The sequence below is a fragment of the Onychomys torridus genome, chromosome 2 (genome assembly GCF_903995425.1).
Source record: "Onychomys torridus chromosome 2, mOncTor1.1, whole genome shotgun sequence".
In the NCBI taxonomy this organism is placed as follows: domain Eukaryota; kingdom Metazoa; phylum Chordata; class Mammalia; order Rodentia; family Cricetidae; genus Onychomys; species Onychomys torridus.
The window spans coordinates 79,163,374-79,421,887 of record NC_050444.1 but is presented as its reverse complement, the minus strand read 5'-3'; the positions used below and the strand labels follow the sequence as shown (position 1 = coordinate 79,421,887).

Here is a 258,514-nt window from a genome sequence, read left to right as displayed (position 1 = left end):
GAGATGGGGTTGGGATAGGAGATGCTCCATTAAATTTGAAATTCAGATAACAGTTACTAAGTGTATTAATAATTTATTTGTTGCTGTGACCAAGTACCTGCAGGCAGCAACACGAGAGAGCAAGGGTTCATTTGGACTTACAGTTATAGGGATACAGCCTGCGCAGTCGGCACAGCTTGGGAACAAAGCGCTAGCCACACTGTATCTGCAATCAGTGTAGGGAAATGAAAATTGTGCCGAATTTGTTTCCTCGTGGTTTGAGCTAATGACCCACTGTATACGATGGTGCCGTCCATATTCTCACCTCAGTTAAACTCTTCTGGAAAACCACCTCATCCACTCAGTCAGAAATGTGTTTCCGTGGTAATTCTAAATCCAGTCAAGTTGATAATGAAGATTAAAAATGACAAGTATATCCCATGTGACTGACTCTATAGCAACTATTACAACTGGCAACTTGTTAACAACTATATTTGGAATCTCCTAGTTAAGATCTGATAGACAGTGTTAGATACTCAGAGGGAATACAATTAAGATTTTTCTAGTATCAACACGGACTTTAGCTCTCTATAAACTTATCATTTCATTTGAAATCAGTTCAAAATGAGCCACATTCGAGTATTTTTCCCAAGGTGGGAAGTGTCTATTAATAGTCTATTAATACTAATAAACATTTTCAGGTTTAAGTACACTCACACTGGCGGTTTGAATAAGAATAGCTCCCATAGGTTCATATATTTGAATGCTTAGTTGCCAGGGAATGGGAGTCTTTGATAAGATTAGAAGGATTAAGAGGTGTGGTCTCATAGGAAGAAGTGTGTCACTGGAAGAGGGCTTTGAAGTTTTCCGAAGCCCACACTCAGCCCAGTATTTTCCTCCTCCTTTCTCTCAGCCTGTGGATCAGGATGTAGTGCTCAGTTGCTTCTCCAGCACCACGTCTGCCATGCCGGTGGCCATGATGATAAGGAACTAAACCTCTGAAGCTGTAAGCCAGTCCCAATTAAATGCCTTCTTTTATAAGAGCTGCCTTGGTCACGGTGTCTCTATAGCATAGGACAGTGACTAAGACACACAGCTAATTCATACACACACACACACACACACACACACACACACACACACACACATAATCTGCAGGAAGTCTCAGAATTAAAATTTCAAAGTGTAGCCAGGCAGTGGTGGTGCACACCTTTAGTCCCAGCACTCAGGGCAGGCGAATCTCTGAGTTCGAGGCCAGCCTGGTCTACAGAGTGAGTTCTAGGACAGCCACAGTTCTACACAGAGAAACCCTGTCTCAAAAAACAAATTCAAAGTGGAGAAAAAGTTTTGACGTGCATATATTTTTTTACTGTTTGGGTATGCCTTTTGTTTTGATTGAGGTTTTCCTTTTGAGACACATCTCACTATGTAGCCCTAGTTGACCTCGAGTTGCTGTGTAGACCAAGCTGACCTTAAACTTGTGACTATCTTACTGTCTCTGCCTCTGAAGTCTTGGGATTAAGGCACGAGCCACCACCATGCCTGACTTTAAACAACAACAACAACAACTGTATTTAACAAAGCTAATTTGGGCATTTCTCTTGAACTTCCTTTGGGTCATATTTATAATGTGTACTTCACGGCAAGTAGACTGATAACTCAATGTCCTAATTATGTGAGAGACGTGGTTTATAGTACAGGAACAACATCAATTTCATGGTTAACCCCATTTTTTAAAATTTAGCCAGACTTATATGAATGCAGTCTCCCTTTGGCCTTCTCGATATATACCTACTTTTTATTAAGAGGTAAATTCTAAGAGTTGTGTGTGGTGTGCATGCCCGTAATCCTAATATTCAAGATATGGAAATTTAGGATCCAGATATTGAAGTTAGCCTGGGCTACATGGTGCAATCTTGACTCAAGAAGAAAAAAATATATATATGTATTTAGCCCTTATTGTTCCTGGAACCCGAGAAGGGGGAAACTCTACCTGTGTTAGCTGCAGTTTTCCTTGTATCCACCATTTGGTTCTGCTTGCTTACCTCACATGTCACCACAGTAAGAAAGGGACTCTTCTGATCCCCCTACTCTTCGGCTCTTCGGGCATTTATATTTGGAATAAGCAGAAAAATAATAGTTCACACACACACACACACACACACACACACACACACACACACACACACACACACACACACACACACACACCAATTGAGTCTATATTCTGTACCCACTAGAGTATGGCTTCTTGCTTGCTGCCACCAGAAAGCCACAGAAAAACAATGCTGGGCAAGGATTCTGGAAGAGGATTCTGTCTCCCCAGCTTGTTCAATGCACCCAGAGAGCGTGCTGATTCCAAAACTGTACACCAGAGGGTGCTGCCCACTCCTGCAAATCTTGCACACGTCTTTTGCCTAAAATCCATCTTTAATGGTTTATACTTGCCCTACCTTTTCTCAGAATTAATGAATGAAGTACTTTTCTAATGCTAAGAGACTTTAATGAAACATAGGAGAAATTCAAAACCAACTCCAATGCCCACTCCTGGTAAATTTTCTAGTAGGTTGAGGTAATGATTTTTTTTTTCTAACTATACCATGTAAATTCTGGCAGTTGAATTCAGGTATCAAGAGGATGGATATGTCCAAAGAAAGATCTCCTAATCTCAATTAAGTCAGATTTGATGACAACTTCCTGAATTCTGCCCTGGCTGGGAACCACTGTGTCCTTCTGAAACAAGACAAGTCCCAAACATGAAAAGAGATGTGAGTCCTTAACTACAAACATAGACTAAAGATACCAAGAGGGCTTTTCAGATGGCAAATTATAAGATTTTTAAGAAATTATCACATAAAATTTAAGAGTATGTGATAACATTCACAGTGCTAAAGAACAAAAGAGTCTGCTCTCCAGCCACATCTGTTCCATCCTTGCCAGGCCCCTGGTTTATTCTTACCAAGAAAATATTATTGGGCTGGTGAGAGGCTCTGTGTGTGACGGCACCTGCTGCCCAACCTAACAACCTCTTTGGTCCCTGGGACTCCTTCTATACATGGTAGAAGAAAAGACCTCCATAGGCATGCTGTGGAATGTACATGTGCATGCCCATCAAAACACACACACACACACACACACACACACACACACACGAAAAATTTTTCTTTAAAAAATGTTCCTGGAAGACCCTGTACCCTCAAAGTTTTTGGCTCTGATCCCATGTCTAAGTGAATGGAAGTAACCAATCCACAGAAATGAAGTATAAACTGCCACCACTGTCAGAATAAAACTGTCAGTGAGACAAACAGAGGCCCAAGAAAGAGAATGTGAGGGGAAAGCTGTGCTGTCAGTGCTAGGTGCTAAACAGCTTGAGCTGAAAAAGAAGCTTCACGGGAACCTTCTAGTGCATTCTGTGACTAAACAAAGCAAAACCGAGGGTGAAGTGGGAGCCGCCAGAAATGAGCATTAAAATTTCAGCACATAATAAAACGTCATCATCTGAGGTGAAGATACTTAAAAGGCTCGTATACCTGAAAACACTGAATGGATGGAAAGACGCAGTTAGAAGCAGTTGAAAGCCAAGCAGGTAACTGGGAAGATTAAGGATGGAGCCAGGTGCCTGGACACCCAGTCTAGTAAAGAAAGACACCACATTGTGTGTGTGTGTGTGTGTGTGTGTGTGTGTGTGTGTGTGTGTGACACAGAAGGGGGCATCAGACCCCCAAAGCTGAAGGGACAGGCAGTTATGAGCTGTTCCACACAGGTGCTGGGCACTGAATTCAGTTCCTCTACAAGAGCAGAAAGTGCTCTAACTGATGAATAATTAATTTACAAAAAATAAAAAACAAATTCAACCAATGGCCTAACTCCTGGAGTGCCAGTCCCACAAATAACATGAAAAAAAATTATGGTAACATAACTTTCCCTAGAGTTACTAATCCTGGAGTATGGGCCTTCCTACTTGAAGGGTACATAAAAAAAATTATGTTCGTGGATTAAATATTTTGAACATAGCACAAAAGCCTTGTTTGTTTTCTACATAAGAGACTAAATTAGTTTAGTGTTTTTGTTATCGTTTTGAGACAGGGTCTTTCTTTGCAGCCCTGGTTGGTCTGGAACTTGGTATATAGACCAGGCTGGCCTTGAACTCACTGAAATCCTCCTGTCTCTGCCTCCCCGGTGCTGAGATTAAAGGCATGTACCACAACACCCAACTAAATTTGTCTTCTTGAAAAGGTGTGAAGAGAAAATAATGAAATATATGTCCCATCTACAGAGTGAACGTCTAGTTTCCAGGCATTTGGTAAGAGAAAGGAGGCCTGTGGTAACAATTGTGTCTAATGCTCCAGCTCCCATTCGCTCTCGGTTTACCTCAGGAGGTATGGCTTTTTCAATCTTTTTAACCTCAAAGTAGGGAAGCGATCTGGTTCAAAGCCGAATGCACAAACGCTGCTTTCTCTCTGAACTGCAAAGAAAATTAAAGGTGGGAAATAACCAAAAAGGAGTGTGAGGTAATTGTGACTCTGGTCTTACAGTGATCTGAATATTCTGGGATCAGCGATGCAGATGGAGACAGAACGTGACTACTTTGTGGGGTTCAGTCATTTCTAGGGGAACAGGGAGCCACATTCAGCTCAAGTCTCTTCCATAAACACCCTGCCAGAACTTGGCTTGGAAGGAGCATGATGCTAGTGTACAAGGGTCAGTGCTCTGGCTCCAGTCCACACAGCCCCACCCATGGACTCTGCACTGTGCAATCCTTAATCTCCTTGAGTTCTCACTCCAGCTCATCAGCTGGAACATAGGCCTGTAGCTCAGGTTCTTTCTCTCCTAGGCTCTCCTGTAGATTCTCAGTTTAGTGCCTGGGGATCTGGAGCCAGGCTGTCTCGATCTGTGTATTCGGCCTGTATCCTTTTCTTCCTCCTATCTGCTGCTGCTTTTTCTGGAAACGAGCCTTAGAAAAAAGAAAGGAAGGAAGGGAGGGAGAGAGAGAGAGAGAGAGAGAGAGAGAGAGAGAGAGATGGGGGGGGGGAATTAAGAACAATTACGAGATGCTTTTCTTGCGTTTCCTGGCTTTAATAATTTTTTGCAGCAGTTTCCCTAGGAGAAGGACCTCCTAGACTTAGAGCCATTCGGGTTTCTGCCTGCAATATTTGCCCTCAGACCTTCCACTAGCCACAGTTCTGGTCCCACAACACTGTCTGTTTCTTCCATATCCCCCAACCCCCACCTCCCCCACCCTCCCCACCCCTGCTTTGGGAGAGAACGGCTAGCCCCAGACTCCTTCCTGCTCAGATATCTTCCTCCATGTAGATCTATTCTGTTACAGGTTTAGGGACTGTGGTGAGCATTCCCGGCTATGCTGTTCAAGGCTCACCACTCACCTTCAGTTCCTGTTCTCTTGTCTGTCTACACATGTCAAGGCCACACTGTGTGCAGTCCACCTGGGTCCCATGCTGTCCTTTGAGTTGAACTACTTGATAGGGATGGTTGATCTTCCGTAGTCTGAGTAGGCATGAATGGCTGAAAGACTCATCTAATTATCTTCTTGTTTGTAATGGGCTATAGTCCTTTCCATGGCCTTGACTTAAATACCTCCCCCCTTTCTCTTTTGAAAACTGGGTTTCAGTGTGTAGTCCTGACTGTCCTGGAACTCTGCAGACCAGGCTGGCCTCAAACTCAGAGATCCACCTGCCCCTGCTTCCCAAGTGCTGGGATTAAATGTGTGTGCCACTGTACCAGGCAACATACTCCTCCAGCTATTTTTGTTTGTGGGGCTATGATTTGTCCCAAGATAACTTTGATGACTTGTATAGCCCCTTCACCAATTTCCACAGACAATGTAGCATCCCAATGTTTAGAATTTTTAAAAATTATCTTGCTAATTATTAAGGAATCATGGGAGGGGCTCTATTATGTAACATAAGGCTATATTCTCCTCTCTTTAAAACTCATTACACTTGGCTGGGCAGTGGTGGCGCACACCTTTAATCCCAGCACTTGGGAGGCAGAGGCAGGTGGATCTCTATGAGTTCCAGGCCAGCCTGGTCTACAGAGTGAGTTCCAGGACAGCCAAGGCTACAGAGAGACACCCTGTCTCGAAAAGCAGAAACAATGACAATAACAACAAAAAGAAGCAACTATTACACTTATTTTCTGTGTGAGGTCAGAGGACAGCCTACAGGGCTCGGTTCTCTCCTTCCATCATGTGGGTCCCAGAAGTCCATCTTCCACAGTCAGGCTCGGCAGCAAGCACCTTTTCCCACTGAGCCATCTCTCAGTGTCCATCCCCTTGAAGGTAAAACAGGGAACTCCAGAGTCTCCTTTCCTCTTAGAGTAGTTCATTCCTTCTTTAATGCCTTGGATCTGCTCATTCACATTTCCTAAAGAAACTCAGTCTTTGACTCCATATGTATGTAGGTCTTAGAAGGCTTTTCCTTGACAAAGATGACTCTTTTTTTTTTTTATTACAGATGTGTGGCCCAACCTTTTAGAGGTGGGGAATACTCCCTTTTGTTGTACAACTGTTATGGATTCTTATATAGAGCCCCTTAGCCACATGCAGAATCCAAACCAATTCTTGCTGAGTCCTTGTTAAGAGTATCTAAATTCTATTAAATCTCAGCAAGTCTGCTCAGGAACTCGAAGAGCTGAATGTGCTCAATGAACTCTAAGCATAGATCTTCTCTGTGTGTCAGATCCTGGGAAGACAGTGGTAAACAAGACAGGCATTGTAGATGATAGGGACTAGAGAGCTAACAAGAATGAAACAGGTTAACAACTACAATGTATAACCTCAAGATCCAGATCAAAGGCATGTTGTCTTCTTGCCTTAAGATCTGGATTGCAAATGTGCCCTCCCTTTCTGGACTGTAGTTCATTCCAGATATATCACCTTGACAACCAAGAAAAGCCATCACATGCCCTCTTTGCTTTGTATTGTGGTTCAAGATGTGAATGCTCAGCTTTTTGCTTTACACCATATTTGCTTGCTGCCAGGCTTCCCTGCCACATCAGACTCTTATCCCTCTGTAACCATAAGCCAAATAAATCCTTCCTTATATATAAAAAAATTTACAGTGTACAGAAAGGTTTGGAGACAAATAGGGAAGTGTGTGAGGGACTCAGGATTGACATTTAAGGTAAAACCCAAAAGATGAAGTTGAACCAATCAGGCAAAGAGAAAGGCTATTCTAGGCAGGACAAGCAGTGTGCCCAAGACTCGGGTTTCAAAGATTTCATTTGTCCAATGACATGAAGAAAACCATCATAGTGTTGTGCCCGTGTCACAAGACCCCTGAGAAAGACCACAGAGCCGATATCCAATGCAAAACACACAGGGGTTTATTGATAACAAGCAAGCCTGGGCTTGGTCCATGTCCAACACTCGACACAGTGGGTGGAGGAGGACAGCCCTGAGCTCACAGGGTGAGGGGTTTTTAAAGGGAAAAACCACAAGCAGGGTGGTACAAGCCTTGGCATCATATTATTAGGTGAGGGTATGTAACCTTTGAATTTACTGGTTAGGGGTTATAGTTATCTTTTTTTGGGCAGGTCTTGACAAGTCCCAGGTTCTTGAGCTGCCATGGAGGCTGGCTGGCCTAGCACATATTGACTATGGGGGCTGACTCCGTGGCCTAGGCTCTGTCCTTGAGCTGCCAAGGAGACTGGCTGGCCTAACATGTTCACATTGACCCATGCATATAACTCTAAGTTGGTGAGGGGTCCCAGACAGTAAACAACTGGCTGAACCTTGAACAGTCAGAGTATGAGCAGAAAGGGAGCTACTGCAGAGACTGTGACTTTTGTTCATGGCCCTCCCAGAAACTGCTTGCTCAATTCTCAGGAAACTGAAATTGAGGCCTAATCTCTGAGAAAAGACTGAGCAGCCTGTTGTGGTGTCTGCCTGGTCATTTCACTAGCGTGAGTGAAGAGGCTGGGTGGAGGAATGATGCCATACCTGAGATCAGCTAGTTGCCTTGAAAACACTTCCCAGTGATGATGTCTCCCAAGTGCTCGGCAAAGAAGCAGGATGCAGAGATGTGTGTGACTCAAAGCACATTAAGGAAGGGAGTTGCCAGACTTAGTTTACATTTTACAAGTTCCTTCTGGTTACTAGATGGAGAAAAAGATGATTGGAACGAGGCAGAGGCAGATACAAAAGGGCCAGGACAAGCTATTTGAGAAACTGATGGTGGTTTGGACCGCACAGTGGCAGCTGTGAGTGCAAATGCTTCATGAAGGAGTATTTGGAGGAACTGATGATGGACTAGCTGCAAGTGGGGTGTTGAGAGGGGAAAATCACAAACTAACTGGATTTGAGGAAGATCAGTCCTCAGTTTCCAAGACTTGGAAAGACCAGAGAGAGATAAGTTTAAAGTATCCAACAAAACATCGGATATTCACAGTGGCTCAAACAAACAAGTTGTAACCTTTCAGAGTTGATATCAGGATCTCATGGCGCCACCTGTATCCCAGTGTTACAGGATATTTGATCACACCATGAACCCTAAGATTGCGTTATTTACTGGAAAAACGCGTTTCTAGTTGTGGTGTGGCTTATCCCTAGCACACACCTTTAATCTAAGAGCTTTCTGCTTATTGTAGACAGGATTAAATAAAAACATTCCATAAATCAAGAAGTGGAGCAAGCAACCTTGACAGGAAGTACCCATATAAGAGAGAGTCAGGAGGCTGCTAGAGACACATGGGAAGGGGGGGGACTCGGAGTGGAGGTTTGTTTGAGATAGAGTAGGAGAAAGCTCTTTTTTTCTGGGGTGTCAGTGGAGGAGGAAGAAGCTGGGTGCTTTCTCTGCCTCTCTGAGCTAGCAGGTTTTCACCCCAGCATCTGGCTCCTGCGTCCTCATTGGTAAAATTGAATGATTGCGATTTTGTTAAAAATAGCATCTCAGGGTCCTGCTGCTTCTGCTTTCTTACAGTCTGTGGACTTGATAACCACAACGGGCCGCTGTATCTCTATGTACACCCATGAAGGGAAAAAAATGCTCATTTTAATCCCTATCTAATAACTTTTGCTCTGAGCAGAATTGCCATGTGATAGCTTCTAACAGTAAGGAAGCTTGGCTAGGCACAAACAGTGCTGGGATTCTTTCTAGCCAGAAAGCAAGAGAGAATGCACCCGCCTCAGGCTTAATCAGAAACTCAGTTCAGAGGATGTCGAGTTTAAAATGCCAGGCAAAAGTGTCAAGAAGACCCTTGAGCACATGAATTCATGCAGCTTGGAAGAGTGCGTAGGCCAATTTAAATGTGGAGAGCTTTGGTATATAGGTAGTTTTGTGTTTTGTTTTTCAAACACAATGGAAACATTCTGGTTAATCTGAAAGGGATTGTTTAGGCATGAGAGAATAACCAGAGTAGCCGAGTGAGTTAGAAGAAATGTGGAGATGAAGACACAGTCCTCTCAGGAGAGTCCATTCCACTCTCACTGGCAGAAAGATGGACGCCGATGCAGAGCAGTTGTGACCTTGATCATTAAAAGATGAGATTGCTGACCAGCGGCTTTGGGGCACTCCTGAAGCACAAGGTCAGATTAGCTGCTGAGTGAGGAGGGTTAAGAGCAGAAGGACAAGTAGAAACTCAGGATAGCCTGGTGTGAAAAAGCATGCTGAGGCATTCTTGGCGTTACTGCATGTACCCCTGTGAGAGTAACACCTGTCAGTCTGGTTGTGTGATTTGCTCCAAAAATACTCAGCTGCCCATGGGTAGGTGTGGAGAAGGCGGAAGCCGCTTCACTCACAATTAGGGTTCTGTCAGAGGGTGACTGATCGGGGAGAAAGAAGAACATAGAAGCTGGAGTCATCTGCCAGGGAGCAATTACATCTGAACTAAACCAAACTACACATCTCGCCCACTCCTATAATGCTAATAAGTAGACAGAAAGGAAAACCTCTCATAAACTGTAACAAATAAGAGTTGTGATGTCAGTGAGGCCAAATCCCCACGGCTGCTTCTCTTGGCAAGATGCTTTCAGCTGGCAGGTGAGGGGAGTTAGCCTGTACCAACCTTGCAGTTCAGGCTTGCCTGCAGCAGGACCCAGCCTCTGCTAGGGGAACTCACCCACGAGCCATTTCTTCTTTCAAGCCTTCCAGATGGATCAAAGGATGTTAGACTATTCATTGCTGATTCACCTCCCTATCCAAAGCTTTTAGGAGGGTGTGTAGTTCACTATCAGGAAACCCCACCTCTACTCCTTACAAACAGGACCTGGAGAGGCCAGCATGGAAGGGTGGATGTGGCACAGGATGGGTGAGATTGTCTTGTACCTAGTGAAGGTGAGAGGATGCACAGGCTGGAGTGTGTGGTGAAGGTGGCCATCAGAGATGGCCCAGAAGAAGGTGCTGGATGGCAGGCAGAATCCCTGATGTGGGTGCAGATGGCCACCTAGGGATTGGACCTGGAAGATCCTTTATAGTAAGATTCTGCTCCAGAGAACTCAACAGTGTACAATAGGGGAAGACAAAGGCACACAAGGCCATTTAACTTATACACGCATATACCTCACACCCAGGTCACTATCAACAAAGCAGGACCAACATTTCCTTGTCTCCCACTTCTGTGATCTAAGAATCTGAATATCTTCAAATATACTGAAATCCTAACACCAAAGCAGTAGGGGCATTTGTGGTGTGTTTAGGTCATGAGGGTGGAGTCCTCATGATTGGGATTAGTGTCCTTAGGAAAGAAGCGTGGAAAACTGTCTTCCCCTTCGAGTAAGTGAAGACACACAAGCAGCGTGTCTGGATCACTCTGTTGATCAGGCTGGCCTTGAGCTCAGCGTTACTGTTTATTGGTTTTTGTTTTTTAGTGTGTATGAGTGTTTTGCCTACAGAGGGCTTCAAATCCCCTGGAACTGGAGTTACCGACAGTTGTGAGCTACTGTGTGGGTGCTGGGAATCAAACACAGATCCTCTGGAAGAACAGCCAGTGCTGAACCGTCTCTCCAGCCCTTACACTGTTTTTTGTTTGTTTTTTAATATTCCGCAGTTAATAGTTTGTTATTGTGGACCAAACACTAGACTGCCTGCATAGAAAGTCACAAGAGAGTAGTTCTCAAACTGCCAAGTGTGTGTGTGTGTGCCTGTGTGTGTGTGTGTGTGCCTGTGTGTGTGTGTGTGTGTGTGTGTGTGTGAGTGTGTGTGTGTCACTGGTTCTTATTCAGTGTGAACTGGTAGGTCAGAAGTGGGAATGCAGGTAGCAGAGGTAGGCTGATCTCTTTGAGGCCAGCCTGGTCTACATAGTGAGTTCTAGGACATCTAGGGCTATGTAGAGAGACCTTGTCTCCAAAAAAAAAAAAAAAAAAAAAAAAAAAAAATTATACCTAATGACCATATTAGAAAACCAGTGATTTATGTATAATGTATAACTCATATACTTTGTATATGTATGGCTTTATGGTATATGTCAAAAGTCTTACACATACAGTTTGGAGAAATGAAAATTAAAGCATTAATAAGTAATTCTTTTGTTTGTTTAATGGTATGTTTGTGTGCTTGTATGTGACTGTGTATATGAGTGCCCACTGAGGCTGGAAGACAGTGTTGGGTCACCTGGAGCTGGAATTACAGGCAGTTATGAGCCACCTGACTTGGGTTCTGGGGTGCCGGGAACCAAGCCTCAATCCTCTGGAAGAGCAGGAAGTACTTTTAATTGCTGAACCATCTCTCCATTCCCTGTTTTTGTCGTTGTTTTTCTAAGGTGTGTCTGTACGTGTGTGTGTGTGTGTGTGTGTGTGTGTGTGTGTGTGTGTGTCTGTGCCTGCCTGCATGTATGTATGCGTACCACATGTGTGCGGGTACCTGCAAAGTCAGAAGAGTGCATCAGATTCCCTGGAGCTGGAGTTACAGGTGGTTGGTTATGAGGCAACATGTGGGTGCTGGGACCTCAGCTCAGGTCCTCAGCAAGAACAAGGCCTGCTCTTAACTGCTGAGCTGTCTCCCCAGCCCTGTTAGTTTGTGACCCTCAGAGGACAGAAGTGGACTTCTGCTTCCTTTCATCTGACACACTCACTCTTTTCTGTCGAGAACACTCAAAATCCATTCAGGAGTTCGGTTCTGAGGCCAATCATTTCTCAACAGCGGCCCTGGTCTGCAGCCCATATTCAGATCCCTCCAGCTAGTTCAGTCATGTCTGTTGTGGCTAGCCCTCTGCGCCCACCCACAGTAATTCAGGTCCAATCTGTTGTCAGGTTTCTTCTGTCCTCTTGCTTTAGAACAGTTCCAAAGTCTGTCTCCCAGGACCTTGACACTTTGAAAGACTAAAACACACACCAGTTATTTTGTAAGTTTCTGAACACAAGTTTGTCTGCTTTCTCCTCAAGTTCCAACCCAGGCTATGCATTTGTCAGGATCCGAGAATCATTGGACCATGTACCCTCTTAAGACAGTCTATCAGAAAACGCAAGATAATGTGTGTTTGTTTCATACTACCAGCTGGACTTGGGCCTCTTCTCTCCCAAGACTTTTCCATTGTGAAGTCACCTTTGTCCCTTAATAAATAACCTGTGAAGATATGTCAATGTGCGCTGTACAAACACATAGCTCCCCACCAACTTTCACCTACATGTTCCAGCCTCCGTGGTGCTTGCCTGAGTCAGTTATTAGTATAATAGTCACAAAATTGTGCCATTCCGGTTCCATCTGCTTGGCTGCTGTTAGTGGTTGACACTCTGTTTTGGGAGATCCGTTTCTTTATGTCTGGATTTATGAAATTATAACTTATGGACTAACATGTTTTTATTGTTGGGTTATGTGGGGGCTAATTATTTGACTTGATGTTCAAGCTGTTTTATATTTGGTCAATGGAGGCTCCTAGGAGCTAGCTAGGCCCTTCCAACAGGACCTCATTCCTTTTCTTTTCTCTTGGCCACATTTTTTCACACACCTTACTTGGTATACTCTCCCTTATGATAAAGATGTTTCAGGTTCCCTTGGCCTTTTTGACCCCAGCCCAAATAGGATGGGAAGAATCCTTGCTGCAGAATTACAGAAACTCTAGGTGAGGGACAGGATAGTGGGAAACAGAAGCTGGGAGGGAGAACCAGGAAAGACATCCCTCTGATACTCAGCATATTCCCACGAGAGAAAGAACATTGCTCACTACTTCCAGAACTCCCAGAAGCACAACCTTCCTTAAATTTGCTGTTTCCTCTAAGAGGCATCTACTTCCCAACTGTGTCGGGTGGCAGAATGCACAGGCAAAGTGTCAGCTCCAGAAAACGAGCCAGGTTCCAGTCACAGGCCTGCTTTTTGCTAATTTGCCTCTCAGTTATCCAAGGCTCTGAGGAAGATAACAGAAAGAGAACTAGAAAGGTTAGACACCAAAGGCTCCTCTTGTGCAAGATTCACAATTGATGTGACACCATCGGCCTCTCACACCTGCAGCAAGGAGCAGTGAGTATTCTCTCTCCAGATGTGGTACCCTTCATGTACTAAGGTTTCCCGTAATTATGACAACAACTTTACAAATTGGTTTTTAAAGGTTTCATTGTGCACATGCGTGCACATGAATGCAAATGCCCATCGAGGCCAGAAGATGGTAAGGGATCCCCTGGAACCGGATTACAGCTGGCTGTGAGCTGCCTGACGTGGATACCGGGAACAAGACTCTGTGTAGTTAGAATTTTCCTGCCTGGCCCAGTCAGGACAAATCTCTCTTACCCGCCAGTCCCACAGTCACTCAGACCCAACCAAGAAAGCACATAGAAACTTATATTGCTTATAAACTGTATGGCCGTGGCAGGCTGCTTGTTATCTACCTTTTCTATCTTAAATTAACCCATTTCTGTTAATCTATACTTTGCCACATGGCTTGTGGCTTACCAGTGTCTTTACATGTTGCTTCTCATGGCGGCGGCTGGCGGTGTCTCCCTCCAGTCTTCTACTTCCCAGAATTCTCTTCTCTCTTGTCCCGCCTATACTTCCTGCCTGGCCACTGGCCAATCAGAACTTTATTTACATAGAGCGATATCCACAGCAACTCTGGTCCTCTGGAAGAGCAGTACATGCTCTTAACTGCTGAGTCACCTCTCCAGCCCCAGGAATTGATCACGTAATGGTTTCACTGCAGCTCACCAGACTAGTGAAAATGGAGGGTGTAGTGAAGAAAGGGGGATACACTTGTCAAGTTTCTAAATACATTGCTGTTGGTTTTATGCTGTGGCGCAATGTTATTCATTAAGTGGCGCTGTTACCTTGCAAGGAAAGCCACGAGGCACGACAAAACCCACTATCAGAGTTTTATTAGGAGAAATGAGGGACAGAAGAGAATGTGATCGATCAGGCCTGTGGAAGACAAGGGAGTGTAACATGAATCTTAAAAGGTCTTATTAATGAAACTCAAACCCGAGGCCAGTTATTGGGGTGAATGCTGGAAGATCAGAGAAGCAGAACAAGCCACAGCTATCTCTCCTTGCTAGTTCCTCAGGTGATCCTGTTTCCTCAGGCTGGAAGCTTCTGAGTCCTCCTCCACATGAATCTCAACTGAACTGTGTTGCTCCAAAGCTTAACTAACTACATGCTTTTTCCTCTTAGTTCCTGGCCCTCACGCCTTATATACCTTTCTCTTTCTGCCCCCACTCCCTGGGATTAAAGGCATGGGTCACCATGCTTAGCTGTTTCTAAAGTGGCCTTGAACTCAGAGATCTGGCTAGCTCCGTCTCCCAAGTGCTGGGATTAAAGGTGTGTACCACCACTGCCCAACTTCTGTTATGGCTTACTCTTCCCATTTTCTAGCCACCATTTCTGGCTCTGTTCTAGTGGCTGTCTGTTCTCTGACCCCAGATATGTTTATTTCGGGGAACACACAATATTTCAGGGAACACAATATCCACCACATTTCCCCTGTTTTTGTCTAAAATTTAAAAAAAAGGTTATAACTAATACAAGAAAAATCATATCCAATAAGTATATACAATATACACAATCAAGATTACATTAATGATATCTAGTCCATTAACATTTGACAGATTCAGGTGAAAAACTCCATTATCTATAATAATGTCCAGTCCAGTAACATTTGATAAAACTCAGACAAAAATTTCATTACTTATCCTATCTTTTCTTTTCATAATCGATTCAGTAGTCTACCTTTTGTCATTTTTATATCTTTTCCTTTTTCTTTTTAGAGTAGATTCAGTGATCTACCCATTTATCCTATTATTTCTTTGTCTTTATTCTCAGGGTAGATTCAGTGATCTACCTCATATCTATTTTCTCTTTTTCCTTTTCTTCTTTAAACAAAACCTCTGAATCTAATCTTCATGTTCAGCTTTTTTCCTGACCATTAACAATTAACAACTTGTAACCAATCATCATAAACAATGACAATATCCAAAACTCATTAAACAACTGAAAACCTCCCATCCCATTTTTTGGGGATGTGGGCATCATCTTCTTAAAATTACTTCCATCTTTAGAGGATCCTGAAAAGAAAATTTTGGGGTTAATTGTCAAGTCCTGTATCATTTGTCCCACCACTGCATAATGAGAAAGTGCAGGGCTTGTTTCAAGTCCTTGTTCAGGTAGTCTGTTAGGCTGTATCATCTCAGCCAGTCATCTCGAAATTGTCCTGAGCAGTTTGTAGTCCAAAGTCGATCTTTCCATGGTGTTAATGGCTTTACCATAGTCCATGTGGCATCATCATTGTGGAGTTCCATCATCCTTTTGAAGATTTCAAAGTCACTGTTAGTCATGATCATGGTGTTCCCTTTAGATTTTTTTTTTTTTTTTTTTTTTTTTGTGCCTCCTCTGTGGTTTGGAGCAATCACAGTCTGATAAATATCTGTCTCTCGGGACCATGAACGTTCTTCCCTAGAAGAGAAAATCTTCACAGCAATTTCTCCCCAGCATTTGTCTTGCCAAACATTTCCAAACTGACCTTTGCCAATGCTTTCTTGTAACACACTGGTCCTGGCAATTCTTCTCTGAACAAGCAGCAGTAAACTCTTTGTTCCAGGTAGCAGTATCACCGAAGTCACTAACACGATGAGAAGCAGCAGGCAACTTGGAGCAGCAGTCACTGCCTCCATGGTTCCACCACTGTTTGTGTCTCGGCCCTGGCCGAAGCTTCTCCTAGGCTGGCCTCAACTCGGGATCCTCCTGCCTCTGCCTTCTTCAGTAAATCCTACCGGCATGTGCCACCACAGCCGGACGAGTGTAGCTCGGGCCTGAGCTGGGGCTCACAAGGCCACAGGCAAGAGGCTTTTTCATGAATTCTCTACCACGTTGGGCGCCAGATGTAACATGAATCTTAAAGAGTCTTATTAATAAAACTCAAACCTGAGGCCAGTTATTGGGGTGAATGCTGGAAGATCAGAGAAGCAGAACAAGCCACAGCTATCTCTCCTTGCTAGTTCCTCAGGTGATCCTGTTTCCTCAGGCTGGAAGCTTCTGAGTCCTCCTCCACATGAATCTCAACTGAACTGTGTTGCTCCAAAGCTTAACTAACTACATGCTTTTTCCTCTTAGTTCCTGGCCCTCACGCCTTATATACCTTTCTCTTTCTGCCCCCACTCCCTGGGATTAAAGGCATGGGTCACCATGCTTAGCTGTTTCTAAAGTGGCCTTGAACTCAGAGATCTGGCTAGCTCCGTCTCCCAAGTGCTGGGATTAAAGGTGTGTACCACCACTGCCCAACTTCTGTTATGGCTTACTCTTCCCATTTTCTAGCCACCATTTCTGGCTCTGTTCTAGTGGCTGTCTGTTCTCTGACCCCAGATATGTTTATTTCGGGGAACACACAATATTTCAGGGAACACAATATCCACCACAAGGGAGAGAGGGGGAGGGGAGAAAAAGGGGGGGAGTCTGTGATCCACTTTTTATAGATTCCTCTGCACAAGCGCATATGGGCTTACTGAGCTACACCACGAATGTGAGTAGATTGCGTGACCACGAAGTGCACAGATTACATAGGACATAAAGCTCTGGAACGACTAAGTTCTGAACAGTGCATATTCGGTCATGTAGCTGGGGAGGAGTGGCTAGAAATTCCAGCAGTTGCCAGAGAAGAACATTCACAAGGAAGTCCTACCATATCAATAATGATTTTTACCCTGTGTGTTCTATACATTGTATTATCTGGATTATTTGACGAGAAACATTCTTTTATTACTTATGCAATTTTATTGTTTTAAGTGACTTGCTCTCTCAGGTCACTAGATCAGAGCTCATTGAAAACCTAAGAGCAGATGACTGAGTTGAACATGCTTTTTCTTTTTTCTTTTCTTTTATTATTATTATTATATTTGTGTTTTAAGTTTACACATCAGCCATGGGTTCCCCTGTTCTCCCCCCTCCCGCCTCACCCCCCTCCCCCCCATCCCGAATATGCTTTTTCTTAGAGCGAAGCAAAGGAAATCTTTCTCCTTGATCCTTTGTCCCATATTCTAACTCTGTAGATTACTTATTTGCCATGACCTAGCATAATCACCATGACTTGACAAACTACAGACATCCAGACCAGCTGAGTCAAAGTTATTACCAAAGGTATCTTATCTGACTTGGCACAGTCCTTGGCCAAGCCTTTTTTTTTTTTTCCCTATGGTTGGAAATTAAACCCAGGTTCTCATGCACACTAGTTAAGTACTCCACCACTGAGCTATATCCCTGGCTACCTCTCATCCCTATGTCCCATTTACAGTCTAATGAGTATTTGAGTTACCTTGTGTTATGGGCACTTTGTTTCTGAGACACTTGTTGGCAAAGATTTTTTTACACCAGCTGTTTTGTAGCTTTTTCAATACTCCAACCAGAGGGTGTTTGTTTCTGGTTTCCCTCATCTTAATCATCTGAAGCCCCTGACACATACTCTACTGTGTAATAATGGTATTTGCTCCGCCCATGCCCCTTCTCCAACTCCTTATAGGGCATCAGGAACAACAGCAGGAAGCACCGCCTCCTTTGGGCCATAGAGCCCAAGGTCATGGGTGGAGCAAATACCACTACACTATTGTATTAAGTTTGATAGCTTTCCTTGAGAAAGTTTTAGAGTTATATTTATTTACTATATATTGTATGGGGTGGGTACAGTCATGTCATAATGTGGAAGAAGACAACAAAGGTAATTGAGGGTCTTGCTGCTTGCCCGTACTATGTATTCCATGTTAGCCTTGGTTCTTGATCTTCCACAGCTGAGTGGGCAGTGCAAGTCTGCCGGTGTCTCCCTTGCAGCCTCTGCACCAGGGAAGCTTTGGGAGCTCTCAGCCCTCAGGGCAGAGGGGCCTTCTTGAGCAGTTGTCAAGCCCTCCCCCTAGGTGGGAGAAAGGTGGTAAGTGCTCCCCACAGAACAGTGTACAGGTGTGGGCATTTGAATGAGGATGGCCTTCACAGGCTCCTGAGTTGCAATGCTTGATCCCCAGTCATGGACACTGTTAAGGATTAGGAGGGGAGACCTTGTTGAAGAAGGTTTGTTACTGGAAGTGAGTTTTGAAGTTTCAAAAGCCCATGCTAGGCTCAGTCTCTCTCTGCTTGCTACCTGAAGATCTATAGTTCAGAAACCAAACCTACATTGTCTTAAAAACATACCCCCAACCCCCATTGAACAAGGAATCCAAAGTAGGAATACCAGAGTTGGCCAAATGTTCAATGATGCAGGCAGATCCTTTTATCTTTCTTTACTGTCTACAGTGAGTGACTCCCTTGTATGTTGTCCCAAGAAGGCTGTTGCAATACTAGGCAGCTCCTCCACACTTTAGGCAGGAAGGACAAAGAGAAGAAGTTTCATGTCCATTGAATGTGTTTTATCATCATCATTATTTGTTGGGAACCAAAAGTTGGATAGATGTGCCTTGACTTTTCTTGTTTGGATGATCTGGCATAACTGCACCCATTGAATTGCAAGAACAACCACTCCCGGAAAAACCACAAAGTGTACTTTTAGATTAAACTTCCTGGAGTATGTTTGATTGATCAGTTGTTCAAAGCATCGGACCAAAGAGACCTCTCCCTAACCCTTTTCTAATTGATTGATCGGTTGTTCAAGCACTGGACCAAAGAGACCTCTCCACAACCCTTTCCTAATTGATTGATCTGTTGCTTGAGCACTGGACCAAAGAGACCTCGTCCTGAACCCTTTTCTAACAATTTTTCATCTCCCTCCCTTCCCCTCATATCCACCAGTATATAAGCTTGCTTTACTTTGCAATAAATGAGACCTTGACGCGACTCAGATTGTCTCTGTCTTTCTTTATGCGCCTGGTCTCCTTCCTCTCTCGCCCCCATTGGTCTTTCAGGTGGTGCCTCCTCGGGTCTGACCTAATAACCTGGCCTGCAGGACAGGTCAAGTGGTGCCTCAAAGTGGGGCCTGAGGCACGGTGGCCTACCGGACGATGGATAGACGGAGCTCCGGACAACGCAAGGTAGAGACACCCGGACCGCATCACTCCTGCAACCTGGGAGAGTTTTGAGGTAAGCACAGTCATCCCACAGCCATGGGCAAAGGATTATCAAAAGAGGTTCTTTTTATTAAAGAAATGAAGGGCAATCTCAGGGAGAGAGGACTAAGAGTTAAAAAAAAGGATCTGATAAAATTCTTCTGTTTTGTGGAGGAGAAGTGCCCTTGGCTGGTAGTTAATGGCCCAGGGATTCACCCACTAACTTGGAATAAGGTTGGAAAAGACATCAACAAGTTACTTAAACAGGGGGAAAATATCCCAGATGCTTTCTTTAGCTTTTATGGTGTGCTCAGAGATATTTTAAAAGAGGCAGAGGGAGACGGGCATGCTTCACATTTATTAGCCCTTGCGGAGGATTTTCTCTCAGACTCCTCCTGCCTGATGGAAGTGGCTGCTCCGCCAAAGAACAAAAGTAAAACAGAGACAGCCGCTTCATCCCTGGCAGCCACTCCACCTGAGACTAAAGGGCAAGTTGAGATCACAGGCAGCCCTGCGGCTGCCTCGGCCTCTCGCACCCCCTCCCTTATTGATGAGCCTATCCCTGCCGCTGAATTAATCCCTCCTTTGTTAAATCCTCCCACCCAGATTAAATCTTATAAAATGATTTACCCTGTCATTCATAAGAATGCAACAGGTGATGACTGGTTTGACCCTTCTTCAGAAATCAGGCTGGAAGAAAGTGGCAGCATGTTACGAAAGAGAGAGATATGCTCCCCCTCCCCTCTCCCGATCCCAAGCCTTTTTTGCCAGCCGCCAAATAGGCGAGAGGAGCCTTCACTGGCACTCTCCGCCTGCCTATGTCAGTCCCGCTCCCTACACCCTGAGTGCTCCCATTCGTAGGGAGACAATAACAGGACAAATGGGCCCTGATATACCTGGAATGCAGGGCCTCTTAGAGACCAAGGAATCCCTTCTAAACCAGATCACCAATTTAAAGGATGTCCTCTCTATGAAAAGAGAATTGAGAGATCTTACTTAACAGATAGAGGGGGTGATCGGGTGTAAGGGTGAGGTCGGCTAGAAATACCCAGTTATGTTGTTGGTGATGAGGATCAGACTCAGGACTTCATGCATGCTAGGCGAGTGCTATACCAACTGAGTGACATCCCTAATTCAATGATCACATTTTTAGCATGCAAAATATATTAACATATGCCAGATAAAAAGATAGAGTTGCAAACAGTGAAAATTGCCATCAGTTTGAATTCTTCAAATGGCAGAATCATTTTAGCAGCAAGATGCTGACTAGAAAAAAGCAGGACCTGAGAGGTCTATGTGACTAGTGACCTGCAGGGTAGCATGGTGGGTGTTGTTACCAAACTGAATTTGTGACCTGTAAACCAGTAAGGGTGCTGTTGGCCTTCTAGAATTACTACTTCGCTTCAGAGAAAATTGTAACAAGAAATCAGTTTTAAAACAGCAAACAAATAGGACAGAATATGAATCTTTTTTGTCTTTAATGTCTCATGGTTGCTGGTATACGAAAAGTGATCGTATGAGCTGGGTTGCTAAGGTAAGACCAGTATGAAGATTGCTAGATAAAACATAAAACTAGCTACACTAATAATGCAGATAGTAAATGTGCCATTGTTTATAACATTTGAAAGTTCGACACTCTTGGGGGCTGAAAATGACAGTGACATTGCAATACGAAATGTACTGTCAGAGTACAGACTGCAGTTCACCTTGCACAGTCTCCCTGCTGCCTGAGAGGACCTGTGGAAACATTTCCTTCCTTTGCTAGTAGTGCCCTTGGGAGAAGAGAGTTACAGATCAATAAAATCTCATGGATGCAGGAAAACCCCAGTCAGGGGTGTTATTTTGTTCTTGGGCTGCAGAGAGCACCAAGGTGGCTCAGGCCCCTGTCTGCACACCAAGCCGAGAAAATAACTTGGAAGTCTGACGACCCGGTTTGGATAGACCAGTGGATAGACCATGCCTCAGGAAAAAGTTCAAGCTGCCCTCCAGTTGGTGCAGGAACAATTAGAGCAAGGGCATCTTGAGCCTTCCACATCTCCATGGAACACTCCCATCTTTGTAATAAAGAAAAAAAACTGGAAAATGGAGGTTATTACAGGATCTTAGAGAAGTAAATAAGACTATGGTCCCCATGGGGGCGTTACAGCCTGGATTGCCATCCCCTGTGGCCATCCCTAAAAAATATTTTAAAATTGTTATAGATATTAAAGATTGCTTTTTCTCTATCCCCCTGCATCCTCTGGATTGCAAACGATTTGCCTTCTCTATACCTGTTGTGAATCATGTTGGACCCAACCCCCGATTTCAGTGGAAAGTATTGCCCTAAGGTATGGCCAATTCACCCACATTGTGTCAAAAATATGTAGCCCAATCCATTGATCCAGTGAGGATCCAGTACCCTGACGCTTATATTATATACTATATGGATGATCTATTAATAGCAGGGGAGTCTGAAGAAAAAACACAATATATAGCCCAAAAGATAATTACTTTACTTCAAGGCCGAGGGTTCTATATAGCCCCAGAAAAGATACAGACCCAATACCCCTTCTTGTTTTTAGGATTTGAGTTACATCCAGACCTTCTTTATACCCAGAAAATTCAGATCAAGAGAGGCAAGCTCCGTTGTCTTAATGACTTCCAGAAGCTTCTGGGGGATAAACTGGCTACGACCTTTTAAAAACCAAGGGAGAAGTACGTCCCCTCGAAGATATTCTCAAAGAGGACTCCGATCCTCGGTCCCCCAGATATCTTACTGTATGTAGATGCAGAAAAGGCACTACAAAAAATTGAGTCAGCCATCACCCAACAATACACAGGATGTTTTGAGCTGGCCTCACCTTTATATCTGATCGTTTTTTCTACAGATTTTACCCCCACAGACCTGCTTTGGCAAGAACCCGTGCCCTTACTCTGGGTACACCTTCCTGTTGCAAAAAGAAAAATCCTTCCCACCTACTCCTCCTTGGTTTGCCAATTGATCGTGCTAGGGATAAAAACTTCCACATGATACTTTGGGTGGGATCCTGATGTCATTGTTATGCCATATGATAAGGAACAGCTTGAACGGCTGTGCACCCATAGTCCTGATTGAGCCATCCTAGTTTGTACCTATACAGGGAAATTTGATACACAGATGCCCAGTAATAAACTCCTACAATTCTTTTCCCTTACTTCTTTTGTTTTTCTCAAAAATACCTGAATGGAGCCCATCCCAGATTCCCCTGCTTTCATAGATGGGTCAAAAAATGGCAGGGCTGCCTATGTCTTCAATGGCCAAAAGAATGTTATGACAACTCCTTTCAAGTCAGCTCAGTTGGTGGAGTTATATGCTGCACTTGTTGTCATCAAAGATTTTAAAAATTGCTCCTTTAATTTATATTCAGACAGTCGATATGTAGTAAGGGCTTTACAGACTTTACAAACAGTCCCAGTAATTCAACTTATTACTTCTACCTTCCAAATGTTTTCTGAACTGCAAAAATTAATCCGACAGAGGTCATTAACCTTTTATGTTGGCCATATTCGTGCCCACACAGGCCTGCCTGGACCCTTGGCTCAGGGAAATGAGCTTGCCGATTCTGCTACACGTTCTATCTTAATTTCTCATCTGGAACATGACCAGATAGCAGCCACTTGTGAGGCTCACTGCCTTCATCATCTCAATGCTCAAACTTTGAGATAAAGGTTCTCAATTACCAGGGAGCAGGCTAGGGAAATTGTAAAAAGCTGTAAAAATTGCCTGATGCTCCTACCTGAACCCCATTATGGAGTAAACCCCAGAGGGCTTATACCTGGACAAATAAGGCAGATGGATGTCACCCATGTTCCCTCTTTTGGTAAATTAAAGTTCATACATGTTACTGTGGACACCTTCTCTGGATTTATTTGTGCCTCCGCTCACAGTGGAGAAGCCACTAGAGATGTTATTAATCATATGTTACATGCCTTCACAGTGCTGGGCCAGCCAAAATGTGTAAAAACTGATAATGGCCCAGGATATACTAGTAATAAATTTAAACAGTTTTGTTTACAATTAGGAATTAAACACATCACTGGAATACCCTAGAACCCTCAAGGCCAGGGTATAGTGGAGAGAGCTCACCAAACTTTAAAAAATACTCTTAGTAAACTCAGCTCACAAGAGACACTGTTTCCCTTTAAGGGGAACCAAAAAGCTCTGCTTTCTCATGCCCTTTTTGTGTTAAATTTTTTGACATTGGATATTTTTGGAAAAATCTGCGGCAGAATGGCATTGGCACCCAGAGACTAAACAAGGGTATGCTCAGGCCCTTTGGAAAGACCCAGTCACCGGAAAATGGGGCGGCCCCGATCCGGTTATTATTTGAGGAAAAGAGTCTGTATGTATCTATGATTCCAAGGAGAATGGAGCTCGCTGGCTACCTGAGAGACTGGTCAAGCCATATACTGCCCCCAAAATCCAATCTAAAATCGATGGCCAAGATTAATGATCATCACTGTTTATGATGTCTAGGCCTTAACCCTGAGACAAAGATTTTTCTCTCTCTCTCTTCAGGTGTTGTTGAAGCCTCCTACAGAATGAGGAATTCTGCCCTTACCTGCCTTATCATGTGGCTCGCGCTGATGCCTGCTGTTGACACCAACTCCAGCCCTCATCTCTTAGTTCAACAAAGCTGGCTTATTGTGAACCCCAATACTGGAACCATTGCCAATTCCACCTCCTCCAGCACATTCCCAAAAGGGGCATGGTTCCCAGACCCATATGTAGATCTTTGTGATATAGTGGGGGGAGATTGGGACCCCTATGATCAGGCACTCTTCCCAGGGTATGGCTGCTCCTCTCCAGGTCAACATCATAGTACCAGAAATCAGAGATTTTTATGTCTGCCCTGGACACGGTCAGTCCCAAGCCCAGTTAAAAAAATGCGGAGGCCCGGGGGATGGCTTCTGCACTGCCTGGGGGTGCGAAAGCTTGGTCACATCTGATGGTCTCCCCCTGTAAAAAATGACCTCATCAAGGTCGAGGCTTGGGATCGGGACAGGTCAGGTACAGACAGGTGTAATGGACAGCTCTGCGGACCCTGCTATGATTCTTTAAAATGGCCTGCCAGATTATGGGCCACTCCAAGGGGCCAATGCAACAGACTAAAGATTATATTCACACCTCAGGGTAAGATTGTTGACTGGACACAGGGCTTCACTTGGGGACTCTGCCTGTCCCGGTCAGGCTATGACCCAGCCACAACCTTTACCATTTGACTCCAAGTTGAAGCGGTGCCTTCTAGGACATGCCCCACACCACGTCCTGCCTCTAATCAGTCCCCTAATTATGTCATCAAGGCACCCAGATCGAGTATGGGTCCCAACACCACTCGATCCCTTTCCCCTCTTGGAACAGGGGATAGATTGCTTGAGTTGGTCCATGGAGCCTATCTGGCCCTAAATGCCACAGATCCAAACAAAACCTTGGGTTGCTGGCTCTGCCTTACTTCCAGTCCCCCTTATTATGAAGGAATTGCCTTTCAGTCTGCTGCCAGAAACCTCACTTCCCCAGAGCAATAAGTGTCAAACCAGGCCCCACAAATTGACACTTATTGAGGTCATTGGACAAGGTTCCTGTTTAGGCTAGGTCCCACCAACCCATAGCCACCTCTGCAAACAAACTCTGACACTCTATAAAGGGAGCTATTATCTCGAGGCACCCGATGGGTCCTACTGGGCCTGCAACACAGGATTGACCCCTTGCATGTCTGCTCAGATATTTAATGATTCTCATGAATTTTGTGTGATGGTCCAGCTATGGCCTCGTGTCATCTATCATGAAGAGAGCTCAATGATGGAGTTCATTAAACAAAGGGGTGGATACTCTCGAGAACCTGTGTCTATGACTATAGCCCTCTTGTTAGGTATTGGAGGCATTGCTGCAGGAATTGGTACAGGGACTACTGCCCTTGTACAGAACAACCACCTTATGCAGCTACAAATGGCTATGACTACCGATTTAGAAGCCATAGAGAAATCTATTTCTGCTCTTGAGAAGTCCTTGACCTCGCTCTCAGAAGTTGTGCTACAGAATAGAAGAGGTCTAGATTTGCTTTTCTTGAAGGAGGGAGGCTTGTGTGCAGCCTCAAAGGAAGAATGCTGTTTTTATGCTGATCACACTGGAATAGTTAGAGAATCTATGGATAAATTAAGAGAAAGGCTGGCCCAAAGAAAGTGTGACTCTGAAAATCAAAACAACTGGTTTGAGGGCTGGTTGAAGGGATCCCCTTGGCTTTCTACCCTGATCCCCACCCTCCTGGCCCCCCTGATCATTTTCCTTCTCCTCCTTACCTTTGGTCCTTGGGCTTTTCAACGATTAACTCAATTCATAAAAAATCAGATTGATTTGGCTCTATCAAAAACCATCTCAGTACACTATCATCGTTTAGAAATTCCAGATCAAACTATCAAAACGGGTGAAAGGCTAAGGTTCAGCACCCTACAAACCTAAAAACCCCTTACAACTAAAAGCTAGAGGGTATTCAATGACGGGATTAGCATGTGGCCTGTGCTGGAGGCACAAGGTACAGAGGTCGTCGAGACCGGCTCAACATGGCACGTTGCCAGACACGGGACGTACCCCATATAGCCTAAGACAGGGGCCCTCTTGAGTCATGACCAAAGCCTGCTTTGGCCATTTTAAAGAAAAAGGGGGAATTGTTGGGAACCAAAAGTTGGATAGCTGTGCCTTGACTTTTCTTGCTTGGATGATCTGGCATAACTGCACCCATTGAATTGCAAAAACAATCACTCCCGGAAAAACTACAAAGTGTACTTTTAGATTAAACTTCCTGGAGTATGTTTGATTGATCAGTTGTTCAAAGCATCGGACCAAAGAGACCTCTCCCTAACCCTTTTCTAATTGATTAATCAGTTGTTCAAGCACTGGACCAAAGAGACCTCTCCCCAACCCTTTCCTAATTGATTGATCTGTTGCTTGAGCACTGGACCAAAGAGACCTCGTCCTGAACCCTTTTCTAACAATTTTTCATCTCCCTCCCTTCCCATCATATCCACCAGTATATAAGCTTGCTTTAATTTGCAATAAATGAGACCTTGACACGACTCAGATTGTCTCTGTCTTTCTTTATGCGCCTGGTCTCCTTCCTCTCTCGCCCCCATTGGTCTTTCAGGTGGTGCCTCCTCGGGTCTGACCTAATAACCTGGCCTGCAGGATGGGTCAATTATTATCAGTAAAACAGCAATATTCCTAAATGCTCTACCCTCCGTATTGGGTTTCTGCATGCTGTTTAGAACTGGAACACAACCCCAGCTACAAAGACAGAAGAGTCATTTGCCTGGGCATCCTGCTACACTACACTAACAAGAGTGGGGTATGCATGTGGTACAGAAAAGTGAGAAAAGAGACCCTGAAGGGCAACTCACGCGGTCTGCCATTGGGCTGAGCAGAATGAATTCCTGTAAAGCTCTTATGTTGGGTTCAGTTGTCAGTACTCATACTTTTTGCTGCTTAACTTGTTTTTGCCATAGAATAGAGGAACCCATACCTATCCATGTCCTAAATGAGAAAGGCATGTTGTAATCAGACATCACCTTGTGGGCCAACAACCAGAGAAACCAGGTAACAGGTTGACTCCTATCTGTAGGGCTGGACCACACAGACTATTTCCTTGTCTTCTATTAAGATGAGATTGGGTGTGCTGTGGTTTCTAAACTGTTCATGTGTGATTGTGGACCTTAGGGCCAGAGCAGTGTGTGTGTGTGTGTGTGTGTGTGTGTGTGTGTGTGTGTGTGTGTGTGTGTGTGTGTGTGTGTGTGTATGTGTTCCATTCTCATTGGTGTTTGTAGCTCATTATGACATTGCCTGCTGACTTCTCTCTTTCTTTTTTCTCTCAATTTATGTGTTTTGAAAAATTCCAATTTCCTACTCTTGTTACCACAGGTGACCATTATGATATGTTTATCACAGGTGTGCAGGTAGTTGGTTTCTGTGTTCTTTTTTCTTCCTTCCATCCTTCCCTTTCTCTTCCCCATCCCTCCTTATTTTTGGACAGAGTCTCATTTAATGCAGGCTGGTCTCAAACTCTTGCTTTGCAGTCGATGACCTTAAACTCCCTATCCTCCTGCCTCCACCTCCCTAGTGCCAGAATTAAGAGCATGTACTACCATACTTGGTTATATGGTGTTGGGCATGGCACTCAGGGCCTCAGGCATTCAAGCCCCACCTGTTCTTATGTACTGTGAACAAAGTACACAAACTTTTAATGTGTAGGAATGATGTTGAATTACATACTTCATTCTATAGATGGATTTTTCTTTGGACCACCATCTCACAAAAATCAACATGGAGACTTGTCATTAGTTCTAAAAGCTTGGCCTATACCTTAGGTTTGTCCCACTAGCTCTTACAACTTAAATTAACTCATTTTTATTCATCTACACGTTGCCATGTGACTCGTGGCTTTTACCTCTCCTGCATGTCTTGCTCTCCCTGGGTCTGGCTCAAAGCAACTCCTCCTTTCTTCTTCCCAGAGCTCTCTCTGCCAAAGGTCCCGCCTAACCTCTTCCTACCTAGCTAATGGCCATTCAGCTCTTTATTGAACCTTTACATCTTCACACAGTGCAAAGGAATATTCTACAACATCATCCTGTTTCCTACTTTCCTACTCCTATTGTATCTTTAGGATCTATGGAGTTCCTCTATAGGTGTCAAGCCCAGAGCATCTTTTGATTTCTGGATTATACTCCACAGTCTAAAATCCACCACATTTTGGCAAATACTCTACTAAGGACTGAATTCTGCTTCTATTCATATGCTAAAGTCCCATCCCATCCTACTTTAGACTATAAACATATTTGGAGAGAGGATTGTTAAAGAGGAAATTAAATGGCATCATTAATTAAATGATGTTTAATTAATTGAAAACTAACATTTTAATTAATTATAATTGAAATTAACAATTAATTAATTAAATGACATCTGAAAACCATGTGGCAGGGAATTAGGTGGGAATTCTAATGCTGACTCAATTTAACATGGGCCCTTCAAAGGGAGGGGCTTAAGTTAAACACTGGTGTTAGGTAGGACCCAAATTCATTTTGATTGGTGTCCTCACAAGAAGACAGATGGGATTTACAAGCACAGAGAAAAGGCCATGTGAGGACATAGGAGAAGGTGGCTTCATTATAGATGTCAAAAATATATCATTTTTTCCTGTTGTTTGCATGTTTTACAACTTTTCAAGTTGAACACTTTGTGTGTGTGCATGTGTGCACACACTTCCAATCTTGGACCCCTTTCCTCAGGAACCATCTATTTTGCTGTTTAATCCAGGGTCTCCTCATGGGCCTGTGAATCAGCTAGGGTGGCTAGCCAGGGAACCCCAAGAATCTGCCTATCTCTGCCTCCTTATTGCTGGAATTACAAAAATGCACCACTGTGATTGGCTTTTAAAATTTATTTATTTATTTTTCTTACTATACAACCTTAACCGGCCTCAAACTCACAGAGATCTACCTGCCTCTGTTAAAGGTATGTGCCACTACCAATATGCTTGGCCTTAAATTTTTTTTTAATGTGGGTTCTCAAAATCAAACTCAGGTCCTCATGTTTTCCCAGCAGGCACTTTACCAACTGAGCTATCTTGCCGGCATTGTACCAGGCCACCCACATTCAGTTTTGTGAATCTCAATTCTTGCTTCTGAAAACATTCAAGAGCTAGAGGTATGGAAATTTCCCAAGATCAACTTCTTGGAGAAGGTGGTTATCCTGATATAAAAGACAATCTTTATATGATTGCCACACCTTAATTTTATGCTGAATGGCAGCCCTGAATGCTTGGGACAGAATTAAAGAAGTAGGAAAGAAAATTGAGTCATTTACAAAAGTTATACAGGGCCCATAAGAATCCTCACGGATTTCTTATAAAGGCTGTCTTCAGCAATAAATAGAATGATACCAAATTTAGAATCTAGATAGATAATAATTGAATTTCTGGATTTTGAAAATGGTAATGCACAATGCAAAAGGGTATTTAGGCTGTTAAAGGCAAGATCAGCACTCTTGGAGGAATGGATCCAAGATACAATTAATATTGAATCTCATGACCATGAAGATGCTTGAATAGGAGGGGTGATTTCCAGAGGTTTGAAGAAAAATAGTATGTCAGGTGTTTTAATTGTGGTAAACAAGGTCTTCTAAAAAGGGACTATAAATGGCATTCCTAGAAACAATGCTTTTTTCAAGGAACAATAGAAACAGAATGCCCCTCCCTTCTTGATTATGTAGAAGGTTTGGTAAAGGCAAACACTGGACTAACAAATGTAGATCAACAAAGGACAGACAGGTAATCCTCTGCCTCTGCCATCAGGAAACTTCCTGAGGGGCTTCTCACAGGCCCCCAGGGCAAATTCAGTTCAGTCCTTTCCTGCCATTGTAGAAGAAACCCCATCTCGGAGCAGTTAAATAACCAAATGCCTATTCTGAAAAACATACTGCTTGGAGAGAACTGGAAATTCAGGAGAAATCATAAAGTGAATTTTTTTGGCAAACTTCTATAAATGAACAAAGACCAAAATTAAAAATACAAATAAATGACCTTTTTTGTTTGTTTGTTTTTTGTTTTTTGAGACAGGGTTTCTCTGTGTAGCTTTGGAGCCTTTCCTAGAACTCACTCTGTAGCCCATGCTGGCCTCGAACTCACAGAGATCCACCTGCCTCTGCCTCCCGAGTGCTGGGATTAAAGGGTGTGCCACCACCGCCCTGCATAAATGACATTCTTATTGAAGGTCTTGTAGACACAGGTGAGGACATAACAATAATCATACCAGAATCTTGGCATCCAAATTGGCCTCTTCAGGAGGTAAACGTTCAGCTTTCTACAATCTGGAATTCCTTTTTATGAGGGATTAACAAGATAATTCAGCCAATGGGTTTTCTACAATCTGGAATTCCTTTGCTTACTCTCTTACCTAAATGATAGCCTCTTATAGTTATTGATTTAAAAGACTGTTTCTTTTCAATACCCTTACCAAAAAAAAAAAAAAAAAAAGACAGAATGATTTGCCTTCACGATGCCTACTTATAATAATTCTCATCTGGTTAAGTGACATTAGTGGAGGGTTCTCCCACAGGGAATGTTAAATAGCCCAACCCTATGCCAATATTTTGTACAACAGCCATTGGAAGTAATACATAAACAATTTCCTAAATCCATAATTTATCATTACATGGATGATTTTACTAGCTGATTCAAATGCAGATAATTTAGAAAGAATGTTTGAAGAAATAAAGAAAATTTTGCCTTGCTCCCAAAAAGATACAAAGAGGATATTCTATTAATTATTTAGGATATAAAATAGGTCTACAAAAATTAGACCCCAAAAGGTGCAAATTAGGAGAGATCGATTACAGACTCTTAATGACTTTCAAAGATTATTCAGAGACATTTCCTATCTATGGACTACCTTTGGGGTAAAAAATAATGAACTGAGTAATTTGTTCAAAACTTTAAAAGGTGACAAGGACTTAAATAGTCCAAGAGAATATCAGCTAAAGCTAAGAAAGAATTGGCCTTGGTGGAAAAGAAAATACAGAATGCACATGTGAATCATGTGAATCCAAAGCTTGATTGCACTTTGGTTATTTTACCCTCTAAGCATTTTCCTACAAGAATTTTAATTCAGAGGGAAGATATTATATTGGAATTGATATTTCTACCAAATAAACAGAGTTAAAAACTTATGTGGAGAAGATCTCTGAGTTGATTTTAAAAGGAAAATTGAGACCTCATCAATTAGGAGGAATAGACCCAGTAGAGATTGCAGTATCTCTAACTAATGATGAAGTTGACAAATTATGGGCAGAAAGTGAACCTTGGTGAAGAGCTTGCAGTAATTTTTTGGGAGAGATTAACAACAAATATCCCCCAAATGATAGAATTAAATTTATAAAGAGAGCTAACTGGATCCTGCCTCACATTGTATGGGAAACACCAATGTCTGGAGTCCCTGCATTTTATACAGATGCAAACAAATGCTGGGGGATGTCTTTCTGTATGCTGTAAATATGCGCTGTTCCCATTGGTTAATAAATAAACTTCTTTGGTCTATGGCAAGGAAGCTTAGAGGCAGGTGGTAAACCCAAGGAAAGAGTTAGGAAAGAGAATGGAGGAATCTGGAGAGAGACACCAGCCACCACTCAAGGAACAACATGCAAGCAGACTGGTAAGCCACGCAATACATGACAAAACATAGATTAATAAAAATGGGCTAATTTAAGATGAAAGAGCTAGCTAGCAAGAGGCCTGCCATAGACCATACAGTGTGTAAATAATATTAAGCCTCTGAGTGATTATTTTATAAGCAGCTGTGGGACTGCAGGGCTGGGCAGGACTGGAGAAAACTTACAGCTATACAAACCTATGTATTTTGTTGCAGCAGCCCTAGCAAACTGCTACACACTTTCTCCATCATGAGCAAATCCTTACATTTGAAAAGTTCTGAGGTCAACTGAGAGCTCTTGCTATGAAGCTGATAAACCTGTACAGCTCAACCTGGAGCCACTTCATGCTGGCTTCCATAAGAAACTGGGATGCATGTCCTGCAGAGTTCTGAATCTTCCACTTTGAACCTTGCTAGCTGAAAGCCTGACAAGGAGAAGGAAGGATTTCTATGCCCAAAGACATAACAACTTGCTGAATGATCCAAGGCATAAGCGGGTTTCACTGCTTGGTCTGACAAAAGGCGGAACTCCACCATTGATCCTGATGCATGCTTTAGTTAACAGGGACTCTCAGGCCAGAGAGAAACACAAATTGCCATAGTATTTTTTTTTTTTTTTTTTTTTTTGGGAAGGCAGTGTGGCAACCTCATAGGGTTAGCCTTATGAAACTGTTGTTTCTTTATGTCAAAGTGATTAAATACAACCATGTCACTTTATCCAACCAATATATATATATATATACACCTGTTCTTGAGGTGTTTGGGAGATGGCTCAGTGGTTAGTAGCATTAGCTGCTCTTCCAGATAACTGGGTTTAGTTCTCAGCACCCACATGGTGGTTCACTACTATCCCTTACTCCAGTTCCAGGGGATGCAACACCCTCCTCTGACCTCTTTCAGGCACCAGGCACACATGTATTATACATACATTCATGCAGGTTAAACATTCATATACATAATATAAAAATAAATCAATGTCACATTTTAAATTAGCCTATGGAGATAAAGGCATTAGAATAATGTAGTTCTTCATAAAAGGGTGTATTATTGCATTGTAGTTAGGCATGGAGCAGAACACCATTAGAAGGGACTCCAGCATTGAGGAGTTAATGTTTATACACCTCAATTATGGAATATTACCAAACAAATAATAAACTGTGTCTATCTATTTGGAAGATGACTGGGACATTAAATCAGAAAAAAAAAAAAAGGGACAAAATATCCCCTATAGAAAGACCCTGAGGCTGGGGACTGCTCATCGGCAGAGTGCATATGCTTAACATCTATCTGTGAGGCTGGGGTTTAATCCTCAGCACAAATGAACATGGAAGTAAAGAAATAGAACGAGTCTCATTGGGTTAGAAATAGAAAATCCTTGATGTGCATTTCTGAATCATCACAGAAAAAGAGTAAATCGCAAATGGCCACTCACAATTGTGAATTCGAAGAGGAAGCAGCAGAGATGATAACGATACGCTTTCTTTCTATCACAAGGCTTACGGGGACTAGGCTAAGGTTTGGTGATTCATAAATGAATACCGTGTGGTTTGCCAGCCACGAGCTCAAATGATACTGAGATCCAGCACTCCCTGTGCCACATGCTGGTTCTAATGTGAGACACGAAGATGGGAAATGAGAGGGACGAGAGAAGGGGAAAAGCTGGCCACTCACACATCTGGCTGGTTTCCTACTGGGGATCAGAAACATAAAATGTCGAGACTGCCTGTGGAGATGCTGGGTGTTCTTCTAAACCATCTCAAACAGGCTGTTTAAAGAATGGTTGTGACTTTGAGTTCTAACGGCCTGAGCACTCCCTTCTGCCCTATGCAATGTCCCTCAGGAAGCCTCCTTACGATTACATTTATGAAGGGCTATCTTTAGCAGAAAGAAAACCAGCTTGCAATACACTTTCACCGCCACACCACCCCCACCCCCGCCAATCTTCAAGCTTAGGTGTAAATTATATTCTTTGAGCAATGTGACTTAGGGGTGGTGAAGTCACCCAAGGGCACAGGTTTCTAAATGTCTCACTTCAATCTAAGTCAGTTGTCATTCTCCACTGATCCCCCGGAAGCCTTTTGCCGTCTAGGATGGGACTTCGCGTGATGGAGGTCCAGAGCTGGGAACTCCTCAGGTGGCTTGCAGCAAGTGGTGTGGGCTGCTATAACTATGTTTTAAATTATTCTTCACAAAATATACTTTTAGATGTCATGACTGCTCGTCTTCTTTGTTAAGGCTTCAGGGAAGCTAGCACCTGCTTCTCCCAGGGACATGAAATCGTGACAGCAGCAGCAGTTAGCTTAATTAACGCGGGCCAGAGGTGGCGGGATGTTGCCTGAATTAACTAGGTAATTTCTTGATTTCTTTGGTTCTGATCTGGTAAACATAAATCGGGTTCTTCAGTAAAAAAATATTTTTATTATTTAGAACACAGCAAGACGCCTACACACACAAGCCCCTCCCATTGTCCCTCCCCTGCTGTGCTGTGACCCTCTCTGTAGGTCAAAGACTTCCAGAAGCTGCTCCTCCCTGGAGAAGCCCGGCCCTCTCCGACCGCCCGAAGTCGAGTCTGGCGCTCAGCTAGCTGAGGATTCACCGCGGCCTCTCAGGGAAGGAGTTTCTGCGAGCTTCTGTAAGTAGACATTGCAATTTTTGATCCCTCTCCTTTTTCTCTTCCCTCCCCCGACCGGTTCTTTTCCCCGCTGAGCATCTAGAGCCCGGATGAGCAAGTGAGCGCTGGCGGTCCTCCCACTCCCAGCCCACCCGTGCGCAAGGATCCCTGGGTTCTGCACTCGGGAAGTTAGGGAGCCCAGGATCGCCTCTCGGTCCCTGCAGGTTCTTGGAGAGGTTGAGACCTAGGGGAAGGGCAAAGTCCGCCGGCAGTCCGATCGTACGCACGTGCCGCGGAACTTCCAGCACCCTGGAAGGTCTGGGCTACGAGTTTGCAAGATTGCTAAAATGAAGCGGGTAAAACGGGATTCGCACATGCGCGGTACGAAGCCAGGCGAGCTGGCCAGGTCTTGCACCAAGGCACTGTACTAGAACCCTTTCAGTTCAGAAGGACCAGGCGCTGCCTTTTTAAAAAGAGAGACGGAAATATGCAGTCTTAAGACAAAATGGAAATCCTCCTGTGAGATGGTTCCCGCGGGTGAAGGTGATTGCCCGCCAAGTCCTACAACCTGAGTTTGATACCTGGAACCCACTCCTGATGATGGTGGTCTTCCGACCTCCACAAGCTCTCGGTGACACGCATGCGCCTTCACCCACACACCTGCATCATGCACACACAAAATAATGATAACAATAAACTAGACTCAAGCTGAGCTTGGTGGAGCGTGCCTGTTATCCCAGCACATGGGATCAAGGCAACAGAGGGTTCCAAAACAGCCTCTGCAACGTAATGAGTTCAAGGCCAACCTGGGCTACACAGCCAAGCCCTGTGTCAGAAAACAACAAATTGAACTCAGAGATATGGGGTAGAATGACAGTTATCAGAGGTTGTAATTGGAGGCTTTTCTCTGTCCCGCACGGGTCCGCAGCTGCTTCTAAATAATCATTTAAATGCTAACAGTAATTATAAATGCTCGGCCCAGAAAGACATCCCCCAGCAAGAGGCTGAGAAGGGTTGGAAGTATTGGTCAAAGGGCACAGACCAATAATTATTAATTCAAAACAAGCAGGTGTCAAATGTCTCATCATAAAATGGTTGGTAAAGAAGACGATGGGTGTGTTAAGTACTCTACATTGCATACACTGTGTCCTATCAATATAAGCTGTTATCTGTCAGTTAAAAACCTTACTTTGGGGGTGGTGGTGTGGGGGGTTTGGAGAGATGACTCAGCAGTTAGGAGCACTTGTTCTCACAGAGCGCTGGGTTTCGATTATTAGCACCACATGCTGGCTCACATGAGGATGGGATAGCAAGATCACTAAGTGTTGTTGGTTGTTTTTGCTCTTGGGGGGGGGCTGTCCCCCAGTTCCCAAATAAATCACACAGGGAGGCTTACTCTTAATTATAAATGCCCGGCCTTAGCTTGGCTTGTTGTTAAGTGAACCCACGAGAGCCTGTTAAAAGACTGCAAGAATTTTTTAAGGTATAAAATGGGGATAATATATTCACTGATACAGAATAAGGAAGAGTCTGCTGTTCATCCAACTGTCATTGTCCTCTGTTCTGCCCAGGGGCGATGGGAACCAACCATCCTGCTCCATCCTCCTAAGAGTGAGCAGGACCCCTATTCCTCTGTTCTTAGGGCTTTCTACCCCAAAGCCATTGGCTGAAAGGAACAAATTCCCACAACAGCTTGTTGATAGCCAGCTTTTCTTAACTTTCAATTATCCTATCTATCTTTGGCCTTGGGGCTTTTATCTTTCTCTATTCCTGTGTGATTTTCTTTCCTTCTTACTCTGTGTCTGCCTGGGTGGCTGGGTGGCCGGCCCCTGAAGTCCTCCTCCTTCCTCTCTTGTTCTTCTTCCAGAGTTCTCCTTTTATTTCTTCCCTCTGCCTGCCCATCCTGCCTATCCCTTCTCCTGCCTCGCCATTGGCTGTTCAGCTCTTTATTAGACCACCAAATGTTTTAGACAGGCACAGTAACACAGCTTCACAGAGTTAAACAAAGGCAGCATAAACAAAGTAACACACCTTAAAATAATATTCTACCACAACTAAGGCCAGCCTGGGCTTCAAGAACCCCTGTCCAAAACAGAGACAAGTAGATGGGAAGACCTGGGCTTTGGATTTCCTGGCTCACTGCCCTCTCGTCAGAGTGAGAGGGACGCAGTGAACAAACTGGTCAGCCTTGTGTGCTTATCTGGAGAATTCACTGAGGTTCACAAGATGATGTGTAGCTCTGTGCCACAAACCTTTTAAAGCACAGAGCCGTTTCGGTTATTTGTTTGTTTTGCCTAGAGGCAAGTTTAAACAAAATAGTTTCCATATTGGAGCCAAATCCAGAGAAAATGAGATGGAGCAGCGGCGCCCCCCAGTGGCTATGAGGTCCATGCATCTGTAGGGAAAAAAAGGCATGGACTTTGGTCCCTGTATTTGAGGCATTTCCTGGAGATTCACTGCAGGAGATTGAGAAACTGCTGGACTTTGCATGCCCGTTAGTTGTTTAATGTCCTAGAGAAACTCCAGTTTGGCCCGGAAAGAATTTGTCAGTCTGCATTTTTTTTTTTTTTTTTTTTTTTTTTGCCTTAAAGTTTGTTTTAGCCTGTTTCCACATTGGTACACCTGAAGTGATTGATAACAATAACTCTTACAGAAAAGTCATGGGACTAAATGAGATCAGACATATGAAGTGCTTAGCATAATCCCAAAAAGTTCTTAATGGATGTGATAAAATAATAATAGGGTTGTGTTTTCTGGTCTCAGTGCTATGCTATAAGATGGTCATTGACCACATGTTTACCTTGTTCTAGGTACATCAGGATGGTGCAGGCCAAGAGCTGGACCCTGAAGAAGCACTTTGAAGGCTTCCCTACTGACAGTAACTTCGAGTTGAGGACTACTGAACTCCCACCCTTAAAAGATGGAGGTAATGCAGAGCTGGCGGAGGCCATATCAGCTAGCTTCTGCCACCTAGCGGAGAATCCCCGAATTGGTTTACAGTTCTGAGTGTTAGCCATTTAGGTTGGTCTAAGCTGAGTGGTTCCATGTAGGTCTCACTTGGCCTAAATGGTTAGTTAATTTAGAATACGTCTCATTCACCTGCCTAATGATAGAAGGCTTTCTGCCTGGCCCAGGCTGCAGTTCCCCGCTTCGTGGACAGCCAGATTGGGTTCTTTTCTTGTAGTGGTCTTGTGGATGTAGAACCTGGGTCTTGTGGATGTAGAACAGCCTGGGTTGGTGAGCTCCAGTGTTTAAGGACTTTCCAAGCCTCTGCTTACATGGCTTTTCTTAAAATCCCATGGGTTGAGGCAAGTTGTCCAGATTCAAAGGCTGGCAAATCTATTTCTTTTCCCTTTATTGCTGCCGCCTTTTCCTCCTCCTCCTCCTCCTCCTCCTCCTCCTCCTTCTCCTCCTCCTCCTGATTTCAGGCAACCAACCACAGGGCTTCATCCTCAACCCATGGATGCAGATTTCTTGATTGAAAGAGTGGCCAGGAGGCCAGCACACAACGGTGGGAGGTGTTTTTTTGTTTTGTTTTTTTCTATGCAGTTTTAGTGTCATCATGGGCCTCCCTCCCCAGTGTGTTTGATGAAGGTCATGTGTAGGTACCTTATCCACGGCTTTGACAGAGGAGGAAGTCTCCTCTGTCCCGGTGAGCCCGATGATGGCGGTGACATGAGCATTTCTCAGCAGCTGTGCCCAGAGTCCAGCCGATGAGCGGATGTCTGAAGGGTGTTACAGTGAGTAAGCTTCTGAGACCAGGCTGCAGTCACTTCCCATGACAGAGTCACTGACTGAGTTTAAGTGGCAGTGACCAAAACTTGGATTCAAAGTGCCAGAAAGTACACAGTTGAAGGTCACTTTAGCAAAATGCATCTTCCTTTGTACTGACTGACAGTATTTTACTAACTCGGTGTCCTGGTCAGGTTGTGTCAGTTTAACACAAGCTAGAGTTATCTGGGAAGAAGAACCCCAACTGAGAAAAGTGTCAATATCAAATTGCCTGTAGGCAACACTAGGGACATTTTCCTGATGAATGATTCATACAGAAGGGCTCAGCCTACTGTGGGCAGGTGGTCTGTGGGAGCCCATTTTCAGGTTCCTAATGGCTTTACTCAGCAGGTCTGCATAGAGAGGATGATTGGACCACAGGCCTGAGTGCAGGTGTCTGAGATGATCTGCACTTGGCTGTGCTGTGGGGGTGGTGGTCTTTTGTTCCACCCCTTGGCGTTTCTACAAATACCCTGGGGCAGAGACAGTCAGGGCCTGTTGGAATAGGTTCCAGGCCCTCTTGAGGCTCTCCTGTATTTTCTGTTTATCTCCACAATCTAAATCCTCTCTCTACTATTTCCTCCTGCTCTCATTCATGAAAATTCCGGGAGCTGTGGGGTTGGTGGGTAAACACCCTGCAGTGGTCCTGGGTTATATCAGAAAGCAGCCTGAATAGTGAGAACAAGCCAGGAAGCAGAGTTCCTGCATGGCCTCTGCTTCAGTTCCTGCCTCCAGGTTCCTTCCTGGAGCTCCTGCCCCTATGTCCCTTTATATTAGAGTCTGATTAGGGCAGGCAAGCTGAAGTAACCCTTTCCTCCCCAAGTTGTTTTTGGTCATGGTCTTTATCATAGCAGGAGGAAACTAAGACATTACATGAACACTGTACTAAGCCATAGTAAGTTACTTAACTTGACCTTAAATAGGATGGAACAATAGTTAAAAACATCAAATGAACTGATCCACCTAAAATAGTACAGGTAGTCATATCATCATCATCATCATCATCATCATCATCATCATCAACTGGGCGGGGCCAAATGTGACAGCCCTTCTTGTCTTCAAAGGGAAGCCCAGGTGGGGAGCTGGAAGTGAAGAGCCAGTCAGAGAAGTTTCCCCTGCATGCACAAGGCTCTGGAATCCATCCCCAGCACAGTAAACTTAGTCCTGCAGAGCACAGATGGGAGACAGCCCCTACTCGGGAAGACTAGGCCTATTTATTCAGAATGCCAGCATATGGCAGCCGCCAGACTTGGGTCGCTAACGGCATCGGATGCTTTATTTTGTAGAGGTCCTGCTGGAAGCCCTTTTCCTCTCTGTGGACCCTTACATGAGGTACTGTCTCCTTCTTCAGTCTTTCATGTTGTCCATTGGTCCATCATTGGAAGCACTGTGGCTCATCTTTAGGATAGGCCATGATTACAATGGCAGCCTTTTCCCTGTGTCTTCCTATATTGTAGCTGGGATGAGATTCAAGGGTGCTCATCTTCTGTGGGCAGAGGCTCGCTCTGCACAGTTTGCCCTTCATTGCTCAGTGCTCTCCAGGAGAGACAGGGAAAGGAGCTAGCCCCCGACTTGTCCATTTCCTACTGCAATAGTTGAGCAGAAGGAGATAAGACTTAAGCACCTCTTGCCTTCTCTTCACCAGTATGTTTTTATTATGTGGCTCATAGTTGACTCAAACATATGACTCAGAAAGCACTGGAGGTCAGAGAGGAGGTAAATGCCTTTCCATGGTGTTTTAGCAAACTTTTAACCTAAGTAAGTAATACAGGCATCACATAGTATTTTTCCCATAGCTGAATGGCAAAGAGTCAACTCCTAGTTGGAACATACCATTTAAAGATGGTAACTAGCAACTGGGCATGATAGCTTATACCTTGAGAAGCTGATGCAGGAAGACCACAAGTTTAAAACCAGTCTGTTTTAAACAAAACAAAATGGTAATTTGCATCCTTTTGGGGGTGGCTAATGTTGGGGTAACAGATACCAGCCAGGCCCATGTTGTATTTTGAATATTGTAGGCAGAAACTCCCCTCCAACTGAACAGAGTGATAAGATTCTCACATTCATTCATAGAAGACATATTTTGGGGGTCACACTGTGTCTCAACTGGTTGTGCTGCCCTGGTATGGTGGGTGTTGTTTTGCCATTTGGCTCGATATCAAGATATTTTCCTCCATATAGTCTTGCACACTATGAATCTATTTTTTTTTTCAGAGTTGCATCGAAAAGACTGAAGGAAGGTGATAGGATGATGGGTGAGCAAGTGGCCAGGTAAGTATTACACCTGCCTGGGCATTTGGGTAAATGTCCTCCAGCTCCTGCCGGGTCTGTCTGTCTGTCTGTCTGTCTGCTGTACTACAGCTCCTTCTCCAGTCTATGTGGTTCACTAGGGATTTTGGGAAGGCCTGGCCCACCCACTTCTTAACTGAGCGGGATGGAAGGATGACATGGCTGTAACCGAATACCTTAGAGAAGTGACTAGAAGGGAGGCTCCTTGTGGTTCATCATTTCATAGGATTCAGCATGTGGCCCTTGTCTTTGCTGATTCTGAGCCTGAGGTGAGAGGGACCACAGCAGGCGGGGCCTCTAGGAGAGTCTTCTTGCCTGCTGGCAGACATGGGGTGGTGGTGGAGGTGGTGGTGGTGGTGGTGGTGGTGGTGGTGGTGGTGGTGGTGGTGGTGGTGGTGGAGGTGGAGGTGGTGGTGGTGGTGGAGGTGGAGGTGGAGGTGGTGGTGGTGGTGGAGGTGGTGGTGGTGGTGGTGGTGGAGGTGGTGGTGGTGGTGGAGGTGGAGGTGGTGGTGGTGGTGGAGGTGGTGGTGGTGGTATCGAGTTGTGGTAGCTGATAGCTGGTTTTGTTTTCTTTGCCCCGCCCCCCATCTGTGTATCCCTGGCTGACTTGGAACTCACTCTGTAGACCAAACTGGCCTTGAACTCCTGCCTCTGCCTCTCTAGTGCTAGGATTAAGGCTCGAACCACCATAGCCCGCTTTCTTGGCTCTTTTATTCCCTCCTAGCACACATCCTGCCGGGGGATGCGCTGACTAACCTGTGCCTCTCGACCTGTCTAGTTGCCAACATTCACTGTCATGGATGTAGGATTGTTGTTTCAGCCTCTCTGCCATCCTGACTTTTAATGATGTAATAGAGCCTTATATATTTAATTCACAATTACTGTAAAAATACAAATAAATTGAAATCTGGAAATGGAAAGTCCCGCCCCCCCCCCCAGTCAGTTGTTAGTGTATTATTTCAAAACCTGATAAGTATAGATTCTACTTCGAATAAGATTATATGCCTGCCAGCAAATTGGCTTTTCTCAGTAAATCTATACTGTTTGTTGTCAGTGCATAAATATACGATCTATATTTTTTTAAAGCTATAGGTTATTCCATTACCTTCTTCCATTTAATTAAATCTACTACTGATAACAGCTATTTTCAAAGTTTTTTACTTTTTGTAGAAATTCTTCTACGGAAGTAATTCTTCATGAAGTTTGTGTGTGTGTGTGTGTGTGTGTGTGTGTGTGTGTGTGTGTGTGTGCTGTCTCAAAAACAATAACAATAATTATTTAAAATGTAATTTATATTAGGAATGATATTGTCAAAAAAAAACTACTGATGGAGTAATCAAATTCAACAATTTGGAGTTATAGTTTCCAAAGAAATCTTTTTTTTTTTTGAGACAGAGTTTCTCTGTGTAGCCCTGGCTGTCCTAGAACTCAGCTCTGTAGACCAGGCTAGTCTCGAACTCATGGAGATCCTTCTGCCTCTGTCTCCCAAGTGCTGGGATTAAAGGAGTATGGCACAGATCTAAAGGATTCTTAACAAGACAAAAAATATAAATTATATATAAACTAATCTAATGTTGAGGGAGAATTAGGTTGCAAAACATTACTTCAGTTATGTAAGTATACATTATATATTTTAAATCTATCATTAAGATTACCTTGAAACATACCAAAATATTAGCTGTTATCTTCATGTCATAGGATTATAACTGATATATTTTTTTAGTTTTAAATCTTTTTTTAAAATTATATTTGTGTTTTAATTTTACATATCAGCCATGAGTTCCCCTGTCCAACCCCCTCCCGCCTCCACCCCCCTTCCCCCCAGCCCCTCCCCTCCATTCCCATCTCCTCCAGTGCAAAGACTCCCCTGGGGATTCAGCTCAACCTGGGAGATTCAGTACAGGCAGGTCCAGTCCCCTCCTTCCAGGCTGAGCAAAGTGTCCCCACATATGCCCCAGGTTCCAAACAGCCAATGACAGAGAAATGGATGAGATCTTCATGAACAACCTGGACGACAGTGGGAGTAATGAAGGGCAAGTTTCGAGGGAAAGAGAGCTTAGGGGAGTGGGAGATCTCAGCTGGATCAAGAACAGAAAGGGAGAACGAGGAATAACAGACCATGATAAATGAAGACCACATGGGAACAGGAAGAAGCAAAGTGCTAGAGAGGTCCCCAGAAATCCACAATGATACCTCCACTGTAGACTGCTGGTAATGGTCGAGAGAAAGCCTGATCTGACCTAGTCTGGTGATCAGATGACTAAACACCCTAACTGTCATGAACTCTCATCCAATAACTGATGGAAGTGGATGCAGAGAGCCTTGGCCAGGCCCCAGGTGGAGCTCCAGGAGTCCAATTGTTGAGAAAGAGGAGGGTCTGTGAGAGTGTGAATTGTTGAGACCAAGATTGGAAAAAGCACAGGGACAATTAGTCAAAGGAATGAAAGCACATGAATTATGAACCAAAGGCTGTGGAGTCCCCAGATGGATCAGGCCCTCTGGACAAGTGAGACAATTGAATAGCTTGAACTGTTTGGGAGGCACCCAGGCAGTGGGACCCGGACCTGTCCTTAGTGCATGAGCTGGCTGTTTGTTTGATTTTTTTTTTTTTTTTTTTTTTGAGCTGAGGATAGAACCTAGGGCCTTGTGCTTGCTAGGCAAGCGCTCTACCACTGAGCTAAATCCCCAACCCTTGTTTGATTTTTTTAAAAGCATTTTTCTCCCTCTTTAAAAATTTTGCTTAAAATTGTGGTGCTTGTGATCCAGCTCAGGGCTGCATGAGGCAAGTACCGTGCTCCTGAGCCAAGTTTTCAGTCTAATATTTTCATTTTATTTAAATTTTCTGAAGTAAATGTGATCTATAGCTAACTTGTGGGGAAGGCAGTCAAGAAGTAAGGTATGGGTGAGGGGAACGGCAAGAAACCGTCGATGAGGCAGAAAAGAGGCAGCTTAGAGAGGAAAGGAAAAAGGCCAGGAGAAGCCAGTGTATGCAGAGCCTGACAACCTGAGTTCCAACCCTAGAACCTATGATGGACAGAGACTGGACTCTGAACAGTTGTCCTCTGACCTCCACACCTGTACCACGACACCTGTGTTCTCCTCCTTACCATGAATAATGAATAAAGAAAATTCAAAGTTGGAAAAAAAGGAAAGAATCGCCACTATGTTTTGCAATCAGAAGGTTGTAACCTCAGTGGACTAGTGAAGGTGGAGAACATGTTCTGGTTTATCATGTGAATGGAAAATGAGGAAATTTGGCTACAAAATTGAGATGATGGAGGGGGAAAATGAGATTAGAACATGGCCGAGTTGTGCTTTCTTACTGCTGAGTGGAAGGATGACAGAGAAGGAAATTGTTAACAATTCAAGAGAAAAGAGGACTTAGGGGACAGGGTGGGGGGTCTCTGAGGGAGAAGGGCGGCTGGAGCCGGAGGACAGAGGACCCTTGCTAAAAAGAAGGGGAGCGGGCAGGGACAGGGGTTGGTGCTGGACCAGTTGAGACCATTCTTCTCTGATGGCTCCCCAAGGCTAAGAATTAAGGGGAGATTCTCAGAGTGTCAGTCATGGACTGTGTAGCTCAGTGCCCTCTTGTGAACATTCCCTACAAAGCATCCTGACCCCCAAGAATAGGAAAAGATATCACATGCCTTACTGTACTTTTATCTTCCAGAGTTGTGGAAAGTAAAAACCCAGCCTTCCCCACAGGAACCATTGTAGTGGCGTTACTAGGCTGGACATCACATTCCATTTCTGACGGGAAGGGACTGAGAGTACTGCCAGCAGGATGGCCAGACAAGTTACCACTGTCTTTGGCTTTGGGGACAGTTGGCATGCCAGGGTAAGTGTCGTGGGTATGCTTTGTTTGTCAGAATGTCTAACATTATAACTTAACCAGCAGGAGAGACTTAAGGCACAAAGGCTGACTAGAGAAAAGTGTTAGGAATAAGAAAGGAAGGAGTTCAAACTGAGAAGACTCTGTTAAGTGAATGAATAAAGAGAATGTCATATATAAAAGAATACTATGTAACCTTTAAAAAGAAGGAAATCTTGGCATTTATGATAACATAGGCAAACCCGGAGGACATTAAGTGAAGTAAGTCAGGTACAGAAAGACACATTCCACATGATCTCATTTTCATCTTGTGTCAGCTTCTATTTACGTGAGAAATACCTGAGAGCAACAATTTTAGTGGAGGAATGTTTTCTTCTGGACCATGGTTTCAGTTCATTCGCACATTTGTTTTAAGCCCAGGGCAAGGTGGACAACCATGGTATAAGGAGAATGATGGAGCAGAATTATCTATCTGATGGCCCCCAGGAAGAAGAGAAAGACAAGGAGCCAAAGATGAGATGTATCTTGCTAGAGCTTTGTCCTTAGTGACCCACTTCCTCTGACTAGTTCCCATCTCCTAATAATGCCTTCATAGTATGAATCCATCATGGGATTAATGCATGATTACATCAGAGCTCTCATGGTTTAATCACTTTGCCAAAACCCCGTCTCTGAACACTGCTGCACTGGAAACCAAGCCTTTAGCACGAGAGCCTTGGGGAGGGGTCAGCTCATCTCCAAACACTGGCAGAATTGGGTTCTAAAAAGTTGAACCAATAGATGCTGGGAGTATAGTGATGGGGACTGAGAGACATGTTGGTCCAAAGACACAAATTTTATTTATTTTTATTTGGGGGGTGTAACTCAAGACAAAGTTTCTCTATGTAGCCCTGGCTGTCCTAGAACTCACTCTGTAGGCCAGGCTGGCTTCAAATTCATAGAAATCTGCCTGCCTCTGCCTCCGAGTGCTGGGATTAAAGGCATGTACCACCACCGCCTGGCATCTTCTTTCTTTTTAAAAAAATTTATTTGGACAGGAGGCATATGTTCAAGGGATCTGTCTTACAGAAGGATGAGTGTAGTTTACAACAATAAATATGGTTGAAAATTACTGTGAAGACAGATTTGAAGTGTACTGACCACAGAAATGATAACTACGTGAAGTAACATGTATGTTAATTAGTTTAATTTAGATACTCTACTGTATGTGTATATTTAAAACATGCTACATACTATGCATATGTATTTTTATATATCTACATTTATGCAGTTCCTCCTTGTCAGTTAAAGGTAAGCCAGCATTATTCTTGAGACTAAATGAAAGAGGGAGAAGTTGGGTCTGAGATGCCTCACTTCTTAAATGCTCCATCACCTCTCAGTGTTGCCAAGGTGGGAAAACATTTTGTAACACACAGTAGACATGGGAGTCCCAACTACCTTCTGTGACCCCAGATACTCAGAGTTGAGGCAGGAGGGTCATGTGTTGAAGGCCAGCTTGAGATATAGCTAGACCCTATCTTTACAAAATGTCAATCTAGGCATGGTGGCACATGCCTTTAATCCCAGCACTCGGGAGGCAGAGGCAGGTGGATCTCTGTGAGTTCAAGACCAGCCTGGTCTACAAAGCAAGTTTCAGGACAGGCTCCAAAACTACACAGAGGGGGAAAAAAGTCTGAGATAGGTAGATGATGCTGTATCTGTCTTTTGAAAAATACTAGATTAAGGAGATGTTAGGTGCAGCATGCATCTGTTTTGATGACAGGACAGGGTGCTCTGGAAAGTAAACCATGAGTAGATTTCTTCATAGTTTTGCAAACTAAATTTACACAAACTGAGATAGCTCCAGTGTCATTAGATGATGTCATCTTACGCAGCATCACTGTACATTCCATCTGCCACTGGCCAACATGCTGTTGGGCAGCTCATGACTGTATGTGGGTCCTCAGAAAAAGGATGTCTCTGCCTGTCACTGCCCAATAACTCTTATGGCTCCAACTATAGGAAGAAGCTGAATAGGCTAAGATTCTGCCAATATTTCTCATTCAGGCAACATTGACTTTACCATGCATCTGTCAGAAATTTTGCAGGTGGCTTAATACATATGAATTTCATTGGCTTTAAATCAAGGATGCAATTTTTTTTCTACTGCTGAACTCATTTTTATCTCATCCTCTTATTTTGGCTTTGAATTTTGGGGCTTCAGTTAATTACAGTGGATTTTCATATCAAGGCAAGTTTAAGATTTATTTATTTATTATGTACACAGAAGAGGGTGCCAGATCTCATTACAGATGGTTGTGAGCCATCATGTGGGTGCTGGGAATTGAACTCAGGACCTCTGGAAGGGCAGTCAGTGCTCTTAACCTCTGAGCCATCTCTCCAGCCCTCAAGTTAAGTTCAAAACTCAGGGCTAACACAAGAGCAGTGTTGGTAGGTGAAGGATAACAATTTCCTGGTCTTGATTGGCCTTATGCTTCTCTCCTGTTCAAAGTCTAACTTTTCCATGGCTGGAGGGTGGTGGGGAGGAGAGACTGAATCTATTCCCACATCTTTATGTTCTTTCCTTAGCCTCACTGCCTACTTTGGCCTGCTTGACATCTGTGGCGTGAAGGGTGGAGAAACAGTGATGGTCAACGCAGCAGCAGGAGCAGTGGGCTCTGTCGTGGGGCAGATAGCCAAGCTCAAGGTCAGTGTCTTCCTCTAGCCATCCCTCTGCAAGACCCACAGCATGCACTGGGAATGTAGCAGTGAATGCAGAGGACCTTCTGGATTCAAGGGGTGTATAATCAACTTGCTGGGGCTTGTTCAGAAGTTAGAGGTTGAGAAAGGGGAGAATGAGGAAAAGAGAACAGCGAAGATGAACTGACTAGTGTTGACCGATAACACTGCAGATAGCAAGTCAGGCATGGGCCCATCTGGTTTACTGAGTAGTTAGTAATATATATATTATATCACATATATAATATATATCACATATCATATATATATACACACACACACACACACACACACACACACACACACATATATATATATATATATATATATATATATATATATATATGTTTTGTTTTATTTTTACTGCACATTCTCTTGCTCAGGTTAATTGCCTTCCTTCATAATTATTCCAGGAATACAAAGTGGGACTTGAGGTCAGCCAAACCAGGAGTCATCACCCACATGGCTCTACTGTAAAGGCTATTGCACCAGAAAGAAATGAGCAGGCAGCTTCGGGTGGTGGGGTGGTTATTGTTTGGGAACTAGCTCTTGGAACAGAAATGTAAGCAGAGCAGCTCTCTGCTCAAGGGATCCAGTTTGATGGTGAGTGTGCAGGATAGTGGGCAGCTCAGACCTGGTCAGGATTTGTTTTCTCATAGTGGGGATGTTCTCAGGTGACCTATCTGGGTGATGTAGCTTTGCCAAAGGCTTCTGTATAGGACTTAGGACATGTTCTTATAGGGCAAGATAAGTGGAATAGAGTTGAATGTAGGGCTATACTCAAGGGCTGGCCTCTATTACTAATAGGAGTTTGAACACAAATGAGGTTGTAGAAATGAGGTGTGCTGTAGTTTGGATAGGAAATGTGTTCCTATATGTTGAAGGCTTGCTCCCACTTTAGAAGTGGGACTTCTGTAAAGTGACTGGACTATGGGGTTCCTGACCTCATCAATGGATCAACCTATTAATAGATTCATTTGATGGTTTGATGGCATTGTTGGTAGATTGGGCAAACTAGAATGCAAGAGCTTAGCTGGAAGAGGTAGGTCATTGGAGTTGTCCTTGAAAGTTGTGCTAGATTCTTCTTGTTTGTCTCTGTCTCTCTTTCTTCTGGCTGCCATAGTTGAGTGGCTTCCTAATGTCCTACCCTTCTGCTGTGATAAACATAATATACATTCTAGAAACACAGAGCCAAGAGACTATGGAGCCAAGTGTCTGAAACTGTGAGCCAGTTTTTTTCTCAGGTGTTTGGTCATAGTGTGGAAATGTTGATTAGCACACAGTGTGTTCTTGAGCAACTTGCTATAGAAGACCAGGAAAGTGGAATTGGGCCATGCTTCTGCTTCATTAATGGTCTACATTTTTTCCCCACTTAGGGCTGCAAAGTTGTTGGTGCAGCAGGGTCCGATGAAAAGGTTGCCTATCTTAAGAAGCTCGGATTCGATGCTGCCTTTAACTACAAGACAGTAAAGTCTTTGGCTGAAGCTTTGAAATCAGCCTCTCCTGATGGCTATGATTGCTATTTTGACAATGTAAGTACAAACTGAGCTTACCTGACTTACCAATAATGTATTACATAAAGGAACGTGTTTCTAAAGTTTCCATCTAGAATATATGAATCAAGTACACTCTTTGGGGGGGGAGGAGGTTTGTTAAGATACACAGACCAGGAATTAATTCATTTAAACTACATAGCCAGATATAGTGGCTATGCCTATAATCCCAACAACACTCATGATACAGAGGCAGGAGGATAGCAGGCTTAAGTCAAGTCTGGGCTTCCTAGTGAGAACATGCCCCCCCCTCCCTGCATCAAGCACTGAATAAATAAATAAATAAACAAACAAACAAATAAATAAATAAATAAATAAACCAACTGTTGACTTTTAGGCTAAGGTTGTAACTCAGTAATAGGGCTTGTTGCCTACCATGTACATAGCCCTGCGTCCAAACCCAGCACTGCAGAAGAGAAGGAGTTAGAGTTCAGATCTCAACCACTTTTAGTACCAAACTGTCTATATGACCACAGTTGTTGAATATGTATCATTCTCCAAAGAAACATCAATCATCAGTTACCTCCTCATTTCCCCCCCCCTCAAAAATGTGTCCTTTTGTTCCTGGCTTCTTTCACTTAGCAAAATGATTTCAGGTCCACCCATGTTGTAGTAGGTATTAGTACTTTATTCTTTTTTATGAGTGAATGGTATTTCATTGTATGGATATAACACATTTTCTATCTCTTCATCAGCTGATAGGCATCTGTGATTTCTTGACCCTTTTTGATCATTGAGTAATGCTACTATGAACATTCACAAACAAATTTTTGACTTTGTTTTCATTTCTCTTGGATATTCATCGATAAGTGGAATTGCTAGGTCATATGGAAACTTCGTGTTTACATTTTGAGGAATTGCCAAAGTATTTTTGCAAAGTGACTGCACTGTAGTGGCCTCAAAGGGTTAGAATTTTTCCACAGCCTTAATGCCACCTGTAATGACTGGTTTCTTAGGTCAGTCTTCACCTGTTTGAAGTGATTTCGGTCTGGTTTTGATTTACAGTTCCTTGTGACAGATGATACTGAAGATTGCTGATGGACATACGTGTTATCATGTTTGGGGAAATGGGTCCAGAACTTTGGCCTAGCTTTCAACTGGGTTATCTGAGTTCTTTTTGTATGAGTACATGTTTCTTCATTGCAGTTAATTTTCATTATTTGCAGTAATTGTGTTCTGTAAAGTCTCCAGCAACACCGAACTATGGCTCCTAGGAGAAATGTCTACACGTGACCATGTCTCATGTGGATTATAATCTTTAATCCTAAAACTCCCTCCTTTTTTGTAGCATGTTTATTTTACAAGAGAGAAATGAGGTTCAGAAGTGTTATCCCAAGCTGAAGTATTAAGTAACTTGCCCTTAAACCCACAAGGTTTCAATTGCTCCCTTGGTTGGTTGGGCATTTGCTGTGCTGTCTAAGGTTGTTGCCTTGTTGGGGTCACCGATACTTGCTCCTTTGCTTCTGCCAAGAGTTTAGGTGTTAGTTCTGACTCTCCTGTCTGTATTACATATTCAGTATTCTGAGTGTATAGTTTAGGAGAGCCACTTCGGAACTTTACCATGTGGATGTGCAGTTCTGCACCAGTGGTTAAGGCTTTCCCCCTTATCAACTGTCTTGGCATTCATTCATGTAGAAAACCAATCGATGGTAAATGTGAGGTGCCCTGTGGATTCAGTTTGGCTCCGCTAACCTGTATTTCTATTTTCATGTTGTTTTAACTGAGCTTTGCAGTGTATTTTGAAATTTGAAAGTGTAGCTTTGTTCTTCAAATGCCTTTTGAGTATTTATATACCTTTAGATTATAGGACAGTAAGACTATTGGGCTATGTAGAAGATTATGGTATTTAATATTCTAGCTTTGTTCTATATAAAGTATGTTCCTAAGGTCAAATGAAAATGTTCCTTTTTTTTTTGCAAACCATCTCATATAACCCATGCTGGCCTCAGACTATGTGTAGTTGAGAATAATCTCAAAGTTCAGATCCTTCTGCCTCCACCTACTGGAAATGTCCATTTTTAATCTGTATTTTAGCTATAATCACCATAACTGCTGTCCTGATTTAATTAATCTTGTTGATTCTCCTAAATGGATTTTTAAAATGATTTAAAGCGTTTTGTGTTTTGGTTGTTTGGTCTTGGCTGTCTACGTAGGTAGGTGGAGAGTTTTCAAACACCGTTATAGCCCAGATGAAGACATTTGGAAGAATTGCCATCTGTGGAGCCATTTCTCAGTACAACCGTACTGGTCCATGTCCCCCAGGTACTCTGCTCCTGCATGTAGGAGAACTGGACAAAGGGAAGATTCACAGATACCGGGACAGGGCGGGAGTGGCTGTCACATCTTCACAGGTGTGGGCTGTACCTCCTAGAGCAGCAAGACATCTGTGCCTGATGAGGGAGGCCTGACAGTCTCCCCGCTCTCCTGCACACACACTTTTTGATTATCTCTCTTGTGCTCTGCATCTCTCTCTTCTTCACTTTCTAATACTGAAATCCCTCCCTCCCTCTCCTTTATCCTCCTAGAGGTCTCTGTGTGGACAGAGAGCCCTACACTCCTTGCTTCTGGGCTGTGAGGGATCTCGGGCAAGCCTCTGCTACGAGATGAATGGTTGACACAAAACAAAGCCCCATGCTCTGACTCCTCACATAAGGTCCTTCTCTGGTATCAGAATGACAGATTGATTTGAGGCCCCCAAGGAGAAAGAAGAAGAAAAAGGGATCTTTGTGTGTCTAATCAGGATGTAGTGACCATAGAACAACTGGTTACTTCTTCAGTTTGGGCTTGACTAGTGTGGATAAAATCCCATAGCACTGATTAATAGCAGAATTGCCCGGAAACAGTGGAGTTTAGAGCAGGTGGGACCTCGGAAGGACTGATCGCAGATTCCCTCCTGAGTTAAGGAAAATCAAAACACTATCTTATCCAGCCAGGAAATTCCAGAATACCTTGACAATCTCATTGATAGGGACAGCCCCCTCCCCAATCTTCTTTTGCAATTGATGCTAAGGTAGAATCATGGGAAACCATCTGTCTGCCCACCAAAGAGAGTGCCATAGCCTAAATAGGTACAACCAAATATTTCTGGACATAGTAATTTGATCTAATGGTTTTAGAAACTAGTCTTTGGAATCTCTGCTACTCAGATAGATCTTAGAGATTGCAGCCGACCTTGTCTGTTTTCATCAGATAGGATTCTGCTTTGTTTTTGAGGCCCAGAGATTCTAGCACATTCCAGTATCACTATAGCTCAGAGATAAGTCAGTATTTCCACCAACTTACAACCAAATTTTCTTTGTTGCACTCAAAAAAGAAATCAGTGTTCCTGTCAGGGTGGTTAGCTCAGCAACAGTATTTCATTCAGCCTCTTTCAAGATGAGGAAGTGAAGTTTCCTGCTTATGTGAGTGGTGTGTGTGGGGGTGTGTGTAAGAAGGTCAGAGGTCAACCTTAGGGAGCTTCACAATTGCTCTCCGTTTTATTTTTTGAGACTATTGTCTCTCACTGAAGCTGGAGCTTATCAGTTCATCTAAATGGCTGGCCAATGAGTTCAAGGGATCCTTCTACCTAGAGTTACAGATTTGAATGCTGTGCTTGGCTTTTACACGGGTGCCAGGGATCTGAACTCATGTTCTTATGCCTGCAAAAGTAAAAGCAAGCACTTTACTCACTGAGCCGTCTCCCTAGCCCAGGTTGAACTTTTAACTCAAAAGGAAATAAAGTTGCTATGGGCCTTTTGAAGGAGCGCCATGCTACAGAGGTGGTCTGAGCATGGACTTCGTTATGACTTAATGTATTTATTCTGGGGCTCATCCCAGCGTTTACATATGTCACTCATCATGTGCCAGTTTCTACTGGTTCAAGACAAGGCTCCATTTCCCTGACTACAAATGGTACTTTCTTCAAAGCAGTGAGTGGAGACTTCAGCCTTGAGTGACACCCCTTGTCTGAGATGCCGAAGATGCTTGCTTCTGTTCTTCCAGCTCTGCTATTCCGGATGCATGCTTCAGCTGACTCTTGGAGAGAGTGCAACTCCAATCCTGAATCATGCTTTCAGCTGCTGGCTTCCAGGCAACCAGTTCAGCCTTCCCCTCACTGCTCTCTTTTTCTCTGGAGTGTAATAATCTCACTGACCTTGGGGTTTGGGGTGTGGATGGCTTTGGGGCCATTATTCTTCCCAGCACAGTTAGTGGTGGTCGGCAACAGCCCTGAGGAACAGAAAGGAGTGGAGGAAACAGAATGGGGGATGGGTCTTGGAGAACCATGACAATGTCTCACTGTGGACAGGTCCCTGGACCCTGCCACACAAATGAATTCTCCTTTTCCAGGCCCACCCCCAGAAGTCGTTATTTACCAGCAACTCCGCATGGAGGGGTTCATCGTTTCTCGCTGGGAAGGAGATGTCCGCCTGAAGGCTCTGACAGACTTGATGAATTGGGTCTCAGAGGTAAGAGGACCCAGCCACTCCCACTGCCCACCAGCTCTCACAGGCTTTGGCAACTCATAACCCTCGGTCCTTCAGTTCTCTCCTTTCCTGCTGCATTGTTTACCCTTGTCTGCTGGATCAGTGTTTTCAGAAATAAACATTCTCTCCTCATCTTAAAAAAGAAAACAAATTTCTTTAAATTTCTTGCTTGGGGGTTGAGGGGGAAAGGCAGTGACGAAACCAGTGAGTCTCTGTGTATCCCAGGCTAATTAAACTCAGTGATATTCTTGTCCCGGCATCCTGAATGCTGAAGTTACAGACATGCACCACTGTGTCCATAGCTCTGAATTTTACTGCTATTCAAACCCATCCATTTCATAACAAAACACCTAGAGCTGGTATTATCTATATTTACACATATAGTTTGTTTGTTTCTTTGTTTTTTGCTTTGTTTTTTCTTGATTCAGGGTTTCACTGTGTAACAGCTCTGTCTGTCCTGGAACTTCCTTTGTAGACCAGGCTGGCTTTGAACTCACAGAGATCCTCCTTTGATATCTAGGATTTCAAAGGCATATGCCACCACCACCCAGTTCTTTCTTTTCTTCATTCTCTTCTCTTCCCTTCCCTTTCCTTCTTTCCTCCCCCCGCTCCATCCCTCCCTTTCTTCCTTTTTTTCTAAGTAACTGGTGACACACAGAACTTCTTGGTTAGAAGGGAGAACAAGGTGTAAGTTCCTGGGTATTTACATGTCTTGAACAGGCCCCACCTCTTGCGGTCTGTCTTCAGGTGTAGTGTTTCCTATCATTTGACGACTAGATGTGATGAAAACAGCATCCATCCATTGGAGATGTACCGTCTTCATTCACTCTCCTGAGAGCATTGCATTGTTGAACTTGTCTGTGCAGCGGACTTAGGAATTGCTCAGTTGTTGCCTGATTGTTACCATTTTCCCTGTTATTATTACCCTGTAATTGTGTTGCATACACTCAGTCCATAGATCTTGTTATCCATGGATAAGAGGGCCTACATCCCAGACTTTCAAGGTTCTCATGGTGGACCTGATAAATCTGTTGCTAGGATGAGAAGAGTATGTCATTTGGAAAATGAAATCAACCTATAATTGTTGTTCCGATGCAGGGTAAAATTCAGTATCACGAATATGTCCTTGAAGGATTTGAAAAGATGCCCGCAGCCTTCATGGGGATGCTGAGAGGAGAAAATCTGGGGAAGGCCATAGTGAAAGCATGAAAAAAAAAAAGGCTCGTGCACCATCACTGAGGATCAGATTTTTGATTTTTTTTTTTTTTTAACATTTGGTACAAATGTGTACTGTCTTATATCAGAAATAACTGTGAGGGGTTTGACCTATCTAATAAAATATGCATGTGATTTTCTTTCGAAATGTGTGATAGAGAATGAAAATCTGACAAACAGCAGGTTCGTTTCTGCCTACTTCAGCTCCTCCTAAGTGACTGTAAGAAGCAATGGCTTTGGTGTCTGTTCTAATTTCTTTTCTCTTGCTGTAACAACAGCAATTTAGAGGAGGGAAGGGTGTGGTGGTATTGTGTTCCCCAAAATATTGTGCACCCTAATAAACTTATCTGGGGTCAGAGAACAGAACAGCCACTAGATACAGAGGCCAGAAAATAGTGCCACACACGCCTTCAATTCTAGCATTCCAGAGGCAGAGATCCATCCGAATCTCTGTGAGTTCAAGGCCACACTGAAAACAGCCAGGCCTGGTGACACTTGCCTTTAATCCCAGGAAGTGAAGGCAGAAAGCAGAAAGGTATTTAAGGTGGGAGGATAAGGAAGTAGCCTGGTTAAGCTTTTAGGCTTTTGAGCAGCACAGTTCAGCTGAGAGGCATCCAGTCTGAGGAAACAAGATCAGCTGAGGAACTGGCGAGTTGAGGAAGCTGTGGCTTGTTCTGCTTCTCTGATCTTCCAGCGTTCACCCCAATAACTGGCCTTGAGTTTGTTTTTATTAATAAGACTTTTTAAGATTCCTGTTACAGAAGGGTTTACTTGCTTACACTTTCTGGTCACAGTCAGTCACTGAGATAAATTATGGGAGGAACTTGTAGGTAGGCCTGCTTTGGATTCCTTTAGCATGGCCTTTCACCAGGGAACTCACAGCCCCAGACATCCAGCACAGACAGTGGTGGAGCACTGCTTGCTAGCTAGCTCATGCAGGCTGGTCTTGGCTAATTTTCTCATATAGTCCAAGATTGCCTGCCTAGGGAATAGAACCTCCCACAGTGGGCTTAGCCTCCTACATCAATTAGTAAATAAATACAGTCCTCCACAGACCTGTCCACAGGCCAGTCTGATTGAAGCGGTTCTTCAGTGGAGGCTCTGTACTCAGGTGATTTCTGAGTCGTGCCAAGATGGAAGTTAAAGTAACTACTACAGTGTCCAAAAGCTCAGAGTGACCTAACTCTGTGCAGAAACTGGTGAATTTGAAGGCATAAGATTTCCACTCCAGCTGGGCGGTGGTGGCGCACACCTTTAATCCCAGCACTCGGGAAGCAGAGGCAGGTGGATAGCTGAGTTCGGGGCTAGCCTGGTCTACAAAGTGAGTTCTAGGACAGCCAGAGCTACCATCTCAGTGCCGGCCTACACTGATATGCTATGTGGTGAGGCTAATGTCACACAACAGGTCAAGGAAGGAATCTGTCATTTGCAACAGCTGGAACTGAGGAATGTTAGGGTAAGAGACAAACTTTGTATTGTACACTGGTACTTTTTTGAATCCTGAACATTCTGGAAAAATTTGCTGATGAATACAATTAAAAACTAAAATTGCCCACTTTTGTGCCTTTTCTCTCTCCCGCCCCTTCTGTATTTTTTTTTTTTTTTTTTTTTTTTTGAGACAGGGTTTCTCTGTGTAGCTCTGGCTGTCCTAGAACTCACTCTGTTGACCAGGCTGGCCCGGAACTCAGCTATCCACCTGCCTCTGCCTCCCGAGTGTTGGGATTAAAGGTGTGCGCCACCACCGCCCGGCTGCATCTTCTCTTCTCAAACGGTTTAGTCCTAAAGACAAGAATTGGGACAACAGGTGCCTGCCTGCTGGGAGTTGGAGTGGAGAAGCCCCCATGGCCCAGAGCAGACTGAACTTATTGATGGAGGTCAGTTGCCTGGGATACAGAGTCAAAGAGTAACGTGGGCCGGGAGTGAATTGTGGCTTAATGAAGAGACTCGGAATCCTAAGCCAAGTGATTGGTCCGAATGAAGAGAGTTCTTGTGTCAGTGGGGGCTCTCCAAGTCTAAGGATGAGGGAGCCATCGGTGTGTGTGTGGGGGGGGGGGGGGAGAGTGGCATGATGAAGGCGCCACAGTCCCAGCAGAGTGAGGATGGATGGCATTTGAACAGGAGGGTGGCCTAGTGAGGACTCAGAGACAGCAGAACAATGCAGCATGGACCCAAGAACAGCCTAGTTAAAGAGTTCAGGCAGCACCGGGGTGGTGGCGCACACCTTTAATCCCAGCCCTCGGGAGGCAGAGGCAGGCGATCTCTGTGAGTTCGAGACCAGCCTGGGTTACAGAGTGAGATCCAGGACAGGAACCAAAGCTACACAGAGAAACTCTGTCTCAGAAAACAAAGCAAACAAAACAAAACGAAAAGTCCAGGCAGCCTATGCAGAGTGTCACCCTTAGGAGATATGTGGTCCCAAGGAGGATGAGGGTAGTGTCCACAGGAGAATGAAAGACCCAGCTGGATCCCAGGCAGGTTGAAGAGGTGCATGATACAGCTGATGTGGAGGTCAGAGCCAGAGTAGAGCTATTGTGTGGTTCCGGGGCCTACTGGGGCTATTGGAGCCAAACAAGGCCAGGAAAACAGCAACGTGGGAAGTAGAGTAGTCTCAAATGTTATTAAGCACCAGCCTCAATCTTCTTCCCAGGGGCCCAGAAGAGAAGCTACTGACGGTGCTTGGGGAAAGAATCTAAGTACACCGGGCCTAGCCCTTACTTTATTCCTCTGGGATAAAATTTTCTCTCCTCAGCTTCCATTCTGTCGTCACGCCTAGCTCCTCTCTTGCCTGCTTTTTCTCTACATTGGTCTGCTGTCCCCTCCAAGTTCTTTCTTCTCTCATCTTGGTTCTGCCCCAGCTTGGCCTTTCCCATCTTCTTCTTACCCATCTGGCTCTTCCTCATCTTCCATCTTATTCTAATTCTCCAGTCAAAATCATCTCCCAGTCTCTGAGGTTTACAAGTTATTTACTCATACAAAAGCTGCGCTCCAGCCAAAGCAAGGTCACCAGGCTTGACTTCCTACAGGGCCATAAAGGCAGACAAGTGTTTTCCTCAGGCAGTGACCACCAGGCTTTCTTTTACAACTCAAAGGGGAGTGGTAAAGCAGGAGGGCCACAAGAGCTAAAATCGGTTAATATATCAGAAAAGGGAATTTATGTGCTCAAACGACATTCCTAGGGGTGGTTAGGTAAATGTTAGGAGTCCATAATGTTATATAAATACCACTAAGGCTGTATGAGAAAGGAAGGTCTGAGCTTAATTTGCCTTAATTCAGGAGATCATTTGGCCTTGGATGTTTGATAGGTATTTCAGATAAAATACACTGTTGAGTTTTTGGAAGGATACAAGAAAATCATTGCAGGAATTGGTATATATATACACACACACACACACACACACATACATACATACATACATATATATATATATATATATATATATATATATATATATATGCTAAAATATCACCAAGACTTAAGCCATGGCTTGACCTTCGGAAAAGTCCGTGACCTTCCCAAGCAGCAGCTTTTGTGGTAGTAGCTGGATTCCATTACGTTTTCCTGCAGCTTGCAGCAGAGTAGTCGGAGTGACAGGTAGAGGAAGTCTTAGCTGAGGGCAGTGAGGAGCATCTGCAGGAGAGGGAGTAGGGGCAACAGATGGCTCCAGATAGGTTTGATCAGACAAGGACAGTAGAAACTAGTTTCTTACTGCCAAGTAAGGGCTTTATGAACCGGGGAGATGCTCAGTGGGTAAATTGCTCTTAGAGAACTTGGATCCCCAGATCCCAGCATACAAGAGGTAGCGACCATGGAGTCCCCGGAGCAAGCGGGCTAACCACACCAGCAGTACAGGCGAGCTCTAGATTCAGTGATAACCCAGTCTCGAGGTTTAAGGTAGAGGGAGATCAAGGGAAACAATTTCAAGGGGCTGGTTGGAAGGAGAGGGGGAAGTGATGCAGTTCCATCTTAATATATGAAAGTAAGATGTAACAACTGTGTGAGAACTTAAAACAAAAATAGACTTTTGACTTGAAAAGTCTCCCCAGTCCCCTCAGATGTTAAAAGTGCCCTGGGGCACCTTGTCACCTAGGTATGACCAATGGCCCTAAGCTGTTTCCAGGCTATAGGATGCTGAAGAAGACTTGACTGAATGTAAAAGGTGCAGATGAAGTCTTGAATGTGTATTGTCTGACATGGGCATGGACCATGTCAGGGCCCAAGTGCCTCAGACCCAGTAGAGTAGCAAAGCTTTCCCTGGCGACGTTCACAGGTAGGGCAAAGCCTTTCTCTGGTCCCAGTGCAAATGGCGGCAGTGTGTGTAAGTGTGAGTGTTTATGAATTACTAACCAGTGTGTGCAAACACTAGGACTTAAGTGCTGCTTCCTCCTGCCGATGAGGGCATCCAGAGACTGGTGGCCTAGAGAGACCTCCCACTGAGACTAGCTACCCTCTCCTGCTTATAGCAGGCTGAGGTTCTGGAGTGCTGTGGGAGTTGGTGGTGCTCCAGCAGAGCGGGCGTGGCCACCGGACTCCAGCTTTTCTGTACTCATCTGTTCCGTCTTCAGTCCCTCACCTCCCCTGTCAGGTTTCCAGGACTATGGTGAGCAGGACACAGCACTAGGGCAGAGTGGAAAAGCATTGGGCATCGTGTTTCTCCCTTTCCTTGCCTCTTGGGACTTGGTGGTCACATGGTCGAGATGGAAATGGCTACAAAATGTTGCAGGGCAGCAACATTGAAGGTCAGCCTGGGAAATCATCTTTTACTGACCCGAGCTACTGTGGCTGGTTGCCTTCTCTGGCATGGCAAAAAAAAAAAAAAAAAAAAAAGAAAAAAAAAGTCAGTGAAATGATTCCTACACAATATTCTGCTACACTAATAGACTGGTGCCTAGCCCAGAGATCATCAGAGAGGCTTACCAAGCAATTGATGGAAACAGATGCAGAGACCCACAGCCAAACATGAGGCCGATCTTGGGGAATCGTGTGGAAGAGGGGGAACGATGGTAGGACCCAGTGGTCTGAAGGGTTCAGTAAGAAAACCCACAGAACCAACTCACCTGGGCTCATAGAGACTGAACTGACAACCAGGGAGCCTTCATGGGACTGACCTTTGCCCTCTGCATATGTTACAGTTGTGTAGCTTGGTCTTCTTGTGGGACTCCTAACAGCGAGGTCTCTGACTCTGTTACCTGCTTTTGAGACCCAGTCCTCCTTCCAGGTTGCTGCATCCAGCCTTAATAGGAGAGAAGGCGTCTCACTGCAACTTGATATACCATGGCTGGCTGATATCCACAGCAGCCCTGCCTATAGCTGAAGAGAGCAGTGGAGGAGTGGATAGGGTGGGAGAGAGACAGGAAAGTTTTATTGAGAGGTAAAAATAAACAATAACAAAGATATTTTTTCCTCTAACTCTACTGTCCAATTTGGCAACTAGTGGAGGCTACTGAGAACTGGAGATATGCATGCATGGTAACTTTTTCAAAAAATTAAGCTCCAGGGCTAATGAGATGGCTTAGCAGGTAAGGAAGGGGACCTGCCGCCAAGGCTGACAACCTAAGTTTGATCCTGGAAGGCACATGGTGGAGGGGAGAATCAACTCTCATATTGTCTTCTTGCTTCCACACTCGTGACATGAGAGGTATATTTATGTGCACACACAAACACATTTTAAAAAAATCTAAAAAAGTTAAAAACCAAAGCAGGGCTGGGTGGTAGTAACACATGCCTTTGAGCCCAGCACTTCGAAGGCAGAGACAAATTTCCATGAGTTTGAGGCCAGCCTGGTTTACAGAGCAAGTCCCAGGACAGCCAGGGCAGTTACCCAGAGAAACCTTGTCTCGACAAAAACAAAACCAACCAACCAAAACCCAAAGCAGGATGTATTCTGCATTAAACACAGCTTTATTGTCTTAGCAGAGCTACACTTCACTTGATTGCACCGCACAGTGCGCTATGAGCATTGCAGAGGAGCGTGCATTCTTCAGTGACACACTAACACGTCACCAATCTAGTCAGCGTTGATAAACCAACAAATGATATTTGTCTCTGCACAGATGAAACAGCATAACAGATTACATCAACACGTTATGCAGATAGCACAAGTCAGAGCATTATATGTATAATCAACCATAAATCAAGGTGCTTCTTATTGGATTTGTGATTATTCTATAGGCAAAAATACATGGAAAAATATTCAAACTTTAGTCAAAGGCATATTTCTAAGGCAGAATTCAGTGCAGACACAGAAGCTCTTACTGTAAGTGGCACAGTGGAAAGAGGGGACTAAAGGTCTAGTGCACATCCACTGACGAAAGCCAATTGCAATTTACAGCAGCGGCGACACAGAAGCTATCGAGTTCAAGTATGAAAGATAACACAGTAGGCAGTGCTGACACTTCAGATCTCTATCTCAACAACTTAGTAAAAAAATCCACAAAAACTAACTAAATGAAATCTAAATCTCTAACCAAAATACCTTTAACGACTTTGAACAGGTTTCAGATTACAAGCGCTCCAGAGACACAGCAGCTGGACTCTTGCACATGCACAGACGTGCAAATAGAACCGTGGATAGAGAAAAGTAAACCCAACTATTATAATTCACTCAACACTTTGGAGAAAATGACAGTTAGAAAAATACCCACAAGAACAGAAAACACCACACCATTTAACAATTCTGCTCAGGGTAAACAGGAGCAGATCACATATTTTTCACAGAATATATACATTTCTATGATCAAAAAATCAATTGACTGAAAATTTGAAAATTTAAGTACTTTTTAGTTTTAGATGATCCATGTAAGATACTGCCCAAGGGAAACTTTGATTTTATTGTCTCAAAGAACACCCAAATTTACAAAGAGAAGCCAATTCATTGCCTAAAATCTCAAACTGCTGATTTATTCAGCGGTTTTTTTTTTGTTGTTGTTTGTTTGTTTGTTTTTCTCTGTTAGGGAATATCAGCTAAACAGAAAGATTAGTTTCTCTCAAGATAAAATTGTAGCTGAGTTGAAAGAGCAGCTAGGTCGTCATTTTAAAGCAAGAGACAGTTTGTCCTTGTTGCTTCACGACAGTGTATGATTGGTGCTGTAACTGTTCTTACTCCGTTTCCAAAAGCAGACCCCTAAGAGGAGTCGGTGCACATTCTCAACTTCTTCAGTACGCATGTGCAAGGGCCTAAGTTGTGGAGCCAGCGAGACAGAATACACGTAATGACCTTGTGTTCCTCTTACCAATGTTACCTGCACGACTCAGGAGCTTTAAGATTTCCTGTGCTAGAAAATCCAACTGAAGACTTCCTTGAATGCTTGCAAATATTGCACGTCAAGTGGGATGAACCGGACATGAAAAGACTGGTACTGTATTGTTACTGATGTGAGGAACTAACAAGAACCAGATGTGGAAAGGAAGCAGAAGTGTGACAACCAGGAGCTTGCGGGAGAAGAAAGCGGAGGGTGAATTCTCAGGGAGTTCAGTGTGGGAGGGTGGGGAAGCGCTGGGGCTGAGTGACGGCTGCGCATGTACACCAGAGTCATTCAACCGGGAAGACCAAAATGGCTCTTTTTATGGCATCCATATTTTACATCAGAAATAATTCTAAAGCACAGAGAATTAGGTAAATTCACTGACAGGGGCTCTGTCTTAGCCTGTGCCTTGAAAGAAATTTCTATATAGAAGCTCATTATAAAACATTCGAAAGAACAAGGACTTTGTTTTTAAAATGTGTCACAGAGCTGATTAAAATACTTATCACCATAAACAAAAAAAGTGCTAAATAAAGCTCCGAAAAGAAGTTCTATGAGGAGCCATAAATCACAAACTTAAAGCCTTTAGATGACCTAACAATCTGAAAATAGACTTAAGTATATGGATGCTAGGCCAGACTGGATGCCTTTCAGGCAATTATTAGTCATTGACAAGTATTTTGCAGTAGGTTTTGTGGTTTCCTTCTAGTACATGGTGACAGGAAGTTCACATTGGATAAGGGACTGTGTGTGGATAAAGAACTAGTTATAAGTCAACCATTCCGACCTTTAAGGTAAGGAATTTGAAAAACTCAAAGGAGATACGTGAAAGGCTGAGTAATGGGCAAATGACGACACAAGTTGCCAGGGAAACACAAATTAGAAGCATATGGAAATGCCATGTCACCAGGACGACTAAGATATTTTAGACATTGGCACAGATGTAAAGAAAATGAAACATTCACACACTGCTGGCCAGAATGTAAAATGATGTAGTCACACTGGAAGGCAATTTGGCAGTTTCCTAAAAAGTCAAACAAAAATCTACATGACCCAGAAACTACCTATAGGTGTCTACCAAGAAAAACAATTAAAGTTAATGTCTACACAGACTTAGATGTTATATTCACAGTGTTGTTCCTAGCAGCCAGCCCCTAAGGAGAAAGAAGAGAATGCCCTCTCACAGGAAAATGGATGAAGTATCCATATGATAGATTATCATTTCACAACAAATAATACCAACAAATAACACTTGAATAGAAAGAAGTCACATAGGCTATAACATGCATAACCTTAAAAACGTGATGTTGATGGGGAAACAAAGACCGATATAAAGACTAGAAAAGGCCATTCTGTAAATACAAAGTAGGTTAGTGATTACTTGGGGTCAGAGAGGAGAGTAGGAATTATGTATAAATGGGTGTATCCAATAGATACTCTTACAGGGTGATGTTCTGAAAAATGGATTATGATAATGAATGTGCACTTCATTAGAACTGATGAAAACTCACTGAATCATCTTGGTTTTTAAGCCTATGTGTTCTATATTTTAATGAAGTTGTAAAAAAATAGTTTTGTTTCTAATCTCCAACTGAGACTGGGATAAAAATAGCCTCTTGTGAAATTCCCTAGAACACTCTGGAACAGATCTCTTCTCAAGAGTTGTTTTATACATTTCATTAATCATTTCAATAAAATATATCATTTCTGAAAATTGTTAAGCCCATATGAGTGATTCTTACAAGCCATGTTCCTTTGATATCAGGAATGTGTTTACTTGGTCCATTTGGCAATAGCTACACTGATCAATTTATCACAAAATATTGTCTGATTTTCTTTTAGACTTTGGGGTAAGGAGGAAGGAGCCACCCAGAAGAAACCAAAAACCGTATATCCAGAGGTAGCATTTCAAACTATTTGCACATCAGCAAATATTCCTGAGTCTTAGATCAGCATTGGAGATCCTTCATATCTGTAAAACCAGAGTTCTGGTTTAGTTCTCTCTCTAGGAATTGCCTCAAATTTCAACTTCAGGAATTTTTTCTATAACACAATCAAGTCCCTTTGGAATCTAATGACCTGAGATCCAAACTAACTAATTCAAGGTCTTGAATTCTTTTCTCAGTTAGAAATTAGGATTCCATCAACCCGTCAATGCCCATATAGTCCACTCCATGAAGTCTCATTTCACAAAAGAGTTCTTTTCCTGAATTTTACTTCTACTCAGTGAGGTCCCTTGGGATTTTAGTGTATGTATTCTCAAATGGCAGGGCAATGAAATATCACATGCCTGCGTTAAGAAAGCCAGGTATAAGAGAAACCTGGCATTTAAAGTGGTAACCACAGGCAGGACCAGCTGAGCTCTCCATAGACATAATAGGCTCATATGGTCAGCTCCTGAACATTTTTAAATACAAACTCTACTGTCTTTAAAACACAAAATTCATTATTTCTAAAGAGTGAAAACTGTGTGTACATACATACCCCACCCTACAGACCAACTAGAACACATCTAAGGACCCAGTCTGATTCAATCTAGCTTCTTGTGACTTTTGCCACACGGAATTCTTACACTGCAGGGGGGACAATCTGTCTAAAACAGCCAGTTTTGGCTTTTCTTCTAGGACTGTTACTTTCATGTCTGAGTTGGCTCAGGTACAAGCTCTCTGAATTCTCAGTCCATTGAGGCAAAACTCTAAAGGTGCGCAAATTTGAACATTCCCTGAAAGCAAACTCCACTGAGCTTCCCTGACTTGTTCTGTTTATCATATTCTAGGTACTCTACATCAAACATTCCATATTATCACTATTCTGTAAGAGAGTAAGCATCTACCAGACATGACAATTCCAATAAGTCAAAGATGTTCAAACTATTTTCTGCAGTATCAGAATATTAGATAAAAAGAAAACTTAGAAATCATTAATGCCATCTCTTCACTCTACTGGTAAAGAAACTAAAATTGAGAAGGTCCAAATGACTTGTTTAGGGTGACACAGTAGTTGGTTGGCAAACTGGGACAGAGCCTATGTTGTTAAAGTTCAGGCATGTTCTTTTCCATTATACTGTATGGCTGTGGAAGGGAAGCCAAAGAGGAATCCCCGAAGAGTCTTTCCAACTTAAGTTTGGCTTTTCAGAATCATTTCTCTTCACATGCTTTCTTCATGTCAACCTAACTTTACCAGCTCTCATCAAAACTGACCACCCTCAAGAAGAGAGGCCAAAGGGGAAGAAGGCTATTCCTAGTTGTAAACCCATTAAAGTTGCAGCTTCTAGTCAACGATTTGGGTAGTTTACATGTCAAGTGTTTAAATAAGGGCACAATCTGAATTCACCTCCCTCCACTTACTACATTCCCAGAATTACTCCGTACACTGATGTTTAAGATGGGCTGACCGACTTTTAGATTTCTTACCACACTTTTTACATTCATATTGTGCGCCAGTATGAGTTTTTACATGTTCAATAAGGATGGTGCTCCGAGTAAAGGTTGCTCCACAATAATCACATTTGTAGGGTTTCTCTCCAGTATGACTTCGGAGATGTAAATTAAGGGATGAGCTCTGTCGGAAAGTTTTCCCACATTCTTTACATTTGTATGGTTTTTCACCGGTGTGGCATCTCAAGTGTCGACTGAGGCGGGAATGAGTAGGGAAGGCTTTATCACAGTGGGTACATTTGTAAGGTTTTTCTCCTGCATGAAGTCTCTGATGATAGATGATGGTACTAAAAAGGCTAAAAGATGATCCACAATCCTTACACACATACGGTTTTTCTCCAGTGTGGGTTCTCTGATGTCTGGTAAGGCAAGAATTCTGTCTAAAGGCTTTTCCACAATCCTTACACTTATAGGGCTTCTCGCCAGTGTGTATCCTTTGATGCTTTGAAAGAGAGGAGCTATGAGTGAAGGATTTATCACACTCACTACACTTATATGGTTTCTCTCCAGTATGAATTCTCTGGTGTTGACAATATGATGAGTAGTCATTGAAGGATCTCCCACAGTGTTTACATTCATAGGGCTTTTCTCCAGTATGAGTTCTTCGATGTATATCGACAGCTTGTAACCCGGAAAAACTTTTTCCACATTCATCACACTTGTAAGACTTTCCTTTTTTGTCAGTTTTTTTATGTGGTTTAACTGATGGACTAGCTCTGTGAGCTTTTCTACATTCAACACACACAGAGAGTTTTGAGCTATAGCCAAGAGTCTTCCCACATTTTCTACACTTACTGGGTTCTTCATTACTGGGTTCTTCAGTTTCTGGTCCTTTGTCTTTATTTGAGGTTTCGCCTTGAAATAGATTCTTCTGGCATTTTTCACACTGAGAGGTTTTACTACGATACCATGAGCTTTGAGTAAAGGCTACCCCACACTTACTACACTTCTGGGTCTTACTCAACGAACCAATTCTTGGTTGTCTCTTATGGTCACTAAGAGATGAAGAGTGACGTGAGTCTTTCTCATTTCCACTGCATTTCCTTAACTTTACTACACTGTGTTCTTTGCGGTTCACAAGATCTGAATGAAAGATGTAGGGTTTCTTGCCTTCCTTAGACTTCTTTGTTAAGCAGGTGCTCCGATGTTTGATTGTGTCAGAAGTTTGTTTGGAATTCTTTCCAGAGGGAGTCTCTTTACTCTCATGGCTACCGTGCTTGCTATGATCTTTCTTGGATTTGCCATGTCGTTTCTGGAATTCTGCCTTCAAGCCATAACCATCATCACTGAAGCAGTATTCTACTGTTTTCTCTAAAGTGAAGTCTTCCATAAAGGCATCCAATTCACTTCTAGACTCAGCCTCTAGAAGAGATAACAAAGCAAGTATTTCCCATTCTCAATAAAGGAAGCTGTGATATTTGGGACTGACATAGGAACACAGTAATAATTTTAAGAGATATCGCTTAGTTATCAATTACAGCTTTATAAAATAGGCAAAAGACAGTATAGAAAAGCAAGATGAACAGAGAGGCTAGGAAAATATTGTAAAAAATGAAAAGCTGATGCTTTATGTGAGGAAAGTTTCAGAGTTTCACTCTTCTTTCCAATTTCTGTACCAAGTTCAAACATATTTATTTTCTCTACACCCAAACTTTATCTTTATATAATTACCACATGTCTGGTTCCACGATGAGCATTTTATTTGCGTGGTTTCACTCAATCCTCACAACAACCTGATGAAGTACATCTTGTACTTTACTTTATGGGGCACACAGAGTGTCAGAAGCTTGTCCAAAGTCACATGTATTGTAAGTAGTAAAAGCCATATTTTAAATTCTTTTTATCATTTTGAATGAGTGTTTTGCCTGAATGTACATCTGAGCACTACATGCATGTATGCCGTGTTTGTGGAGGCCAGAAAACTGGATTTACAGATGATTGTGAGCTGCCATGTGGGTGCTGGGAACCCAGGTCCTCTGGTAGGCTAGCCAGTGCTCTTAACTGCTGAAGCATCTCTCCAGACCCTAAAGCCATATTTTAATTTGACCCCTACATTATATACAGCCAATCCTCAAAGCAGGCAAATGCCAGTACCTTTTATTGAAAACCCCAATCACTTTAGGAACACACAGTGTCACCTATGATAAGATTCTAAACATCACCACAATCTGGCCCTATCAATCCTGAAGACAATTTTTGTTTTTAATTATTCATTTTATTTTTAAATTTTATGTGCATTGGTGTTTTTGCCTGCATGCCTGTTTGTGTGAAGGTGTCAGAACTCCTGGAGTTGCAATTGCAGACAGTGGTGAGCCGCCATGTGGGTGCTGGGAATTGAACCTGGGTCCTCTGGAAGAGCAGCCAGTGCTCTTAACCACTGAGCCATTTGTCCAGCCCTCCTGAAACATTTTTTTAAAGATTTGAAACATTTTAATCACACATCTATTTATTGTTCTTTCTAGATCACTGTCCTTTTAATCCTATTCTTTGAATTTTAAAACCTAATACCTAGAATGCAATGCATCGGTGCATTTTAATAAGTCTGACAGGCTCAAAGGTTCAAAGTCTGGTACTTAACATGGAGCTTTCCCCAAACTATACATTGTGTTTTCTTAGAGCGTTGAATTCCTTTATTAAGTGTATTATTCATGCTAGCCTTCCCCATTACTTCATGTCCTTCCTGGTATGTGCAAATGTGGGAACGCCTGTGCTCACATACATACATGTAGAGATCAGAAGAGGATGTTGGGTATCTTCTATCATTCTCCACCCCCAAGCCCCACCCCCAAGACAAGGTTTCTCTTTGCAGCCCTGACTGTCCTGGAACTCAACATGTAGACCAGGCTGGCCTTGAACCCGGAGATTCACCTGCCTCTGCCTCTCCAAGTACTGGGATTAAAGGTGTGCACCCCCACTTCCTGGCTCACTCTCCTTTTTTTTTTTTTTAAACAAAAATACAGGTCTTTCACTGAGCCAAAAGCTGGCTGTTTCAGCTAGTGTGGCTAGGCAATAGTAGTCTAAAATCTACCAGTCTACAGCAAGGCTGAGATTATAGGCATAAAGTCTATGCTTAGCTTTCTCACAGGTCCTGGAGATTCTAACCTGGGTCTCCATTCTTGAATAGTGAGCATTTTACCCATTAAGACATCTCCCCTGGTTAATTGTAAAATCACATAATTAGTAGAGCAGTGGTGGTGCACACCTTTAATCCCAGCATTTGGGAGGTAGAGGCAGGCAGATCTCTGAGTTTGAGGCCAGCCTGGTCTATAGAGCCAGTTCCAGGACAGCCAGGGCTACACAGAGAAATCCTATCTCAAAAACCAAAAGAGAGGGGTAAACAAACAAACAAACAAACAAACACATAATCATCTTCCTAACTGTTTTAACAGGCAATTATAAAACTCAAGATCCTATTATTCACAAGTTATATAAATTTTCCCGTATAGTTTAGAATATAAAAAGTTAACATGTATTGTTATTTTTCTTTTATATTTCCAAGATCATTGGTAAATTTTGAAAATGATTTTTTTTTAAGACAGGGTTTCTTTGTGTAACAGCTCTGGGTGTCCTGGAACTCACTTTATAGATCAGGCTGGGCTTGAACTCACAGAGATTCACCTGCCTCTGCCTCCTGAGTGCTGGGATTAAAGGCATGTGCTACTACTGCCCAGCTGAAAATGATAATTTAAATCAGTTACATGATAATCCATCCTATACAATTTATTGATTTCCTTATTGAATGTTTATCAGATTATGTCTCTATAATTAGGGGTATACTTCAGTGGTAAAATGTATGCTTAGCATGCATGAGACACTGGGTTCAGGTTGAGTGTGTGTGTGTGTTTAACTTTTACATAATACCTAAGGAATAACATGCCTCAGTACTTACCTCTAATCAATGATCTTTAAGTATGTACATATTCAATTAGTAACAATATGGTTGCTTTAAATGTAGAGTCCCATTAGTGATTAAGTCTGGACTTTTTCATGTTCACAAACCATTAACATTGTCAACTTTGTCAGTTATCTGGACACATTGCTTGCTCATTTCTTCTGATTTGTGTACCGCTAGCTCATTATTAATTTGTGTAAGTTAAATAATTGTCTCTATTAAGTCTGTCTTTCCCTTCATGTTAATGGCTTTTTAACTGCAAAACAGTGCAAAAACAGGTTTTAGGGATTAATCTCTAAATTGTTGCTTAAACATAATAAAGTAATTTTTTTATTTATGTAGTTATAATGGAAACAGCTGAGAGGCTGACTAAATAAATGCTTTAGAAAATTCAATTAAAAAATAAAGGTAATAATATATGTAATGGCATTTTTATACTTAAAATATATATTAAATATAGTTATTTTAAAATTTTAGGAAGATGCAGAGAAAGATAAGGGAACAAAAACCTAATCCATTGAAGGTTAACAGAAAAACTAACATAAATATTAACATAAATGTTTTCCAGATGTTAAAAATACATAAATATTTAACCTATACATGTAAACATATGAACATTTTACTAACAAAAAAGGAACTATTTTACATGTTTACTGGTTGAATTCCCACTTACCTTTTGAGATAAAGTTTAAATGCTAATTAGGTTATTGTTCCTTTATGTGGACGCTCCTTGATTTACAGTGGAATTATATCTTGGTAAATTCATTGTGAGTTGAAAATACCGTGAGTAACAATGTATTCAACACACCCACCATACTCTGGGGCTATGAAGCCTGAGGTTGCACAACTGTGACTGTACTGGGGGACACTGCCATCCAGTCAAAGAGTAGCACACCACACACTGCTCGTCAAGCAGAATTTCTACTGAACATCTATCAGTTTTGCATTCATTAAAGTTAAAAAAAAAAAAAAAAAGAATCCAAAAACAAACCATTGTTGCGTCTGTAACCCCACAAGCTCCCACAATTTCTTTTATGTGCTGTTCTTACAGCTTGCACTCGGTTACTAACACACTTGTCTTGATAATTTTTTTTTTTTTTTTTTTTTTTTGCCAGAGCTGAGGACCGAACCCAGGGCCTTGCGCTTGCTAGGCAAGTGCGCTACCACTGAGCTAAATCCCCAACCCCGATAATTGGTTTTTTTAGTGTCTATAATGTGCTTCTCAGTTCTGTGAGGAGACTGCCTGCCCGCCCCTGCTGCTGCGTTCACATCAGGGCTACTGTCACACACCCTCTCACTGTCCATGGGGAAGTACACAGACACTCCAGAACCATTTCTGTGAGATGTGGAGCCCCTCCACTGGGATTGTTGCCCCAGGCCTCCTCTAAACTTTACAAACTTTACAAACCATCTTCAGCTTAAGATCCTTCCTTCCTTCTTCCTCACTCAGAGGCTACACCTGCCTGCCTCATGCTCTCACAGCAATGCAAATGCCGCCTCCATATTTTCCTGATTTCTCCCAACAAATCTCCAGTTTGGGGAGTCGCATCTTGGCATTTACTTTTTGGAAGACACAAACCAATAGTGTCCCCATGAAAATGAACATTCCAGGAAGATGAAGGCTCTCTTCTAATCAGTCAGCTTTATATTCTAGCATTACATCCACCCAGCAGTTCAAAGATTTTTACCCCCCATGGTTTTCATTTCCTTCTTACCTTTTACCAACTCACCTGGTCTGGGGCCTTCTGAGATTTCTTTTTCTAGTGCCCTTGGCAACTTAACCCACTTCAGTTGGGAAATCAACTCAAATTTAGAAACTGGAAGGCCTGCTCAGAGAAAAGAAAATGATTGTTTACACATAGAACAAAGACGATCTAGCATTCGGATTTAGCCTGTTTCCCTAAGGAAGAGAAAGACATTGTCAAATACAGAGGAGGAATCCAAGGAGGAAGGAGGGGAGGGCATTTTGGACAACAAAATGATGTTCCACATTTCCAATCAATGAAACAGAAACTTTCTTAGGAGGGAAAAAAATCACAGAAAGTACACTTTCAGAGTCCATTTTTAGGAATAGTCATGGCAGGTCCTGGATGCCCAGCAGATACAGCTAAAACTGTCACATGGCATTATCTTTCAGATGATAACAGGGGATGAAGCCGCTACTCTCTTAGATGCTAGACCCTGAAGAGAAGATGTCTTACCCAAAAATTCTAGGTTCTTCAAGTTTTCCAGCAGCACTTCCTTATATAGCTCCCTTTGAGACGACTCCAGCACCTTCCACTCTCCTCTGGTAAAGTCCACAGACACATCCTCAAATGTTACAGGTTCCTAGAAGATCAAACACAGCATGTATGACTTGTGCTTCTAGAGGCCAGGATCGGGTGTTGGATCCTCTGGAATTGGAGTGGAGGACAGTTGTAACCTGCCATGTAGGTGCTGGGAACTGAACTGGGGTCCTTTGCAAGAACAGCCAGTGCTCTTAACAGCTAAGCTATTTCTCCAGTCCAGGCTTGGAGAGTTTCAGAGTCCATACAACTATTATAAGAAATATAGAACAAGGGTACTGTATAGTTCTGACCTTTCCCATTTAAGAATCTAGCATTAAATATCAACTGTATAAGACCTCTCTCAATTGTTAACACTGATCAAGTTAACCCCAACACATTAATTCCTAAGATTAAAAAGAAAATCATAAATGAGGGTATGAATTGACATTCCCATCCTCAAATCTGTACACCATAAGAGCTAATTCCAGGTAATAGTTAAACATATAATAGCTGCTGTGTTACTAACTTTAGACACATGAAGTAGCAATTCTTGTTATTACTCAGGGACTGTTTTTCTCTTCAGCCCAGGCTGGCTTCCAACTCATACAAGATCCCCCTGCCTCAGCACCTCTAGTGTTGGATTGCAGGTGTGCATTGCCACACCTGACTGCAGCAATATGTTAAAATATACAATCAGAGTCTGCTTCAGTAATATATTCATGCTTACAAGTATGCCACATTCACAAACAAGTATACTAACTCATTAAAATCACTCTTTTTCTTTTCTTTTTTCCTTTGAGACTTGTCTGGAATCCACACTGGCTTGAAACCAACCATCTTGACTCAGTTTTCTGAATTCTGGGATTACAGGTACCTTCTACCCATTTTCTATACAATAAATCTACAGCATCCTCTGTGTGAGGGAAATAGACAACTGTGTTCCTTAGCACTTGGGTTAGCAGCTTGTCAATGGCATACCATGTAACCAAACACCAGGGCTCTGTGACTTCAAACAACAGAAAAACATTCTCTCATAGTTCCAGGGGCCAGAAATAGGAGATCAGGGAACTATACTCTCTTGAGCCTCTTAGGGAGAGTCCATTTGCCTCTTCCAGCTATCAGTGGCTGCCAGCATTCCTTGACCTTCCCTGGCTTGTGGCCCAGTCACTCCAAATTGCCTCCCTCTCTATATCATCATCTCTCTGTGTTCAAACTGTTTCTCTAATAAAGGCCTTTGTGACAGCTGTTAGGGACTGCTCATAACCCTAGATTAACTCCCCACCTTTCCAATTTTATATTACTATTATGATTTCTTCAAAACAGGGTTTTCCTGGCTGGCCTTGGACTCAGAGATCTCCTGCCTCTGCCTCCTGAGTGCTGAACTGATTAAAGGCTCACACCACCGCCGCCCGGCCATCTTTCCAATTTCAGTAGCCCTCATTCATCATCTTAAAGCCCATGGCTTAACTACACTTGCAATGAATGATTTTTCTTCCGGCAAATAATATTCACAAGTTCCAGGAACTTGGAAGCAGACCTATCCCTGGAGCTCATTATCGTTCTACTGGGGAACTACTACTTGTTACTGTAATCGTTTTCCTAACTGGTGATTGCTAGTACTGGAAACTTACTGGTCTATAACTGGTTGTCTTTCCCAGCTACTGCATGGGTCCTAGTCTCACTCAGTTGACCCCAAGGCTTCCCAAGCAGACAGTAACATAGTCTGTAAGACTATGCCTTAGTCTCTCACACTCAAACACTTCCAACTTATTTCTGCCTCACTTCACTTGGTTCTGCTGTGGTCAGGAAACATGGGTCTTGTTGCTTACATTGTGAGCCCTGATTTTTTTAAATATTATTTATTAAAATTTTTTATTTTACATACCAACCCCAGTTCCCTCTCCCTTCTCTTCTCCCGCCTCCTCGCCGCCCTCCCATTCTACCCCCATCCACTCCTCAGAGTGGGTAAGGCAACAAAGTCAGGCATACCAAGTTGAAGGAGAGCCTGGCCCCTCCACATTGTATCAAGGCTGAGCAAGGTATCCCACCACTGGGATTGTGAGCCCTGATTTTTAATCTCCCGATTCTACCCAGGTGGAGATGTTCTTTACCATATTAGGGAAATACAGTTCTATTTCTACCTGACTCATTTTGTCAAGGGTAACTTTTGGGTTTTGGTAAATGCTTCCCCTTGCAAAAACATTTTGGGGGTGATGGTGTACATAAGTATGCTCCAGAATGCCTGTGGAGGTCAGAGGACAACTTGGTAGAGTTGGTTCTTTCCTTCTACCATGTCCATCCTGGGGACTGAACTTTGGTCATCAGTCTCAGCTGTAGGAGCCTTCACTCACCCAGCCATCCTTAAGTAATTTTGGTTAGCCTCAGCATTACGTAATTTTGGTTAGCCTCAGCATTACGTAATTTTGGTTAGCCTCAGCATTATGTTATGGTCTGTGAACCCAATAAACAGCAAGTAAACAGTGACCTACAGGTTGTCTTGGTTGATTTTGTATCTTTACTTTCCTCACTAATAGCTCAGTTTCCACTGAAGAGTAAAAAGCAGTGAGAGAAAACTCACACGTGGCTCCGTGTTTGGAGGAACAGCCACCATCTCCTCTTCTCCCAAATACTCCGCTTTGCAAACAGCAGAATCTTGAGTGCCAAGATCTGGGGAAGGGGAAAGAAAAATCAATCTAGTCTTTCAGCTCCATTCTTTGTACAAAATCAGAATTCACCACAACCCCCTCGATTGGTTTGGATTAATATGCTAGAATGGCTCACAGGAAGTGTTTATTTGTCTATTTACTATAAAGGCTATTAGAAAGGATACAAATGAACAGTCAGATGAAAAAGCTGCACAGGGCAAAGCCTAGAGAGAAAGGTTGAGAACTTCTAAACTTAGTCACAGCCTGGATACACCTGGATAGAAACTCTCCCATGCCCTCTTCAGGTGTACCACCCTCCAGGAATGCCCATATGTCCAGCTTTCTGTAAGACAATATCATCATGTAGCATGACTCATGACGTCATTGGTGATCATCTCAACTTCCAGCCCTTCTCCTCTCTAGAGGTGGGGGCTGTGAGTTCCATCCCTCTATAGCTGAATTGGAAATCGGCCTCCATGGGTGGTTACTTCTGGACATTCCAAATATCATCTCATTAAATTCAAGGGGCCTGCGGTAAATGACAAGATGACTGTCTTTCACCTTTACATCCATCGAGGGTTCTGGAACAGGTTTCAGGAACCAAGGAGGAAAGGACAAATATTTTAATAAAAAGGTGTTTATTGCTCTAGACACTTGGGAAATGACAAGGGTTACAGGGGCTGCCGGCCAAAGAGGGGATGAAAACTCAAACCTCTATTTCGTGATACCCTCTGGAAGAGAGATCAGAAATCAATGTTTTTCTTCTCTTTAAAGCAGAACCACCAGAGGTAGAAAACAGGCTTTCCCCACTATTTCATCAAAAGATCTTTCCAATTCCTTTGGAAAACTGAGTTCCTTTCTTCCAACAGACCCTTAGCTGTAAAATACTTACTTTGTACTATAAAGAGTTTTAAAATATTTCTAATATAGATGATATATCAAGATAAAGCAGCTTTGCTCAAATGTTACTTACAGCTGTTTAGTTTATTGAACAAAGACATTAGAAGCTGGCTGAATAAAACCTTGACTGTGCCTCTGGGATTGCCAGCTGATTCCTAAGGATAACAGTTAAGAAGCAAGAAAACTCTGTTGTGTGTTTAAGGGGAAGCTGTGGCACAGGGTAGGGGGTCTTGATGAGCTCATTGAGATCTTAGTGGTGGGAGACTGGGTCAAGACCCCAGCAGGAGCCTGGATTCAGTGACTAAGCATACTGAACTTCCTTAGATGATGGTTCATTTTCAGATAAGGGGAATAATTTTTTCCAAATCACACTCCACCATCTTATAACAAGGACGATAGGTAGTTTTATTATCCAGAAAGTTGTGGGGAAATTAAAGCTTATATAAAAGATGTAAGAGGATCAACTTAAGAAGATTGTTCTTTCTTACAGATTGCTGCTAGCAATGGATTCTTCACTACAGGAGCCTCCACACAGAGGCCAGAATTTTGGAGAAGCAATGGACAGAATGGATTCTACCACGAGCTCTAAGCTCTGAGCAAGTACTGTTTACCACCACCAATTCAGTTTACCACCACAGGAACTGGTATGCCGAAAAGGTGGGCTGTCTGACTCCTCTCTGATTTATCACTGCAACATGCTAATTTTTCAAGATTAGGGCCTCTAAGAGACCCAAGAATGCAGAATTGACTGTATGTAATCTGTGAAATAGAATGTTTCCCTTAAATCAGTGGTTCTCAACCTTCCTAAAGCTGTGACCCTTTAATAGTTCCTCATGTTGTGGTGACCCTCAACCATGAAATTATCTTCATTGTTACTTTATAACTGTAATTTTGCTACTGTTATTAATCATAATGTAAACATCTGATATGTAACCCCTATGACCCACAAAGGGGTCCTGACCCACAGGTTGAGAACCACTGTCTTAAATGACTACCTCATCTTTGAATATATAATTTTTAATTCTTAATTTCCAGTCTTAGCAGTATTGCTTCCTTTGAGAGATTTACGTCAGCCCTTAGGGGGTTCCTCCCCCCCCCCCCCCCCCCCCCACTCTTCACCTGAAACTCTCACCTTCCAGTGTTTGGTTCAGATCTTCTACCAGGGTTACCACCTCCACACTACTCTCAGGACGCTGAGAATTCACCCAGACCCTCATCTCTCCAGGCAAAACCCTCAGAAACTGCTCGAACACTAAGAACTCTAAGATCTGCTCTTTGGTGTGAATGTCTGGTCTCAGCCACTGCTTGCAAAGCTCCCAGAGTTGATTCAGGGTTTTTCTGGGTCCTTCTTCTTGTGAGTAACAAAACCACCTGAACTTCTGCCTGAAAGAATCTAGGTCATCAGCATATCCTCTTGAGATCCTTTCTTGGGCCCTAGAGGTATCCATTCTAGGGTCCCTGCTTTGTTCCCTTGAAGCCAGAGCTGGGGGGTCTGGGGAGATGGCTGCCAGCATGTTCGAGGGCACTGAAGCTTGCATGGTATCACCAGCAGGAATCCAGTCCTCTTCAGACTATCTGAGTGTGTGATCTGCCAACAGGAACTATCTATGCACAACAAACTACCAAGGCCCCTAGGAATCCAATTTACAGTCTTGAAGAAACTGTCAAGAAGAAACAAGACATTAAATGAGGTTATTAATTCTGAAAACATTGGCTTTTATCACTCACACAGTCACCCCACCCCCACCCCCACCCCCGTGCACACACACCCATACCTATATACTTAGAGGCATAGAAAAGCTCAGGCCAACAAACTAGTCTATTAAAAGGAAAATCTTAAAGATTTATTTATTTATTATCTTTAACAATGTTCTCCCTGTGTGTATGCCTGTCCACCAGAAGAGGGCACCAGATCTCATTACAGATAGTAGTGAGCCACCATGTGGTTGCTGGGAATTGAACTGAGGACCTCTGGAAGAGGTGCTCTTAACCTCTGATTCCAGCCCCATAAAAGGAGAATAAATGATTGGAAGATCCCCTCCCCCCTGTTCCAAGTGATTCAATCACAAACCTATTCAACAAACACACATTTCCTTCATACCAGGTGCTCAACTCAGAAACCTGATTTCATACTTGACTATCGAAATTCCTCCCCTCTTACTTTTCACACAATAACCAAGCTCAGAACCCCCTCCATCTTAACATTTATTTTTAGATTTATTTAATCTATGTGTATGAATGCTTTGCCTGCCTATATGTATGTGTACCACGCGTGTGGTGGTGTCAATGGAGGTCAGAAAAAGGCATTGGATCCTCTGCAGCTAGAGTTACAAAAAGGTTGTGAGCTGCCACGTGGCTGTTGGGAACAGAACCTGGGTCCTCTGAAGAGCAACAAGTGCTCTTAGCCTTGGAGCCACCCTCCTAAGTATATTCCTCTTTAATCCACACTCAGGCTGTAGCCAAAAAATTTCTCCTAATACTCAGAAGCTGATCCTGTCATTTTCTTCTTGGAAGCCCTCACGGGTCCACAAAGATCAAGTTAAACGCAGAGAGCACACAGATCTGCCTAGATATCTCACGGATGGACCCTGCAGCCACACAGAAAGAAATATCCCACATCAACACTCTCCCATCCTTACACCAGATTCCTGCCCCCTCTTCTCTGGGAATTCTGCCTTCTTCCTCTTACTAATCCTTTACTCATTCTTCAAAATACGGCTCTTGGGGCTAAGGGGTGAAGAGCACCTGCTGCTTTGCAGAGGAACGGGGTTTGATTCTATTCTTGGCACCAACATAGCAGCCCACAGCCATCTGTAACTCCACTTTCAGGGGATCCAACACTATTCTGATAAGCACACAGTGCGGTCATACATGCAGGCAAAACAGTCATAAACACAAAATAAAATTAGGGCTGGAGATATTGCTCAGTGGTGGAACACTTGCCCAGCATGTGGAGGTCCTAGTTTCAGTCCCCAGTAACACACACACACACACACACACACACACACACACACACACACACACACACGACCCCTACCACCAAAAAAGGGATCCCACAAGAAACATATCAAAGACAAAACCCTGATTCTTCTTAGCTGACTCACCACCACCACCCACCACCACCCCACCACCCACCACCCCGCGAAGCTTCCCTTTGATTCCCAAATGAGCTTTTGCACATAGCTTGGTATGTGCTGCATTCATTCATTCATTCATTCATTCATTCACTCACTCACTCACTCCATAAACGATTGCATCTACCGACATGGGAATGGGCAGTGTGGGGACAGATCACTTACATCATGGAAATATGACCTGAGAAGTACCACTATTCGGCAAGATGTACGAGTGTCTTATTGCAATTAGCAAAGCGTTAATTACGCACCCCAGGGGTCCCGACACACAGCACGCATGATGTCATTTACTTCTTTGCTAACCATTAGGTGCCCACCATGTTACCTGGCATCTCTTTGGGCACCTGGGTCTCTGCAGTGATTGAGACATGCGCAGCTGCTTCACTAGAGGCTCTGTGAAAATGTGACGCAGGTAAAGGTTCTCAACTCCAGAGAGAAAAGCAGCGGCCATTCGCCCCACAGGTGTCAGCGGGCAAAGCCCGGAGATGCTCTGGCTTATTAACACCCGGGAGGAGGATGATCCAGGGTTCTTAGAGATACAGCTAGGGACGCAGCTAAACATCTAATAAAAGGACCACACACATACACACGCACGCACGCGCGCGCGAGCAAACAAACCAGGGAATTATCCCGTACAAAAATACCAACGGTGGCGAAGTTTTCAAGTCCTGAGCACAGGGAGGAATGGAAGGATGGGATGGCGCGGTGCTGCAGAAGTGCACGCCTCCGCAGCGGCAGCTGCAGCGCAACGCCAGGTCCGTGGGATGCTCTGGGTCCCAACCCGCCCAAGGTGTGCGCTCGGAGCCCCCAACCCGCGCAGCTCCAAAACCAACCGCGGAAACCGATACCTGCACCAGCATCCGCAGCCAGCTGCACCGCAATAAGCTTTCAGAACCTTGTCCCGCAGCAGCTGCGCAGCAAGCCCGCGGGAGCCACTGCGCCTGCGCAGAAGCTGTGAACTACGATTCCCGGGGTCCGCTGGCTTCGATTTCAGAAACTCCTGTGCTTTCCATAGGCTCTTATCTGGCCTGTTGCGCATGGTCACTGAAAAGCGGCTGGGGGCTTAGCTGCCAAATTATTGCTGCGCCAGAGGCTTAGAGGCCTAGAACTCGCTTAGGTTTTCAGATCTATTCGGCCCTGTATCCACGATAACCTTTAATCTTCCTCAGCTTCTCCTATTACCACCTTCCACTAAAATTCAAAGTGAAAAAAACCCACCAAGGAAGCATTAGCGATGCATTCAATGCAAACCATAAGTAACCTTGCAAATAAGTTATACAAATGCCATCTTCTGACTTCCACACCTGCCACCATGACCCGAGGCAAAGCACCAAACACGCTTTGCCTGCACTGTTGCAATAGCTTCTTGGCTTTCCCTTCATGCCCTGTCCATCACCTACACCATGGCTAGGCAGATTATATCCCTCCTTAGGAAGGGCTGCTCAAAACTCTGGTATTTTAGTTATTTTTTTTTTCTCTGACTGCGAGAAAAAATACCCTGGCAAAAGCAGCTGAGGGGAAAGGGGTTTATTTCAGTCCACCTTACGGTATGGTCTTCAATGCCCGGAGGTCCAGGCAGCAGGAGCTTGAAGCAGGTGGTCACAGGGCATCCACAACCGGGAAGCAGAGAGCAGCGGACACATGCTGCTGCTCAGGTCCCTTCCCAATTTATACAATCTAGGATCCCCTGCCCAGGGAATGGTGCCAGCCACAGCAGGCAGGCCTTCCCTTCCCATCTCAATGAAGGCAATCAAGATAGTCCCACACAGGCTTGCCCAAAGCTTGGTCTCCCAAGTAATTCTTGACGGTGGTTTAACTGATAATGGGAAACAGATTTGTGGAATAATCATATCAAGAGATGATGATAGTGCAAGAATTTGGATACATTCATGTTGATGGGCATGGACAAGATAACACGAGTGTGGCAGGTCACACTTGGTAAAGACGACTACACCAATATCTGTCTATAAACTTAAGAAGTTCTTCCTACAAGCACAGTGTTGATGTAGCTCCTTTGAGAGAAGTTTCTAGGTTTTTGTTTGTTTGTTTGTTTTTTTTTGTTTTTTGTTTTTTGTTTTGTTTTGTTTTTTTTGTTTGTTTGTTTTTGAAACTAGGGTGATCTCTCTTAGCCCATAGAGTTCAAAAATGGGCAGAAAGTGCAGGTCAGTGATACTGCAGTTGCAAAGGATTGTGAAGTGTGGTCCTAGTTTCCTCCAGGTGTGTGTGTGTGTGTGTGTGTGTGTGTGTGTGTGTGTGTGTGTGTGTTCGAGAATTTAAAAGCAGGATTCATCCATATAGCCCAAGGTTTGTGCTTTAAAAAAAAAAATAACAAAATGGAGTTAGTTGTTCTTGTCTCTATAGCCTGAGATTTAAATTCTAAGTAGAATCAGATGGTATTTACTCTTTATAGATGGCTTCTTTCATTCAGTATCGAATCTATGAGATTTGTCAAAATTGTCGAGTACGGTTAGGGCCGTTGTTTTCATTGCTGCATAGCATTCCCCTGTGACTTGTTATTTACATTCGTTTCCTATTTACATGGCCCTTAACTCAGCGTCTGATGCACTAGGTGGTGGGGGAACAAAGTACGCATGTGTGCCTCTGTAAAGGGCTGGCTGGTTTTTCCGGTTCCTTTCTAGAACAGCATGCTCAACCTGGGGGTTGAACAACCCTTTCACAGGGGTCCCCTAAACCATCAGAAAGCACAGATCTTTACATTATGGTTCATCACAGTAGCAACATCACAGATTTGCAGTAGCAATGAAAATAATTTTATGGTTGGGGTCACCACATGAGGAGCTGTATTAAAGGGTCCCATCATTAGGAAGGTAGAGAACCACTGCTCTTGAATCAACCTGAAATTGAAAAGCCAAGGGTCTGCTTACCCCTCCCACCTGCTTTACAGACAGGAAGACTCAGGGCAGAGAAGAGGCATGCCCAGGGTCACTTAATAGCAAGCAAACTGGCGGCCAGTCAGCACTGAGTAGAAGCCTTTGAGGGAGAGGAAGACACTCTCCCCATCTTTAGAAGGAAAGAGACAAGATAGGATAAGCCAATAGTCTAGGTGGGGCGGGGGGGGGGGGGTTGTTTGCCTGCTTGCATTTTTTTCCTTCTTTTAAAGACCTGTTTATTTTTATTTTATGTGTATGGATGTTTTGCCCATATGTATGTCTATGCACCATATGCATGCTTGGTGCCTTTGAAGGCAGGCCAGAAAAGGGTGTCTGCTCTCCTGAGACTGGAGTTACAGACAGTTGTGAGCTGACATGTAGGTCCAGGAACTGAAGCCAGGTCCTCTGCAAGAACAGCTAGTGCTCCTAACAACTGAGCCTCTCTCCAGCTTCTGCTTGCTTGCTTTCATTTTCCATGCTGCTTACAATTCGCTATAGCCAAAGATGACTATCTTGAACTTCCACTCCTCTTGCCTCCACTTCCTGAGTGCTAAGATTAGAGGCATGTGCCACCATGCTGTTTTTAAGGGATGGTAGAGCTCGAATCCAGGGCTTTATGTATCTTAACAAGCACTCTACCAACTGAGCTACAGCCCCAGCTCCAAGGCTTTAAAACTTATCAATATTAATTGAACACAGTGGTACACATCTGTAATTCTAGCACTCAGGTTGAGGAAGAAGGATCACAAGTTGGAAGCCAGCTTGGAAAACATAGTGAGACCCTTTCTCAAGATAAAACTTCAGCTGTTGCCATTGTTGTTTGTTTCAAATGCTGTCTAATGAAGTAGATGAGAGAGAGGTCTTTCTGAATGAAGCCTTGACATAGCTTATCTTAGGCAGCCTTTTAAGCAACTCCTTAGGACCCTGAGAGTTCATGAGTATCTAGTCTGTGGGCCCCTGAGCTTGGGAGGTATCAGTCTCCTTCAAAGACATCAAGGCCTCACTCCTCTGGCTTTGTTGGCACTCCAAGGATCTTAGTTCCAATAGGAGGCCATGGGTCCCTCTCCAGGAGAAAAGGAGAACCTTCCTTGCCTGGGAGTATAAAGCCTTAAAGGATGACAAGTTCTGTAAAAAAAAGACAAGAAATAGCAAATAAGCCAGTTGTAAAGAGTGGTAAGTGGCCCCTGGAGAGAGAGGAGATGCAGATGCAGAGCAAGACACATCTTACAAGTGAAGATTCTGGAGAAGTACAGATGGAGTGACTGGCCCCAGGCAGCCAGAGGCAAAGTGCAGTCTTCCTCAGAACAGGCAGGCAGGCAGGGAGGCAGGAGGGTACATGCAAGGAGAGATGTAACTTAGGGAGTCTGAGGGATTCCCCACTGCGGTCACACAGCAGAAGGAGGTGGGAAATGGGGCCTAACACAAGTTAGGAGATTGTTCCAAGATAGCTACCAGGAAGAGAACTGCTAACCAGAAATACATGGATTTTCCCACAGTGTTAAGGGCCCGTTTGAGATTCGAAATCACCCATTCATGTCCCAGGAATGATTTTTCTCAAGATACACAAAGCGACCCCACTTTGTGCGTGAGTTTGATAGGAGGCAACATATACAAAAATATACAAACATTTGAGTATATTCGTATGAAATGAAGAAGGCTCCAGTTTAGATGAGAGAGAGGAAAAGGTAACTGATTTAAAAAAAAGGAGGAAGGGGGAAGGGCAAAGGAAATCAAATCTTAATGATCAAAGGATTATTCATTACGATGCAACCCAATGGCCTCATTCCTAGGTATTTACTCAAGAGAAATATAAACATTTAGCTATAAAAAGATCATATGGGAGTGTTTGAGTATGCTTTGCTAATGACTGCCAAAGGCTGAAGCCAATCCAAATGCTAGCACCAGAGTACAGCCTTTCTTTTCCAAAGTTAGTTTACTGGTTGATTGATTAATGGACTGTGTGGACTAGTGTACCCATGTGTCATGGTGCATGTGATCAGAGGGCAACACTGAGGAATCACTTCTCTCCCTCAACCATGTCAGTTCCAGTGACGGGTCCATCCTGGTGGCAAGCCATCTCACTAACTCCCACGTTGGGCTTTTCATCACTGTGACAGAATGCCACCAAAAAATAAGTTAAAGGAGGAAGGACTTCTTTTTGGTCATGGTTTCAGATGTGTTAGACCATGGTCAACTGGCTCTGTTGCTTTAGGCCAACTAGTCCCCACCTTCCAATAATGTCACTGAATCCACTGAGAAGGTCCTCAGGATCCAAACGCTTCTCAAGAGTGCCACCCAAAGGGGACTAAGCCTTTAACACGTGAGTCTTTGCAGGATACTGCACACTCAAACCTAAACTGGTGAACCAATAAACTCTCATAGTCACATGTGAAACCACTCAGCAGTAAGAAAGAAGACAAACTACTGATAAGTGCAAACAGGACCATACCCAAAGGCAGCATGTACGGTGTCAGAAGCCAGACACTAAGGTACGCCCAATATGATCCATTTCTAAAAAGGCAGATGTAGAGATGGAAATCAGGGACTGGATGGGGCAAGAAATGCTACGGTGAAAGTCCTTGCATAATGGACCACTGTTATGGCTTGGCTGTGGTCGTGGATGCATGATTATTATAGGCTGTCTACATGCATTTGTTAAATAGAAATATACACATTAGATATATGGGTTATGTTTTAGCTGAGCTCTACCTCAATAGAGATGAAAACATATTGCTATGGTTTGATTGTGGTCTGTACCCTAAAAGTTCTTGGGCTACAAACTTGGTCCTCAGTGTGGTAGTATGGAGGTCATGAGAACTTTATGAGGTAGGGCCCAGAGTTCATCAAGTTAAACACGGAATTGTGGATACCACCCTCAGAAGGCATTAATGCTTGTCTGTGGAGTGCATGGGTTCCCAAAAGTGGATTGTTATAGTAAGACCAATTATACACCAATGGTAACGTGGTGGATGCACAGATGTGCATGCCTGGTCTTGGACTTCCTACTTAATCTGATAATGTTTCTCAGAATGCAGTCTTACCCAGTGTGAACAACTAATCCTCTCACATCTCACTCCACTTAGCAAGCATGAAGCCCCAGGTTCAAGCCTGAGCACTCACACATAGTGAAAATAAATAAAGACACATTTAAACATATTATATTCTGTCATTTGTTAAACATTGTTAGATCAGGTGAGGAATGGGAGTTTATGTTAAAAGAGAAAAACAGACAATTTAAATTGAACAGCTTATTTGAACAATTTGTGAATCAGGCGTCATGTAGAACTAGAAGAGATCCAGAGGGTGAGGAGCATATGGAGACTATCTATAGACAGAACCTGGAAGTGAGATGCCCAAAATGATGAGTTAGTTTACAGCTCAATATTTGCCTTGTCTGGACTTAGTCTGATGAATTGCTAACCTACAACTGGCGGATGCTTGGTTGCTCCAGTTGCCTGAGACTTAGCTATTTGTTACATGAGTATTTTTCTTGGTTAGATTTTCAGGCTATGTACCAAGCTAGGTTATGGTTCCTTGCATAGGACCTCAAGCCAGAATAGCACTAAACTGGAGAGTAGAGTCGAGGAACTCATACTAAGGTGAAAGGAGGATATAGTATAGAAATGATAGGATAAAAGAGTAGATTATTGAATCTACTTTAAACTAAAAAGCAACTGTGGTATGGGTTTTTGTATATTGATACAAATTTAAGGTTATTTTTGTTATACTGTATACATGTTTCTATCCTTGTTTAAAGTATTGTATCTACGCAGTTCATTTAAAAATATAATGTAGGCCAGGCGGTGGTGGCGCACGCCTTTAATCCCAGCACTTGGGAGGCAGAGCCAGGCGGATCTCTGTGAGTTCGAGGCCAACCTGGGCTACCATGTGAGCTCCAGAAAAGGCGCAAAGCTACACAGAGAAACCCTGTCTTGAAAAACAACAACAACAACAACAACAACAACAACAATAATAATAATAATAATAATAATAATAATGTGTAATTAAGAAATGCAGGGGGGGGGCTGGAGAGATGGCTCAGAGGTTAAGAGCACCAACTGCTCTTCCAGAGGTCCTGAGTTCAATTCCCAGCAACCACATGGTGGCTCACAACCATATGTAATGAGATCTGGTGCCCTCTTCTGTATACATAATAAATAAATAAATAATCAATCAATCAATCAATCAATCAATCTTTAAAAAAAGAAATGCAGGTTAGTAGGTTGTCATCTATAACAATCAAATTTATAGTCATGTTAGGTATGTTTTCAAAGTTAAACAGAGATATTTTTAGATAGACAGGTAGCCTTCAAACACATCAGAGATCTACAGAATATGGCATTTAAGATATTTTAATAACCTCTGGATTTTTATGACAGTGAGATACATCTGTTCCTGGCAGCACCACTCTACTTCAGAGAAGATTATGGGCATTGAAGAACCTCCATATGAAGTTTGCTTTAAATGTGGCAAAGCTAGCTACTGGGCAAGAAACTGGTCTTGCCTCAACAGCTGACACAGTATGCTGTCCAAATTGGACACAAAGGAAATTGACTGCCAAGACAAGACAGGACAGACCTTTAAAATTCCTGCTCCAGAGAAAAAGTCAGTTAGATATTCTTGATCTGTAGGCTGAAGATGGATGCCCCACCCTTGCAGAGGAAACTTGGGTGACTGTTCAGGCAGCCAGCTGTCTCTGCCATTTCTATAGTTTCAGAAGTTGCTTGCTCTACATTTCTTGTTTACTCAGGTAATATTTTATCCATCTCAGATCTCTGATGGGGTTGAAGACTAGATAGTTATAGTTTTACAGTTTTCCTTGTTACTAAATTTGAAAAAAAAAAACTCAAAAAAGAGATGTAAAGATTATAAAGGTTATGAGACATAAAAGCTTAAGCTGTTTATCTAAGAAAATGTTTTAAGGTATCAAAAGGTATTTTTAGGTTGGTAATACAAATTATGATAGAAAGTGATTTAGGTACAAAAATTTGGACTCAATAAGATAGGATAGATAGTGGGGTTCTTTCTCCAAAGTTGCCCAATACAAATAGACTGGACATTGTGAATATAATCCTTACTTGATAATTGTTCTTATAGTGGATAGTTTTACTCTGTTAGAGCTAAAACCTTTCCTTTTTATTTAGACAAAAGAGGTAAATATGGGATATTTGATCACACTGTGTGAAGATGTGTCACTGCTTTACCTCACCTGCCCAAGGCACCTTCTGATTGGTGTAATAAAGAGCTGAATGGCCAATAGCAAGGCAGGAGAGGACAGGTGGGAATTCTGGGCAGAGAAAGGCACTCTGGGAAGAATCTGAGAGGCAGGGAATTCACCATCCAGACATGGAGAAAGTGGGTCATAATGTACTGAGGAGCAGTAATGAGCCATGTGGCAGAACATAGATTAATATAAATGGGTTAATATAAGTTATAAGATAGTTGGGAATAAGCTTAAACTAAGGCCAAGCTTTCATAATTAATCAGAAGTCTTTGTGTCATTATTTGGGAGCTGGTGGTCTAAAAAAAGTCCGACTACAGAGTGGTTCTGTGCGTCAGCAGGTGTTACAAAGGAATGGAGATGGGCTGGAAGGAGAGGCTGAACGGGGCAGCAGGAAAGATCTAGGGGAACAATGGATCCACATCAAGAGGCAGAGTCCCCAGGAGAGATACATTCAGAGTAATAAGAAAGTAATACAGTACATAAAAGTAAATAATAATAAAGGTTATTTTGACTGTAAGAAGTTATAGAGTACTTCTGAAAATATAGTGAATAATCAGAGAAATTAAAATGCAGTTCAGAAATTTAAAGACTGAAAGAGTCCAAGACAATGACATTGACAAATCTCTTAGGGAGCAGACTACAAGGAAAATACATGAAAAATCAGAGGGAAAAGGTAGAAAGTTAAACTATTAATCTTAGAGCTTTATTATCTGACTGATAGGAGTTTCAAAGAGAGTAAAGAAATTGTTTAAAAAATTCATAGGAGACTAAAAGGCTTTCCAAAAGCTGAAGCATTGTGTGGCAAATACTGAATTGTGTGAGGGCAGAAAAGGCAAGCTGCCACATCACAGGCAGCGAACATCTTACCAACTAGAGACAAAAACAAACAGATGAACAAAAAACAAGAGCAATGCTTTTGAACTTAGAAAGGGAAATATTTCCCAATATGGTTTTCCCCAACCATCCTGAATGTCTGAGTGGATCAAAGCCATTTTCAGAAGCAGTAAGTCCTCAACCGACTGACCCTCCCAGCCTTCCTTTTTCTTGGAGCCCCTAGGACAAAGAACAGCAGGTTGTGCCATGAGTCCAATACAGACACAGCTTTTCTTTACTTTTGAGTTTTCACTGACACATAAAATGTGTACATACTTATGGGGTACAACGTGGCTTTTATTTATTTACTTTGACATTATATTAGTTACTCTTAATGTGCCATGGTATGCATGTGGAGTTCAGAGGACAACTTGTGGGAATAGATTCTCTCCTTCCACCATGAGGATCCCTGAGATCAGTCTTGGCAGGAAGGATAGTTACTGGTGAACCATCTGGCTGGTTCCAGTGCGGTGTTTTGATGCATATGTATGTTGTGTGACATTCAGGTCTGAGTGAGCATATCTCCTCTCATGCATCTATCTTGCCTTTGTGTGAAACATTCAAAACTCTCCCTTCTGGTTTTCCTGAAATGTGCTCTATACTATCATTATCTCTAGTTCCCTGCTGTGCAATAGAACATAGAACTCCATTACGTCTCTTTGTAAACTGAACTTTACCAGAACACAGAAGTGCTCCTTTGTCTAGGGCTTGTCTGTGGTGGTTCCCTCAATATAAGGGCAGAGAGGAGTAGTTTTGAGAGACTGTGAGGTCCACAAAGCCTAAGTGATTTACAATCCAGCCCTTGGTTGAAAATGTTTATTATTGCTGATGTGTAGCGCAGTGGCTGAGAGTTTATCTAGCATTCAGAAGGCTCTGCCCTTGATCCCCCACACTGGAAAAAGGAGTAAGCCAAGAAAATACAAAGCAAAATATTTATCAGAGTGATGCTAAACGTCTAATCTCCTGGAGCAGGGGGACAGAAAGTTCCAGGAGTATCCTTTCTGAAAGAGAAAAAAATGCATGAAGAAGGAAAGACAGAGGGAAAGAGAAAGAAAAGAAACAGTGTTTGACGATGTTACTGAGAGTGTTGGGGGCTCTGGACGAATTTAAGGACAGACAGGCAGAAAGTGAAGCAGTGAGATGAACAATTGCAAACTGATAGGATGCGGGTTGGAGCAGACTGAATGAGGAAAGTGTTGACTTCAGAAACTGCAAAAGAGCCCAGAGTGGGGGCAAATGCTTGTGATACAGCACTCTGGAGTTTGAGGCAGGAGCATCATAAGCTGGAGGCCAGCCTGGGCTCCATAGTGAGCTTCTGTCTCAAAGCATGCACTTACATAAAGAAAGCTGCAAAACGGAATGATAGTTAGATCATACGGGACTTTTGACATTCGTCATGATCAAAAGCTTTGGTATGGAAGTGAAAAGTATCATGACCGGAAGAGGAAAGATGGAAAATTGACAGTGAGGGCTGTCACAGTCCGCTGCAGCCCTCAGGCTGTGATGCCATTCAGAGGTTGTAGAATCTTTAAGAGGTTATATTTAGGGGAGAATAGTAGCCTGAAGAAAGCCTTTGAAGGGGATATTGGGACCTAGCCAGTAGCCCTGTTCCGAGCTGCTGTTAGGTGAGCAGATTCCTCCTCACAGCACACACTTCCCCCTTAAGATAGGCCTTGAAACTCTAGGCAGTCAACCTGGCTAAAATGGGAGCTACACCAAAGCTTTCCTCCATGTAAGCTGATTATCTCAGACTTTGTTACATGAGTAGACATTGACCAATACAACCGTCTACTTTCTCCATTTCTGTACCCTCCAACTAAAGTAACAGTCAGGACTTGTTGAGGCACAGACTCAAGCACCAAGACATGGGAAATGAAAAGGAAATAACAGCAATACAGTTCTGTGAGGGAAAAAAGGTGGATGATGAACGGGTAGGAATTTACCACATCCCAGAAAACTGATTTTTACATCAAGGAGCATGGAGACAGGGTGGTAAAGACAAAGGGCTCGGTGGCATTGGATAGATTCTTTGGGTAGTAAAGTTGAAAGAGGTTTGGTGCAATAAAGATATTTAATTTTAATTCTCTTAAAAAAAAAACAACAAACCATTCACAGCCAGCTTTGTAACTTGGTGATACATTGCTTAGCATGCATGGGCCCTGGGTTCAATTCCCAACACCATTGAAAAAATAAATGAAAACAGGGAGATTAAAGGAACAAATACACATATTGTATACAAAGACTCTTACAATTCCACAATATAGGTATGCTTATGAGCATTCCCCCTCTGTTTTGTATGTATGTGTTCACATGGATGTGCATGTCTGTGCACGTGGATAAAGACTTAGAAGTCTAACTCATACCACGTCTTTCTCAATCACTCTTTACCTTATTGAGGCAGGGCTCATTGAACCTAGAGCTCTCAGCAGTGGCCATACTTGCTGGTTTGCAAGCACTAGGACCCTCGTGTGCACTGTCAGGTCTTGTGTGTGTGTGTGTGTGTGTGTGTGTGTGTGTGTGTGTGTGTGTGTACTGAACTCAGGGCAAGCCTTTTACCAACTGATCTTTATGGTCCATGACCTTCATGTTTTCTTTTGCAATGACAGCATAAACACAGGCCTCATACATGGAAGGCCAGCGCTGTGCCACAAACAATTCTCTACCTAGTCCCACAGCTTAGGTTTTACCAATGTGGAAAGCCAGCTCTAGAGAAGTTGTGTAACTTTCCAACAGTCACCCACTTTGTAAGTAGATGGGCTGGTATTGAAACCCAGGCACTTTGGTTCCAAAGCTTGCTCTTGAAATCACTATTCATGCTGCCTCATAAATACCACAAGAACAAATATTCACTCAGATTCCCTGTTTTATATATTCTCACTGTGATTTCAGATCACATCCACTGCTAAGCAATGACAGACCGTGGTGGCAAGAGCAGTTCTGAATGATTCTAGAAGCTGTTAAGTCGATGATCAATATTCACCATCACATTTATAAAATTGAACCTAGAGAATACAAACCAATCCAACACATCATTAACAAGCAATGGTACTAAAGACACAACAAAGGATCTCCTAAAAAAGAAAGCCTGTGACTGTGGTGATGTATTGTATGCCCCAATATATTGTGTACTCTAATAAACTTATCTGTGGATCAGAGGACAGAGCCAGACACTAGCTTAGACACAGAGGCAAGACAGTGGTGGCACACACCTTTAATCCTAGCATTCAGGAAGCAAAGATTCATCCAGATCTCTGTGAGTTCAAGGACACACTGGGAACAGAGCCAGGTGTGGTGGCACATGTCTGTAATCCCAGCACTAATTAACCATAGAGGTCTGGAGGGCTGTACAGACAGACAAGAAGTGATAGAGCTGGACAGAAAAAGGAAGAGATGTAGCTGGGTGGAGAGAGGAAGTAGGATGGCAGGGCACAGAAAGGTATATAAAGCATGAGTATACAGGAAGTAGCTCTCTCTTGGGCTGAGGATTTCCTAGCAGTAAGAACTTGGGGCTGGCTTGTTCTATTCCTCTGATCTTTCAGCTTTCACCCCAATATCTGGCTGGTTTTTTTTTTTTATTAATAAGACTGTTTAGCAATTAGTGTTACATGTGACCAGGTTGATTTATTGCTGAATACTAACAGGCTTTTAAAGGATTAACATTAAGGCTTCTCAAATGATTCTGTGAAACAGCAAGTAAAGGAATGGCTCTAAACCCACTCTATGACATTCATAGTACTCCAATGTCCAAACCAGTAAGAACACAATGACAACAAACTACAGAGCAACTTTCTTGATGAACTGAGAAACTAAAATTCTTCCAAATAAATTCAATGACCTACTGAAAACCATCATCGACTTGGTTTCATTCTAGGGATAAAAGGATAGTTCTACATATATGTATAGCAATCAACAGACATAAATTTCATATCATAAAATCATTTGAATAGATATAAAATGCCTTTGATGAAGTCTAATATCCCTGAGGAATGTAAGAATATAAAGATAATATTTTAGCATAATAAAGTCCATGTATTCATACAGTAAATCTATAGCCAACATGATATAGAATGAAGAAAAACTGAAAGCATGTCCTCCAAAATCAAGGACAACATAAGGGTGTGTGGTAGTTTGAATGTAATTATCCCCCATAATCTCATAGTGAATGGTGCTATTAGGAGGTATGGCTTTGTTGAAGTGGGTGTGGCCCTGTTGGAGAAAGTATGTCATTGTGGGGGTGGGATTTCAGGTTTCCTATGCTGAAACCACTAAGTCAGTTGACTTCCTATTACCTGTAAGATGTAGAACTCTCAGCTACTCCTTGAGCATCATGTCTGCCTGCATACTGCCATGCTCCCTGCCATGATGATAATGGACTGAACCTCTGAAACTGTAAGCCACCTCCTCAATTAAGTGTTTTCCTTTGTAAGAGTTGCCATGGTCATGGTGTCTCTTCACAGCAATAAAGCCCTAACTAAGACAGAAGTTGGTACCAAGCACTGGGGTATTTTTATGATACATCTGACCATGTTTTTGTTTGGAATAACATGAACTTTGGGAGTTTGGGTTAGGAAAGCAGTGGAATGCTTTACATGCTGCTTATTGGGCCACACTAGTAGGAGCATTGAAGACAGTGGTGCTGAGTGTGATTTGATGAACTGTGGAGAATCAAGAGGACACAGAGGAGAAGAATGTTAGTATGTGGTCTAGAGATTGGTCTTGTGATATTTTGGTGAAGAAACTGGCTGCTTTTTGCCCCTGTCCAAAGATTCTGCCTGAGGCTAAAGCAAAGAGTTTCAGATTAATTCTGTTGGCAGAGGAAGTCTCTAAACAGCCTGGTATAGACTATGTTTTGTGGTTACTAGTGTTAACTCTAATGAAATTATATAATGAAAAGGAGCAAACTGAGCAAGGTAAAATATTTGAGGAGAAAAAGAGCAGCAGAAAGTAGAATGAAGCTAAGTCCTATGTTCAAAAAGATAAACAGATTAAGAAATGCAATAAAGGGAGTGGGGACCTCAGGGCAAGATCCCACCCAGTTAAGTTTCCAACTTGTGAAAAGGAATTAAAGAAAAGTTTAGAGGTGTGATGGTGCATGCCTTTAATCCCTGCACTGGGAAGGCAGAGGCTGGCAGATCTCTGAGTTCAAGGCCAGCCTAGTCTAGAGATCCAGTTTCAGGACAGCCAAGCTTAGGCAATAAAGGACAGAAAGCTGGTGAAGATGTAACTGAACAAGGGGCCATGTTCCAGCCCCAGTAAGCAGCAGAACCTGGCAGCTTCAGCCATGTGGTTCTGGAGTCAAGGATAGAAGAAAGGGGCTATGGAATTTGCCTCCATGACTAAGGACAGCCGCTGAGGCCAGGTATGTGTCAGCGTATCCCTCAATGGAGGCCTAGAGAGGCCATTATGTGAAGCTGTGAAGCTGAAGCCTGAGTTGCCTTGGAGACCCCAAGATGTTAGAGATGCCAGAGCTGTGGGATCCCTGCCAAGAAGAGCTGCTATCAGAGATGGAACCAGCCTATGAGAAAGAAGAGTGTTCAGTCAAAAACGCGGAAAGGAGTTAGAATCTGAAGAACATTTTGATGTCAGACACGGAGGTGCAGAGTTTGAAGTTCACCCACCTGGATTTCAGTCTTGTGTTGTTGCACTCTTTACTCTGAACCCTTTTACTTTTTTGGGGGGCCTGCCACCCAGCTTCCAAATAAATCTATCCATACAGAGGCTTATTATTTATAAATGCCCGGCCTTAGCTTCGTTTGTTTCTTGCCAGCTTTTCTTAAATTATCCCATCTACCTTTTGCCTCTAGGCTTTGATCTTTCTCTGTTCTCTATACCTTTCTTTACTTCTTACTCCATGACTAGCTGTGTAGTTGTGTGGCTGGTCCCGACAGTCCTCTCCTCCTCTTCTCGCTCCTCCTTCCTTCTAATGTTCTCCTCCTTCTGTTTATTCTCTCTGCCTCCCAGCCCCACCTATTTCTCTCTCCTGTCTCTCTATTGGCCATTCAGCTCTTTATTAGACCATCAGGTGTTTTAGACAGGCACAGTAACACGGCTTCACAGAGTTGAACAAATGCAACATAAAAGAACACAACACATCCTTGCATCATTAAAACAAATGTTCCACAGCATAAAGAAATGTAACACATCTTCAATTAATATTCCAAAACAGTCTTGCTTTGGTCCAGTATTTTTTCTCTGTGCTCCCTTCCCAGAATTGTGGAATGGTAATTCTGTGCCATTATATGTTGGAAGTATGTGATCCTTTTTTTTTTTTTAAAGGTTTTTATTTATTTATTATGTATACTGTATTCTGTCTGCATGTGTTCTTGCAGGCCAGAGGAGGGCACCAGGTCTCATTATAGGTGGTTGTGAGCCACCATGTGGTTGCTGGGAATTGAACTCAGGACCTCTGGAAGAACAGCCAGTGCTCTTAACCACTGAGCCATCTCTCCAGCCCCACAATCCTTTTTTTTTTTACTTTTATTTTTACAGTTGATTACAGTTAAGAGATTGCATGAATCTTAGGAGAGACTTTGGACTTGGAAACATTGTTGAGAGTGTGATGGACTATGGGGATTTTTGAACTTGGACTGTATGCATTTTGCATTATATTATATTTATAAGAGTTGCCATGGTGATGGTGTCACTTCATAGCTATAAAACCCTAACTAAGACAGGGTGTCTTCTTTCTCCATTCTTATCAGTATCATACTTACATTCTTAGCTAGAGTAATAAAGTAAGAAAAATATAAAAAAGGACATAATAGCAAACAATGAAAGAAAAATATCTCTTTTTGCAGACAATATGGTCACATCCATAAAAGACTCTAAAGGCTCCATAAGGAATCTGTTAGGTTGGTAAACTCATAAAGTAGCAGAAACAAAATCATCTCACAAAAAGCAGGATTTATGAATACACTGAGAAAGAAATTGAGGAAACAATCCCTTTCACAATCACCTCAAACAAATAAACAACCTAGTTAGTGTTGTGGATATTTGATCACACTGTGAACCCTGAGATTGTGCTAATATTAACTAAAAACCTGAGGTCCAGAGGCAGAGCCAGGAACTAGTACACAGGAAGCAGCCATAGAGAATAAAGAGGGTATCAGGAAGATGCAGAGAGAAATGTCCAGGAAGTAGAAGGGAGGGACTTAGAGTTTGTGGGTCCCTTTTGGTTTGAAATGGCACAAAAAGAGCTCTCTTTCTGAGATGCAGATGAAGGAGGGAAGGTCAGCTAGCTGTTCCTCAAATTTTCTGAGCTAGCTGGTTTTCACCCCAGCCTCTGACTCCCAAGTCTCTACTGGTAAAATCATAAAATATAAGTTTAGATTAAAAACAACAATAGTCACTCCAGTGCATGGCATGAGGTCATACCAGCTGTCACTGTGGCTTCTGCGACCTCTACTCCTCCACATGTGCACACAGGACCCTCTGTTCCCATGTGCTTCTGCCACCAATGCTGTGGAAAAACTGGAAAGTCAGCAGACTTGGTGAGACATCTGGGAAGTCCTTAATGAGAGAGTTAAGTAATATTAAAAAGAAAAATCTTTCCCACATTAAGGATGGGAACTATCACAATGCAGGGAGTTAGGACCTTGTATAATGCTACTATGGATGGCTTGCAAATGGAAGCAATAAATGAGGGACAAATGACTTAGCTGAGATTGACATAATGCTGGTTGTAATTACTGCCAGTCTGGTAATTCATATTTTATCCTTAATAGCCACAGTGTTTTCTTGTGCCGAATATAAAAATTGGCCTGATAATTGTGTCAAATATAAAAAGGTGACTGATACGATACAAGCCTTAGAAAGCCTTATTAATGAAACTAAGACAAATACTCATACACAGACAGAGGAATTAGAAAGGAACCTACCATGCCACCACATTATGGAACTGGCCCAAGGCTATTAGAAAACCAACCTTAGTTTATATAAGAATGACCTGGAGACGATAGACACCCACAAAATGGAATCTTATAGAAATATTATATTTGAAGAGATTTAAGGAAGTGATCATTTCATATGGTATGCATTCACCCTATGAAAAGCAGTATTAAATTCATGGGCAACTCAGAATTATCCCCAAGTCTGGGAAGGTTTAGTAACAACAATATTGGAAGCTGGTCCTCAGTTACAATGGAAAACATGATGGGCAGAGGAAGCTAGCACCATAGAAGAATGAAATAGGGCTAGAGGTATTGATATTTCTCAAGATCAGTTACTTTATTAAGGCCAATATGCTGAAATGCAAAGGCATATTGACTTTGATGATCATACTGTAAACCTATGTCATTTAGTGGCTTTGAATGCTTGGAACAAGGTTGAAGATTTACAAAAGAGGTCGGAGTCATTTGCTAAAATTATATAAGGCCCAAAAGAAGTGTTCAAGGATTTTTTTTAAACAAAGATTTACTTCAGCAGTAAATAGAATAGTATCAGATCCAAAAGTCAGACTAATATTAATCAAATCTTTGACTTTTGAAAAATGCTAACTCAGAATGCAAAAGGGTGATTAGGCCTTTAAAGGCAAGATCAGTACCAATAGATGAACGGAATAGAAATGTGGCTGACATTAGATCTCATGTTTCTAATGATACTCTGATAGGAGAAGTAACTTCTAAAAGTTTAAAAAAAATCAAAATGTCAGATGTTTTAATTGTGGTAAGCAAGGTCATCTGAAAAAGGATTGTAGGCAAGGCATTCCTAGATACAATGTTTTTCTAGAGATAATCTAAACAGAAGGCCTCCTTCTTCTGGAGCATGCAGAGGGTGTGGCAAAGGCAAAGGCTTAGACTAAGGAATGCAGATCAATAGGGGACAGGCAAGGTAACCCTTTCACATCAGGAAAGTCCTTGGGGCCTCCCACAGGAGCAAATGTCAAATTTGGTTCAATCATTCCCTGTCAGCATTGGAGAAACTCATCCACAGAGCAATTGAAAGACTTAATTGCTCTAGATGTGATCAAGGACAGAACAGTTTCAGTAGATAAAACAAAAAATTCAGGAGAACAGAAAACAAGTATTTTGGCAAACTGCTATAAATGGCCAAAGACCAAAGCCAAAAATACAAATAAATGACATTGTAAGTAGAGGTTTATTGGACACCAGTGCACATGTAATTTCATCAAAATCTTGGCATCCAGTTGGCCTCTTCAGGAGGTAAATATTTGGCCTCTTCAGGAGGTAAATATTCGGCCTTTAGGGATTAGAACTTTATCTCAGGTAAAACAAAGCATAAGATGGGTTGAGTGTATAGGGCTAGAAGGACATATGGCAAAATTAAAGCCATGTGTGACTAACATAGCCATGAATTTATGGGGATGTGATTTGTTGCAGCAGTGGAAAACACAGATTAACATTCCTCCAATCTCAGAAACAAACTATAAAATAAAGAATGTGCTTGGGATGTTCTGTATGTCAAATGTGTTGCTCTGATTGGTTAATAAATAAAACACTGATTGGCCAGTAGCCAGGCAGGAAGTATAGGAGGGACAAGCAGAGAAGAGAATTCTGGGAAGTGGAAGGCTGAGGCAGAGAGACGCTGCCAGCTGCTGCAATGACAAGCAAGATGTAAAGTACCGGTAAGCCACAAGCCATGTGGCAAAGTATAGATTAATAGAAATTAATGCATTTGCCTCCCTATGTTGAGTCGGCTGAGGCAGGGGCAGAGGCGGTGGCAGCAGGATGCTAGGGATCCCTCAGGCCACTGGCTGCATCAGTGAGTCAGGATCAGCAGCTGCAGAGGTGCAGTCGGCAGCTCAGACAGTGAGAGGATTAAATGAAGTCACCGTGCTGCAGATAAAAAGCAACAGACATAACTCCTTGATAATTCAAAAACCTTTGCTGAGCCTCACATTTCTCAACAACAAAAGGAAGAAGTGAGAGAATTTACATCCTGGCGACTACAGGAGAGTAACACATAAAACATTAAATCTCAAGAGCAAAGACTATATTAAAATGTCAAAGTTGCGCATCGCTATGGCTTTAATGTTTAATAAGGATCACAGAGGAATTGTTTTTAATAATTGCATTTTCTCATTCATGCTATGAGTGAATTTACCAGTCTCATGTAGTACATGTAAATTCAGAATGAGCCTGCTTTATTGGGGCTGGAGAGATGGCTCAGGTGTTACAAGCTCTTGCTGCTGTTACCAAAGACCCAAGTTCAGTTCCCAAAACCCACCTTAGGTACCTGTAACTCTAGTCCCAGGAAATCTGATGCCCTCTTCTGGCCTCTGTGGGGACTCACATAACACACATGGCACACACTAATTCACACACACACACACACACACACACACGCACACAAATAAAAATAAAATTGATCTAAATTTTTTAATTTAAAAGACCATTCTGTTGACCTTCATCCCATAGTATTAAGGTAACTGGATACATCCAAACAACACAAAGTTGGTTTCTTCAAACTTGATCCAAATCCTGAGAGGAGTCGGTTACTTAGGTATGACCTCCTGTCCACTATGTGAAGGAAAGTTGGGCTTTTGGTTAGGGAAAGGAATGAGAAAGTTGGCCAAGAGAAAGGATTAGAATCTCACTCATCAAAGTAGCAACTGTTCTGCTTAAAATGCTCTCAACTGTCACTTCCTCATCTGGCCTTTGGCTCCTTCCATTCAGCGTCGTTTGCTTAAGGAGAAGCTCCACTCCTTTGCATTCTGGACTCTGCCTTTTCTTCTAACTCTAGTGAAGATCACCACTGCACTCTCAAAGTTTACCACTAACCTAGCATGTTGTTTCAAGGCAGCCTAGTCTTGTTGATACTTGGTGTCTCTTTCTCACAACTCCATCCTTTAATCATCCCTGATTCATGTCCCCATATCTTTATAAAACTTACGTTTCTGTCATTTTTTTTTTCTCTGCTGACCCCCTTGTACCTCATTTAACCTTTTCCTTCATCGTAGAGCAACAGGGAGTTGAAATCACCAAAAAGGCATTATATTGAAATAACAGAAAGCATTACATTGTTTGCAGTATTCAAAGAAGATTATTCAAAGGTGTCATGGAATATTATTTTAACTAGGTAAAGATGTGTTACATTTGTTTATGCTGCAGAATATTGCATTAACCATGTGAAGGTGTGTTACATTTGTATATGCTGCATTTGTTTAATGATGAAAAAATGTGTTGCTGTTTCACCTTGCTTGCTAAGGCACCTGATTGGTTTAATAAAAAGCTGCATGGCTAATAGCTAGGCAGGAGAGGGCTAGGTGGGGCTGGTGGGCAGAGAGAATAAGTAGGAGGAGAAATCTAGGCTTGAGGGAAGAAGAATTAGGAGAGAATGAGAGAGAAAAGAGGGACATGCCTGGGGTCAGAAGCCAGGCAGCTGCCAGCCAGCCAGGGAGACAGCACGGAAGTAAGATATACAGAAAGACAGAAAGGTAAAAAGCCCCAAGGCAAAAACGTAGATAAAGACAAACAGATTAAAAGAAGAACTAAGCTAAGGCTGAGCATTCAAAACTAGTAAGTCTCCGTGTTATGATTTGGGAGCCAGTTGGTGGCTAAAAAAAAAAAAAAGAAGAAGAAGAAGGAAAGCAAGCAAGCAAGCAAGCAAGCCTGGTACACAAAGGGGAGCAGTAAATGAGTGGACATAGACAACATACTGATAATCTATTCCAATAATAGTAAATGAGACAGAGAAAGAAAAAGGGAGAGAAAAGGAGAAATGTCCTTGAACTGTGATAGTGGTGATAAAATTGAAAGGACTTACATAAACACAAGACACATTGAGAAGACAAGGCCAATGTAAGGGAGATGAAGACAGTAAGGATGACTTCTAGAATTCTGACTAACAAGACAGTGGCACACAAGAGGGCTAACTAGGTAGGACTAGAGAGATGATTTAGTGGTTAAGAGCACTGACTGCTCTTGTGGAGGACTTCGGTTGGTTCTCAGCACCCACAGGGATGATCACAACCATCAGTTACAGGGGACCCACTGCCAGCTTCTGGCCTCTACAGGCATTAGACATGTACACAGTATACACTTACATATATTAAGGCAAAACGCTCATTCACATAGAATTTTTTAAAAATTGAAAAATATAAAATGGTCTAGAGAGATAGCTCAGTGGTTAAGAGCACTGTCTGCTCTTCCAGAGGACCTGGGTTAGATTTCCAACACACACGGTGGCTCACAACCATTTAGAACTCCAAGAGATCTGAAATCCTCAACTGGCATCCACAAGCATTGCATATATGTGGTGCAGAGACATACAGGCAAAATTGGCCAGTATTAAAGTAATAAAGTAATAAAATTAAATTTTAAAATAAAACAAATAACAATAAATAAAACTAACATGAAGGAGCTGAGTATGTAGCATGTACACAGTTCTGAATTCGAGTCCCAGCACCAAGAAAAAAAGAAGAGGAAGAAGAAAAATGGAAAAGGAGGACGGGGGAGGAGGGAGATGAGAAGGGGAGGAAAAGAGGAGGAGGAAGAGGAGGAGGAAGAACAAAGAAGGAAGAGAAGGGAGTCTGTGGCTATGGCATGATTTAGTTTAGAGAAAAATGAACTGGCAGAGAAAATCAGGCCATCGAGAGAGGTGAGAGGAAGGGCAAAAATAATTCTTCCAGAATGGAATTATCTCAAGGACCAAATGGTGCTAGCAAGACAAGAATGTTACAATGTCTGCAAGCATTTTTAAGGTAGATAAACATAGATATGTATTGATAGCTTTCACATGTCCAATTCCAATGTGACATTTGTCTTCAATCTCTGTTTATATGTTTAACATCTTTGTCCAGTTTGTGTGTGTGTGTGTGTGTGTGTGTGTGTGTGTGTGTGTGTGTGTGGTAGAAGAAATTATCTTTTTTTCTTTTCTATTATCCTATATTTTTTCCATTTCCACTATGTTAATTTTCACAATCATATCTCGTGGTGCCTCTCTGTACTCATGTAATGGACTTCGATGGTTTTCACAGGTCACTACCCTTTCTTCTCCCATCCCCATTTGCACTGGTCCTCTTCCAAGAGAGCCCTCAATCCGCCTTCATGTCTTCTTTTAAAAATCTGGATTCCCCACATGAGCAAAAACAGGGAACATCTGTCTTCCTGGTTCTCTCTTCCAATCAGATGCCCCTCTCTTCTACTTCCTGTGCTCGTCACTCTCTGACTCTTGACTTCCCCTCAACTCTCTATAGTTTCTTCTAGTCAACTGGTTTCTTGTGCTATGGTTGATTTTATTTAAACAATACAGTCTTGGGGTTCACAGTGTGATCAAATATCCCAAAATATATGTCAACAAGATTTTTTTTTTTTTTTTTTTTTTTGAGAAAGAGTTTCTCTGTATAGCCTTGGCTGTCCTGGAACTCACTCTGTAGACCAGGCTCTCCTTTAACCCAGAGACATCCACCTGCCTCTGCTAGTGCTCCCAAGTGCTAGGATTAAAAGCATGTGCCACCACCACCAGTGGGCTGTCAATGAGATTCTTTAAATCTTATTCAAATATCATTCTGATCTACGGTTTCTTTGCATTGTAATCAAGGTTGAATCAAAAATAATTATTACATTATATCTAGAATCAAAAGGCAGTGTCATTAATAAATCTTTTGGTCATTATTCCCTTTGGGGAACTTCTTCCACTTCCTGTCATGGAACTGAAGTTGCCTGGTGCTTCCTCATCAACAAATATAGTTGTTTAATTTTGTTTTGTTTTTATGAATGGCTCCCATACTTGTCCACAAACTGTGATATGCTTACATGAGCTGGTTTCTGTGGTAAGAACCAGAGAAATCCTAACTGATAGTACTTAGTGCCTACTTGTACATAGGGAACAGGGTAAAGAAGGGGGAGGGTACTGTTTGCTCATCTCTGAGGTTTGGTATGGTCAACCAAGTGTTGATTCTATACAATCAGAGGGACATAGAACAGGCTTGAGAAGGAAGTCAGTTAAGCTCGGCTAGGAACATGTTGAGCATGACCCACAGTGGGACTTCTAGGTAGAGATGTCCAGGAGACTAGAGAGAGAAGTTAAGTCATTTAGTAAAGATGAAGGAATGGGGATTGCAAAGACTGTATGTATGGTGGTTTGTATCTGCTACCTAAGAAATACTGATTTCTCCTCTTGTGTTGGGAATTAAACTCAGGACCTTACACAGGTGAAGTGTATGCTTTGCCACTGGGCTATACTCTCAGATCCCAAAATAGTAATTTTGAAAGGAGTTACAGAAAGAGAAAACAACAAATGTGATTGTTTGTCAGGTTTCCTTTCCTGTGCCAACCGAATGAAATAAGTCAACTGGAAGAGGAAAAGTTGGTTTTGGATCAGTTTCAGAGGATTCAGGCAGTGGTGGTTAGCCCTGTTGTTTTTTGACTTATGTTGAAGCAGGACATGTTGGTTGGGAACATGTGGCAGAGGAGACTGTATATCCAATGTGGCTGAGAAATTGAGCATGAAAGGAAGGGGCTGAATTCCCTTTGAGGTAATGTGCCCAATGAACTAAGACCTCCCACTAAGGTCACTTAGTGACCTGAAGCTAGAGTTTTCTCTTTGTAGTTAGAGTTTTCCTGCCTGGCTCACAGTCAGGACAAATCTCTCTTACCTGCCAGTCCCATAGCTGCTCCAACCCAACCAAGTAAACACACAGAGTCTTATATTGCTTACAAACTGTATGGCTGTGGCAGGCATCTTGCTATCTAGTTCTTCTATCTTAAATTAACCCATTTCTATTAATCTGTAAGTTGCCATGCGGCTTGTGGCTTACCGGTACCTTACATCTCACTTGTCATGGCGGTGGCTGGCAGCATCTCTCTGCTTCAGCCTTCCATTTCCCAGAATCCTCCTCTCTCCTTGTCCCACCTATACTTCCTGCCTGGCTACTGGCCAATCAGTGTTTTATTTATTAACCAATCAGAGCAACACATTTAACATAGAGACCATCCCATAGCACTTCCCCTTTTCTTTTTTTTCAAAAAGGAAGGTTTTAACTTTCACATAGTAAAATTACAGATAACAAAACAATTATCAAGCAAAAATTACAGTTATAAAATCTAGTCTATTTATAATAACTAGTCTATTTGGCAAAATTAAAAAAGATATCCTATATTTGTGAGTCTAAGGTTTCATATCTAACTTTTATCTTCTATCATAACTAAGGAAAATTATAACTAGTCTTCATCTACATCAAAGACCTCAGAAGGATATAATACTACCTGAGAAATGGGAGAAGGATGCAAGCAACTTTCAGTAGTCTCTCAAGAGTGGACAGAGACAGCTGGCAGCCTGGACAGTCATCCAAGGTTCCTCTGTAAAGTTGGGGCATTTGTCTTCAGCCCACAGGGCTAGAGTCTCTTGGTCACTTCTCTCAGTGTCCTATAGAATGTCTGGCAGTTTCCTCTGTGAAGCAGGAACCTGAAGGACCATTTTGCCAAGCAAAGTTCAGTGATCACCTTCCTGTGGGTCCTGCATGTCCAGTTGATCAAGCAGTCCAGGCAAGAACAGTTTCTTGCCCAATGGCTATTTTTGCCAAGAAGAAGATAAACTCCATTGGAGTGTCTTCAATGCCCATCCTCCTCTCTGAAGTAAATTGGTGCTTCCAGGAGCAGACATGTCTCATTGTCCAGAAAGTCTAAATTTTTAAAATATTTTAAATGCCATATTCAGTAGGTCTTTGAAGTATTTGAAGATTACCTATCTATCTGAAATATATCTAAGTATACCTAGAAAACTTAACTAACATGCTACAAGTTTGACTATCATAGAAGACTAATTATTAATCTGTATTTCCTAATTATCCATTGCAATCTAAATGAGTTACATAAACATAATACCTCAAATGAGAGTAGAAATATATATATATATTTGTTATATATATAACAAAATTAAGTTTAAATTGTATCAATAAACTAAAATCTACAGCAATATAAAACATTTCTAAACAAGTTGCTCTTTAAAAGTAGGTTTAATAATCTACCCTTTTATCCTATCATATCTATATCATATACCCTTTTTGTCTTTAGAAAGAGATTGCATTTATAATCAACCTGTTTTAAATAAAAATATTGGTTTTTCTCTGTCCCACACCAGAGGGCTCTTCTGATTTGGGACACAAGAATCTCTTAACCTTTTTTTTTTTTTTTGGTAATATGCCTGGGTTTAGAGAAGGAGTGAGCCAATTCCATCTCCAAAGTCAGGTTGGTATATCTGGGAATTTGGACATAGCTTCTCTTACTACTTCCTGCTGGAGGGGGGTGCTGTATCTTATGGGGACACAAAGAAAATTTTAGGATTATGGAGTAGTCCGTGAGGGTGTATCATCTGAGCCAGTTGCCTTGAAACCATTCTGGATGTTGGATCATCTGGGCCATGGTGTCATCAGAGACCTTTCAGGTGGTCTTGGTTAGTCAAACCTGATGTATCTTAATCTGGAACAAATCCATAGCCTCTTGCTTTCTGTGGAAACAAAAGCAGAGCCTCCTTTCCAAAGCAACATATCCTTAGATCCAAATTTTGAAGTCAAGGTATCTTTAAAATATACATATTTGTTTAACTCAACAGCTTTTACAATCAAATGTTTTTCTGCAGTTAAGAATCCCAAAGACAGCACAATCTAGATTCTCTGTGTAATATCCATCTTTATGTGGCTTATTTTTTATACTACCTTTGCTGTCTCTTTAAAGACTTTATTTTTAAAAACTATGTATTTCTTTATACAATTGTATATATTCCTTTTTCTCTCTCTTCCAAGCCTACGTATATTTTTACACACATTGTAAAGCATTTAATGTCTTGTTTCATCTGAATGTGCCTTATTATGTAACTATTGCTTTAAATTGCAGCATTTGTAAAACCAAAATTGCCACTGTGGCTGGTGGCTCCACCCACCTCAGCTTCCCAACATGGCGGTGGTACATTTATCACCAGCTCTGGGAGCCATCAACTCTTAGAAACAGTGGGTCTATGCTTTTATCAAAGCAGTGTGTAGCCCAGCCTGACCCTTGAAGGTTTCTATTCTAATAGTCAAGATGAAAGTGAGTCTTTACCTTGCCTTAGTGAGGGTGACATTCTAAATGTGCACCACAGCAGTGACTAATACATAGAAAAGGACCAGACTGTGAGAAATCATCAGAGGAATGCAGTCCCAGAGACCCAGCAGTAGCCAATCATCCCCTGAGGCACCAGTAACCACTGGTGCCATACATCCACCCTGCACGAATTGGGAACAGGTAAGGCCCAGATCTCCTGACTGGTCAGCTCAGTTCTCTAGCCCCTAGACCCTGGGGGCATATTCCATGCCCCTCCCTCTGAGTCAGTGCAGCCCCAGAGACCAGGCAGCACTTGCCCCCTTGCCCCTTGCCAAGCTAACCATCCCCTGAGGCACTAGTGACCATTGGAGCCATATGCCCCTTCCTGGACCCATTTGAAAGAAGAATAATCACAGGAGCCAGAGGCCCCCTACCTGTACCAATTGGAAAAAGAGCGACCCAGAGTCCCACCTGTTCCAATTAAAGGAAGAAATGGGTAGATGGCAGTGTAAGAACACATTAAACAACATAAAGAGCAACACAGTACCACCAGAATCTAGTGATCCTACAACAGCAAGACCTGAACATCCCAAAGCAGATGATCCAGAAGAAATCAACCTTAAAAACAACTTTATGAAGATGACAGAGGCCCTAAAAGAGGAAATGAAAAATTCCCTTAAAGAAATGGAGGAAAAGACAAACAAAAAGTTGGAGGAAATCAAGAAATCTCCTAAAGAAAGTCAAGAAACCCATGGGGGGAGGGGAACCACCCAAACAGGTGAAGGAAACAGCTCATGACCTGAAAACTGAAATAGAAGCAATAAAGAAAACACCAACTGAGGGAATTCAGGAAAAGAAAAATCTGAGTAAACAGACAGAAACTACAGAGGCAAGTATTACCAACAGAATATAAGAAATGGAAGAGAGAATCTCAGGCATTGAGGGAATAGATTGATTGGTCAAAGCAAATGTTAAATCCAGCAAACATTCAACATAAAACATCCGGGAAATCTGGGACACTATGAAAAGACTAAACCTAAGAATAATAGGGATAGAAAAAGGAGAATTACAGCTCAAAGGCACAGAAAATACATTCAACAAAATCATAGAAGAAAATTTTCCCAACCTAAAGAAGGACATGAAGGTACAAGGTTACAGAACACCAAATAGACTGGACCACAAAAAAACAGTCCCCTCACCACATAAGAATCAAACCACTAAACATACAGAATACAGAATGAATATTAAGAGCAGCAAAGAAAAATGGTCAAGTAACATATAAAGTCAGACCTATAGGATTTACACCTGACTTCTCAACGGAAACTCTGAAAACAGAAGGTCCTGGACAAAGATGTTCTACAGATACTAAGAGACCACAGAAGTCAGCCCAGACTACTATACCCAGCAAAGCTTTCAATCACTGTAGATGGAGAAAACAAGATATTTCATGACAAAACCATATTTAAATATTACATATCCACAAATCCAGCCCTACAGAAAGTACTAGAAGGAAAACTCCAAGTCAAGGAAGGTAGCTGTAAAAACCAAAACACAGGCAACAGATAACCTCATACCAGCAAATCCCATAGAAGGGAAACACACACTACAAAAAACAAAACAAAACAAAAAACAAAAAAAACAAAAACAAAAAAAACCCCAAAACAAAAAACAAAACAAAACAAAAAACCCCAGGAATTAACAATCACTGGTCATTATTATCCTTCAATATCAATGGACTCAATTCACCTATGAAAAGACACAGGCTAACAGAAAGGATAGGAAAACAGGATCCATCCTGCTGCTGCATACAAGAAACATACCTGAACCTCAAACTCAGACATTGCCTCAGAGTAAAGGGTTGGGAAAAAACTTTCCCATTAAATGGACCTAAGAAACAAGCTGGTGTAGCTATCCTAATATTTAACAAAATAGACTTCAAACTAAAATCAATCAAAAGAAATGGAAATTTTTTTTCATATTTATCACAGGAAAAATTCCTTAAGATGAAGTCTCAATTCTGAACATTTATGCTCCTAATACAAGGGCACCTACTTTTTAAAAAGAAACATTATTAAAGCTTAAGTCACGTATCAAACCCCACACACTAATAGTGGGAGATTTCAACACTCCTCTCTCAATACTGGACAGGTCTGCCCGACAGAAACTTAACAGAGAAATAAGGGAACTAACAGATGTTATTACTGAAATGGACCTACCGGACATCTATAGAGCATTTCACCCAAACACAAAAGAATATACATTCTTTTCATCATCGCATGGAACCTTCTCCAAAATTGACCACATACTCAGTAACAAAACAAATCTCAACAGATACAAAAAAATCGGAATAACCCCCTGTATCTTAACAGACCACCATGGCCTAAAGCTAGAATTCGACAACAAAACAAGATACAGAAAGCCTACAAAGTCATAGAAACTGAACAATGCTCAACTGAACCACCACTGGGTTAAGGAAGAAATAAAGAGAGAAATTAAAGATTTTCCTAGAATTCAATGAAAACAAATGTACAACATACCCAAACTTATGGGACACTATGAAAGCAGTGCTAAGAGGGAAATTCATAGCACTAAATGCCCACAGAAAGAAGTTGGAGAAATCTCACACTCGTGACTTAACAGCACAACTGAAAGCTCTAGAACAAGAAGAAGCAAAGTCACCCAGGAGAAACAGATGCCAGGAAATAATCAAATTGAGAATGGAAATCAATAAAATAGAAACAAAGAGAACAATAGAAATAATCAATGATATACATAGTTGGTTCTTTGAGAAAATTAACAAGATAGACAAACCCTTATCCAAACTAACCAAAAAGCAGAGAGAGAATATCCAAATTAAAATAATCAGAAATGAAAAGGGGAATATAATAACAGACAGTGAGGAAATCCAGAGAATCATTAGGTCATACTTTGAAAACCTGTACTTCACAAAATTGGAAAATGCAAAAGAAATGGACAATTTTTTGGGTAGATACCACATACCAAAATTAAATCAAAATCAGATAAACAATTTAAATAGATAGACCTCTAACTCCTAAGGAAATAGAAGCAGTCATCAAAAGTTTCACAACCAAAAAAGGCCTAGGGCCAGATAGTTTCAGTGCAGAATTCTACCAAAATTTCAAAGAAGAGCTTATACTAACACTCCTGAAATTGTTCCCAATAGTAGAAACAGAAGGAACATTGCCAAACTTCTTTTATGAGGCTACAGTTACCCTGATACACAAACCACAAAAAGATGCAACTAGGAAAGAGAATTACAGACCAATCTCCCTCATGAACATTGATGGAAAAATTCTCAATAAAATACTAGCAAACTGAATCTAAGAACATATAAAAAAATCATCTACCATGATTAAGTAAATTTTATCACAGAGATGCAGGGATGGTCCAACATACAAAAATCTGTTAATGTAATACACCACATAAACAAACTGAAAGAAAACAAAACCACATGATCATCTCACTAGATGCTAAAGCCTTTGACAAAATCCAAAACCCATTCATGATAAAGTTCCTGGAGAGACCAGGGATACAAGGAATTTACATACATAATAAAAGCAATTTACAGCAAGCCAATAGCCAATATCAAACTAAATGGCAAGAAACTCAAAGTGGTTCCACTAAAATCAGGAATAAGACAAGGTGTCTACTCTCTCCATACCTATTCAATGTAGTACTTGAAGTTGGAAGCAATAAGACAACAAAAGGAGATCAAGGGGACACAAATTGGAAAGGAAGAAGTCAAACTTTCACTATGATAGCATACATAAGTAACCACAAAAATTCTACCAAGGAACTCCTACAGCTGATAAACACCTTCAGTAATGTGGCAGGATACAAGATTAACTAAAAAAAAATTAGTAGCCTTCCTACAGACAAATGATAAGCAGGGTGAGAAAGAAATTAGAGAAACATCACCCTTTACAATAGCCACAAATAATATAAATATCTTGGGGTAACTCTAACCAAACAAGTGAAAGACCTGTATGACAAGAACTTTAAGTCTTTGAAGAAAGAAATTGAAGATGATATCAGAGAATGGAAAGATGTCCCATGTTCTTGAATAGGTGGGATTAACATAGTAAAAATGGCAATCTTACCAAAAGCAATCTACAGATCAATGAAATTCCCACCAAAATCCAACGCAATTCTTCACATACCTGGAAAGAACAACACTCAACTTTATATAGAAAAACAAAAAAATCTAGGATAGCCAAGAAAATCCTATACAATACAGGCACTTCCAGAAGCATCACCATCCCTGACTTCAAGCTCTACTATAGAGCTATAATAATAAAAACAGCTTGGTATTGGCATAAAAACAGACATGTTGATCAATGGAATCAAATTGATGACCCTCACATTAATTCACACACCTATTAACACCTGATTTTTGACAAAGAAGCCAAAATTATACAATTAAAAAAAAAGAAAGCATCTTCAACAAATGGTGCTGACATAACTGGATATCTACATGTAGAAGAATGCAAATAGATCCATATCTATTGCCATGCACAAAACTCAAGTTAAGTCCAAGTGGATCAAAGACCTCAACATAAATTCAATTACACTGAACCTGATAGAAGAGAAAGTGGGAAGTAGCCTTGAAGGAATTGGCACAGGAGACCACTTCCTAAATATAACACCAGTAGCACATACACTGCAAGCACCAATTAATAAATGGAACTTCCTGAAACTGAGAAGCTTTTGTAAGGTGAAGGACACTCAATAAGACAAAAAGGTAGCCTACAGAATGGGAAAAGATCTTTCCCAACCCCACATCAGATAGAGGACTGATATCAAAAATATATAAAGAACTCAAGAAACTAGACAGCAAAATATCAAATAATTTAATTAAAAAGTGGGCTACGGAGCTAAACAGAGAATTCTCAACAGAAGAATCTCAAATGGCTGAAAGACATTTAAGGAAATGTTCAACATCTTTAGTCATCAGGGAAATGCAAATCAAAATAACACTGAGATACCATCTTACACCTGTCAAAATGGCTATAATCAAAAACACTGAACACAGCTTATGTTGGAGAGGATGTGGAGAAAGGGGAACACTCCTCCACTGCTGGTGGGAATGCAATCTTGTACAGCCACTCTGGAAATCAGTATGGTGGTATCTCAGAAATTTTGTAATCAACCTACCTCAAGACCCAGCAACACCACTCCTGGGCATATACCCAAAAGATGCTCAACCACACCACAAGAACATTTGCTCAACTATGTTCATAGCAGCATTATTTGTAATAGTAGAACCTGGAAATAACTTATATGCCCTTCAACCGAAGAATGGATAAAGAAAATGTTGTACATATATACATAATAGAGTACTTCTCAGTGGTTAAAAAAAAATGTCATCATGAAATTTGTAGGCAAATGGATGGAACTAGAAAAAAATCATCCCAAATGAGGTAACCCAGACCCAGAAAGACAAACACCGTATGTACTCACTCATAAGTGAATATTAGATGCAAAGCAAAGGATAACCAGGCTACAATCCACAGAGAAGCTAGGTAAAGAGGAGGACACTAAGAGGGATATACATGGATTGTCCAAGGAAGGGGAAATGGTTAAGATCTCCTGGGTAAACTGGGAGGGGGGAATAAAGGAGAGGGCATGGGAGATGGGAACATGGGGAAGAAATGGGAAGGGAGAGCAATGAAAGAGATACCTTGACAGAGTGTACCTTTAAGGGGATGGGGAGAAATCTGCAGCTAGGAAAAACACCAGGAACTCACAAGATTGTCCCCAGCTACAACTCATAGCAATGGTAGAGAGGGTGCTTGAACTAGTCTTCCCCTGCACTCAGATTGGTGTCTACCCTAATTGTCATCATAAAACCTACATCTAGTGACTGATGGAAGCAGATGCAGAGACCCACAGCCAAGCACTCAGTCAAGCTCCTGGAGTTCAGTTGAAGAGAGGGAGGAGGAATTATAAGAGCAAGGGGGGTCAGGATCATGATGGGAAAACCCAGAGATAGGTGATGCAAGATAGTGGGAGCTCATGGACTCTGGACTGACAGCTGGGGAGCCTGCATGGGACCGAACTAGGCCTTCTGAATGTGGGTGAAAGTTGCGTGGCTTGATGTGTTTGTGGGTTCCCTGGCAATGGGACCAGGACTTATCCCTGGTACAAGAACTGGCTTTTTTATGGTGCCATGCCTTACTCAGCCTTGATGCAGGGGGAGGGGCTAGGTCCAGCCTCCAACTTGGTATGCCAGCCTGTGTTGACTGCCCAAGGGAGGCCTTATCCTCTATGAGGAGGGGGTGGGAGTGGGGTGGGGGTAGGTGGGGGGAGTGGGAGAAGAGGAGGAAGGGAGAACAAGGGTTGATATGTAAAAAGAAAGAAAGAAAAATTTAAATAAAAAAAGAGAAAAGTGAGGCATGAAAGAAAGAAAGGGAGGAAGGAAGAAAGAAAGAAAGAAAGAAAGAAAACCCATCAGAGGAGAGGTCAGAAAGATCAAATCAATGGTTCCAATAAGACCAAGACTGAAAAGTGTTCACAAGGGAGGAACTAGATGACTGGTATGTGTGAGCCCTGGATTTGATCTCCTGCACAGGAAAGAAAAGGTTCCCATCAGACTTTGTAGTTCTTTCCCCCACGTGATTCGTTTCACAGGAGTACAGCTTGCTAAGGAGGAAGAAAAGTGTAGCCTGACTAGGAGAAAGGAAGCAGGAGGTTCACCTAGGCTGGGTCTCAAAGGGTAGACAGACTAAGGTAACAACAGCCAGGAAGATGCAGAGCTCTGGGACAAAGTGCTGCTGGGTGACCTGAAGGTGTTCTTAACATAGCCAGGCATGGGTACAAGGACAATTAACCTCCAGTTTGTGTATGTTCTTCCTTTAAATCGATTTTCCTAAGATTACTTTTAAGGATTTTACAATGATCCTTCTCCAGCTTTACAACAGCCATACCCCCCAGTCATCTAAATATGGGTCACTGATTTCTAGAGTGAGACTCTGAGATTATAATCAAAAGGACAATCAGATATTAACAAATTAGATAACGAGGAATGACTGAGTCTCTCTCTCTCTCTCTCTCTCTCTCTCTCTCTCTCTCTCTGTGTGGGTGTGTGTGGGTGTGTGTGGGTGCATGGGCATACACATGTGGACGCACATGGGAGAGAGATACATGGGCATGTGAAGATACAAAAAGGTCATACCATTTTCATTAAGAGGTATTTCTCCAATATAGAAATACATGATTGCACAAACATAAATACTTTCTGGTAGCATGGCTCAAAATAGTATAAGTTCTTAAGAACGTCAGTGCTCACAAAAAGGCATTTTTTGTGTATGTATATGTGTGCATAAAGGTGTGTGCACACTTGTGCAGGTGCTGAGGCCAGAGTTCAATGTCAGATATCTTCCTCAACCATTCTCCACCTTATGTTTTTTGAGATAGGCTCTGCCACTGGACTTAGAATTCATTGCTTTGGTAGATTATCTGGCCAGCAAACCCCGGGATCTTCCTGTTTCTGCTCACTCAGTGATGGACATCAGACCCCCAGGCTGTCCTTCTGCTTTTCATGTGCTGGCCATGGGACTCAGGGCCCCATGCTTGTACAACAAGCACTTCACTGACCCCGTCATCTCCCCAGTCCCCAAGGACATTTACAATTTATTTTGTTATATACTTAGCATGCAGATATTAAAAGAATGAATAGTTCTGTACATTCTGGTTATAGTGGGTAAGAGCACAGGTTTGAGCAGGTGTAGTAGTACATGTAAGCCCAGGTCTGGGGAGACAGAGGTAGAAAACTGTGGAGGCCAGACTGGGCTACTGAGTGAGTTCAGGGCCCTCCTGGGTTGTAAAGCTTCACCTCCAACAAAGGTGGAAGCACTATGACAGCTGAGTGTGTAGCTCTGTGACAGAGTGCTCTGTGGTGCTACCTCATCAGTCAGGCTCCAAATCAAGTAAGGACAACAAAACTGATTGACAGCATAGTTCAGTGACAGAAGCTGGTTTAATATGCACCATGCCTTGGGGGCCATTCCCAATGCAACACAGCATGATACAACACAAAACGACAGACTATAACTGGACCAGATGAGACCAAACCAGAATGCACGCTCTAATCCACTCTGCCCGGATGCAGACCTCCTCACTTACCTTCTGGTTTGTGGTGCTGTGGCAGTATCCCTGAATCACTCCATGTCACAAACCCCACTTCAGAACGCTGTTGAGAGGATCATATGACTCCAATACTTAATTCTGTGCCAAGAAGAATTAGTGTTTTATTAGCTGTGATTATCATCAGTGATATAAAAGGGTACTTGTGATATATTATTTGGTACAACTTTAATACATAGTAATATGTGCAATAAGATTCCACTTTTTTGGTTAACGAAATCTCCGTGTATACACATGCAGGTGATTGGCACACATGGATACTGGTATTTCTACATATGATGAACTAAACTGCTAATCTTGTCTAAAGGCTAAAATTGCCTCACTCACTGTCTTTTACTTACATTCGGTTTTTATTTGGGACAGCTATGAAAGGATCCCTTGAGATTATGGGAACTCGCTTTCCCTAGCCAGTCATTGCGAGACAGATGTGAGGGACCCAAATCTCTTTAAGGTCACTTTTACTAGGTGTTGAATACTGTTAACCACTGTGAGTACTGGCTCATGACAGGTCTGTAATGTAAACTCTTTGATGTTTTTCCTTTTTAAATGATCAAAGCTGTCATGACTGAACTACTTACCATCTGACAGACAACTGTCAGACTCTCCTGGTGTGTCGGACTGCTTTGACTGTCAAATGTCAATCAAGCAGTCCCTCTGAGGGGACTACAGCAGGAGTGCTATCACGGTGGCCTGGTTGCTTTGAATATGGCATGGAAAGTGAGGAGATTCAACTGCAGGATTGAGGATCATTGTGACTATAGCTGCTCAAGAGATCTCATTTTTAGTCAGGTCTGTCCTCGACAGTCTGCACCAGCTCTTGGAGACTTCACTTTCATCATGACGAAACTCAGTGACATCTTGATGACTCTGCCTATCTTGCTGCGATGCCTACTTAGGACAAGGGAGAACATTTTTCCTGGTGACTCAGGGGAAAAGCTCCTAATTGCCCCACACAAACCAAGCTCACAACTGGCGAACACGCAAAGCTGTGACTGGTGGAACTAGACGCTGCTCCCAAACATGCCACGCCCCCTTACTGGCTCTATGAGCAGCCTGCTTGTTAGGCTCATGGGGTCAGTTTTGAGGGCTTCTTTTCTGTGTACCATCCCTGTATATCATGTTAGACCCCGGTAAATCTCCCTCGAGTGGCCTTTCATTCAGCCACAGGCAGTCTTTACTGTAGGCAGTGTGGGCTGAACTTGTGGCTTGGAGAGAGGATGAAGCGCAGCACCCGGCAGTGGTACTGACAGAATGAGAGAGCAGCTGGAGAGCTCCCGAGAGCAGTCCGAGGCAGGAAACCACCGCGAGGAGAGCTGTAGGTGAGAAACTGAAGAGCTGAGTCCGGAGGCTGCAAGCCCGGATCCACCGGAGACTTCCAGAGAGCTGGTGAGGGTTAAGAGCCAAGGGTCCTGATAATGGAAGCCTGAGTGCTGTCACACCAGCTGCTAGGTTCTGTGCCTAGAGCTATTATCGCCTCTGACCCGAGTTCCCAAGGTTCAAAGTCTCTGGCCGTGCAATGTTAGAGCAAGCAGCCTCTGGCTTTGAAAGCTGCAGCTTGCTTTGACCTGAGTACTTACCTGTGTAATATAAGCTTCTGGCTTTTAGAGCCTAAGGCCACAGGTCTCTAGTTCTCAGGGCCTGGAGCTATATGCCTCTGGGTCTTATATGCCTCTAATGTTCAAGAGCTCAGAGATGGTAACACTAAGGAAGCTATTCTTGCCATTCACTCTCTCTCTCTCTCTGTGTGTGTGTGGGTGGGTGTTTCCGAGACAGAGTTTCTCTGGGTAGCTTTGCGCCTTCCCTGGAACTCGCTTTGGAGACCAGGCTGGCCTCGAACTCATATAGATCTGCCTGCCTCTGCCTCCAGAGTGCTGGGATTAAAGGCATGTGCCACCACTGCCTGGCTTTTTTGAGATTTTATTTTTATGTCTATGAATGTTTTGTCTGCACATGCATGCCCACAGAGGTCAGAGGAGGGTGTCAGATCCTGTGGAACTGGAGTTGCTGATTGTTAGCTGCCATGTGGATCCTGGGAACTGAACAAGGGTCCTCTGCAAGAGCAAGCATGCTTTCAACCACTGAGCCATTTCTTCAGCCATATTCTTGCATTCTTGAATTTTCAAATAGATCAAAAAGACCCTCAGCCTGCCTTCACATTTGGAGCACTTTAACATAGTACAGAAATAGGAAAGTTTGTTATGGATCAAATTGTTGACAAGGATTCTTTCTAGGGAGTGAAATGAGGGGATGGTGGTACGGGAGGAGCAGAGAGACATTTCTATACTTTAGTATTGTTTATAAATAGTTCATTGCACACTTATTTTGGAAGAAATGCCAAACCAAAGAGCAAGAATGTCCACTAAAAAGGATGAGGCTCAGTGCAGTAGTACAAATCTATAGTCAGTTTTGTGTCCCCAGAGGCAGAGGCTAGAGTCAGGGATTTAGGACATCAGTCTAGATAGCATGATGAGACTGGAGAGGATGGGAGTGTGTGGCTTAATATACTATTAAGTCATTAACAAAAATGGTTGTTGGGTAATATAAAGCTCTTTGAATTAACATTGAAAATGTTTATGGAGGCTGACAAATTTACCCAGATCCTTGATCCCACGTGAGTTTGTTCTTCTGTCACTGACAATTATCTGAGCATTTATAACGATGGCAAATGTATTTGGCTCACAGTTTCAGAGGTTTAGTTCATGGTCACTTTGTTCCATTGCTGTGGGCTCGAGGAGAGGCTGGACATCGGAGCAGGGAGCGTGTGGTGGAGTAAAGCAGCTCCTCTCCTGGCAAACAGCAAGCAGAGAGCAGGGACAGGAAGAGACCTTTGCAACAGAGTCCCTAAGGACACACTTCAGTGACACACTTCCTTCAGTCGGCCCCACCTCCTGCTTTCCACTGGCAATGAAGCTGTGAAAGCATTAGTAACCTGATGATTAGGCCAGGACCCCAGGATCCAATTATTGGACCCCAGAGGCCACCGGCTGGCAAACCAAGTCCCAGGGAAGGAGCCTGCAGGGGCCAACACAATCCTACATGACATAATTTTTCTTTTGGGTGTGAGATGGACTGGGAAGGAGTCTTACTTTTTTTTTTTTTTTTTTTTAATCTTTCAAATCATCTGCATTCTTTACAAAGATAATGTAAATTTCTTTGTAAAGGTAAAATAAATACAGGAAGTAAAACTGTCAGTGTTTGTTATTAACATTTTGTACTTGCCTATGTCACATCCGGAACGACATGTATTATCATTTTAAGGCATTATTTCGGGCCCTAGGGATTCCATTTTGGGGAATTTCAATTCATTTAGGGTCTCCATAGTGCCCCTCTCCCCCAGGGAGGTATCTGATCGGGCACCTCATTTCTTACAGTGGAGTCATCCTGTAACTCCTTAGTTTGTATTCCATTTTACAACCGTGCACGCCCTCGTGGACAGACCGAAGGCATCACATTCAAAGTCAGCCTTTCCACTAGACACCTCGCGTTAAGGAGAAGAACTCTTCAACCAAGTCTGGGTAGCTCAAACTGCAACTTTCAGTCTCGTGGTCCCCTGCGCTTCCCGGGCTCGCAGCCCGTTCCTGGGGCGTTGGGGAGGGAGAAGGAGGGGGTGGGTCTGCCTCGGTGCTGATCTCCGGGGGCCGGTCCCTCGGTGCGTGCTCAAAGTTCGGGGCCGGCGGAGGCCCGGCCTGAGTCAGCGCAGCGGCCGACAAGTTCGCCGCGAGGCGCAGGGCGGGGCTTCCTCCGCCGACCCGAGCCTCGCTCGCTCGACTTTTCCGAGTCCACGTCTCTTCCTCCGTCCCGGCGCGCGTGTTCCTTCGGCTCGGGCCGGGCCGACGTGACAGCGGCACACACCTCCAACGCCAGCGCCGGGGCCGCGCGCCTCGAGGGAGCTCTCGGCGGAGAGGCGGGCCAGCCCGGGCCAGGCTCGGCCGCCGCACACAGGCTCCCGAGGAGCGGCCGCGCGCTTCTCCCCTCAGGCCCAGCCCGCCCTCCACCTTCGCGGGTCGCGGCGCCGGAGCGGGCGGCAGCATCCCGGGCTATGGAGACCGGTTCGGACTCAGGTCAGAGGCCGCGCGCCTGCGGCTGAGGGGCAGAGGCTGAGGAGGTGGGGGCGGCTCGCCCGCCGCCGTCTCCGCTCCGCGCGGGGCAAGGCTTTGGCGGCGGCAGGTGGGCAGGACGAGGCGCGAGCGAGCGAGCGAGCCTGCGAGCCAGCCAGCGAGCGAGGGCGGGCGGGCGGGCGCGCGAGGGGCCGGAGGGGGAGGGTGGGGTGGAGGATGGCTCAGCTCTTTCTAAATATAAGAGCCGGCGTGAGGCGGGCGGGTGAGCGGGTGAGCGAGCGAGCGAGCGAGCGAGCCGGGCGCCGAGCCGCAGAGCCGCAGAGCCGCGGCGCGGTCACTCGGCCGCACGGGCGGCTGCGGCTCCTCCGCGGCGCGAGGCTGAGCGAAGCGCCCAAGTCGCGAGCTCGCGGGGCGCGGGGCGCGGGGCGGCGCGGGCGGCGCGGCGCGGCGGGAGCGACGCTCGCCCGCGCGGAGGACGCAGGCGGCGGGGGCGGGCCTCGAGGGCGCAGCGCGGCCCGCGTGAGGGACCCGAGGCGGCCCCGGGCCCCTGCGGCACGGCGCGGCGCGGCGCGGCACGGCGACGGCCGCGAGCCCCCCTCGCCGGCCGTCCGCCCCTCCCTCGCTCGCTCCCGGGCGCAACATGGCTGCGGCCGCCGCCTCCGCCTCCCAGGACGAGCTGAGTAAGTGCGGCGCAGAGCCTGCGGCCGCGAGCGGGACTCAACTCCGCGCAGGGCCGGGCCCCGCGGGGCCCTGGAGGCTCGCAGGGTGCGGGGCCGGGCGAGCGGGCGTGCGGTGGCCTCGGCGTGCGGGGGGCTGGGGCGCTCGGGCTTGGCGGGCGAGCGGGCGAGCGGGCGGGACGCCGCCGCCGCCGCCGCCGCGGGCGCTTGTAGGCCGCAGGTTTGCACTGTCACGTCGTGAAATTGAAACCAGAGCTCGGGGTGCCAGAACCGCCTCTGCTGGAAAGCCGCTTCGGCCCGGGGTTTGGAGGAGCCCGGCCCCCTGACTGGCGGGCCGCGCGGCCTTATCGCCCCGGGGTCGGACTGTGTCCACCCGTCCCGTCTGACCCCCGCCATGCCCCCCGATTCTGACGGACGGGCGAGTTCTGCAAATGGAGCTTTTGGGAAGGAGAGAAGGTGCCTTTCCCCGACAAGCCTAGGAATGAGCAGAAAGGTCACGGATTGGAGATGACTCTCAGGTTGAAGCAGGAAAGACGGATAGGGCCGCTGTTGGCGGCAGAAAATAAATAAATAAGACGCGGGCTGACAGGGCTGTCAGAAAGGAGAGGCAGTCACGTTGCGATTTTCCAGGGGACGGTGATCCAAGCTCGCCGGGAGCAGTGGTCACCCCTAATTCCAGGCCGCCCAGCACGCTGCCAATGTTCCACTCTATGCTTTGTGGGAAGTGTAGTTCCAGGGTGTTGTAGGCCTATTCTGGGGCCATAAAGATTCAATTTCGTGGGATATGTAGAATAATTTGTTGCGTTTTGGGTGGTTAGTTCAAATGCTTTAGGGTATTTAAGAGCACCCCTCCCCGCCCCCATGTTGCCCTTCAGCTAAAGACTTAAAGAAAGGTGTTATTTGGGGATGATGTGTATTTGAAATGTGAGCATGGGTGAGGTGTTGCAAGCTTATGTTTGTGAAGCTTATGTTATTAAAGCGTCTCAATCGCCATGTGAAAGTAGTTAAATGTAATTTATGTTTCTTTGGTGCTTGGCAGTTGAAAGCTGCTTTTATGAACGTGATCTCACTTTTGCCCTCATAACAACCTTATGTGGCAGGTAGGTAGGAATTATCCTTGTTTTAAAGAGGAGGCTGGTTTAGAGGGATTAAAGTTCCTTGCTGCTTGACTCAGAACTGGTGGAGCAGGCGTACTGGTCGCTCTTTTGGAAGTGGAAGTAAACATTAGGTATGGCTCTAGGAAGAAAGGAGAATCTGAGGGGAACAAGGCAAGGTCTCAGGGTTTGGAGAGAGGTAGGTGTGGACTGCTAGCCACAAAGTTGACTGCTTGCCTGTCAGCCCCCATGGAATCACCACTTGACCTTTTGAAGAGATCAGATCCTCAATTTTATTTTTCAATATTTTTATTGTGGTAAGATACACATCACACAAATTATCATCCTAACCATTTTTAATCATGTAGTTCAGGGTCATTATATGCATCTACTCTGTTGTGCAATCACCACCACCATCCATCTTCAGGACTCTTCATCTTGCAAAACAACTCCTCACTCCCTCCTCCTTGAATCCCCTGACAGCCACTTTCCGCTTTTTGTCTCGGAACTTCACTAGCTAACATGTTTAAATGACTTTACACTGTATTTGTCTTTTTTTTTTTTTTTTTGCGTTTTATTGTTTTCTTTCATTTAGTATAATGTCTTCAAAGTTTATCCATGCTGTAACATCTGCCATGATTTTCTAAGATTGAATAATGTGCCCTTGGATGTAGTACATTTTCTTATCCATTCATCTCTCTATGGACAAGTTGCTTCCAAATTTTAGTTATTATGAATAATGTTGCTGTAGTCCTACTTTTAATTGAGGAACTGCCTTTCTCTCTCTCTCTCTCTCTCTCTCTCTCTCTCTCTTTTGTGGTGCTGGGAATTGAAAGCAGGACCTTGCATGTACTGGGCAAGCGCTCTCTCACTAGTCACACTCCCAGCCGGCCGTTTGTCTTTTTGCCTGTGGCCATACCATTTCACATTCCCACCAACATTGCATAATGGGCTTCACTTCCCCAGATTATTGTCAATAACTACTATTTTCTGTATTCTCACTAGTACCATTCTAGCGGATGTCAGGTGGTCTGATTTTATATATATGTAAAATATATTTTAAAGTAGACATGCCTCATGGTGTTTGGGTTTCTGTTGTAACACTAAGTACATTAAAATCTCAGGAATGGGGAACAAAATGAGATAAAGAATTGATAGCATTTTGAAGTGGCTTGTGTGTTTGTGTATCTGTAGTTGGTACTTGTATATCAGGTACTTTTAAGATGCAGATAGTATGTCTGGTTAAGAGATTTATTGGCATTAGCAGCAAATGTTAAAGTTAGGAACAGATAGTTCAACTCTAGCTATTCTGTTTTCTTTGTCAAACTATCAAAGAAATCTGTTGATTTAGCTTCTGTTTTTCTTCAGGAGGGATTAAAGACTTGGCATTTGGTTCCTTAGAAAAGTTTAAGACCATATACATAAGTGCAGGTTAATAAATTTCAAATGAGGATCTTGACATGGTGGCATATTTTGGTAATCCCAATCATATGTAAAGCTGAAGCAAGTGGAGCTCCAGTTTCAGCCCAGTCTGAAGTATATAGCAAAACTCTGTTACACACACACACACACACATACACACACACACACACACACACACACACACACCACTGAAACATTTTGTTTCAGAATGACTATAATAGGAGGAGAGGAAAAAAAAAAGCTGGACAGTGGTGGTGCACGCCTTTAATCCCAGCACTCGGGAGGCAGAGGCAGGTGCATCTCTGAGGCCAGTCTGGGCTACAGAGTGAGTTCCAGGAAAGGCTCCAAAGCTATACAGAGAAACCCTGTTTTGAAAAAGAGATAGATGTGTGTGTGTATATATATATACACACACACACACACACACACACACACACATACATATACATATATATACATATATGTATGTATGTGTATACATATATACACATACATACATACACACACACACACACACACATATATATATATATATATATATATATATATATGAATGGTAAAGGTGCCTTGAGGATTCATATATATATATATATATATATATATATATATATATATATATATATGAATGGTAAAGGTGCCTTGAGGATTCCAAGAAAAAGGAATGAATTATCCTAACATCTGGTAGTAGTTTACTGTTTTTGAGATTGGTCTTGTTATGTTACACATGCTGGTCTCTGGGCTCCAGTAATCCTCCTGCCTTAGCTTCCTGAGTGCTACAGCTAACTATAGGCTGTTACCACTGTGTCTGGCTTACTATTATTTCTGCATAGTAGATGATAATAGAAGCATCCCTCTGGATGGCAGCATTGTTTTTACCCACTGTTTTATTATAAAGCTCAACATACAGAAAAACTGAAAGTGAATATTTATATACTCACCATATACAGTCTGCTTTTGGTGGTATACTGTTCAGTGGCATTAAGCCCTCTGTCTTTCATATACATAACCACTTTAAATTACGTTGCCACAGTATACTGCTCCTGAGCAGCAAAGTTGACTGTTGTCTCTACAGTCCTCTTTCCTTTTTCCCTTCGTTCCCCCCCCCCCCCCTTTGAGACAGTCTGAATATATAACCCAAGCTAGCCTCAAACGGTTGGATCCTTCTGCTATGATTACAGGCATGCACTACCATGCCCAGCCTTTGATTAAGTGATTGATTGAATGATACACCCTTGAAGGTGTGAGCAAAAGGAGGAAAGGGAAGATAATCTTCACATTTGTTAGAATTTATGTTCTTTTTAAAAATATAAATCTTATGTAATTTTTACTTTGAATCATGTAGTTATAAAAGAATAATAGTAAACTAGTGTTTTTTGAGAGTATACGTACTTACTGACCCCTCAGAATAACTGAGTTTGGTGCTGTCAGCCAAATGGTGAAGTTATCCTAGGGCATAGTTAGGACTTGAACTTAGATTCTTTGACTTAAAAAATTAGATCAGTTCTGCTTTGTCAGCTGTTTGCTTCCCTACACTTATAGAAAGAAGTAGTTATAGTTTTAATGTTTTTTTTTTTCTTTTATCTTCTTGTATAGTGATCAAAACCAGTGTGGGTATGCTGGGGAAGGGTTCTACTACTGAATAAACTCTCATCCCTGTGGCAGTGTTTTGCTGTTGATAAACAGAATGTGCTAGACTTTCAGATAGTATGCGGGGTGCGGGGGGGAAGAGATTATTTAATTTATATTGTTAAACATGTTTCTTAAATCTAGTTTGTAATTATGTTCATAGTCTGGTTTTCTTTGTATTTTAGGCTCATATTTGCAAATGGAATGAAATTCACTAGAGGGCAGATGGCTAATTTGTATTGTAACATTATCCTTTATTGGTTCATGGAAAAGCTGGCACTGTAACTGTTTCAGTAGTTGGGAGAGGTGCTTCTGACAGAGGAAGAAAGGGTCTTAGAGTTTTTGCTTGGTCAGCTGCTTAGTGGTTTCCTGTTCTTGACTTTATAACTGTAGGGTGGCATTCAAACCTGGTCTTTTGTTGAGTTACGGACAACTCTTGAAGAAGCAGCATATAATCTTGAAGTCTATACTGTTCAGTTTGATCATTGGACATAGCTGTGTGAAACCTTAGTGGTTTAGGTTGTCAGATAATCAACATTCCAGCAGTCTTTTGAGAGTGGCTCTTTGAGAAGATGATATGTGGCAAGCTGGTAGGTAGCTGTGTACTTCACCGATTGTTTGGGCATACTGAAATAGTTCTTTAAAGTTGATCATTGTAATGACAGGCATATAGACTGCTGAGCTGATCTTTGTAGAAAGTATCATTAAATTTTAGTTACTTAAACAAATAGGATGCTAAAATGGAAAATGACAACAGGATTTCTCTCTCTCTCATTCTATTCCAAATTTTATTTTTACCCTATTTTTTGAATTATGTTTTCAGTAAACAATAATTTTTAGTAATGGCCAAAGCCAATAGTTGTCATGGGGATACTGGCCTTGTTCAGAAGATGGATGTTAAAACTGTAGGCAGTTGCCAGTGTGCTTAGATGGTTTGATCCCGTTGTTGATTTCTCCTTTTAGTACTGGCCAAGACTGCTTTGATGCTTGCTATCTTGTGTGGCATATTTTACCCACATATTTTCCAATTCAGTAAGCAGACTTTTAAGATAGAATGAGTAATTTATGGTCTTGTCCTCAGAATGCTTATAATTTGTCAATATAAATAGCTAATATGAAGCATGATATGAAAAATGCTTAATATGAGAGTTTGAAAATCTCAAGAATGAGTATAGCATTCTAGAATCTGAGGAATAATAGCTTAATTTGAGACATGGAAGTAGAATAATCATTTTAAGAAAAGGCTAAGTAAATGATGTGAGAGGAGTGGAGATATTTTTACTGTGGCTGTGTAAAGAACTAGGAAAGGAAATAAACTTGGTAGTCTGAGTCTTGCTCTATAGTGCTTTTATGATTTGGGAAATAGAATAAATTATTTTCCTGACTTTTTTTCCTTTTCATAAAATGGGGTGATGACAAGAAATACTCATGGTGTTGTTAAGATTGTTATATGTGAAAGTGCTCTGTAAACAGTTAAGGTCTCTAAATTTGCTAGTTTGGTATGAGGGAAGACAAAAACAGATAACATTGGGAAGATAGGATGGGCCAGGGTATAGAAATGCCAACATAAAAGAGTTTGAACTTTGTTCTGTAGATGGTAGAGAACCAGCAGAGATTCCTAAAGGGGTGTTGTACAACATGAGAAGATCTATTTTAAAAGGCTAACAGATGGCAGTGGTAAAATTGATTGTAAGAATCCAGAGATCAAGAGCACAAGACTCATTAAGAGGGGATCACAATGGCTAAAGAAATGTAGGGTCTGAATTGAGACAGTGGAAATGGTGTTGTTTGGCAAGGAGATAATGCTGTGTATATCGCTTTGTATAAATAAAATGCTGATTGGCCAGTAGCCAGGCAGGAAGTATAGGTGGGACAAGCAGAGAAGAGAATTCTGGGACTAGGAAGGCTGAGGAACAGACATCAGCCTGGGGTCCAGGGAGCAACATGTAAAGGCAACAGGTAAAGCCACGGAACACGTGGTGACATATAGATTAACAAAAATGGGCTGAGTTAAGTGTAAGAGCTAATCAATGGTAGGCCTGAGCTAATGGCTAAGCAGTTTAATTAATATTAGTTTCTGAGTGATTATTTTATAAGTGGTTGCAGGGTCTGTGGTGCTGGGCAGGACTGGAGAAAACTCCAGCTACAAGATAATATTAATGCTGAAGCCCTAAAATATATAGAAATGATTGGGTTATTATTATATAGATGAGGATTATTAACGGGGGGGGGAAGATTTAGGGATGATTCTAAGAATCTAACTGGAGACTCTAGGGTAGGGAAATAGGACACTTAGAGAATTGGAAATGAAGAAAAATAAAACCAAGATTGTATTCAACAAATAAGTGAATGAATGACTGAGACATCTTTGTTAAATAGTTCAAGGAAAATGTTTTGAGTGGTGGCCAGTGCCTCTGAAATGAAGAGTCAAAGCTGGTTTCAAATTCTTTCCTTTATCACTTTTTGGTTAATGTGTCCTTGATCACAAAACTGCCTACCTTTGGGCCTTGCTTTTCTCATTTGTAAAATGGGATCAGAACAAAACCAACTTACAGGATTCTAAGAATGGGAAGAGATGATGCATGATGCATGTTAAAAATTTGGTAGTGTTTGGCACATGGGTTGCATGTGTGTGGGAAATTTGTTTCCAAAGCTTGAAGAGGTGGAGAAGATGATGGGATCATGGGATGGAAAGATTGTTCCAAAGACAGCTCTTTGGAGCCTGTGAATATGTAGGGAGGGTTGAAATGACATGATTCTAGAGATGAGGAGTGCTGGGAAAAGTCATGGGTTACTACAGTTCTCAATATTAACTTTTCCCTCCCCTGAGTGTGTGAGACAAAGTCTCACTGAGTAGTCCATGCTAACGTCAAACTCTTGATCCTCCTGCTTCAGCTTCCTAAGTACTCAAGCATTTATATTCCTCAATTATCACACTGGCTATCATTCTTCTTATAGAAGTACTGTGTAGCTGGGAAACTTCCTTTAACTTTAATGCAAGGTTTTAATATGTCTATGATATACACATACTTATATGATATAATACATGTTGTATTGGTACTGGAGTTTTTAAATCTGTAGTCAGTTATTATCAGTGTATCTTTGGAAGCTTTATATAGGCTCAAATTCTGCTTATGGAATGCTCTTCTTCCCCAAATTTGGTAATCACTGTATTTTTTCTAATTCTTATTCACAAAGGAGGGCATCAAAGATGTTAGCAAGAAATGAAAAGTGCTTATTTTTCTTAAAATGGTAGCTATGTGTTCAAGTCTTTAATTGTATTTTTTTTTTGGTGTTCTAAATAATAGATTCTTTATACAATTGCATATGTCCGAGTGGATGAACATACCATTGGTGATCCAGAGGATTTTTGTCAAGATTGGATAAACCATGTATCACATTGATTGTAGAGGTTAGTAGATTTAGTTCTTGAGGATATGTGCATTTTTATAGCAGCATTTAAAAATGCATAGATTATTAGGTAGCAATTTCCCCTAAGAGCTTCACTTTTTTTTCCTTTTTCTTTTCCTAGTTACCTGACAGAACCAGTGAAGTTCATGTTAGTTTGTATTGCCTATTTCTATTCTCTGTGGTGATAAATATAAAAAAAAAATTAGCAAGAAAGAAGAAAAAGCTAAAATTTGAAGATATTACCTAGCAGTGTGCACAGGCAGAAACAATGGATGACAGTTTACAAGTAGTATTACTTGCTATACCAAAGCATTTTACAGTTTCAGGAACATTATTATGGAATTAATTATTTTACTTCTGAAAAAGGTAATGTAGGAGGCATCTTCATGGTAATTGATTATTCTTGATTCTGCTACTTGATATGCACTGTAATTTTTTTTAAAGCTGTTTTATTCTATGTCATTATTACACAGAGTGTGATTCCAGTTTTGCTCTTGGATGATACTGGATAGTTCTTTGAAACTTCATAAATTCAAATTGTAGTTTTCTCCTATCATAAATTCAGTATCCAGTGACAATGTGGGGTTTAGTAACAGCAGTCTAAAAGTGCATTTTGTGTCTATCTTCTACTATTACTCTCAGACTAATTTAACTATTTTATAACTTTTTAGTATATATTCTACTAATTACAGTATATGACGCTTAATTCATTTAAGTGGAATTTGGGGGTTGGAATATTTTATAAACTGGAGTTCAACTTCAGAATAAATTTTAGTTTATTTTTGCTATTCCTCATTTTTCCCCTGAGATGTGTGGAGACTTGGGAGGTTGGAAGGATTGTTTGGTCAAGCAATGAGGGCATTGCATATTCCACCCTGGATTCTTTAACTGTTTTGGGAATGGTGAGAAATGTGTCAATGCTTTTATGACATACTGAAGACAAGCAGGTCAGAACACACATTCTAGGACTTAAACTGTGACTTTTTATGTAGGCATGGTGGTGCATGCCTCTAATTCATGTACTCAGGAGGCAGACGCAGGAGGATCACTGCAACTTTAAGGCACTCCTGGACTACATGGTGACTCCAGGCCAGCTGGGATTATAGTATGAGATCCTGCTTCAATAAACAAAACAACATTTCAGCGTTTTTTCATATCTAAATAAACATTTTTCTTCCAAGTAATTAATTGCTTTTGGTGGATATTAACTAACTATTCTACATTGGACTATTATGCAACCTAAATTCTTATGTAGTATCTCCCCCAAATTGGCTTTCATAAGCCAAAGTAATCCTTCTGTTCACTAATTTACTAAAATTAATTTCTAACTGGCTGCCTGCCAGCTGCTGGCTCAGAGGGGAGAGGCCCTTTTGAGAGGTAGGAGTGCATGTGAACGTAAGAGTGTGTATGTGTTAGGAGCCTGACACTTACTGCATCTTAGGAATTGATGAGGACTCTGGGCAGATCATCTGGTCTAACCCTGTCACCACCCACCCCCCCCCCCCCCCCCCCCCCGATTTCTTTGCTTTCCTGTGTGCATGTGTGAAGAGGTGATCAGGAAGAAGGAAGCCTTTTTATGGACCATATTGAGTTGTAGGGACTTTAAAGTAGTCTGGCATCTTATACAGAAAGCTAGGATTTCAGAGTTACCAAGAAATAGACTTAACTTCACCATGCTTAAGGAGTTTGATACTAGTCTTTGTAGATGAAAAGATCGTTGACTTTTTCTGGGGATGCGAAAATATCTATTCACCCCCCCCCCCCAAATGTATCATTGGCAAACAAAGAATTGATTCTACCCAAGTTTAGCTTGGTGAAGCAAGGAATTTATTTGGGCTACTTAAAGGAGCCTGGGTAACGGTTACTTAGAGGAGAATACATGACTCAAAGGCACCTGCTGGACTGCAAAGCCCCACCAGCATGGTTGCCACGGAAGTTGAATTCCTAGAGCTCCCTGGTGGACTTGGGCAGGCAGCTGCATGGATGACTCTCCTTTTTTCTGCAGTTGTTTACAGCTTATGAAACTGGGGGAGGAACCTCTGGATCATAACTTTCTAAGCTTCCTGAGTCTTATGATCCTTAACCCCCTCTCTGAGGGAATGTTTCAATTTAGAGGGAAAAAAACTATATAACAAGGACTTTCTTATTGGGTATTTGTTTTGGCCCTGAGGACAGAGGGACAAACATGCTTTGATTGCCTTACTTCTGGAGGGCAGGAGGGGTAAAGGACCCGGGGTTGTGAAGGTTCCCTTGGGCTGCCCTAGCTAGAGGAAGGCAGCTTTTGCAGAAACCATGCTGATTGTTTCTTTCTGGGAGTCAGTCATTTCCTCACTTCCAGAATACTCTATTTGTGCTTACTGCTTGACTGCTTGGCATTTGCTTTTAAAAAGTACATTTGCATTTATTTGAGTTCCTTTAAAAAAGGCTAGAGTAGGGGCAAATTTCTATTTTAAAGTCTTAGGAATGAAGATGGGAGTTTGATTTCTAGCCATTACTTTCTAAAGAAAAGTCCTGCCATCCTTATTTGGGTCTTGTACATATTAGATTGACAGCTAATGACTTAGAATAGTATTTAAGAATCAACAGGTAAAGTGGACTTTCAGGGGTAATATTAATTAGATTTATAAAAGACAGAAGAATAATCTAGATACCAGCCAGGTCTTCCTATTTTTTCAGTTTTAACCTCAAACTAATCCAAGTGGTTTTTAGTGTTTGAAGATGCTCAGTCTCTACTTTACACCTCTAGATTGTCTCTTCCAGTTGTATAACTTAGTTCTTCTATTTTTCTTAGCTTATATGTTCCCATTTCTGAAAATGCTGCTTTAGTTATGGCTGTTTCAGCCTGACATGAGATCCACCTAGCTGTCTGTCTGTCTGTTTTGTACTTACTAGTCTCTTTTACTCCCAAACATTCCTGGAGTGAATTATTGAACATGTGGTAAGTCACAGGGTAGCCTTGTCTTTGGATCACTTGATTTTCTGTGATTTCACTGGTCCCCTTGCCATTTCCCTCTTTTTTCTTTTCCTTTTGCTATGGAAACTGCTGTAATTCCCCTGATTTGGATCAGGACAGCTTTGCCACACAATGAGCAATCTTACTTTCTTGTCATGGTATTAAAAACATGTCTCTTCCAACTGATCCTAATTTATAACTTACCACCAGTTTCCTCTTTTCCTATTACAGTTGTTGGATGCACAAACTTCTAAATAGCTTTTATGATACATAAATTATTTCTTTTCTCTGCATTCAACCAGTATTTGAGCATCTACTTTCTGAAAGGAACTGAGTTTAATATTGGCATAAGAGACTCAGTCATAGGGTCTGAGCTTAAGCTGGATGAAGATGGAGACAATGAGTATGCAGTAGAGTGGAATCAGATGAAATCTGGTTTAGGAAAGGGAGAATTGGGCAGTTACATAATTTGTAGCAAAAGATGATAATCATTAGCAGAAGTATAGAAAATGCAAGGGGCAGGATGGGTCAGGGGAGGTTGTAGAGGAGCTGAAACAGCTCCAGGATGTCTCCTGTAGCTGCGTTCAGGAGAAGCTGGGAGTTTTGACTTGGCCACAGAAGAGAATTTCAAGAGGAGTCAGTATGAAGCAGAATTGGAGTTCATTAAGAAGAGATTTTAACATAGATTTAAGCATGGAGATTAATAATTGCTCAGGGAAAATATAAGATAAATCTAAGTGTAGGCATGGGCTACTCAAGAGAGAGTTGCAGTTGTCTTTGCCATAACCATATAGGTGATTTTGGTGGATTCTGAAGTTACATCTCATAAGGTTGTTAAGACACTTAAATGTGATGGAAGGATGGTTTCCGATGTGCACATGTTAAGTAGTATTACACCTGATAAAGGTAAACTTTAGGTCACAGGCTCCTTCTCATGCCCCCTGAATTTTCCTGGTCTTTGTACTTTATATCCTACCCAGAAAAGGCCTGTAGGGAGCCCATAGGACCAGGATAGATGTGTTATGTTTGTATAGTCTGTAATATTTGAGCTGGGCCTCAAGTGGGATGGATTTAGATGTGTGTAGATAGAGGAGTGGTCTGGTGTATTTGGGAGAGTATTGGAGAGTATACTATATTGATTGACTTGCTTGGCCAAAAGAATTGGACTGGGAAAAACAGGATGTGGTGGCACACCTTGATTCTAGTACTTGGGAGGTAGAAGGGGGAGGACTGGAGTGACAGCCTGGACTAGAGCAAGGATGTCTCAAATAATTGGGCTGGGAGAATTTATTGTATATACAAGAAACAATTGGGATTTGGGTGGCTTTTTGGGAATGATGGAATACATCGGTGAGAACGTTCATTGTGGATAGATTGACCTACTGCTAGGAAGGACTGACTCCCTTTTTGATTTGACATGGCATTGGAAGCATTTTGTTTTCTAAATGTACTTTATGGAGGTATGGTTTTGTTTTGTTGTTCAGGATCGTCATTTATATTTGGATAAAGTTGTAAGCTGGCTTAAGCCATGATGGCACTGACAGTGAATCAGAATACTTAAGGAACTGAGAGAGACCTCAAGAGAGTCCTGGAATTGCAGGCTAGAAGTTGTTCAGGTCTTCTCTCAGCTTTTCTGTGTCTTTCTTCAGTCTACTTCTGATTTTGTAGTCAGTAAGATAGGCTTAAGATACCTGTATCATATCTGCTAGTTTGTTTCTCGTTTCAACCAGTCAGGTGAAGCTTAGCTCTTGAATCCCAATTCTGAATGCCTGAAGAAAGTTGCATCAGAGACCTACTGTGATATGTTTGACACTAGTTGTGGTCAAGGCACACATTTATGCTGTCTACAGTTGTCTCATAGGATATAGTATCTTTGCTGTCTTTTTTCTCTGCTGAAACCAAGCTGTAACTTAGCATCTTAGAAGGAGCATTGTGATTGGAGATAAACTGCTATTCACTAACTTTGTAATCTTGACCAACATAGCTTTTGTAGACGTTCTCATCTCATCTATAAATTGGGGCACTTTTACCTACATGGGTAGTGCTTTGGAGGGACAGCATATATTTTACGGTATACCTGGAGGATAGAGATCTCTTTGGGTTCAACTTCTGTGTCTTATTTAGTGACCTTTGGCAAGGTCATGAGTTCCAGTTTTAATTTTTCATCTATAAATGCAAGTATCTGTTTTCCATCATGTTTTTCTCAGACCCAAAAGACCATGGCCATCTTACATATAAAAATAAAAAGAGTAACTACTGTAGGGAAGAATATTTGTGAATTATTCTTACAACCTGGAATACTTTTGTGGTAATGAAGCAGATAATTAAAAACACCATGTGGCTTTAGATTATTAATTGATTTGTTATATGAAGGGACATGATCTAGGTGTTTTCAGCTTTCTTTTCAATCTCAGCTTCTACTTAAAATCCCTCACCTCTTTTTTTTTTTTTTTTTAAGTTTTTATTTTTCTGTGCTGAGTATTGTACTCAGTTTTTACACATGCTGGCAGGTGCTGTACCATTAAGCTACATTCCAGTCCCCCACTTATATTCTGAAATTTACTTTCATATTCATAAAACTTGATGTCTTTGTTAGACAATTATATAAAAACAACAAACTGAACTTATCACCCAGAAATAGCTGTTTTCTTTTTCTGGTTTACCAAAAGTCATTTATGCTCTTGAAGTAATTAATGGAGTTAAACAAATAGTAGGCAGTATCCTTTCCCCTTCTTCTTCATACTCTATGAGGAGTGTTGTAACAAGAAGGTTGTCCTGAAAAGATCTCTCTTTCCCATTCTTCTTTTTTTGTGTTTTCTCCACAAGTAATGTGGAGTTATAAAAATATCTTTACATCTTCTTTGCTTACATGGATGTAATAGTTGATATGAGTTGACTAGAAACTGGATTTCTTTGGGGCCTTAAAATTATTCCAAGGTTTTGGTACTTTTCCTTAGACCAGATACTCTTATTTTATTTTCTACACTTAGGATTCTTTAAAAGTTCTGTGATTAAAATTATTTCCTTATCCTTGAAACATGAGTTCTTTTTTTTTTTTTTTAAATTGCTCTGTATTCTTTTGAGATAAAAAAGACATTTATTTTTATTGAAGAATATTTGAAAATACAAAGAAACATCACTGATATATTTTCTTCCCCTTTATATACACTTATAAACAAAATTTTGGTGTATGTATGGTATCTTTAAAACAAAAATAGTTCAAGTAAGAACAAAAGAACATTATGAAGAAATTATGGAGAACTATTATGAAGAATGAGTTTGTCTGTGTTTGTTGCCGGGGTTGTTAGGGACGGAAGCTTGGGTATATGCTAATGCTCTGCCACAGCATTTTATGGACTCAGGTCTCTCCTGGCATAAAGTTTTGACATTTTTTTCTGCTAGCTTCAGATCCTTGAAAAAATATTGCAGAGATCATTCAGATCCCCTGTTACTGCTCTTTCCTTCCTTTCCCCCTTTATCTCTTCTTCCCTCTGCTCATCTAGACACGGTCATCCATTCCTGTGGTGTTATATCATGAATAGTGTTCATACTGCATTTAGAGACTTTCTGAACTACAAGTGCCCTGTTGTACATGCCTTTCTTTTTGACTTGTTCTGGATCTTAAGAATTTTAAGGTTGGGAATTTAGCTCAGTGGTAGTAGGCAAGCGCAAGGCCGTGGGTTCGATCCTCAGCTCCCCCCCCCCCCCAAAAAAAAGAGTTTTAAACAGTACTGTTCTTCATGTAGCTCTGACTCTTGTTTTTACCACAGTGTGACCCTACTACATTTAACCACTCATCTGTTGCCTGATGTTTAGATCTTTTCCCTTTTGCTATCCCTGCAGCTATGAGTGGTTTATGCATCTGTCCTGTGCTTGGTGTGGTACAGAGGAAGAGTTACTGCCTTCCTGCCCTCCTTTTCTTTCTTCCTTCGCGGGCTTTTGGGACAGCATATTCTAGCCCAGGCTGGTTTAGAACTGACTACAATGGCCTCAGGCTTATAGCAGCTCTCTGGAGCCCTCAGATTCTGAGTCACCAAACCCTGCTTAGTTCTCTAAAGTATTTATATTCAGTTCTTTTATAGTTAAAAACATACCAGCTACTTATAACTTACTCCTCTTCCCCTTTTTACTTTATAGAATGAATTTTTTTTATATCTTGTTTATATTTTATACTTGGTGCTTGAGTGTGCTGTTTCAATTTTTCACTTTTCAGATTTTCTTTTAAAGCTTAAAATACCTCAATGTTATCCATGTTATTAATTTACCTGGAAGTAATTTTTATGATAGTTCATGTATTTCTGGTTGTCTGCTGTATTCTCTATTTCAGTCTGTTGATTTGTCCCTTCATAAATACTTTTATTGTACATACTCTTAATTACAGTACTTTTATAAGTCTTAAAATCTAGTAGGGCCATTCACTTTTGTGAAAATTTTTGATTATTTTTGGCTGTTTGATATTCCATGTTATTTTTTATTCATATTCCACCTGAATTTTACAATCTCTTCAACATTCATAAAGAACTTTTATCTATAGAGAATTTTTGATTGTGGAATATTCTACTATTTTTATAATATTGAATTTATTTATAGACATTTTTACTGTTTACCAGATATTTTTGGCTCCTTCTTCTGGGAACAAAAGACATTTTGGTGCTTGGTGGCCTTTTGGTAAGGGACATGACTTGGTGTGCATATAAGGCATGAGATTAGTTTAACCTGTTTGTTGAGCAGAGGGTTGAGGATATGCTGCCAGGCAGCAGTGTTTCAGCTGGAGTTGGCCCTACCAGCTAACTACTGAGCAGATTCTTCCTACTGAGCTTTGGTCGACTAGTACTGTGGAAAGTTAATGTCAATTTTTTTAAGTTGTGAAGACTTGGGCATTTTAATCACAGAATCAACTAACCTGTTCCATCTGATACAGAAATTTGAATATTTCTAGGATGTTTATTCTAGTCTTTAGAATTGTTATAGTTCAATAAAGAATTTTGACATGTTTGCTTTCTAGGTATCTATCTTAGGGTTTCTGTTGTTGTGAAGAAACACTGTGACCGAAAAGCAAGTTGGAGAGGAAAGGGTTTATTTGACTTCCACTTCCACATTGCTCTTCCTCAATGAAGGAGTCAAGGACAGTTGGAACTCAAACAGGGCAGGATCCTGGAGGCAGGAGCTGATGCAGAGGTCATTGAGGGTACTGCTTACTTGCTCTTCATGGCTTGCTCAGCCTGCTTTCATACAGAACCCAGAACCAGCAGCACAGGGATGGTACCACCGACCCTCCCCCATTGATCACTAATTGAGAAAATGCCTTACAGCTGGATCTCATGGAGACATTTCCTCAATTGAGGCTCCTTTCTGATGACTCTAGCTTGTGACAAGTTGACACACAAAACCAGCTAGGACAGTATCTTATGTTTTTTATTGTTGTTGTAAAAATCTACTACTTCCTTTTTTGACTCTTTGTCCTCATGTATATATCAGTTGGCTTCTTTACTCTGATCTTGTGTGCAACATGAACTTTCGTGTTCCACATATGCTTCTCATAGATACTATATAAGCTATGAAATACTGGCAGTTAAAAAAAATTCCTGTTGGGTTGGGGATTTAGCTCAGTGGTAGAGGCAGAGCATTTGCCTAGCAAGGTTCAATCCTCAGCTCAAAAAAAAAAAAAAAAAAAATTCCTGTTTATTTTTTTATACTGCATTTTTTCATGAACCTTCAGTTTGGTTAGAACTAGTAATGGTGTGTACTTTTTGTGTTGTCCAGGTTTTGTATACAATATGATATTTGCTGTAGATTTTACATTTTGTGAAATAATGGTAATTTCCTTCAGGACTAGTTGTTTTCAAATCCACATATCAAATCATATATCCTCTGTGATATTGGGATTCTATATTTCCCATATTCCTCTACTGAGCAGCTTCCTGTGTTAAGGCTCTCATTTTCTGCTTCAATGAGAATATTTTCTTTCTTCCTCCTAGAAATTATATTGTTTTATCTTTCATATTTAGAGTTTTTGGGAGTGGTGTCAAGGATGGAACCCTGGATCCTGTTCAGTCCATGCTAAGCACCTACTCCATCACTGACTACCTCTACCTTTTCATATTTAGATTTATGACCACCAGCAATTTATCTTATTTCATGTTTGGTGTGATGAGGTAGGAGTTATGGTTTGTTCTCCCTTATTACAATGTAATTGATTTAGTGCAGTTTACTGAAATCACAATTATTTGCCTACTCATTTTATTCATAACTTTGTTTTAAAGCAGTGACTTATACATGTTTATCTCTTAGGGATTTTCTATATTTTCCAACTGGTCTATTTTTGTACCACATTATACTTTTAATTATTGTCATTTTTGGCAGGGTTCCAAATCTTATCATATTAATTGTTTTTCCTCTTCAGCATCAGTTTGATAAATATTGGTAATTTGCTCTCCTCCCCCTTTTTTTTAACTTCAAGGTTATCCTTTATTTAGTATTCTTTAAAATACCTTTTGAGTTGCTATTGGATAATGTTTTCTGCAAACCAGTTCGGGGATAATTGACCTCTTGTTACTATAAGTTAAAGTTACTCTTATCTGAAAGGCTTAGGATGGATTTCTGATTTTTGTCTTTAGATTAAAAAATGCATATATTTATAATGTGGTAGCTTGTGGATGAAACCCAGGTCTAAACACAAAATTTCTTTATGTCTTCCATTTACTTTATACATTGATTGTAGGTAATTATATACAACAGGCTTAATATGCTTGTATTTTGACTGTGATCTGTGTTAGGTCAAGTGTGGAATTTTATTCTTGTAGCCCAATAGTTTTGGGTTGTGGAGCATTTCAGATCTTAAATTATTGGATGAAGAAACCTCAGTTTTATTGTGATCCATGTTTATTGTATGACCTTTCACTTTAATTTCTTACAGCACAGTGCATTTTGGTTTGCTTCCTTCCTTCCTTCCTTCCTTCCTTCCTTCCTTCCTTCCTTCCTTCCTTCCTTTCTCTTCCTCCCTCCCTCTCTTCCTTCCTTCCTTCCTTCCTTCCTTCCTCCCTTCCTTCCTCTTTCTCTCTCTTTCCCTCCCTCCCTCCCTCTCTCTCTCTCCCTCCCTTCCTCCCTTCCTTCCTCCCTTCCTTTCTCTTCCCTCCCTCCCTCCCTCCCTCCCTCCCTCCCTCCCTCTCTCCCTCCTTCCTCCCTCCCTCCCTCACACCCTCCCTCCTTCCTTCCTTTTCTTTCTTTAAGTCTCTTGAGACAAGGTTGCTCTGTGTCACCACTGTGGCTGTCCTGAAACTCACTTTGTAGACCAGGCTGGCCTTGAACTCATGGAGATCTGCCTGCCTCTGCCTCTTCCCAAGAGCTGAGATTAAAGGCGTGCACTACCATCTCTCGGTGCATTTTGGTTTTCTGCTTGGAGGTCTAGCACAATTTTCCCTTTTCTAGGTGTATTGTTAGGTTTTTATGTGTCCTTTCTGTGTGTGAATACCATTTGCAGATAATGAAAATGTTCTTCCCAAACTAGTGCATTTTATTTATTTTTTGTCTTATTATTTTGAATATAATTCACAATAAACATTTGAGTAGAATTATTTAATTATTTGCTAGAGATTGAACTTAGGACCTTGCACATGCTAGACAAATGCTTTACAACTGACTCACATTCTTAGTTAGCCCTTGGTATAATTTATTTTAAAATTATTTTTGTGTTTTGTGTGAAAGCTTGCCTGCATGAATATATGTGCACCATGACATTCCTGGTGCCCACAGAGGGCAGAGAGGATATTGGATCTCTTGGAACTCCAGTTACACATGGTTGTGAGCCTCCATTTGAGTGCTGGGAACTAACCCCAGGTCCTTTGAAAGATCAGAAAGTAGTTTTAACCATGGAACCATTGCTCCTGTCTCTGAGTAGAATTCATACTAGTGAACATTTTTGTGTTCCCCAAATAAGGGAAAATGTAATTTATGTAGTCAATTTATTATTAAGTACAATGTTTGCTGTAAATTAAAAAAAATCCTATTAGAATAAATTATTCTACCTTATTTAGTGTGGATAACTTATTCCTATCTTGTCAACTTGAGTACGTTTTCTAAATATATTGAATTTTGTTTTGTTTTGTTTTGTTTTTTCAAGACAGGGTTTTTCTGTGTAGCTTTCGTACCTGTCCTGGGACTTGCTCTGTAGACCAGGCTGGCCTCAAACTCACAGAGATCTGCCTGGCTCTGCCTCCCGAGTGCTGGGATTAAAGGCGTGCACCACTACCGCCTGGCTAGTATATTGAAATTTTATAGGATTTTAAAATCTTATTCTCTTAGTTTGGTTAAGTATACTGATTTTAAATTGTTAAACTGACTTTTTACTTTCTTTTTTTTGCGGGGGGGGGGCTGAGAATCGAACCCAGGGCCTTGCGCTTGTTAGGCAAGTGCTCTACCACTGAGCTAAATCCCCAACCCTAAACTGACTTTTTAAGCAATCTTGAAATAAGCCCTTCTTTAGCATGATATATTATTATTTTTATGTAACACTGGATTTGCTTTGCTATTTGACTTATAATTTTTATTTTATTTGCTTTTGTGTTCAAGTAAAATATATTTTATTTGCTTCTGCTTTTGGGGATCTAATTGGGATACATATATATATATATATATACACATATATATATATATATATGTATATATACATGTATGTGTGTAATAAATCATATGATTATAACTTTATGCAATGAATGGCATTTCTTAGGCGGGAGAGCTGACTCAGTAGGTACAGACACTTTATTGCCAAGCTTGACAACCCTGAATTTGACACTTTGATCCCCAGAGCCCACAGAGTGGAAAGAGAGAACCAACTCCAGCAACTTGTCTTTTGACTTCCAGTAAATGTGCTCTTAGTTTTCTTTTGGTGGTGTTAAATGAAGGTGTTAACATCTAGCATAGGATTCCTACTGGCTTATAGTCTACAATTAATCTTAGCTGAATATGTGTTCTGAAACAGAAACACTGGATAAATTCCATATTTATAATATTTTATATTAATTTTATAGTAGCAAGATTTTTTAGAACTGAGTTAAAATTTAAGAAGTGATATATTATTTATATTTAACGTGTGTGTATGTGTTTGTGTGATCGTGTGTGCACATGTGTGCACATGTGCGAGTGTGTGCACACCTGTATGCACCCATGGCATGAATGTGGAGGTCAAGGAAGACATTGCTAGAGTTAGTTTTCTGCTTCCATAATGTGGGTTCTGGGGTTGAACTTAGGTCATCAGACTTGGTGGCAAGCAACTTTATCCATGGTGCTATCTCACCAGCCCAGGAAATAATGTATTTTAAGAGACAGTAGAACATGTATGCACAGTACATAACATTTTTTATGTAGTAGTGTAGATATACCTAACAGATTAAGGATGTGATCCTCCATAAAGCTGTAATTAGATACCATCATCAGTTCTGATCAGTTGCCTGTTTTTCCCAGATTTACTAGGTTGTCCCAACCTCTCAAGTGCTGAGATAATTGGTGTTTATTGCCAAAGCTGGTATAGTAGCCAGAGTTTTCACTGCCAAGATATTGAGTCATTGCTCATGTGGTTTGATTTCCAGCCTCTTCCCTTTATTACCTGGCTTTAGTTGCAATCTCCCAAGCATGTACTTGTTCTTTTTAAGTTGATCTACCCCCCTCCTGAGTTATTACTTCACATAAATTGTTTAGGAATTCTCTCTATCAATTACTTCCTTAGTATAAGCGCTCTGATGTGATCATAGGTCCCATCATTGACTAACAAAGGCATTTCAGTAACTAAGGTTGCTTCAAGGATCTAAAATTATCCCCTCTGATCAGGGATATAGGTCAGCCAAAATATTTTTTTTTTTTTAATTTTTGAGACAGGGTCTTTATATAGCCCTGGCTGTCCTGGAACTCACTATTAGTGGCCTCGAACTCACAGAGATTTGCCTACCTCTGCCTCTTTGAGTGCTGAGATTAAAAACGTGGGTCACCACACCTAGCTCAAATTCTTTATTATGCAATAATATAAATTCCAAACATAAAATATGATAGATGTATGTGATACAATGTTTCACATGTTTTGTACTCAAACTCAATCATGTGTGATTCTTTGTAGAAGAGGAAAATAACCATAGAAAGGTTCGATTCATTAACTAAGACCAGTAAATAACATTTGACAAGAAACTAAGTTTTTTGGTTCCATTATATTTCCTGGACCCTCTAAGAGAGTTATTAGTTGTGCTTTCTCAAGGTATAGTTAACTATGTAGTTTAAGAATATATTTTTAAATTTAAAGGTGCTTTCAAATAATATATATAAGTAAAACATTTCATAATTTTATGTTTTCATATGTGTGTATTTATATACATACACAAAATCTGAACACTTGACAGAAACTTTCCGTTTTAAACAAAGGGTATTTTTTTCCTATATCATGCATGAGTATTTGAAATTTATATGGTTATATTTTTTTTCAGCTTTAGCAACTTGGTAAATGCTATGTGGGGAGGGAAACGGAAGGGAATTTCCTGATTTATTCAGTGCTGTAGTTTGTGTTCACTAACCTTAATCGGGTCCTTTACCATTTCTTCAGTTTTATGTTTCAAGCATGTTTTCTTTTCTTCTTTACCCTGACAGTTGTAAGCCTTTTTCTACTATAGATACACTTCTGACTTGTTCTGTGCCTTCCAAATCTCAGTACATGACATTGCCTTCAATTTTGTAGCAACAAGTAGTAGCAACCTCTCTTTTCACCTGCTTGCCTTACAAGGGGAGCAGTACCTTCTTTGGCATTTAATAGATACACTGAGGAAACACCACTTCAGCTGCAAGAACCACTGTAACCATAGCTGCTGTTGAAACTATGACTTTGGCTTTAGGATGTATTGCTCTAGTCACAACTTCTCCAAACAGCTTGTGCTGACTCCTGAATACTTTGGGTGGGGGGTGGGGAATGACAGAATTTGGTGATCTTTAGATGATCCTATCTATGTTGTTTCTATTCCCACTCAGAACATGGATGAGGGTATTTTTCCCTTGTGCCTTAACAAAAGCTGGATTGGTAGGCAGGGGTCTGTGTTCATTTAAAGCTTGTAAGAGATTGGTGGATTAGAATCTGTGTACACGCCTGCCCTGCCCTTTCTGACTAGCCTATGTCTCACTTTCACTGGGCCAGTCTGAGGCATCTCTTCTAAGTACAATCACCCCCTGGGTTGCAGCACTTGGCTCCAGGTAAAATTCAGTGTCTGTCTCTTGACTTTGCCTTTTTGTCTAGCTCTCTCCCTCTCCTTCCCTCTTCCCACCTCCCTTTCCTTCCTTTCTTTTCCTTCCCTCTCCCTCCCTCCCTTCTTGGCTACAGCTCTGGGTTGCGTTGCATTTCTGATTCTGCTTTCTCTTCCTGAGTGCTAGGATTACAGGTATGTGACACCATGCTTAGCTATTAGATGTGATTGCTTTTATTTTAGATAATTTTCCAGTTCTATAGTAGTTAATATTTATTGTCAACTTGATAGGATCTATAATCACCTGGGAGACAAATCTCTGACATAAAGGTGGGAAGAAGCTACATCCTATTATGGGTAGCACCATTCCATTGGTGAGTGTCCTGAGCTGAATGAAAATGAGAAAGTTGAGCTGAAGAAATAGCTCAGTAGTTAAGAGCACATAGTGTTCTTGCAGAAAACTAAGTTTGGATCCTATCACTTATGATGGATAACTCATAACTACCAGCTCTGGGGGATCTGATGCCCTCTTCTGTAGCTGAAGTTTTCCTGTGTCTTGCCAGGTCCGCAGCCACTTAGACCCAAGTAAACACACAGAGGCTTATATTAATTAAAACTGCTCTGCCATTCGCTCAGGCCTACCACCAACTAGCTCCTACACTCAAACTCAGCCCATTTCTGTTAATCTATATGTTGCCATGTTTTCCGTGGCTTTACCTGTGTACCATTACATGCTGCTCCCTGAACGGCAGGCTGGCATCTTCTGACTCAGTCTTCCTCTTCCCAGCATTCTCCTTGTCTGCTTATCCTGCCTATACTTCCTGCCTGACTACTGGCCAATCAGTGTTTTATTAAACTAGTATACAAAAGCATTATTCCATAGCATTTTTCTGTTGTCTATAGGCAATTATGCTATATGTACGTGGACACACATTCACACAAAGTTAAAAAAAGTATTGTTTTTAAAGGAGAAAATGAGCTGAATACCAGCTTTTATTTCTCTTTGTTTCTTGACTGTGGACACAGTTTAACCAACTGTATTATATCATGTCTCTCCTGTCCCGATGGACTGTGTCCTCACACTGGGATCCAAAATAAACTTTTCCTTCCCAAGTTAATTGTTGTCATGTATTAAATCACATCAGTGAGAAAAATAACCAAGTAAGGATTTTTCCATTTTTTCCTCTTTCTTTTTTTTGATGCTATAGTTTGAACCTGGGTTTTGTACATAGTAAGAATATGCTATGCCAGTAAACTAAACCTGGAGCCCTCCAAATCTTTTTCCTCCCCCACCCCGGCCTCCATTCTTTTCTTCCTCTCTTCCCCTTCCACCATTCTCCCTTTTACACAGGATTTCACTGTGCATTTCAGTTAGCCTTGAACTCTTCATCCTTTTTCCTCTGTCCTTTGAGTGCTAAAGTTACATGTTCTTATCATGCTTGGCCCAAATCTCTCTCACTTTGGTTTTTTGAGACAGGATTTTGTAAACAGATGACTCCCTCCCTCCCACATGTTCCTGAATAACCAATCAGGCTTAGTATTATTTACAAATTGTTTAGTCTATGGCTCAGGCTTATTGATAGCTAGCTCTGACATCTTAAGTTAACACATTTCTATTAACCTATTTAGCCATGTGGTTGTGGTGTTACCAGTCTGCTGGCATTTTGTTCCTATGGTAGCTGGATGGCATCTACCTGACTCTGCCTTTCTTCTCTCTTATCTCTCTTGGATTTCCTGTCTGGCAATAACCTATTTTACCATAGGCTAGAACAGCTTCTTTATTAACCAATGGTAGCAACACATATTCACAGCCTACAGAAAGACCATTCCATAGCACTTCCCCTTTTCTGTCTAATCAAAGAGGAAGGTTTTCATTTTAACAATAAAATTACATGTAACAGTTATCAAGCAAGAATTACAGTTATAATATCTAGTCTTTTTATTTGGTAAAATTAAAGAAAATATTCTGTCTATCCTATTTTTGTGAGTCTAAAGTTTTATATCCAATTTACCTTTTATCATAACTAAAGAAAACTATAACTGTCTAGTCTTCAATTCCATCAAAGATGCTAGAAGGATATATTACCTAAGTAAACAGGAAGTGCATTGCAGCAACTTCCAAAATTCTAGAAGTGACAGAGATATTTAGCTGCCTTAACAGTCTCCCAAAGTTCTGTAACATTGGGGAATCGATCTTCATCCTATAGGCCTAGCATATCTGGAATACTTTTCAGTGAAGCAGGAAATTTGAAGGACTGTTTCACCTATTGGCAAAGTTCATCAGTTGTTTTTCTCTGTGTCCTGCAGAATGTCTGGCAGTTTTTTTCTGTGAAGTAGGAACCTGAAGGACCATCTTACCTTGTTTTGGAAAAATTCAGTGGTCACTCTCCTATGAGTCCTGCACGTATACAACATATTGTCAAGCAGTCCTGGCAAGAGCAGTTTCTTGCCCAAATGACTAGACTTTTTCACATTGTAAGCAAACTCCATAACAAGTTTCTTAAATGCCCATCATCTTCTTGAAGTAATGGGTGCTGCCAGGAGCAGACGTGTCTCACTGTCTGGGAAAGTCTTTAAGTTCTTAAAAGTTTTTTTTTTTTTTTTTTTAAGACAGGGTTTCTCTGTGTAGCTTTGCACCTTTCCTGGATCTCGCTCTGTAGACCAGGCTGGCCTCGAACTCACAAAGATCCGCCTGCCTCTGCCTCCCGAGTGCTGGGATCAAAGGTGTGCACTACCACCTCCTGGCTCTTAAAACATTTTAAATGCCATATTCTGTAGGTCTTTGAAGTGTTTGAAGATTGTCTATGTAGCTGAAATATATCTTTGTATACCTAAAAAGCTTAACATGACTGTAAGTTTGATTATCATAGATGACTATTAATCTGTATTTCTTAGTGATATATTACAATTTTAAATGAGTTGCATAAATATAATACCTTAAACAAGAGTAGAAATATACATAAAGTATAACAAAATTGACCTTAAATGTGTATTGATAAACCAAAACTCATACCAATGTAAAGTATTTTGAGTTTAACAGTTGTTTTTTGTATTAAAGTAGATTCAATAATCTACCCCTTTTATCATAATTACCCTTTCCCCATCATTTCTATATCATATCCCCCTTTAAATAAAAACAAACATGCATAGACAATATTTTGGGAGCTTGGGCATAGCTTTCTGTACTACTTCCTGCTGAGTAGTGGCACTGGCAATTTTAAGGGGATCCTGTGAAAATTTAGGATTATGGTCAAGTCCTGACTAGTAGTCTGTAAGGCTGCATCGTCTCAGCCAGTTGCTTTGAAGATTTTCAGGATGTTGGATCATCTGGGCCATAGCTCCCATTGGAGACCTCTCAGGGGTCTTCCGTGATGGAACCATATTAACTGTGATGGAACCATATTAACCTGGAAGGAATCCACAGCTTTTCATCTTCTGTGGAAACAAAACCAGAACCTCTTTTCCAAAGCAGCATATCCTGAGACCCATATTTTGAAGTAAAGATATGCTCATATGTTGTTTTAACTTAGCAGCCCCTCCCCACAATCAAATGACTCTCTGCAGTTAAAAAAATCCCATGTACAACACAGTAATATACAATATCCAGACTCTGTGTATTTTCCATCTTTACATGGCTTATTATACATTTTACTACTCTATTTCTTTTTTAAGGACTTTATCCTTTTACAGCCCCCAAGCCTACATATATTTTTAAACACAATGTAACCAGTTTAGAAGTTTTTTCCATCAGAATCTGTTTTATGTGTGTCTGTAAATCATTTTTTGACCAGAAGAGTTTTTAAACTGTTAATGTGGCTAGGATGAAAGTGTGGCTTTGGCTGCTGGCTCCTCCCCGCTTGGCTTTTCAACATGGCACAGGAACCAATGAGCCATGCTTAACTTCCCCAGTTCTGGAAGCAGTAGCATGGAGCTGTGTTCTTAAGTCTGCAGCTGTGCTTTTAAGCCTGCAGATAGTGGCTGGGAGAATCCTCTCTGTACCACAGCCTGTGGGAGAGACTCTGGAAATCTACCACACTGCTTAGCTCATGGCAGCTGTTGGCCAGCTCCATCTTGAAGGCAGTTGTAGGGAGACACGTTTCTGCACTGCTGTTGGCATGAGACTGAGACTAGGAAGCCCAATGTGGCTCTGTTTCTGTGTGTTCAGAATCTGTTTCTCAGGTCTGTGTGGATCCATGCCAGACAGAGGGTGCCATTTGTAAACAGACAAATCTTTCCTGCCTGCCTATTCCTGAATAACCAGTCAGAGGCTTAATACTATTTACAAACTGTTTGTTCTATGGCTCAGTCTTATTGCTAGCTAGCTCTGACATCTTAGATTAACTCATTTCTATTAATCTATTCTTTGCCACATGGCTTTGGCATTACCAGTCTGCTGGCCTCTTGTTCCTTTGGCAGCTTTGGCAGCTACGTGGTATTTCCCTGACTTCGCCTTTCTTCTCCCCCTGATTATCTCTCTTGGATTTCCTACCTGCTGTAACCTGTCTTGCCATAGGCCAGAGCAGCTTCTTTATTAACCAGTGGTAGCAACATATATTCACAGCATACAGAAAGGCCATCCTACAGCAGAGTTTCTCTGTGTAGCCTTGGCTGTCCTGGAATTAGCTCTGTAAACCAGGCTGGCAGAGATCTGCCTGCCTCTGCCTCCAGAGTTCTGGGATTAAAGGCATGCACCACTAGCATCCAGCTAACAAATCTATTAAAAATTTTTTTATTCAGTTTATATACCATCCACAGATTCCCCTCCCATCCCTCCTCCTGCTGCCCCCCACTCCTTTCTCCCCCTTCTTCTTCCTCTCCTCCAACAGGGAACAAATCTATTTTTAATCACATTTCAAAACACATTTTTTCCTTTTGGGCTTGGGTGGTAGCAATATGAGAGTTCCTAATAAGTAATTGAACTGTGTCTTCTTGTGCTTTAAATATTTTCTTTGTTTTATTTCACAATGGATCACTTTTATTGACTTCAGAAAAATTTAAATTTCCTACATTCCTTCATATGCTAAAGGAAAATTTCAGACCAAAGACTTGAATATAGAAGGCAAAATCGTAAGGTATTAGAGGAAAATATAGATAAATATACGTGTTGGGTCTCTCAAAGGGTACTTACTACTCAGTTCAGAACTTCAGAGTCTAAGAGGTCTCATTGGATTCAACAAATATTTGTATTCCCAGATTAGATTTATTGCAGCGAAACCACTGAAGGGTAAAGATGTTATGGATTGAAGTCTGGAGGAAACCATGCCAAGCTTCCAAGACTCCTTTCCTGGCAGTCACACAGAACAAGCTTTAATTCCTGTCCTGTTGAGTTGATGAGCAGTGACATATATGAAATGGTATTTAATAGGGATATTCTCTAGAGACTCAGTGTCAAATCTTTCATTTGGAGCTTGTCATATTGACACCTTTTGCCCAAATGTACTAAAATTCTCCAAGAAGAAAAGCTAGTATTTAGCATAAAGCATATTGTTTGTAAAAACAATTCAGACATGGTGAGCCATTTTTAGCCTGAGTGGTGATAATGCTGCTCTTTAACCAAGTTTCCAGATGTCAGTAGATATGCTGTGCCAATTTTTTTCTTATTTTTAAAGGTTTGTTTTATTTATGTATATGAGTACTCTATTTGCATGTATACCTGAATGATAAGAGAGTATATTACAGATGAGTATGAGTCACCCTGTGGGTGCTGGGAATTGAACTCAGGACCTCTGGAAGAGCAGCCAGTGCTCTTAACTGCTGAGCCATCTCCCCAGCCTGTTAATTGTTTTTCTATACATCATAATTTTTAAAACAATCATCTTGGCTTGATAAAAACATTCTAAGCACGATGAGAAGAAAATTAAAAGGCCACAAAGTGAAGTAATAATAAACTGAACTGCATTTAAAGACTGAGATCTAGAAAAGAAAAAAGTTTTACAGAAGGGAAACTGGAAAAAAATTACCATATAGGGAAAAAGTGGGAGTTATTTGCCAAATATGTAAAATAGGTAAAAGCTCTTGGGGTTGGGGATTTAGCTCAGTGGTAGAGCGCTTGCCTAGCAAGCACAAGGCCCTGGGTTCGGTCCTCAGCTCTGGCAAAAAAAAAAAAAGCTCTTATGAGGACCATCAAGATGGCTTAGTGGGTAAACTTGCTGTGCATTAAGCTTCTGTACAGGCCTGATGATAGAAGTTTGATGACCAGAACCCACATAAAGGTGACTCCACACAATTGTTCACTGACCTCTACACTTGCACTGTGGCACATACATGCTTTCCCTCTCTATCTTCACCCCATCTTCCCCTCTCTCTTCGCCTCTCTCTCTCTCTCCCCCTCCTCCCCCTCCTACCCCCTCTCTGTTTGTATCTGTCTCTGCATCTCTCACTCTCACACATAATAATAATAATAATAATAATAATAATAATAATAATAATAAATAAAATTATAAACCTTTTAAAAATCACATGGGCTTGCATTCCTATAATCCCCGTACTTAAGAAGCTGAGACTGGAGGATTGCAATTTCATTGTTTGCTTAGGCGTATTGTTTTGAACTACATATCTTATGTGCTATCTTTGTAAAATCTGAAGGAAAGCCAGGCGGTGGTGGTGCACGCCTTTAATCCCAATACTTGGGAGGCAGAGGCAGGATTTCTGTGAGTTCGAGGCCAGCCTGGGCTACAGAGTGAGTTCCAGGAAAGGTGCAAAGCTACAGAGAGAAACCCTGTCTTGAAAAACAAAACAAAACAAAACAAAACCAACCAATCAAACAAAAAAAACCTGAAGGAACAAAAAGTTCTGAGATATATCACTCCAAAGGTCTAAAATAAGAGATGTTATTTAAAAGAGGAAAAGCAGGCTAGATGTGGTGGCACACACCTTTAGGGAGACCCTGTCTCAAAAACAAAACAGACAGACAGACAGACAGACAGACACACACACACTCACACACACACACACACACACACACACACACACACGAAAGGCAAAGTATGAATTAATATATGTTGTGTTTCAGTTTTGAGGTTATGTAAGTTAGTATATGATTAAAAAACAGCTTAAGAAAGATGGATGTGAGGGTTAGATTATCTTTGATTCTTCAGAACATAATGGTCTTATCTCTTCCTGTTTTTGAAAAGGTCCTTTTGAGATATTTATCTATTTTTGTTGCTATAACAATACTTAAGACTAGATAATTTATAATGAAAAGACATTCCTTTCATTTTCTTGTTTTTTCCTCTTTATTCTTGGAGACAGAGCCTCATGTATCCTATCCTAGGCTAGCATTGAACTTGTTATGTAGCCAGCCATGCCCTTGAAATTAAAATCATCTTGCTGACACCTCTTAAGTGCCACTATGTGTTTAGTTTAATGTGGTACTGCGCTTTCTACCAATGAATTCACACCCACCTACCCAGCCCAATATTTCTGTTGTTCCTGAAAGCTGGAAGTGCACCATTGAGAGGTTTTCAAATGTTGAGGTTCCCCCACCCCCAACACACCAGTTATACCATGTGGATGGATAAAAGTGCAAGAGAGGTCACAATCTTAGGAAGAAAAATACCTGGATGGTCTCCCTCATATACAGATTCTAGTGTTCTCTCTCTCTCTCTCTCTCTCTCTCTGTGTGTGTGTGTGTGTGTGTGTGTGTGTGTGTGTGTGTGTGTGTGTGTTTAGGGATGTATGCATTATAACATGTGTATGGAGGTCAGAAGACAACTTGCAAGAATTATCTCCTTCCACTCTGTGATCCTGGGAATTGACTTAGGTTGTCAGGCTTGGCAGCAAGCACCTTTCTTTACCCTCTGAACCATCTCTTGTGTATCTCCACTCCTCTCTTTAAGACAGATTCTTGCTGTGTAGGGTAGGGTGGCCTTGAACTTCTTATAAGGCCTCTTGACTCAGCCTTCAGCTTGCTGGGATTAGAGGAATGTGTTAGCCACACCCAGTTTGATTAGCTTTTACTTAAAAGTACGTACTGTCTCTAAATGACCTGATTAATTGTATAATGATCCCTCTTCACTGAATGTGGAAGGTTCTAACTCTGCCTGCTACAGAAGTACCCTTGTATGTGATCTTTGGTGCTCTTCATATTGTCACATCCCATTACAAATGAGTATGTGAAAAATAACTACAATATATCCCTTCCTTTTTTTGAACTTTGACAGATTTTCTATGTTAATATGTTGTGAAAATTTAACTATCTTTGTAGAATAGTGTTACTGTAATTATAGCTCAAGTCTGTGGGCAGTTTTTACTGTCTAATAGCTGGAATGCACTAAAGAATATTTCTTTACTTAGAACTTTCACAGATGCTGCGGTTGAATTTACCATTCCTAAGAATTTCTTTTCCAGCCAGGCAGTGGTGGTGCACACCATTAGTCCCAGCACTCTGGAGAGATAGACACGTCGATCTCTGTGAGTTCCAGGTCAGTCTGGTCTACAGAGTGAGTTTTAGGACAACCAAGACTACACAAAGAAATCCTTTCTTGGGGGCAGGGGGGAGAAAATAATTTCTTTTATAACACTCAACATTTATTAAATAGAATCATTTGATCTAGTACTCTCATAGAGTTTACCTGCCTAATTTTGATCCTTTGTTCTGTTTTTCCTTTATTATTAATTGCTAAAACTTGAACTTTACTTGGGATTTTACTAGCTTTTTTCCCTAATGTTTTCTTTTGTTCTCCCAGGATCCTGTTTAATGCTGCATTTAGTTGTTATATAGCCCTAGCCTCTCTGAGGCAGTATGTAAACTCTTTTTACTTGGGTGAGAGTATTTTTCCATGTAAAGTTAATCTATTTTTTCTGTTCTTTCTAAGTAGTAACTACATCCAGGCTACCTTAAAGAGAAAGAGGCCAGGACCGAAGCTATACTTCCCTTTAGGAACATACTACATATAATATTTTTAGTCTTTCATAAAAAAGACTAACCTCTCTTTTCCTTTAGTTTTTTTTTTTTTTAAATCGTTTATTGACATCAATATAGATGTTTCTAGTTTGGCTTTTAACCCTACACTATGCTGTTTATTGTGTTCTGTTATTAATTGATCAGTATTGGCCAATAGGAGTTCTTTCAGATTGATTTCTATACCTTTCTGACATTTTCATGTCATCTCTAATACTATAAGATGTTTCAGGCTTACCTTTCTAATAAAATTGTTTTCCTGTCCTAAGCTCTAGAATTGCTTATTTTTCCAAGAAGTCTGTTCCCTTTTGTTACAGAATGATATTTTAAAACAAGATTCATGTAGATATAGGGTTTGTGTGTTGCTACTAGGGTTTGCTGGCTCTTGTCCTTTTAGGGCTCACTTAACTGATAGACGTACCTGCCTTTCTTCACAGAGAGAATATTTGAGGCAAACACAAAAGTAATCTTAGTCTCTGTTATAAAACTTGGCTAATTATCAGTCAGTGAGTAGTCAGAGTTTCATTTATATGACTTATGACACCTGTCTATTGGGTAATATTCTACTTATTATTTGAAGTAAATTTCAGTAACTATATTAGTTTACCTGAAAATGTTTTTGTTTTTATCACTACACAGTGAAGACTTTTAAAAATATATTCTTAAATTGAGGTATAGTTGGCATGATGCTAAGATCAAGATATAAAACATTTTCAGCTCATTGCCACTGATGATTTTTTTTACAAGTGATCTGTGATGTTTGTGTTTGTGGTGTGTAGTGTGTGTGTGTGTGTGTGTGTGTGTGTGTGTGTGTGTGTGTGTAGATATGTGTCCTCATACACAGCGAGGCCAGAGGAAGTTTTGAGTGTCTCGCTTTATTATTCTACACCTTATTCACTTGAGGCAGGCTTGGTCATACTTACTGAACCTGGAGTTAGGCTGGTGATCAGTAAGCCCCAGCGATCCTCGGGTGTCTGCCTAATCACAGTGCTAGGGTTATAGGTATGCATGTGACTATATGTCAGGTGTTTATCTGGTTATTTGAACTCAGATCTTTGTGCTTGCACAATAAGAGCTTTTACTTGCTGAGCCATCCCACCTCCCTTTTGAGACACTATCTTGCTATGCAGAACAGGATGGCTTTAAATTTAGAGTGATTGTAGCCGAATTTCTAAATGGTCTTATGAAATAAAAAACTTGGAGCCAGAAATTTGGGTTAAAGCCTTAGAGAGATCAGGGAAATATGGAAAGCCACCAGCCAACCTTACCTCACCAACTCTGTAACTTCCTGTCTACCCAGCCTTTATATGCTTTGCTTTTCTGCCTTCTCATTGGCTCTCTTAGCCCAGCTACCTCACTTCCTCTTCCTACACAGCTCTGTCACTTTGTCTGTACAGACCTCCAAGTCTCTATGGTTGGTACTGGGATTAAAGGCATGTGTTATCACACTTGACTCTGTTCCCTAGTGTGGCCTTGAACACACAGAGATCCTGCCTGCTAAGGGATTAAGAGTGTGTGCTGCCTGACCTCTTTGTTTACTTAAAATGGCTGGGACCCCCCTCCCCCCAATTTCCAGGCAAGCTTTATTCATTAACGCACAAATAAAATATCATCACATTTCAGCACAAATAAAATATCATCACAAGTGATCCTCTTGCCTCAGCCTTCTAAATGCTGGGGTTATAGTTATGTATCACTGTGTTTAGTGCCACTGATAGTTTTTGTAAGAGTCTTTTTTTTAATAAAGATTTATTTATTTATTATGTATATAGAAGAGAGTGTCAGATCTCATTACAGATGGTTATAAGCCACCATGTGGTTGCTGGGAATTGAACTCAGGACTTCTGGAAGAGCAGTCAGTACTCTTAACCTCTGAGCCATCTCTCCAGCCCCAAGAGTCTTTGAGGAACAAATACCTCATTACAGCATCATTTTCCCCCCCAATCATGAGGGTCAGACCTATAGCCTCATAAATGCCTAGTACCTAAAAAGTTGACAGTAATTTGCAGCTTGATATTTGGCGTTTGTGTGAGTTCCCTCTCCATTACCTTCTCCTCTGCCCTATAACACACTGGTCAAAGATACACAGTGGCTTGTTTAATAATTACTATCACATTTTACTGAACATACCTCCATGGTCTTGTCCGACATTGTATTCACTGTAGCTTTGCTGTGGGAAACCTCATCAGTTAGGTTGTCCCTGACATCTAGTTAAAATTCCTCTGTTCTGCTAGCCAGGTCTAGAAGATTCTTCAAAAATCTTGTATCCTTTCTTAGTAACTAAGTCCTTCAGAAAGATCAAGTAACTTGGTCTGTAGGAAGGAATTTCGCTACTCTTGGCCAAACACAGTTGTAAGGAGCAGCATATGATTACTTATTAGACCTTTTCAAGCAGCCCTTCCTGGTTGTGTCGGTCATTTATCTGGTTGAGTTCTTGACTAAGGACCTGCAGTACAGAAAGTAGGGTATGTTATAGAAATAGACTTGGTGGTGCATGGGTTGTCAAGTTCTCTCCTGTTTTCTTTCTGCATTATAGATCAGCTCGAACGGGTCTTTTTACGACTTGGCCATGCTGAAACAGATGAACAATTACAAAATATTATATCGAAATTCCTCCCTCCTGTTTTGCTCAAACTGTCCAGCACCCAAGAAGGAGTACGGAAAAAGGTAAGCAAGTTGAGGGCTGTTTGGGAAATAAATGGTGAGTAAGTGGATATATATCTTCAAGTGAGTTTTTTTTTTTTTTTTTTATTCCTATTGTTGAAATGTAGGCTCATGATCCTAATTACAGCTTTTCCAAATGTATGGTAAGTCTAAGAACCAGCTTTCATGATGGAAAAGCTTAATTCCCTGGTATAGCTGCCTTCATTACCATTGTGTGTTTGTTATCAGTGCCAGGGGATTTAATTGATATAATTATCTGGACTTCTCTAAAACTGAATATGAAAGCCAGTGTAGAAAGGAGAAATGTTCTTTAATCATTGGTTGATGGTGAATATATCCTTAAATAAAGGTAGTAAAGGTAAGCAAATATTTTTTTTTTCATTTTGTTTTGTTTTGCTTTTTAAGACAGAGTTTCTCTGTGTTGCTTTGGAACCTGTCCTGGATCTCACTGTGTAGACCAGGCTGGTCTTGAACTCACAGAGATCCACCTGCCTCTGCCTCTCAAGTGCTGGGATTAAAGGTGTACACCACCACCATCTGGCTGCAAATAAATTTTTTGAAAGCAAACTATTCTTATGTAACTTATACTTTATGTTCTACAAAATACTATTTCAAAAAGGTATATAACTATATCACTATTTTATTTTTAAATTGTTCTATGTGGAACACTTTCTCCTTTAATTTGTAGTGTAATTATTTTTTCCAGTATATTTGTGATAGACCTTCTGGTCTTTGAGCGGTCATCTCTTGGGATATTATAATTGATTGGACTTGAATGTCTGCCCTAAGAGGCCTGATTTGAGTTCAGTGGGAAGAGTATATCCCAGAATGTCTTTTTTTTTTTTTTTTGTTGCAGGAGAGGATGGACAGTCTTGTTATTATATAGTTGTTAATCTTTGTCTGCTGTTAATCCTTATTTGCTGAGGTAGACTCGGTTTGGGCATACCAGTCTCCTATCTTCAGTGGACTTTTCTTGCTCTCAGGGTATCAAAGGCCTCTTACAAATTGACGTCTGTTTACTTCGTGTTATTAGTCTGGTTATTTACTGAAGGTTTTCTGTATGCTTTATGATACATGCTATATTTGTTACTTTTCTCTGTTGCTGAGACAAAATACCTAACAAAAGCTACGTAAGGAAGGGAGGATTTATTTTGGCTCACAGTTTAAGAAAGGATGATTAGATAGTAAGAATATGAAGGCAATTGGTTGTATTATATTCCCTCAATGAGCAGAGAATGGGTGGAAGGTGAGGCCTGGCTATAAAACCAGAACACCTCCTCCCTACTGACCAACTTACTCCAGTGAGATTTTATCGCCTAAAAAGGTTTATCTTTCCAAACAGCACCACCAGCTGGGTACCAGGTAGTAAAATACATGGGCTCATGGGGGCAGACTTAACATTTCTTAAGAGAGAAAAAGACGAGTAGATGGCAGAGCCTGAGTATGTGGTTAGGACTGAGGATGGATGGATGGGAGGCTTTTTGGTGAGCAAGAGAGATCCACCAGGTTAAGAGACCATGGATCTTAACTGAATGTGATGCCCCTGGTGAACTAAAGAAGGCCACAGAGATTCCCTCAGTGGATAAGGATGAGTGACAGGAGGAAACAGTGTTTTAGAGCACCCATTTGAAAGAGTGGTAGTGATATCTTACTTAATTGCTGAAGCTGTTTAGACTGGAAGCTAAAAGTGAAGTTCAGGAAGTAGCCAAAGAAACCATTGTGTTAGTTTAGGCTGAGTACTTTTAGTAGATTAAAAACAAACTGTTTACTTAATATAGTTTATTCCTTTGTATTTTATCTTTTTTGAAAAAAATCCATTTTTAATTATATGTTTTAAGTTTTAGGTTATGTATCATTCACTTCTGTTATACTATTTATCCTATTATCCTTCCAAATGGAGAAATTTCATTCCTGTTTTCCAGGGTTCTTTTTGTGTTTTTGTGTGTGTGTACATGTTTGTATGTGCATGCCACTATACACATGTAAAGGCTAGAGACTGATGTTAGGTAGCTTTCTCAGTTGCATTCCATATTTTAAATATGTTTACAAGATTTTTTAATTTTTATTTTGTCTGCATGGATGTTTAGCCTGTATGAATGTCTGTGTACCAGTGGATGCCTGGTGCCCACTGAGGCCAGAAGGCAACCAGATCCTCTGGAACTAGAGTTACAGATGGTTGTGAGACACCATATGGGTGCTGGGAATTGAATCTGGATCTTCTAAAAGAGCAGCAGGTGCTCTTAACCCCTTCGCCATCTTTCCAGTCTCTCCACTTTTTCCTTGAGGCATGATCTCTTATAACACTGGGACCTCACTGATTTGGCTAGACTGGTTGGCTAGTGAGCCCCAGGAACTCTAATGACTTCATTTCTCCACTGCAGGTATATGTGACATCATGTCTACCTTTTTTTCTTTTTTAATACATGGATTCTGACTGGGCTGGATGGCGGTGTACACCTTTAATCCCAGGACTCAGGAGGCAGAGGCAGGCAAATCTCTTTGAGTTTGAGGCCAGCCTGGTCTACAGAGCTAGTTCCAGGACAGCCAAGGCTGTTATACAGTGAAACCCTGTCCCCAAAAACCAAAAACAAACAAACAAAAAAAACATGGATTCTGTGGGGTTGAACTTAGGTCTGCATAGCCAGCACTTTACTGATTGTGCTGTCTTCTTAGCTCTTAGCTTTAGCTTTATTGGTCACTATTATCAAAATTATAGTATTTGTTTGCTTGCTTGCTTGCCCATCCATCCATCCATCCACCCATCCATCCATCCATCCATCCATCCATCCATCCATCCATCCATTGTGCTGGCCTCTACCCCAGTGCTTCCTACATGCTTGACAACTAATATACCACTCAGCCACACCTCTAGCTTAGGTTTAATTTTTCTTAGGTATGAGCTGTTTGAAAAGGCAAATTAGTACTTGGATTTATTTTCCTCTTGTTAATTGCATTATTTCTATTTTATTCAAGTTATTTTTCTTTTTCTCATAAGACTTTTATTTATATGATAGTGTAATAATGATTATTATGTGTTAAGAAAAGTGCTAGGTTTACAAGGTAATGTGAAGTAGTTCTTTTTCACATTTTACAGACGAAACTAAATTTAGAATGATTAATCAACTTTTATTTTTATTTACTTATATGTTTACTTATTTAATTTTTTTTTTAGATAGAGTCTGCCTCAGCCTCCTATGTGCTAGGATTTAAGGCATGCTCCATCACTCCTGACAATTAATAAATTATTAAAAGAACAAATAATTAATAGGTGAGCCAGGACTTAAAGTGTAAAATACAAGTTTGGTCACCAAATAATTTTTTTTTTATTAATTATGTTTTCGAGAATGCTGAGAATGAATAAAAACCCGTTTTTGAAGTTGCCTTTGCTGTTGTGGTTGTATCTTATAGTTACACTGACATGCAGTGTTTGCTTTTCTTTTCTTTTTTTTTTTTTTTTTTTTTTTTTTTGAGCTGAGGATTGAACCCAGGGCCTTCTACCACTGAGCTAAATCCCCAACCCTGCTTTTATTTTTGACTTAACTATTAATAAGAACATTGTTTTTATTTTGCAGTATTTGATGCAAAATTTCCCTTGTTTTATTTCATTCTGGATTGAACCTGACAGTTACATTTGGATTTCTCTTTGGTCTTGCTTTGGATGGCTACCACCCAGGCTTTTGTGCACGAGAAGCCTGTGTTCCGCCACTGAGCCTCATCTCCAGGTCTAGTGTGTTCTGTGCTTCTGAGAAGAGTCCTTCATAAGATAAAAAAAATTCTTGTTTGTGCAATGTGGAGCTCAGTATGTCCTGAGGCAGTTTTCTGATAACATTGTATAGTTATGTTTTGAGAATCTGTCTTCTAGTCTTGTATATTGATAGTCATGGATTACAATTTAATGCAGTTGCAGTTTTCTTGTTTAGTATTTTGGCTTGATGCATTTTGATGTACAAATTTAATATTGTATTAGTAATTATAGTATGTTATATATGTATTTATTGGCAAAATGATTTGCTGTTAAGCAAACTTGAAAACTTCTGGGAGAAGGGAAATGATACTTAAAGCTAGTATACTTTAACATCATGCTACTCTTTGACATATCTTTTCAGTTAATCTTGTGGCTTGTGTGGCAGACCAGCCCTCATACTTATTTGCCCCAGGAACTCTTGAGGATTGAGGGATAAGAGACTTAGAAATAGTGAGAAGAGAGACAGAAAACACAGGATAGACTCAGGTGGGCCTGGATCCTTATCCATGGGCCCAGAACTTTATTCCTAAGGTCTGTTCATAACAATGCCAAGGTAGAGCAAAAGACCTCCCCCTTGCTAGTTACACTCACCTGGTTGCTAAGTAGAATTCTGTTATAGTTAACTTTTTTGGTTCAGTGTTATTAGAATAGCCAAGAATAAATACCTGACCATATCTGATGTAGTAGCAGGGCTGTGGAACAATTTTGGCACTCATATTCCAGGGGCAGGAGTATAATTTATCATCATTTCAGAACTACTTGTAAGTATCTGCTTAAACTGGGTGTGTGCATAATACCCTGTGACCAAACACCAACAAAATAATCACATATGTCTTTCAAAGGGCATGTCTTAAATATATTCATATCAACACTATACTTAGTCATCTAAACTGTAGTTAGTTTTCACTAACATGTGCTTTGAGGCTTCAGTGCAGATTTTAGAAATAATATAGGTGCAGCCTTCCAGAATAATTAAAATGTTCAATCTTTCTTAAGTGAGATTAAAAACAAATAATTGAGTTTTCTTCTTTCTTAGTACATAATATATTGGAGTAAGATTGAGGCCATTTATCATAAACTTGTATATTTCCTTTCTTTCTACAGGAATTGTTGATGTGCTAGTTTCCACTTTTGTTTCTTCCCCACCAGTAGGGAAGAAGGAAGGTTGTTATTTTTGACTTTAAATCTTTTTTTTTAAATTTTTTTATTTTATTTTATTTTTTCCAGACAGGGTTTCTCTGTGTAGCCCTGGCTGTCCTGGAATTCACTCTGTAGACCAGAATGGCCTCGAACTTATAGAGATCTACCTGCTTCTGCCTCTTGAATGCTGGGATTAAAGTTGTGTGCCACCACTACCCAGCTTTTACTTGAATTCTTTGGTAGTATCAGATGATTTTCAGGATAAAGTAAGCATACTTCAGTGTTTTGTTAAATGCTATTATAATCCAGACCCTGTTTTTATGAATTCTTACCATTCTGGGCTTCAGCCAGATATAATTTGCCATATTCTTTTATACCCTTGTTCCCTTTTAAAACTGATTTTCTGCTTGAAATTCATCTCCCCAGAACTCAGTGTGAGAAGTACTTCTTCATTTGTCAGACCAAACATATCTAGAAACAGTAGAATCTTACATTTTATATTCTTGGTATCTTGCAAAATTCAGATTCTGTGTTCTGGTTCTGATACATACCTTTCTAAGATACCAACTTTATAGTCCCTAAAAGGATGAAGTAGCTACTTTTCACTAAGTAATGTCTAAGAAATTAATTTATTTTTAAGATATAATTGGTAACTTTAGTTCTTCTGTCTTTGCTTTAGGTAATGGAACTGCTGGTCCATCTGAACAAACGTATCAAAAGCCGCCCCAAAATACAACTCCCAGTAGAGACGTTATTGGTTCAGTACCAGGACCCTGCTGCAGTTTCCTTTGTAACGGTGAGAGTTACTTTGGAATGTTACTTTTTTTTTTTTTTTTTTTTTATTTAGAGTAAGTCTTCTTAATGTTTAGTTGATGCCATCAATTTATATTGCCAAGCTTAGAATTTCATTCTTAGACCATATCTAACTGAAACAGTTTTTCTTTAAATGGCATGCTGTTTTTTCACAGAGTACTGATTCACAGGTAATACTGCTTCAGAGAAAATGATAGGAACATGGTAATGGATGTCAATTTACATTGGGTAAATAAATGTTGGTGAAATGACTTTCCTGAACAAGTTAATAGAAATTAAGAGTAGAGTAGGGGTTATTAGAAGATGGGAAAAAGTTAATTACTAGGTACTAAGTTAGAGAACAGGAACTTCTGCTGTGCAGTTGCCTGGTTAGGGTGACTATAAATAACAATCAGATACTTTACATTAAACAGCTCGAGGTATCCAGTGTGGTGGTGGGACCTATAGTCCCAGTGACTTGTTAGGTAGAGGCAAGAGTATTGCTTGAGCTCAGAAATTCAAGACCAGCCTGAGCAACATAAGGGGATGTTCTTTTTGAAAACACTGGAACAACCAAAAAACCTCACAGAAATCTAGAAAGGTGTTTCAAGATTTTGCCTTAATTAAATGATATTTAAGGATTTGTTTAACCTAATGGAAACATTATATAATGTATACATATTTTAAATGTCACATAGTACTCTATAATCTGTATAATTAAAAAAATTAAAAAAAAATTTTATGGTACTGGGGATAAAATCCAGGGCCATTTGCATGTAAAGCAAGCGTTCTGCTTAGCTATTTCATCAGCCCAATACATATAATTTTTGTTTTTATGTAAATAATAGTGATTTGATTCTTAGTAGAAGAGACAAATCTGAATAGAGAGAAGGGTTACAGCACATAGGCATGCTAAAGTAATACAGTTTCTGAGGTGTGTATTCAAAAGATACCCTTTCTGTAGTGGAGTAAACCCGAGACTGGCAAGTATTCCTCTTCATTCCATTTCTTTTTTTAAATTAATTAATTTATTTATTTTAATTAATTTATTTTTCTATTATCAGCTTGATACAGTATAAATTCTTATCCTAATAGTGAAATGTTTGATCGAGGCTTGCCCAGTCATCCTAGGGTTCCCCCTGCTATATAGCCTCCCTGGTTCTGTGGGTTGCAGTCTGATTGTTCTTTGCTTTATATCTAGAATCACTTATGAGTGATTACATACCATGTTTGTCCTTCTGGGTTTGGGTTATCTCACTCAGGATGATATTTTCTAGTTCCATCCATTTGCCTGCAAATTTCATGCTGTCATTGTTTTTCTCTGCTGAGTAATACTCCATTGTGTATATGTAGCACATTTTCTTAATCCATTCTTCAGTTGACTGGCATCTAGGTTGTTTCCAGGTTCTAGCTATTACAAATAATGCTGCTATGAACATAGTTGAACATGTATCTTTGTGGTATGATTGAGCATTCCTTGGGTATATGCCCAAGAGTGGTATGGCTGGGTCTTGAGGTAGATTGATTCCCAGTTTTCTGAGAAACCACCATACTGATTTCCACAGTGGTTGTTCAGGTTTGCATTCTCACCAACATTTCCATTTCATGAAAACAGAATGTAAGAAATGTTGATGTTATTGTTATATGAAGACAGTGTCGTCTCGTGTGTGTGTGTGTGTGTGTGTGTGTGTGTGTGTGTGTGTGTGTGTGTCCTTGTGATTTTTAACAGTGGGGCAAATTTTACTAAATTGTTTTATTAGGAGTCACAAAACTTTTGGAGGTGTTGTAGCTATTTTTGACATACAGTTTCATTACAGGTAATAGCTTTCTTTTAAGCCAGTATATAAGGATTGAGGCCCATAACTATGCCAAATAGAAGGCCTTATGAAGCCTGTTCATTTTTGTGACAAATCCTTCAGATAAACAGCTTTATCTTATGTGTAAATATGGATTTATGTCATGGGCTTGCCGTATGTTTGTGAATTTTGCATGGGTTATAGAGCTACTGATAACATCTGCTGTACTCAGCTTCCGCTCATCTGTTGTCCAGTGCTAATCTGTTATTGAGGGACCAGAGTGCTGTAGTTCTAAAGATGGTTTTAGTAACTGACCAGGTGGGAAATGGAAGCCTGGGACTTGTTAACATGTGTCTAGGATTAATATAGCAGTCTAGAAGATCTGATGGTAATGTAGATTTGATGATTTTTTTTTTCTTCCAGGTATTAGTAATTTCACATATGACTACTTTAGGTTAAGTCACCTTTTTTGTATAAAAATCCCACTTTAAAACAGTTTGAATAAATTGTGCTTCATTAAGCTGTAATAAACCTGTGGAGAGGATGATTCTTGCAATGTTTTTGTTATAACTATAACTTCTTATAATCATATTTTTCCCTTACATACTCACTTGCTTTTCTCTTACTGCATTAGAATTTCACTATAATTTATGTTAAGATGGGCTATCCGCGCCTGCCAGTGGGAAAACAATGTGAATTGGCCCCTACACTTCTTACTGCCATGGAAGGGAAACCTCAGCCACAGCAGGATAGGTATGGCTTCCTCATTTACCTGTTCCTATCTGCAAGAGTCAACAGTTAATTGCCTATCAAATACAGGTCACATTTGGTTTCACTTGGCAAATGGAAAGGCTTGAGCTCATTTAGCTGAAAGATAGTTGAATTTTCTGTTACTCTTTTAGTTATTATTTTATTAATAGCATTATAAAAGTTCTTGATATGAACATTGAAAAATGGCTAGAACTAATGACACTTTTCTAAGTCTAACTGCTTCAGTATTTTTGTCATTTTTTTAAGTGGTTAATTTACGTGATGTTAAAAATCTTTTAAACTGAGTCTGGAGAGATGGCTCAGTGTTAAGAACATTGGCTACTTTTATAGAGGACCCAGGTTCAATTCCTTTTACCTACATGGTGGCTCACAGCTATTTGTTAACTCTAGTTCCAGCAGATCCAGCACCCTTTTCTGGCCTCTGAGCACTAGGTTATCCTTGTGTTGCACAAACATACATGTAGGCGAAATACCCATATATTCATTAAACAATTAAAATGAATATTTTTACTCAAAACATTTGTCTTGAAGGATAAAACATTTCTCAGCGATTTTTGGAGGCAATAGAGTATTATTAACATAATATATTAATATAGACACTAGAAAAGTGGAAGAACTTAGATGACATCATTTGTCTGTGAGTTTAGTGAAAAGATCTGTATCTCAGACCTGCCAATGTAAAAGATGTTTCCAATTCTGGTTTACTTACTAATTGATCAATCAATTGGTTGATAGTGGTGCTGGGAATCAAATCTAGGGCTTCTCAAACCCGGAACAAAAGACTACAGGTTTTTATGAGCAAAATCAGAAATTAAAATTAAATTTTTATTGAAAGGACATGTTGGACTTTACTTTTATCTAAAATTTAACATGAAGTGCCTTTTGGTAACATCAAGTCTATTTTATATACAGTTTTCTAAATTTTTAAAGTGATGAACCACATTGGCTAAATGCTATTTTTCACTTAATACTTTGAGTTTTTTTTTTTTTTTAAAAAAAAAACAAGGTTTCTCTGTGTAGTCCTGGAACTTGCTCTGTAGACCTGACTGGCATTGAACTTAGAAATCCACCTGCCTCTTGCCTCCCGGGCGCTGGTTTTAGGAAATCAAGGCCACTCCCTAAATTAGGATTTTGTACAGAATTGGTATAAAAAATGAATAACTCCTGATATAATTGCCAACTTTTATTAAGTGTTCTTTGCTCTGTTATTTCCATGTATAAAAATTGATTTATAAAGTAGCTTCAATAAATGTAATTTTTCTTTCAGCTTAATGCATCTTTTAATACCAACCCTTTTTCACATGAAATACCCAGCTGAATCATCAAAATCAGCTTCTCCTTTTAATCTTGCTGAGAAACCAAAGACTGTGCAGCTGCTTTTGGACTTTATGCTAGATGTCCTTCTGATGCCTTATGGGTGAGTTAAAAAAGACAAAGCCAAGCAATGTCATTTTTCACTGAGTTTACTACATGGAAATTATGTGCCATTTAAAATGATTCAACTCACTTGTGAATGGATACATGTCTGAGGATTTGCATCAGTCTTAAATGCTAAGGTCCAGCTCCACTACATATTGACTGTGTAGATGTAGAGCTCCTGTTGTGATTTCAGACTTCACCTGTCTCAGGCTGAAATAAATGTGTTGTGTCTCCTACCACCTTGTACTCTTAGGATATCACATCCAGCTTTTCTTTTCGTAGTTTCCTTTCTTCTTGGTTTCTTGAAATCTCTTCGTACTGCTACTATAAAGTTTTTTGTTCTCACCTCTTTGTTTTCTAACTCAGTTTTTTCAGTTAGTGTACAAAATAATGGACTTCACTGTGATCTATGTTATACATATATATAAACACACACACACACACATTGTACTTAGTTATCCCTGTCCTGTCTTTAAATTTCTCTACAATGCTGTAGAGCTGCCTGATTTTTAGCATAGTTGTCGCTGACGTTTTCTCTGGTCCTGCCCAGCCCTACAGACCCTGCAGCCACTTATAAAATAATCACTCAGAAGCTTATATTAATTAAAATTGTTCAGCCATTAGCTCAGGCTTATTATTGACTAGCTCTTACACTTAAATTAACCCATAATTCTTTCTTATTTATGTTTAGCCATGTGGCTTGGTACCTTTTCTCAGTTCTGCCTTCACATTCTTGCTTCCTATGTGTGTGTCTGGTTGGCGACTCCTGACTCAGCCTTCCTCTTCCCAGAATTCTTGTCTGTTTATCTCGCCTATACTTCCTACCTGGCTGCTGGCCAATCAGCATTTTATTTATCAACCAATGGGAACAACACATTCACAGTGTGCAGAGCATCATTACCCATCACATAGTTCTTAATCAAAGCACATCTTACAACCGTGGTTTCTCATTAGCCAGTCATATACTCCCCTATAAATTAGGTTCATACTCCCCTACCAATACTTGTCATGTTATTCCTTAAGGCATTGCAGTTACTTCTCACTTTAGGGTAGTTCTCCACAGAAAAAATAACAACAGAGTCACTTTTGGAAAATATCTCCTACTAGCTTGATGTGTGTCTCTGACAGACATTTCTCATCCTGTGTATGTAAAAGGAAGTTTATTGTTCCTACCACCTGTTCCTAAATAACCAGTCTGAGGCTTATATTAATTGTAAATGATCGGCCAATACCTTAAGCTTATTACTAACTAGCTCTTACATCTTAAGTTAACCCATATTCCTTATTTATGCTCTGTCACATGGCGGTACCTTCATTAGCATGGCACGTTCATCTCCTGCTCCCTTGTGTATTGTTGGTGACTTCACACTCTGCCTTTCTTCTTCCCGTCGTTCTTAGTTTGGTTGACCCATTTATACTTTCTGCCTAGATACTGGCCAGTCAATGTTTTATTAAACCAATTTGAGCAATTTGAGTGACAAATCTTTACAGTGTATAAGAGAATTATTCCCTAGCATTTCCCCTTTTTGTCTAATTAAAAAGGAAGGGTTTTTTTTGTTTTTTTTGTTTTTTTTTTTTTGTTTTTTTTTGAGACAGGGTTTCTCTGTGTAGCTTTGTACCTTTCCTGGAACTCACTCTCTAGCCTAGGCTGGCCTCAAACTCATGAAGATCTTCCTGGCTCTGCCTTTCGAATTCTGGGATCAAAGGCATGCGCCACCACCGCCTGGCAAAAAGGAAGGTTTTAACTTTAACATTGTAATTACAGTTACAATATCCAGTCTATTTGTATTTGACAAAATCAGAGAAAACATCTAATTATACATCCTATCTTGGTGAGTCCAAAGTTTTATATCTAATTTACACTTTTATCACAAGAAAAATTATAACTGACTAGTCTTCAACTTCATCAAAGACTCCAGAAGGGTGAAATATTACTAATGACAGGGACATCAGGCTTCCTGGACAGTCACCCAAAGTTTCTCTGAAATGTTGGGGCATCTATCTTCTGCCAAAAGGTCTGACAGACATTTTTGAAAAGCAGGGAATTATGAAGGACTGTCCTACATTGTCTTGGGAAAGTTCGGCAGTCACCTTTCTTGTGTCCTGCTGGTCCAGTTTGGACAGTAACTATCAGCAATCAAGGCAAGGCAGTTTCTTATTCATTGGTAGCTTTTGCCATAAAGAAAACCAACTCCATATGGAGTTTCTTTCATGTCCATCATCTTCCCTGGAGTACATTGGTGCTGCCAGGAGCAGATGTGTCTCACTGTCATGAAAAGTCTAAGTTATTAAAACATTTTAAATGCTGTATTCTGCAGGTTTGTTTGTTTGTTTGTTTGTTTTTAAAATGTATTTATTATATATACAGTGGTCTGCCTGCACACAAGAAGAGGCCACCAGATCTTGTTACAGTTGGTTGTGAGCCACCATGTGGTTGCTGGGAACTGAACTCAGGACCTTTGGAAGAGTAGCCAGTGCTCTTAACCTCTGAGCCATCTCTCCAGCCCTTTGCAGGTCTTTCAGGTGTTTGAAGATTGCCTATCTGAAATATATCTCTGTATGACCTTGAAAATCTAACTAACATGGTGCTATTAAAGTTGACTATTAATCTGTACTTCTTAATTATATATTACATTTTTAAATGAGCTGCATAAGCATTATACCTTATACAAGAATAGGAGTATACATACAGCATAACAAAATTAACAGCATCAATAAACCAAAATCCATACTAATATAAAATATGTAAGATTAATAGTTGTTTTTTGGATTAAAGTAGATTCAGTAATCTACACTTTTATCTTATTATTTCTATATTTCAGGCCCCTTTTTTCCTTTAGAAAGAGATCTTTGAATTTAACTCTTTTCTTTATCTTTTTTTTTTTTTTTTACTATGACCAATAACAATTTGTAAATAAACCCCCTAAATAAAGACAAACATCCATAATTCATTTTTTTGGGGGAATGTGGCTGTAGTTTTCTAGGCTATTTCTTGTTGATTGGGGGTGCTGGTAATTTTTGGGGGACCCTGAGAAAGTTTAGGAATATGGTCAATTCTTGACTGACGTATTCTGCGAGGCAGGATCATCCCAGCCAGTTGCTTTGAAGCTGTTCATGGTGTAGAACTTTGAGGAAACTGCAGCAGAGGCACTCTTAGAAGTTGGATCATCTGGGCCATCTGCTCCCATTGGAGATTTTTCAGGGAGTCTTCCTTCATCAAACTTGATTTTTCTTAACTCAGAGTAAATTCAGAGCATCTCATTTCCTGTGGAAACAAAAGCAGTACCTCTTTCCCAAAGCACCACATCTTTCAACTTAAATTTTGGAGTCAAGATACTTTTAAAATATATAGACTGGTTTAATATAGCAGTTTTCATAATCCTAGGTCTTTTAGCAGCCAAAAAAATTTAAAGACAACACAATAATGTACACAGTTCAGACTCCTGTGTATTTTTCATCTTTATGTGGCTTATTATATTTTTATTACTCTATTTCTTTTTTTAAGGACTTTCTTTACCCCTTTTCCTTTTGTCTCTCAAGCCTACATATATTTTAAACACACTGTATTCAATTCACATTTTTTTTTTTTTTTTGTCTGAATCTGCCCTTCTGTGCATCTGTAACCTTTTTCTGTCTGCATGAGCAAAAAAAACCAATGTGTAACTTAGATCATGATGTGCTGGTGCTGGCTCCTCCCCTTGGTACCCTAAACATCTAGTCTCATGGCAAAGGCATGTTTATTGCCAGCTCTGGAAGCCATGTGCTCCAACTCTGCGAAGTTTCTAGGTCTATGTCGCCATTGAGTAGCATGCCACTGGCTGCTCATAAACTCCATGTAAATGTTTGGTAATAGGGCCTCTTAAAAGAGCCACTTATTTGCCGGGCAGCACTCGGGAGGCAGAGGCAGGTGGATCTCTGTGAGTTCGAGGCCAGCCTGGTCTCCAAAGTGAGTTCCAGGAAAGGTGCAAAGCTACACAGAGAAACCCGGTCTCAAAAAAAACAAAAACAAAAACAACAAAGAAAACCAAACCAAACCAAACCAAGACAAAACAAACAAAAAAAAAACCACCAAAAAACAAACAACAACAACAAAAAAAGAGCCACTAATTTTTGCAACTAGCACCGAGCCAGAAAGGTATTTCTTAAAGGAGCCACACCTCTGCTCACTGCCAACGAACAGAGCCCACTGAAGAAAAGGCAGCTACCAAAAGCTGTGCTTGACTCTGTTCTTGTGTGTCTAGAATCCTTTCTAAAGCTTTGTCAGGTTCTATATGGAAATTTCAGCCATACATTGGAACACTATATGTAAACAGAAGTTTCTTGTTCCAACCACCTGTTCCCAAATAACCATTCTGAGGCTTTTATTAATTGTAAATGCTTGGCCAATAGCTCAGGCTTATTACTTACTAGCTCTTACATCTTAAGTTAACCCATATTCCTTATTTATGCTCTGCCACATGACGGTACCTTCATTAGCATGGCACGTTCATCTTGTGCTCCCTCTGTATCTGGCTGGTGACTTTGCACTCGGCCCATCTCCTTCCCAGCATTCTTAGTTTGGTTGTCCCACCTATACTTCCTGCCTAGATACTGGCCAATCTGTTTTATTAAACCAATTTGAGTGACAAATCTTTCCTGTGTACAAGAGAACTATTCCACAGCATTTATAGATATATTTGCTCTATTTCCTATATACTCATAAACCCCCAAGAACCACCTGTATACTACTTCGTGTTTTTATCACATTGTTGACATCTTCATTTTTCTTAATAGATTGTCAGCCCCTTGCAGTCAAGATGTGTTTTATCAAACTTTGGAATCTGGCCTACTTTTCAGATTGTGGTCTGCCACTAGCCTACTGATTTTGTCCTGTTGCCTGAGATTGTTTTCTAAAGTGCTACTTGCATAACATTTTCCCTGGTCTTGAGTGTATATGTACATAGAGGGCCAGGCAAATAAATGGAGCTGCACATCATCTGGCCTCAGTGCAGAAACAAGAGGGTTCAGGGTGTATAATTATTTCTCTTCCAGTTTGCTCTTTTTCAGCTCCTTTAGTTTAGTAGCTTGATAGACCTTGACAGCAGGCATGAAGGTAAGAGTGAACTGGTAGTAGGGTAGGGATATAAACTCTCACATCTCACCCCCAGTGACACTCCCTCCAGCAGAACTGCACCTTATTGTTATGGGGATATAATCTCCCCCAGAAGTGCCAATAACTGGGAACCAAGTATGAGTTCATGGAGACATTCTCAAACTACCACAGCTTCCAAGTATTAACTTTATTTATAATGAGAATTTCGATATTATGATCAGATTTATCAGTATAGAATTATACTGTTTAAAGGGATTTTTAACTAATAGTTATATCAAAATTTATTTTGATTATGAGGAATACTAGTTTTAATTGGATCAAAATGAATTCATTAGAGACCTTATTTCTACTTTCTACAAGCCAAATTAAATAAGAGAACAATAACAAGGAGATACATACAAAGAGTTTTGAATATATAATGGGAAAATTCTAATTTTTTCTGACTTTTACTGCTTTTAAAACTTTATTATTATTTTATGTTTCTGTGGGTGTGTGTGGAGGTCAGAGGGCAGTTTTGTGGAGTTGGTTCTCTTTTCTATCTTTAATGGGTTCTAGGACTCAAACTCAGGTTTTCAGGCTTGTGTGCTTTTACCCATTGAGCCATCTTGCTGGCCCTTAACCTTTTCTCTTTGACCCTTTTACTTTGTTTTGAACTTTTAGAATGTTATATATTTTTATGTTGGCAATTTGTCAGGCTTCAGTGAGTTTTCTGATGTGAGTTAAAAAGGAAGGAGAATAACTGTAAAAGCTCTATCTGGGGCATAGAACACTAGTGACCGTACACCTTGTGGGGTCAACAAACTTGTGTCTATTTGTCAGTTAAAAGCCAAAATGTAATGAGTCTTTACTAACTTATCAGACAATAGTATGTATATGGAAATGGCACAAATGTTTTGTACTCACTATTGTTAAGTGTTGTAATTCATTTATAACTGCCTTGATGATAGGTTTGTCTGATTAATTTTACTGAGTATGTAGATACCTTTTATTAAGATACCTTTAAAATTCTTTATGTTACTGGGCAGTGGTGGTACTCAGGAGGCAGAGGCAGGTGGGTCTTTTGAGTTCGAGATCAGATTGGTCTATGGAGCAAGTTCCAGGACAGCCAACACAGAGAAACCTTGTCTCAAAAAGCAAACAAACAATAAAGATCTTTATGTTGAAATTTTTATTTTAGTTATTCTAGCACAGTGCTTCTCAACCTTCCTAATGCCGTGACCTTTTAATACAGTTCCTCATGTTGTAGTAACCCCAAGCATAAAATTATTTTACTTCATAGATATAATTTTGCTTCTGTTATGAATCATAATGTAAATGTCTGTGTTTCCCTATGGTCTTAGGCAGCCCCTGTGAAAGGATCATTTGACCCCCAAAGGGGTTGTGACCCATAGTTTGAGAATCACTGTTCTGTTATACTACTGTACAAGGACAGCATATGATTGACTATTTTATGTATGTATGTGTATATACACAAAATCACATTTTTATAGAGAGTTAAAGTTTTATTTCTTTTCCAGATATGTGTTAAATGAATCCCAGAGTCGCCAAAATTCATCCTCATCACAGGGTTCTTCTTCAAACAGTGGGGGAGGTTCTGGAATCCCACAGCCTCCCCCAGGAATGAGCTTTTATGCAGCTAAACGAGTTATTGGTGATAACCCATGGACGCCTGAACAGTTGGAACAGGTATCACACAGTTTGCTCATCATGGGAGTTGGCCTTGAACACTTGCCCCTATGAAGTTCATGGAAGCATGTGCAGTGTAATTCCTGTATATTCAGATTCTCTAAATATGTTTGAAAGGAACAAGTGATATAAAATGTTCTTTTCCTCTGCCAGTTTTTCGTTACAGTCCTAGGGAAAAGGGAGGAGTGGGAAATGATCTTATGTCTTTCAAAGATTGCTCACATCTTTCAAGTATTATGCACAACCCATTTTTATATTGAGCAGATTTAGTTTTCTATCATTTCAATTTATAATTATAGGTCTTAATAATTACTTAGCTCCTGTGATGCAGTTAAATTACAACTTATCTTTCATTATTCAGTTTTTAGGGCTGTACATTTTGTGTAAAGTGAGGAACCTCTGTACTTCACAAGTGACAATGTGGGGAAAGCATGACTCCCTTTTATATTTCTTCTTGGGGTTTTAAAAATTGGCATTAAGAATTTTATTCTGGATTTAAACAGGACACAGATGTTCTCTGAGCAGCTTTTAAAAATGACTGGTGCTCTACAGAGAAGGTGCCTCCCTGTGTCTGTCATCAGGCACCTCAGGGAAGAACAGAAATCAGTATGTAATTATTTTGGAATTCAAGCAACATGGGTTAGTCTTCCAATCCTTCCTTTATTTCTCCATAGCAGTCTCAATGATTTGATCCTTTTCTTTTTGGGATTGTAAGTGACCATTGATCAAAAGTGATCCAGGAGAGGGAAAACGAAGCAAGTGGGGCATTCTTGCCACTCCAAAATTTAAGAGTGTTACAGTCAATGAGGGTTATAATTGATCAGATTTACCTCATGCTTGTTCATCTTCTGTTTTCCTTCCTTAAGCCACAGTGTGAGGAAGGTAAATAGAAGAGAAGCCACTCTATTGAGTGTGGCCTGTGGCAGGCTCTCTACTGGGTACTTTGAGTATATTATCTCATTTAATCCTCACAGCAACTAATGAGGTAGTGAAATTGAGCTCCTTTCCTAAAAGGCACTGAGGTTTTGAGATTCACCAGGGTCTCATTTCTGTTACTAGATTTTGAACCTAGTTTTCTCTGAGGCTTAAAGTTGTAATTATTGTTAGTGTTCACTTATAGTCTTAAGTTGGGTCATTGTTTGTTGACTTTAAAGGTCTCTGTGTTTTGTCTATTTCATAATCTGGTGCTAAAATGAATAGTTTAGTTTAAAAATAAAAACTTCTTAGTTTTGAATACTTTTTCTTCCAAATTAGTCAACTTTTTTTTGGTAATAATTATAAAGCTAAAGATTTAAATAGTTAGGAATAGAATTGAGGGGTGATGGATATACAGCTTAGTTGATAAGAGTATTTACCCACGTGCATGAAGCCATGGTTGAATCCTGCCACTCCCTAACCAAGCTGTTATGGCAAAGAGGATCAAGGTGTTCAAAGTCATCCTTGGCCACATAGTTCATCTGAGACCCTGTCTCAAAAACAAACAGAAACCCCACAGTACTGCTCAATGATAGAGTACCTAGCAGGCAGACTTAGGGCCAGGACTTGTGTACTTGACTTCTGTAACCATCCCTTTGCAATTTATGTTAATGATCCCTTCTCTTTTCAAACAGAACCTCTCCTAAGAAAGTTATGTTGAGCAGGGAGGAGAGGGTGGCCTTTTTGTGATCAGTTGTATTTTTTTTTTCTTGTTCAGTTTTTAGAAATTCCTTCCTTCTTTAATATATATTTTTATCATTCCTAATTTGTATAGCTGAGTCCTATTAAAGTAACTGGTTTTAAAGTGAAGATATAATTTTATTTTTCAGGTGTATTTGTCCCAGAATGATTTGTAGTGAAATTCATAGCTCTTCACATTTCAGGAAGTTCTTCTTAGACTCTTTATTGCATTTCATTGAGCTTGTTGGGTTAGGCACTACTGTTGGATTAGAGTTGTACTCGGATTGACTAGAGTGGGTTTCAAATCATATTTTCTGTTTTTAGTAGAGTAGAGGACAAGAATGTACATCTTAGCAATAGAGTAAAACTCTGGAAGGTGAGGTGTTCATAGGTTTTTTTCTTTTGTCTCAGAAACATCTATGGAGCACTTTGTTCTTTTTTTTTTTTTTTTTTTCGAGACAGGGTTTCTCTGTGTAGCTTTGTGCCTTTCCTGGAACTCGCTTTGGAGACCAGGCTGGCCTTGAACTCACAGAGATCCACCTGCCTCTGCCTCCCGAGTGCTGGGATTAAAGGCGTGTGCCACCACTGCCTGGCTGCACTTTGTTCTTAATGTTCTTTTACCTGGAAGCTGCAGATGGAGACATAAGTCTTCACAGTCTAGGAAGGTTGTGTAACCTCACTAGGGAGACTGTTCCCATTGTTTTGTTGTCAGAGACTTGTCTGTGAAGCCTGCCTCCATCACTTACTGTGTATTCTAATATCTTAAGACTTGTCTCTGAAGCCTGCCTCCATCACTTGCTGTGTATTCTAATATCTTAAGACTTGTCTCAGTTTTGACACCTAAAAATGTCTGTAATAATATCTACCTCATAGGTTGTGAGGGTTAAATGAAATCATGAATAGTTATGATTTAGCACAGTGTCTGTCTGGTACATTATAAACTTAAGTAGGAGCTCCTACTGTAAAATTAATCCATGGCTTATGACCATGTTGATATGTTAATATTTTTAGTGAGTGTTGTTTCCCTGACCACTCTTTCTCTTTCCCTTCACTTGTCTACAGTGTAAATTGGGCATAGTGAAATTTATAGAAGCTGAGCAGGTGCCTGAACTCGAAGCTGTTCTCCACCTGGTGATTGCTTCTAGTGACACACGCCATAGTGTGGCAACAGCGGCAGACCTGGAATTGAAAAGCAAGCAGAGGTAATTACTTCCTTGTTAAGCTTTCAGTCAAAAGGCCAGATTTCTTAAAGCTTTGCAGGGTTTTATGGAATGAGGTATTCAGCTCAGGAAACTAAGACACATTCTTAGTTTATAAGTAAATAAAGTTTACCAAAGAACAAAATTTTGTGTCAGAGATAAAAAGCTATTTGAAAATGCATTTCAAAGCTGAAGTAGGTTAGGAATGCCATCATAAGAAGTGAAACTTTTGGCTAGGCAAATAAATAAAAGTTAATATTAAAAATATTAGACCCAAGACGTAATTAATTTTTAATTCTTCTGTCTCAAACCAGTTAAGATCACCTTTAATAATGAATGTATATGTATTGTGGTTACTATTGTTAGAAACCAGATTTATGGAAAGAGTTGCTGAGTAAAACTTAAATTTACATCGAAAAGAGACACAAATAGTAGATAGACTTAGAGAAATACTCTGTATGAAATAAAAAGCAATGAAAAATGAATAATGAACTAACACTTTGGTTAAATACAGGTGTATAGCTGTTGGTAAATTCATCTAAGTTTCTGCGGAAGTGCTGGATCTCATGCCCTGTTTGAGCAGTGAATCATGAAAAAAAATTATACACAGTAAATCTGGGAATTTATCCTCTAGTATCATTCAAAAGAAGAAAAATATATTTAGAAATGGTATAAATTTAGTCATTATGTCATGTCCTATAGTTATTGAAAAATAAAAACAAATTGAATTTTCCACAATAGGGATAAATTACTGTATAGACTATTGTGTTTCTTTCAAAATTATAAAAATGATATATCAACATATAAAGTGCTCCTCAAGTAATAGCAAATAAAGTAGAATACAAAATGATATAATATTCTAATTATAAAATTTAAAATGATAAATACATAGACTGAAGAATTAAAATGAATTTATGGTTAAAAAATAAAATCAAGCTAGATAATAGTGGCTCGTGCTTATAATCTCAGCACTTGGGAAGCAGGAGCAAGAGGATCATAAGTTCAAAGTTAGCTTTTGCTACACAGTGAGATCCTGTATATATATATTTACAATTCATATAATGAGGTTTTAGTAACTGATTTATGAATTTTGAGATGGTCTTGCTGTGTAGCTTAGGCTGTCCTTAGTTCCCCTGTCCCTGTGCCTCTGCCTCCTGAGGATTACAGCTGTGTGGTATCATGTCCAGAGGCTGAAATATTACAAGACAGAAAAATCTGCAAAGTGCCATAAAGCTTTTATTAATGTTGCATAATTTTACTTTGCTCTCTCCCAAGAAGACCAGTGCACTGAGGTCTAATAAAATAAGTTAATGAACTCAATGGGCCTTAGTTTGTTTGTTGTTGAAATGTTTGGGTGGTAACAGTGGTGGCTGCAAGTAGTCTACCACTAAAGGGCATTTGTGGTGGCACATAGCAGGCCTCCTTAGACTTTTTCCTGATCCTTTTTGTTGGAGATTTGTTTTATATGACTGAATATATAGTATATGAATAGCTTTGCAAATCAGACATTTGCTGGTAATAAATCATAAACTTATTTTCAAATAATTTTTGCTATACATATAATTTTTCCATTACGAAGAAAGCAAATTTTTCTATTAATAAAATGGATGTGCGTGTTCATTCTTACACAAAGAATTAAATCTTGGCTGAATATTTGATACTTAGGACAGATTCTCTTTAACCTGCATCAGGCTTGATTGCTTTTTTGATTTTACAATGGTTACTGCTAGGAACACTGCTTTACATAAATATTCAGTACAAAATGGCAGAAGTAAGTTTAAGAATTATTGGAAATTCTGTCCTAATCCGAAGCTAAAACCTGAGCATGATTTACTGTAAGTTTAATTCTAGTTAATAATTTACCAAGTTTTAATCAAATATTCTAACATGGTATAATTCAAAGATAGACTCATTTGATTTTGCATACTGAGGAATGATGGTAGAAAAACCATAGAAGTTTATTTTCTGTATTTCAGCTACTTTCTATAAGAGATGTAATGGACAGTAAGAACAGTGAGATTTATAACATATGCTGGTCTTTAATATGAGGCAAGGGGTTTCTGTCAGTTTCCTTCGCTGTATGGACTGACACTGTGTACAGTGCAAAATCTGCATGTTGAGCATTCAGAGCAAAGGCTGCAGGGAAGCTGCACGGTGCAGCCCGAGTTAGTACTGCCAGAAACACCATCGATTCATTACATCCGTAATTAGAAACTTCACTGCTCTAAATTTGTTATGACCCCATATTTAGGAATGTGATCCCATGTGGGAGTCTTGACCCATACGTAATTTAAGGACAGGGACATGGAGGAAGTGATAGTCAAAATCTTATTTTTTCATGTCTTTTACTGATTGAGTTTGAGAGCCAAACTTAACTTTGACAGACTAGAGTGAGAAAATTGGACTACATTGTTTTTCTAGCATTCTTTCAAGTCTTAAGTTTTTTTTTTTTTTTTTTTTTTTTAATTGTTCATGACTTAGAATATTTCAAGGGATTTAGTTTTGGAGTGTTAAAAAAGTTCTTCCTTCATAACATTTCATTAAGTTTGAACTGGCCCCATTCTGTATAATATATTGTAGATTTGATTGTTGGAAATACAAATGTAATTCTTAGATATATTAATTAATTTTGTTTTTAGGATAAAAAATGTGTATATCATAAAATTACATTAAGAGCTTAAAAACAATAGGAAAAACACATAGAAAGAAAACGCTCAAAGTTTCTCTACAAGTGTTGTTTCTATTGTTCCTTTTCTAACTCCAGCTGTACAGTCAGCCTGTTAAGAGTCTGGAAAAAGTTACAACAAAGTCAGTGGTTGTCATATTGAAAAGGAAGACTATGGTTCAATGTGGAAGAAAATTTGTTTTCTGTATTTCTGGACATTTTACAACAAATACCTAGTCAGAAAAGTAAACCTGAAGAAAGAGTAGCAGTACAGTAAATTAAAGGAGCAGGGAAGATTGCCTCACTGGCTAATCACAACTAGGCACTTAGTTTGCTTTCCTAAACTATTTCTTTGTTTTCCTGAAATTTTCAAAACCTTAAGTTTTATAAAAGGGAAATAGTGGTGGAATTTGATTAGCCTCAAGCAGCTGAGAAAAGATGTAGGTGAATAGTACTAAAATTGAAATATAGAATGCCTTGGAGAATGGTGGCATTGTGGATAGCTAAAGAAGAGGCAGATTGATGAGGTATGGTTTAAAAAAAAAAGATCAAAAATGGAGTTGAGCAGCATAGCAAATTCTTTTTACACAAAAACCTTATAAGTTGAAAGCAGAACCAGTGTTCAAAGTCAGAGAGGAGACAGCATGGGTGAACTTCAGCAGTCAAATTAAAGATTTTATTATTACTAGGGTTATAGAAAGAGTGACTGAGTCCCACTGTGGCAGTGATGGTGGTGGGATAGATAATTACTTTTTATCTAATCACTACATCCCAACTCACCTTTTTCCCTATATCCCAAATAGGAATGAGTCTGTGACAAATGGCATTGTGACTTCTCAGGTTTAGGTATTGAAGCTAATAGGCTAGATAAGAATTGTATGATGCCAGGAATCAAATAACAATATTGGAGAAATACAAGAGGTTACAAATTTCCTAGGGTATGATTATTTGAAGCATAAAACTATTTGTGTTGTTTATAATTTTTAAATCATGAATGGTTAAACAGAAGCATCAACTACTGGTCCAGAGCTTTTAGTACAAATGTATATGTCTGTTCTGCTGAGCTGCTCTGTAGCCCTGGCCCTGACAAAGGTGGCTTTTGTTCACTTTATTATTTCTCCTGTGGTACCAAGTTGGGCCATTGGCTACAGTAATCTGTTGAATCAAAATGGAAAGACCTGAAATGAGTGATTTGTAGTTTTTAAAGCTAACTTTGACAGTCGTCCTCTTCATTTCTACTCTTCCACAGTATCAGTTGTCCATTCTATTTGTGTGTTTTTTTGACATTTTTTCTCTGATAACAAATATTAGGGTATTTTTAATCATTGAAATGGGGACAAAAATAATTTTAACCATCTCTGTTGAAACCTCCCATAGTTTAATTGACTGGAATAATCCTGCCATCATTAATAAGATGTACAAAGTGTACCTTGGGGATATACCACTGAAGACAAAAGAGGTAAGTTGCTTTGATTTAGTCTCAAATCTCATACCAGCGTAACATTGTATTGACATCAGCTGTATTTTCCCTCTACTTAATTTGTCAGCTAAATCCACATTTTATGAAATACTGGCTTTAAGCCATGTTTGTCTATGTGAATTATACTCCCAAAAGGTGAGTTTAATAGATCTGGTATTTTCAGTGTAGATGAATAAATAATAATGATACATTATCTTGTTGAGGGATTCACAAACTTTTCTGCAATTATTTTGGGCTCTGTAGACATTATAGCTTCTGAGGCTACAACTGCTCAATTTCTGTAACATGAAAAGAAGGAATAGGTAGTATGTAACTCAATGGGCATGGTTGTGTTTCAGTGAAATTGTGAATTTTGATACTTGAATATCATATAATTTTCATATGCTACAAAATGTTACTACTTTTTTCTGCTTAAAAACATAAAAGTTATTTTTTGAACTCACATTCCTTGTTGAAATAAATGGAAGGCCATGTGTGGTCTATGGGCTGTAGTTTACGTATTCCTGATTTAGAATCTAGAACAGAAGGAGGTTTCTGCAGCCTTGAAGTAACATCATTGGTTAATAAGTTCTCTTCACAGTGTTTCAAAGTATTCCAAATCCCTGTCCAAACATATAGTATGAGTTGTGTGTTTGGTTGCTTTCTTTTAACATCCTAGATAGTAGTTAGTAATTCTAGTTAGATCAAATAAAGTGGTGTAGCAGAAAGAACAAGGAGATTCCTGGATTGTAGCCCTGAATGTCTGCACACAAACCAGTGTGTTAGGAAGAGAGATTTGGCCAGTCACTCAACCCTCTTTCGTGTTCTTTGCGTAGAAAATGAAAGAATTCGATAGATTATTGCTCTTCACATTATAGTCTGTTGACCTCTTTGAAAGAGTAACAAAGAACTTTTCAGGGGAACTGTAAAGGCAAAAAATTATTTGCCATTTTTTTAAAGTTGATATTTACATTGACAGCATGAGAATAATTGTGGGTATATATTGTGTGGGATCATACCATAGATGAAGGCAAAGCTGTGTCACATGTTTATGGAAGAAGGAGGAGAGGGAGGAAGAGGGAGAGAGAGGATGGGAGAGAGGAAGAGACAAAGGGAAAAGGAGGGAGAGTGAGAATGAAAAGAGAGGAGATAGAGTGATGACGTTTTCTCCCAGTGTCCAGATGAAACATCAGAAATGACTTTACTGGTAGAACAGGTAAGTAAGCGATGATTATTGTGACTGGTATTTTGACAGACCTTTTCTCTCAAAAGAAAAAAAATGAGAACGTACATCAATGAAAACTGAAGTGATTTCTTTCTTTTGGAATGCTGAAAGTTGAACATTCAAGGAAAAAGTAGAATTGTGGGAAATTTGGACATTGACTCAGTAACTTAGCAAAACATTTCCTGAAGAGATTAATATTGAAAAGAATACTTTTAAAAAATACAGATTAGGAATGTTTTATGTTGAAACATTTGCTTAACTCAGTAAGGCAGTATTTTCCAGATGACCAGTGATGTCACAGAAGCACAACCTGAGGACCCCATCCAAACTGTAAGGTAGACAGTGGAATTTTATTTAACAGCATCTGCAGGAGCTCAGCAATTTGGCTTAAACTCCAAATTATAACTAAGCTTTTGGAAACCATTATTTATTAAGTTTTGATATAGAATCAAAGATTTACAATTACTTTAAAAAAGGACAAAAATCATCCCTATTTTCTGAACATGTATCTGCAAGCTGGGTTTTATCCCATCAAGCAAACCAGCAATCACAGCAAATTCTGTGTAGAGTATGGAAAACCTAGCTCTTCTCTAGTAAGGTGAATGCTGAAGAAACTTTAAAACATAAAATGATACTGTTCCTCAGTGCATTTAAAAATAAAGGCTGTCTTTAAAAGAAAAATGTTATTTATTAAAATATATTAATTTATTGATGTTTCAGATTTTTTAGTTTTAATATTTAATGTAACAGTTGCTAGTAGGTAATACTGATAGAAGTAGGAGCTTTTGGAATCTTCAGTGAATAAAACAGATTTTTTTTATTTAATTTTATATGTATGAATGTTTTGCCTACATATATGTTTGCTTCCCACAGAGGCTAGAAGGTGGCCCTGGATCCCTTGAAACTGGAGTTAATGGATGGTTGTGAGCTACCATGTGGGTGCTGAGAATCAAACCCAGGTCCTCTGGAAGAGCAACAAGTGCTTTTAACTGCTAGGCCTTCTTTCCAGTACCTAGGAATCTTCAGTAATTTTAAGAGTAAAAAGCCACAAATAATTTTAAAATGTGTTATAATCAAACATGTTTTTCCCAGGGTGCAGTTCTAAAGCCAGAGCTGAAAAGAGACCCAGTCAGTACCAGAGTGAAGTTAAAGATTGTCCCTCATCTCCTTCGTTCTAGACAGGCTGCTGAAACATTCCCAGCTAACATTCAGGTAATCAGTGTTGTTCAAAGAGGGAAAAATGGTTTGAGCAAATAGCTTTACTTAGAGAAAAAATGGTATTAATGGACATTCAGGAAGTAAACTGATGTACATAACAAGACTAACAATTTTAAATGTATCTGTATAAATTACTTTGTAAAAATACATATATAGCTTATGGTTTTCATTTACTTTAAATATGCCATAGTAACTGCATCCAGACTAGGTTTTGTGATTGAAACTAAACTTTTTTTTCTATGTATTTGTGTGTGTGTATGTAATATTACCCTCATAATCATGTAAGTGAAAACTCAGGCAATGGGTGGTTCTGACTTTGTTAGATGATGTTAACTCACACTGTTGCTTCTTGATTTAATGACTATAAAGTCTTCTCCTCTGTCTCCTGGCCTGTCCTCTGGTTCACATTTAGTCTACCTTCTGTATTGACACCAAACTGTCTTTGCAGTGGGAAATTATTATACTGTGTTGGTAAAAGGTACTAGGTCCTTTTTTTTTTTAAATTTTTTTTTATCTTTAACCAAGTTATGACTACCTCAGCCCTCAAGGCAAATATTTGGGGAATTGTCTTCGGGTTTCTGTTGCTGTGAAGAGACACCATGACCATGGCAACTCTTATAAAGGAAAAACATTTAATTGGGGCTGGCTTACAGTTTCTGAGGTTTGGTCCATTATCATCATGGCAAGTGGCATGCAGGCAGACATGGTGCTGGAGAAGGAGCTGAAAGTTCTACATCTTGATCCACAACAGGAGGTGAACTATGTTTCACAGTGGGTGTAGCTTAAGCATAGGAGACTTCAAAACCTGCCTCCCCACTATAGGATACTTCCTCACACACGACCACACCTAATAATATTGCCACTCCTAATATGCCCTTAGGGGACCATTTTCTTTCAAACCACCCCAGGAATCTTATTTATGTTATTTCATCCATGTTTAAATTGTGATAAAATGTACTTGAAATTTGCCATCTTAATCATTTTAATATGCAGTTCACTGGCTTTAAAAAAGTCCTATTGCTACAGTTCTGTTCATCTTGCAAAACTGAAACTCTCCTTATAAAACATGGTCATTTTTCTTATGTCTTGCCAACCACTATTCTGTTTTTCATCTCTTATGAATTTGATTTTTCTAAGAACTTCCCATAAATGAAATTATACAGTATTTGTTTTTTAGCGACTTGCTTACTTCACTCAGGACCATATTATTGGGGTCTATCTGCTGTAGCATGTGTCAGGATTTAATTTTTTTCTAAGAATGAATGTCTCATTCCTCTGTTTGGATCCTTGGCATACCTCACGTTTTACCTTTCATGAATAATATTGACAGTTTTTCTGTGTCCTGGCAGCTGCTCCCAAATAACCACATTGGAAATTATCATTAATTATAAATGTTCAGCCAGTAGCTAAGGCTTGTTACTAGCTAACTCCTACATTTAAATTAATCTATATTTCTTATCTATGCTCTGCCATGTGGCTTGGTATCTTCTCAGAACGACAAGTTCATTTCTTTATCTCCACATGTCCTCACAGTTCTCAGACTCCTCCTCTTCTTTGTGCTCTCTTTTTGTCCGCAAGTACCACCTAATGGCTACCTGCCCAGCTATTGGCCAGCCAGCTTATTTATTAACCCAATCACAGTGACATATATTCACAGTGTAAAGGAATTTCTCCTTTTTTGTCTAATTAAAAAGGAAGTTTTTTTTTTTTTTTGAGCTGAGGACCAAACCCAGGGCCTTGCGCTTGCTAGGCAAGCGCTCTACCACTGAGCTAAATCCCCAACCCTGGAAGGTTTTAACTTTAACATACTAAAATAATATACAACAAAAACAGTTATCAAGTAAGAATTACAGTTACATTTGTATTTGGCAAAATAGAGAAAATAATCTATCCGCTGTCTTCTGTAGAGTTCAGAGTTTCATACCTAATTTACTTTCTACCATGATTATGGAGAACTATAACTGCAACTATCTAGTCTTCAACCCCATGAAAGACCTGAGAAGGATATAATATTACCCGAGTAAACAGGAAGTACAAAGCCAGTGACTTCCAAAATTAAGAGATGACAGAAAAAGCTGGCTGCCTGAATAGTCACCCAAAGTTCTTTTCTAATGTTGGGGCATACATCTTTATCCTATAGGCCTAGTATATCTGACAGACATTTTTGAGAAGCAGGGAATTTTGAAGGACTGCCCTACCTTGTTTTGACAAAGTTTGGCAGTCAACTGTTTTTTTTTTTTTTGTTTTTTTTTGGCATCCTCCTGGTCCAGTTTGGATAGTATACTATCACCAATTGAGAAAAGGGCAGTTTCTTTGCCCAAATGACTAACTTTTGCTATAAAGAAAACAAAATACATACAGAGTTTCTTCAATACACATTATCTTCTTTTGAAGTACATTGATGCTGTCAAGAGCAGATATGTCTCAGTATCATGAAAAACCTTAGGTTATTAAACATATTAAATGCCATATTCTGTAAGTCTTTGAAGTTTTTGAAGACTATGTGTCTATCTAAATATACTTGTGTATGACATTGAAAACATACTTAACATGACTCTTAAGTTTGACTATTAATCTGTATTTCTTAATTATACATGTTTTTTGTTTTTCAAGACAGGGTTTCTCTGTGTAGCTTTGCACTTTTCCTGGAACTCAATCTGTAGCCCAGGCTTGCCTTGAACTCACAGAGATCTGCCTGCCTCTGCCTCCCAAGTGCTGGGATTAAAGGCGTGAGCCACCACCACCCGGCCTATACATTACATTTTTAAAAGAGCTGCAGAAACACAATATCCTAAACAAGAGTAGAAATATACATACAGTATAACAAAGTTAACCTTAAATTTGTATCAGTAAAGCAAAATTCATACCAATGTAAAATACTTTAAGATTAGTAGTTGTTTCTTGGATTAAAGTAGATTCAATAATCTACCTTTTTCCCCCCTATCATTCCTATATTATATTCCTCTTTTTTCCTTTAGAAAGAGATCTTTAAATTCAACTCTTTTGTTTACCTTTTTCTTCTGACTATGACCAATAACAACTTGTAACCAACTGCCCCCCCCCAAACAATGACAAACATTTATAATCCATTGAATAACAAAACCCCACACATATCTCATCTTTACATCCTGACTGCAATTTCCCCTCCCACCTCTCCTCCCAGTTCCTTCCCACCATCTCTCTCCTGACCTCTGACATCCACTCATGCTCTGTTTCTATTCAGAAAGGGGCATGCCTCCCATGGATACCAACCAATCACAGCATATCAAGTTGTAGTAAGATTAGGAACCTCTCTTTGTGTTAAGGCTGGGCAAGGCAATGTAGTATGAGGAGTAGGTTCCAAAAGCTGGCAAAAGAGTCAGAGATAGCCCCTGCTCCCACTGTTAGGAGTCCAACATGAAAAAAAAGCTACACAACTGTCCCTATATGCAGAGGGCCTCCTAGGTCAGTCCCATGCAGGCTCCCTGGCTGTCCGTTCAGTCTCTGAACTCCTATGAGCCCAGGGTAGTTGGTTCTGTGGGTTTTCTTGTGGTGCCCTTGACACCATTAGGGCCTACAATTCTTCCTCCCTCTTCCTTGGGATTCCCTGAGCTTCTTCTAATGTTTGGCTGTGGGTCTCTGAAGCGTGAATCTAATTGTCTTAAGAAAAAGCTGGAGTCAGATACAGGGTGAAAGCTGAAAGATCAGAAAAGCAGAGTAGCCAGTTACCAGAGAGTGCTTACCTCTATGAAATTTCAGACTGAATGCTGAGATCCTGTCTCTACAAATCCTCAGACTGATGAGGCCGATTCTGTCTTCACCTGTTTTGTATTCTTGTATCCATCTCCCTACTGCTGGGATGAAAGGCGTGAGCCTCTACTGGCAATGTTTCTCTTTTAGACTGGTTGGCCTTGAACTCGTGATCTTCCTGCTTCCTCCTCTCTAGTGTGCTGAGAATAAAGGTGTGTACCACTACTGCTTAGCCTTTATGGTTAACTAGTGGCTAGCTCCACCCTCTGATCTCCAGGCAGGTTTTGTCAGAACACACAAAATACCATACTGTAGGTCTTTACATGTTTCCATCAGTTGCTGAATGAAGCCTTCTCTGATGACAACTGGGCTAAGCTTCAATCCCTGAGTATAGCAGAATATGGTTAGACATCATTAATTTTTTTACACACACACACACACACACACACACACACACACACACACACACACACACACACACATATTTGCCAGTCATGTTTGGTTCTACCTTAGGTCTCTGGGCCATCTAGACTCTGGGTTCTGGTACTCTAGGCAGTGTCAGGGATGACCTTCCTCTTGTGGCATGGGTCTCATTCATTGGTTGGCCACTCCCACAATTTCTGTGTGATCTTTACTCCAGCACATCTTGTAAGTAGGACAGAAGTAGGTTGAAGGTAATGAGCCTGGGTTGGTTTCTCAGTCCCTTCGTTGGAAGTCTTGCATGGTTATAGGAAATAGCCAGTTCAGACTTTGAATCCCCTATTGCTAGGAGTCTTAGCTGGGGTCATCCTTATAGATTCCTAGGAATTTCCTTTGCATTAGGTTTCTACCTCACTCCGAAATGTCCCCCTTTCCAGTTGTCTCTTCCAGTAATTCCCCCCTTTATCCCCGTCACCTGACCCCTCCTGTTCCTGTCCTCACCTGTCCACAGTCCACCTGTGAATTCTATTCTATTTCCCCTTCCCAGGGAGATCAGTTCACCCCCCCCCTCCCCGAACCCTCCTTGCTATCTAGCATCTCTGGGGCTGTGGATTGTAGTATGGTTATCCTATACTTTATAGCTAATGTCCACTTATAAGTGAGTACATACAATGTTTGTATTTCTGGGTCTGGGTAACCTCACTCAGGATGATTTTGTTCTAGTTCCATCCATTTGCCTGCAAATTTCATGATGTCATTTTTTTAAAAAATTTTTAAATTTATTTTATGAACATTAGTGTTTTGCCTGTATGTATGTCTGTGTGAGGGTGTCCGATCTCCTGGAACTGGAGTTACAGATAGTTGTGAGCTACCATGTGGGTGCTGGGAATTGAACTAGGGTCCTTTAGAAGAGCAGTCAGTGCTCTTAACCTTGGAGCCATCTCTCCAGCCCAATGTCATTGTTTTTAACAGCTGAGTAATACTCCATTGTGTAAACATCCTTCAGTTGAAGGACATCTAGGTTGTTTCCAGTTTCTGGCTATTATGAATAAAACTTCTGTGTTGCTGGAGTTTTCTCCAGTTCTGCCTGGCCCACGGTCAGGACAAATCTCTCTCACCCACCAGTCCCGCAGCCACTCAGACCCAACTGAGTAAACACATAGAGATTTATATTGCTTACAAACTGTATGGCCGTGGCAGGCTTTTTGCTATCTAGTTCTTCTATCTTAAATTAACCCATTTTTATTAATCTATAAGTTGCCATGTGGCTCGTGGCTTACCAGTACTTTACATCCTGCTCCTCATGGTGGCGGCTGGCAGCATCTCCTCTCTTCCACCTTCCACTTCCTAGAATTCTCTTCTCTGCTTGTCCCGCCTATACTTCCTGCCTGGCTAATGGAGACTATAGGGGTCCAGCCCCTAATAGTCTCTTTTCCAGGGTCTGGGAGGAATCTACAACCAGCTGAGAATCTATTCTTAAGGTCAGCGAATCAATCTACACATGCAAATTTCTTTGGTCCATTCGCTTTAATTCTCTCCATTGTCTCTTGCTTTACACTTATATACCCCAAAAAATCACAATCCTCCCCTCCACCCAGGACACCCAGCCTGAAATTCCTCAGCAGTGATTGTCCACTTTCAGGGTCAAATGGAGGGGTGGTAAGAATCACAAAGGGGGGCAGTGATTGTTAATTACCATTTGCAACCCAAAGGGGAAGTGACTAATGAATTAACTAAAGGCTAAATTCAGGTAATATCTAAGAAGAGGGATCTTATGTGCTCAACTATACCCTTAAACGTGATTGGTAGAAAACATTAAAAATCTAGAAGTTGCTGGGTCAATGGGAGAAAATAAAACTGCCTTCTTTTTTTCCTGTGGCTCCTATCTATCTATCCAAGCTATCTGCCATTTTCCTGTAGGGGGCCGGGGTGGGGAGGTGAGCTCAGTTGCTAGTGTACACAGCTAGATGCCTCTGGTATAGTTAAAGGGAGGTCTGGAACTAGTGGTAATATCTGGGAAAGGAGGAAGTTAAGCTTAATTGGTACATCCCCTAGGCCTTCTCAAACAGGTGGCCTGGATGTTTAAGTCTGTTCTTAGAGGGTACAGAGGTATCTCTGATAAGGTACTTTCCTCCATCTGGGGATGGACCTGGCCAGATTCTGCCAATGATGATAATTACAGGGAGGCTGGAACTGGGGTTCTGGCTGAGCATAGCTGTCAGTGCAGAGGGTTATCTAAATATTCCTAGAAGTGGCTAGGTAAAGATCAAAGGTCTATAAAGTTAGTAAGGCTGTAAGAAATGAGGGTCTGAGCTAAATTTTGTAAGGCTATTACTTAACGTCCACCTGACCTAGGTGGTGTCTCCTTGTGAAATTTATCTTAAATCAGGAGGCTTTCATGTTGACTGTTATTACTGCTAGTCCTTGAAAGTGGCTAAGGGAGATATCTGATTCCAGAGAAAGCCTTTCCTGGGGCTGTTCTCCAAATACCTGGAATGTGTATGTCCAGAGAGTGATTAGTCCACACTGTTATCCCTTCTTAGGGAAAAGTCAATTAGGAAAACTATGAAGGCACACATGATTTTCATAACAGAAGACAGCTGATATATAACAAGCCAAATAACACCAAAAACTCCTTGGAATTTGGCTTCCTCTGGAGGAATTCCCTGATCCCTCTAGGTAGTGCCTTTGCCACAACCAGCTGAGTTCTTATGATATATTCCTCTGGCCCTCAGCACCTGGCTACTGGCCAATCAGCTTTTTATTTATACAGAGTGATATCCACAGCACTGCTATGAACATGGTTGAGCAAGTGTTTTTGTGGTATGATGGAGCATCCGTTGAATATATGCCCAAGAGTGGGATAGTTGTGTCTTGATGTAGATCAATTCCCACTTTCTGAGAAACTGCCGTATTGATTAGAAAGATTATTCTTAATGCCTCCCCCCAAATGTTTATACTGTTCCTAAAGCTATTGCCAGTATTTTAACAATAACTGTGGGTGTATCAGTTAGCACTGAGTATCTGGTTTTATAATTGCTACTATGCTACTTCTGCAAGAGATATTTTAAAGCATTGGTATCAGATATGATAGTCATAATCTTAGTGAGTTAATAATAGAAATTCTTCACATTAAAAATGAAACAGGTTGGCAAGGTGTCACAGTGTGTAAAGGTGCTTGCTGCTGAGCCTGACAATATGCGCTCAGTCCCTGAAACCCACATGGTGGAAGAAGGAGAAACCTGACACTAAGTTGTCCTCTGATCTTCCACATACATGCCATGGAATGCCCTTGTCCAATAAATAAATATAAAATATTAAAAAGTGAGACAGGACAAAATACAATTCAGTGCTAGATTATTTTTGACTATGGCATTTTAAGAATCATGAATCTGATGTTTTATTGCAAAATAATATTACAAAAATATTGATGGATGCTGAAAATGAAAAGAATAAGATTTATGGTCTACATATGATATATAAAGAATCGTTGGTTTTTTTTCCTGTTGAGAACAGAAGTGGCGTATATATCTACTCAAAAATATATCAGGGAAGAAGAGGCTCATCTGAATAGCAGCTCCAAGGACTATGTGACTGATGGGGGACAAGAAAGGCAGGATAAACTTTAGTAGAATGGTAATCCCATCATTAGAAATGTATACTGGCTGGTTTTGTGTGTCAACCAGACACGAACTGGGGTCATCAGAAAACAGCGATCCTCAGTTGAGCAAAGGCCTCCATGAGATCCAGCTGTAAGGGATTTTATCAATTAGTGATCAGTGTGGGAGGGCCCAGCTCATGGTGGGTGGTGCCATCTCTGGGCTAGTAGTCCTGGGTTCCATAAGAAAGCAGGCTGAGCAAGCCATGTGAAGCAAGCCAGTAGTAAGCAGCACCCTTCATTGCCTCTGCATCAGCTTCTGCCACCAGGTTCCTACCCTGTTTGCATCTCTGTCCTGACTTCCTTTGGCGATGAACAGCAATACAGAAATATAAGCCAAATAAACCCTTTCCTCTCCAACTTGCTTTTTGGTCATAGTGTTTCATTACAGCAATAGAGACCCTAACTAAGACAAAATACGAATATAAGAAAAAGAATACTTAGGGAAGATGGGCAATGAGTTTTGAAGCTGGACTTAATTTTAAAACACAAAATTATTAGAAATAATCTCTAAACCTTATGGGATATATGAGTATTTGGTTTAAAACTTCAGACAACTGCTTACGTATGTTATGTACTGTCTTAATCAGAATGAAGAACCCTACCTGGGAAATGGTGCTTAGAGACTGATAGTGAAGATTATCTGTGGAATTTTTTTCCTGTTTATGGAAACAGGACAGATGTGAAATTATTGTAATGTTATGGTGCCCACTTTATACCAGACATCTAGAGGGTGTAATGGACACACAAACACCAAGCCATAGACTGGAAAGATACCGTAGTAGAAACTTATGCCCACCAGATAGTAGAAGCATAAGGGAGTGTGTGCTCAGTGGAAAGAGGTGGGGTCTGGAACACCTCAGATACAGTGGTGTGCTTTAGTGAATAACAGAACATGTGGAGATAGATGTTCACTAGGCTTAAAGGAAAAGGGAGTCTGCTGGGTAGAAGCAGCATCACGAATGAGACCGAGCCATGAAAACTGTATTTAAGGAGCTACAGTCTTTTGTTGGAGTACAAGATATGGGAAAAATGATGGCAAGAGATGGAAAAAACTCCTAACCTTTCACCATTTACTGAGAACATAACAAAAGAGTACCAGCCTCTGTATTCTAAACTTCATCTATTATTTTAGTTTTCACGATGGTGTTATGAGGGAGGCGTTGTTAAAATTTGTTAAAAACCAAAACCAAAACCAAAAAAAACATTGCATCAGTAGGATGGCTCAGCAGGTAAAGGTGCTTGCTACTACATCTGAGAACCTGAGTTTAATCCCTGGAATCTACAAGTCACTGGAGTGAGTAGAATAGAGAACTCACACCAGTGACTTGTTCTTTGGCCTCCAATAATGTGCTTTTCTGTCTGTTAGCACATGGGATTTTACCTCTCAGCCTTGGATTAATTTTCTTTTTCTCTCTCTCTCTCTCTTTTTTTTTTTTTTGGTTTTTCGAGACAGGGTTTCTCTGTGTAGCTTTGCACCTTTCCTGGAACCCACTTTGTAGACCAGGCTGGCCTTGAACTCACAGAGATCTGCCTGCCTCTGCCTCCCGAGGGCTGGGATTAAAGGCGTGCGCCACCAACCAACGCCTGGCTCAGTTTTCTTTTGGTGGTAGTAAACGGAGGTATATTCTACAAGTAATCCTAGCTGAGTAAATATTCTGAAACTTAAAAAATTTTATATTATTATCATTGTTGTATATATAAATAATGTGGTAGCTTTTAAAATTGGTCAGCTAGTGGCTTTTGTTTTTGTTTTGTTTTGTATTTTTGGTGTTTTGAGACAGTTTTTCTGTGTGGCCCTGGCTGTCCTGGAACTTGCTTTGTAGACCAGGTTGGTCTCGAACTCACAGAGCTCTCTGCCTCTGCCTCCCAAGTACTGGGATTATAGGCATATGCCACCACCCCTGGCCAGCTAGTGTTTGTCAATATAAGAGTTGTATTAATTTTGAAGAGTACGGTGTAGTGCAGAGGTCTGTTGTTGAATCTTGACTAGTGTTTGAAAAATGCCAGATTGTTATTTGTTAATTGGTGTCTTTGATTTTGTTTCTTTTATATAGGTGGTGTATGATGGACTTTTTGGTACAAATACAAATTCAAAGTTAAGAACATTGTCCCTGCAGTTTGTACATCACATTTGTATAACGTAAGTTTTATTTTAATTTTTAACTAATTAATTATTCATTTTTTAGAATAATCAAGTTTTAGGTAGTTTTCTTCCCTCTTTCGTAAAAAGCAATCATGTTTGTTTATCTTAGATTCCATTCTTTAAGATTTATTTTTATTATTTTAAAGTTATGCATGTATGGGTGTGTCTGTGTGAGTCTGTTCATGTGTGTGATGGTTCCTGCAGAGTACAGAAGAAATCATTGACTCTTTTGGAGCTGGAGTAGCATGTAGTTTATATGTTGCCCAGTATAGGTATTATTTAGAACTAAAGTAGGGTTCTCCAGAAGAGCAGTACAAACATTTACTGCTGAGTCATTTCTCTAGAAAATTTCAGTTTTTATATATTGCTTAATTTCATTTGTTGCTAATATTTTAAGAGACCACCTGAAAGGATATCTTGATTTTTATTTTTGTTTTTAAAGCTGCCCAGAAATCAAGATTAAGCCACTAGGTCCTATGCTTTTGAATGGTCTCACTAAGCTAATAAATGAATATAAAGAGGTAAGTGACTTGTCTTTTAAATTTTAATATTTATAAAGTATTTAATGTAATAAATCTCCCAGACCCACCTATTGGTATAGTTAATGTTTGGTAGTGACTTTAGTTTGTTAACATTTTTATTTGAAATGATGACAATTTCATATACTGTTGCTAGTTTTTGCCTTTTAAAAAAATAATTGTTAAAACTGATAGCATCTTTAAGGATGTCATCACTTCTTTAGGCTATGTACAAAAGCAAATACAATTTATGCTACTTGTATGTCCTATGTCAAATTGAAATTAAATTAATTTTATGTTTTATTTGTATCTGGAATTTTTTGGAGTTGACTTGTACTGGGAAATAGTGTTAATTTTTAAGTGGCTCAGATTTTACTAATTTACAGTTTTATCAAATATACATTCAGTAAATTTTTGATTCTGTAAAATAAATGTTACCAGAATTTCTTGGATTGTAGAGTTTCAAAGTCTGGTTTTCTTTGCTATATTTCTTGAGAATATGCTAAACAGAATAGGTAAAGTATTAAGTCTAGCTAGCATTGAATTTTTCAGGCTTTGCAAAACCTGGGTCCATCTTTGCAGTAGTACAAGATCAGTAACTGAAGTTAGAGTTGAGTTTGCATCCTGTATCTATTCTTTGATAATCTATTCAAGTTATTTGGACTCTTGCTTGTCAGAAAAAGGGATAAATTACCCGATTGTATTGTTCTAAAATGAAATGAGCTAACACACAAAATGGTTTAATATAGGCAGGGCACATTAGATATTACAGGTGAAAACTATTGATTTTTTTATACACTTGGAATCTAGGTTTTTTTCTTCCATTGAATAATGCTTACCTGATTTTTAAAGTATAATAAAATGTGTATTTGTTTTGTTTTTGAGACAGGGTTTCTCTGTGTAGCACTGGCTATCTTGGAACTCATTCTGTAGACCAGGCTGGCTGGCCTAAAACTTAGAGATTAGCCTGCCTCTGCCTCTGGAGAACTAGGATTAAAGGTGTGCACCACCCCTGCCTGGTCATTTTTTTCTTTTAAGGTTTAATAATTTTTTTTAGCATTATTTTATGGCATAGATTATGTGATAATCAGATGCTTTAGGATAGTTGGTAGAAACAAAAATGCTTTTGGACTTTTGGAGAGAAATGGTATATTTCAAAATAGGTTTTTGGGTCCAATTCTGTGGCCTAAGTTAGGTTTGAATGTAGCATAACCCAGAATCATGAATTTACTTAAAACATTTTTTTTTTGTTTTTATTTGTGTGTGTGGGGGGTGTATCAGGCCCTCCCCCCCATAACTCGCTTGCACTGTTTAGGTGACATCATGTTTCTGTGTCAGTAGGTTCCTCATGACTGGCCCAGTCCAGAGAAAACACAGTACCTAACCTTACTTCCAGGTGTCATTTACATACCTTCCCAATGGAACGTATGTAGCCTAGAGCGGCTGTTCAGATGCTGGAGGCTGCACTCTAGGTTAATGGACAGAGTTTATCTGTCAGAAGTTTTACTGTGTTCTGAGTAATGCCGACTATCAGTTTTTGTGAAACTCTACAGCTCTGTCTTTATTTTGGGTGGGGACCACTGTTTTCTATATGACTCTAACCTACTTTATTTGTTATGGTATAAGAAATGAAAAGAAGCCACTTACTTTATTACTGGTATTTAGAAAATTGTACTTAAGCTTATTACAGATTTGTTGGGGAGGGAATATGTCTCTCAGAGCAGGGATAATTTCCCAATAAGCCCACGTGTATTGAAGATTAATTTTGGTGTTTGTAGGATATTTGGTATTGAAAACACTCTAAAGTTAGTGCCAGATAAGAGAAATCTTTCATGTGTGAGTTAAAGAAGGTTTTGTTTGCATTTTCTTTTGTTGTGAGCTTGGACATTTTATTGTTGTGGCATTATTATGGAAGATAGCATGAGTGAAAAGTAAAATAATACATGTGATTGTGGCAAAGCATTTGCTGTTTATTGTATTTTTTTTTGTCTGAGTTTATTTTGTTCCTTTTTTAATTTTAAGGACCCTAAACTGTTGTCAATGGCATATTCAGCTGTTGGAAAACTCTCCAGGTGAGTAATGTTTTTTCTGTGTTTTTAAATTTCTTCTGTGAAAGATATCTGTTGAAAATTGAGAAAAATTTATCTTGCATTAACAATAGATGGAGAATAATTTACTATGATTCTGACAGGAAATGGATTTTATGGCAACAAGCTGTTTAGAAATGTCCTCTTTTTACAAAAGATAGGAGTCATTTTCAAAGTTTGACTTTGAAAATACATTACCATATCAAATGTAATCTTGAAATTAGGTTTTAAAACTGAATTGTATCAAAAGAGGTTACCATTATTGTTGTAAAATGAATTATACTGTAGACATTAAGTGTTCCTGTTGCTTCTTATCACTAAACCTTCTAATCTCAACTGATATTACCATTAGTAATAATAAGTATGAATGATCCTGTTTTTAAAGATATATGTTTCCCTTTGCTCATTATGATTTCCTCATTCCAATTTCTTCTGGTATACTCTTCCTTCATTTCAAACTGAAGGAAAAAAAAAAGAGATGAAATTGTTTTCAGTGGTACCATTGTGTTGCTTTGGTACCAAACATAGGCTATATGTTGCTCTTCTCTGATGTGAAGGGAAAAAAACTTCAGAGTTCCGAAGAAAGTGACTCTAGATCAGCTTATAAGCACAGGGTTGTTACAAACTCTATCCCTTTATATAGTAGCATGAAGTAGCAAGGCCTCTTACTATGGCAGATTTTCATTTAAATTACAATTTAGTATCTCTTTCCTTCATGTTAAAGTCTGGAATGTTAACTGAGTGCATGGAATGTTATAGAAGGAATACGGGGGTTATATATATATATATATATATATATATATATATAAATGTGTGTGTGTGTGTGTGTGTGTGTGTGTGTGTGTGTGTGTTAATGAAGGATTATTTATATAATTGAAAAATAATCACTTTAAAAAATATTTGGTTCCTGGAGAAAGTAACTTAATAATACTGACATTGTATTCAGTGTTGTAAAATGTGAGCTGAGGAATGTTTGTATATAGTTTCATTTTCTACCCCTTTTCATCCCATGGAAATTTGTGATAATGATATTCTTACATTTTCTTATAGTCGAATGCCCCATTTATTCACTAAGGATATAGCTCTTGTGCAACAGCTTTTCGAAGCCCTGTGTAAGGTAGGGAAACATACTGTTAAGTTTATACTTCTTCATGGATACTGGAAGTCAGCTGGGAGGGAAATACCATTTTTACTGTCTTTACAGGAAGAGCCTGAGACTCGACTTGCCATTCAGGAAGCATTATCTATGATGGTTGGAGCATATAGTACCTTAGAAGGAGCGCAGAGAACTTTAATGGAGGCACTTGTAGCTTCATATTTAATAAAGGTAGGCCCCAGCTATGTGAATTGACAATGGCTAGTAGTGTATACATTTTACATTAAAAATTTTAAAGTTGATAAGTATAGATTGTATATATTTAAGGAGTACAATTTTTCAGTACGTGTGTACAATCATATACTATTCAAATTAGGATAAACTAAAAGTCTTTTTTTCTGGCTTTTTTTTTTTTAATACTCAATACTTTAGTATCTTCTATATACTGGGACACCAGAACTTATTTTTTGTATCTAACTCATTTGGTACCTGTAGACCTACCTTTCTTTATCCCTATCTGGTAACCACTGCTCCACTCTCAATTTCTATGAGATCACTTTTTAGAAAGGTATCTTAGAAAGACTATATAGGAGTCTAAGAGATAGGAAGTGAGATTGTGTGGCATTGTCTTTCTGTGCCTGCTTAACTTGCCTTCTAGTCCCATCCATGTTGCTGCATATGACAACATTACTTTTTAAATTATTATTTTATAATACTGAGGATTAAACCCAGGGTCTTACTCAGGCACATATTCTTCTACTGATCTATACCCTTATTGCCATATTGTATAGTTTTTAGAAGGAAATATGAATTTCTTTTCTCTGTAAAACTTTGATTATTAAGAGGTATATTTACTGGTTTACATTTATGACTTATGATCAATTTTAATTCTTTATGTTGGAAATGTGGTTTCGGATTGAATTATGCACAGTGATGTGTGTATTTAAGCTTCTGTGTAGGACACCTATTCTTAATGCTTTGTCTTCTAAGTGGAAGTGCTTGTCTTTATAGCTCTTAGCTGACCACTGCAGTCCATTGGAGTAGAGTTCTGTGGTTATCAGTGTTGGACAAATGCCAAAAGAAAGACATGCCATGTTTGTCAAAGTGAGTCTGTAGGAAGAAAGCCAGTCCATCATACATGGTCTTCCTTCACCTTTTGCTTTTCATGGAAATATCTGTAGGGGAATTTAGAATATCTACAGACACATATATAACATGTAATAAATAATAAAACATTGAATGTTTGCCTTAATTAGTTCTTTGTTCAAAAATACTGGTGAGATTAACAAATGTGTCTTTCTTAAATTAGGCTGACATGATACAGTCATGTGATGGAATTCTTAGAGGTTCATAAAAGCATCTTGTGTCTATTGAAATATGAAGAGAAAATTGTACCACTATATACATTTAGATTCCTATTTTCAAATGCTCCTGGGTCTTGTTTATGCGATTAGTGATCTTATAGGGAATGGCTTAGACCTGCCTATCTGGAAGTTCATTAGAATAGAATACTTGACATTTCCAGATGACCTTATGAGCAAAAGTGATGGATGTGTAATGCCTTGTAGATACTGGTTCTACTCACATAAATGAAAACATGTAGCACTATTACCAAGCCAAAAATAGTTTATTTTGTTTTCATAGACTACTTTTAATGCAACTAAACCTTAGGTTAAATTACATAATTTAAACTAGTCTTTATATAATCATTCTTTTTGTAGCTCAGGGAGTGTAAATAGCATGAATTCCAGAAGAATAAGGCATATATTTCTTAATTTCGCACATATTTCACTTAGGTTTATGACTTGAGGAATATATTGGGGGAAGGTACATAAAAGTAAACCTTTAGCATCAGTAAATTCCCAAACTGGTCAGTTTCATAAGTTATTCTCTAAATTAAGGGAATATATTTGCATAGTTGAGTTTCTGCTCTCAAGTCATTGTTAACTTCAGAACAAACTTGAGAAAGATGTATTTTTGTTGCAAAATTATGGTAAGTAAGGTTAGATTCTATTCCTTGCAAAACATCTGACTTTCACTTGTGTGACTAAGGGTTTGAAACTTGGGGAGGCAAAGATAGTGAAGAAAACCTCACAATGACCTTGGCTTCAAGTTTGGACTGGAAATTTGTATGTACAGAGAGATTCTTTCTAGCTAGGATCTTTGTGCATCTTTGATCTATTTGCAAGATCCTTTTAGCTCATAAAAGTGCTCATTAAGTAATGTCAAAGACTTCTAAGCAGCATGATTTGAGATCCTAAGTAGGGCTGTTGGTATAGTTGAGTGGTACAGCTTATGCAGTGTGTGATGCCCTGGGTTCTATCTCCAGTGTTCGTTGTCCTCCCAAAAGAGAGCTCTTGAACGCATCTTGATTTTTATTGGTTTAGGCATGTGTTTATTGATATGTTTATTGAGTTGTGTACAGCTAGGTTGACTTAGGACTGGATTGAGATGCTGATAACTGAATTCTTTTTTTGGGGGGTGTGGATGTCTGTTTTTTTTTGTGTGTGTTCAATAGCCTGAAGTTCAAGTTCGGCAAGTTGCGGTGAAATTTGCCAGCACGGTGTTTCCCTCAGATCATATACCTTCCCGATACTTGCTCCTACTAGCTGCAGGAGACCCGTAAGTTTAAAAAGATGTCAATTTGAATTTCAGTTAATTAAGTATATTTAAAATTACTAAAATTTATGTTGGTTGCAAAGTTGGCTTATGAAATTTACAAGTAATTTATTAAGGAGTTAAAAGTGTATCCTTTCAGGTGACCTATAGTCATATAACTATCTAATTATATATTGAATTAGCATGTATATCTATAATATATGACAAATAGATAATATAAATAGAAAAATTCTTATGAAATAGTCAAATGTAAATAAAGCAAACCTCACAATTGTATAAATATTATACTTAGATATATAATTATATAAAGAGGTCTTCTATAGGAGAAAAAAAGAAAAAAAATGAATGTCTTTTATTGCTCAGTATACATATTGTAATATTACATTTTGTTGATGGAATATCATTTTGTATCTGTTAGATTTTAAAATGAAGTTTGCATATATATATTAGTGAATTACATTACTGCACTTCTAAAGTGTATTTTTAATGTGACTAATGTGCTACCTAATACACTAATGAGGCACCTCTTTTTCATCATTTAAATATTTCTAAAATTGAAAAATAATCTTAAGCCATTATGCAAATATAGTAAAATATATGTGTGTATATTATAACAGATTTATAAAACTTATTATATCTTTCATAGTCATTGACAGTTTAACATGTGTGAAGTACTCTAAGATCTTCCATAATATATGATTATTGTGTTAATCACTTTTTAAGATTATCGTGTTTTAGTCGGGCAGTGGTGGTGCACGCCTTTAATCCCAGCACTTGGGAGGCAGAGGCAGGTGGATCGAGGCCAGCCTGGTCTACAAAGCGAGTACCAGGAAAGGTGCAAAGCTACACAGAGAGACCTTGTCTTGAAAAACCAAACCAAACCAAACAAACAAAAAAAAACCCAACAAGATTATTGTGTTTTAAAATTTTATTTATGGTGGAACTCTAAATAAAATTAAGCTTTCTTTTATCATTTGAATATCCTTTCCATAAACTCCATGGTCTGTTTAAAAAAATATGGGAAGTTAGTTGATAACTGTTTGAGAATTTTAAGTTTGCCTTTGATATCTTCCTTCAGTATGAATTGTATATTTTGCTATGATATTTTAACTAAGTTTGCTAATGACAGGCTCTGACTTTTGATTTCTGATCTTGATTTCCTTCTTATTCATTTGCATTTCAACTTGGCTCCAGTGGTTTTGGATTGTTAATCTTGTTTTTCTTGACCTTTTTTTTTTTTTCCCCCTACCTTAAGTTTTATAACTACATGCCACATATCCTAGTATCTGTGAGCTAAGGTAGCAATCAGTTGATGTTAGAACAGGATTTCAATCCAGGAACTTAGTATTTTTATTTACACCACAAAACCCACCATATGACTAATTCAGTATTTCCCCTTTATAGTTTATAAAATGGCTCTGTTCAAGTGTGAAATCATCTGGCAGTTGAAGGCTTTGCCTGCTTGTCCCTTCCTGTCACTCTATAAGTGCTCTTAGGAATCCAGGACCAGGTCAGAGCAGTGGAGGAGTTCTGAGAGACTGTTGGGATACAGAAGCAGAGCTGGGATGCCATTTTCAGGTGTCCTGGACTAGAGTAGGTTTTATAATTGTATGTATTAATGGCATTTATTTACCAGTTTTTGTAGAATTGTAGACAAACTACCAAGAAGTGTCAGAATTGAGGAGGGTATGTAGAAGGCAGGACACTACTGAGTTTTAATGTGTGTTATAGTTGTTTGTGTTTTAGTTTTAATAAGAATAAAGCACACAAAAAGATATTTACATAATAAATTGCAGTAATCTGTTTTGTTTATTTCCTGGGAGTAAAAGTTAAAGATGTAAGCCAAGTGAGTCTCCTGATCTCATTAAATCACCAAAAGGCTGTCATTTTTTATTTTACTTTGTATTTATTGCTTATCTAGCCAAAAATGTACCCAGGACATTTTGTCAGAACTCTAGCTGTCAAATAAAATTTCTGTTTCCATTCTTGAAGTGATGACTGTCCAATTGGCAAAGTTTATTTTTAATTCTTATTTGTCTTTCTAAAAGACGAGAAGAAGTTCATGGTGAAGCACAACGTGTATTACGATGTCTTCCTGGTAGAAACAGAAAAGAAAGTACTTCTAAGCAGATGCCATCTTTTCCAGAAATGGTATATTACATTCAAGAAAAGGTAGGGATTTCAACTATAGGTAACTATAGGTTTGAAATGTATGATAGATAGTTGATGGAAATAAAAATGAACATTTTAAAAGTAAAAATGCAATAACTAAATGTTAAATAGTATCATAGTATTTACAGTAAGAGGGAGCTACAAAGTAAGGAGATAAATAAAAATTTCTACATACAATTGATTTGTTTAGCTTAAATATGAATGATTTGTAATTCTTTTAATGCTTGTCAGCATTTGTGTATATTCAAAAACTATTCCTTTTGTATGACGTAGTTAAAAACATATCTTTAAAAAGATTGAGATTACTTGTTTTGCTAGTTCTAGTCCCTCCTTCTTAAGGGCACTAGTGTCATAAATGTAAGGATGCTTTAGAGCAGTTTGGAGTTTTTCCACTATTGTTCCATATTCTTTTGCAGAGCTCTGCAGTGTTTCTACAGCTCAATCAGAGCATTGGCAGCAGTAATCCTCAGCACTGACACTCCCACTTTTTACATTGGTGTTATTTTGATTATGTTAGAGAGTATGTATCATTTTGAGTGTGAGGGACATAGGCAGCAGAACAATGTTTAGAAAAGACAAATGTAGGTAGCTGTTTCTTGTTTTGTTTAGAAAAGACAAATGCATGAGATGGAGAGGTGGCTAAGTGGTTAGGGGCATATACTGCTCTTGTAGTAGACCTGAATTTGACTTCTAGGACCTGTGTACAACTGTCTGTGGTTATGGCTCCAGGGGATCCAATGCATCTGTCCTCTGTGCACACACCCACACCCCGATCCACATGCATTCACATAATTTAAAATGATAGAAATCAATCTGTAGGGCTGGAGAGGCTTAGCAGTTAAGTGCATTTGCTCTCTTGCAGAGGACCTGGATTTGGTTCCCAGCGTCCTCACAATCATTGTAGCTCCCGTTCCAGTGATCTGACACTTCATTCTGACACCCAAGGGTTGCGTATGCAAATGGTACACTTAGATACATTCAGGTAAAGCATGCATATACATAAAAAATAAGTCAAATGAAAGGGGATGGAGAGATGGCTCAGGAGTTAAGAGCACTGGCTTTTCTTTGATAGGACCTGGGTTTGAGTCTCAGAATCTACATGATGGTTCACAACCTTCTGTAGCTCTAGTTCCAGGGGATGTGATGTCCTCTTCTGGCCTCCACAGACACACATTCAGGCAAACACCCATATACATACAGTAAAATAAACTTAAAAAACAAAAATAACAACAACAACAACAACAACAACAAAATGCGGAAGACAGATGCAAATCAACAATAGCAATATAGCTAGAAGTACAGATATTTTCAGCTAAATAAGAGAACTATTTATTTCCAGAAATTTAATTTGTGCTCATTTTTGTTAGGCTTCCCATCGAATGAAAACTCCAGTCAAATACATGACTGGAACTACTGTCCTTCCATTTAACCCAGCAGCATTTGGAGAGGTAGGACTTTTGTGTCTTTCTGTAATGGCTATGAAAACTGACATCATGCCTAAGCTGTGTGTGAGCCTTTGCTTTATAGTAAACTCATATTATGGTATCATTGTTCTTTTAGGGTGTTTGTTTTGAAAAACAAGGCCCAGTATTTGGTAATTTCCTTTGTTTTAATTCATAGTTAACTCACTGAGGTTTCCTACTCACCCTCAACCCCTGTACCTGAATCAAACCTGGGGCCTCAGCAAAAGCAGACAAATACTGCTGAGTCACACCTCCAGATTCCCAGTCCTGAGGAACAGTCTTTATGACAGAACAAGGTGCTCTGCATTGGTTCTTGCCAGGCTTTAGTAGCAAGTTAGACTTGACTTTAAAGCCAGCATACTGTTGAAATTGCTGGGGGTTTCTAGGTTAGAAAGCAAGAGAGGATTTATCACGTTTATTGAGAGGATTAATTTATCCCATCTAAAGTGGATTTTATGTTTTAAATTACTGATTTGCACCAATTAAATTACTAATAATCTTCTTAGAGTAAGAAGATGGCTGGGGTGTAGCTCCTTGATAGAGTGTATGCTTAGTGTCTGAAGGATACAGCTTCAATCCCAGCATGAAGAAGAAAAAATAGTCAAGCCTTTTACTTGTACTAAAAATCCACATCTGGATTAGTGAAATCTTGTTACATCTTTTGTTAAATTGTGTTAATTTAGTTAGCATATTGAGTCTTGCTTCCTGGCTTCCACTAAGATTTTGTTAATGTTTTATGATGGAGGATGGGGAAGTATCAACTGAAAATTGTCACTCTGAGGAATACGCCTCCACACCTACTTTTTAAGAAGTTGGTAATTCTCATCCTTCTGGTTTTAGATAGTCCTGTACTTGCGCATGTGCCTGGCTCAGAGTGCAGGGGTGGTGCCCACCTCTCAGAGTTTGGCTGATATGCAAGATCACGCTCCAGCCATTGGACGGTACATTCGGACGTTAATGTCAAGCAGCCAGGCGACAGCTTCATCTAATAAGAGTGGAGAGACCAACCCTGTTCAGATCTACATTGGCCTGCTTCAACAGCTATTAGCAGGGGTTGGAGGTAGGAACTTACCATACTAAGAAAAAATATTAAAGCAATTAAAGCTAATTTTACCTTTCTCTTGAGAATTTGCACATCTGACTCCAATGGATAGGTTACAAACCCATGGTCACACAGATGACTCTGGTTAAACTCATTGTGCCTCAAAATGTAATAAAAAGATACTAATTTGGGTAAGAGACTTGTAAGTAGGAGGTGGTTATATGTGTATTTGTGCAATAATAGGGATGAGAGAGAAATAAATAGAGGGTTGGGGGTTATACTAATCAGAATATTATATGTATATATGTATATTATATGTGAAATTGTCAAAAAGCAAATTCAATAAAAATTATAAAAAAATTAAATTTTAGACTTCTAAGAATTTATAGCAAATCTATTCTAACCTTCTTGACTTCTGTAACTAAACATTAACCATTGTTTACTTTCTAAACCTACCTCATTTATCCTTGATATATTTTTCATTTCAGAAATAAGGGTAAATGTAGATACATATTTTGTCTTTGAAAATGCATATGAAGAGCAGGGCATCCTTTTGATAACTGAATTGAATTCTTTATTTAGAATTTAATTTTTCCACTTTTAGACCAGAATTTGTGTTTAAGCAGTAGCATTACATTTGAGAGAAATATAGGGATTTCTGTCTATTCATCCTTGTTTCTGGAAGTTAAGATGGTTCTGAATTCTTACCTAGGTCTGCCAGTCATGTACTGTCTGTTGGAAGCTGTGTCAGTGTGTCCAGACAAATTGGCTACCAGATTTGTAGATAAGACAGAGTGGATCAAGGTATGTCCTCCTGACATGTCTGTTTCTCTAAGAAGTCAGATATTTCAAACTAATTGAAAGATCTCTTTCTTTTTACCAGTCTTAATATGCCCTTTATTATTTTTAAGTCATTTAAAATTTTCCCACAACTCAGCACTTACTGGGAAACATGCAGCAAGGTCGACACCTTCATGACCCATCTTGGCGATGCCAAGGGGTGAATTCAAGAATCATCAATTAAAAATACTTTTCTGCTTCAAAAAATATTTTATAATAATAGGTGTATATATATTTTGGAAAACACATTTACATTGTGTGTTTATTTGTCAATAAGACATTTCTTTTCTATAATGTGTCATGCCTCCTTAAATCTTCTCCCTTTCCTCTTCTTCTCTTGCTTCTGACAAACACACAAAGGATAGTAATGGTTTTGAGTTGAAACCATCTGTGTTGCTTATGCATATAGACAAAAACCAATGACTTTAAAATGTTTTCCCTTTACAGTTTTGTGTTTCTTTTACTGAATAATAGAACTTGTAGTTAATCTTGTAACTGAGGAGAAAACTCCTGTTTATTTTAAGCACTTCATCCTTTGCAACTGTTTGGTCAATTCTGGATTCTTATTGCTGACAATTTAGGATTCTTATCTGCTGCAATGAATAATACTACTTAATACTATTTTTCGTACAAAGAAATATCTCATATAATTTTTTTATAGCAAAGAGGATTTATTGTATTTCATGGGAGAGTTGTTAAGAGTGAGAAGTGTATATTTCATATTTCCCAGATGTGGAAGACAAGTGTCTATAAAATGCCCACCCTTCATGTGGGCAGTACTAAGTTATGCTACCAGCTCAAGTGAGAATGTTCTTTCATGATAACACCAAAAATATCAGGTGTAGAAAATAAAAATGTAAGTGAAATTTGAATTTTAAATTAGTCCTTTTAGTAAAAATATGGCTCATACAGTTGTATATTTCTGCTGTGCTTTGTAATGGAATTCTTTTTGGAAACTGTAGCTTGAATTATGGTAAAAACCTACAGATTTTTATCTTTAAATGTGAAAATAGGAATGTAGTTTATCAAGAGAGTTTTGTATTTTTCTTGACAAGATTTAGTCTCGTGAAAGTGCTTCTTATTTAAAAAGAGTTTTTATTCTTTGTAATTTCTAATTTAAACTGATCTTGTGAGTTTTGATCACATAAAAGAAGGTAAATACTTTCTAGGATATGAGGAGAAACTAGACTATGTGTTTGATTCTAGGGCCTGTTATGTTGTGACCTATGAACTAAAAATATGGTTTGACTTCTACTTTTTATGATCTATAAGATAATAATGGTTTTCAAATTTTTTTTGGCTTTTCGGGACAGCATTTCTCTTTGTAGCCCTGGTTGTCCTAGAACTTGATGTGTAGACCAGGCTGGCCTCGAACTCAGATTCCACCTGCCTCTGCCTCCTGAGTGCTGGGATTAAAGGCATGTGCCACCACCACGAGGCTCTGTTGTTCACTTTATTTGAAAAAAAAAAAATTATGCTGGAGTTTAAAAACAGGGCTTTGTACATGGTAGGGAGTTGTTTTCCTTCTGAACTACAACTGTAGCTCTTTTATATTTTAAAATAAAGACATCATTCCATGACATATAGACTGTGGTTCTCATTTTAGTGGAACCCAGCTGTGTCTGTACCTTTTTGTGAACAATGGCAGAATGGAGTAATCCCAAGAGTGACTAGATAGCCCATAGAGTCTTGATTTTTCACAGGAAAAAAAAAATGGCTGATCTCTATTGTAAATCAGCTACGTTTATTTTACCAGTTTTAATGAACATGCAACTAAGATTTTGTTGTTTTAAGACAGGGTTTCTCTGTGTAACACCCCTGGCTGTCCTTGAACTTTCTTTGTAGACCAGGCTGGACTTGAATTTACAGAGATTTACCTGCCTCTGCCTCCCAAGTGCTGGGATTAAAGGTACACTACCACCGTTCAGCTAAGATTTTCATATATAATTTCAGCCCATTATATTTTTCTTTTTATTTATTTTATATTTTTAATGAAAATATATTACTTCTCTTTCCTCCTTTTAACCCTTCTCATGTTCCTCCCAAACTCTCAAATTCATAGCCTCTTTTTCTATTATTGTTTTATATATATGTATGTGTATATATGTACATATATATGAACAACCTGATGAGTCCATTTTTATTGCTTATTGTGTATATGATTTCAGGGGTGACCATTTTGTGTTGGATAACCAGTAAGGAAGCTCATCCCTGGGAGAGGCTAATTCTCCTTCAGCAATCACTGATTGCCTGTAGTTCTTTATCTAGGGGTAGGACCTGGTAAGATTTCCCTCTGCTGTGTTAGCATGTCTGTTGATACTGTCATTGTTCTGGTCTTACTTATCCAACTATTTTGAAGAGAGGCAGTCTTGATATTCTGGGTCTTACAACCCCCCAACCTCCTTCTGTGATGTTACCTGAGTTATAGAGGCAGGAGCTGTGCTACCAATGTATCCAGTCAGGCTGGGCTCCCCCACAGTCCATTGATGTTCAGTTGTGGTTTTCTATAATGGTCTCCATTTGTTATAGAGAGAAGCTTTTTTAATGAGACATGATAGCTATACTTACCTCTGGGTATAGAGAAAAGATAAAATTCCTTAGTTAGGGATTATTCTGGTCTAGCTAAGTGATGATAGTAGATTCTCTTCTAAGATCTCACAAGTCCTCACTAGTTGGCTAGATTTCTAGTGCTAGGCATGATTCCCCTCTTGTTGAATGGGCCTTGAGTCCATTTAGACAGCTGTTGGTTACCACTGATATTCATGACTTTTGGATTATTTTTCATTTTTTATTTTTGTGACTGTGTAGTTTAACCAAGACCATATGTGTGACCTTTGTAACTGTGGTTTGGAGCCTGGCAGAGTCATTTTGTTTGGAAACAATAGCTTCCTGTATTATATTTTTCATGGATATCAATAAATTGAATGTTAAACACATCATTTACTTTTATAATTCTAAAGTCAGATGTTGTCAACAGGAAGATGGTTATGAATCATTTCTTTCTCTCTTTTCTTTGTTGCTCAGAGTCTGATGAGTAGCAGTAAAGAAGAAATGCGAGAACTGGCGGCTTTGTTTTATTCTGTGGTTGTGTCAACAGTGTCCGGAAATGAATTAAAGTCAATGATAGAACAACTTATAAAGGCTACAAAAGACAATCATGTATGTTATCAACTTATTTTCATTCTTCTTTGTTATTTAAATAAAATAACTTCATATTTTAACAAAATATAGAAACCTATATCTGAACCTCAGGCACTGTTATTAATCCTGGGGCAAGTTTTCTTTTTTCATACTAACAGATTTACCCAATTTGAGATCTGAGTTATGACAAGAACTTAGGAGCCCCTTTGTGAGAAAGGATTAATTTCTCTTTGCACCTGTTAGGCAATGAAAAATATGAAATTTTAACAATTTGTTTCTACCCTGTTTGTCTCTCAGTTCTGGAAATAGTTGAGTCTTGCAGGACCATCTTCCTGGATTAGGAAGTTTCCTTACAAAGTGGACTCACCTGATTTTGTTGGAGCTTTTGAGCCTGGGGCTCACTGTGTAGCCCAGCTGCTTTCAGACTTGAGAGTCTCCTGCCTCAGCACGTGCCACCATACTCCTCAGCTTTGTTCTCGTTCTTTTTCAGTAGGTGGTAGGGTTCCACACAGTACCTGATTATACTTCTAGTTTTTAGGTATCCATTTGTAAACTTATACATTCTTAGCCTATATAAGTACAAATTGAGATAGATGTGTTGATTCACTCACTTCATTTAGTAGATTTAAATTCTGTGTCTGCAAAGTACTGTTTTTGGAAATGTGCACACTGTGGTAGGCAATTAGGGAATCCCTAGGACTGCCTGGTGTTTAATTGTTAGCTCTCCCCACCCCCATCTCTGCTACCACTTAATCACAATACTTACAAAAAAAGCAGACTTGATTATTGTATCGCCTACCTTATATTTGGAGATTTTAGCAGTTAGAAAAAGGACTGCTCATTGTATTTTGTTTCCCATATGGAGAAATTATCCTTGAACATTATGATAATGAGCTATATAGTGCTATAATGGGTTGGAGTGATGCTCAGTGGTTAAGAGCACTGGCAGCTCCTCTAGAGGACCTGGATTCAATTCCCAGCACCCACATGCAGCTCACAACCGTCTGTACCTCCAGTTTCAGGGATCTGACACCCTCTTCTGGTTTCTCGAGATATTGCATGAATATGATGCATAAGCATACATTGAGGCAGACATTCATATGTATAAAATAAAAATTAAATAAAAAAGAAAATATAAGGACTACAGAAACATAATTAAGGTCACGTGACCCACAGTTGGCGGATGTATGAAATTAAAGTATCTAAATCTGCACATGAGTAAAGACCCAGCTTAACTTCTCAATATCCTCTGTTAGAAACTTGTTAGAAATTGCTGTTGCTTAAGTTTGATTCATTGCCTTCCGGTTGAATCATTTTATTTTCTGGGTTTTATCAGAGACATTATTTTAACAACAGTTACTTTAGTATATCTTTTCATGTCTGAGGTAGAAACAGTGCTGTTATTAAATTACTATTAAATTCAGAGCCCTGAGGTACAGCATGGATCCTTGCTTGCATTGGGATTCACTGTGGGAAGATCCTTGGCTAAGAAGAGACTGAGAATGGCGGAGCAGCCTGAGCTGGAGACAGATGCTGACCGCTTGCCTGAGCACGAGGAGCTCATTCGGAGTGCTACAGAGACAATAGGTCAGTGTCCATACTGGTTTGGCTGCTGTAGGCTTTGCATTATGTTAAATTTTAATATGGTATTTTAGTTCTTAATAACATTGCATTGTAAAGGCACAAGTTTTTGCATAAAATTATCTATTTTCCCCATGTTTTTGTATGCCAGTGCCAGTTATGTTATGGGGAAAAACCCGTAACATTTAAGGACACTTAAGTCCTGTTGTCATGATATCTTACTATTACATAAATGTCAACAAGTGGTTAACCAGAAAACATTATAGACCTTGATTTTTCTGTTGCTGCTTTAAAAAATTAATACATGACTGACTGCTTTAACTCATAATAATTAGTGTGGTACTCTCTGTTGTGTCTAAATGTGCTTACAGGTTCCTTTTTAGACAGTACATCACCTTTGTTAGCAATTGCTGCCTGCACAGCCCTGGGTGAAATTGGCAGAAATGGTCCTCTCCCAATCCCCAGTGAAGGATCTGGATTTACCAAACTGCATCTGGTAGAAAGCTTACTCAATAGAATCCCTTCCAGTAAAGAAACAAATAAGGCAAGACTTTCTTTTTTCTTTTCCTTCTAGAATTCTGTTTCTTTTCATAGTTGTATAAACCTAGAAAACCAAGTATAACTGTCCATATCCACTGTGCACACTGCACCTAGAACAAGGTTTTACTAATGTGTCTAAATTATAAAGATGTAATTTTGATAAAGTATTTGCTGTTTTAATTTGCCTGTGAGGGAAATGTGGGAACAGGTTTGTTTGGTATCTTTTGACTCTCCTTTTGATTCTACTTTAGCTCCTTAAGTTAGTTAGGCTTTCAGTAAAATTAAAAATGCAGTGGAGAACCACTTTTGTCATACGAAAGCTGGATAATAAAATGCTCAGTTTCATGATTTGTATAATTTTAGCGCAGTGCTAAATCTTACTTTCTTACAGCCAGTTTGGTTTGAAGAAGTATCGGCATTAGGAAGCAGTGTGAATAATCTGATGGAAGAACAGTTGTAGTTTTTTAAGTTGAGATAATTGCCATAGACTTTAAAGCATTCTTTGTAATTAAAGTACCTGATGTTGAAGATTAAGATGAGCTAATGAGTAGAAAAATACCAGTTTACTTTAAGGTTTTTTTTGTTGTTTTTTTTTTTTTTTTAAATGTAGTTTTGTTTTTGGTTTAGCTGCTATTGTATTAACCAAGACAATTACACTGTGTAGTTTTCTTTTTAGCTATCATTAACCAGTTTTTGTTAGTCATTGATGAATATTACAAGTTACTCAACATCTATGGTATAGGTTTCTCATGTATTAAAATGAAGTCGTTAAGAAGATGTGGTGAAATAGGCATGGTCGTCATTTCTGTAGGAGATCGCACAAAAAGAGTTCCAGAGAGCTGAGTGACTTGCTCAATGGCTGCTAGGTAGTATAGGTAGTTTTGTGCCTGTAAACCACATTTGAAACCTGGACAGTTTAAATAAGAAGCCTAAGGCTTTCTTTTTTTCTTTTTAATTTTTTAGGTATGGATTCTTAATGAGCTTAGTTTTCTGTTTTTAAATGTCTTATACTACTGTAGAATTGGGCGTAATCTTGTAGGTATTGGTGTATTAGCGGATTGATTGCCTCTTCCTGTCATCTCATCTTGGAAATACTGTTTACAGATAAAGCTGTTATTTAATTTGTTTAAAATTTAAAAAAGAATCTGTGTTTTTCCAGATGAAAGAACGAGCAATCCAAACATTGGGCTATTTTCCAGTTGGGGATGGGGATTTTCCCCACCAAAAACTCCTTTTGCGAGGTCTGATGGATTCTGTGGAGGTATTTATATTGTTACTCAAATAAAAAGCATTTTTTAGTTGTTTTGCTTACTCTTGAGCTTTTAAAATTTTGTTTTATTGGGGATTTATTAATTTCTTTTATGTGTATGAGTGTTGTGTCTTTTTGTGTCCCTCATGCAATGTCCACAGAGACCAAAAGAGGGCATTGGGTCCCCTGAAACTGTAGTTACAGGTAGTCATTAGTCACCATGTAGGTGCTGGGAATTGAACCTGGGTTCTCTGAAAGAATAGTCAGTATTCTAAAGCACTGAACCATTTCTCTAAGTCCTGCTCTGAGATTTTTTAAAAAATTAAACATTTGTTTCTTCATCAAGTATTTTGAGTGTGCTAGCTTTAGGCTTATTACTATGTTAGAAATAGCTCTATAAATGGTATGTCTGGGAAAGACTAATTATTTATTTTTTAGTGGAACATGGTATAGTAGAAATAGAAGAAACCCTGTGGACGGTTGGGGCTGGTATTCTTGTTACTCTTGATAATGAGTTACTGATGCCCAGTGTGGTGGGAAAGACCTATAGTTAGTGAATACTAGCAAATTGTGGTAAGTGTCTTAGCATGACCTAATCTTGCCTCTGCCTGCCTCACATTTGTATACCAGCCTCTTTGCTCTGAGCTTCTGAAAATTTCTTTTTGGATTGTTGCTGTGTTTCTTGAAAACCTTTTTGGTATTTTAACTAGATTAGATTCTTTAGTTAAAATAACTTGGAACCCTTTTCTTTACAGCATTTATCACATCTTCTCACTATTCTCTCTCCTGAAGGCAGGGTCTGCTTTGTTCATCATTACACAAGTCTACCAGTGTAATCGCAAAGGTAGATTCTCATAAATATTGGTAGAAATAAGTGAATAGGAAGATATTTGCATAGAAGGTGGGAGAATCCTAAAGGAGGGTGTAATTGTGTCGGAGAATTCTGGTATAATCTGCTTGGATGGGAAGTTACTGCTGAGCCTTGAAGGGTGGGAGGAAGGAGACAGACTTTAGTTGAGGATAAAGGATGTGAGGATTGAGATAACTGAGTAAGAGAACTGGAATTGGAATTCAAGCCTTGATTCTCTTGTTTCCTCTCCGTGAGCAAGTGAGTTCAGGGACTAAGCATCCACTCTATCACTGAGCTGCATCCCCACCCCATATACTGTTTTCAAAGTGAATTGTACTCACGCAGGTGTCATCAGATGCCAGTTGTCTTAGTTACTTTCCAGTTCCTTTGACAAACACCACAACCAAGGCAACTTATAGAAGAAAGAGTTTATTTGAGGCTTATAGTTCAGAGGGTGAGTCATGGCCATCATTAGCAGGCAGGCAGACACATGGCACTAGAGCAGAAGCTGAGACCTCACAGCCAGATCCACAAAGCATGAGTTAGAGAAAGCTAACTTGGAATGGCCTAGTCCCAAAGCCCGCCCACCCCCAGTGACACCTCCCAATCCCTCCCAAACAGTCCCACCAACTGGGGCCCAGGCACTCACACATGCGAGTCAGTGGGAGTCATTCTCGTTCACACCGCCACTCCAGTCCCATTGTGCCTCTTGGAAAGAAGCTGATGTCCACTTTTTCATCTTTTTCTTTGTAACGTCCATTCTGGTTGTGTAAGGAAATGAGAGCTTGTCGGAGTTTTAACATTTTGATGTCATTGTTTTAAAGGTGTAGAAACACAAAAATACCAAAAATTCAAAAACATGGAAGCAGTATGGAAAGATTAAAGGATAAGGATGAGTGAAAAACTGAGTCTGTTCATAGTCAACTGAGATAAAGCCCGAGTGTGCTCTTTGGTTTATTTTAACCTTTTTGTTTTTGTGGTGCTAGGATCAAACCTATGGTTTTACACATGCTAGACAAGCACTCTACTAGTGAATACCTGGCCAGCCCTCCTGTAAGGTTCATTGTGGAAAAATTCAAAACTATATGAAAGTAGAATAACAGTATAGGGATTCCCCATGAACTTGCTTTATTTAATTATTAAGTCTTCAGTTCTTTGCTGCATCGTGAGCCTAGGTACCTTATTATTTCAAAATTAGCTGTAGGGTTTTGATTTTTTTTATTCCAATTATAGTGCCAACAATAGGAAACATGTAATTAACAGGTAAACAAATCAACGACTAAATTCCTGATAAGGATCCTCTCTTCTCTGATTTAAAGGTCCCCAGAGAAGCTTTTGACCAGGGATGCTGTAGAGCTCATGCCCTCAGCCCTGTTCGTCTAGATTAGGAAGCCTATGGTGTGAGCACTTGATGCTTCAAGAAGACCAGACACTAAATTAAGAATAACAGTGCAAAACTTGTATTTTGTGTAGTCATTATGCTATGTCCCTCCTATGCTTTCCATTCTTCATTGCATCTTTCTTTCTCTAATACTTAAATGTTTCACAGTAAACAGAGAAAAATGCCAGAATGTGCTAAGGCAGGTCCATGTTGGGACAGTGATTCCTGCTTGTAAAACAGCATCAAAATTTCTGAATTAAGATGTACATATTTTGAGTATGTAGCTACACAGAATTTTGTTTGCCCTTTGAAGTTTTAAGAATAATATAGAGAACTCTTGTATACCCTTTGGTCTAGATTTACCAAGTGTTAGCATTTATATTTGCCTAGTCATTCTCGACTTTTATCAGGACCTTTTATGAGTAGCTTGCAGATATCACAGCAGAGTGTGAAGAGTTTTCATAAAAATGTAGTGGCCACTATTCATTGTACATTGCTACAGTCAGGCTTTGTCTAAATTAACATCATTTAATCCTTATGGCCCGATGAGGTGAATGAAGACACTGTGTTCCTGTAACCAGTGAAGTTGTTGAGGCCCAGAAAAATTTAGATAAGGATATGTAGCTGATGAGAAACAGCTAGAATTTGCATTGAGGTTTTTGTGGCTTCACCTTTGAACCACTCTAACCCCCTGAGCAAGCATATCATGTTTCCAAAGATTAAAACCACCGCATAGTGATTCTGTGCTGAGGGTGAGAAGCAGGCTCGTGGGAGTGAGAAATGATCTTCAAATCATTTAGTTCTCCACCAATCCTTCACTCCAACCAGTTTTGAATTACTGGATTAGCTTAAATGACAAAAACGAGTGAAAATCAAGTCTGCTAAGAAGTAAGGCATAAAACAGCTCTTTTATAGAAATGGATATTTGCGGGGGGGAATGCTCTCATATTCATGGACTTCGTTTTGCTTCATTGTAGGCCAAGCAGATCGAACTTCAATTCACTATTGGTGAAGCGATCACCAGTGCTGCAATAGGAACAAACTCTGTGGCTGCCCGAGATGCCTGGCTGGTGACTGAAGAAGAGTATACCCCTCCTGCTGGTATCAAATACTTACCTAGTTGATTTACAGTTGCTGAGTGCCTTTCTTCTCTCTGTCATATTCAGGACAAAAATATTTTTCCCCAAATATTGATACATGCCTTCTAATTTGGTCTGTCAAGGAGAATGGTGAGAATGGTTGATTAAATAAGACTGAACGCTAAGCTGAGTGATGGTGCACGCCTTAAATCCCAGCACCTGGGAGACAGACACAGGTGGATCTCTGTGAGTTTGAGGCCAGCCTGGTCTACAGAGCGAGATCCAGGACAGCTAAGCCTGTCTTAAACCAAAAAGGGGGGAAAAAGATTGAACATAGCTGGGCATGGTGGTGCCAGCATTCAGGAGGCAGAGGCAGGAGAATTTCTGAGTTCAATGGCCAGTCTCGTCCACATACTGAGTTCCAGGCCAGCCAGAGCTACATAGTGAGATCCTGCCCTCACCCCTCGTGCCCCCCCCAAAAAAAAATTGACTATAAAAATGAGAATTTTCCCAGCCTCTTATATCTAATTCATTACTACATAGTGGCATCCCACTGTCCCCTGCTAGTACTAGAAGTATGCTTGAATTTAGTGACTATATAATTGAGAGAGTATGTATGTGATTCCTGAGTATATGTTACAGAGAGTAAGATTTCAAACTAAGATGATACATGCCTATAATCCCAGCACTTGGGAGGCTGAGGCAGGAGGATTGTAAGTTGAAGGACATGTGAGCTACATAGTGAGATTTTGTCTCAAAAACAAAACAAAACAAAAAACCAACAAAAACAAAGTCAAGGTCTAGCAAGACCACTCAGCAAGTAAAGATGCTTGCTGCCAAGCCTGAAGGCCTGAGTCCTGTCACTGGACCCACATGGTATAGAACCAACTCTAGCAAAGCCGACCTCTCACTTCCATATTTGTACTGTGGCATGAGCTTTCTCGAATGTGTTCACATGTATACACACAAAAAGACTAAGCTTAATTTTAAAATTAAAGAAAAAACAAAGTAAAACAAAAAATTCAAAATACAAACTCAAATATCTTCTTGGGTTGATTCGAAATTAGAATTGAGTAGCAGTCTAGTCATCTTGGTTTTACATCTAGTATCCTCCTATGAGTGAGTACATACCATGTTTGTCTTTCTGAGTCTGGGTTACCTCACTCAGGATGATTTTTTCTAGATCCATCCATTTGCCTGCAAACCTCATGATGTCATTGTTTTTCTCTGCTGAGTAGTACTCCATTGTGTATATGTACCACATTTTCTTTATCCATTCTTCAGTTGAAGGGCATCTAGGTTGTTTCCAGGTTCTGGCTATTACAAACAATGCTGATATGAACATAGCTGAGCAAATGCCCTTGTGGTATGATTGAGCATTCCTTGGGTATATGCCCAAGAGTGCTAGAGCTGGGTCTTGGGGGAGATGGATTCCCAATTTTCTAAGGAAATGCCATATTGATTTTCAAAGTGGCTGTACAAGCTTGCATTCCCACCAGCAGTGGAGGAGAGTTCCCCTTGCTCCACATCCTCTCCAGCATAAGCTGTCTTCTGTGCTTTTGATCTTAGCCATTCTGACAGGTGTAAGGTGGTATCTCAGAGTCGTTTTGATTTTCATTTCCCAGGTAATTAGGGATGTTGAGCAATTCCCTCCAGGGAGGCTACCTAGTAAACAGGACTCTAGGAAAGACCCAGGGATCACCCAATGACAGAAATGGATGAGATCTACATGAACAACATGGACAACAGTGGGAGTAATGAAGGGCAAGGTTTGAGGGAAAGAAAGCTTAGGGGAGCAGGAGATCCCACCTGGATCAAGAACAGAAAGGGAGAACGAAGAATATCAGACTTGATAAATGAAGACCACATGAGAACAGGAATAGACAGAGTGCTGGAGAGGTCCCCAGAAATCCACAATGATATATCCTCTGTAGACTGCTGGCAGTGGTCGAGAGAATGCCTGATCTGACCTAGACTGGTGATCAGATGGCCAAACACCCTAACAGTCGTGCTGGAACTCTCATCCAATAACTGATGGAAGCGGATGCAGAGATCCTTCAGCCAGGCCCCAGGTAGAGCTCCAGGTGTCCAATTGTCGAGAAAGAGGAGGGACTGTAAGAGTGTGAATTGTTGAGACCAAGATTAGAAAAAGCACAGGGACAAATAGCCAAACGAATGGAAACACATGAATTATGAACCAAAGGCTGTGGAGCCCCCAACTGGATCAGGCCCTCTGGATAAGTGAGACAATTGAATAGCTTGAACTGTTTGGGAGGCACCCAGGCTGTGGGACTGGGACCTGTCCTTAGTGCATGAGCTGGCTGTTTGGAACCTTGGGCTTACACAGGGACACTTTGCTCAGTCTGGAAGGAGGGAACTGGACCTGCCTGTACTCAATCCACCAGGTTTAAATGAATCCCCAGGGGTGCCTTGATCCTGGAGGACATGGGAATGGAGGGGAGGGGCTGGGGGGAAGGTGGAGGGTGGGGGCGGGAGTGGGGAGGACAGGGGAACCCATGGCAGATGTGTAAAATTAAAACACAAATATAATAATAAAAATAAATAAATAAAAAAAATTAGAATTGAAAATATATTTTTAGTATTCAGCTAGGATTTTTGTTAATCTTTAAAGCTAAAAGAAAAATCATAACATGTTTATATTTTATCATCTTAGTTGGGAAAACTAAATAAGAATGTTTTCATGATAACAATGCCATTATAAATTGTATTTCATAAGGTTATTGCACTTAGTGTTATAGTTAACATTTATCACTGTGTATCATCTTCACCTATTATTTTGTTATCATAGAGAGACTTAAAAGAAATAGGAAAACCATTTTTCTTGCAGTGTAAGTATGATGACTTGGTTGATGGAGGCCACACTAGCTCTCTGAGGCTTTTGTTTGAACACATGTGAGATAAAGCAAGTCTTATTTTTATAATGGGAGAAGGACCATTCATCAAGCCACAGTACTGTTGGGATTGGCAAACCCCAAAGTAAAGAGGAAAAGAGACAACTGTGTTTTAGCTGGAGGACAAAAGTGAAATGCAAAGATACTGCTTGGTTTGTTTTTAGATGGAAGTTTAGAAAGATTTAGTAAAGAAAAATTTCCGAGATTAAAGAGAGTGGGATCACTTTTCATTTGAATGAACTAGAGTTATTTGATACTTTAAAAAGGCTCTTGTTTATGTTAGCTCCTGGACATTCAGATTTTAACATCAGGTTATTATATGATTATTGATTTAAATGTGATTTTTTTTTCAAGGAAATTATATTTGACCGTTTTAATTGTAATCTTCCTTTGCTTTTTCCTCAGGTGCAAAAGTGAATGATGTTGTCCCTTGGGTTTTAGAAGTTATTTTAAGTAAGCATATTATCAGCCCCAACCCACATGTGAGGCAAGCAGCCTGCATCTGGCTCCTTTCGCTTGTGAGGAAGCTAAGTACCCACATAGAAGTGAAGGTGAGCTTCATAATATGCATTATATATGTGATAAATTCTGTAAGGATCCCAGAGTATTTAAATTAAAATAAGAAGAACGTGTATGAAAGTTGGAATCATTAAAAAAAAATCACAGAAGTTCTGAAGTAAGCTCCATGTGAAGCAATGAAGGATGGCGATCTGATTAATACTGGCAAGAAAATGATCCAAATGTGAAGGTGAAAAGTCAAGAGTGCTAAGAAGGGGGACACTTATATTGGGACAAAGGTTAGACTGAATGCTTAGACTACCTGTGAGGGGTACAACTTCTAGTAAGATGGACATCTGTAAAGATGAAGGAATGGGAAGATGCATGACTGCCTTGGTCCTAAGATTCTGGCCTCAGCGCACATTGACAGGGAGATGCTTGTTTCTGGGAGAGGGAGGATTTCAGTACTAATGCCTTTTCTCTTCTTCCAGTCTCATCTTAAGGAAATTCAGAGCGCATTTATTTCAGTTCTGTCAGAAAATGATGGTAGGTTGTTGGTAAATACTTGACCTGTCAGCTTCTTTAAACGTGTATTTTAAGTTTTAAAAGTATGGGTTAATGAATTGTAGCACAAAAAGTTCTGAGCCATGTGAGTAGAACGAAACAAGCCATATATATGCCTTTAATCCCAGAATGTGGCAGAAAAGAGGCAGAAAGATCATGAGATTCTGTCTCTACCTCCGAATTTTATTTAAGACATGTAGCCTTGTATTCCCTTTATTTTTCTAAAATTGGATATGGGTGTCTTAAAATTCTAGCATAGTTTGTTATCTCTAATATAAGCAGCATTTGTTAATATTCTGATACCATGGTTATTACTGTCATACTAGTTTATTGGCATTTGATCATGATTCTCATATTCGTTGACTCATGATGCCATGTCCACTGAGTTGATCTAGAAAAATAGAGTGATTCTGCTTTCGTATCTCTACTTTTATATAATTTTTAGAGTAAAGATAATTATTTGAAAGAAAATAATTGGTCAGGAGATAAATTTCTTTTAGAATAGTATAATTTTGTCTACCTTTTTTGTAGAACTCAGCCAAGATGTTGCCTCAAAAGGGCTTGGGTTGGTTTATGAGCTGGGCAATGAACAAGATCAGCAAGAATTGGTGTCTACACTTGTAGAAACACTTATGACTGGCAAAAGGTATTGTGAATTTTAAAACTTCAGGTATGAATACATAGGACATTGAAACTATAATATGGAAGAAGGAAAAATTTAACCTTCTACTTTCTCATTAAGCCATTGCATATCAATGATTGTTACAGAGTTTAATTATCCCAATGTATATACTGTTTACTTAGAAACATTGTACTAGGTCATGAGTTCAAACTTGAATCATCCCATGACAATTAAAGCATCAGGTTGGAAAATCACTGTAATACCTTCTTTGGCTAAAAAAAGTTAAGATATGATGAATAAACTTGAATGTCATTCATAATCTGATCAGTGATGAGTGCATGGAGGGAGATTGGTTTTGTAATTGCTTACTGCTTTCTGTTGCTTCTTTTCGGGAAGGGTAGTTTTATGTGTGACACATTGGCTGTAACTTTATATAGAAATCTTTAATATCTGTGCATTTGTTTTGTTTGTATTTGAGTTTAGAAAATTTGCAGTCTGATAGAAAAGAATAGTTTCTATCTTTCATATACTAGATACAGATTTTATCCGTTTGCAATCCATTTGCTTATTAGTTGATATGGAAAATTTGAAGCTAATTTAAATTGTTTGTCTTAGAGCTAAACATGAAGTTTCTGGAGAGACAGTGGTATTTCAAGGGGGAGGCCTTGGCAAAACACCTGATGGGTAAGTGTTCTAAATCTAAATCCATTGATCAACTAGGGAAGAGCAATAATGTTTGTTGATGGATAAATAAAATGGTATGGGGTGGGGATAGAACCCTACTGTTTTAGATTAGGTTTCCTTGGAAACAGACTCTGAGCTGGAGATTTGTATGCTGGAAGTTGATTGGACAATAACCATTGGGATTGTCTTTGGGAGGGTTCAGCAAGTAGATTGCTGGTGATGGTAGAGGGAAGTTGAACTGATGCCATAACCTCATTGGACACTGGATTCTGGAGAAAGCTTTAAGCTAGGATGGCACAGAGACTTGTCCTTAGGATTACTTCCCAGGCATTCATGCCTGTTCAATGACTAATCATTGGTGGTAGGCTGCTTTATTGGAGACCATGACCTCCAAGACTAAGGTTCTCAGAGACTGACGCTAGGTTCAGAACTGTCTGTCTGTTCCTGGGAAGCTGAGTCCTGAGTAGAGACCTCCCATAGTACTACATTATATTCATTTAAATTTGTTTTCTGTGAAAACTTCGTGTCTTAGATTAGTCTTCCGGTTTAGCATTTCAAATTAATTTTGGTGCTATCCCCCCTTTATTATTATTTTAGTGTGGTTATATATTTTTTTTCTTCTAAGAATTGTCAGGTAAACTATGATGCTTATTCTGTTTTCCTGTGGCATTTGGAATAAGAGAAAGCTGTAGGTGGCTTATATGTCCTGTTGTTCTGTATCTCACTGTTTTCACATCAAAATTTCTTTTTATTTGCTTGTTTTTGTGGATTCCTTCTGAGGTTTTTTTCTCTTTGTTTTCTTCTTCTTTTTGGGGGAATAAGGTCTCATCAGATTGTCTGGGTTGTTCCTGAACTAGTTGGTTTAGTTGAATCCTCTGGTATGACCACAGAGATACAAACCATTGTACCTGACTTCTTTCTGAATTAAAAAAGTGCTGATTTTTTACAAAATGATATTTATGCAAATAAAAATTACTAGAGGAAATCTAACACAGAGATGTTTTCAAATGACTCATGGTTATGAGAGATTGTGTACAACATGGTAAGTTATTGAGTTGTCTTCCAAGATGCAAAGAGCTTTACTTCCTTGAGACATACAGGTGCAATTTAGGTATTGTGTTTTGTTACTACCAAATACCTGATTAAAAAAAATTGACTTAGAGTAGTAGGGTTTATTCTGGTTCACAGTCGGATGCTGTAAGATCCGTCATGGAAGGGAAGGAATAATGGTAGCTGACTCCATGGTTGTAGGACTGTTTCGCTGGGACTCTCTACCCCCTGACCTCTTGGACTAGAAAGAACATATGGAGCAGGAATTGGGACTGGGCTATAACACATCAAAGCTCATTCTTTAGTAACTCCTTCCTCTAGACAACAAAGATCAACCTCTTAGAGATTCTACAACTTTCCAAAATAGCACCATGAGCTGGGCACCAAGTATTGAAACACATGAGCCTATGAGAGGCATTTCACATTCAAATCACAACAGGTATTTACCAGCAGAGACTTAGGAATGGTTGATAATTGAGTTATATGACTTTTTATATTGTTTTCTGTCTCCTCAGTGATGATAATGGTATTAGCAACTGAGGGAAAGAACAGTTTGAAAGAATACTCCTATAATATTGATGGTGAAAGTCACATTAACCCAAAATAGCTAGAAAAAAAAATGTTTTATTATGCATTTCTTTTTGTTTGTTTCTAAGCCAGGGCCTTTCTACTTACAAGGAGCTTTGTTCTCTGGCAAGTGATCTTAGTCAGCCAGATCTGGTCTATAAATTTATGAATCTGGCAAATCATCATGCAATGTGGAACTCCAGGAAGGTAAGTTGCTATATGGTTTTGTTTCTTTTTTAAATTTTTGCTGGTGGTCAAACCCAGGGCCTCATGCGTCCATGACAAGTGCTCTACTACTGAACGATATACCTCCAGCTCTCATCAGACATGCAGTGCCAGGTGATGTGTAGTCAGTTTTGAAAAGTAGTCTGTGTCTGAGAGCCAGACCTACCATATTAGCCATTATTATTGCTAGAGCTAGAATACTAAATAATGTTCTATTCAAGGACAAATTTGAGAAAGCATATTTTGTGGCCTTTTTGTATTTCATATATTAGTATTTTACTGTGGCAGGCATGTATAAATTACTCTTTCTGTTATTTTTAGGGTGCTGCTTTTGGTTTTAATGTAATTGCTACCAGAGCTGGAGAACAGCTGGCTCCTTTTCTGCCTCAACTCGTTCCTCGACTTTATCGTTACCAGTTTGATCCCAATCTTGGAATTCGACAAGCTATGACAAGTATTTGGAATGCTTTGGTCACTGACAAGTCAACGGCAAGTATCTGTGAACCTGTGTTTTATGAAACGCTATAGCTTGCCTGTGCTACCACAGGCAAGGTTTAAAACTCAATGTTGGCTGGGTGGTGGTGGCAGCGGTGCACGCCTTTACTAATCCCAGCACTCGGGAGGCAGAGGCAGATCTCACAGATCTCTGTGAGTTCGAGGCCAGCCTGGTCTATAGAGCGAGAGCCAGGAAAGGTACAAAGCTACATAGAGAAACCCTGTCTCGAAAAACCAAAAAAAAAAAAAAAAAAAAAAAAAGGTAAAACTCAGTGTATATTTCTTTGCTTCCATTGCTTGTTGTTTGCTTTTTCTTTCAAAGATATTGTAATATTTATTGAGATCTCAAAAATGAAAGTGATCTAAATGTTCACTTGGGTAGATAGATAACTAAAAGAATGACAGTATATTCACACAAATAGAATATTATGTTTTACCAGGGATCACTGATGCCATAGGGAATGGGTCATAAATCTATGAGTTACTTGCTGGGAAGACAGACCGAAGAAATAGTCTGTTGCCATATATTGCTTTTCTTGTTCTGTCATCTGACTGTTTATTACATTCTATCCTCCTTTCAGATATGAAGGTTTCTCAGAAACTGCCTCTGAATCCTGTTGTCCCCTTAGCTTTTCCCCTTGTACTAATTCCTGGGCAGATAAACATTCTGTTCATTGTAATGGTTCTTAGTTCTGTACTAGCTCAGATAGGACATGTACTCCATTCATTTTTACAGATCTAACTGCCTGCTGGATGTCTTCACTTGACTGTTATTTACATGTACCATAACTGTAACATGTCAAGTAAATAGCTGAAAAGAAAAAAGATACCTTTCCCTTTCCTGTACTCTCATTGGTCATGTTTTTCTTCAAGCCGGGAAACTTGCTGTCTGTGTCTTATAAACCTCTCAATCCCACATTGAATTTAGGAGCAGTTTATGTTGAGTCTGTGTTGCACCAATTCTCAAATGGTCTTCTAATAAAAAACCCGGAGCCAGGTATTGGGGTAATGTTTAGAGATCAGAGAGACAAAGGAACAAGCCACTGCCAGGTCTCACCTCACCAGCTCCACGAATCCTCTGTTGGAACACCTCTAAGTCCTCAGCCAAAAGCTCTCCAGCTGAAAAGCCTCTAGCCGAAAAAGTTCTAGTTCCTGTCTCCTCACGCCTTATATACCTTTCTCAGCCCAGCCATCACTTCCTTCTAAGTGCTGGGATTAAAGGCGTGTGTGCTTCCTGAGCAGAGGCATGAGATCTCAAGCGCTGGGATTAAAGGCGTGCGATTCTCAAGTATTGGGGTTAAAGGCGTGTGCCACCACTCTCTCTGGCTCTGTTTCTCTCATAGACTGAGTCAATCTCATGTAGTTCAGTTCAGGATGACTTTGAACTCACAGGTCTCTGCCTCCCGAGTGCTAGAATTAAAGGTGTGTGCCACCACTGCCTGGAATCTGTGATTAATCTAGTGGCTTGTTCTGTTCTATGTTTTTCAGGACAATTTTATTAGGGTACACAATATATCACCACAAGACTGCTTTTATCAAGTGTTCCTTGAATCCACTCTGGTCCCAGATTCTTTCCTGATGAATAGGTCATCATACCTTTTTCTTCTCTTTTCCCTGTGTTTAATTTATCTACATAGTAGCAAAAGTGATTTTTAAAAGTGATTTGGTTAAAATTCTTAAATGGATTTTTAGTTCATATTTTTTTCTTTCTAATATTGGAGTTTGAACCCAGGCTCATAAACATGCTAGGCAAGTGCTGCCACTGACACTATTTCCCAAGACCCCTTTCAAAAGTATTTACTTGGATACAAGATTTTGATCCGATTCAGACTGGATCCTAAACTTCTGTGCCTCTTGCCTCAGCCTCCAGAATAGCTTAGGTTACAGAGGTGCACAACTACTTCAGCTTGCAATTTATTGTTACAACTGAGTCTACCATCAATTTGTTATCACCAAAGCTTAGATCAAACTCACTCATCCTTCTTTACCTGCACCTTACAAGACCTGGAACATGGTATAGTTCTGTCCTCCTTCTTTCATATAACACAGAGTATATTCCTACTCATGGTTGTTGGTATTTGAGGATTCAACTTTGAGGGCTCATTGAATTCTGTTTGCTCTGGGATAGGATGTAGTACATCTGGGTCAACCAAGACTTAAAAGGCTAATGGGAGTTATAGATATGAGTTCAGGTTACAGGCCTTGGCTCTTGAGATGTGGGTATGATCTTTGAGTGAGTGAACTATTAAGCCACAATTGTGATGAGACACATATGGAAAATACAGGAGGGGATATAGGAAGCTGTTTATTTAACTTTAAGTGAGTTGTTTACTTCTCTGTTTTGATCATCTAACATGTAAGTGAGCATAACAAAACTTAACTACAAGAGTAAAAGTGAAAAAGTTGAGAGTCTTTAGATCGGTTGGTGTAACAACTGAGTCTATCATCAATTTATTATTACCAAAGCTTACCTCAAACTCATTTAACCTTCTGAATCATATAATACTTTTTCACCAAACACTGCCATTGAGGTCTCCAGTGTATAGAGTAGTACAGTAATGGAAAGACAGTGCATTTCTTCTGAGAAAACCTTAAAAAGGTGCTGAGGGTACATGGAAGAGAGTTGGTAGAATTTCTCTGAGTTGTGGCCACTATGAATCTCCATGGGCAAAAAGGAGTTACTCAGCTTGGACATGGAAGAGGATTGCAAAGGTAGTATGTGCCAGGTTACATAACTAAGACCAGACAAGATACACCTCTATGTCAAGATGAGTCACAGTGGGCTTGTATCATATAATAAAGCCCACGTGATTAGACTTTATTCTCATGGACTATGGAAAAGGATTATCTTTACATTTTAGAGTGCTTGCAAAATGCTGAGAGATTTGTAGGCTCAGGGGCTTGGGAATACTTTAATAAAGAAAGTGATCAGTGTTGTTGGGAGGTAAATTGATTGTTGGATTTTACATTTTTCATTTTATCTTTTGCTTTCATTAGGTGGATAAATATTTGAAAGAAATTCTTCAAGATTTGATTAAAAACCTTACCAGCAACATGTGGCGAGTTCGAGAATCCAGGTACCTTGGAAAATTAGATTAGCCAAATAGAGCTGGAAAATTCCCCTTCAAATTTCTAAGGTTTTTACATGGTGTAACGAAAATTAAGTTAAAACCACCAATAAATATAATTTTAGTTGAGTTAGTTCTTTTTCTTTAACTATTTGAACTCTACTAGATGATTTGCCAAAATTAGCTTATGTAAATATGAACTTTATGAATCTCTGGATCACTTGTTAAACAGGTAAATTCAAGTTGTATAATTTCATGGCTTCATAGGGTACAATTTCTTTATATGTGTTTTGTACCCATGTGATGCCTCTTATGTGCTTGGTGATATATGAGACATTGAGAGCACATAGGTGAGTTAAAAGTGGTTTATTGGTGTATCATTCAAAGGGATTAAATTATATAGTTGTAGGAATTGTCACTTAGTGATTTGAGTCCTGTGTGTTATATTTGAGGTAATACTGGAATAATTATGATTGTCTTGTGGGGGAGAGGCTAGGACTAGACATACAGATAGAGTCTATATTATTATTTGATATAACTATTAGTATTAAAATATTGGACTTGCTTGGTCATGTATTTGAAATCAAGTTTTTATTTTCAGCTGTTTAGCTTTGAATGATTTATTGAGAGGAAGACCTTTAGACGACGTCATTGACAAACTTCCAGAAATGTGGGAAACACTTTTTAGAGTACAAGATGATATTAAGGTATTATAGAAATAAATCTATATGTATGTATAAATCTACTAATTTAAACTGGAATCATTAAAATATGCTATAGGTTTTTAAAATATATATGTTTCAAAATTCCTTGTCTATACTATTTTAGGAAACTGTAGTTTTATCTCGAGTTTTGATGTACATGTTAAGTTACAAGTTTGGGTATCTTTTATTTAGGTCTAAACTGAAATGACTTAAAGGAGGTGGCCACAGCTTGCCTTTTCTTTCTATAGAAATCTCATGATGTTGTTGGATTAGGAGCAAATACCCGTTTGGAAATAATTTATATGACTAAAGTTTCAAAAATTAGGCATTCATTTCTAAATAATGTGATTAATGAAAAAAAAAAACTCAGTTTTTCTTGGGTATTTTCTTGCTTCATATTACTATAGAACTGAGATAATTTATAAAGGGAAATAGTTTAGCTATTTTGGAGGTTATTATTTATCACAGATGGACTCTGGACTTATGACAAGGCAGTCTATCAGGGTCAAAGTCTGAGATAGAAAACATCTACTTGGAGTAGAGAACAAAGAGAAGGAGGAAGAGTCTGAGGCCCCATAATCTCCTTCAAGGGCTTGTTCTTAGTGCTCTAGACTTTCCGTCCCTCTCTGAGGTTCTAGGGATGCCTCTCTGGGGACCCAGCCTTTGGCACATAAATCTTTTGAGAATAGTTAAGATCCAACTAAAGTACTGGATTATCTAAATTTTAAACTATTTGGACAGCCTTAAAATTAGACCACTAGGCTTGTCTTTCTTGTTGGTTTATTTATTAGAAAATGTTAATTCTAGTAGAATCTCACAGAGATTTTTATGTATTTACTTTTATACTACATTTTATTTTTGGACTGCTAATGACTATTTTTATATGGGCAAAAATAGATCATATATATATATATATATATTCCTTAATGGGCAAAGAGCCTAATGAAATACTGTATACTTAAACCTGTTATTGAAAGTTATGTTTTACTATTTGGTATTAGGCTCTAAGATAGTTAATAATGCATTATAGAATAGAAAAGAATGAATGCTAATATGTATAATACCAGACTTTTCTCATTTTTTAGGAATCTGTACGGAAAGCAGCAGAACTAGCTCTGAAAACTCTGAGCAAGGTGAGAATACTCATCTCCCAGTGGGATAGAGTAGGGCAGGACTCACCATGGACTTGACATTGCTTTTTATTTTTTGTCATATGACATAATGTTGCCTTAATTGGCTTGCATAGTTTACTGCTCTTGCAGTGAATAAGAAAGTGGGTTTTGTTACACTAAGGGAGTGTATCTTAAGCACAATATACCTCTGGTTTCTTTAAATGCTGAGACCTCTACATGAGGTATACCTTTCCTTTAACCCCAAAGAACACATTACTCATTTAAATGAACCAATATATGTCTTCTTTTAATACCTTCCCCAAATTTACGAGGTTGGCAAGCTTTTTGAAACTAAATAGTTTGCCCCATGGACTTATTTTTGTAATTTATATTCTAATTGCATAAGCCTTGTCATTGATCACGTTACTCAGTAGTAAAAACAGGTTTTAAATCCAGGTAGGTGCCTTTCCTGTCTAGGCTTGTGTTCTGTACCAGAATTTGTTCTGCCTTTTAAAAAGTGCTCTCTTACACGTCTTCATCATGTCTTCAGCTCTTTGTTCCTCATTATACAAATCAGAAAGTAGAAAATTAGAAAATAAAATATATTATCAGATTTTCTGATTAGATATGGCAGATCTTCAGGAGCCGTATTTGGTCATTCTTCTATCTCCCTCCAACCTCCATAGTGCACAGAAAGTAGACTCACCTGCTCTTTATTCCTGATAGTGACATAAAAAAGCACTTTTTCAGAGAAATGCTTTCATAGTTGAGAGGCCAGCTTCACTAATGTCCATGCTCTTTGTATGTGAGGTTTGTGTGAAAATGTGTGACCCTGCCAAAGGAGCAGCTGGCCAGAGAACCATTGCTGTCCTGCTGCCCTGCCTTCTGGACAAAGGGATGATGAGTCCTGTGACGGAAGTCCGAGCCCTCAGGTGTGGTTTGGTTGAAGTGAATGTATTGAAATTATTTAGTTTCTAGCCAGTCTGTAGAAAATGTATTTTCTTGAATGTTAGATTCCTAAAAATACAGAAATGGACTGAGGAGAATCCATTGAGGTAACCCAAGCATTTATGAAAAGATGTGTCATAGTGTTTTTATATTCCTTTTTCATGGGGACTTTGATTTGAACTGAATTGCATTTTATTTTATCGTCATTGACCCCTTTCCTTAGCAAGCACGTCTTGCATATGCCACAGGTCTTCAGGGACTTGGGTATAACCAACTGTTTTGCTGTCTTTGGTAAACTAATCCATGCGATGATTGTTAATGGTGCCTAAACCTACTGCCTGAAAGGTAAATGTGGAACTTAATGATGGTTCAGACTGGCCAGACTTGAGCCCAGTGATGACTCTAATAGTGTAAAATTATACGACAGGCTATGCATTCTGATGTGGCGGGATAAGACACATACAGCATTGCTTATGAAAGAGCCTTGGTTGTTGGAAGTCAGAATCTACCCAAATATCTCACTTTGGCCCTGTGTTTGCTATATGCAACCCAGTCTGGCCTCACACTAGTGATCTTCCAGCCTCATATGTCAGAATGTTGACATTACTGCCATAAACCATATTTATAAAATAATTGAACCTTTACTTGGTAGCCTACATATATATGTACAGGGAATGTGTTAACACAACTGGAATATAATCAGTGAGGTCAAATGAGAGAAAGAGAGAAAGGATGAGACTGTTAAAAAGTCTCAAGAACAAAGCCAGTGTGGTAGCACACACCTTTAATTACAGCACTTTGGAGGTAGAGACCATCAGATCTCTGTGAGTTCAAGACCAGCCTGGTCTACATAGTAGATTCTAGGTCAGTCAGTGCTTTATATAATGAGACCCTGTCTCAAAAAATAACCAAACAAAAGAAAACAAACCAAAAGAAGTTTGAAGATGGCAGTGGATAGATTTTGATCTCTGAATCTAGATTCCAACAAATGATCATTTTTTTGCGATAAAAGTTTTGATATGTAGCCAAGGCTGGCCTTGAGCTCTCAGCCCCCATCTTAGTCTCCCAGGCATTCACCACAGTCAACTCTTAAAGGAAATTTCTGAGACAATCAGAAAAACTCAGATTTTTAAATGAGAAGCTGTTAGTATTTTTAAAAGAATAAAAATGTTATAATTGTGGTAAAGTACTTGTAGATAGATACATACTGAAATTTTATTAGCTTAAAGTAATACAATAGCAGGGAGAAATTGTACTTAAATGTATGAAGAAATTACAAATAAAGTAAAATTGGTCATTGTTACTAATTGTTGAAATAGGTAAAGAGGACAAGGAATTTCACCTTGGACCGCTCTATGTTTTATGTGTGCTTGTTTAAAAATATCTGTAATTTTTTTTTAAGTGCCAAGAGACCTGGTTCTTAACCACAGTCATAACCAGAAACCCCACCTCCTACTTGCCTGGATCAGGCTTTAAACCATATGAGTATATACCTGAGTGCAACTGCAGAACATCCTCATGATTAGAGTGTAGGACTTTTTATATTTGGTAAAAAGACTCAGATTGTGTGCTCTGTGTGTCTAGCATTAACACCCTTGTGAAGATCAGCAAAAGTGCAGGAGCCATGTTGAAGCCACATGCACCTAAACTCATCCCAGCACTGCTAGAGTCCTTAAGTGTGTTGGAGCCTCAAATTCTCAATTACTTGAGTCTCCGTGCTACAGAACAAGAAAAGGTGAGTTGATAGCAGAAATTGTTGGTTAGTATTGACGAGGTATGAGCACTGTTAAGATCATCCAGTGTTCATAGACAAACTCTAACTGATGATGCTTTCACTCTTAAACACTACATGCAATGGATTTTCTTTGTTTTTTAGTTTTTTTTTTTAAGTGGGAAAGCCCTGTCCAGCTCATATATTTTCCTGTTAATCAGATAAAAATCAATAGCCCCTACATCTCCCCGCAGAGACAAGGGTTTCTCTGTGTAGCTCTGGCTGTCTTAGAACTTACTCTGCAGACCAGGCTGCAGAGATCCACCTGCCTCTGCCTTTGAGTGCCAGTATTAAAGGCATGTACTACCACCACTCAACTAAAATTGACAACTTATTAACATAATTTTAACAGTCTAAAAATTATTTTTACATTTTTTAGGGGGTGGATCTATACCTAGACTTTGGTCTAAAATTGTTCTGCTTTGTCTTTGATCAGTTTTTTTTTTATAAGTTGTGTTTGTTTGTTTGTTTTTTTGGTTTTTCGAGACAAGGTTTCTCTGTGTAGCTTTGTGCCTTTCCTGGATCTCTCTCTGTAGACCAGGCTGGCCTCAAACTCACAAAGATCCTCCTGCCTCTGCCTCCCAAGTGCTGGGATAAAAGGAGTGTGCCTCCACTACCCGGCCATATGCCACATTTATTGAGGACAAATGAAAGCAACCTGGAAGGATAGAAAACAGTCCCTAGAGGTCTCTACTATAAACAGTTTCTTGGGGCTTTTAAAAATTCTTTCATTGTCATAAGCTACAAAGCCCCTAAATACTCAATTTAAAACTAAATCAGAGTTTGATTATTGTTGTGTAACTGATTTTTAATTTAATAGGGCATAATGTCTATATGTTTTATTTTCTTTTTAATTCATACTGAAGTCAGGTGGCTGTAATTTTGTAGGGAGGTATTATAACAGGTTTTAAAATAATAACTTCCCTTTCTCTGTATCTTTGATAACATTAAATAGTTGGGTAGCATCAGTCTTAAAAGCAAGAGCCTTACTGTTACATATTTTGAATTTTTCTTTTATATACATTGCCCCATTGTCTTTTTATATTCTCTTAGCTCCAGCTTTCTTATCTTTCCTCCCCAATCTAACACAGACCTTATGCTTGGAGCACCCGCTGAGCTAAATCCCTAGTTTTGGGGGCTAGAGAGCTATCATAGTAGTTAGCTAGCTACTCTTGTAGATGTCTGGAGTTCAATTCTTAGCACCCACATTGGACATTTCATAACCTTCTGTAACTCTGGCCTTTGTGGACATTCACAGTCCCTTGCACTTGCCTCTCCCCTATACTTAAAAAAACAAATTTTTAATTCCTAATTCCTGTTAGCTTTTTATATATTTCTGTGAATTCTGCTTTATTCTATGCCTAGTTTCCCTCCCTGCTTCTCTCTTTTAAAAACAATTTCTTTATTGATTTTTTGGGAATTTCACATCATGCACCCTAATTCCACTCACCTCTCTGTCCCCTCATATTCTCCCCTCACCGCTGCAGCACCATCTCAAAGAAAATTAAAACAAACAAACAAAAAATCAAACCAAACCAAACAAGCCTATGCAAAAAACAAAAATAAACATAAAAGAAAAAAAAGAGAAGAAAAATAACTCTTCACTCCTCCATCTTTCCCATCTATAACATCATTCATTCATCCTGGTGGAATTGGGAGCCACGGTGTGTCACGTAGTATACCCTTTTGTCCAGTCATTACTAGCAAATTCATTGCAAAGAGTCACTGGTCTGGTCAAGGCCTCTGATTTCTGGAACACCATCATCACTGGATCCTCACCAAAACTCCTCTGATGGCAATCCTGTGAGTATCATTCCACAGGACCGGTCCCTTCATGAGCTCCTAGATGGGGTAGATGTTAGTGGGTCAACCCAAGGCCCGGTGTGGGCTTGGGTGGTAGCTGAACTTGTCAGTCCAGGCCACTGGGGCTGCCTGCCTCAACCCTATGCCATTGCCATCAGGATCAGGGTGAGGGATGAGGTCATCTCTTCTGAGTTTGGGGGCCAGCTCTCTTGTTGTAGTGTCCAGCAAGAGACAGGGCCAGCTTTCCTAGGGCCAGTGAAGGATGTGGCCAGTTCAGCATGGCCCTTTGATTTCATCACACGTAGTTCCTAAGGCCCCCTGAGGTGACAGAGGCCTTAGGCATTAACACAGACTCTGGCTGCAGCTGGACCACCAACCCAGATGTGGCCCTCAGCAGCAGCCCAGGCCTGGATGACACCAGGACCTGGTGTGGCTCCCACAGCGGCATGGTTTTCAGACACCAACAAGACCACAGGTTGTGACCTAGACCCAACATTTACATATGGCCTTTGGTAGTATTATAGGCCAGAGATGTCCATGACCACGGACGAACCCAGACATGGTCCTTGGCAGCAGCCTGGTCCTCACCACCTTCATTTCTATCGTTCTGCCTCTTTCCACAGCACACAAACCATCTCACTTATTTTTTTCCTCCTTTTCTCCACCACATATTTGCTCATCATAATGGGACCCACATGCCCAGACTGGCCTGTGGGTGGCTAGCACCTACCTGAGCAGAATTGCATCAGGTGGGCCGTAGATCCTTTTTCTTTCTTTAAAAAAAAAAAAAAAATTATGTTTGTTTACCAGGACTGTTAGGCCTATGGAATATGTAATGTCAATTTTTTTCTCTCAGTTCACTATTTCATTCTTAATTTGCATAATCTACTCTAATAAATTACTTTTTTGTTTGCCTCTTAATACCGTTTCTTCCTTTTTCTAAAAAAGAAATTATTGCTTCTTTGTGGATTTTACATCATGCATTCTGATCCCACTTATCTCCCCATCTCCTTGCATCTGCCCTTTGGCCTTGCAAGCTCCCCCAAATCAAAACCAAATTTAAATTAAAAACCAAATCCAAACAAAACAAAGAAACAAAGAAAAAGAAAAAGAGTCTTGTCATGGAAGCTGTAGTATGTATGGTCTGTTAGACACAGTTTACCCTTTAGTCTGTTTATGTTTACTTGCAAGTGTTTATTGCCACGAGTCATTGGTCTGGTTTGAGACCTCTGGCTTCTGCTATATTATTGATAATGGGCTCTCACTGGGGTTCCTCTTGGATATCCTATTGTTGTCCTGTGTCATGGGGATCCTGCTGTTTTGGAACTGTAGGTTCATCCCCTTCACATGCTCCAACAATTCACAGACTTAGTGGATCTTGGGCTGGGCCAACTCAGCCCTGGCTCTGGGCCTGGGTGGTAGCTGGGTTGGTCAGCTCACTAGTTTTCCCTCATCATCACTACCTGGATGAGCTCCCCAGCACTGCCTTGACTAGTTTACCCAATGTACCTACAACAAGGAGTAGGGACAGTTCTCCTGTCTTGGCCCTTATTGCCAGGGCTAGCTCCACCAGGCAAGGTGCAAGGCCCTCTCTCTGGATTGCTGTAGGGAGCGTGAGGCGGGGTCAGCTCTCCTGCTCTCACACCCTCAGGGTTGGCTCACCTGCATCCCTGACCACAGGATCAACTGTAGTATGCTTTCTGATGAGGTGCATGCCTATGGTGAGTGGTGGGGCCATCTTTCCTGAGTGTGGGGGCAGACTCACCCCTGAGGGATAGGGCCAGTTTGCCTGCTACAATATCCAGTAAGAGGCAGGACCAGCCATCCCAAGGCCAGTGAGGGGTGTGGCTGGCTCAGCACAGCATGGTTCTAGTGACTCCACACGCCATGGATATCACCACAGACCCCAGCTATAGTAGGACCACAGACTCAGACATGACCCTTGCCAACAGCTCAGGCCAGACACACCCACCCCGGAGGTAGCACAGGCCACTCAGATCAGCATGACCTCTATAGCAGCATGGCTCCCAAGTGGCTGGCCAGACCCTAGGTATCCACAGAGCCCTCAGTGGCAGCTGGAGCCACAAACACCAACCTAGACCCTGGCCTTCCTGGGGCCATGGACCCAGACATGGCCCTAGGCAGTGGCCCCTGCCAGGAAATCTCCATGGCAGCACTGGCCACCCAGATCAGCATTGCCCTGGGTGCTGCTCGTTCCTTAGACACTGACATGGTCTGAGGTGGCTGACCAGATCCCAGTCATCCACATGGCCCTCGATGACAGCAGAAGCCCTGGACATCAACTCAGACCCTGCCCACTGTAGGGCCACAGTCCCACCCATACATACATGGCCCTGTGTAGCAGCTCTGACCCTGATAACATTGTAGTCCTTGGTGACAGCACAGACCACTTAGATCAGGATGTCCCTGGTGGTAGCACAGCTCTTGGATGCCCTTGTGGCCACAGGTTGTGGCCCAGACCATGGGCATCTTTGTAGCCTTTGGTGACAACACGAGCCATGGACATCAACAACAGACCCTGGCTGCTGTAGGACTATGGACTCAGACATGGTCCTAGGTAGCAGACTAGGCCTGGATGTCACCGTGGTAGCACAGGCCACCTGGACCAGCATGGCCCCCAAAGTAATGTGGCCCTTGGACACCAAAGTGGCCCTAAGCGGCAGCTCAGACCACAGGCCCCTTCAAGACCCCCCAGTGATAACATCAGCATAGGCCCCCAGTTGCTCTGGGGCTCCGGATCAAGACCTGGCCCTCTGTCATAGTCTTGGCCCAGACACCTTCCTGGATTTGGGTGACCAGCTAGCCATTCATATCTGCCCATTCCTTATTACCTCACCTTTCCAGATCTGCCTCTCTTCCCAGCCCACAAACCATTCTGCCCCTCCCTCTCTTCCACCTCCCCACCCTGTACTCTCTCACCAAGATGGTGCCCACCTGCCCATGCCAGGGCTCTTGGTTGGGTCACAGGTGGCGCTTGATTGAATACTGCCCACCCCAGCCATAAGGGATGGCACGGAGCTGTTGCCTTTCCTCTTTTCCATGCCCGGGCCTAGAGACCTCTGGTATGATGGTACCTCTGGCGCTGGGCGGTTTCCTGGTTGATTGTGAGCCCTGTAGACCCAAAAGTGTGAGTGTGTGGAGGGCTTTTTTCTTTATTCATCATTCTTTCCTCTTTCAATAGTAGGATTGCCACCTCCTGTACAGTCTTTACTAGGGATTAAGAGTTAGGGGGTATAAATTCTGTCCATGCTTTGCAAATCTTAGCAGATAACGTTTGCATTCTCTGGATAGTGATTTCCCCTAGCATAATTTTTATTAAATTATCTTTGTAGATATGAATCCACATTATAAAGTTAAAGAATTAAATGAATTACATACACATGCACTGTTTGTTTTTGGTTTTTTTGCTTAGAAAACTTTTTAAATGTTATGTAGAAATTTTGTGTATTCTCTTTTTAAGTGGATAGAGAGCCTGAGTCCCAAGAAGGCCTATTGACTTGAGTGGAGCCATAGTATATTTGTTAGTAAGTGAATGCAGTAGTTCATTTTGTGTAGTACTAGGGATTGATTCCAGTGCCTTATGCATGCTGAGCATACAGTGTACTAGTGATGCATCACTGCCCATCTATTTTGTTTATTTCTAACTGTTGTCTGAATTTCTGACCTTTAGGCAGATGTTCATTGTACAGTTAAAGTGTTATGTGAGGTCAGAAGATATTAGAATTAGAATTTCACCTGGGTTCATTAGTGATTATTTATTTAAATGCCTTTAATTTGGAAATAAGACCCTTTAATTGAAGTTTATGTGCCTAATTCATAATTAGTGAAATGTCTTGAGTGACTGAGTTTGTGCTCTTTAGGTTGTAATGGACAGTGCTCGGCTCACTGCCGCCAAGTCCTCTCCCATGATGGAGACAGTCAACATGGTGAGTCATTGGCTTCTCTGGAAGTGCAGTTCTTCAGAGACCTTATGCTGTGTAACATGAGATAAGCTGAAGGAGAATGCCCTGATAAAATGAATGCAGTGTTTTCTTTCAAACAGTTTAAGTTTTTAACTGGTATATAAAAATTGTACATATTTATTGGCATTTTTCTTAATTACTAATAGGAGTAAATTTTCTAGGTAGCAGAATCAGTCCAAATTTGTGTTACATGGAAAACAACATATTAAGAGATCTAGCTATAAATCTGTATCAATTTATCTTTTAGTCTACTTACTTTAGAAAGTTTCAGAGGTGTTACTTATTTTATTATTATTATTATTATTACTTTTTGCCTGCCTCTGAGAACTTTCTTTGGAAAGGACCCTGACGGTATAAGCTTAGAAGTATTTTAGTGAAGTAGGCAGCACAGAAGATAGGTGACAGAGACTGAGAAATAGCGATATGTTTTAGATGTCAGAGACATTTTGTAGTGAAGAGTTTATGGTGCTTTGAGGTTCTGAGTTCTACAGTTCTCAGAGTTTTGACAGAGTCACGTTTTGGGCATTTTTGTAGTGATTATTAAGAGCTTGCAAGCTCCTGGAAATTGTTAGCTAAGTAGGCCACAAATTAGACAAGTGTAAGGTTTTTAGTGTCTACTGGGAAGTGTTGCCAATATTTAGTCTAAGAATCTTGTATCTTAATTGTATTATTGGGGAAAGTGACAGGAGTATTTAGCAAACATCACTTGGAAATATTAATAAATATTGAATGTGTGCTTGCATTTTAAAGATTATAACAAGCATTGGTGAAGTCATATAAGAAATTGACTTAGTTGGGGTCTAGAAGGCTAGACCCACTTTGGAAGTTTTAACCTAGGCATTTTACATTAGATATAGATTTTTAGAGGGAGAGTTAAAGAGAGATCCTTTATTCTTAGGTAATCAATCTTTTTTTTTTTCTCTTTTAGTAAATTCATTTTCTTCATTATTTTGTTTTATTCTATATTTAAAAATGTTGAACCATTAGTGAGTGAATTTTCTGTTTGTAGTACTGTGGTAGTTTAAATCAGCTGGAGAAAAACAAAATAGTGATTTTTCAACTTTATGTTAAATACAATAGGTGTATATTTGATGTGGGTAGTTTTTAAATGTTGCCTTTGTATTTATTATTTTCTCATAGTGCCTGCAATATCTTGATGTCTCGGTGCTGGGCGAGCTAGTTCCTAGGTTATGTGAACTGATCAGAAGTGGTGTAGGTCTTGGAACTAAGGTAAGATTGTGTGTGTGTGTGTGTGAGACAAGTTGTTTTCATGTAGCTAAGGCTAGCCCTTCAACCTATTATATAGCATACAGCCTGGCCTCAAACTCATGGTAGTCCTCCTGTCTCAGCCTCCTAATATTGGAAGACATATTGTAAGCATGTGCCACCATACCAATAGTGTGTGTGTATGTGTGTGTACACTCCATGCACATGCACATGGAGACCACATAATACATACCCATGTATGTATGTATGTATGTATGTATGTATGTATGTATGTATTGACACAAGGTCGCCTATAGCCTAGTCCAGTCTCATACTTCCTATATAGCCAAGGACATTGTTGAACTTTTGATCCTTCTGCCTGTATTTCCTAGTGCTGGATTTACAGGCATTATGCTTGTATGCTTTTTTACATGCTATCATGCTCTGCTTGTCTTACTGTTTTTAGTAGAATTGTTTCTGGTTGTCATGTAAATGTTTCTTCATTTTCTGTCATTATCAGTTAATGAAGAAGCTCACTCATCTGTCAAGGAGTAATCATTTTAGATAGTGATTAGAAATTTTCATCTAAGAGTCAATAAGTGACTGGGTAGAAAAAGAATTTCTTTCTGAGACACTTGAAAAGGTCAGATACTGCCTTCATCTTATTTTTTTCCCTGCTGTTAAATTTATTGTTGTTTAGAGCAAATCTCTCTGGGGTGTTCCCACACTGCCTTCTGCCTCAGACTTGGCAGTGCTGGGGCTGTGTGTGTCCTGACACTTAGCTTTGCCCCTTTTTAAAAGAAATAACTCATTTCTTCTCCTGACAAGATGACTTCACTTCTAATTAACGTTTATAAATCAGGAGAAAGTTAAAAATACAAACACTACTAATTTTACCTTGAAGAGAAAACAGCTGTTTATGGTTCTGAGTGTTTCCCTCCTGTGTATTTTCTGTATGTTTATCTTCTACATTGTGTTCTGTAAGGGTATGTGATACTCTGCTTGTGGTAATACGTCCTTTATTTCAGTCAAACAAAGGACAGCTGACTTTTCAGCTTTTGGAAAGATATTAAATAAAGAACCATTCTTAGCTTGGGACACATATAAACTGATTTCTTTGGAAATTTCTAGAAATGGAATTGTTAATACACTTGTTTGTGACACGTCTCATTCCGAGAGTTATGCTTGTTTTCTTTTTTATTCACAATGCCTTAAGTTCTTGCTCCTAAAACACTCATCTCTGTATAACTAGTTTAAAATGTTTTCCTTTTTCTATTTTGAATCCCAGAGCAGCTATTGGACTTACTGTGTTTTATCTTTAAATTGTTGGTGCCTAAAAGAAGTAGCTTGATAGAACATTGTGACATGAAATTTAGACCTTTGTTTTTGTGACCTTAAAGGGAGGCTGCGCCAGTGTCATTGTGTCTCTGACCACTCAGTGTCCCCAGGACCTAACACCCCACTCAGGTGAGTTTGTTATATGACACACTTCATGGCTGTGTTTATCTCAGAGTTTTAAAAAAGGAAAATTATTTGGACATGCTGTGTGCTTGGCCTCTACTCAAACCTGGCCCAGTCAGTTTGTTAGCAAGATTTTATTGTCTTACAGGTAAGTTTCTCAGTGATGTAAAGAGGTAAAAGTGCCTTTGATTCTGTAGAATCCCACTCACACACACTTTTTTAAAAAACTATTTATAGCTAACTTTGCATGAGGTTTTTTTTTTTTTTTTTCTCTTCTAGATAGGGTTCTGGTGGGGTTTCTGTATATTGCTCTCATTTTTGTATTTTCCACAATATTCTGGACAGAGGTTAATTTTTAATTTTAATTTTAATTTTTAAACTTTCTTTTTATTTATTATTTGTGTCTTTCACATCATTTATCTCAATCCCATTCATTTCTGGTCCCTTTGTATCCTCCCTCTGCCTTTGCAACTCCACCCACCCCCTCCACCCCCCAATAAAATAAAATTTAGAGGAAAAAAGGAAAAATTTCATTGTGGAAGCTATAATTTTTAAATCAAGTGAAAGAAAGTAGATAGTACAAGTAATATTCAAAAGATCTAAACTACTGTTTGGTAAATCTGATTAATTTCAGGATTATGGGATTTTTTTTTTAGTCCTGGGAATGTAACAAAATATTTGGCCAATCACACAATTGATGTTTTTATTTATTTCTGTAGGTAAACTTATGAGTGCTTTGCTTAGTGGTCTGACAGATCGGAACAGTGTAATTCAGAAATCCTGTGCATTCGCCATGGGTCATTTAGTTCGGGTGAGTTGAATTTCTTATTCAGTTAAGTACAGCTCTGGGAGTTATAAAGGAGTGAATGGAGTTACTTGTTTTTCAGACTTCACGGGACAGTAGCACTGAAAAACTGCTACAGAAGCTCAGTGGCTGGTACATGGAAAAAGATGGTACCTTTCTTTTTCTTTTTATGCCATTTTAAATTTATATATTAACCAAATAAACTATAGCGTTCTGGTAGAAACACTTTAAATTGGTTTATTTAGATCATTTTACCTGAAAAAAATAGTAAATGCTGACAAAATTTTGGTTTCTTCTCTTGAGAACCTATCTACAAGACAGCTTGTGCTTTGACTATTCATGCAATTGGAAGATACAGTCCTGATGTGTTGAAGAACCATGCCAAAGAAGTTCTGCCCTTGGCCTTTCTAGGCATGCATGAAATTGCTGATGAGGAGAAATCTGAAAAAGAAGAGTGTAATTTGTGGACTGAAGTGTGGCAGGAAAATGTACCTGGTTAGTAAATGGTGGCTGCAAAATAAATGTGTTTCTTAAGATCACAGCTGGAATTTTTTACTCACATTGTTGATTAATAATTTTCCAAGGACTTGAACATGTGTCACATTTCATTTTTAGCACATCCTAATTTCTAAGTTTGCAAAGTGCTACTCAGAGCTCTTCTCCTTGACTTGTTGCTGTCTGTGTGAGAATATAAACTGTGTCTAAGCAAAGTAGAACTTTACTTAGGTTAGTTGAGTGTAATTGTGATTTTATGTGGTCTTAGAGGATTATTGTAGAGCTGAATTTTTACCCTTGATACACATTAGTGATGATGACCTTTTTAAGGACATCCCTGACAGTGTGTCTGAGTTCATGAATTCCTGCTATTACAAAAAGAAGTTCTACTACCTATTGTCTCTCCCTGTAGCCGTATTGTGTTTTATCAGTTAACAGTCACTGCTTTAGACAGATGGCACTGACTTACATTTAAAAATGATTTTTAAAAATTTCTCTTGTCACTTGAGAGGTGTTTTAACTTTTCTTTTTTTAAAAATGTAGGCTCCTTTGGAGGTATTCGATTATACCTGCAGGAGTTGATTACTATTACTCAGAAGGCTTTACAGTCGCCGTCTTGGAAAATGAAAGCCCAAGGTGCAATTGCTATGGCATCAATTGCAAAACAAACAAGCTCTCTAGTACCTCCATATCTGGGAATGATACTGAGTGCTTTGGTGCAAGGCCTGGCTGGAAGAACATGGGCAGGAAAGGTAAAAGAACCATTCATGGTAAAGAATTGGGACTGCATCTTCGTATAGAATAGGAATCTGATTTGATGTGACTTTGGATTATTTTTGAAGCTAGGTTTTCTAGCTAGTGAAAGATTTTGCCTAATTATCTGTGGCATTTTATATCAAAGTATGTCCCATGTGTTCTTGAGTAAAGCATAGTAATTTTGGAGATTGGTGTGTTTTACATATTTAAGCTTACAAGTTACCTCTTAAACCATGTCACCATTTTGTGCCCATTGATCTTCAGTAGAGCCAGAATTGCCCATATATGAAATTGAGTACACTGAACTGCGTCTAATCCTGGCACCAAAGATGCTCATTGCTGGGGCTTGAGAATTGGAAACTTTATACAACGGCTATAGAGAAATAGGTGTATTGGGTGTTCTGTGAGAAAAATGAGATTGAGGCAGTATTTGTACTCTGTTTTGTAAAGTGGCCACCACAGTATTGTGGTCGTAATAGTGGATTGCCTGGTGACCTTGGTTACCAGTGCTTGGGCCCTAATGAATTAGAGATTCATGTTTGGGCAGAATTCAGTAATGTGCATAAGTGCATAAATGTTAGTTTTTGTTGTGGTGGTTATAAAATTCTCAATGGGGTGATTATAGTCATAGTGCAAAAAGTGTGATGTGCAGGTTTAATAGTATTTCTTTTTCTTCACCTTATCAGGAAGAACTACTAAAAGCCATTGCCTGTGTGGTGACAGCTTGCAGGTAAATGCTCTTAGTGAACATACCTTTTCTTAATGGGAAGCTTAAAGCTGAAGCTTTTCTTAACTATTCTGATGTTTTTGTATGGATTCTATAGTACAGAGTTGGAAAAGTCTGTGCCCAATCAACCCACCACAAATGAAATTCTTCAGGCCGTCTTGAAGGAGTGTTGCAAAGAGAATCTCAAATATAAGATTGTAGCGATCAGCTGTGCAGCTGATGTTTTGAAAGCCACCAAAGAAGACAGGTTCCAGGAGTTTTCTGACATTGTCATACCCCTCATCAAGAAGGTAATGGCTACCTTTATCACCCTAGGTTTTCCTCTGTCCTGGTCATGTGTTTTTCTTAGGACAAGTTTAGCAGTAAAGTATCAGAAAAAATCCGAAAATAGTACGGCCTCAAATAAGATACAAGTTTGTCTTACTTGATAGTTGGAAGCCCCTAAAATCTTCAACGATCCTATTTCTATACATTATCCTCGTGATCTGTGGTTATATGGGTCTCAGGCAGATGACAGAGGAGATAAAATTAGGGTTATAGTAAGCTTATAATTTCTCTAAAGAAAAATTCTAGAGACAGAAACATAATACTTTGATTCATGTTCCATTGGCCAACACTCTTAACCACGTAGCCAGCAGATGAGGCTAGGAAAGGTAATTTTTCATATGGGCACCCTTTTTCCGCCTATATAGTGAACAGCTTCTGCCATAATAAACTCTACCTTGCTAACATGTGCAGATGCCAAGTAGTCATTTCGTATGAAGTCAAGGAGTACTGTGTATTGTATAGTTCACCTCTGCATTGTTCTAGGGGAAATTTTGGTTGGAAAAAAAAAATGAATGGCTTAATTTGGAAACCAAAGTACTCATTTTTTTAATAAAGTGGGCATCATAAGGAAAGAGGTATATAGTTGGTCTGTTTGTTTTGGTTAGTTTTAAGACAAGGTCTTTTTATTATGTAGTGATGGCTGTCCTGGAACTCACCATGTATCTTTGTAAACCAGGATAGCCTTATATAGAGATCCACTTGCCTTTGCCTCCTGAGTGCAGGTATTAAAGGCTTATGCTATCACACCTGGCCTGATCTACTTATTTTTAAAGCATAAGATATTTTCTTGTGTTGCTCTTAATTCACATATTTGATTTCTTTTAGTAATAAGGCTGTTATAGGTATTTCTGTGATAATGTATGGGGTTTGGAGATTTGTATTTTAAGTGGATTATATTGCCTGCTAGCTGGTTGAATTACTTCTGGCTTCTTTACCAGTTTTGTACCAGAGTTTGTGTTTGGAACACTGCCAAGTTCTTTCCATCTTTAATTCTCTTGATTCAAATACAAGTCTTATTAGGTTACACTCAATATAGTACATATGCAGTATTTTTTTCACTCTCATTTACAAATTAAAGTATTTCTCAAATTTATTAGAAATATATATTCTCTGCCAGGCAGTGGTGGCGCATGCCTTTAATCCCAGCACTCAGGAGTCAGAGGCAGGCGGATCTTTGTGAGTTCGAGGCCAGCTTGGACTACCATGTGAGTTCCAGGAAAGGCGCAAAGCTACACAGAGAAACCCTGTCTTGAAAAACAAAAATATATATATATTCTCTTACTACTAACAGAAGAACTCATGGTAGAGAACAGCGTTTGGTTCTTGGTCAATATCTCCTGTTCTACACTCTGATTGTTTCGATAATATAACAGTAACTTTGAAGAAGGAAGTACTAGAATTTTCTTTTCTTTGGAATGTCCTAGAACTCACTTGAAAGCATGGGAGTCCGGAGCACTAAAGCCGAAGATGAAAATGATAAGGAAAGAGAGCTGCAGCTGGAGTCTTTGCTGGGTGCCTTCGAGAGCTTGGGCAAAGCATGGCCCAGGAATCTAGAAACTCAACGTAAGCACTGGAACGCAGATTCCTAGAAGTACTGTAACTAGAAGTCACTTAGCAAGAACATAGATTTTTTTTGCATGGCTTAGTAATAATCTTTATATAGTCTGAATATTAATAGTGAGAATTATCCTATATCCATTTTACTCTTATATCAGCAAATAAGTACATGGATCACTGTATTATTAGAGATACTATAAGAAAGTATCACAGGGGACTGGAGAGAAAGCTTAGTGGTTTTAGCACACTCACTGGCTGTTCTTCCAGAGGCCCCGATGAGTTTGATTTCTAGCACCCACCTGTTGGCTCACAACCATCTGTAACTCCTGTTACAGGGCATCCAAAGGTACCAGGCAGCCACGTGGTGCACAGACATGCAGACAAAACACTTATCACACAAAATAAATAAGTAAAAGGAAAATATATCTTTAAAACACAGCTACTACAGACTGGATGGCTTAAACAACAGATTTTTTTTCCCCAGTTTTGATGGATAGAAGTCCAAGATCAAGTTGTTGGTAGGCTTGGCTTCTTCTGAGACTTCTCCACTTAGCTTGTGAATAGTTGCCTTTCCTGTCTTCACATGGCTTCCTTCTGTGTGGCTGTGTCCAGATCTCTTATAAGGGGATTAGATTAGGATAAAATGTTTCCTTTAAATATTGTGTTGTTTTGTATAATACAAGAAGTTGGGGGATACAGTTGATTTTATAACAACTATGATGCATTTTATGTAGATATTTGACTATAAAATTAGTTTTGTTACTCTTGTTTAGGTCATAGTTTTATTCTGAGAAGTCTACAATATTAGTAGAATTCCTTCATTGCTGGCCTTACTATCAAGTCTTCAGTAAGCAAGTGGTAATAGCTATTTTGTTGAGAAACTCATGGCAGAGATTTTCAGAACTAAACATATACTTAAAACAAATTAAATAGTGTAAGCCATGATTATTGGTTCAGGTTATAGTTATAACCCATTGACAAGGCCTTAAATTTGAGCAAGTGCTAAATATTTTGTCTTATTCTGGGAATTACATTCTGTCCCAATGAACATCTCTGTATTAATTATTTGTATATGTTAACTCAGGTATAATATTTTCTTTGAGCCCATCATTCTTTGTGTAGCATGAGGAATTTCTCAAAAGAAACTATCAATTTGTGAGTGGTATAATGAACTATAGTGGACGTCGGATTGCTTGATTAATTTGCTTAATAGCTAGAGAAAGTTAAAGTAGGGAATTCCATAAGAAAGGTAACAATATAAACAAGACTTTAACACAAGACATAGAGGTGCACATTTGTTTACCAGTTTCTGAGCAGAGAGCCAAGGCATTTTGTTTTAGAATATCAATGTTGCATACTAGCTTCTCACATTTCACAGTATCAGCTGTAATTTCTGTTTTTTTGTGTGTGTCTCTTTGAAGTAGTTATGAGCTAATCAGGGTAGAATTTTTACCCCTTCTTATGTTTTATATTTAAATTTTATAAATTTTATAGTAGGTATCCAACTTATGGCTCATTGGCCACATTTGTCCCCAGGGTAGATATGAATGTGGCCCAACATGTTGAAGATGATGTCACATTGCAGCATCAGAAGTTTGGAAAGCCCTGTTCTAAGCATTTAAAACTAACTCCTATCAATTTTTTATTTTTTGTTGAGTTTATACTCCTATCTATTAGGATAATAGTAATTGTCTAATGATGGAGACACTTGTGATTGGGACTAGTTTATGATAAAAGACTGTTAATCCAACTTGTAGCTGGCAGAGGACTCTAGAGGGCGTGCGAGTGTTCTTCTGCACTTTTTGGTTTTCTTGAGGGAATTTACAAGTGTGGCTAATCTGTGGCCTCTACTCTGTGGAAGACACAATGCCTGAACAGCAAACAGCGCGCTTGGATTACGGAAATGTTTTTTTGGAAATTAGATAGAAAATCCTGCTAAGAGTTTGAGGAAAATTCCATGTCCTTTAAAGGCATTTATTGGCCTTCATAGTCTTCTACTTTGTCTTTCTTTTAATGCTGCATCTTCTTTTTCTCTGTTCCTCCCTTGTCATCTTTTACCTTTGTACATATTTCCTCCTCTGTCCCTTCATCTTCCTCCCAGGTTGTTACCGTCAGGAGCTCTGCAAACTCATGTGTGAACGGCTGAGGCTCAGCACGTGGAAAGTGCAGCTCGGTGTCCTCCAGTCGATGAACGCCTTTTTCCAGGGGTAATTTGCTTCACGATTCAGGTTTTTATTTTATTTCCCTATTGAATGGAATTCTTAACATTTATATTTTTTTATTGAAAATAGATTCTTTTCTCATATAATATATCCTGATTATAATTTCCCTTCCTTCTACACCTCCCAGTGCTTTCCCACTTCCCTCCCCTCTGGATCCACTCCCTCTCCGTCTTTTAATTAGAAAAGAACAGGGTTTCTAAGAGATAACAACCAAAAGTGACAGAGCAAAATCTATCATATCAGAGTTGTTCATGGCAGTCCAACAGGAGGAAAAGAGTCCCAAGAATAGTAGGCACAAGAGTCAGAGACCCCCTCATTCTCACAGTTAGGAGTCCCATAAATACTAAGCTAAGAGCTGTAATATAGACACAAAGGACCTGTTGTAGACCATGTAGGCCCTGTGCTTGCTGCTTTAGTCTCTGTGAGCTCACATGTGCCTTGCTTAGTTGATCCAGAGGGCCTTGTTCTCCTGGTGTCCTCCATCTCTGGCTCTTACAGTCTTTCCACCTCTTCTTCTGAGGGATTCTCTGAGCTCCAAAGGAAGGGATCTGATGGAGACCTCTCATTTAGACTCTCTCTCTACATAATGTCTGGCTGTGAGTCTCTGCATCTGTTCCCATCTGCTTCTGTCAAATCAGACATTGGTTGACTACTCACACAAGTTCTGTGCCACCAATACCCTAGTGTATTTTGCAAGCAGGACAGATTGTAGTAAGTCAAAGGTTTAGTGGCTGGGTTGGTATCCACGTTTTCTTTTGGTAGACTGCAGAGTACCTTTCTTTCAAAGAGACTAGAACGTAGGAGTGAAGCTCCATGTAGACACCAACTCAATGTCTCTATGTTCAATTAGTTGTGTGGGTGTTGTCCTGGGCAATGGGGCCCCACTCTCTTTAAAGAGCAACCCTTTGTCTTGGCAACAGCCTGGGTTGTTTAGAGATTTCCATGGAACCCACCTTGGCCAACAGCTCAGTTGAATGCAGCCCAGTCCCATAGGCCTCGCCTGGCTACAAGAGATGGCCAGTTGAGACTCCTTATCCCCCAATACTAAGAGTCCTCATTAAGATTACCTTCATTGATTCCAGGAAGTTATCACTGCACTAGGTTTCCACCCCACCCCACAAATGCACCCCAGTTCTAGCCATCTCTCTCCGCCCTCTTTTCCCTCTACAATATCTCCTCCTCACCTTGTTCCCTGCCCCCTCCCCAGCTGTCCCCAGTCTGCCTATAAAATCTACTTTCCCCTCCCAGGAAGATTCATGCATTCCCTCATCTGACCCTTCCTCTTTACCTAGCCTCCCTGGATTATAGCTTGGTTATCATTTACTTAACAGCTAGTAGCCACATATAAGTGATTACATACCATAGTTGTCTTTTTGGGTATGGGTTACCTCACTCAGGATGATTTTTTTGTAGTTCCATCCACTTGCCTGCAAATTTCATGGTGTCATTTTTTTTTAACAGTGCAGTAATACTTCACTTTATACATTTACACAGTCTTATTATTAATTTAGACACCACTAGTATATGAAGTAACATAATAAAGTGATATGTTCAGATAGAAGTTATGCTAGGAAAGTTTTAAACTGTTTGTTATGAGTAACATTGTTTATCACTTTCATGTTTATAGGTTAATGCTTTTGGAAGAAGAACATGCAGATCCTGAAGCTCTGGCTGAAATTCTTCTTGAAACTTGTAAATCAATTACTTATTCTTTAGGTGAGTAAGTAACTAGATCTTGAATATTTTTTTATTGCTGTTAATTTATTTTGTTTTTGGTGCTGGTGCTGGTGGTCAGGCACAGTCCTTCATGCATGCTACTGGGCAGGCACCCTACTACTGAGTTACATCCTCACCCTTTTTTTGTTTTGAGTTTGGGTCTCTATGCTGCCTAGGTTGGGATTGAGTTTATGGCCTTAGTCACCCAGGTAGCTAGGATTATAGTTTGTGTCACAGTCTTAGGATTTCTATTGCCGTGAAGAGACACCATGACCAAGGCAACTCTTTTAAAGGAAACCATTAAACTGGGGCTGGCTTACATTTTCAGAGGTTCAGTCCATTATCATCATAGTGGGAAATGGCGGTGTGTTGGAGAAGTAGCTGCATCCTGATCTGCAGGCAGCAGAAAGAGACTGAGTGCCACATTGGGCTGAGCTTGAGCATATAAGACCTCATTGCTGGCTCTGTAGTGATAAACTTTCTCTGACAAGGCCACACCTATTCCAACAAGGCCACACCCACCAGTAGTGTCACTTCATATGGGCGAAGCATTCAAACACTTAAGACTGTGGGGGACATTTCCTGTTCAAACTACCATAGTCACTACACTTTGCTTAAGTAACCCTGATTTTAAAACTAAGGAGCTGAGTCTCAGGGTCTAGATTTCTGGAACAACTACTAACTGTACTGTTTATATGCTATATGTCCCCTAACAAGAGTGTTTTATCTGGAATTACAGTAGAATTTTAGGTTTGTACCTTTACGTCAGCATTAAATATTTATCTAAAAATAGTTTCCAGTTTTATAAAACAGCTGTTAAAATGGCTCAGTTAGTGTCTGTATATACTTATCAAGAGTCATTAGCTGTGGATAGGGAACACTGTGTTGCCTTTATCTTTTGGGCTTCTTTTTGTATGTATCTTCCTGAGCCCTTCAAAAGTATATTGATTATAACATGTACCTTTATTCTTAAATTCTTGAGTGTATATTTCTTTTTATAACAACAGTATAGTTATCAAATATATGCAGTATTGCATGGATGCAGTGTTCTTTTTTTCCTCATTCATATTGTAATTTCTTGAGTAATTTTTTTTGTAGGATCTCTCATCCCCTTCAACTCTTCATTAAAAAATATAACCCAGGACCACATATTAAATATAATTGTCATAATTTTATAATCTCTCTTTCTCTCTTTTTTTCTTTTCTAGACATGGTTTCTCTTTGTTGCCTTGGGTATTCTCAAACTCGCTCTCTAGTCCAGGCTGGCCTCAAACTCACAGAGATCCTCCTGCCTCTCCCTCCAGAGTGCTGGGATCAAAGGTGTGAGCCACCATACCCAGCCTTTAGTCTTTTTTCAACTGGTACCCTCCTGCAGCCTTTCTTTCTCCTATAGTATATTTATAAGTTTGAAGGATAAAGCCTTTCCCTCTCTCCTCTGGAAAAAAATAATAGTTCTCATTTGCTGTTCGTTTGGCATTTCCTCAGGCTTGGATCTAGCTTATGAATTCTGATGTTAATAATGTTTTCCCTAACATCAAGAGGCATGCAGTGTACACAGCTTTCCTGATTTTTCAATGTTAATTTTGTTTACCTAATCAAGGTACTATGGATTTTCTCTCTAGTATCGTTTTTATTTTTCTAACTAACAGATAGTGCTTATGAACATACTTTAAGAGCATTCAGATAATCGCCTCTTCAAAACTGCATCTATTACACAGTTTGTGAGAAGACAACATAAGACCATGTAAATGTACTTCTCTTCAAAGTTTATTCTTTAGATTTTGCATACATTGATGATTCTTCTCTGAGCCAGTTTTTTCTATGATGATTTTTTTTTAACTCTAGTCCTTTCTCCACATTAACTATTTGGTAGTTGGCATTTTATTTTGAGATTCTTCTCTTCTTCCTATTTCTTTATTTATGCATCATTAACTGGTATTGATTCATACTCCCCCCCCCAACAACCTCTCAGTGTTTTAGAATTAATTATTTTTAGGATTTATCTTTAATTATATGTCTGTTCAGATGAGTACTAGTGTCCATAGAGGCCAGAGGTATTAGGTTCTCATGGAAATGAAGTTACAGGCTATTGTGAGCTGCCAATGTGTGTGCTGGGGCCTCAGGATTACATTCTGCTGAGCCATCTTTCTAGCCCCTGATTATTTTCATTAATTAATTGGTTAATTGTTCTAAATATGGCTAATGGAAGCTGATTCCCTGTCCTTTTGGTGGGTCACTATCATTTTTTTGCAGTACTTCACTGCCTTGGACTTGGATGCATATTAATTTTGGTTAGACATTGTGGAGATGTATTATTTGTAATCAAGAAATAAAACTTGCCTGAAGATCAGAGGACAGAGCCAGCCAGAGAGTTAGCAACAGAGGCCAGGCAGTGGTCGCACACACCTTTAATCCTAGCACTCGGGGCAGAGATCCGTCTGGAGCTCTGTGAGTTCAAAGCCACCCTAGACTACACGAGATTAATCTAGTCTAAAAGAGAAAGAGCCAGGCAGTGGTGGCATACCCCTTTAATTTCAGTATTTGAGAGTCACACGCCTTTAATCTCAGCATTAGGAAGGTTGAGGCAGGAAGTGATAGGGGTGAGCAGAAAAGGGAATATAAGGCAGGGGGAGACAGGAGTTTGGTGCCGCTTCGCTGAGGACTCCGGGGCATTTGGTCTGAGGATTTGTGGAGATAGGATGCTCTCTTTCAGGCTAAGAAGTTGGTGAGGTAAGAAGTAGTGACTGTGGCTTGCTCTGCTTCTTTGATTTTTCAGCTTTCATCTTGATATCTATCTGGCTCTGGGTTTTTAATTATAGGACCATTTAGGATTCGTGCAACAAGACATTTTCTCCAAAAACTTAATGCCTTTTGTGAAAGAGTATGTATCAACAAAGCTTGTTTTATTTGTAATTCTTAGAAGTAGCATGCTTTTGTGGGTATAGAGCTGGAAGCTAACAGAATTGACTTTTCAGGTTTCTAGGTGTTCTAGATGATGTTCTTTGGTAAAATGAGGATCATACAAATCAAAGACCTGTCTTATGTATGACATGATGACTGTGTTTGGGATAGTGTCTCCTACATCTAAGATGGGTCTTTAAATATTACCATGGTCTACAGTGCCTCAGAATAATGAATGTGGACATATAGCATAATTTAAGTATTTGATAATAATTAGCAAATAGAAGTTTACTTCAAAAATAAATCCACAGAGTTTAACTTTTTGTGTTTCAGAAATATTAATTTAATCTTGGGAGCTCTGTCTTTAAAACATACTTATAAATTGCATGTTTTCTTCTTAGAAAATAAGACCTACTCATCTGTGAGAACAGAAGCTTTATCTGTGGTAGAATTACTGCTTAAAAAACTTGAAGGTGAGTTCTTCTGATTAGAGTACCAAAAATCTAGGATATTTCATGGCATACACTTTAGAAATTTTTTATTTCTGTTTTTACTGATGGTATAAATACACATTAATGTATGTGCACATATAAGTAGATCATACAGAATTAAAGTCATGAAATTTTAAAGATTTTAATTTTGTTCTCTATGTTCATATATTTCTAATGAATTATTAAGCTATAGTTATCTTGAAATAATTGAAATAATAAAGTTTTGTTTCCGTCATGAACTCTTGCTAATGTTGGTTAATCTCCAGAAGTGGTCATGGTGACAGAGCAGAGCTTGTGGTGTGCATGTAAATAACAGGACACAAGGAAGAGCATCAAGTTGTTTTATCAGAGACCCACTGGAGTCACATCTTCGTCAAAAGCATGTTTTAGTCTTCATTTCTTTCTCTTTCTCCTTTAAGAAACCTATAGATTTTGTGTTGTGCCAATGGTAGAAGAAAAACTGCTTCTCCCCTCCTCCCCCATGTTATATAGCTGTCTCTGGTTTCAAAGAGAGACCCATTTCCCCTTCTTCCTTCACTTCCTTCTCTTTTTGCTCTTCTCCTAGTCCATGAATTAATGTGCAGAAATGGGACAGTTTTCATCACAGCCTTGTGAACTTGGCGTTTGTACTTTCCCCTCTTTTTTTTTCTTAGCAGCATATCCTAGGTCTCTGCAAAATGGGCCCTTTAGACTCAGTGATACTAAGTATTCCATGGTGTCCTTTTCTTTTTTCTTAAAATAAAAACACATAAAAAAGGCACTTAGCCATATGGTTGAATTCCTATTTTTCCAGATATATAGTAATATGGCCTAGAAAACAAAACTGAGGTAAAACAACTTGCTTAAAGCTGTACATGGAGGTATAGGCCTGTAATCCTGGCCTTGAGAGGTGAGGCAAGAGCATTGGGAATCTAAGGCCAGCTTGAACTACAGGAGACCCTCATATGACAATAATTACGTGCTTAAAGTCACTTCACTAGAAAGTGACAGAGCATTATAAATGGAGTTAAGATTTGCTGTACTTTCTTATTTTTTTAAAAATTTCAGTACTTAACATGGCTCTCCAGGGCTTTAAGTTAAGAAATGGGTAATAAAGTATTGTCTACTTAAACTATAAAGTTATGAAACTTACCAGTTTTTTTTGGCATGCAAATTACTAAATAGCCCTCTATTGTGGCTGAGATGCCTGTTTTGCTCCTGTGCTTGGATGCATCACTCTTCCCACTCTCCCTGTGTCTTACTCACACTACGAAAGGAAGGGGGGAAGCCCCTGACATGCTCTCAGGCTGTTGGCGGGGTGGGTTTGAGACCCCTTTCCAGCCTGTGACTGTTACATGCTGTTCTCTTTATTAAAGAGTGGCTGTCTCATTGCTTGGGGGATAGGATATATGAAGAAAGGGTTAGGGGTTTGGTTTTTTTTTCCTCCTTGCTTGTTCTGTAATGATTTTCTTTCTATTTTCTTTTCATTCAGAAGCTAAACAGTGGGGAAGTTTGACAGCAGAATGCAGAAGACTCTTGGTTGAGTCTTTAGCCACTATGGAGACAGACAACAGAGCCGAGCTGCAGGAGAAAGCCTCAGTATTGAAGAAAACACTTGAAAGTCTGGAATGAGTGAGCCTGGGAGGACAGAAACAAGTGCCATGTTCTTTTGGGATTGGAAGTTTGGAAATGGTGGTTTTCTTTAAAAACCAAGTTGGGGGGTAAAGACTACTCTGTAGCATGCATCATTCCTTGGCTGAAATAAAAAAAATTAAAAAAAAAAAAGCCTTAAATTTTGCTTCTTATTAGCTTTATTTTACTTGTCGTTAAAGTATGTGGGCTAAGTGTGCTTAATAGAACTTGGGTTTTCAAAAGGTAGTTGTAAATAAGTCTGCCAGCCATTGTTGCTAAAAGAACTGAAACTATTATAAATGGAATACAGGGCAAAGCTGGATTAAAATCTTTGAACTGCATCCAAGCTAAAGTTCTTGAAGGAAGGGATCCTGTAAGTCACTCGATTTATAATCCACTTGCATACCCAAAGTAATAGGGTTGGGGATGACAGCTTCCTTTCTGAGTGCGGAGTCAAGGCCATACCCAGAGTTTAATGTCCTGACCTAGACACTTTTCTCAACCTGCTACAAAACCAGTGTTTACCTTGCTGTACCCTAGAAATTCCCAAGAGGAGGTACATTTAGGGTCTCATACAACAGTTCCTATATCAGAGGTAAACTGACTCTTTATTGCTGGATTCTTGAAAGTCAGATGCTGAACATTTCCTGTGTATAGGTAGTCAATTTTTAGGAAATGGTTGTTCAGCGTGCTTACAGGTTGAGAATAATTGGGGTTCTATAAAATTCTGGTTGAAGTCTTTTCACTAGAAGATGAAAATAGATGGGAACAAGATTGTTCTTTTGTGATTATGTATTTTTTCAAAATTTTAAACAACAGTAAAAGTTAGAGACTGCCTTGGTTTAGACCACTTAAAATCTCAAAACTGTAATGGTAAAACAACATTTTCTACTACTTACTGTCATGCATACAGTGTGACGTGGTAGGATAGATGGAAAGCCTTTTACTTAACTGTCTAGGGATTTCTTTTTCTTAAATGCCCTTTCTCGAATTAGCATGACACCACGCCAGGAGAACTGCTGTTTTCAGGGTCCTCCCCTGCTTTCTGCTGCTCCTGCACTTGCTGAAGGGTACAAAGTTGGTTTAACTTAAAAGTTTATGGTAAGCTTAAAAACTCTATAGCTTGTCTTAGGTTTTGGAGCACAAAATTAATTTATACATTAGGTACTGTCCCCTTGATGACATCAACACCTGGAATCTCTGTGTTTGATATTTTTGGTGGAAACTCAATGTTTATTAGTTTGGTATTCTCCAGACCAGTGTATTTAAAATATTTTTAACTGTGACTCACAATAAAAATAACCTTTTACATCATGACCCAGAATGTGTGTGTGTATGTGTGTGTGTTATGTATGCATGTTTGAATGTAAAATCTTTAACTGAAATAAGTATTTCATGAAGAAATAGTTCAGTTTGATATATTTTCATCTCTGTGTGTCTCTTGTTGTAAATGCTCTTCAGACTCACTAAATTTGTTTCCTAATTCACAACTAGGTTGCTGTTCATGTTTGAACAATACTATCATTGATAGTACCTGAACTACTATGTTTGGGAATGTTTCTGAACGGAAACTGTTTACAACTAAAATATTCAGTGCTCAGTATCATCTCTGCTGTTACTGTACTAGTGAGTTTGCAGAACATGGTGAATTTATGGAATCTATGTAGAATTGCATTTAAGAATGGCTTTTGCTTTAGAGAAAAACAAATGGCTTCAAATGTTCTTCAGAAAGCTGTGGCCTCTCAGGTCTTGGTGTTTTGGGATCAGCATTGAGTGACTAAGGGCCGATCTGACTTTCATTTGTAGTACCCAGGGTACTTCCTTGGCAAGAAGACAGTGCAGGTCAGCTATGCTGAAGGTGAGAGTGTAAGGGCAGGCATGACATACCTGGTCTGTAGCAAATATTGAAACCTCATCCATTTTATGCTTTTAAAGTTTTTTGTTATTTAATCTTGGGGTTTCCCTTGGTGCTAAGAGTGGTGCTAAGACACCTGGACCTTAGTGCTATTGAATTGCATTTCTTTTACTTTCTTGAGCACATTTCTAATTTATATACTTAAAAATATAGCCTTCATGTTTGCTAGTCAAATCATTTTCACAGCTAGGAATGTTGTTATCGTTTCAAATGTAGTTTGTAGTTGGTATACATATGTTTATTTTCAGAGGTTAATAACCAGGACTTTGTAATTGTGAAATGTTGGTACTGGTGAACAAGCAGTAAAAGTACCTGTACATTCATTCATATATCATCAGTCTTTATTTGCAAAAGCAATCTTGAACAGGTTTGGTTTTTCTCTATATAGTTACTTCTATTTGCCACACAAATAACTAATTTGTAGAACCTGTTACTTATTCCTGTCATTAGTTCACTAACTATATCTTTATTGATATATGAAAAGGAGATGTTTGAAATGTGGCAGTTAGATTAAAAATGAAAATGGGCTACGGTTTTGGTAGTCAAAAGCAGCTGTTTCATTGAATGTTTGTGCCCAATTTACAGTTTCTAGGGGATCTTGTCTATACCACCATCCACCTTTATAAGGGGGCTACCAAATCCCCATTGCTTTGCCCTTCCTTTTTAAAAACTCATGTATTATTAGCCAACAAGAAGAATAATAAAGATATGACCTCACTGGCCGGTGCTCTGTCAGCAGTTGTGCTGGGTGAGCACTGCCTGCCCTTGTGGGACATTTCTACCTGCTGCTCTCACAGTATATTCATGCTGCTTGTTAAGTTCAGGGAGTTATTTTGACATTGGCACTTACTGAACTGTGCAATCTGTCATTAAATGGATGTATATGTAACAGATTTTTGTATTTTATATGCAACTTCTTCATAGATCTGCAATATGTACTTAGCTACCTAAGCATGAAATAGACTTACTTGAAAGGAAAAACTCACCTATACCCCAAAGATATTAAATGGTAAATAAAAGCTGCATGACTTGGTGTTTTGAAGTAATGCTTTTAGTTTTTACTAGTTCTGTTGGAAAGTAATCTGACTGCTAACACTTTGATTAGTTGTTCTTTAGAAAGGAAGGGAGGGAGGAGAGCGGCCTTACTGCTTGGCATCTTCTCAGCTATGTCTAATTAATAGAAATTTCTGACTTAAGTATCTGGGAGTTCCAAGATATCATGAACTGCTGCTGCCACATACTTGGAAGAAACTTGGTTTCATGATCGAATTTTCTGATAAAAGTGACTTTATGTGAGCTTGTAGAAACAGAAGGCAGCTGGGATTAAAGCGTTGCTTACTCCCAGGTGAGTGCTTACCTGCCTGGGCTGTTACAATGCCTTTTCTAGTTTTGTCATATTCTCTTCAAATTGGGAAAGATTGTTGCAAAACATGGAAATAACCAGTCTTTCAAATGATGTTTATGGAAAGATTTAATAGTTTCTTTACATTTAAAAATGGTGGGTTGGGGATTTAGCTTAGTGGTAAGCACTTGCCTGACAAGCACAAGGCCCTGGGTTCGATCTTCAACTAAAAAAAAAAAAAAAGTCTCTTAGCCAGGTGATGGTGCACGCCTTTACTAATCCCAGCACTCGGGAGGCAGAGCCAGGTGGATCTCTGTGAGTTCGAGGCCAGCCTGGTCTATAGAGCAAGATCCAGGAAAGGTGCAAAGCTACACAGAGAAACCCTGTCTCAAAAACCAAAACCAAAACCAAAAAAGGTATTGTGGGGGTAAGATGGTAGATGAAATGTTTCTCCAGATGACTCTTAATGAGAGGAGTCAATAGTAAAGGAGAAACTAGGATATTCTGAGGAAAGAAAGATGATGCTCAAGAATAAAGGAATGTGGTGAAGAAAATAAACAGCTTACAACTCCAGCCCTCACTTTTTTGCCTGGGAGGGGGACCTGAAGTCACAGCTAGATGGTAAGTTGTGATTATGGCAGATTGACAGCCCTGTGGGAGATCCCTAGTCTTCAAACACCTTCAGTACAGTGACAGTGACTCCTGTGCTGCAGGCCAACTTAGAGAAGAAACCCATTTATATATTGTTCTTTACATCTCAGATTGCTATGTAGCCAGGCACCTTTACCTTGAGAGGGAGCCTATTTGAGATAGAGTGACTTTTGGTTCTGGTGGATGACTAGGGTTCCACAGCCTTCTCCCTACCACAAGATGATTGATAGCTAGGTAACATAATCCCAGCAGAGTACCATCAGGGAGTATTTAGAACACTTAAATTGGGAGATCCAGAGAAATAAATAAACATTTAGACATGTAACATGTCAAAATTCAACTGTAGGATACAAACAAACCAGTGAAATTGAAGTGATGATAGAATCCTGAGAAACAATGGCCCAGGACTAGATGGATTAACAACTTAATTGTGCCAATACTCAAACTGTTCCATAAAAATTGAAAAAGAATGTGTTCCTACTGATTCTACAAATCTGGTATTGCTTTGATAGCAAAATCAGTAATGAACATAAGAAAAACATAGGCAATTTTCTTAATGGTGATGCACAGATTCTTAACACTGTAAATTAAATCTAACAACACATAATTAAAATCATATACCACCATGTTGGTTTCATATCTGTATGTAAGGGTGATACATTAAGGGCAAATCAATAAATAGAATATAGCATATAAATAAAATAGGAAAATCACATGTCACTAGATGAAGAAAATGTTTTTGACAAAATCTAACATCTCTTCATAATAAAAGCCTCAAAGAAATTGTACCTCAATATAATAAAGGCTATGTATCCAAAGTCATGTAGCTGACAGTATACAAAATGGAAAGTGCTGAAAACATCTCTAAAAATCAGGGATGACACAATGTGCCCCCACCACTATAATACTTGAGTTCTTGGCTACAGCCTTAGGCAGGGGAAAGGAGTAAAAGTATGCAAGCCAGAAAGGAAGATGTAGATGATATTACTACTGGGGAAATTGTGTCGCTTCAGGAATCTTAAAAGAATTAACAATTTCGGAAAAGTCCCAGGACAATTTTAATAGAGTTTAAGAGAAAAATCTCAGGGCAGGAAGGTAAATCTCTGGAGCTTCCAGGAGGAGGAAGACAGAGAAGAAAAGACAAAGATCTTTTTGAGTTAGGCAAACGGGGCAAAAAGTAGTCACGTGCAAATTGGGGTGTGTGTGTGTGTGTGTGTGATAGGACCAAGTTCGAGGTGTCAGAGAAAGCATGCATGGGAAAGTGATCCTTCTGATTAATTCAGAAAAGCAGGCAGACTTAGGAAGATGTGTGGCTATGGCTCTAGGCAGCTGTACCAAGGGTGGACTCGGGAGGGAAACCTTCAAAGGGATAACAATTCCTCCTGTCTCTTCTACATAAGGTGAAGCTGCCTTCCTGGGGAACGGTCCCCAGTCAGACTGGCTGAACCAGAATGTTAGGTCTTCTCTCAGAGATGCCATTCTCTTGACCAAAAGTAAAGCTTTCCGTTGAGGAGCCTTTAATACTGCAATATCACCCCTCTAAAGAGATAACTCAAAATCATTTAGGAAATGAGCCGTAGTTGGGGAATGGATATAACTCATTTTTACCAAGAAAATTCAAAGGTTCAGTCCTAAAGCTGTTCACTGGAAGTGATTAGTGCCTGGCCTGAGTTTCGTTCAGTTCCTCACAGCAGCCTCCAGGCAGAGGTGTTCATTTAGGAGGTAAAAACCTGATAGTCCTGGCCAGAGGCCCACGGACATTGCTGGAACTGCTGCTTTTGGGGTTCCTGCTCTGAAGTCCCTGTTGAGTTCCTGTCTTCTGTGCTCAATTTGATTTTACTTAGAAGATCCTGAAGACTCACAGAAAACTCTTAGAACATACAAATCCCTTCAGCAAAGTAGCATGGTACAAAGATCAGTATAGCTTTCCTTATATACCAATAATGAACATGCTAAACAAGAACTCAGGAAAACAGTTATACTCACTAACAAAACCCAACAACAACAAAAACAAACAAACAAAACTAAGAAACCTAATAAGAGATTATACAGAGAAAACTAAAGCACTAAAGACTCTAGAAAATACAGTGTTCAGGGACTGGCAGAATAAAGTACATAAAAGTGAGCATGTTATCAAGGGAATACAATTGTTCACAGGACTAGTCCTAACATGAAATAAGATCACCTCAAATAGCTAAAGCAATCTGAACAAAATGAGTAATGCCAAAAACATCGAAATAGTTGTTTTCATATTGTACTAAAAGCAATAAGAAGCATGCTAGCCTTGAAGCAGGCACATAGACCAGTGGACTACAATGATGTTTGATAGTTACACTTCTGGTTACAGATGGTGATCTTGCCATGTGCATGCATGGGATGATTAGAGGAAGGTAAAGTTTTCTTAGCATCTTAATAGTTGTAGGCATTGTCAAAAATACAATGGTGCACAAATGAATGTGTGATAAACTGACTAGTCAATATTGACTGAAAAGTTCAAAATAACTGATTAGAAATATCAACTTTTATAGTGATATTTTATTTGTATTGAAATGTGATTTTATTTGTATGTCAATAAAGTTGCCTTGAGGTCAGAGCAGGCCAGAGCAGAAGCCGAGCAGTAGTGGGGCACGCCTTTAATCCCAGCACTTGGGAGGCAGAGCTAGGCGGATCTCTGTGTGTTCAAGGACACAGCCAGCATGGCAGACACACACCTTTAATCTCAATACCAACCATAGACGACCTGGAGGTCTGTACAAACAGGCAGTGACAAGGAGGTCATGTGGCTGGGTTTACAACCAATGAGAAAACAGAACAGAAAGTCTTTAAATAGACAGGATGCACAGAAGTAGGTCTCTTGCGGAGAGGAAGAACCACAGAAGCAGCGAAGGGTAAGGTTTTCCGCTTTTGCTCTGACCTCGTGGTTTTTAACTCTGCAATCGGTTCTGTGTTTCTTATTTAACAAGCCGGATACATCTACATTTGGCGCCCAACGTGGGGCTCGAACCCACGACCCTGAGATTAAGAGTCTCATGTTCTAACAACTGAGCTAGCTGGGCCTAACTCAGCTTAGGACTCAGGCCCAACCTGCCTTAGCTACGAGCGGTTACCACTACAGCTGGAGTTACTTACTTAAAAAGCCGGTGCTACGAACAACTCAGGCCTACAGGAGCTACCGCTAATTGCAGTAGCTACACGCAACTGCAGATAGGCTGCTTTTGGCTGAAACGCCAGCGCACGTAGTCAGTGGGAGCTTAAGGAAGCCAGAGCCCAGGCTCGACTCGGCTCAGACTGAAACATTGAAGTGGTTGGATTCAAGCTTTTAGCCAGAACGTGACTTCGCTTTCTTGCGCTCTCTCTCTCTCTCTCTCTCTCTCTCTCTCTCTCTCTCTCTGGATTCCCACCTCGGACGCTAGGTAGCTGTTTGGAAATTCCCTCGGATTTCTACTGTTCTAGGCAAAATTGGTAAGTCATTTATATCAGATATTTTAAAGGAAACTATTTAAAAGAGATTTTTTCCACATTTTAAAAAAAATGGGTTTTATGTGTACATTGGAAAAAACTGGGCTTTGTTTGAAATTTTAGGCAATATGGTAATGGAACAACTATATGAGAAGATTAATGTTGATCAAATTATGTACATTATTAATCTTCTTATCCTTATTTAAAAAGATGGTCAATTTAAATGCCACGATAAAAATTTCAAAAAAACCTGTTAAACCTGTTAAAATGAATTATAGAGAAATTCAGATTCAAACAAAAGAAATTAACAGTGAAGTTGTTTCAAGATTGGATTATAAGGTTACAGAAAGAAAGCCTGTTTTCACACAATCACCCTTAATTTATCTGGTAACCATACAACAGCAACCTGGTCAAATGACTACACAAAATATTTGGACTCCAGTTAAAATGTTAGACTTACAAAGGTTTAAGGAGACAATAGTATCTTATGGCATGCATTCTCCATATGTAAAACAAATGTTAAACTCCTGGTCAACTTATAATAGAATTATACCACAGGACTGGTGGGAGCTGGCACAGGCGGTTCTGGAACCCGGACAGCAGCTCCAATGGCAAATGTGGTTCAAACAGGAAGCTAAAAACATAACAAAACAATGTAGTGATAGAGGTATACAAATCTTCCAGGATCAGCTTGTTGGAGAAGGCCAATATGCTGCAATACAAACACAATGTTTATATGATATGCAAACTCTAATTTTATGTCAAATGGCAGCCTTAAATGCATGGGACAGAACTGAGGAACCAGGGGAAAAAACTGAGTCATTTACAAAGGTTATACAGGGCCCAAAAGAATCTTTCACAGATTTCTTACAAAGACTGACTTCAACAGTAAAGAAAATGGTCCCAAATTCAGAAGCTAGCCAGATAATAATTGAATCTTTGGCTTTTGAGAATGCAAATAAAACATACAAGAGAATAATCAGGCCATTAAAGGCGAGATCTGTACCCTTGGAAGATTGGATTAGAGACACGGTTAATGTTGAGGCTCATGATCATGATAATATGTGGGTAGGAGAAACAATTTCAAGAGGTTTGAGAAATGTTAGATGTTTTAGATGTGGAAAGCAAGGACATTTAAAAAGGGACTGTAAACAGGGCACTTCTAAAAACAATGTTTCTTCAAGGAACAATGGCAACAGAATGCCCCTTCCTTCAGGAATATGTAAAAGGTATGGTAAGGGAAGACATTGGACCAATGAATGTAGATCAACAAGGGACAGACAAGGTAATACTTTGCCTCAGTCTTTGGGAAACTCCCAGAGGGGCCTCAGGCAGGCCCCTACAGTGAATCCAGTCCAGACCTTTCCTGCAGTCATAGAGGAGACCCCTACTCAGAGCAGTTAAATGACCAAATGCCTATTGGAATAAACCAGGCTACTCAGAGTAATGGAACAACTGAGACAGAGAGAACAGAAAATTCAGGAGAAACCATAAAGAAAATTTTTTGACAAACTTCTATAAATGAACAAAGACCAAAATTAACAATAAAAATAAATGGTGTTTTGTTGTCTGGTCTGGTAGACACAGGTGCTGATGTTACCATAATTGCACCAAAATTTTGGCATCCATCTTGGCCTCTTCAGGAGGTAAATGTTCAACTGTTAGGAATTGGAACATTATCTCAAGTTAAACAGAGTGCAAGATGGCTTGAAAGTATAGGCCCAGAAGGACAGAGAGGCAGATTAAAACCATATGTGGCTAACATAGCCATGAACCTGTGGGGTCGAGACCTGTTACAACAATGGAATACTCAGATTAACATCCCTCCAACCTCAGAAATAAATAATAAACTAGCACATGTTTCTGAGAGAAATATTAGAAGGTATTATTCTAATGAGTGGTCACCAGCCATCCATATTATACAAGAACAGGGCAGAAAAACTGATAATCTTCCAAAGGCACCAACAGCTCTACCTTTAAAATGATTAACAGATAACCCTGTATGGGTTCATCAATGGCCTTTAACAACAGAGAAACTCCAGGCTTTAGAAGAGCTGGTAAAAGAACAGTTAAATGCTCAGCATATTGAAGAATCTACCAGCCCATGAAATTCTCCTGTATTTGTTATTAAAAAGAAATCTGGTAAATGGAGAATGGTAACAGACCTTAGAGCAATTAACAAAGTAATTCAGCCAATGGGCTCTCTACAATCTGGAATTCCTTTGCCTACTCTGTTACCTAAAGGATGGCCTCTCATAGTTATCGATTTAAAAGACTGTTTCTTTCCAATACCCCTACAAGAAAAAGACAGAAAAAGATTTGCTTTCACGGTGCCTACTTACAATAATTCTCAACCGGTTAGAAGATTTCAATGGAGAGTCCTCCCACAGGGAATGTTGAATAGTCCAACCCTGTGCCAATATTTTGTACAACAGCCCTTGGAAGTGATACGTAAAAAATTTCCTAAATCTATAATTTATCATTATATGGATGATATTTTACTAGCTGACTCAAATGCAGATACTTTAGAAAGAATGTTTGAAGAAGTAAAGAAAATATTGCCTTGCTGGGGATTACAAATTGCTCCTGAAAAGACACAAAGAGGAGATTCTATTAATTATTTAGGATATAAAATAGAGCTACAAAAAATTAGACCTCAAAAGGTACAAATTAGGAGAGATCGCCTACAGACTCTTAATGACTTTCAAAGATTATTTGGGGACATTTCTCATCTACGAACTATTGTTGGGGTAAAAAATGATGAACTGAATAATTTGTTCAAAACCTTAGAAGGTGACAAGGACTTAAATAGTCCAAGAGAATTATCACCTGAAGCTGAGAAAGAATTGGCCTTGGTAGAAAAAAAAGTACATGAAGGACATGTAGATTGTATTGATCCAAAGCTGGATTGCATTTTGGTTATTTTACCTTCTAGGCATTCTCCTATAGGAATATTAATGCAGAGAGAAGATATTATATTGGAATGGATATTTTTACCAAATAAACCAAATAAAAAATTAAAAACTTATGTGAAAAAAATCTGACTTAATTTTGAAAGGAAAATTGAGACTTCGTCAATTAACAGGAATAGACCCAGCAGAAATTGTTGTACCTTTAACTAAAGAGGACATTGAAAAATTATGGACAGAAAGTGAACCTTGGCAAAGAGCTTGCAGTAATTTTTTGGGAGAAATTAACAGCAAATATCCTAAAAGCAATAGAATTGATCTTATAAAGAGAGCTGATTGGATCTTGCCTCGAATTGTACATGAAAAACCCATATCTGGAGTTCGGACATTTTATACAGATGCCAACAAACAAGGAAAGGCAGGTTACAAATCAAAAAATTTAAGTAAAGTGGTTCAAAATCCTTATAATTCAGTTCAAAAATCGGAATTGTATGCTATTCTGTTGGTATTAATAGATTTTTCAGAACCTCTCAATATAGTTACTGACATACATATTGAGACTGCAGAATTTATCCCTGATGCTTCAGAATTAACTTCACTATTTATTCAATTACAAGATACAATCAGGGAAAGGAGTCATCCTTTATATATAACTCACATCCAATCCCATACTGGTCTGCCAGGCCCTCTAGCACAAGGTAATGATGAGATTGATAAATTATTGATAGAAAATGTGATGGAGGCCTCAGAATTTCATAAGAAACATCATGTCAATAGTAAAGGTTTAAAAAAGGATTTTTCCATAACCTGGCAACAAGCCAAGGAAATTGTAAAGAAATGTCCTACTTGTTCCTTCTACAATCAGACACCATTACCAGCAGGATGTAGCCCAAAGGGTACTCAGAGGAATGAAATCTGGCAGATGGATATGTTTCACTTTGCAGAATTAGGAAAATTGAAATATGTACACCATACTATCGATACTTATTCAGGATTTCAATGGGCAACTGCTTTGAGTTCTGAAAAAGCTGATTCTGTAATCACTCATTTGCTAGAAGTTATGGCCATCATGGGTATACCTGTGCAAATTAAAACTGACAATGCTCCAGCATATGTCTCTATTAAAATGAAACAGTTTTTTGCTTATTATAATATAAAGCATATCACAGGTATACCACATAATCCTACAGGCCAAGCAGTTATAGAAAGGTCCAACAGAACTCTAAAGGACATGAGAAATAAACAGAAAGGGGTAACAAAAACCCCCAGAAATAGACTGCACAATGCTCTATTAACTCTGAATTTTCTCAATGCTAATGAGAAAGGAACAACAGCTGCAGAGAGACATTGGTTAATAGAAAAAACAACCGAATTAAATCAGCCAATATACTTCAAGGATGTGCTGACCTCAGAATGGAAACCAGGGCATGTGTTACATTGGGGACGAGGTTTTGCTTTTGTTTCTGCAGGAGAAGATAAGCTGTGGGTACCATCAAAACTGATAAAGGTTCGATTTGAACAAGAGAGACCTCTTAATTAGAAGAGGTGATAGTTCATCAACCAACATGACCATCCAGTTTAAACTCACTTATACCATTAATACATGCCTTTTCATTTAATCAGATGTAACTTGCCAAAAGGGAACCTCCCCAAAATTAGTCTTGAGGAAGGGTTTTTGTTTTTGTCTTTTAGGAGAATAAAGGCTAAGGAATCTGAGGAACACTGGACAAATGAGACAACTGAAGAAAAAGGACAAATCTTCTGTCCCAAGAAAAAAGAGTAAAATGGCCTATTGGTATATCATCTACAAAATTTCATAAATCTTCCTAAATGTTTGTTTCTGCTCTTCTCTAAAAAATTAATACTCTTAGTCTTCTTGTAGTCCCAGTTCAATTAAAGCTTCAAGCTGATTTTGGAGTTGGAGAATGGCTCTCTCCTCCTTTAAACTCAAGCATGTTGTTAAAAGGAAAATGAAAACTCCCTGTATCATACCAGAAGAAAGAGCCATCTTCTGACATGGGACAGGAAGAAAACCAAATTAATTAAGGGACTATTCTATTACTAATCTCAATTCTTTGATTCTATTCTGATTCTTTAAACTTTTCTTAAAGTATGAATTTTATATCAAAATTTACAAGATATATATATATATTTTAAACTTTGTTAAGATAATAATGGTCATATAGAGTACTAATTAATTCTAGAGAAAAGGCTTCGATTAGCTGCCTATACATGTCTTTGTGTTCGAGTCTCTTTTCTGTTTTATGCAGGAAATCACGGCCAGGCCTAACATCAAATGAAATCTCCAGGAAGAAGATGGGGCCCCACAAGGACAATTCCACATGGACAATAGTAATATCACTAAGCTGACAAACATCATCTACAGATCAGCTTTGGACTACAAAGTGCTTAGAGCAATTCTGAGATGGCTAGCTGAGATGATCCAGTTTCAAAGACTACTTGAATAAGGACTTGAGATGAACCCTGAACTTTGGCATTATGGATAACAAAGAATATAGTTATCTTTCCTAGAATTTGTCAATTAACCCAAAATTTTTCTTTTCAGAATAAAGATAACTTCGCCCATACCCAACAGGAAGCAATTTTAAGAATTCGACGTCCACATTCCCAAAAGGGTGGTGTGGGGTGGGTGGTTTTTTGGTCTTTTTATGGGTATTGGGTCTGGGATAGTTTTCATTGTTTAGGAGGGTTGGTTACAAGTTGTTGTTAAGGGTTAGGAAAAGGGCTAGGCAAAAGGTGCTTGTTTAAAAAAAAGAAAAGAAAAGAAAAGAAAAAGACAATTACTAGTTTTAAATACTTTACATTCAATTGGATTGTTTTATATTATATACAAATTATTATTATTGAGATTGAGATTGTTAGAATATACCATACACGTATTTCTAATCTTGTTCGAGATATTGTATTTATACCATTCATTTAACAATGTAATGCAATTTGCTAATCCTTGAATGTTAGTATTACCTACTATTAGGATATATAGAAATGAAAATTAGTGGTTAGACATTACAATTGAACTTGTAGTCATATTAGGTGTGTTTTCAAGATCAAACAGATATATTTTAGATAGACAGGTCATCTTCAAACCCTTCAGAGATCTACAGAATGTGACATTTAAAATGTTTTAATAACTTAAGAATTTTTCTTTTTTGCTATGACTATGAGACATGACAGCTCCTGGCAGTACCAATCTACTTCAGAGAAAATATGGGCATTGAAGAAACTGCATATGGAGCTAACTTTCATTGTGGCAAAAGTTAGCCACTGGACAACAAAGTATCCTCGAATCAACTGCTAACAAACAGGACAGACAGGACATGAACCCAAGGACTACCAATTCTTGCCAAAACAAGTGTGGTTGTGGCTTTAACAAAAGGCATCTTCTGAAGCCAGGACAATATGGCACCATCCCTGAAGTGAGTGACCTTTGCAATCTGTAAAAGGTACCATGCCCTTTTCTTCGAAGGCAGCTGAACAGGGAGTGGGCCAATGGCTTCTGATATGCAATGGAACAGCAGATGAAACAGTTATTCTTGAAGAATAACTAAGCTCACCTCTCTCAATAGTAGACTGGCGTTTAATAGAGAGATGTGGAGAAGAACAGGATGCCAAGATGAAGCCACATATACACAGCCAAGAAAATGGACAGCTGAATTAAAAAGACATCAATAATTTCCAAAATTTAAAATCCTGAATCATGACATGACACTAATGGAATTCAGGTATTTCTGGTACATGGACTGCTCTCACCAAATGTGAGGTCA

General features: G+C 40.1%; 3 protein-coding genes across 8 annotated transcripts; 2 read left to right on the top strand and 1 right to left on the bottom strand.

Annotated features, from left to right (window-relative positions):
* The first annotated feature begins 34,064 nt into the window (after positions 1 to 34,064).
* Ptgr1 (prostaglandin reductase 1) lies at positions 34,065 to 54,171 on the top strand. Its single transcript, XM_036179877.1, has 10 exons — positions 34,065 to 34,208; positions 36,998 to 37,113; positions 39,245 to 39,290; positions 40,176 to 40,232; positions 43,921 to 44,088; positions 46,651 to 46,768; positions 48,177 to 48,332; positions 50,507 to 50,615; positions 52,680 to 52,798; positions 53,915 to 54,171. The coding sequence occupies exons 2-10, from the start codon at positions 37,008 to 37,010 to the stop codon at positions 54,023 to 54,025; spliced, it is 990 nt and encodes a 329-aa protein (XP_036035770.1). The 5' UTR covers positions 34,065 to 34,208; positions 36,998 to 37,007; the 3' UTR covers positions 54,026 to 54,171.
* A 5,736-nt stretch (positions 54,172 to 59,907) lies between these two features.
* Positions 59,908 to 78,479, bottom strand: Znf483 (zinc finger protein 483). Of its 2 annotated transcripts, none has more exons than XM_036177756.1 (6): positions 78,397 to 78,479; positions 75,547 to 76,075; positions 73,448 to 73,536; positions 70,804 to 70,930; positions 70,333 to 70,428; positions 59,908 to 66,072 (listed from the first exon to the last, which is right to left on the bottom strand). In XM_036177756.1, exons 2-6 carry the CDS (start codon positions 75,950 to 75,952, stop codon positions 64,634 to 64,636), a joined length of 2,157 nt encoding a protein of 718 aa, XP_036033649.1. In that variant the 5' UTR covers positions 75,953 to 76,075; positions 78,397 to 78,479; the 3' UTR covers positions 59,908 to 64,633. The 2 variants fall into 2 exon arrangements, with proteins under 2 accessions (XP_036033649.1, XP_036033650.1); XM_036177757.1 differs by lacking the exon at positions 78,397 to 78,479 and adding an exon at positions 77,874 to 78,358.
* A 36,830-nt stretch (positions 78,480 to 115,309) lies between these two features.
* Positions 115,310 to 247,410, top strand: Ecpas (Ecm29 proteasome adaptor and scaffold). 5 transcript variants are annotated; one of them, XM_036179344.1, is made up of 50 exons: positions 115,380 to 115,742; positions 123,867 to 123,970; positions 149,571 to 149,701; positions 155,263 to 155,379; positions 157,806 to 157,924; positions 159,210 to 159,359; positions 165,971 to 166,139; positions 168,858 to 168,997; positions 173,037 to 173,118; positions 175,436 to 175,555; positions 185,426 to 185,511; positions 185,957 to 186,035; positions 188,055 to 188,104; positions 189,170 to 189,236; positions 189,324 to 189,446; positions 191,734 to 191,837; positions 193,883 to 194,006; positions 195,374 to 195,454; positions 196,310 to 196,529; positions 197,224 to 197,315; positions 200,376 to 200,510; positions 201,917 to 202,079; positions 202,445 to 202,617; positions 203,773 to 203,874; positions 207,071 to 207,194; positions 210,490 to 210,635; positions 211,074 to 211,128; positions 211,678 to 211,792; positions 212,384 to 212,452; positions 214,159 to 214,276; positions 214,616 to 214,783; positions 217,787 to 217,866; positions 218,459 to 218,564; positions 219,647 to 219,694; positions 220,484 to 220,605; positions 222,206 to 222,356; positions 228,077 to 228,142; positions 229,319 to 229,408; positions 230,785 to 230,851; positions 231,565 to 231,656; positions 231,733 to 231,799; positions 231,954 to 232,145; positions 232,689 to 232,897; positions 233,588 to 233,631; positions 233,726 to 233,918; positions 235,380 to 235,518; positions 237,614 to 237,719; positions 239,362 to 239,450; positions 242,753 to 242,824; positions 244,314 to 247,410. In XM_036179344.1, exons 2-50 carry the CDS (start codon positions 123,949 to 123,951, stop codon positions 244,451 to 244,453), a joined length of 5,517 nt encoding a protein of 1,838 aa, XP_036035237.1. In that variant the 5' UTR covers positions 115,380 to 115,742; positions 123,867 to 123,948; the 3' UTR covers positions 244,454 to 247,410. The 5 variants fall into 5 exon arrangements, with proteins under 5 accessions (XP_036035239.1, XP_036035237.1, XP_036035235.1 ...); XM_036179343.1 differs by lacking the exon at positions 115,380 to 115,742 and adding an exon at positions 116,358 to 116,419; XM_036179345.1 differs by lacking the exon at positions 115,380 to 115,742 and adding an exon at positions 116,803 to 116,872.
* The last annotated feature ends 11,104 nt before the right edge of the window (positions 247,411 to 258,514 follow it).

Excerpts from the sequence above, each read along its gene's own strand:
- Ptgr1 (XM_036179877.1), top strand. The coding sequence starts at position 37,008 with ATGGTGCAGGCCAAGAGCTGGACCCTGAAGAAGCACTTTGAAGGCTTC. Across the intron at positions 50,616-52,679 it reads TACTGGTCCATGTCCCCCAG|GCCCACCCCCAGAAGTCGTT; the intron begins GTACTCTGCTCC and ends CTCCTTTTCCAG. Across the intron at positions 52,799-53,914 it reads TGATGAATTGGGTCTCAGAG|GGTAAAATTCAGTATCACGA; the intron begins GTAAGAGGACCC and ends GTTCCGATGCAG.
- Znf483 (XM_036177756.1), bottom strand. The coding sequence starts at position 75,952 with ATGCAAGCTTCAGTGCCCTCGAACATGCTGGCAGCCATCTCCCCAGAC. Across the intron at positions 70,931-73,447 it reads CTCCAAACACGGAGCCACGT|GAACCTGTAACATTTGAGGA; the intron begins GTGAGTTTTCTC and ends TTGATCTTCTAG. Across the intron at positions 70,429-70,803 it reads GAAGAACCTAGAATTTTTGG|GCCTTCCAGTTTCTAAATTT; the intron begins GTAAGACATCTT and ends TTCTCTGAGCAG.
- Ecpas (XM_036179342.1), top strand. The coding sequence starts at position 116,380 with ATGGCTGCGGCCGCCGCCTCCGCCTCCCAGGACGAGCTGA. Across the intron at positions 185,512-185,956 it reads GTACATCACATTTGTATAAC|CTGCCCAGAAATCAAGATTA; the intron begins GTAAGTTTTATT and ends TTGTTTTTAAAG. Across the intron at positions 189,237-189,323 it reads TTTTCGAAGCCCTGTGTAAG|GAAGAGCCTGAGACTCGACT; the intron begins GTAGGGAAACAT and ends CTGTCTTTACAG.